Here is a 288358-nt window from a genome sequence, read left to right as displayed (position 1 = left end):
GCACATCTGATCAGGCAGCCGATGAGCTGCCCGGGCGGCTTCCCTCCAGCATCTCTTCATTTTGGTTCCTCCTGCCATGACAGAGTGCCAGCAGCCTTGTTGACGGCATGAGTTCATTCACGGAGAGGAAGGAGAGGAAGAGCTGAGGAGGTTGTCAGAGGACCGCATGTGGGGATCAGTACTATGTTGTACCTCCCCACTTGGTTGAAAACTTGTTTCTTTTTTCACATAGGTCATTTTATGCCGCCTGAGAAAGTACACGAGGAACTTTTTAAAGAGTGGCATCTACCGTTTAAGAACCCGTCATACCCAGCAGTGAAACGGTACAATCAGAACCGGACACTCCTTGGAAAGCTGCGGATGGAGGAGCGATTTAAAAAGAAAGAAAAATTACTCAGAAAGAGGCTAGCTAAGAAGGGAATTAATTATGATTTTCCTTCATTGGTAAATATTCCTTCAGAAATATATTTTGTGTTTTTCTCCTTGGATGTGGGCTTTGTACCTCAGTAGCTATAACATGGTATTGTTTTTTTTCTGTAAAGTTTCTAGCTCAGTGCTTACCACGTACTAGGGTTTGACTAAGTTTTTGAGGCACTGCATTGTAAGTTCTTCCTAAAGTGTGTCAGACGAGACCCTATAATCCACATGGTACAGAAAGGACATTTCAGAGAGGGGTTAGGTTTTAGTTAAGTCACTATTTTTTTATTTATTTTTTAAGTCACTATTCAAACAAAACCACAGTGCTTCTAGATTGCTATTAAAAGAGTCCTTACCAGAATTAAATGAAGTTTGGTGTTACATGGTATCAGTAAACAAGACTATAAATTGGCCATCCTTTTTATGCCATTCCAGTTAAAATTTTGTTCTTGTTCTTTTAAATTGGAAATAAAGTGCATATCAGATTCCAGCAGTGTCATCTGTGAATTAAGTGAGCAGGGGTTAGTATAGCCAACCTGCTGGCATGAAGCTGAGTCAGCACAGATGTCACTCAGCAGTCCCCATGTCCTTGCTGGCCGATTCTCCCTCCGGCTCTCCTGGTGGAGAGCTATGTCTTGCACTGCAGAACAGAGTGCAGGTCCCTAGGTGTGGCTAGGATAGGTAACAATCTTATTTCTCACTAAATTTTGAGGTTGGTTTGATCTTTCACAGACCCTTTCAGCTTACTTTCAAACAGCTTCTTGGTAAGAGGTGGATGGCATCTCTTCCTAAGTTTATTAAGTCTTCTAGCCTTATCCAGAAACTAGAAGGCTGATTACCTCCAGTTCCGGTTGTTAATCATTTGCCTAAATCCCAAACACTCTTTATGTGTTTAAAAATCTGTGCCAGGCAGCAGGCCCTGGTCATCTTAGGAACCATTTGGAGCTGGTCCTCTAAAGCAGGACCCTGGGCCAGCTCAGGTCTCGGCCTCACTTCAACTTTACAGCTTCTGCCCTTCCCAACTCAGCCCCTGTTCTACTTTTTGCCCTTCACTGGAGATCATTCACTATATTTGTGGAGTTTGCTTTTTAAATTGAAATACTGCTAATAATATGTGTAAGGATCTAATGGTAAGTTAAAAATGTAAATATGTGATATTGCCAGGTAATAACTTCTTTGTGTTGGTTTACTTAAGATTTTACGTAAAAAGGAGAGAAGCAAAGCTTCAAACACTGACCTTCAGAAATCCACAAATAGACAGGTAAAGTTTTTCTTTTTTTGCTTGCCAGTTGTTAGGGAAAGGTAAATGGGTAAATATATTCCAACTTCTAAAACTGATAAATAGAGAAATTGGTGAAGTTTCTTAAACTTTATTGCAGGCTTTACCTAAGAAGAAAAAGAAGAAGGCTTCAGCCACCCCTAAAACTCCTGAGAATACTGTGGATAGCCAGGTGAGATTCTCTTTAATATTTTGAGAATCAGGTAGTTTAATTCAAAAGAGGAGAAGCAGTTCCTGCTACTGTCAGTTTGTTAAAATTTCACACTTAGCCCTAGCCGATTTGGCTCAGTGGATAGAGCTGAGCCTGCAGACTAAAGAGTCCCCATGTTTGATTCCAGTCAAGGGTGCAGGCCCGGGTTGTGGGCTCAATCTCCAGTAGCGGGTGTGCAATGATTCTCTCCCATTGATGTTTCTCTCTCTCCCTCTCCCTTTCTCTCTGAAATCAATAAAAATATTTAGAAAAATTTCTTTCACATTTAATTTGTGACTTTAGCAGATACAGTGAGTTTATTATTGCACTTTGTACCTCTTAAGCAATGTGACTGAGTTAGGAGAGAGGAGGCCACTGTTTTCACAAATGTAAGATTAGGGTTTTCTACCTCATACCCTATAATGGAGCCTATTATATTACAATCTATCATGACTTTTTTATAGTAAGTTTGATAAGCACCTAAGCTCTTTTCTGTGTGATCATGTCACTGAAAGATGGAAGCAGGCCTGAAATAACACTGCACAACCTGTGAAAATAGAGGGGAGGGGTAAAATCATTGCTCATAGCTTCCCACACTTACGTATTATTATCTCTTGTTGAATTTAGGGTCCCACACCAGTTTGTACACCAACATTTTTGGATAAACGAAAATCTGAAGTGGCTGAAATGAATGATGATGAAGATAATGAAATAGTTTTCAAACAGCCCTTATCTGGCATAAAAGAACAAATACAAGAGACTGCAACACCTACAACATCAAGGAGAAAAAGACGAAGAAAAAGCAATCAGTGATTCGAATGTATTATGAATAATACTTCTGGGAAATGTGATTTTATTATGAGGACTGTATATTGGAAGAAACATTGTTGGTTTGCATCAGTAGGAGGAATTGGTAACTTTTGCTTGCCTGCCCCAGCTGAAACACAGCCACCCTGGTCTCCCAGTTTTCTTCCCAGACCATACCTGCCTTCAGTGCCTGTCTGCATAAAAGCGTCACCTTTAACTGCAGGTTTAAATACTAAGCTGCAGTGTTTGTTAAATAAAGAAAATGAAACGTTGCTTTGTCATCTACATCGTTCTCTGAGTAGGCTGTGCATACTTAACCCATGAGGGTATTTTAGACTTCAGCATCCAGTGGTCAAAACTGGACATTTAAGTACAGTGAGAAGGCAATTCAAGAGTGTATGTTAGGATATGTGTATATGGTCGTTTTCCTAATTTCAGTTCTTGGTAAGCTAGTATGGACTACTAACCACTTCAGTATCATCAATGTGGAATTGTATTTCATGGTAAACAGTGACCAGCAAATAAATGTGCCTTTTTTTTTTTTTACAATTTATTTGTATGCAAGTGGGACTTGGGTGTCTTGAAATAAAATAGGTTTTCACCTCAAATATTTTTAATTTTCTAATGCCTTTGAAATGTGCTTTTGTACTAGCTAATCCACGTTCATTGAAAACTGCCATCAAACATTTTTTATCCATTAGTAACTCTAAAGTGATGGGCTGAGAGGGCAGCATTTGTGGTACAAGACTTCAGTTGTGATAGAGACCAGATGTGGTCCTCATTGCTGGCTGCACTACCAGTGGCAGTGGCACATGTCTCAGGACCGTGGGCTTTACATATTTTGATTGCCAGTGCATACCTATCCAGTCTGCAGAGAACGTGTTCATGGTGGACTGGGTTATTTTATCAATTCAGATGGCAGTGACACATCAGCTGTGCTAAAAGAACACAATATATATAGACATTATCAGACTAAGTATCGCAATATTCCCAACGTAAAAAGAATTAAACTTTTACTTTTTTTAATTAAACATTTTAAATGGACTATCTCGGCACAATTTTGTTAATCCTCACCCAAGATACCTTTTCATTGATTTTTAAGGAGTGGAAAGGAGGGGGGAGAGAAGCATTAATGTGGACAAGACATGTCGGTTGTCTCCTGCATGCACCTAAGATACTTGCCTTTGACCGGAATTGAGGCTGGGACCCTTTGGTCCAAGGGCCAAACTTCTATCCATTTAGCCAAACTGGCTAGGACTCAGCAGTTTTTTTACCCAAAAAGTTATAAGGTGGTCATGTTTCCAAGTGGTTCATTAGGCAAGCAAGGAAAGCTCTTTGCCAGTGGTAAGGTAAGTTTTGTTTGAGTGCAGCAGCTGAAGAAATGTGTCCAATAAAATGAATTAAAAAAAAATTTTTTTTTAATTGACTTCAGAGTGAGGAAGGGAGAAGACCGAGATAGGAACATCAATGATGAGAATCATTAATTAGTGTTGTATGAAAGGAGAGAAGGTTAGCACTCCCCTTGACAAGGATGGAAGAGGCTCTCGGGCCTAACAACACGCATACGGAGAATCATTAATTGGCTGCCCCCTATACGCCCCCTACTGGGGATTGAGCCCACAACCCGGGCATATACCCTTGACTAGAATCAAACCTGGGACCCTTCAGTCTACAGGCCAGTCGCTCTATCCATAGAGCCAAACCAGCTAGGGCTAAAATGAACTTTTTCCCCCCGAAGCACTATTTTTAATATATATTTTACTGATTTGGAAGGAGAGAGAGAAACATCAATGATGAGAGAATCGTTGGCTGCCTCTTCACACTTCCCACAGGGGATCGAGCACACAACCCAGGTACGTGCTCTAGAGAGAATCAAACCCAGGATCCTTCTGTCCACAGCTTTACACTTCATTCATTGAGCCAAACTGGCCAGGACTAAAATGAACTTTTAAAGACAGCTTTTATCCCTGGCTAGTGTGGCTCATTTGGTTGAATTGACCTATGAATCAGGAGGTCATGGTTTGATTCCTGTTCCTGGCAAATGCCTGGAAGCAGAAATTGGGCCCTGGGGACTGGCATGGGAGAAGGAGGTCATTAAGTTCCATTCTTACTATTATAGTATGTGCTCAGGTTTGAAATAACTGAAGACGACCTAACACTAGGTGGCACTAGACCCCAGGCACTTAAATCTACAGTAAATTCATTTTACTTAAAGACATTGGCAAAATGGTATAATTCGTAAAGAGATTTATACCTTAATGCTAATATTAAAATAAAAAAAAAGACACCTCCCTGAGAAGCATCACTTTACAGTGTGTAGTACACACACACCACCAATTTCTACACTAGAGGGCAGAAACTGCTATGAAATCACAACTGGTTGCTTAGTATTAACATCCTGTGGATAATTGCATATTGTTGAAAATATATTTGCCAAAGGATTCCAGGGCATCAGCAATCCAATATACTGATGATATGAAAGTTTTTAGCTTATCTAATTGCATGTAGTTATGAGCTTGTGTTAACAGTGCAGCTAACCATTTTATAATTTGATCTCCCCCAGTGTATATTAGATTGTGGTGGTTCTGTTTAATAAGAGCATTTTATATAAGAAAAATTTGTTTTACTACCGTAATCACTCAACAATATTTAGCCGTGGTGTTCAGGGATTTCCCATTTTGGCTCACTGAGCTCACTTAGGTATTATTGTGTGAGGCCTAAATTATAAATATGAAGTAAAACACTGGACTTAGAATTTGGGGCATTTTTCTACTTTAATTAGTAAATTTCAATATTTTGGAATTATTTTTTTCAAATCATATCGAGGTGATATACGTCTGGTCTTCTCTCTCAGAAACAAACAAAAAACCCATAACTGGGAAGTTAGAGATTAACTAGGGTCAGGAGTTAATGTCCATTTATCCAGTCATAGAATGTTTCACATACCTATCTACAAATTTCTCCAGTTCCAGTAACCAATCTGCAGACTTGGTGTTTATTAAATTGCTCACCAAGTATTTCAGTGGCCAGCTCTGCTTCTATTTGTGCTAGCAGGAAGGAGGAAATTAATTTTCATTTCATTTGGCAGTGGTATTATGGAAGTTTTTTTTTTTTTGTTTTTTTTTGTGTGTGTGTGTGTGTGTGTGTGGTTTTTCTTTTGCTGTCAAGTGGCCAACTTCAGAATCTCCGCTGTTATAAATAAATGCCCGGGAGAAGACATTCAGACATTTGCTCCGTGCCGTCGTGTCCGTGGAAACGCGCCGTGAGAAACACGGCTGTCCTCTGGCAGCCTCAGGCACAGGTTCTGTGGCTGGAGTCTCCCAGTGGCAGTGCTGGAGCGCTGGTTTGCAGGGAAGCAGGATTTTCACAAAAGGAACCATGAAAAGATCTGTGTTTTCTGAAAAGAAAACTATTCAGATGGTTTTTGGCAGGGATACAGGGTAATCACTGGCAATTTTTTTCTTCTAATGGATTATGTCAATTTTCCTTCTTTTTCAGCTTCAACACTTAGCTAGATGATAAATATTGTGGCTTTTTTCTAATTATCTTTTTAAAAAAATCACTGCTGATGCATGCTTGGTATAATAAAAAATGCAAATAAGTAGTTTAGTAAGTACAAACTGTATAACTGTTTCCCACTTTGCAAATTTGTACAGTACTTAGCCAGTTATCTTGATTTGATGTTAATGTAGAAGTGGCCACATAAAAGCATAGTTACTCATATAGCTCATTATCTAGGGTTTATTGGCGACTTTTTCCTTTAACTTCTTTTTTTTTTTTTTTAATATATTTTATTGATTTTTTACAGAGAGGAAGGGAGAGAGACAGAGAGCCAGAAACGTTGATGAGAGAGAAACATCGACCAGCCGCCTCCTGCCCATCCCCTACCGGGGATGTGCCCGCAGCCAACGTACATGCCCTTGACCGGAATCGAACCTGGGACCCTTCAGTCCACAGACCGACGCTCTACCACTGAGCCAAACCGGTTTCAGCGACTTTTTTCTTTAACGTCTTACTTTATTGTTGTTAATCCTCACCCAAGGATATTTTTCCATTGATTTTTTTTTTCTTTTTTTTTAGAGAGAGAGTGTGGAAGGGAGAAGGAGAAACACACAGAGAGAAACATTGATGTGAGAGACACATCAGTAGTTGGTTGCCTCTCACACATGCCCTGACCAGAGCCAGGAATCAAGCCTGTAACCAAGGTACATGCCCTTGACCAGAATGGAACTCAGGATCCTTCAGTCCTCTGGCTGATGCTCTCTCCTCTGAGCCAAACTAGCGAGTGCTCCTTTTATTTCTTAAACTTAATTTGTTACCTGAACAGGGAATACATACAAAAGGTACAAAAATTCAAAGTTTCAAAAGGTGTGGAGTGAGAGAAGTCAATCTGTGTGTGGAAGTTGCTCACTCTGCTCCGTTAATTGTCATGTCTCTCAGCAGAGAAGGGCTCTCCCACCTCAGCACCTGCAGCCGCTGACCTCACGGTCTGTCTCCCTGTCTGGGGACGCTGCGCTGCCTCCTCAGGAGGTTCTCACTGCCCCATCATTTGAATGGAGAGTCCCTGTTGGTTTTCCCTTTATTATCTGTTTTCTGCTCATTGTCTATCCCTGGCCCACACGAAGTACCACATTTCTAAGGACAAGAACCTTGTCATGTTTGTAGTTATATCACCAGCAATTAAGAAAATGCTGTCAATCCTACTAATTAGTGCATTCCAACACATTTGTATCAGGCACTGGAGGTTAGCAGTGAATAACACCAGCATTTTCCCCCCTCAAACAGCTTACATTCTACAATAGTATTGTGAGACAAAGCAATTATCAAAGAAGTAAAATAAATATATATTATGGTAGAAAGTGGTAAATGTTGTGAGAATAAACAAATAATCTTTTCTGTCAAAGAAGGAAGTTAAGCCAACTGCCATTTTGAAACCACAAAGATCAACCTCCCCACCCCCTTTTTCCTTTAAATTAGCCAATTGTACAAGAATGTGAGCCTAAACTCTGACCAATCAAGAGTGAGGAACAGATAAAACCCGAGTGGACCACTTGCTCAGTGTGCCAGACCCTATGCAGGTGCACCCTCCTGCAGGAGGCAAGGTATTTGCCATGCTGTCTGGCTCCCGAGTATCCTTTGTGTTCTACCAGGACCCCTGGTTTTTCGGCTCACCTTTCTAACAATTTTGGGTGCTCATCCAGGAATCCAATGGTTGCCATGGGAGCCATTGGACCCCTCTCCTGAGGAGGCACATCCCACTGCCAAGTTGCAGCGGCCTCAGTGAGGAGGAAAAGCCATTACTTCCTGGGCCAACTATGTTCCTCTCTCTATGTATTTCTTCTCATTACAGCAGTCCCTTTAGCATTTCTTGCAGTGCTGGTTTGATGGTGATAAACTCCATTAGCCTTTTATTTTTTTTTTGTCTGGGAAACTCTTTCTTTTACCATCTATTTTGAATGATAATCTTGTTGGGTATAGTAATCTTGATTTCAGATCCTTGCTTTTCTTTTTTTCTTTTTTTAAAAATATATTTTATTGCCAAAGCTGGTTTGGCTCAGCAGTAGAGCGTCGGTCCGCAGACTGAAGTGTCCCAGGTTCGATTCTGGTCAAGGACATGTACGTTGGTTGCGGGCACATCCCCGATAGGGGGTGTGCAAGAGGCAGCTGGTCGATGTTTCTCTCTCATCGGCGTTTTTAGCTCTCTATCTCTCTCCCTTCCTCTCTGTAAAAAGTCAATAATATATACAATATATATATAAAATATATTTTATTTATTTTTTACAGAGAGGAAGGGAGAGAGATAGTGAGTCAGAAACATCGATCAGCTGCCTCCTGCACATCCCTACTGGGGATGTGCCCTCAACCAAGGTACATGCCCTTGACTGGAATCAAACCTGGGACCTTTCAGTCCGCAGGCCAATGCTCTATCCACTGAGCCAAACCGGTTTTGGCAGATCCTTGCTTTTCATTACCTTGAGCACTTTATACCATTTCCTTCTGGCCTGTAGAGTTTCTGATGAGAAATCAGCTGACAGCGTTATGGAAACTCCTTTGTAGGCACAAATTGCATTTCTCTTGCTGCCTTTAAGATTATCTCTTTGTCTTTAATGTTTGGCATTTTAATTATTATGTGTCTGGGCATGGGCCCGTTTGGATTCTTCTTGCTTGGGAATCTTTCTGTCTCCTGAACTTGTGTGACTTTCTTTTCCCAGGTTAGGAAAGTTTACTGCCATTATTTTTTCAAACACATTCTCTATCCTTTGCTTGCTTTCTTCTCTTTCTAGCACTCTAATTATGCAAATATTGCTACATTTCATATTGTCCCACAGATCCCTGAAGCTGTCCTATTGTTTAATTGTTTTTTTCTTTTTTCTCTGATTGAGTGATTTTTTTTTCTACGCTGTCTTCTAATTCACTGATCTAATCCTCAGCTTCCCCTAATCTGCTGTATTCCTTCAAATATGTTCTTTATTAGTGCTATGTCGTTCTTTATTTCCAGCTGTTCTTTTTTCATAGTTACTAGTAGAGGCCGGGTGCACAAATTCGTGCACAGGTGGGGTCCCTTGGCCTAGCGAGCAATTGGGGCTGATTGGGGGGGCTGACTCTCTGGGGTGGGAGGAGGGACCATGGGAGGTTGGCCAGCCTGCCCCACCTCCTGGTCTAACTCCCAATCAAACTCCTGGTTGAGGGGACAATTTGCATATTAGCCTTTTATTATATAGGTTATATTTTCTCATGCTGTTGAGCATCTTTACGATCATTATTCTGAACTCTGTCAGATAAATTCCTTATCTTCATTTTATTTAGTTCTTCTTCTGGAGAATTCTCTTGTTCTTTCATTTGTGGGTTGTTTTTTGTCTCCCCATTTGGGCTACCTGTTTGGGTTTGTGTCTATATATTAGGTAGAGCTGTTCTGACTCCCCAACTCTAATGCAGGACACTGTTTCTGACTGGCACTGAGTACCCTGTTTGGGGCCATGAGCAATTCACAGCCTGCGGCTCCCTCTGCTGGAGCTGGATGCTTTGGAAAGGACCAAGGTGTATACCAGGTCTGCCTTTCCTAGCCCCGGCCCAGAAGGAGATGAGGCAAAAACTCAAAGCCTCCAGAAGTCGTCCTCTTCTTACTTGCAATTTGATTGTGATCATCCTTGATTGCCCTCAGGCTATTGAACACAGGGTGGGGCAAGAATTTTTTCAACAGGTTGTGGCGACTGCCTTTCCCCCAGGCCCAAACCATCTGGATATCAAATTCCTGTAGGGGAGGTTGTCCTAATGACTCAGCACAGGAGACCCGGGTGGCTGCCCTCTGAGCTCCAACCCCAGAGCCCTCAATCCTGGACTCTCCTCACACAGCTCCATCCACTCTGCCTTCCCTCTGCTGGAGCCCATGATGAGTGGCTGCATATGCAATTTTGTGCACTGGCCCTTTAAGAGGGTGCCTACATTTCCAGCCGGCTCTGGAGGGCAGACAGCAGCTCTGCTGTTTTGTGGGCACCTTTCTCAGTTCTGGTGCTCTGGGCTGGTGGGGCCCAGCTAGGGGTTTCAACCCCAGAGTTCTCCGTGGGAGCCCCCACAGCTAAGGTATCCCTTCAGCTGCTGTCTGTGGGAGCCCCCAGCCCTTCCTACCAGGCTCTGTGCAGTCTCCACTTCCCATGCTTGGTTATCACACTATCTCTCCAGCTAGTGCTCAGTTGATTTTTCAGGGTGGTTTTTCTGTATTTTAGTTGTATTTCTAGTTCGGTCCTGGGAGAGTGTCCATGTAGTTTCCACTTACTCCAACGCCATTTTTAACCTCCTCTAAACAAGTTATTTTGAATTGAACAATTGAATAATGAAACAAGAGTCAAATCCAGCCGAAGCAGCTCCCTCATTAGAGGTAACCTGACACCTCCCCTTTGCAGAGCAGGGGAGGAAGCATGGAGCCGCCAGCTGTTCTTCAAAGCTATTCCTTTCCTCCTTATTCCTGAACAGTTAACTCTGCGAGGGACTCTGGCTTTAAGACTGGAGTCAGGATTCAAACCCAGGACAGCCTTCCTCCAGCATCTTTCTCCTCATTACCCTTTTACTTCTTTTTAGAGCAAGATCTTTTCAGCCCTGAAACTTCTGGTAGTTACATATCTTTTCTTCATCTTTGCTCTGCTTTAGAAAAACTCGACACTGTCCGACAGAATGTTCTTTTTATTTTCATTCAACCATTTTGGGCTGCTGGTTAGTCTGAAAAACATCATTCCTCTAATCCATAATTACATGTCTGAGCCAGTCATGGGCAGATTAAGAAAAGAGATACCATTAGAGAGAACAAGGCAACAAGGACCCAAGCTCGTATGTGTGGTGGAGTCAGATGAAGGACTCCAGAATTTAGGGCAAGAAGACCGTAATTTTGTGGATCACTAGGAAATCTGCCTAAATTTCTGTGATGCTGAGCATGCCAACTGGTATAATGTAAATAAGTCCTCCTATTTGATCTTTGGCTTGCCCTTACCCATGAATCCTTCATCTATCCTTGGTCTTTAGTGACCACAGACTTTCATTAATGGTGTACCAGAGTGTATTCTTTCTTAATGCTACACAAAATAATGAAGTCTTACAATCCATGAGTGACTCAAATCAGTGAACTGTGGGTATAGCCTTGTGCAAACTGTACATGCTAAGCACCTGTGCCCCACCATGTGCCTGTCAGCTCCCTGCTTGTCTCAGTCTTTTACCTTACCTCACAGCACAGCATTTCTGCCCAATCAACATTAGCTACTTGTTATTTTCTCATTTCCTCTGTTTGTACAATGGAAATATTCCTCGGTAACCCATCTTCCTTTTTTGGTATTCTATATACCAAAAGCATTGCCTTTTATTTCTTTTCTCACTTGATTAATTCTCTCCCTCCCAGGAAATGAAATCAGCATGCATGACACAGAGCCGAAGCCCCAGTGTGGTGGAGGCAGGGGTCCTCTCCTGGCCATGCAGGAACTCACTGAGCCTGAGCTTTTGGATCCCGGGAAGAAGGCACTGAGTTAACTAATCTAGGAGGTCCTTCTTGCCCTAAATTCTGGAGTCCTTCATTTGACTCCACAGCACATCCTCACTGGAAAAGTTCTGCTCTATCCCAGTCTGCCCTAGGGCGGGGGGTCTGTGAGACAAGCAGGCTGGTGGAGTAAAATAACACCCCTCCGTCACCATGTCTCCTCATTCACAGCTCATTCTAACACCCAGAGAACCAGTCTGAGGAACACAGAGAAGTGAGTGTGAGCGGCCAGCAGCTAGGGGACACCCTGCTGCAGTGACTACGCACTTGTCTGTCTCCCTGGGACAGGCCTTGTTCATCTTCATGCCCACCCTCACTCCCTCTTTCACACTCAGTGATGGACAGCAGAGTGGGTACCTGGGAAATGCCCAGGGAGTGGGTAGGCCACATGTGGGCAGAACGAGTGGAAGACGTGCCCAGTTAGCTAACTGGGGAGCAAAGCAAGGAGGAACTTATCTGATGCCACCGTGGGGACTAGGAAGGACCTAAGGATCAGAACACGCCAACATGCTGGGGAATTATTAAGAAACAGAAGAAGGACTGTGACAGGTATGTGCTATTTTTGCTTGCTCCACATCCTTCCCTGTGCATTACCTCCGCCACCCTCCCCCAATTTTCCTTGCATTTACCACCTCTCCCCACTGTCAGCCATGTGCTTGGAAGGGAGTGGCTGCAGCCTGAGGTGTTAAGGGGGCCCAGACCCAGGCTGCAGGCAGGCACGTTACAGAAGGTGAGTGGCTGCCCTGGGACCGTTGCTGCAACGATTGGGCCTCTAACTCCCAGCGCACAACTCAGGTGGCCCACGGATCACCACTGGAGCTGAGAAGAAAGCCAACCCCAAAAAGCTGACACAAATCTGGAAGCAGCTGGTTCCTGACACCCTTCACTTGTTTGAATCCCTTGCTCCAGCGGAGCCTGACCTCCCGTGGTCTCAGCAAGGCCTGTCATCATTCCCCCTTTTCCTCCCTTAAATCAGTTTGCATTCGGTTTCTACCACACACAACCAGAGGCATGCTGACTAATACAAGTGACCGATGTTCCCAGACTGGCAGATCTGAAGCAGTTGCACTCTTAAAAGAGCAAAGTCTTATCATAAGGAGCTCAGTGGGAATTATAGCCAGAGCTGAGCTGAGAGCAGTGCTGGGGCTCAGCACTCCCCGGGCTGCTGGGCTGGAGAACATCCCTCTCACCAGTGAGCGCGGGAATAGGAGCCGCTCTGCTGGCCTCCTGCGGGCAGGCGCTGCCCACTTAGAGGACACTTCCAAACGTCTCACGGCGCTGACAGCAGGGGCTCTCGGGAGCCTGTGGCGGTGGCTGCCGCCTGTTCGGCTATAAATGCACATACTCCAGTCACCCTTGGTGTGACCAGTGGGACAATTTCTCCCCCACCCCACACGGTTTACACTGTAAACATGTCTTGCTTAATTTAGCCTTTCTTTTCTGACTAAACATTACCCACAGCTGCCTGCTGGGTGGGAAAACGGCCAACAAATCACCAAGCAGGTGTGTGTCAGTGAAGAATTTGCTACTAACCAGTGGGGATGTTGACCATTTTAAGAGCCTGGGGGTGGGAGGCCATAAAAACCACTTGTGCAGAGGGTGTGGGGTGGCAGTTAATTATGCCCCCCGCTGCACACCCCCCCAAAACCCCCCTGTGGGTACATGTGTCACGCCAGGGCATCCTCTGATGCTGTAACAGCCATGCTGCAGGCAGATCCATTAAGCAGACAGCATAGGCCTGTGGCAAAGTTTTCATTTGTTTCTCCCCCCAAAGCCAGGTTTTTAGATTTAAAATTTGTTCCGCTTTCCAGGGCAATGAAACTTGCCCTGGCCTGGCTGGTGTAACTCAGGGTTTGAGCACTGAACCATGCACCAGGAGATTACTGGCTCCATTCCCAGTAGGGGGCGTGCAGGAGGCAGCCAATCAATGTTTCTCTCTCATCATCGATGTTTCTATCTCTCCCTGTCTTTTCTTCTCTCTTAAATCAATTTAAAAACATTTTTTTTAAGGAAAAAAAGAAATTGTCACGTATTCCTAAAAGAAAACAGAAGAATATTACCAAACTATGGTTCTCAAAACTGCCTGGTACTGGCACAAGAACAGACATATCCATTGTTTCCCAAACTTTTGACATATGTGTACCCCTTCTATAATTTTCATAACGCTGAGTACCCCTCGTACTCATGAGAACGTAGAATTAGGCACAGCTAAGCACGGTGCAGTGCATATCCCCACCAAACTCTGGTGCAACGCGTACCCCCACCAACTCTTCCCGTACCCCTGGGGGCACGCGTACCACACTTTGGGAAACACTGAACCAATGGAACAGAACAGAGAACCCATAAATCGACTCAAGCCATTATACTCAAGTGATATTTGACAAAGGAGGCAGGAGCATACAATGGAGTAAAAACAGTCTCTTTAATAAATAGTGTTGGGAAATTTGGTCAGATACATGCAAAAAAAAAGAAAGAAAGAAAGAAACTAGACCACCAACTTACACCATACACAAAAACAAACTCAAAATGGCTAAAGGACTTGAATATAAGCTAGGAAACCATAAAAATCCTACAAGACTTCATAGGCAGCAAAATCACAGACATATGTTGTAGCAATATCTTTTCTGATACAGCTCCTAGGGCAATGGAGATTAAGGAGAAAATAAACAAAAGGGATTACATTAAAATAAAAAGTTCTGCACAGCAAAAGCAACCATCAACAAAACAACAAGAGAGCCCACTGCATGGGAAAACACATTTGCCAATGATATTTCTGATGAGGGTTTAATCTCCAAAATTTACAGAGAACTCAATAGGCTTAACAAAAGGAAAGTAAATAATCCAATGAAAAAATGGTCAAAGGACCCAAATAGACACTTTTCAAAAGAGGACATACATAAGGCCCAGAGACATATGAAAACATGCTCAAAGTCACTAAGCATTCAAGAGATGCAAATCAAAACAACAATGAGATACCATCTCAAACCTGTCAGAATGGCTATCATCAACAAATCAACAAATGACAAGTGCTGGCAAGGATGCAGAGAAAAAGGAACCCTCATGCACTGCTGGTAGGAATGCAGACTGGTGCAACCACTGTGGAGAACAGTATGGAGTTTCCTGGAAAAGTTAAAAATGGAACTCCCATTTGACTCAGTAATCCCACCTCTAGGAATATATCCCAAGAAACCAGAAACACCAATCAGAAAGGATATATACACCCCAATGTTCATAGCAGCACAATTTACAATAGCTAAGATTTGGAAACAGCCTAAGTGCCCATCAGCAGATGATTGGATTAAACAGCTGTGGTACATCTACACAATGTAATACTATGCCGCTATAATAAAGAAGGAACTTTTATTTATTATTATTATTTTTTAAAAAATATATTTTATTGATTTTTTAAAAAAGAAGGAACTTTTAACTGGAGAACAGTATGCTAAGCGAAATAAGCCAGGCAGAAAAAGATAAATATCACATGATCTCACTCATATGTGAGATATAATGGTCAACATAATTTGATGAATAAGAATAGACCAATCTAGAGACAAATGGTAGGGGAACGGGGGCGGGGGAGGGGAGTAGAGAGCAACCAAAGGACTTGTATGCATGCATATTAGCATAACCAATGGACACAGACACTGGGGTGGTGGAGGCTTCCCTGTGCTGGAAAGGAATGGGGGAAGGGGTCAATTGGGGGAAAAGGAGACATATGTAAAAGTTTATTTTTTTATTTATTTTATTTTTTTTTAAATATATTTTTATTGATTTTCCTCAGAGAGGAAGGGAGAGGAATAGAGAGCTAGAAACATCGATGAGAGAGAAACATTGACCAGCTGCCTCCTGCACACCCCTTACTGGGGATGTGCCCGAAACCAATGTACATGCCCTTGATCGGAATCGAACCTGGGATCTTTCAGTCCACAGACCGACGCTCTATCCACTGAGCCAAACTGGTTTCGGCTAAAACTTCAGACAATAATAATAATAAAAAGAATTCAAAGGATATGTCCAAAGGAAAAAAAAAAAAAAAGAAAAGAAAACAGAAGAGAGGAGAGATTCAGGATGGCAGAAAACTAGATGGATGTTACACTCACGTCCTGTGATTACAACTAAAATATAGAGCAATCAACAAGAATAACAAACTGCAGTCCAGCTGAACAGCAGGCTTACAAGCAAGGATGTGCAGAATGAGCCACATCAAGACTGGTAGGAAGAGTGGAGCCCTGGGTCCGGCTGGACCCACACCCACAGGCAGTGACTGAGATTCTGGTGGTGGTGGTGGGGTATCTCGGCTGCAAAGGTTCCCGCTGAGGAGCAAGAGGTCCCATACCCACCTGGGCACCCCAGCCCAGAGCACCAGAGCTGGGAAGAGGCATCCACATAACTCCAGGCTGTGAAAACTGGCAAGGATTATGTCTGCCAAGGAAAAGATGGGAGTCTGCTGGAGACACAGGCACCCTCCTAAAGGGCCAACACAAAATCTCACTCAGGCAAGGAGAAGCTCTGTGGAGTCCTGTGAGGAGAGACTTGGGTTTGAGGCTCTGGAGAGAGAGCTGAGGGGACAGCCACTGGGACCTCTGTGCTGAGTCACAGTTCTGAACCAGACACCATCTTTCTTCCTTTCTTCCTTCCAACACAGACCCTCATCCCCTTAGAGTCTGTGTCCATTGTTTATGCTTATATGCATGCATACAAGTCCTTTGGTTTATCTCTTACCCCCTCCCCTGTCCTCTGTCTTCCCTCTGAGATTTGACCATCTGTTTGATATTTCTATGTCTCTGGATCTGTTTTTGTTCATCAGTTTATGTTGTTCATTCTATACCACAACTGAGTGAGATCATGTGCTATTTATCCTTCTCTGGCTGGCTTATTTTGCTTAGCACAATGTTCTCCAGGTCCATCCATGCTGTTGCAAATGTTAAGAGTTCTTCCTTTTTTACAGCAGCATAGTATTCCATTGTGTAGATGTACCACAGGTTTTTTAATTTATTGTATTATTTCTTAAAATATATTTTTATTGATTTCAGAGAGAAAGGGAGAGGGATAGAGAGATAGAAACATCAATGATGAGAAAAAATCATTGATTGGCTGCCTCCTGCAAGCCTCTTATTGGAGGGAATTGAGCCCACAACCTGGGCATGCGTCTTTGGCTGGAATCAAACCTGGGACCCTTCAGTCCACAGGCTGACGCTCTATCCACTGAGCCAAACCAGCTAAGGCAATCACAGGTTTTTTTAATCCACTTATCTGCTGATGGGCACTTGGGATGTTTCCAGGTCTTAGCTATTGTAAATTGCTTTGCTAAAAACATAGGGGTGCATATGTTCTTTCTGATTGGTGTTTCTGATTTCTTGGAATATATTCCTAGAAGTGGGATCACTGGGTCAAATGGGAGTCCATTTTTAATATTGTGAGGAAACTCCATACTGTTTTTCACAGTGGCTGCACCAGTCTGCATTCCCTCCAGCAGTGCACTTGTCATTTGTTGATTTGTTGATAATAGCCATTCTGACAGGTGTGAATAGACACCCTCTTTTTTGTGTGGCGCACTCCCCTCCTATGGCATTAGCCAGAGGGGACGCAGCAGCCCCACCCCCGACTCTTGGCCGTCCCAGTCCACCCTGTTGAGCTTGGGCTCCTGACAGAATCTTGGGCAGACTGAGTTGTGTGGCTGCAGGCTGGGAGCCATTTTTCCCTCACATGCCTTACTGGTGCAGAGCCATCCCTTCATGCAGCCGCACTCTGCTCGGGCCTGATCAACCCTGCTGACCTCACCCTGATGAGTCCCTGAGACCCCAGCCCAGCACAGAGGCCTGTGGACACCCAGCAAATGGCCACTAGACCTGTTATACCCCGAGGCACGAGCTGAGTGGCCTCAGACCCAACACTGCTGCTGAGTTTGAGCTTGAGTCAATCTAGGGTAGTGTTTCCCAAATTTCTCTCATGATATGAATCACCTGGTGGAGTTGTTAAACTACAGATTCCTGAATCCCAACTAAGAAGTGCTAGACTAGAATTTTTGGGAACATATAGGTAAAATTGTATACTTAAATTAGTGCTCTTTTTTTTAATTTTAATATATTTTATTGATTTTGTACAGAGAGGAAGGGAGAGAGATAGAGAGTTAGAAACATCGATGAGAGATAGACATCGATCAGCTGCCTCTTGCACACCCCCTACTGGGGATATGCCCGCAACCGAATTACATGCCCTTGACCGGAATCGAACCCGGGACCTTTCAGTCCCCAAGCCGACGCTCTATCCATCGAGCCAAACCGGTCTTGGCAGTGCTATGTCTTAGAGCACTAGTTAAGTATACAATTTTATCTATATGCTCTGTCTTAGAGCACTAGTTAAGTATACAATTTTACCTATATGTTCCCAAAAATTCTAGTTTAGCACTTCTTAGTTGGGATTCAGGGATCTGCATTTTAACAACTCCACCAGATGATTCTCATCATGAGAGAAGTTTGGGAAACACTGATTTAGGGAATGCCATGCAGCCCTGGTGACTCACTGAGAACCTACCTCATCAACTCAGGTCCCGCAGAGGCGGCTCAGTGGCTGAGCCCATCGGGAGGCCAGCCATTGGAGCAGGCAAGGTGGGTCTCAGGATGGTGATCACCAGGGGAAGGGGTGAGGGGAGGTAGAAGAGGGTAAAAGGGAATAAATGGTGATGGAAGGAGACTTGACTTTTGTTGTCAACACATAATACAATAGACAGATGATGCATTACAGAATTGTACACCTGAAACATATAATTTAATTAAACAATGTCACCCCAGTGAATTCAATAACAATCTTTCTGAAGAAACTGTCACTTTATCCGTGGCACTTGTTGCTCAGGAGGTTGGCCTCAGTTAAAGCCCATACCAGGCACACTCCTGGGAGAAGCTTGTGCCATAGTTGTCTCATATGGGGGTCAACAAAACATGTGAATGTGAGTTCTATTTACTTTTTAATGCAAAACAACCATGCAAACAATGATGATAGTTTGATGCTCACACAGACTAAGCAACTGGCTCAAGCTCACAGAGGTGAGAGAGCATCTCTGAGTCTGTGGGATCCAAAACCCTGTGTTCTGTCTACTTTCTGTCACCTCCAACCACATCATCGAAGGAATGGCAAGATTTTAAATTTCAATAAGAAACAGAACTGCAGCCGAAACCAGTTTGGCTCAGCGGTGGAGCGTCGGTCTGTGGACTGAGGGGTCCCAGGTTCGATTCCGGTCAAGGGCATGTCGTTGGTTGTGGGCACATCCCCGGTGGGGGGGGGGGGGAGGGTGCAGGAGGCAGCTGGTCGATGTTTCTCTCTCATCGACTTTCTAGCTCTCTATCTCTCTCCCTTCCTCTCTGTAAAAAATCAATAAAATATATTAAAAAAAAAAAAAAAAGAAAGAAACAGAACTACAAATTGACTTTTTTCCTTCCTGGTATTCTAAAAGCACTTACTTTCTTTGTCCCTAATTTTTTTAAAATTATTTTTATTTCAGAGAGAGAGAGAAGCATCAATAATGAGAGAGAATCATTGATCAGCTGCCTCTTGCACACCCCATGTGGGGGATGGAGCCTGCAACCAGGGCAGGTGCCCTTGACCAGAATTGAATCCAGGACCTTTCAGTCCACAAGCCAATGCTCTATCCACTGGGCCAAACCTGCTAGGGCCTTTGTCCTTCGTTTATTTATTTTTATTTTTATTTTTTTTACATTTATTTTATTTATTTATTTTTCTTTTTTTAAAATTTATTTATTTATTTATTTTACATATTTTAATGATTTTTTTTGCCCCCCTCCCTCCCTCCGACATATCCCCTCCCTCCCTAGAGTTTTATGTCCATTGGTTGTACTTATATGCATGTATACAAGTCCTTCGGTTGATCTATTATCTCCCCCAGATCCTCCTCCCCTCCCTGCTGTAATTTGACAATCTGCTTGTTGCTTTACTGTCTGTATATCTATCTTTTGGTTCATCAGTTTATAATGATTTTTATTATCCACAAATGAGTGGGGTCATGTGGTGTTTCTCTTTCATTGACTGGCTTATTTCACTCAGCATGATGCTCTCCAATTCCATCCAGGTTGCTGCAAATGATGAGAATTCCTTCTTTTTTATGGCAGCATAGTATTCCATGGTGTAGATGTACCATGGATTTTTGATCCAATCATCTGCTGATGGGCACCTAGGCTGTTTCTAGATTCTAGCTATTGTAGATTGTGCTGCTATGAACATAGGGGTGCATATATCCTTTCTGATTGGTGTTTCTAGTTTCTTGGAATATATTCCCAGGAGTGGGATTACTGGGTCAAATGAAAGTTCCATTTTCAGTTTTTTGAGGAAACTCCACACTTTTCTCCACAGTGGTTGCACCAGTCTGCATTCCCACCAGCAGTGCACGAGGGTTCCTTTTTCTCCACAACCTCGCCAACATTTGTCGTTTGTTGATTTGTTGATGTTGGCCATTCTGACAGGTGTGAGATGGTACCGCATTGTTGTTTTGATTTGCATCTCTCTGATTGATTGATTTTTAATCCTTACTTGAGGATATGTTATTGATTTTAGAGAGAGAGGAAGAGAGAGAGAAAAACAGCAGTGTGAGAGAGAAACATGGATTGGTTGCCTCGGACCCACGTCCTTGGTATGGGAATCAAACCCACAGCCTTTCAGTGCACATGGCAATGCTCTAACAACGGAACCACACTGTCTTTTGAAATAACACTATATCACAACAGCAGTCACTTTATTAGTGTTAACTTACAAAACAGCTCATCCTGAGAGCACAGAACTTCCCCTCAAGTCCTCACAGCTTAGCAATTAGGTGAAGGGACCTGGCCATCTTCCCTAACATTGTCTCCACAGGAAGCTGATTTCTCTGACACCCTCTCTGTCTCTAACCTCTGTATTTGCACCTCCCCGGAGCAGGCCTAGCCCTTAGGAAGAGCAGCCATACCTAACATCACCGAGGCATTGCACTGCCTCTGCGAGGGTTAGTTAGCGAGGGTTAGCACACCTGTGCTCCTCCAGGATTCCGGCAGGAGGCGCTGCGGGGGCTCGGCCCTGAGTGCTCCGTCCTCAGTGCTGTTTCCCGGAAGCCACACAGGCACCTGTTCTCACCCCCCTCAGAGCGGATGGACATGGGGTCAGCCACAGAAAGTCCGCTTTGAAGACGGAATGGCTATGAAAGATGCCCACCAGCCACACAGCGCCCAGTCCCCAGATTTGTCAAGAGGCCAATGGACTCTCAGCGCTCCCTCGGGGAAAAGCGCTCCCTTTTGGGAGGACAGAATGGAGCTTTGGCTGAAACACTGTGCCTTCAGCAGCAGCTCCTCAGTGCCTTGGTCTGGTGTGTGACATCAGCTGCCAGGACACAGGGGCTGTTAATGACTGGAGGACTTTCCCCCACTCTCCACATCAATTAGCAGAGGCTTCCGGTTACTTCCTTCCGGAAGCTTCTGTCATTCAGAGTGGGAAGTGGCCTTCTGGCTGAAGCCTGTAGTCTTCACCAGCTTGGGAACTGCACAGGACTCCCCACCCCCACACTGGATCCACCAGGTCTTGCCCACCCTGCAGCCTCCCGAGCGGCTGGCCTGCCATCTTTGCTCCTCTGAGACACCCCTGCCATCCCCAAGGGAGCGCAGTGTCTGCCTCTCCTTTCGACCGGCCCCTCGCTGCCAGGTGCAGTCCCACATGTTGGCCGGGATCCGTGGACCGGCCTGATTTAGAACGAGGTCACTCTGAGCTGACTCCCCTCCGGGTGGGAGGCCCAGCATCAGCTGCTGGGCAGGTGCTAAGTAGGCCCAGATCTTAATTTGGGGACACGGGTGGACACTGTGCAGGAGGAGCTCCGATGGCAGCAGCTGCCTCAGCGGTGTGTGTGTGTGTGTGTCCTGACTGTCTTCCTCCAGACTTGCCCTCAGCTCTCTTCTTCCCCGTTCACCACGCCTGTGGCCTTATCAGGATCTCAACTCTGGAAACTCGCTCCTCTGACTCTCACCTTCCAATATGGCCACCCACCGCCTATGGCTATGTTGTGAGAGAGGGCATGCTGGCATCCTGTACCCAGCAGGGCACACTGGGGAGGACAGGCCTTCCTGCCCCAGGCCTGTACTCACCTGCAAAGAAGCTCAAAGGAGACCACTTGCCTCGTGAAGATTCGTGACGGTGGGAGCACCCCACACCCGCGCATAGTAGGCACACGCCAAGTGACCCCCAAGAGCTGCCTTCATCTTACCCCGCCCTGCTCCTCCCCCGGCTCCCGGCTCTTAGTCACTCAGACTGGATGACAAGGCAGTGTTCTTGTTCTCTCAGGAAATTTGGCTGAGACACTGCTATAAACGGAAGGTCATCTGCTGTCACCTCAGGCCTCCTGCCTGTGGTCTCTGTTCTTCTTCATCGGAGAGACCCACTGAGACCCACGTCCCCGGTAAGACTGCCTCTCGCTGCCCCGGGAGGTGTCCTGGCTGAGCACGTGCCCTGAGGCCCTGTCCCTGACCGCGCTTCCCCTCAGCACATCGCGACTGGCGGGCGGCTCTCCTCGGACTGGTTGCTTCTGCCCACAAAGCAGCATTCTTGTACATCTCTCAGTAGTTTTTTTCCTTTTTCTTTTGTGATAAAATACGCCTAACATAAAATTTAGCATTTTAACCATTTTAAATGTACATCTCAGTGACATTTAGTGCATTTACATTATTGTTCTGCCACCATCCACCCCCAGAACATTCCCATCTCCTCAGACTGAAACTCTGTCCCCTTTAAATGGCAATTCTCTATCCCCTCCCCACCGACCCCTGCGCCCCCTTCTGTCTTTAGGTGTCTCATACAAGTGGAATTACACGTGTGTGTGTGTATGTGTGTGTGTGTGTGTGTGTGTGTGAGAGAGAGAGAGAGAGAGAGAGAGAGAGGGAGAGAGAAAGAGAGACTAGCTTATTTCATTTAGCCTAGTGTCCAGGGTATTCCATGTGTAATATGTGTCAGCATTTTTTTCTTCTTAAGGCTGAATAGCACATTTTAAAAATCCATTTATTGGTCTACTTTGTAAAAGGATCTACAGAGAGGAAATTAGTGAGCAGTCTTAAACCCCACAAACTACAGAGACCTGCACAGTGAAGCCTGTCTCCTCCTGGCCCGAAGATGGGGCTCAGCCCTCTGAGTTTTCCTCAGCCATGGCCTTGCACTCCCTGTGCCCACTGCCCAGCCCTGTTTCTACCCCAAACCTTCCAGTCTGGTTTCTCCAACCCAGACTCTGCCTCTGGAAGGCATCCCGCTCTCCTGTCCTAAAGAGAGCCCCCCTCACTGGCCCTGGCCTTCCAGGCGGCCCCCTGCCATGACCAACCATTGCTGTGCAGGGCCCCAGTGGGGACAGCGTCCTCTCCAAAGGCCTGGAGCGATCTCACAAGAGTCAGCACAAGTGTCTCCGTCCTTAGAAAGTCTCAGAACTGCCGGCTGGGGTGGCTCAGGGGACAAAAAATCTGCAATATATTTACACAATGGAGTACTACACAGCTGTGAAAAAGAAGGAGCATTTATCCTTTGTGACAGCATGGATGATTCTAGAGACTATAGGAGACCCTTGATTTTTGTGGATCTCAATTTAACAGACTTTGGATTCAATGGACTAAATTTCTGGTCTGTATGTCATATGTGAAAATAAACACTCTGTTAATTTTAAAATGCTTTAAATCAAGATTTGCTTATAATTAAAATAACAGGTTATTTTTTTGTTATTATATATTTAAAATATTTTTTTGTTGATTTCAAAAAGAGGAAGGGAGGAGAGAGATAGAGATGTCATTGATGAGAAAAAATTATTGATCAGCTCCCCTATGCCCTCACTGCACTATTGTTTGTGTCTTTGGGTTTTGTATATCTTTCCTATTTAATAAAATAGTAATATGCAAATTGACTATACCTCAGCTACACCTACAAGCCACGCCCACCAACCAATCCGGAGCAACTATGCAAATTAACCTAACCAAGATGGCTGTGGCCATAGAGCAGGAGGCTTGAGTTTCCCCTGGCAATGGAGGAAGCCAAGTTTCCACAGCCCTGGCCTGCCTTGGCCCCCACTTAAGGCTACAAAGTTTCAATTATAGAAGATAAATAAATCCCAATAAAAATGGCTGCGGCCACAGGCCACAGTGTGAGTAGGAGGCTTAAGTTGCCCCTAGCAATAGAGGAAGCCAAGTTTTCTTCTTTTTTTATGTTTTTAATAAATCTTTATTGTTCAGATTATTACAAATGTGTTCCTCTTCCCCCGATCAATTGCTCCCCTCCACCAGGTTCCCACCCCACCCTCTGTCCTTTCCCCATCCACCATTGTCCTCATCCATAGGTGCACAGTTTATGTTCAGTCTCTTCCCGCACCCCCACTCCCCTTTTCCCCGAGAATCGTCAGTCCACTCCCCTTCCATAACTCTGATTCTATTATATTCACCAGTTAATATTGTTCATCAGATTTTTTAATTCCCTTGGTTTTTAGATTCACTTGTTGATAGTTACGTATTTGTTGTTCATAATTTTTATCTTTATCTTCTTCCTCTTCCTAAATAACCCCCTTCAGCAATTCATATAATTCTGGTTTGGCGGTGATGAACTCTTTTAGCTTTTTTTTTATTTGTGAAGCTCTTTATCTGGCCTTCAATTCTGAGAGTTAGCTTTGTGGGTAGAATATTTTTGGCTGTAGGTTCTTGCTATTCATCACCTTGAATATTTCTTGCCATTCCCGTCTGGCCTGCATGGTTTCTGTTGAGAAATCAGCTGACAATCGTATGGGTGCTCCTTTATAGGTCACTACCTGCTTTTCTCTTGCTGCTTTTAATATTCTCTCTTTGTCTTTTGCTCTTGGAATTTTCATTATGATGTGTCTTGGTGTGGTCCTCCTTGGATTCCTTTTGTTTGGGGTTCTGCGGGATTCCTGGACTTGTAAGTCTATTTCTTTCCCCAGGTGGGGGAAGTTTTCTGTCACTATTTCTTCCAGTATTCTTTTGGTATCTTGCTCTCTCTCTTCTTCTGGCACCCCCATAATTTGGATGCTGGTACACTTGAAGTTGTCCCAGAGGCTTCTTACACTGTCTTCAACTTTCTGGATTCTCTTACCTTCTCGATTCTGCAGAGGAGTGTCCTCTGGCTCTTTGTGTTCTAAATCTTTGTCTTGATTCTTGCGATCTTCCAGTCTGTTTTTAGGACTCTGTGTAATATTTTTTATTTCAGACAATGTTTTCTTTATTTCTAGTTGATCCCTTTTCATATCCTCATAGGTCTCTTTTATTTTATCAGCCTTTTTTAGGATATTGTTGAATAACCTTATAACTGTAGTTTTGAACTCAATGTCCAATCTTTTCTTTTCCTCTATCTTCTTCCTTTGTGTCCTTCCTCTTGTCTGCATTTTAGTTGTTTTTCCCTGTTTTGATGGAATAGCTTTGTGTGCTAGGTGTTCTGGTAAAGCCCAGTAGCACAGCCTTCCCAGTTACCTGCGGTGGACAGACTTGGTGTAGCCCTTGTTGTTAAGCCTTGCTTATTGTTGGTATCACTGGGAAGTGTTGATCTCCAAGCCAATTGGCTCTGAGGATCAGCTGTGTCTCAGCTAGGAGGGCTTCTGTACACCGCTTGGATAGGGCGGGGTCTCGGGGTGGCACAGACAATCTTTGGTTCCCTGTCAGTCTCACCTTAGAAAAGTCCTGTTCGAGGAGAGTTTCGGAAGATTGGTTGCAGGTGCGCGCACCTCTTTGGTAAAGGCACAGACAAACTTTGGCTCCCGGCCAGACCCTCCTTAGAGAAAGCCAGCCGCTGGGAGAGCTTCCGTGTTCAGCCACAGGTAGGGCGGAGTCTCGGGTTGGTGCAGACAAACTTTGTTTTCCCTTAGGTTCCTCCCCAAGTCCCGCAGTAATGGCCTCTGGTTTCACACACCTCTGAGAGATCTCTGCCCACTGCCTGACCGTCTGGCCTCTCCCTGTCTGGGGCCATCTATCAGAGCAATAGGCTGATTCTGTTTTCCTCTCGGACAAGAAAGCCAGCAGCATTAGCTGTTCGCCCTCTCCTCGCCAGGAGTAAGCCAGTAGCGAACTCAGCCCGGCCCGCCCTCTCTGCGTGCAGGGTGTAAGCCAGCAGCAATCTCAGTCCGACCCTTCCTCTCCCCGCGCCGGGAGTAAGCCAGCGCTTTTTCACGCACACAGTTCTCTGTACCTTCACAGTTCCTGAGGTTCAGCGTGCCTTCTCTCGCCTTCCCAGATGGCAGAGCCTCCTCTCAGCTAGACATCTGGCTCTTCAGGGCAATGCCTCCCCTGTTTTCCAGTTCTAAATTCAAATTTGTTGTGGTAGGCTGCATTCGGGTGTCTACCCTATGTCGCCATCTTGGTTTCTCCTTGGAAGCCAAGTTTTCTGCCTGCCCTGGCGGACCCAGGCCTCCACTCAAGACTACAAAGTTTCAATTATAGAAGATAAATAAATCTCAGAAACCAGGGCCTCTGCTTGGGCTGGTGGGGGGGAGGGGGTGGGCTCGTAGGAGCCTGGCAGACTGTAAACCACCACAGGCCCCTCGCCCAGGCTGCCCCACACCCTAAGAGAACCCCAACCCTGATCCGGGACACCCTTCAGGGCAAACCAGATGGCCCCCACCCTTGCCCCAGGCCTTTATTCTATCGAATCCTAATAAAAGAATAATATGCAAATTAACCATCACTCCCGCACAAAAGATGGCTGCCTCCATGTGGTCAAAGATGACTGTCCCCATGTGGATACAAGATGGCCACCACAAGATGCCCAGCAGGGGAGGGAAGTTGGGAGGGACTAGACCTGCAAGGGAGAGCAGTTGGGGGCAATCAAGCCTACCAGGGAGGGCAGTTAGGGGTGACTAGGCTGGCAGAAGAGGGAAACTGAGGGTGACCAGGCCTGCAGGGAAGGGCAGTTGGGGGGGCCAAGACCTGCAGGGCTGAGCAGTTTTGGTTGACCAGGCCTGCAGTGGCTGGCAGTTAGGGGTGACTAGTCCTGCTGGGGAGGGCAGTTAGGGACAAACAGGCTGCCAGGGGAGTGGTTAGGGTGATCAGGCTGGCTGGCAGAAGTGGTTAGGGGCAATCAGAAAGGTAGGCACTCGAGCAGTTGGGAGTCAGCAGTCCTGGATTGTGAGAGGGATGTGTGACTGCCCGTTTAGGCCCAATCCCACATAAACAGGCAGTCGGACATCCCTCAAGGGGTCCCAGATTGGATAGGGTGCAGGCTGGGTGGAGGGACAAAGCCCCATGCATGAATTTTGTGCACCGGGCCTCTAGTCCTATATAATAAAAACTCAGTGATCATAACTGCAGAACCACCGCTCAACCAGTCACGATGAGGTGAACTAACCATCTCTCAGTCCCTTTCTCAAGCTGGCAGGCCCCATCGCCAGATGGCAAACAGGGACCGGAGGGTGGGTGGCGGCGGGGGAGTCAGGTGATGCCAGACCAAGGCCCCTGCCCCACCAGTAGCCCCACACACAGAGGGTGACTTGCAGCGGGGGTGGGACTGATGAGTGGGCAGGAATGGTTCCAACCCCTCCCGGCAGGCTGCCATTGCATGTTGGCAAACTGGGAACCCGGGTGAGTGGCGACATGTGAGCAAGGCTGGCTGCCAGCAACTAGGGAAGATGGCCCTGATTGCAGGCTTGGCCTAGGGACCAAATCCACACACGATCTCACGTGCCTGTACTATGCATATAAACACTTTGGTTAATCTCTTCCAACCTCCAGCCCCACCTCCAAATTTCCTCTGAGATTTGTCAGTCTGTTCCATGCCTCTATCCCTGCTCCATGCCCCTCTCCCTACCCCATGCCCCTCTCCCTATTCCATGTCCCTCTCCCTCTCCCATGTCCCTCTCCCTCCCCCATGTCCCTCTCCCTCTCCCATTCCCCTCTCCCTCTCCCATGCCTCTATCCCTCTCCCTTGCCCCTATCCCTCTCCCATGCCTCAGGCATGGGAGATCTGGCTGATGCTCCTAGGGGCACTAAGCCATGCTCAGATTTGTGCATTTGTGTACTTGCAGTGACAAGTGAAAGCATGAATTTAAGCTAAGTAAAGTAAGCCAGTTAGAGAAAGACAAATATCAGATGATCTTATTTGTATGTGGAATCTTTTTTGTTTTTGTTAATCCTCACCTGAGGTTATTTTCCCATTGAGTTTTAGAGAGAGTGGAAGGAAAGGGGGAAAGACAGAGAGAGGAACATCGATGTGAGAGAGACTCACTGATTGGTTGCCTCCTGCACGTGCTCTGACCAGGGCTGGAGCTTGAGCCTATAACCAAAGATTCTGTCCTTGACCAGAATCAAACCTGGGACCCTTCAGTCTGCAGGCTGATGCTCTATCAACTAAGCCAACTGGCCAGGGCTATGTGGCCAATGAACAAATTACACTGATGAACAAAGGCATGGATGCATGGGACAGAACACAGATCTCAGTGGGGAGGCGGGTGAAGGGGTTGGGAAGAGATTAACCAAAGATCATGCATGCATAACCCATGGACACAGACAATAGTGTGGGGAAGGCTGGGGTGGTGGACCAGGACAGAAAGGGGGAAAGTGGGGCACATCTGTTATACTGACAATGATTAAAAATGGAAAAAAACCACACACAACTGTGTGTGTGTGTGTGTGTGTGTGTGTATGTGTGTGTGTGTGTATGTTGTGTGTCGGGTCTGTGGGTTGCTGAGGGCTAGTTGCTCCCTGAGAAGCTAGGGCTCAGTCTGAGGTCGAGGCTTTGAGAAGCAAGGCTGTGGGTTTGAGGCCCCAGCAAAGAGCTGACTCGAAGCAGCGTAGCCTTGGGGCTTGAAAGGAACTCGCAGCCTGAGGCCCAGTTGTTACAGTGGCGTGTTACAGATAAATCGCCACTCGCAAGAGCGCGTGCTGCACTGCACGCGGTGTTTCACTGCAACTGGGGCCAATCAGTTCAAGCGGATAAAGGATCCTGAACTTGGAGTGACCCCTGCTAAGCAGGCCAGGACCTCACTGACCAAGAGCGGCAGAACGCGTGTCAGACCCTTTGTGCGGGCTTGCAGACTTAGTCTTGTCCAGAGTGCTGGTTTTCAGATTTACCCACCATAACGCGCTATCCTTAAACACCCCACCTTTTCCTTCTCAGGCGCTGACTCTGGGCTCCGTCACTGGTGTGGTCCTCTGCTAACCGCCTCAGCTTTGGAATACTCCCCTCCGTCAGTCCTGATTTTGTTCTCTGATACCTGGAGATCCTACCAAAACTGCCCCAACAAGCCTTGCTCTCGGGGGGCAGCACTGCAGACTTCTGAGCCCTTGTGCACTTCGGGAGCACTTCAGAAGTGCTCCCCTGTGGTGCTGCGGCCCATCCCCCCCGCCCCCCCTCCCCCCGCCATGCGACTCCCTGTGCTGACAGCTCTGCTTGCTCTCCCTGAGCTTTCCCGGGAGGCAGGACAGTAAGAAGCTAAAAAATGCCTGGGCAAGTGGAATGGGGAAACGGAAACAGACAGCTGAACAACTGGCCGCATCCAGCTCCCGGATCACCTGCCTGCTCGCTGGCACATCCATCCCTTAATCAGTCAGCCCGCAGGACAAGGTTCTGATTGGCATCAAGTATGTTAGAAACAAAGCCTGGGGTCCTGTAAACCCAGAGACAGAGTTTTGGTCAAAGGAGAGATAACATTGTAGGCCTCAGTTCTGTTTGAACGCCAGGCCCAGAAAAGCAGCAAAACCAGTTGGAGCGATGCCATGGCTGACACCAGGACCAGATGCAATGACCCATGACCCCTGCCCAAGGGCAGAACAATCATCAGAGACTGTGACCCTGACCCTAAATGCTCATTTGCTGAATCAGCATATTAAAGGACACACCTGGCCGGACCGGTTTGGCTCAGTGGATAGAGCATTGGCCTGTGGACTGAAAGGTCCAGGGTTCGATTCTGGTCAAGGGCATGTACCTTGGTTGCGGGCACATCCCCAGTAGGGGGTGTGCAAGAGGCAGCTGATCGATGATTCTATCTCATCCATGTTTCTAACTCTCTATTCCTCTCTCTTCCTTTCTGTGAAAAATCAATAAAATATATTAAATAAATAAATAAATAAAGGACACACCTGGAAAGCTGATGAATTCTATTGAGATCCTCCACTGACACCCTCCCCACTAAATTCCTGCCTTTTTAAAATAGATAAAAACCCTTAAGACAAAGGCCCCAGTGCACATTCTCTCTCTCTAAAGTAGGGGTGTCGAACTCAATCAGAGAAGGGGCCAAAATCTAAAATCCAGCCTAAATCGCGGGTCGAATGGTTTACTGAACAGTCATAAACTGTCATTGTGATGGAAACGCAGCGGAGTGCAGTGATGACAGCGCGGTGCGGGCCACATTGCAAGGCCTGGCGGGACGGATTTGGCCCGCGGGCCTTGTGTTTGACACATGTGCTCTAAAGAATGCCCACGTCTTCTTTCTTCAAGCATGTATCTTTGCTTTCTTTCGGCTTGTGCCAGGCCAACCCCAGAACCTCTTCTTCTTCCTCTGCAACTTCTTTTTTGAGTCCACGCAGCCCAGCTGGCTCACTTCTGCCTCTGTGACTTTCTTTCTAAAAGGCTAAATAAATTTTCTCTTGTGCTAGAGTTCTCGGCTCTGAGTTTATATTTATTTATTTATTTATTTATTTATTTTTGTTTGTTTGTTTGTTTGTTTGTGAATCCTCACCCGAGGATATTTTTCCATTGATTTTTAGGGAGAGTGGAAGAGAGAAGGAAAGAGAAACTGTTCTCATAAATGCAGAAAATATTTTAAGGGCAATAAAAATGGAAGTAAAGCAAAGTGGAATTTATTGAAGATACACTCCAAGTAAGAATCGAGCCAGCTGAGAGAAACAATAGCCCCAAATCCCTGGGTTACATGGTTTACATGAGGGATTATTTGCATTCAGGGATGATTGACAAAAAAGGGTTACATAACTACTGGTGGCCCAGTGCACCGATTCATGCATATTGAAAGGAAATTAATCAGAAGAAATATTTTAATATCACTATTCACATCTAGCTAATGAAAAGAAAATAGGATTCTACTGAGTCTCCTATCTACCTACTCCAGGACTTCTGTGAGGATCAAATGAGATGAGGCATGGGAAAATGCTTCACAAACATTTGGTTAAACTGTGAAATGTTTGCACCTGGCTATAAAGCAGGTTGGGTTCTTGGGCGAAAGAAGCTGCAAGGAGGCTAGTTGCTAGGGAGAGGAAGCTGACGTCATTACTTGTCATAACTGGGTGCCCACAGCCATCTCCATTTCTGGGCTGGGCTGCGCTGTGGGCACATTTTACACTATGGGGTCTTGACAGCATAGGCTGCAAATTTGATGGGGTGTTGCTCCAGGGTGGTGCCAAGGCTTGTGTCCCACTTGCGGGAAGCCGAGTGTTGGTCAGGGTTTATTTTTAAATGGCCATTGTGCATCATGGAAGCTCCTGTGTTGAGTGTCTGATCCTTTGTGCTCATTGCACGTCATAGCTACCAGTCAGATGGATGGATGCTTAGTCTTTTATATATAGAGAGGTTTCTTCTGCACATGCCTTTACCCATAATGCATACAGAAAAACCCACAGGGAGGGGTTCAAAACAACAATGCAAATTTTGTTATAATTAGTCCAGGACCCTAGTATAGTTGCATTGAATCTATACATCATTTTGGGGAATGTCTTAACAATATTAAATCTTTTGATCCATGACTATGTGATTGTGATGACTTGCTATTTATTTAGGTCATCCTTAATTTCTTTCAACAATGTTCAGTGTACAAATCTTCTACTTATTTTGCTAAGTCTATTCCTAAGTATTTTATTCTTTTTGAAGCTATTATAAGTGTAATTGTGTGTTTTTTAAAAATATATATTTTATTGGTTTTTTTACATAGAATAAGGGAAAGGGATAGAGAGCTAGAAACATTGATGAGAGAGAAACATCGGCCAGCTGCCTCCTGCACACCCCCTTCCGGGGATGTGCCTGCAACCAATGTACATGCCCTTGACCAGAATCGAACCTGGGACCCTTCAGTCCCCAGGCCGATGTTTTATCCACTGAGCCAAACTAGTTTTGGCTGGAATTGTTTTCTTATCTTCGTTTTCAGAGCAAATGTCTTTTTACTTCATTAGCAAAAATTAGAAACCTCTGCTGGTTGCTGCTGTCATACTTAGCAACACTGACTGACCACAGAGGTTCTGTGGGTAGGTTTCCAAGGCCTGTGTCTCTCTTGGGACACATGTGTGAGGAATCTGAAGGGCCTGCCAGTCTCCACAGAGCACAGTTCCTGATATCCGTTCTAGGATTCCAACTTCATCACTCAGCTACTGCCCTAATGGCCCATCCCATAACCTCTTTTAGGATTTTGTGCCCTGTGGTACGCATCCACTTGGGTGGGATCCTGGAGAGATAGTTCAAATACAGCTAGCTTCATTGTGTTCATTTGGTAGGCATGGGCTCACTTTCCACAGTAACTTACTAAAGAGGTACAATAATTCAGATAGTATATTAAGGCACAGGGGTATAAGAATAACCTGGCAGAACCATTAGAGAATCCAAAATATTTTCAAAAGTTGCATTACCCGTGTTTGGGAAAAGGGTGGTATTTTTCTTTTTCTTTTTTTAAAAAAATGTTTTAATTTTTTATTTTATTGATTTTTTACAGAGAGGAGGGGAGAGGGAGAGAGAGTTAGAAACATCGATGAGAGAGAAACATTGATCAGCTGCCTCTTGCACACCCCCTACCAAGGATCTGCCGGCAACCAAGGCACATGCCCTTGACCGGAATCGAACCTGGGACCTTTCAGTCCGCAGATGAATGCTCTACCACTGAGCCAAACCAGTTTCGGCAGGGTGGTATTTTTCAAGACAATGTCTCAGAACAATTGGTTGTCAATAAGAAAAAAAAAGAAGTAGTTTCCTTCCTGACACAATACACAAAAGTAAATTTTAAGTTTGTAAAAGGACGAAAGGTGATAAAAAATTAGAGGGAGAAAGCATTTTGAGATCTTTTCCCCAGCATATGCTGTCTGTTTGGTTTAAATGAACTCTTGGGAAAATTGTCTACGGCTCAGATGTTCTTATGGCACGGAGGTAAGAAGTCTGGCGGAGTCTCACTGAGCTAAAGTCCAAGTGTCCTTCATTCTGGAAGCTCCGGGGGTAATTTGTTTCCTGGATTCCATGGCCCTGTTCCTCCATATTCAAAGCAAGTAATGTCATTTGTCTGGTTCTCTGGCCACAACCTTGACAGGTTGCTTGGGCCACTTAGATAAACCAGGATAACACCCCCATCTCAGGGTCTTTACTTTGGTCACATCTGTGACATCCATTCTGCCATGTAAGGCACCATAGTCACAGGTTCTGGGGATTAGGATGTGGACATCTTTGTCTCCCCGAAAACGAGGGCTCTGTGCTTTCTGCTCTGTCTGTGGTTCTCTAACCCAGGAAAGTGGGCCTCCATATTAATGTACTTTCACACTTTATACCCCTGCTGTCACCGTCACACAGCTGCATTTGACATGTCATTCCTTGCCCAGGCACTCAGCTCAGTCCGCAGGGGGTCCTTAGTCACCCCTTCTCATCTGGTCTTGCCCAAGAACTCCGTGCTCTGGTCGGATGAGTTTCCTTGCCACAGCCCTCAGTCTGCTGTTCTGTCCTGCACATTCCCGACTCCACGCCTTTGTCTGGGTTGTTCCTGCCAAACCAGAACACTCTTCCCTGATTCTGCACATCCTCCCTGAGAAGTCCTGTGAGCCTGACATCTTTCCTCACATGCAGAGTTATCTTAATTATCTATTGCTGTGCTGAACTTTATGTGACTGTAGTTGATATTTCCACCTAGACCAGTCACCCTAATGTGCCTGTTAAAAAGCAGAGTCCTGGCCGAAAACGGTTTGGCTCTGTGGTAGAGCGTCAGTCTGCGGACTGAAAGGTCCCAGGTTCGATTCTGGTCAAGGGCATGTGCCTTGGTTGCGGGCACATCCCTGGTAGGGGGTGTGCAAGAGGCAGCTGGTCGATGTGTCTCTCTCATCGACGTTTCTAGCTCTCTATCTCTCTCCCTTCCTCCTCTCTGTAAAATATCAATAAAATATATTTAAAAAAAAAAAGGCAGAGTCCTGGGCTTGACCCTCAGAGAGATTAAGAAAAGAAAAAAGGGGGGGGGGGAAACCCCCCAAAACTAGAGGAAAATATAGGAGAATATTTATGACTTTGGAGTGGGGAAAGATTTTCTTTATAAGAAGAAGCAATTAGTATAAATAAAAACAGAAAAGATTGATAAATATGATCATAAAGACACCACTGTAAAAAAGTGAAGAACCAAGGTCTAGCCTGGGAAAAGATAGATATTGGCTTCATATGACTAATGAAGAATTTAGATACTGTATTGACTATAGAGACATTTCTAAAATTAAAACAAAAAGACAAGTGGTCTATCTGAAAAGTGGCCCAGGTAGAAAAAAGATCCAATGCTAGTGAAGAGAGAGGTACTCAGCCCACTCAGAAATGTGGAAGACGCAAGTAACACTATAAGAAAATACTACTTTTCACTCTTCAAATGAGAAAAACGTTAATAAAAACCTCTTAAAATACACATACAAGCCCTAATCTGTTTGGCTCAGTGGATAGAGCATCAGCCTGCAAACTGAAGGGTCCCAGGTTCGATTCCGGTCAAGGGCATGTACCTGGTTGCGGGCACATTCCTAATAGGGAGTGTGCAGGAGACAGCTTAATCAATGTTTCTCTCTCATCGATGTTTCTAACTTTCTATCCATCTCCCTTCCTCTCTGCACAAAATCAATAATATATATATTTTAAAATACACATACAGCCGAAACCAGTTTGGCTCAGCGGTAGAGCGTCGGTCTGTGGACTGAAAGGTCCCAGGTTCGAATCCGGTCAAGGGCATGTACCTTGGTTGTGGGCACATCCCTGGTAGGGGGTGTGCAAGAGGCAGCTGGTCGATGTGTCTCTCTCATCGACGTTTCTAGATCTTTATCCTTCTCCCTTCCTCTCTGTAAGAAAAATCAATAAAATATATTTAAAATAAAATAAAATTCTCTTCCTCTATCTCTAAAATAAATAAAATTAAAAAAAAAATAAAAAATACACATACAGTGTTAGTGTTGGACACTCATATTCTGCTGGTAATTTTTGATATTTTTGTCAAGTTGAAGATATGTAAATACTAATACCTCATAAATTTCACTAGAGAAACTTGCAAACATGCATTAGAAGTGGGTTTTATAAAACTGTTTATATAGCAAGGTTAAAAAAAATAGCAAACAAAACTAAACAAAATCCCTAGGAAATCACTTGATGTCCATTAATTGGAGATTAAAAAATGTTAGCACATATCCAATGACTATATAGGATAGCTCCAGTTAATTTAAGTTAGTACTCTAATGACATAGAGTACTAACTCTAATAAATAGAGTACTAACTCAAATTAACTGGAGATATCCTATATATTCATTGGATAAGTCTCAAAAACAGTATTGAGGGGAAAAAAAGCCAGCTGCAGAAAGATACAATAAAACTTACATAAATACAATATATATAATAAATATGTACATAATATATAGCACAAATACTATGTATACATTGCATATAATATTCTATATAATAAAAGCCTAGGTAGTATCAAGCCCTCCCATGATGTCATCACAAGATGGCTGTGTGCACAGTGGAGGCCGTGCTGAGGCTTGGGGGTCTCATGGCTCTGCGTGGCATGGAGGAGGCCTGTCCCAGTGTCTCTGCTGCCTTGTGCAGAGGAGGCAGGTCCCAGCAGAGGAAGTAGGTTGTGGCAGGGGAGGGGAGTTGTGAATGATCAGAATGGCAGGGGAGGGCAGTTGGGAGCCATCAGGTCGGCAGTGGAGTGGTTAGGGGGCAATCAGACTGTCAGGGGAGTGGTTAGGGGGCAATCAGGCTTTCAGGCAAAAGCAGTTAGGGGCAATCAGGCAGGCAGTCAGGCAGGTGAGCGGTTAGGGGGCAGTGGTTCCAGATTGTGAGAGGTATTAATATGTCCAACTGCCAGTTTAGGTCCAATCCCTAAACCGGCAGTCGGACATCCTCCAAGGGGTCCCAGATTGGAGAGGGTGCAGGCCAGGTTGAGGGAACCCCCCATGCACAAATTTCGTGCACTGGGCCTCTAGTATACAATAAAACTTAAAATATACTAATGATACTAAACATCACTTACAAATACATTTATATATAGGAAAAACATAAGAGGTATGGAAATATAAGTACCAAATTCAGGAGGGAGGGTAGGATAGGGGATCAGGTGGAGCTGCACAAGAGTTCATCAGTTCTATGCTTTTTTGTATTTCTGAGATACTTCATTAAAAGCAAGCCAACAAAACCAAAATAGCTCCAGTGTTGTGAGATAGCTCCCAATTCAGTTTTCTGTAAAGTCTTTTATTCAGGTCTAATTTCAGCCTTCTGCTTCCAAAAACATTGCCTGCTCTCAACCTGGTGACACAATCGGTTTTTAACTTTCATCTCATGACTAGACACTCCTTTGTCTTGGGGGAGACAAATACTTGCTCCCAGTTAACAAGCCTGTACAGGAATTTCTTCCCAATTTATAACCAGTGTTCTCTTTTCAAATTTTTCCAACCTGCTTCACTAATTTTCAGAGAAAGGGCATTCATGAGCTGGACAAAGGATAATTTTTGGGGTATGGGTTGTCAAATTTGTTAGCCAGCTTTAAGGCTACTGCAATGGCGTCAGGGCTGCCTAGTTCTAGACTGGGTGCCTCCTCATGCACTGGGACCAGGCTGGGGTTTAAACCTGAAGACCAGGCATCTAACCTGTGACACTTCAGTGCGTGGGCCAATGTTCTAATCACTCAGGCACACCAGCCAAGGCTAGAGGCTCTTTCAAAAAAATTTCCTAGGCTCTGAAATGTCGCTTTTCTATGATTTACATCAGACTGGTTTGATAAATACTGATCACAAATCTCTGGACAACTTTTAGGGATGCTATTATTTTTCCTAAGTCCAAGTTGAAAATACAAAGAGTCAAATTTACTCCACCCGACATGATGCTAAATGTCCTGCTGCTCACGTAGGTGCAGACTGACATTGTCTTTGTATGATAATTTATACCACCAGTGGCCTGGCAAGTCCCTTAAAGTGGTTGGTAGTCTCTTTGTAATAACTTTTCTCTTACTTGTCCCTAAGAGGAATCTAATTTATGTTCTGAGGTAGGGTACAAATACTTTTTGTTTAAATTGAGATATTGTATTATCAATGGACAGAGAGGGCCTACTAATAAGGAATAATTTACATTAATCTATTAAATTCAGTTGGAATCAGAACGGTCAGCTTCTAGTCAAACCTGGAAGTTTCTAGAGTTGGGAACTACCAGTTGTAGTCAGGAATTGCAGCTTGAAACCAGCTAAGGTCAGTTTAACTCAAACGAACATGTCTGAATTCAAAAGAAAGGAGATGGGCAAGTAGAGTTTGAACATTACCGTGTAAATAGCAGGAGGGTGTGTAATTCTAGATGCCTCAGAATGCAGTGCAGCGTAGGAGACGATGCAGAGAAATGCGTGTGGCCAAGTTCATGAGAGAAGACACAGCTATATAGCTAAATCATGCATGAGCAAAGGTAAGTTTGGGGAATTAACAAAATACATCTGAGGATATTCATTTAAAGACTGTGAACAGATTAATATCATGTATGCTGTGACTCACTAAAAATTAGATGAAGCAATAAGGAGAGCTAGGAAGCATGGCGCTAGATGATCTGAAAAGAGCAAAAAGAATTTGAGTTACTGTGAACAGCCGAAGGCCAGAGAATTTCATCCAGGAATAGGAAACGCTGAGTAAACATGACTACCCGGGAAATGAGACAAATACAAATCTTATCATTTTAAAATATGCTGATTTATTAATGTATCATTTAACTTGTAATCTGCAAGCTGGCAGAGTAACAGCCTCCACCTCCATTCCAGTACTGCATGATATAATTAATGTGGCAAAAACAGAAGAGGAGAAACGCAAAAGTGCAATTCTGGAGCAGCAGAGATTCTCATGCATGACAATCAGGCAGTACCCTTAGATTTATGAGGTATTTGAAATTATTTGGGGGGTTTATCCTTAATATGGTGAACAAACAGACCAGATCTGTTACCTTTCCTAAGGCAGCAAAGTAGGACAGTTTCATTTACAGATGCTAATCTAGCTAATACATTTCTTTCCGACTTTGCTCTATGATTTTGAAGTGTGTGTATGTGATAATGGCCAAATTATGCCAATTTTTGTAAATATTATCTGTGAAATTCTAAACGACCTTGTTAAAATGGAAAGATTTAGAGTTGCTCAAAAGTATTAAAATAAACAAACCCTGCTCAAAGCCAATTCTAAAACATTATTCTAGTTCTGAGAGTCTAAATATGTCACAAAGACTTCAATGTTGTTGTTGTTTTTTAATATATTTTATTGATTTTTTTACAGAGAGGAAGAGAGAGGGATAGAGAGTTAGAAACATTGATGAGAGAGAATCATCGATCAGCTGCCTCTTGCACACCCCGACTGGGGATATGCCTGCAACCAAGGTACATGCCCTTGACCAGAATTGAACCTGGGACCTTTCAGTCCGGAGGCCGATGCTCTATCCATTGAATCAAACCAGTTTCAGTAAGACTTCAATGTTTTATTTGGTTCTGCTCAAGAAACATCCTCTGCACTCCTCAACTTTTGAACACCCCCACTGCGGAGTCTCCCCTTTTATGTTCCATCATTATACTAACTGTTAGTCTAGTAATTTCTGCTTTCCTTCCTACACGGGCTATCTTGTGTGTGAGAACTGTACCCTTTCAGCTATGCATACTCAGGAGCAGGCCAAGCTCTGGCAAAGGAGAGGTTATTAGATAACATATACATGAAAGCAAATTGCCCCCCATTGGTTTTCAATGTTTCCAAATGGCTCTCTTCATTTGGCTGGGCTCATCGGTCCACTGGCACAAGAGTCTGTCTGAGAGTTGGCAGGGATCAATGTTGCCTGAGAGACCTCGCTGGTGGCAGCTCTAAAGGAGGTCTCAGAATGAACACTCTATGTCCGGTTACCTACTTGTTGGCCATAGCCCTTTGACTTTCCTAGGTGAGGACTGCTCTTCTAAAAGCCTGAACAGGTCCAGATTATGAGACACTGGGCAACAGGGAATGTTTAAAGGGATATTTGATCATTTGCTTTGCATCAGAGCTGTCCACAGAATCGCGTAGCTCTATCATGCTTCTTATGGTAAGAGCACCGACTTTCACTCTGCCGTGGTTACTGACAAGTGGATTTTGTAGCATCAATTTCACTAGTTGTGACAACATTGGCAACTAGAACTATCCTCTCCATTGAAGTGACCTTAATGCTTCTGACTAGACTAAGTGACGTCTCTGGGATTCATAGTGAGTTGACAGCCACGAGGCACCCCTGAATCTATCAGTTCTCTGGGAACTGCCACTGTAGTGTTTAAAGAGGGCGACCCTGGCAGCATAACACCTGCCAGATGAGAAAACTCATGAGAAGTACGCCAGACACCTGCGTGGTCCTTCAGTGGGCGATACTCACCACGTCAGCCAAATATTGAGAGAAATTGCACTCCAGGGCGTGGTTACAAACATGATAGAGCAAACGACTTGCTAATCTGTTTCCATCACATATAAAAGACACACCCTGCTTTGCCCACACATTTCTGTGACACACATTACTTCTCTAGAAGAGACTGCCTGTTCCCCAAGTAGTGCAAAGCCAGATTCCATGTGGACTACCATACAGATGTGGATATATGAATGGCTGAATTAAATTTCTATAGGCACACTTCTTATTTTAATTCTTTTTTTAAATTTTTTTATTTATTGATTTTCTACAGAGAGGAAGGGAGAGAGATAGAGAGTTAGAAACATCGATGAGAGAGAGTCATCGATCAGCTGACTCTTGCACACCCCCCACTGGGGATATGCCCGCAACCAAGGTACATGACCTTGACCGGAATCGAACCTGGGACCCCTCAGTCCGCAGGCCGACGCTCTACCACTGAGCCAAACCGGTTCGGTGACATAATTGGTGATATTTTCTTCCCTTTCATTTTCAAGATTTTCTTAAAAGATCATGTATAATTTTTGCAATGAAAAAACAAAATATTTGTTGTATGAGGTCAAAATAAAGAATATCTTTTTAGTATATTCAAGTTGCTTGTGAAGTTAGATGAATCATATCTGCTATTTAGTTTATGGAGTTGAGCTTTACCTTAAAGTTTGACTTTCACTGCCAAGTAAAATATTTACCCAATATTTTATGTTGTATATTGCTGGATTTATACCACCAGTTATTTTAAAGTATATATTTTTTTATGAAAGAAAAATTGTTGCCAATCATAACTGTGAAACATATAGATTATAAAATACATCCCGATTTCACAGATATTAAACGGATGTAGATGAAATATGGTAAGTAAGAACCTAAAATACCTACTTATGTTTATTCTCTTACTGAAAAAGATATTCACTTAAGATGTGTTTATGGGCAATAAATAGGACATGTATGTGGGGAGTGGATAGCACAACCTCACAAGATTTTTTTTTTTTTAAATATATTTTATTGATTTTTTTACAGAGAGGAGGAGAGAAGGATAGAGAGCTAGAAACGTCGACGAGAGAGAAACATCGACCAGCTGCCTCTTGCACACCCCCTACCAGGGATGTGCCCGCAACCAATGTACATGCCCTTGACCGGAATCGAACCTGGGACCCTTCAGTCCCCAAGCCGAGGCTCTATCCATTGAGCCAAACTGGTCTCGGCTTCATTTTAATTCTTATAAGAGTTTATTTGAGCCCCGATTGGTTCGGCTCAGTGGATGGAGCATTGGCCTGCATACTGAGGGGTCCCAGGTTCGATTCCTGTCAAGGGCATGTGCCTTGGTTGTGGGCACATTCCCAGTAGGGGGTGTGCAGGAGGCAGCTCATCGATGTTTCTAACTCTCTGTCCCTCTCCCTTCCTCTCTGTAAAAAAAAGAAAAGAATAGAAAAGAAAAGAAAAAAAAAAGAAAAGGAAAGGAAAGGAAAGGAAAGGAAAGGAAAGGAAAGGAAAGGAAAGGAAAGGAAAGGAAAGGAAAGAGTTTATTTGAATAAACTACAAATATAAAGTATTTTGTCTAGCCTAGACTGGAAGATACTGTTTAATTGAATCACAGGGGGAAAAATCCTCTTACCCAGAGTTTAGCGATTTTTGTTTGTAAGGGCATTCCATCAAATCCTTTAAAAATGACTTTTAGGGATAAAAGGGAGAGATCAACCAAAGGACTTGTGTGCATACATATGAGCCTAACTAGTGATCAAGGACAATACGGGGGTGGAGGGCATGAGTGTGGAGGGATGGAAGATGGGGTTGGGGGGGTAAGGACAAATATGTGATACTTTAATCAATAAAGAAATTTTAAAAATGACTTTTAAAAATTATAAAAAATATGTTTGTAGAATAAAGTAAAGAATAATGCATAAGTTTAAAAATAACCAATAATCTTACCATCCTGAGATGGTCATTTGCTCATATTTTGATCTAGCAAGTTTTCTATGCCCAAGCTGCACTTTTTAAAAATATATATATTTTATTGATTTTTTACAGAGAGGTAGAGGGATAGAGAGTTAGAAACATCAATGAGAGAGAAACATTGATCAGCTGCCTCCTGCACATCCCCTACTGGGGATGTGCTCACAACCAAGATACATGCACTTGACCAGGATCGAACCTGGAATCTTTCAGTCCACAGGCCGACACTCTATCCACTGAGCCAAACTGGTTTCGGCTGCACTTCTTTTTTTAATATATGTATTTTTTATTTTTACATAGAGAGAAACATTGATGAGAGAGAAATATTGATGAACTGCCTTCTGCACAACCCCTACTGGGGATCGAGCCTGCAACCATGATACTTGACTGGAATTGAACCTGGGACCCTTCAGTCCATGGGCCAATGCTCTATCCACTGAGCCAAACCAGTTAGGTTTAAGCTGCACTTCTTATAGGAACTGATACCTAGAGGCCAGGCACCTATCAATCAGTTGCTGAGGAAAATATAATCAGAAAGCAGAGAAAAACAAGAAGAGCTGATGATATTAATAAAAATTGTCATCTTCAAAGTTGTAAGGTTAATAAAAAAGGCGTAAAATCATAAAGCTTGCGTGCCTTTAGAAACCATTAGTGTAATATTTTACTCTGTGGCGAGGACCCTGAGCGAGAATGTGACCAGCTGAGAATTAGGCACAGCCAAGAATTACAATTTAGGAGTCAAGGCTTTTGGCATAATCTCCCTGTTCTCAGAATGCTTTTTTTTTTTTTTTTAAATATATATTTTATTGATTTTTGTACAGAGAGGAAAGGAGAGAGATAGAGAGTTAGAAACATCAATGAGAGAGAGTCATCGATCAGCTGCCTCTTGCACACCCCCTACTGGGGATATGCCCGCAACCAAGGTACATGCCCTTGACTGGAATTGAACCCAGGACCCCAAGCCGACGCTCTATCCATTGAGCCAAACCGGTCCCGGCTCAGAATGCTTTTAACTTATTGGATTTAATAATTGATAAACTTGGCTTTAGAATGAACATTATTATATGATATGAGAAGAATAATATAATGCCCGCAGATCCTTTTTAACCCATCCAAGTCACAGTTGGTAGTTTAGTCAGAGAATGTTTAAATATCAAAAAACCTTATAGATCCTATGTAGTTTATGCCCCCATTCTATAGATAACAAAACTGAGGCCCAAAAGGAAAGATGATTTGCTAAAGATGCTCAGCTAGTTTGTGGTAGAGTTGGGAGTAGATCTCCCGACTCTAAGGTTCTAAAAATAGTGTAAAATGTAGTGTTCATTATCATCAAAAGAGAACTTCCAAAAGATACCATAAACTCTGGATAAATGGGTGTCCACTTACCCTGCCTTCTACTAAACTACTCCGGTTTTAATGAGGAGCTTAGGCAATGGTCATCAATGACTGCCACCCTCACAGAAAGAGACTGTGGGAATTAGGTGGCTCTGATGGATGTAGTTTTGCCAAAAATGCAAATGTGAATCAGAATAAAGCATACAGTACTATCAAGTGTTTATGGGGATAGAAAAACATGTTAGAGACTCAGGAATATAATCAAAAAAGTATACAATGTGGGGAACTTACAGGACAAATAACTTGATTTTTTCAGCAAAAAAATTTCAAGAAAACATGAGATTTGGGGTGGGGGAATCTACATATTAAAAGATCCCTAAGGCCAAAACCGGTTTGGTTCATTGGATAGAGCGTCAGTCTGCGAACTGAAAGGTCACATGTTCGATTCCAGTCAAGGGCATGTACCTTAGTTGTGGGTACATCCCCAGTAGGGGGTGTGCAGGAGGCAGCTGATTGATGTTTCTTTCTCATTGATGTTTCTAACTATCTCTATCCCTTCCTCTCAGAAAAAAATCAATAAAATATATTTTTAAAAAAATCCCTAAGAAGAAGAAAAAAAAGATAAAAAGAAAATGAAAAAAAAAATCCCTAAGAGAAAAATAAATCAAATAAAATATGTTGGCATTATTTGGATTTTAATTTGAACAACCTGTAAAAATAATTATGAGACAGATATAAAAGAATCACAACTGAATGCCAACAAATTAGATGAAATGGATAAATTTTTAGAAAGGCACAAACTATTACAACTGACTCAAGAATAGAAAATCTGAAAAGACCTATAATAAGAGATTGAATAAAAGAGCAGAGCAAAATAAAACAAAATTACCCACAAAGAAAAGCCAAAGCCCAGATGGCTTCACTGATGAACTCTACAAAACATTTAAAAAAGAGTGATTGCCAATAGTTCATAAACTAAAAAAAAAAAAAAAAAATAGAAGAGGAAGGAATACTTCCTAACTCATTCTGCGTGGCCACTATAAGCCAGATACCAAAAAACAAAGATATCACAAGAAAATTAGGGACCAATATCCCTTATGAGTACAGATGCAAAAGCCTTCAACAATATACTAAGAAATAAAAATTCAGCCACATATAAAAAGAATATAACACCATGAACAAGAGGAATTTATCCCAGGAATGGAAGGCTGGTTTGATATCTGAAAAATCAGTGCAATACACTATATAAATAGAATAAGTGACAAAAACCACATGATCATAAAAATAACATGGCAAATGGATTTAGCAAAATCCAAATCTCTTTAAGGATAGTGATACACTACTGAACTAGCAATAAAAGAGAACATCTTCAATCTAGTAAAGGCCATAGGTGAAAAATCCACAGCTGACATCATACTGAACGGTGAAAGACCGAAGTTCTCCCCCTAAGACAACAAAGTCCTTTCTTGCACTCTAGTCAATATTGCTCTGGAGGGTCTTCATGGGAAAATTAAACAATAAAAGAAAAGAAAAAAAAAATCCAGATTATAAAGGAAGAAGCAAAAAAAACCCCCTATTTGCAGATAACATGATTTTGCATTTAGAATATGTTAAGTAATCTACTAAAAACGAAACAATGAGATCAGTAAGGTTTCAGAATACAAGGTTAATATGTAAAATTTAATTGTATTTCTACGCACTTACAATGGACATTATAAAAGTGAAATTCAGAAAACAATTCCATTTACAATAGCATCAAAAAGAAAATGTATAGGAATAGATTTAACAAATGAAGTACAGAACTTATACTATTTAAACTACAAAACATTGTTGAAAGTAATTAAAGATGATCTAAATGAATAGAAAGACATTCCATGCTCATGAAATCTGAAGTTAATACTGTTTTAAGATGGTAGTACCCCCAAATTGATCTGCAGATTCCATGCAGTTCTTATCAAAATTACAATTGTTCCCTTTCCCCTCCCCAGAAATATACAAACTGATTGGAAAAGTCATATGGAAATTCAAGAAACCCCAAACAAGAAATAAAACAAAGTTGAAGAACCACACTTCCTGATTTTAAAACCTAACTAAAAAGCTACAGTAATAAAAACAGCGTGGTACTGGTATAAGAATATACATATGTATCAGTGGAGTAGAATTTAGAGTCCACAAAAAACCCATACATTTATGTTCAGCTGATTTTGGACACAAGTGCCAAGACAATTTAATGGAGAAAGAATAGGTTTTTGAAAAAATGTTGGTAGAACAACTTTATAGCTACATGGAAAAAAATGAAGTTGGGCCTCGGCTGGTGTGGCTCCATTGGTTGGTGTCATTCTGTGTACCAAAAGGTTGCCAGTTCTATTCCTGGTTAGGACACGTACATGAGACAGCTGGTTGATGTTTTGCTCTTACAATGATGTTTCTTTGTCTTACTATCTCTGACCCTTCATCTTTCTCTAAAAGTGAATAAAAAATAAAAAATAAAAATCTTGAAGTTGGACCTCTACCTCATACCATATATAAAATGGACTCAAAATGGGTCAAAGACCAACATGTAAGAGCCAAAAGTATTAAGACCCTACTTAAAAACAAAAACAAACAAACAAACAAACAAAAACCCCACAGAATTACACAATGGTTTCTTAGCTAAGATCCCAAAAATGCAATAACAGACGGAAAAAAATAAATAAATTGAATGTTTTAAAGGGCATCATCAAAAAAGTGTAAAGAGCCTGGCCAGTGTCGCTCAGTGATTGAACGTTGACCTACGAACCAGGATGTCAGGGTTTGATTCCTGGTCTGGGAACATGCCTAGGTTGTGGGCTCACTTCCCGGTAGGAGGCATGCAGGAGATAGATCATCAATGATCTTATTCATCGATGTTTCTCTCTCCTCCCTTCCTTTTTGCAATCAATAAAAATATATTAATAAGAAAAAAAGTGAAAAGATAACCTGCTTGATAGAAGCAAATATTTGCAAATTACATATATTCTAAGTGATTTAAATCCAGGTTCCTATATAGTAATAAAAGTGTAGTATACAAATTGTACCCTTGACCAGGAATTCGTCTGGGTGTTAACTAGGGGACAGAGCCAGCTGGGGAAAGGGAGTTCCTGGCTGGCAGCTACTAGGGACCCTACCAGTGCATAAATTTCGTGCACTGGGCCTCTAGTATATAAATAACTTTTATAATGTAATAATAAAAAAGACAACACAATTAAAAATGGACAATGGATTGGAATAGACATTTATCTGATGAGATAGACAAGATGCTCAATAGCACATGAAAAGATGCTTGACATCATTTGTTATCAGAGAAATGCAAATCTATTATAATCATCACCCCACCCCCCAATCTATCTATTATATCTGTGTTACCACCACACATCCAGTAGGATAAGTATAAAAAAGATAGATAGTGACAAGTGTTAGTGAGGATGTGAAGAAACTGGAACCCTCATACCCTGCTGTTGGGAAAGTGACATGACACACTAGGGAAACCAGTCTGGCAATTCCTGGAAAGATTAAATATATAGCTATTATATAATCTACAAACCTCCCTCCTATGTACATATGCTCAAGAAAACTAAAAACATGTCAACACAAAATTCAGGAGTCACTATGGCCAACCCCCCATACTGTTACCTCAACAACCACCAGCAAGCAACTCCGCCCTGGCTGGTGTTTCTGCAACAGCCACTCCCTACCTCTCTTTGCTCTGCTTGCCCTGGTGTGGCACTGGTCAGGTAAGAGCCTGGCACCAGTGTCTAAGTGTTCATAGTTTTTATTTTTTAAATTTTTATTGATTTCAGAGAGGAAGGGAAAGAGAGAAACATCGATGAGAATCATTGATCGGCTGCTACGTGCATGTTCCACACTGAGGATCAAGCTCAAAACCTGGGCATGTGTCCTGACTGGGAATTGAACCATGACCTCCAGGTTTGTAGGTCAGCACTCAACCACTGAGCCACGCTGGCCAGTCATGTCCACAGTCTTAGAATATTCATAGCAGCATTATTCACAATAGCCAGAAAGTGATTTGGAACAATCCAATGTGTATCAATCAATGAATGTATAAACAAAATGAAGTATATATACAATTACCATAATGGAATTTTGACAATAAAAAAAATATTGTAACATGCTATAATACAAATGAATCTTGAAAACATGCTTAATGAAATAAGCCAGTCACATGGTATATGATCCCATTTATATAAATGTCCAGAAAAGGCAAGTCCAGACATAAAAAAATAATTAGTGGTTTCCTATGGCTAGTGGGTTGGGAAAATGGGTAGTGACTACTAATGGGTACAGAACTTCTTTGCGGGGTGATGCAAATGTTCTAAAGTAGATTGTGGTGATTACTGCACAACTCTGAATGTACTAAAGACTATTGAACTGTGTACTTTACATGGGAAAAGTATATGTGTCAGTTATATCTCAGTAAGTCTGGTAGCAAAAATGTATGAGACACAGGAAAATTTAAAGATTGACAGGGTAAAATAAATAAATAAATAAATAAATAAATATCGACAGGGTAGACGATGTTAGAAATTAAGTTGTATACTTTAAATGAGCTAATTGTATGGTATTTGAATGATATCTCAGTAAATCTGGTAGCAAAAATAAACAACTAGGGACATCTAACATGATATGATAGATGATTATGTTTTAGAATTATTTTTTTAAAATATATATTTTATTGATTTTGTGCAGAGAGGAAGTGAGAGAGATAGAGTTAGAAACATCGATGAGAGAGAGTCATCGATCAGCTGCCTCTTGCATACCCCCTACTGGGGATATGCCCGCAACCAAGGTACATGCCCTTGACCGGAATCGAACCCGGGTCCCTTCAGTCCCCAAGCCGACGCTCTATCCATTGAGCCAAACCGGTCTTGGCTAGAATTATTTTTTAGGTGAGATAGTGGTGTTGAGGTTATATTTATAAAAAAATTTTAACTTAGAAATACTTATTTATGGCTGACATAATTAAAACATTACTTTCTTGACCTTGAAGTGTGTAGGAGCCCTGTCCAGATGTTCAAGACCAGCTGGAGTGTGGGAGCCCTAGTCAGAGTAAGTGGATGTTCAAGGCCAATTTGCCACATGCAGATGAAAAAGCAAGGACACAGCAACCTTACTGTATACACTGCGCAGGTGTACCTTTCTATAAGCCAAGCACTGATGCCACTCTTTGGCAAGAAGCCTCTTTGTCTGAGTTGGTGTAAAGATGTGTTGTTGACCAGCAGGTCGCTGGACTGCTTTATGTGACAGCTTTATTAGCGGCTGCTATGTGGGCTCCTGAATGCTACAGCTGCTTTGTGGAGCTACTTTGAAGAACTGTTTTGTCTGACGGCTAATTGTTAGCAATGGTTACTTGATCTACAATAAAGTTCCTCCTATAGACCTACGGCTTCTCACATCTTCTAATATCCTGTGTCCAAGGACCAGTGCTCCCACAAAGTATCACCCCACTTTATTGCTCCCCTACTCTTAAAACTAAATTCCTCCTCCAAATTACCTATCTTCCCTCTCTCTAGTCTGTTTCAACCATTCTTTTCGAAGCCACTCCCACCAGGCTTTCCTCCTCACCACTCCAATGTGATAGCCAAAGGACAATTACAGCCTCTTGGAAACTGACTTGGCTGCTCTTCCTGATTTCCTTTCATGGCTGCCTCCTATTTCAGTGCCTGCTCTGTCTCCTTTGGTTTCATTACCATCTCAATCCCTGAAATACTGGAGTGCCCCAAGGATCCTCAGATAACTTTTATGTTTCCCAGATTTATAGATTCAGCTTGCACCTTTATTCTTAATTCGATTCATATATCTACCTTCTTGATATTTCTACATTAATAGGCATTTCAAACTTGACATCTCCAAAATTAATCTATTCCCATTCTTTCCCATTTTAGTAAATGGCAACTCTGTTCTTCAAGTGGCTCAGGCCAAAATCTTGGCATCCAACTCTTTTTCTCATACCCTACATGCATTAATTAACCAATCAAATCTCGTGTACCATTTAAAAAATATATATATATATTATTGATTTTGTACAGAGAGGGAGAGAGATATAGAGCTAGAAACATCGATGAGAGAGAGTCATAGATCAGCTGCCTCTTGCACACCCCCTACTGGGGATATGCCCGCAACCAAGGTACATGCCCTTGACAGGAATCGAACCCGGGACCGTTCAGTCCCCAAGCCGACGCTCTATCCATTGAGCCAAACCGGTTTCGGCTCGTGTACCATTTTATTTGGGTATATCCAGACATCTCACCCCTCCAATGCACTTTGCCCAAGCCACCTACTAGTTTCTCACTTGGACTATAGCGGCCTCCTGTCCCCACCCCTGATCCCCTACAATCTATTCTCAAATAAAAGCTAAAGTGATTCGTTTATTTTTATTGCTTTTAGAGAGGAAGAGGGAAACATCAATGAGAGAACAACTGATTGGCTGCCTCCTGCACGCCCCATACTGGGAATCAAACTCTTCACAGGAATCGAACCTGAGACCCTTCAGTCCTCAGGCCTGTGCTCTATCCACTGAGCAAAATCAACTAAAGTGATTCTTTTATTTATTTATATTTTTTTAAATATATTTTATTGATTTTTTTTTTTCAGAGAGGAAGGAAGAGGGATAGAGAGAAATATCGATGAGAGAAAAATATCAGCTGCCTCCTGCACACCCCCTATTAGGGATGTGCCTGCAACCAAGGTAATGCCCTTGACCGGAATCAAACCTAGGACCTTTCAGTCCACAGGCCGATGCTCTATCCACTGAGCCAAACCGGTTTCAGCGATTCTTTTATTTATTTTTTTAAGTGATTTCTTTAAAAGGCTTCCTATCACAATGCCATAGTCCCTATACAACTTGGCATCTTGTTACCTATGCCCTCATTTCCTCCTTTTCCTCTCTCATGCTCTGCTTCTATCACCCTGGCCTCTTTTCTGTTTTTAGAATGTAGAAGACACCCTCCTACCTCAATAATTTGTGCACTTTCCAATGCTCTTCTCCCTACTAGAGAACATTTCTTGTTCCCTCAATCCCTTTGCTATGTTTTCTTCTCAGTGAGCCTCCCTCCCCTCTTGCAGCACCTTTATTCTTAATCTGATTCATATATCTGCCTTTTTTTTATTTTTTTATTTTTATTTATTTATTTATTTTTTAATAAATCTTTATTGTTCAGATTATTACAAATGTGATCCTCTTCCCCCCCTCAATTGCTCCCCTTCACCAGCTTCCCACCCCACCCTCTGTCCTTTCCCCATCCCCCATTGTCCTCATCCATAGGTGCACAGTTTTTGTTCAGTCTCTTCCACACCCCCACTCCCCTTTTCCCTGAGAATCGTCAGTCCACTCCCCTTCCATACCTCTGATTCTATTATATTCACCAGTTAATATTGTTCATCAGATTTTTAAATTCCCTTAGTTTTCAGATTCACTTGTTGATAGCTACATATTTGTTGATCATAATTTTTATCTTTATCTTCTTCCTCTTCCTAAATCTGATGAACAATATTAATTGGTTTTTAGGTTCACTTGTTGATAGCTATGTATTTGTTGATCATAATTTTTATCTTTATCTTCTTCCTCTTTCAAAAGAACCCCCTTCAGCAATTCATATAATTCTGGTTTGGTGGTGATGAACTCTTTTAGCTTTTTTTTTATTTGTGAAGCTCTTTATCTGTCCTTTGACTCTGAGTGATAGCTTTGCTGGGTAGATTATTTTTGGCTGTAGGTTTTTGCTATTCATCACCTTGAATATTTCTTGCCATTCCCGTCTGGCCTGCATGGTTTCTGTTGAGAAATCAGCTGAAACTCTTATGGGTGCTCCTTTATAGGTCACTACCTGCTTTTCTCTTGCTGCTTTTAATATTCTCTCTTTGTCTTTTGCTCTTGGAATTTTAATTATGATGTGTCTTGGTGTGGTCCTCCTTGGATTCCTTTTGTTTGGGGTTCTGTGTGCTTCCTGGACTTGTAAGTCTATTTCTTTCCCCAGGTGGGGGAAGTTTTCTGTCACTATTTCTTCTAGTATCCTTTCGGTATCTTGCTCTCTCTCTTCTTCTGGAATCCCCATAATTCTGATGTTGGTTCACTTGAAATTGTCCCAGAGGTTTCTTACACTATCTTCAACTTTCTGGATTCTCTTATCTTCTCGCTTCTGCAGAGGAGTGTCCTCTGGCTCTTTGTGTTCTAAATCTTTGTCTGGATTCTTGTGATCTTCCAGTCTGGTTTTAGGACTTTGTATAATATTTTTTATTTCAGACAATGTTTTCTTCATTTCTAGTTGATCCCTTATTATTTCTAGTTGCTTCCTTTTCATATCCTCATAGGTCTCATTTATTTTATCGGCCTTTTTTAGGATATTGTTGAATAACCTTATAACTGTAGTTTTGAACTCAATGTCCAATCTTTTCTTTTCCTCCATCTCCTTCCTTTGTATCCTTCTTCTTGTCTGCATTTTAGTTGTTTCCCTGTTGATGGAATAGCTTTGTGTGCTAGGTGTTCTGGTAGAGCCCAGTAGCACAGCCTTCCCAGTTACCTGCAGTGGATAGTCTTGGTGTAGCCCTTTGTGGGCTGTGTGTGCAGTCTTGTTGTTAAGCCTTGCTTATTGTTGGTATCACTGGGAAGCGTTGATCTCCAAGCAAATTGGTTGTGAGGATCAGCAGTGTCTCAGCTAGGAGGGTTTCCGTACTCTGCTTGAATAGGGCGGGGTCTCGGGGTGGCACAGACAATCTTTGGTTCCCTGTCAGTCTCGCCTTAGCAAAGTCCTGTTCCTGGAGAGTTTCATAAGATTGGGTGCAGGCGCGTGCACCTCTTTGGTAAAGGCACAGACAAGCTTTGGATTCTGGCCAGTCTCTCCTTAGAGAAAGCCAGCCTCTGGGAGAGCTTCTGTGCTCAGCCACAGGTAGGGCGGAGTCTTGGGTTGGTGCAGACAAACTTTGTTTTCCCTTTGGCTCCTCCCCAAGACCCGCAGTAATGGCCTCTGGCTTCACACACATCTGAGAGATCTCTGCCCACTGCCTGACCGTCTGGCCTCTCCCTGTCTGGGGCCATCTATCAGAGCAATAGGCTGATTCTGTCTTCTTCTCAAACAAGAAAGCCAGCCGCGTTAGCAGTTCGCCCTCTCCACGCGCCAGGAGTAAGCCAGTAGTGAACTCAGCCCGGCCCACCCTCTCTGCGTACTGGGAGTAAGCCAGCAGCAATCTCGGTACAGCCCTTCCTCTCTGCGCCAGGAGTAAGCCAGCGCTTTTTCTGCGCACACAGTTCTCCGTACCTTCACAGTTCCTGAGGTTCAGTGTACCTTCTCTCTCTTTCCCAGATGGCAGAGCCTCCTCTCAGCTAGCCGTCTGGCGCTTCAAAGCAATGCCTCCCCTGTTTTTCAGTTCTCAATTCAAATTTGTTGTGGTAGGCTGCTTTCGGGTGTCTACCCTATGCCACCATCTTGGTTTCTCTCTCTACCTTCTTTTTTAAAAAAAACTATATTTTATTTATTTTTTACAGAGAGGAAGAGAGATAGTTAGAAATATCGATGAAAGAGAGTCATTGATCAGCTGCCTCTTGCACACCCCCTACTGGGGATGCGCCTGCAACCAAGGTACATGCCCTTGACCAGAATTGAACCCTGGACCCCTCAGTCTGCAGGCTGATGCTCTATCCTCTGAGCCAAACCAGTTTCGGCTATATATACCTTCTTGAGGAAACACAAATCTTTCCTCAGAGTTCTCCTTTACTGCCTTACTGCTTCATTTTCCCCACAATACTTACCCTATCCGATATATTTTATTATTTTTCTAATTCTTACACAAACAGCGATTTTTTTCCTGCCTTGGTGTTTGGCACACAATCTTTTTTAGTGTATGAATGCTGTTCATGGTGCACAGTTTAAATAGCACTAGCTTCATGGGAGTTTTCATGTACTCCTGAGAAAGAGGAGACTGACTGAACAGAAACATTGTCCACTGGTACCTATCTTTGCAAGGGAGCCCAAAGCACAGAGAGGGAACTCTAGACGTTCAGCCTTCAGTGCAGTCTTGGTACCAGTCAGCCATATATTAGATAAATAATTTCCCTTTCTGGCCCTCAATTTCCTCACCTGCCAAAAGGAAATTATTGCTTAAATAATCTCTCAGGATGTTTGAGAATGTAAAATTAAAGATGAAGTGTTAACTAGAAAGTGGAGTCTTTATTTTTTTAAATATATTTTTAAATTGATTTTTTACAGAGAAAAAGGGAGAGGGATAGAATTAGGAACATTGATGAGAGAGAAATATTGATCAGCTGCCTCCTGCGTACTCCCTACTGGGGATGTGCCCACAACCAAGGTACATGCACTTGACCAGGATCGGACCTGGGATCTTTCAGTCCACAGGCCGACGCTCTATCCACTGAGCCAAACCAGTTACGGCCTGGTGTCTTTTTAAAAATATATATTTTATTGAGAGGAAAAGAGAGGGATAGAGAATTAGAAACATCAATGAGAAACATTGATCAGCTGCCTCCTGCACACTTCCTACTGGGAATGTGCCCACAACCAAGGTATATGCACTTGACCAGGATCGGACCTGGGATCTTTCAGTCCACAGGCCGACACTCTATCCATTGAGTCAAACCGGTTAGGGCAGAACATTCACTCTTTTTTTTTTTTTTTTTTTTTTTTTTTCCCAAATGTATTTTATTGGTTTTTCACAGAGAGAAAGGGAGAGAGATAGAGAGCTACAACCGTCAATGAGAGAGAAACAATGACCAGCTGCCTCTTGCACACCCCCTACTGGCGATGTGCCCACAACCAACGTACATGCCCTTGGCGGGAACAGAACCTGGGACCTTTCAGTCCGCAGACCGACGCTCTACCGCTGAGCCAAACAGGTTTCGGCATAGAACATTCACTCTTGACACGTGAATACTTTCTTTCAATATTCTTATCCAAACTAGCGACTAGTCAGTGGCCATGGAGCTGGGCTCCCATGGGAGTTTTGTTTCATGATTACTTGTGGGCATGTGGTCTCCACTCAGCCCATCTGTAACCCCATAACTCAATTTTCCCACCTACAAAGTGTAGTAAATAACAATTGGCTCATGTTTATCTTGATGTTTAATGATATATCAATAATTTATCTAAAGTAGTAGTCAATGTATGGCATATCTTAAACCCTCTATAATTGCTTTATATAAAGGAAATATGTATTAAGCTCCCACTGTCAAAAGTCACTTTCTAAAAACAGTTTTTTCACTTTGTTATTATCCCAAGTGAAGAACCTGAAACTGTATAGATTTCTCCCCTTGGTTTCAAAAATTTCTCCATCCTATTGAGAGCAAAGAGTTATGCGCTGCCATGTTCATAGTAGCATTATTCACAACCAGAGGTCCGATGCACGAAGATTCGTGCAATAATGGGCCTTCCTGCCTAAGCTGGGTTGGCTCAGTGGATAGAGCATCGGCCTGTGGACTGAAGGATCCCGGGTTCAATTCTGATCAAGGGCATGTACCTTGGTTGCCAGCACATCCCCAGTGGGTGGTGTGCAGGAAGCAGCCGATCAATGTTTCTAACTCTCTATCCCTCTGCCTTCCTCTGTAAAAAACCAATGAAATATATCAAAAGAAAAAGAAAAAAAAAATGGGCCTTCCTTCCCCTGGCTGCCACCAGCGCCTTCGCTCCGGCCCGGGGTCGCCTTCCCGCCTTCCCATGCTGCCCAGAGGCCTAGAGCTACTGGGGTGATGCAGAATGCCTGTGTCTCCCCCAACCCCCTGTGTATGCAAACTAACCTGCCATCTTTGTTGGGTTAATATCCATACTCATGATTGGCCGGTGGGTGGTGAGACAGTATGGTCAACTTGCATATTTATTAGTGTAGACCAGAGGCCTGGTGCACGAAATTCGTGCACAAGTGATGGTGTCCCTCAGCCCAGCCTGCACCCACTCCAATCTGGGACCCTTCGAGGGATGTCCTACTGCCCATTTAGGGCAGTCCAACTCCCCTCTCACAATTCAGGACTGCTGGCTCCCAACTGCTTGCTTGCCTGCCTTCCTGATTGCCCCTAACCATTTCAGCCTGCCAGCCTGATCACCCCCTAACCACTGTCCTGCCAGCCTGATTCATGTCTGTCCCTTGCCAGCCTGTTTGACCCCAACTTCCCTCCTCTGCCAGCCTGGTCACCCCTAACTGCCCTTCCCTACTGGCCATCTTGTGGTGAGCATTTTATTCCACATGGGGGCAGGATCTTTGACCACATGGGGGCAGCTATCTTGATCTTATGTTGGAGTGCTGGTCAATCTGCATATTACTCTTTTATTAGCTAAGATAGAGAGCTGGTGCTCTGGTGGGGAGCCAGCTGGTTTGCTCTGAAGGGTGTCCTGAATCAGGGTGGGGGTCCTGCTGGGGCGTGGGGCAGCCTGGGTGTGGGGTCTGTAGTGGTTTGCAGACTGGTCATGCCCCTGGCAACCCAAGCTGACGCCCTGGTATCTGGGGTTTATTTATCTTCTATAATTGAAACTTTGTAGCCTGGAGTGAAGCAAAGCCATCTGTTTGCTCAGTGGCAGCATCTATTTCTTTCTTTCTTTCTTTTTTTTTTTTTTTTTTAATATATTTTATTGATTTTTTACAGAGAGGAAGAGAGGGATAGAGAGTTAGAAACATCGATGAGAATCATCGATCAGCTGCCTCTTGCACACCCCCTACTGGGGATGTGCCCGCAACCACGTTACATGGCCTTGACCAGAATCGAACCTGGGACCCTTCAGTCCACAGGTTGACACGCTATCCATTGAGCCAAACCGGTTTCGACGGCAGCATCTATTTCTATTGGGGTTTATTCACCTATAATTGAAACTTTGTAGCCTGGAGTGGAGGCCTAGGCAGACCAGGGCAGGTGGAAAGCTTGGCTTCTTCCATCAACAGGGGAAACCCTAGCCTACTCTTTCCAGCTCTGTGGCTGCCGCCATTTTTCTTGGAATTTATCTTCTTTAATTGAAACTTTGTACCCTTGAGTGGAGACCTGGGCTTGCCAGGGTGTATGGAAAGCTTGGTTTCCTCCATTGCCGGGGAAATCCAAACCTCCCTCCTGCTCTCTGTGGCTGTAGTCATCTTGGTTGATGCTAATTTGCATACTCACTCTGATTGGTTTGTGGGCCTGGCAGTGATGGTTAATTTACATATTAATCTTTTATTGGATAGGATAGCTAAAAGGTGCAAGTAACCCAAGTGTAAACAATGGAATATTATTCAATCTTAAGAAGGAAATTCTGACACATGCTACAACATGTGTAAACACTAAAGATGTTATATTAGGTGAAATAAGCCAGTCACAGACACACAAAAAAATGTTTGTATTATTCCACTTACATGAGGCACCTGAGTAGTCAAATTTATAGACAGAAAGTAGGATGGTGGTCGCCAGGAGCTGAGGGAAAGAGGACTAAGTACAGAATTCACTTTATAAGAGCAGGGGTTAAGGGGATGTTGTATAATATTGTGTCCTTAACTCTACTGTACACTTAAAAATGGCTAACAGTAAATTTTATGCTGTTTATTTACACTTTGAAAGATTTAAATCCCCCATTTCATTCATCAAACCTTACTTTCCACTTGTCACATGTGCATTTTGCCTTTCAGTCGGCTCTCTTCATTTTATCCCCAGTATAACACCCACTGCCTGGGCCTTTGCCGCATGGTTTCTTCTCTGGAATGCTTTCATCAACTCTCCATTTTCAAAAGGTTGCTTGTGCTTTCGCCCTAAAGGTGTTACCTCTTCTAGATTTCAGGAATCAAATTCCCCATGTCATCCCTATTTCTACGGACCGCTCTTCTGCACCAGAGGGGCCTGCACTGGATTTTACTGGCTTAGCTGTCTCTTCAGCCCTACATTTACGCGGAAATATCAGGGCATTTCCCTGCAGTTCTCCCTCGCCCTTCCCCCAACGCAGACACTTTCCCCAACACGGGGTGTGGCACACAGGAGCGACCAGTGAGCATCCAATGCGCTGGGCTCCGCGATGAGCTGGCGGTGGAGCTGGCGATTCCCACGAGGCGGTGTGTAATCCACACAAAGCTTACAAAGCCAAGCTCCCGGCGAGCGCAGGTCCCGCGCGGCCAAACCCTAAGTGCAGCCTCCCAACCCCGCGGCCTTCCCGGCCTCCGCAGCACTTCCCCGGAGAACCACCGGCGGGTGACGGAGGGCGGGCAGGGCACCGTGGAGGACACACTCGAACCAAAGGTCTTCGAGGCTCCCCCCCAACAGGCTCCGCTCCAACAAGGTCAAAGAACCGCTAAAAAGCTGTGCTTCCGGCGCCAGGTCGCCGCCCACTCCGGAAAGGAAGGAGAGGGACGCGGTATGGAAAGCCGCAGGGCGCGATCTCCTCATCCCGCGGCGGGCGGGACGCGCGTCGCCCAGAAGTGGGAAGCCGGCTCCTGCAGGACTGGACGCCGCCGGAGGAGGCTCCTCCTTCCCGGGCCCCGCCCGCCACCCGGCCTGCTCTCTGCTGCCCTGCCGCCTGGCCGCTTAGACCAACCCTCCTAGTCTAGCCCAGTTTGTCACAAGTTCCCAAGGGCCACCTGCACCCGGACCACAACTCCTCAGAGAACCTTCACCCTACGGGTCCCCGTCAGGGTCAACCGAAGCGCTCCGAGGGGCGCAAGCTCGCGGCATTCCAGCTCCCCACGTCCGGCGCGGCCAGGCCTGCGCCTGCGCGGGGCGTGACCATAGAGAGGCAGCCGCCGCTCTGGCCTCGGCTTAGTCTCTATGGTCCAGCTGGGCCGGTGGCGGTAAGGAGAAAAAGGGAGAGCGCGGCGCGCAGGCGCTCTCGGCACTTTTTTTTTTTTTTTTTTTTTTTTTTAATCCCCGCACCAAGCACTTAACCTCATTAGGGTGGAGGAGAAGGCGGCGGCGATCTGGTAAGGCAAGTGGCCACTCGAGCGAATAAAACGGCTGCAAGTCTGCGGTGAGGGCGTGGAGGCTGAGACCCCGGCCCCCCCAGGCCCCCGGCCTCCCGCGGCGGAGGCGCCGGGACGGGGCGGGGGCGATGTCCAGCCCCGTCATCGGCTCCCGGGCGCGCTCTGGGGGGATGGGGCGGCCCTAGGTGGGAGCCGGCGTGGAGCGGGATGGGAGGGTTGTTTTTCCAGCCGTGGATCGCCGGTCCCAGGCTGCTTTGCAGAGGCTGGGGGAGGGGGCCGGCTGTGAGGTCAGCTCGCTTTGTGTGCCCCTTTCTCTTCTGTCCCGGACCCCACCCCTGGCCAGCCCAGCCCGGCCGAGGGAGAAGCCGGCGAACCCCCTTTCGCGTTTGGAGAGACCCCGGAATCGCAAGGGGAGGGGGCGAGGGGGAGAAACCCCCGACAGCCTGCCGGCGAGTGATGGGTGTGGAGGGAGGGAGGTCCGGAGGGAAGGGTGCGGGAGGCGGCGGGTCCCGGCCCGGCCAGACAAAAGCTGAGCTGGCGGCGCGGCGGGGCGCGGGGCGCGGGGCGCGGGCGGCGGGTCCCCGCGGTCCCGGGCCCGCAGGGCGCTCCCGGCCGGGAGTGCGGACCGGTGCGGAGCTGAGCCCGGGCGGCCGCCTCTGCTCGCCTTTGTTGTGCTTTGGAATCGGCAGAGGCGCTGGCGATGAGAGTGATCCTGCACCTCAGCCGGGCCGGTACAATGGAGCTCATCGAATTTGGCTTTCCATATTCTGAGCCGCTCCGTGGGGTCTGGGGTTTTCTAGCTTCTAACTTATTACGTAATGTTTTAAAAACAATTATGTTTGTTTTTTAAATTAAAAGAAAAGTTAGGGGGAGCCTTGAAAGCATGTTTTATTGCGTCTGGGCCAGTGTCTCCGTCTTGGGGTTCGGCTCGTTCATTCCATAGTGACCGACCGCGGGCCCTGTGGCCCCCTAAACGCGATACTTGGGAGGTAGATGTGGCAGCGAGAGCTGCGGCCTCGCCGGTCCTCGGGGAGGCAGCGATGCAGAAGCGTCTGGAGGGAGACATAGTTGCATGCTGGCATGTGCCTTACACCGAATGCGGGTGCCTCAGTCTGGTACAAATTCCGGCTTTAAAAGTTGCCTCTGTGACTGTTATTTGCCACATACACTGAGCACTTGCTATGAAGACTCCGGGACAGTGGGCTCCTTTTGCTCATCCAGGGAGTGGGAGAAGAGCAACATTGATGCAGGCAGACATGTAAATAACGAAAATAACACCACCATGTCCCAGTGTCACTCCATGTTATTTACCTTCTCTTTGCTAAGAAAGATTTAAGTTTTGGTGTGCTGTTTGCATCTTCATGTTTGTAAACTTAGGTAACTTTTTCTTTTTAGCAATTGTTACTCAGACCTTCCTTTCTGTAATTCATAGTTTGTTAGCTAACCTATAGCACCGTTTTAGACTTTTAAAGTTTCACTTTTTATTGCGTTTTCAGCCATAGCTTTACATTTTCTTAACTAAGTCAGAAATCCTTTGAAGAGACCGTTGGTGGTGGAGGTGTCAAAAACTGGATCACCATATAATCTAAGTGGCAAATAAAGAAAAGGCCTTTTGCTAAACTGACATTTTAGTGTTAGAACCGAACCCAGATCTCCTCGTGTGTCAGGATTTTGGCCACAGACTCAACTCTATGTGAAAGGGATAGGCATTTTCTTGTACTAATAGGAAGCAAAAATGTAAAACTTGGCGTGCGCTTCTGTGAGAGAACCTCGGGTCGTTCAGATGATGGGAACTTGCTTTTTATAGAGCAAGATTTCAGATCCTTAAAATAGTTTGACAGGGATGTTGAGAATGATTGGCCAGATGAACATTAAGCTTATTGTTCAAATGTGTTATATTTTGTTTACTGGTTTTGGATTGAGATAATTTGCTTCAGTCTTTTGTTAATTCTATTTCTTTAAGTGCTTCAGTCTCATGATTTATAAGTTGGGTGAGATAGTTTATTGGATCAGACACTTAAATTTGTCTTTGAGACTCTATATAGTATTAACAGTCTCCTACTTGAAATTCATAGTTTTTAGATTATTCCATAATACATTTTATTTTGTAGTACTATTAGCAAATATAACTAGGGGATTATAAATATTACACTTAGAGCTGAGTTACTGAAATTCAGTTTATTTTAATAAATGCATTATTAAATTGTCATATTGAATAGTGGAAAAAGTAGACAATAGCAAAAAATAACAAATGTTTAAAAACAATCATCTAAAAGATTTCCTAGAAAATAAGAGAAGGATCATTAGTCTTAAACAAAAAGCTATATTAGAAGAAATCATTGCTCAGCCAGTGTGGCTCAGTGGCTGAGTGTCGACTGGGTTTCCAGATTCATTCCTAGTTGGGGTTGTGCAGGAGGCAGCTGATCAATGATTCGTTCTCATCATTGATGTTTCTCTCTCTCTCTCTCTCTCTCTCTCTCTCTCTCTTTCTCTCTCTCTGAAATCAATAAAACTTTTTTTTTTTAAAGAAGAAATCATTGATGAAATAGTTTTTGGTTTTTAAAATGTAATTTAAGAAATTAATCTAATGTTTTTTTACCCAGTGCATTCAGGATAAAAAATGTATGTGTGTGACTAAATGATCTCTAACGGACTGATCGTTTTAGCACCAGAATTTAGTGATTGTTTTACCACCCACGGCTACTCTTCTTCTTCTTCTTTTTTTTTTTATCTTTGATGACTAAAAGTTTACTCCTTGCCACTCTGATACAAATTTGTGCTGTTCATTGTTTTTAAAAGGGCTCTATATTTTTACACCATGCTTAATTATTATTTCCCTGTTCATTCTCTCTTGGCATTGCATTGTTCAGAATATAAATCAAAAACTGATAAAAGATTCCAGGTTCCATGTAGCAATTTTTGGTCAATTTTATTATGAAATTGTCAAACCTCTCTAGTTGTAGACTCAGCCAGCTTACTCGTGGTTCTGGATGATAGCTGTTTTGTATTTTAGTTGTAATTTTGATATGGCTGCGGGAGGCAGCAAGTACAGGCCGCCATCTTGGTTCTCCTCTCCTTCATGCTCAGACTTTACTGCCAAATGGATTGCTTTCCTCCCCACACTCTGTGGCAGTCCTCAGATCCGAGGGCAGTCCCAGTCTGCGTCTCCTCATGGTTCCCTAAAGACCTAGTTCAAATGGTGGCTTGTCTTTCTCTACATTTTTGCTGACTTTCTTCCTATCTCCAGCCTGGAAGTCTCCACTCCTTGCTGTTTCCTATTGGATGTATTCATTACCTTTCTCCTGGGAAGGCCACTCTTGTGCATTCACTCTGGTCTAGATCCTTGAGGGCCTGCGAGTTTGTAGAACACTTTGTGGTATCCCCTTTGCTTACTCCTGGGACTTGTGTAACTGTAGAATGTTTGGAAGAATAAATCAACATATCATAACTTAGAATAATAGAATTTGAGTCTTGAAAAAGTTCTTAGAGGGTGATCCCCCGGTGAATATCCTACTTTCTGCTTACTGCAGTCTGATCTTCGGCATGTGCCTTCTCATTTCCTAGGACAGTCATCAGGCCTTTTGTAGATTTGTTGATGAGTTCCTCTATTAAACCTTTCTTTAGTGAGGCACCAGGTACCATGAGAGTACAGTTGAAGACATACATGGTCCTCACTCTTCAGGGGCTCACAGTTTAGGGGCTGACAGATGAAATGGTATGAATTGATGCTGGTTATACTGGAAGTGTGTAAATCCTTCTTGGTTTAATGACTTCAGCATGCTTTCTCTAGACAACTCTGGTTTTGTTACCCTGTTTCCCCGAAAATAAGACAGTGTCTTATGTTAATTTTTTCTCCCAAAGTTGAGCTAGGTCTTATTTTCAGGGGATGTCTTATCTTTCCATGCGCTAGGTTTTATTTTCAGAGGATGTCTTATTTTCGGGGAAACACGGTAGTATCCTTTATATGTGGTTAAAATAAAACAGTTTGATGTGACTTGAGCAGCATCTATAACTGTTGTCTTAGGTTAGAAAACTGTATCAACGATTTCCAACTTCATTGTGCATTTGGCTCTGCCACTATATTAGCTCTGTGACATTATGCCATGAGCTAGTAAATCATCTCTGTATTTTAATGTTTACCTATAGAATGAGGATGAAAGGAGGACGGTGGTAATAGTAGTGCTTATTTACAAGGTTGTTGAAAGGATTAACTGAGATAATATATGTAGGGTGCTGTGAATAGTGGCTAGCATACAATGAATGGATTAATTAATATACAACACATACAGTTAATATTAATAATAATGTAGGACTAGTAGCAGTAATCAAGTCACCAGACTCAATGGGGAGCTTGTTAAAAAATAAACGGCCAAATTTACTAGAGGCCCGATGCACAAAATTTGTGCAAGAGAGGCCCTCACAGCCCCGCCGCTGCCTTGGCGCTCACAGCCGCCCCCTTGCAGCCCCGGCTTTGTCTGGAAGGTCGTCCTGACAGTCAGCTGTTTGGCGGTTTAGTCAGTTTGCATATTACGCTTTTTTTTTTTTAAATATATTTTATTGGTTTCCACAGAGAGGAAGAGAGAGGAGAGGGATAGAGAGTCAGAAACATCAATGAGATGAGAGAGAATCATCGATCAGCTGCCTCCTGCACACACAACCCCCCCCCCCCTGTGGATGTGCCCGCAACCAAGGTACTTGCCCTTGACTGGAATTGAACCCGGGACCCTTCAGTCTGCAGGCCGAGGCTCCATCCGCTGAGTCAAACCGAGGCTCCATCCGCTGAGTCAAACCGGCTTCGGCTGCATGTTACGGTTTTATTATAGATTCCTGCCCACCTAGAGATTTGGTCAGAAAGTCTGAATGGAGCCTGCGCAGCCACAGTTTTAACACTCCCCAGGTGATTCTTAAAATCCTTCAAATTTGAGAATCCTGCACTCTATATTAATATTGTCAGTGATTGCATTGGCTTTTACAAGTTTAAAAACTTGCCAGGTAATAATGAATAGGTTTTCCTAAAAGATTCAAACAGAGCAGATAAAGTGAAATACATGGTCCTAGGTCCCAGGCCCCTTGGGAAGCATTATCCACTTATTACCAGTTTGGAACTTATTCTTCTAAACACTGATGCCCTTTCTGTAGCTACGTATATATGAATATCTTCCTAATAATGGACAGATTTAATGGTAAAAGGTTTTTTCAAATAACTTATATTCATGATGTTATTTGCTTCCTTACAAGTCCTGGGACGTAGGGAGGGGAGATATTCTGTCATTTTACAGATGAGAAACCAAGACCTGCCAGGTAAATCCCAGTACGTGATGGAGCCAGAGGAGAACTGGGCCTTCTGTTTCTCAGCTTAATGTTCTCCTGTGCAGTCTCTTTGCTACATAATTTTGTTGGCTTATATTAAAGTTATACTTGATGAAGTCTTCTGATCTTTTGCCATGGTAATAGCTGCCAAACCAGATCTCTCTCCTATGTTTTAGTTTGTTTATACTTGCTTTTAAAAAAACCTTTATTCAAGGTTTAGTAGTTACATATATCTGTTAAGATTTATCTTATTGTGGAAAAAAAAATCTAGAACCGGGCTGGCACATTTTGGTGAGGTATCTTTATTCAGGATAGTTGAGGACAATGAATGTACTTTCAACCTGCTTCTGTAACTGTTGTTCATTTAACTTGCCAAGCAGGATCAGTATAATTTATTTATAGTCTTATTACAATAATACAGAAAGTGCAGAGACCAGAGGAAGAAAACCCACACAAAACCATTCTAACACAGCTATTATTTGTTAGTGTAGCACCCTTTGAGGCTGTCCACTTGTCCATACTTTGTAGAAAGTAATTTTAGGTGTTGCATGTTTCAGGAATAGTTTCTGTGTAATGACACAGTATGATCATTTTAATGCTTAATAGTCTTGTCATATTTAAATTGATATGGCATATTTTGGTAAACTGGGATCCTTGATATGCAAGTATCTTTTATTTTTTTGTATAACATATACTACAACAGTTATTATTTTTTGAATATAGTTTGTTTCTGTTAGGATAAATTCAAAGTGAGATTATTGAGTGACTTTTATGCACATTGCCTGACTCAAAAGTTGTACCAGTTAAGAATTTTCCTTGCTATCTAAGGACATACCAGTTTCACAAAATTATTACCAACTTCTGGTAATATAATTTAAGTATATTTTTTGTTACTGTCAAGAGTGTAGAATGTACGTTATTTTTATTTTTCATGTCTTATGTATTTATTTTTAAAAAGAATAAGCAATAATGACAGACTTTTAAAAAAAAATTTATTGATTTTTTTACAGAGAGGAAGGGAGAGAGATAGAGAGCTAGAAACATCGATGAGAGAGTAATATCGACCAGTTGCCTCCTGCACACCCCCCACCGGGGATGTGCCCGCAACCAAGGCACATGCCCTTGACCAGAATCGAACCCGGGACCTTTCAGTCCGCAGACCGACGCTCTACCACTGAGCCAAACCGGTTTCGGCAATAATGACAGACTTTTATATGAACCCACTATATGCGGTTTTTATTGGATATTCTGTGCGGGTGTACTCTCTGCCTTGCATTCCATTCCTTTCCAGCATTGCTAGGTAGGTATGGAGGAAATGCACCTTTTGCTTTGGGTGGTAGACTGTTTATTTGTCAGTATCAGAATGTAATCTAACGTTTTTGTGGCCTACCTTCAAGTGTTTCTTTAAACAATTATGCTCAAGGCCCTACCTGAAATACAGGGTGGGGCAAAAGTAGGTTTACAGTTGTGAGTACGTGAAACACTTTTTGTATTACTTATTAATCACTAGAGGCCTAGTGCATGAAATTTGTGTGTGTGGGGGGGAAGGAGGGTGTCCCCTGAGGTCAACCTGCACCCTCTCCAATCTGGGACCCCTGTGGGGGGATGTCTGACTGCAGATTGGGCCTAAACCAGCATTCATACATCCCTCTCAATCTGGGACCACTGACTAACTGCTCACCTCCCTGCCTGCCTGATCACCCCTAACTGCCCCCCCACCAGCCTGGTCACCCCCAACTGCCACTTCCCACCCCGCTGGCCTGGTCGACCCCAACTGCCCCCCCCTCCCCCCCGCCGGCCTGGTCACCCCCAACTGCCCTCCTTGCTGGCCTGGTCGCTCCAAATACCCCCTACCCCCACTGACCTGGTTGCCCCCAACTGCCTCCCTGAGGGCCTGTTGTTCAGTCATTTGGTGGTCCCTCACTAATCCCCCTGCCAGCTTGATTGCCCCAAGCAGCCTGTGTTCAGTCATCCATCCAGTTGTTTTAGTCATGATGGCCCCTGGCTTTTTATATATTAGGATTGTATTATTTTTCATATGAACAACTATAAACTTACTTTACCCCTATCCTGTATTTAGTAACCAGAATGTCTGGTGGTGGAGGTGAGGTATGCGCTTTTTTAAGTTTCCCAGGTGATTCTGAGGTCATTAGAACTTGAGTGCTGCCTCAGACCTACCTTCTAGCTAATTTTTGCTCAGGTTCTTCAGTGTCTTGTGAGTAGAGGCGGACTGTATGAAGGGTTGCTCAGACGCCCTAACAGAGGCCTGTTGTGTAGGAATGAATGGCAGAGTGGTGCCCTTCCTAATGTGGAGTGGCTGGTTCATTCTAGGAACAATGAGCCAGTCTTTCCAAGAGTAGCTGAACTGTATGAAAACAGCTCCTTCTCTGAAGTCTTCTCCTGAGGCTGGTGGCTGCTGTTTTATTGAAGTTCTCACAAGTCCTCTGCTGTTTAGTGTTAGGGTGGCGCATAGACCTATTACAACAGCAATCGCCACCGTAGACTGAACACCCAGCATTTGCTAGGCACTAGCCTGAGTGTTATAGGTACATTTAAAAACACACACACACACACACACACACACACACACACACACACACACACACACGTATATATACACTGAGTGGCCAGGTTGTTATGATCTCTGAATGCATAATAATCTGGCCATTCAGTGTACTTCTCTTGAGTACCTCATTTATTTGATATCGTGCATTTTGTCAGTTTTCCCCTTTGCACTGGCTGATAGAAAGCTCAGGGCAAATAGGTGGTTGATCTCCAGCAAAAGTCTAGAATACTTTTGTTACTCATTTGAGATACAAATAAACTTGAGTGGTCAGGTGTGTGTGTGTGTGTGTGTGTGTGTGTGTGTGTGTGTAGAGAGAGAGAGAGAATGATTGATTTCAGAGAGGAAGGGAGAGGGAGAGAGATAGTAACATCAATGAGGAGAGATAATTATTGATCAGCTGCCTCCTGCACACCCCCTACTGGAAATTGAGCTCACAATCCAGGTATGTGCCCTGACCAGGAATTGAACTGTGACCTTCTGGTTCATAGGTCGATGCTCAACCACTGAGTTGCACCAGCTGGCCTATAGATAGCCTATCTAATAAAATAGCAATATGCAAATTAACCATCACTCCACTATACCCACAAGGGATTGGGCTTAAAGCATCAGTCATACATCCCTCTCACAACCTGGAAATGCTAGCTCTAACTGCTCACCTGCCTGCCTGCTTGATCGCCCCTAAATGCCTCTGCCTGTTGGCCTGATTGCCCCACCAACCAATCAGGAACAAGTATGCAAATTAACCCAATCAAGATGGCTGCGGCCCCAAAAGAGCAGGAGGCTTGGGTTTCCCCGGCAATGGAGGAAGCCAAGCTTCTTCAGCCCTGGTCTGCCTTGGCCTCTGCTGCAAAGTTTCAATTATTGACAGTAAATAAATCCCAACAAAAATGGCGGCAGCCACAGAGCTGGAGAGAGCAGGAGGCTTGAGTTGCCACAGAGATGGAGGAAGCCAAGCTTCTGCAACCCTGGCCTACCTTGGCCTCCACTCAAGGCTACAAACTTTCAAATACAGAAGATAAATAAATCCTGGATACCAAGGCCTCCGCTTGGGTTGCTGGAGAGTGGGGCCAGTCTGCAAACCACCACAGGCCCCTCGCCCAGGCTGCTCTATGCCCCAAGGGAACCCTCACCCTGATCCAGGACACTCCTCAGGGGAAACCAGCTGGCCCCCACCCTAGTACCGGACCTCTAGTATTTAGCTAATTCTTCTAGCCACATTTAAAGGCAGATACTATTTTATTTTTTAACTAGAGGTCTGGTGCACTGGTGGGGTCTCTTGGCCTGGCATGCACCCTCACATAATCCGGGACACCTTGGGGAATGTCAGACTGCGGGTATTGGCCCAATCCCCGCAGGCCAGGCTGAGGGACCCCACCGGTGCATGGGCCTCTAGTATGCATATAAAATCTTTGGTTAATCTCTTCCAGCCCTCCCCCCTCCTCCCTTCCCTCTGAGATTCATCAGTCTGTTCCATGTTTCAGTGCCTGTGTACTGAGCACCTGCCCCCTGGTGGTCAGCACACAGCACTGGTCAAACAGTCGAATGGTCGCTTAGGCTTTTACATGTATAGATGAAGGGAAGCTGAGGCTTAGAGAAGTTATCACACAGCAGCAGAGTAGCGGAATTTGGCACTCAGACTCTTCAGTTTCCTTTTCATTTATTTTTGTTCTTTCCCACATGAAAGGTCATTGGGCTGCCTTGGGAGAAAATGCTCCCAGTATTTGTTGGGAAGAACATGGAGATGAATATTTCTCACTAGAGTTTCCATAAGAGGTAGATCAGGTACCTACAGGCATTTTTAGACTTAAGTCCCTGATTTGAAATCTGCCTTTGGGCAGTCCAAATCACTATATAAGCTTTTTTTTTTTTTTTTTTTTTTAAAACACATTGGGCAACAGTAGTTTTATTGCTGGCTTTATCCAGTGACCAGATAAGTTTCTATTGAACTAATACAAAAAACGTTTTACAAAGTATCATACTTTAAAATAGGGTGTTGAACTCAATCAGAGAAGGGGCCAAAATCTAAAATCCAGCCTAAATCGCGGGCCGAATGGTTTACTGAACAGTCATAAACTGTCATTGTGATGGAAACGCAGCGGAGTGCAGTGATGACAGCGCGGTGTGGGCCACATTGCAAGGCCTGGCGGGACGGATTTGGCCCGTGGGCCTTGTGTTTGACACATGTGCTTTAAAAAGATATTAGCTTGTAAGAACATGTAATAACTTCAAAATGCAGTGGGTATTTAACTTTAAGGCTTGCCTTTAACATTTATGTAAAACACTGTGTAATATGAAAACACGAGAATGCTCATGATCCGCCCACAATGTGTTAATTTAAGATTTTATTGTAAAATATAACAATATGCAATTTAAGCCATATTTAAGTATGTAATTCAGTAGAATTAAGTACATCACCACAGTCTAAATCTTTTTCATCACTTCAAACAGAAATGTAACTGTTAAGCAATAAATCCCCATTCTTTCCTCCTTCAGCCACTGGTAACTTCTAATCTGCTTTCTGTCTCTGAATTAGCTGATTCTAGATTATATAATATTTGTCCTTTTGCCACTGGTTAATTCCACTTAGCATATTTTCAAGGTTCATTCATATTGTAGCATATTTTAGAATGTTATTTCTTTTTAAAAAATATATTTTATTGACTTATTACAAAGAGCAAGGGAGAGAGTTAGAGAGTTAGAAACATCGATGTGAGAGTCATCGATCAATTGAATTACCTCTTGCACGCCCCCTGCTGGGGATGTGCCCGCAACCAAGGTACATGCCCTTGACCGGAATAGAACCTGGGACCCTTCCGTCCGTAGGCAGATGCTACTGAGCCCAAACCGGTTTCGGCAGAATGTTATTTCTTTTAAAAACTATTTTTATTGATTTCAGAGAGGAAGGGAGAGGGAGGGGGAGAGAAAGAAACATCAATGATGAGAGAGAATCATTGATTGGCTGCCTCCTGCATGCTCCACACTGGGGATCTAGCCTGCAAACTGAGCATGTTCCTGACCAGGAATTGAACCTGTGACCTCCTGGTTCATAGGTTGATGTTCAACCAGTGAGCCACATCATCTGGGCAGAATGTTATTCCTTTTTAATTGCTGAATAATATACCATTGTATAGATATACTACATTTTGTTAATCTATTCATTGATGGGTATTGGATTATTTCCAATTTTTTACTGTTATGAACAATGCTACAATGTACATTTGTTTACAAATTTGTATTTGAGTCTGATTTCAATTCTTTTGGGTACATACCTAGGGGTAGACTACCCGGGTTGACTGGTAATTCTTTGTTTAGCTTTTGAGAAGCACCAAACTTTTCCCCAGTGGCTATATCATTTTACACTCCCAGAAGCAACATGTAGTTTCAGTTTCTCTATATCCTTGCCAATACTTGTTACTTTCTTTCTTTCTTTTGCCTTTTTTTAAACATGTATAGCCAACCTAGTAAGTGTGAAGTAGTATCTCATTGTGGTTTTGATTTATATTTTCCTAATGACTAAGTAGTTGTGCATCTTTTCACATGTTATTGGTCATTTGTATATTCTTTTTAAAAATATGTATTTTTATTGATTTCAGAGATGATGGGAGAGGGAGACATAGAAACATCAATGATGAGAGAGGAGAATCTATTGGGTGCCTCCTGTGTGTGCCCTGACCAGGAATTGAACCGTGACCTCTTGGTTCATAGGTTGATGCTCAACCATTGAGCAATACTGGCTGGGTTATTTGTATATTCTTATTTGTAGAACTCTCTATTCAAGTTTTTTGCCCATTTTTAAATTGGGTAGTGTGTCTTTTTGTTGAGTTTTATATTCTGTATATTAAACCCTTGTCAGATACATGGTTTTCAAATACCTTTTTCAGTTGCTCTGTAGGTTGTCTTTTCACTTTCTTGGTAATGTCATTTGAGAAACAAAAATTTTTAATTTTGATGAAGTCTAATTAGTCTGTTTTTTGTTTGTTTCTTTTTGTTGTGTTCGCTTTTGGTATCATATCTAAGAATCTGTTGCTAAATCCAGGGTCATAAAGATTTATTCCTATGTTTTCTTAGAGTTTTACAGTTTTAGCTCATATTTAGGTTATGAATCCATATTGAGTTAATTTTTGTATATGGTGTGAGGTTGGGATCCAACTTACCATGTTGATTTCAGTTGTTGCAGCACGATTTGTTGAAGACTGATAGAACTTTTTACTTGTTTTCTGTTTCACTCACTGGCGTTTATATTTTGCTTTGAGTTTTTTTTTACTTTACTGCTTACCCTTCTCAATTGAACACTTTCTCTGTCCTGTGGTCTTTCTTTAAAGGAGGATACATGGATATTTTGTATGTGCCCTTGACGGGAATCAAACTGAGACCCTCTGGTCCTCAGTCTGATGCTCTATCCACTGAGCCAAACTGGCTAGGGCCAATTTTATTTAAAAAAAACCCCAAAAAACCCCAACACATTATTTTGAGTTTGTGCAATGAATGTATATAATTTTTCTAAAATTAAAAATGATTAGGAATTCTCCTTTTGCCTAGAAATCCCAAAAGTTAACCATTGAAGAAGTATCTGATTTTCTGTCTGGATCTGTATTGTCAGATTTTCCTTCATCGCACTCTGGTGGTTAGTGAGGTCTCATGTGTCCTAAGTGATTGCCCTTGGGAGTCAGTCCACATGTAATCTCTGGTCCAGATGTCAGTGCAGGGAGGCTCAGCTTGAAGCTTGGCCCTGGTGTTTCACTTTGCAGTAGATTTTACTCCTAAGTAGGCATTTCCCAGTATCTCGTCATATAAACACTTTTATTGTATGAAATACTGCTTATTCATCCATTGCTTTCTTTAGTAGATCATTATTATTAATGGTGAAAACAGAATTATTTTATTATTTTATTTTTTAGTTCCCAAGCAACGTAACAACATCAGAGAGTCAGAACAAATCCAGTATATTTCATTTAGAAAGACCTAGACAATAGTATTAATCCTCACATTTGGGAAAATGTCAGAAGGACCTGAGTTAAAAATCTTGAAAGACTATAAAATACTGATTATTAATCTTGTAAGGAAAATGTTCTGCTTATTGCTGACTGAATTTATCTATTGGTAGTAATTGGCATGCCAAGTAGATTTCCTGTGGCCTGTGACTATAATATGTTTTAAAGGTGAACATGTTGGGAAAAGCTTTTCATTACTTAGAAATTTCCAAAGGAACCCTTGTTTGGACAAAGGAACAGTATTTAGATAAATTGTGTAGTGATGATTTTTTGGAAACATGAAGGAATGACCAAGTTCTGGAAGGTAAGGAACATCTCCTAACCATTTGATTGTAGACCTCTTGGGGTGGAATGTGGGGAGTGGATGGGAGGCAGAAAGGCTGCACGTAAAGTGTTAATGAGAAATGGACCAAACTCAGAGAGCCTTTTAGAAAACTATTGCTATTTACCTACTTATTAAAGGCCTGGTGCATGAAAATTGTGCATGGGTGGGGTCCTTAGGATACCACGTGGTTCCCCACCTTTCCCCTTCTCCTTCCTTTGGTGCAGTGCCACCACCATGGTAGGTGGGCAGACATCCCTCTTACAATCCAGGACTGCTGGCTCCCAACTGCTCCCCTGCCTGCCTTCCTGATTGCCCCAATCGCTTCTGCCTGCCAGCCTGATCACCCCCTAACCACTCCCCTGCAAGCCTGATTGATACCTGTTTGCTCCCCTGCCAGCCTGTTTGCCCCTAACTGCCCTCCCCTGCAGGTCAGGTCACCCCTAACTGCCCTCCCCTGCAGGCCTGGTTCCTCCCAAACTGCCCTTCCCTGCAGGCCCAGTCGCCCACAACTTTCCTCCTCTGCTGACCTATTGTAGTCACCCCTAACTGCCCTCTCCTGCAGACGTTATCGCCCCCAACTGCCCTCCCTTGTAGACCTGGTTCTTTCAGCTGCCCTTCCCTGCTGGCCATCTTGTGACAACCATCTGTGTCCACATGGGGGCAGCAATCTTGTGTGTTGGAGTGATGGACAATTTGCATATTACTCCTTTAGTAGATAGGATAGAGGCCTTGTGCATGGGTGGGGGCCAGCTGGTTTGCTCTGAAGGGTGTTCTGGATCAGGGTGGGGATTCCCCTAGGCTTGGGATGGCCTGGGTGTGGGGCCTGTTGTCATTCGCATGCCAGCCACACCCTCCAGCAACCCAAGTGGAGGCCCTGATATAATTGAAACTTTGTAGCATTGAGCAGAGCCAAGCCTCCTGCTTGCTCAGTAGCCTCAGCCATTTTTGTTGGGATTTATTTATCTTCTATAATTGAAACTTTGTAGCCTTGAGTGGAGGTCTGGGCTGGCCAGGGTGTGTGGAAAGCTTGGCTTCCTCCATTACTGAGGAAACCCAAGCCTTTTGCTTGCTCTGTAGCTGTAGCTATCTTGGTTGTATTAATTTGCATATGTGCTCCTGATTGGCTGATGAGTGTGGCCTGTGGGTGTATCGCAGGTATGGTCAATTTGCATATTACTTTTATTAGATAGGATATTGTTGTCATGTAAATAAGAGCTATTCTAGAGTATATCCTGGGAAGTCAGAAGAGGGTTGGGTTCCTAATCTGGGGGTGGGCGAGAGATCTACCCCTTTCTATTTTGTCCTGAAGGATATGAGGCCCTGAACAGGTACACACCTGGTTGGCCATGCTGAAGGCTGTTTGCTTTATATGTTGGCTAGGCATCTAGCTTGTGACCATGGGACCAGGAGCCTGACTCTTGGCCCTATTAATGCCTTGGTCTAATTGTGTGAAATGGCCCAGACAAGAGCCAGGAAAGCACTGCTTTTGCTGAGAGAAGGCTGTTTGAAAGTGACAACTAGCAGAGGACTGTAGGTCTTGGAAAAATCAGGAATCATTTAAAAAAAAAAAAAGATATTTAGGGGCCTTGGCTGGGTGGCTTAGTTGGTTGGAGCGTTGTCCCATACAGGAAAAGGTTGCTTGTTTGCTTCCTGGTCAGGACAAATACTTGGGTTTCGGGTTTGGTCCCTCTTCGGCGTGTATAGGGAGGCAACTGACCAATTGATGTTTCTCACATTCTCTCTCCTTCCCTCTCTCTGGACATGTCCTCAGGTGAGGATTGAAAAATAAAAGGATTCCTGCCGAAGCCGGTTTGGCTCAGTGGTAGAGCGTCGGTCTGCGGACTGAAAGGTCCCAGGTTCGATTCCGGTCAAGGGCATGTACATTGGTTGCGGGCATGTACATTGGTTGCGGGCACATCCCCGGTTGGGGGTGTGCAAGAGGCAGCTGGTTGATGTTTCTCTCTCATCAACGTTTCTAGCTCTCTATCTCTCTCCCTTCCTCTCGGTAAAAAATCAATAAAATATATTTAAAAAAAAAAGAAAAAAGAAAAATAAAAGGATTCCTAGGAATCTTATGTCCCTTTTTATGAGCAAGTTTGTGTCTCTTGTAGTTGTATAGGAGGATTCTTTTAATCTCGTTTAAACTACTTAGAAAGGACAAGAATTGTTGGTTAAATGCATTAATTTTTTTAAAGGTGTAAAATATTATTTTGACCAGATAATACATACATATGACTTAAAATTAAAGTTTTCCTCCCATCTACCACTACCAGGTTCTCTTTATTTATTACATGTATGAAAAAACGCATATATGTACACATACCTATTTTTCCTCCCCTGCCCTGTTTTTGTACAGGTGTTAGCCTATTACAGACTACCTGCATTTTCTTTTTTTCCCTTTTCCCCCTAATGAATTTTGGAAATCACTTTATGTAAACATTTAAAGGCTCCTTATTTTTTTCCCCAACGAACAATATGGCTGAATAATTTGGCATTGTATGGCATACCATAATTTACTTAGCCCCCGAATGAGGAACATTTAGTTCTTTCTAGTATTCTGGGTTTATAAACAATGCTACAAAGAATAATTCTATGATAATTTATTTTGCCCATAAGTTGGAAGTTTGGGTTGGAAGTTTGGTTTGGAAGTTATATGCCTTTAAAATTTTTGAGAGATATTGCTAAATTATTCACCCTAGTGTGTTTTTAAATTAAAAAAAAGAATACAAACATATTTGTATTGATTTCAAAGAGGAAGGGGGAGGGAGAGAGAAATATCAATGATGCGAATCACCCACCAATCGGCTGTCTCTTGCATGTCCCCTACTGGGGATGAAGCCCGAAACCAGGGCACGTGCCTGACTGGGAATTGAGTTGATGCTTAACCACTGAGCACACTGGCCAGGCTGAGGTAGTCTTTCCTTTGTCATTGCTCAGCTGTTCTTTGCCAGGCCACTCTTACTGCATTGGCAGGGTTGGAAGCCAAACCTAGGAAGACCTGATTTGTCAGTGGGTAAATGAATCCCCGAAGGCTCCTGTCAGATCTCTCCTCAGCAGGCGCGGGGCTCCCTCATTGAGGGCTCTGTGACTGCAGGCTTCCCCAGTCCGTCTGGCTCTGTGTCCTCAGTATGACTCTTGCTGGGAGCAAGGATTGGAAGCCGGGAAAATGATTTGGAGGGTGAGAGACCAAAACACGTGTAATCATGTCATCACACACCTCAGGCAGGGTTGCCATAACAATCGTTTCACTCGGTGCAGTCTTTCCTTACTCCCCGCTTACTAAGGAGTCATCGTATCCATGTCTAAGACAGTCAGGACAGCGCCTTGAGATCATGTAGGAATAGATTGTTCACTTGTCTTTCTCCCCAGTGAATAGGAGCTCATTGAAGGCCATGCCTGGCAGGTTGGCTGCCACATTCGCTATTCAGTGAACTTAGGAGCCAGTTCGTTGACAAGAGCCTGTCCCATCATGTGTATCTTTTCACTTTTCTTTGATTTTGGAATAACTTTAGATTCACAAGAAGTTACAAAAATAGTACAGAGAGTTTCTGTTTACCTTCTCTCAGTTTCCCCAGCGCTTATGTGCTACCCTTTTCTCTCTTTTTCTGGTTTTAACCCATTCCTTATGTTACTTGTGCTGCTTCATGTATGGTTCGTCCTCTTCCTTTGTTCCTTATGGGACACTTGCTTAGCATGTGCTGGGCCAGGTCCTAGGTGTCCTCTCTATTCAGGCTCTTATTTAGGAACAGTAAGTAAGGTGGATTATTCCTAAATTACGTATCCATATCCATGTCCAAAATACTTAGAGACCCATGCGCATTGTTGGTGAGAAGCCGCAGCTATGATTTGGTGGAAATAGCCATGGGTTTGAAGTTGGAAGCCCAGTTCAAATCCTGATTCTGCTTCCTACTTGCTATGTGATCCTGGAAGTCACCTTGCTTCTGGATCTGATCCTCTTGTGTAAAATGGGCATCTACCTAATCTACGTAATAAAAGAGTAACATGCTAATTGACTATCTTCACAATGCACACCAGCCAATCAGGAGTGAGTACACAAATTAACCTAACAAAGATGGTGGGTTAATTTGCATACACAGGTGCCAGGGGCAGTGTGGGACACAGGTGTTCTGCACCACCCCAGCTCCGGGCCTCTGGGCCTGGTGGGAGGGTGGAAAGGCGGCTCTGGCCAGAGCAAAGGCAGTCAGGGGAAGGAAGGCCCGTCATGCATCCGGTTTCTAGTGATAATAATCATCTTGCAGAGGCTTTGGTGGGGGGAGGTAAAAGTATCATTTGTATAATCCTTTAGTGAATTGGAAATTGTTTCAAATGTTAAGTAGCTATGCTTATTTTATTTATTTTTGCTGAGCTTAGTTTAAATTGTTAAAATGAAAGCCAAATTTTAAACTATTGCTGCTTTACTTCTTTAGAGCTTGACTTAGCTTGACTTTTACTCAGTAACCGAGAAAAACTCTCTGCTTTTATATCCTAAGCTTTACACCTTCTGCCTTCACATTAAATAACCCGTACTTAATAGGGTTTTCTTTTTGTCAATTGGTAGTAACCTAGCTCCCTTGGGAAATTTGGGATGGTCATGTCAGCTGTTCTGCTATCAAGTGACATATCAAATGTTCTCCTCTCTTCTTATTCACCTAATCTGGGGATTTCATGTGCTAGAAACCTCTTAGAAAATCTTAGAGGATCTTTTCAGCTTACCTTTTAAACAGGTGTCACTCTTAGAAACCAATTCTTAAAATGGTGCTAGAAACTAACATTTATTTTTTAAAAAGAGTTGATTTTTATATATAAATGAAATAAGTAGCATAAAAAGTGGGGGAAACATGAAGAATTTAAGATTTAGTTAATTGACTAATTTTTAAAAATGTGGTCTAGATGCAGACACATGCTTTTATTTTCTATTTTTTAAAGCGATATAAATATATTTTTATTGATTTTAGAGAGGAAGGGAGAAAGATAGAAAATCAGTGATGACAGTAAAATACACATTGTTCTCAAGTGCATGTGGGACATTCCCTAGGAAAGATCATATTTATGCCATAAAACAGGACTCACTACATTTAAACATTTAAACGGAAATTATACGAAGTATGTTCTCTGACCACAAAGGAATGAAATTAGATATCAACAACAATGGGAAATTTGGGAATCTCATAAATATGTGGGAATTAGACAGTTGTTAATGTAAAAAAATCATTAAAACTTACAAAGAATTTTTGAGTTTCTTTGAGCTACACTGTCCACATATGCCAGGAAGCAGAACCTCAATGAATTGAGATAATGCTCCAGAGAATGGAGGTTACATTTCCATATTTATACATTGCAATCAAAGGAAAGGGACAGTGGTGGGTTACAAGAAATCCACTGGTGATAGGTTAGTGGGATAAATCAAAGCTGGGAAACTTCTTGGGACATGGAAAAAAGTAAAAGGATGGGCATATGCTTCTTTTACAGAGATAATAAGGGTAGCTTTACATAATAAGTTGATAATTAACTTGATAACAATAACAATGAGGGAATGTCCTGGAGCCATTTGTTGTGCCCTGAGAGGTCTGGAAAAAAGTAAGTTACAAGTTACCCAGACATCTCACAGATACGTTATCTTAGAGGCTAACAGACTTGGGTTCTGGAAAGATCTAAGTTGATATTTGTAGGGAAAATACTGGCCTAGGACTGTGGTTAGCAAACTGCGGCTCGAGAGCCACGTGTGGCTCTTTCGTCCCTTGAGTGTGGCTCTTTCACAAAATACCACATGCGAGAGATTGAAACTTTGTGGCCCATGCGCAGAAGTCAGTTTTCAGCTCTCAAAAGAAATTTCAATCGTTGTACTGTTGATGTTTGGCTCTGTTGACTAATGAGTTTGCCAACCACTGGCCTAGGACATGACTACCCAGTATAACCTGTTTATAGTTATATATTTAATTTTCAGACCATCTTTTGTGGTGACTTTAGGTCTCTGAGTTTGCAAGACTGCCATGCAGGCCTTCCCTGAGCTTGATAGGTCAGCGAGTGGTCCCTTTCGTCCACACAATATACTAAATCATCAGAAGAAATCACAAGGAAAATTAGAAAATATTCTGAGGTGTTTAAAAAAACATACAATAACCAACATACCATGTCTTAAAAGGAGCACAACATTGTGAATGTACTTAATGTCAACAAACTGTACACTTAGAAGTGGTTAAAATAGTAAATTAAAGTATGTTTTACCACAATTAAAAGAAATCTGCCGCCCTGACCGGTTTGGCTCAGTGGATAGAACATTGGCCTGCAGACTGAAAGGTCCCAGGTTCTATTCCCGTCAAGGGCATGTACCTAGGTTGTGGGCACATCCCCAGTAGGAGCTGTGCAGGAGGCAGCTGATCAATGTTTCTCTCTCATGCATGTCTTTAACTACCACTCTCCCTTCCTCTCTGTAAGAAATCAATAAAATATATTTTAAAAAAGAAAAAAGAAAGCTGCCACTCATTCAGTGTTCAACAATAAATCTTTATTGAGTACCTATTGTATTTCATGCAGAAAAAAATATGCCATAACTTTAGGGTAATTAGTAAAAGCATTGTACGGAAATTTATAGGAGTAAACACCTATATTAAAAAAAGAGAAAGGTCTTAAATCAATAACCATTTTCTGAAACTAGTAAGAGCAGAACAAACTAGAGCAAAGGGGCAAATGCACACACAGGAGGACCTGCTTCCCAGTTTATCCTCGAGGCTGTCCTCACTGCTTCCTAAACCAAACAGATGAGGGGGTGTTCTGGACTGGAATGCACAGTGTTCCCCTGGGCCAGAGGGCTTTTCCTGGGCTCTTTTCCCGTTGCAATCCAAGAATGAAACCACAGAAGGAAGGTGGTATAGTGAAAGTGGAAATAGATTGAAGATCAACTACAGACTCACAAGTGGGAAGGGGGAAGAGTCCCTTTCCCCTGCAGTTTATAAAGGCTGCAGATCTGGTGTGCCTTAATATCCCCTCTGATTGGTAGCTATTCCCCTTTGATTTGGTCAGTGTAGAAACCTCGAACTTCATGTGGGATTTCACTGGGACTTGGGACTTGGAGGCCTTCCTCCCTCATTGTTATCCTATTCCCTTGGGGGTTTCTTCCTCCTTCCCTTTATTCTGTAAATGTGTTCCTTTTGCTACTCACACTTCCCTTATCTTATGGAAATATAACTGTTGCCTCTCCCAATTCCCTTGTTTTAGGAATATAACTCTGTCTCCCCCCACTCTCTTGTCTTACAGAAACGTAACTTTTTGCAGCTCAGTAGCCTGTGCTTTTTCCATGGACCCCCTTAATTAAAAAAATTCCCTAAACCTGCCCATTTCACCCCTAAAAATTTCTATTTCAAAGAGATATCACAAGCAAATTACAGACCAGTATCTTTTACGAGTATAATTGCAAGAAGTTCTCAACAGTATTACATACTAGCAAATTGAATCTAGCATCATATCACGTTTAGACACTGATCAAGTAGGATTTAGCCCAGGAATGCAATTGTTAATGTATAAAACCCATTGAAACCTGTAAAGAATTCTTGTGAGTATATTTGAACCAAATTGTTGACATATGCTGGGAAGCACAACCTCAATGAATTGAGATAATGCTCCAGAGAATGGCGGGTTAGATCTGTATTTATACATTGCAATTAAAGGAAAGGGACGTAGGTGAGCTACATAAATCCATTGGTGATAGACTAGAGAGGTTGGTAAAAGCAAAGCAGGGAAACTCCTGGCATTGGATGAAAAGTAAAATGATAGACTCATACTTAGGTGGGTGTAGGAACAATATCCTTGATAATGAAGGTATCTGTGGTGTCTGTCCTGGTGCTCAGAACTTTAGGTTGTGCCCTAAGGGATCCAGAAAAGGAAGTTAAAATTACCTAGAGGTCTCAAAGGGTATGTTATTGTAGATGCAAAAAGACCTATATAGGCTCAGTTAAAGTAAAGGTTGACCTTGTCAGTGAAGATATCCACCATAACTGCTTTTAGTTAAAGTTTAATTTCAAATCATCCTTTGTGGTGACTTTAGGTTTCTGAGTTTGCAAGACTGCCATGCAGGCTTCCCCTGAACTTGTCAGACTAGCATGTGGCCCCTTTTGTCCACACAAACTTGGTTTATTATCTGAAAAGTCACGTAGTACAACATATTAATAGAATAAAGAAAACCATATCTTTTCAATAGCCATAAGAAAAGCATTTGAGCCGAGACTGGTTTGGCTCAATGGATAGAGCGTCGGCTTGGGGACTGAAGGGTCCCGGGTTCGATTCCGGTCAAGGGCATGTACCTTGGTTGCGGGCATATCCCCAGTAGGGGGGTGCAAGAGGCAGCTGATCGATGACTCTCTCTCATCCATGTTTCTAACTCTCTATCTCTCTCCCTTCCTCTCCGTACAAAATCAATAAAATATATTTTTTAAAAAAAGCAAAAAAAAAAGCATTTGACAAAAATCCAAATATCATTGCCCTAGCTAGTTTGGCTCAGTGGATAGAGCATCGGCTTGTAAACTGAAGGTTCTCAGGTTTGATTCTGTCTGGATTGTAGGTTTGATTCTTCAGCCCCAGTCGGGGTGCAGGCAGGAGGCAACCAATCAAAGTGTTTCTCTTTGTTTCTCCCTCTCCCTTCCACTCTCTAAAAATCAATGGAAAAATATCCTTGGGTAGTGATTAAACAACAACAATATCCAATATTATATGATAAACATACTCAACTAGGAATAGAAGGAAAATTTATCAATGTGATACAGGCCATTGTGAAAACCCACAACTCATGTCATCCTTAGTGATAAAAGAATGCATACATTCTTCCCAAGATCAGGAACAAGACAAGGATTTTCTTAAAAAATTTATTGGGGTGACATTAGTGAACATGATCATATAGGTTTCAGGTGTGGGTTTCTATGTTACAAGATCTGAATCTTGTGCCATGCATGTGCCCACTACCCAAAGTCAAATCTTTTGTCATTATAGATTACAAAGGGATTTTTTTGTCACTTCTATTTCCATTATACTGGAGTTCTAACGAGGGCAATTAGGCAAGAAAAAGAAAGGGCATCCAGATTGGAAAAGTAGAATAAAACAGTCTATTTGCAGATGACATGATGCTGTATAGAGAATATCCTTAGCATTCACTATTACAACTAATAAATGAACTTATAGCAAGGTTGCAGGGTATAAGATCATTATACAGAAGTTAATTGTATTCTTTTGACTTGCAGTGAAAATATTGATAAAACTAAGAAAACAGTTCCAATTATAATAGAATAAAAAAAGAATGAAAAACTTGGAATACAATTAAGACATATAAAACTGTAAAGTATCATTGAAGTAAATTAAGATCTAAGTAAATGGAAGGCCTATGTTTATGGATTGGATGATCTAATATTATTAAGGTTGCAGTACTATCTAAATTGATCTACAGATTCAACATACTCCTTCTTAAAATTTCACTTGCTTTTTTTTTTTTTTTTTCCAGAAACTGGTAACTGTTCTTACGATTCATATGGAAATACAAGGGACCTGGAATAACCAAAACAATCTTGAGAAAGAGAAACAGATTTGGAGGACTTCCATAACTTACTACAAAGTTATAGTAATCAAAACTGGTACTAGCATATGGATAGACATATGTATCAGAGGAGTAGAATGGAAGTCCTGAAATAATCCCTTACATTTATAGTCAATTGACTATTAACAAGAGTGCAAAGACATTTCAATGGGGGAAGAATTTTCGACAGTGGAACAAGTGGACATCCATATGCAAAAGAATGAATTTTGGTATCCCTAACACTGTCATAGGGCATCCTCCTTCCCTCTCTCTATTGCCCTTTATGCTTGTCTACTTTTTATTTATTGGGCAGGAGAAGGGGTGAGGGCATGGGCAGAAGAATTACCCCTATCCTGGCCTAATTTGGAGGAAGGTCATAGTTAGCAGGCTCTGTTCCCCTTCCCGTGTCTTGGCGGGACGAGGGGAGTGGTGGTAGACTTACCAAAGAGAAAAACTGAGGGGAAAAGAATGCATTTAGATGCTTTACACACACACACACACACACACACACACACACACACACACAAAATTAACTCAGAATTAATCTTAGACCTAAATGTAAGGTCAATTTTCATTTATTTTTTTGGGAGAATTTTGATAAGTATTTATTTGACCCAAATGACAACATGTTGGAGAGCAAGATCTCAAATACTTTTAGACCTAGATGTGAGGTCTGATACTACAAAACTCTTAGGAAAAAAACAGGTGTAAATCTTTATAACCTTAAATTTGGTAATAGTTAATTTTTCTTTTTTTAAAATTTTTATTGATTATGATATCACATAATTGTCCTCATTCCCCCATTCCCATCCCAAACCCCTCCCCACGTGCCCCCACCCTCCTGTTGTCCATGGCCACTAGCTAGGCCCATATGCATGCACACAAGTCCTTTGGTTGATCTCTTCCCTTTACTCCTACCTCCCCTACTTTCTCTCTGAGGTTTGAGAGTCTGATCAGTGCTTCTCTTTCTCTGGGTCTGTTTTTGTTCATCAGTTTATGTTGTTCATTATTTCCTCTAGATGTGTGAGATCATGTGATCCAAGAAATACCCTTGAAACTGAGACAAGCCATAATGGTTATGCTGAATTGTTCTTTTTTATTGTGGTAAAATAGGCAGTGATTTCCTAGTTATGACATCTAAACAGAAGCTAAAAAAAAATTAGACTTCATCAAAATGTCAACATCAAGAAAATGAAAGCACACTCCACAGAATGAGAGAATGTTTACAAATCATACACCTGATAAAGGACTTTTATTTAGAATATATAAAAACTATTAATCAACAATAAAAAGATAACTGGCTTACAAAATAAGCAAAGGATTTGATTAGGTATTTCTCTAAAGACTAGAGGCCTGGTGAGTGCATGGTGGGGGCGGAGGGTGTCCCTCAGCCCGGCCTGCACCCTTTCCAATCTGGGATCCCTCGGAGGATGTCTGACTGCCGGTTTAGGCCCAATCCCTAACCGCTCCCCTGCTGGCCTGATCGCACCCAACTGCCTTCCCCTGCCGGTCTGGTCACCCCCAACTGCCTTCCCCTGCCGGTCTGGTCACCCCCAACTGCCTTCCCCTGCCGGTCTGGTCACCCCCAACTGCCTTCCCCTGCTGGTCTGGTCACCCCCAACTGCCTTCCCCTGCCGGTCTGGTCACCCCCAACTGCCTTCCTCTGCTGATCTGGTCACCCCCAACTGCCCTCCCCTGTAGGCCTGGTCACTCCCAACTGCCCTCTTCTGCAGGCCTGGTTGCCCCCAACTGCCCTCACCTGCAGGCCTAGTCCCCTCCAACTGCCTTCCCTGCTGGCCCGATAACCTCCAACTGCTCTTCCCTGCAGACCTGGTTCCCCCCAACTACCCTCCCCTCTAGGCCTGGTTGCCCTCAACTGCCTTCTGCAGGCCTGGTCCCCTCCAACTGCCGTCCCCTATAGGCCTGGTCCCCCCCAACTGCCCTCCTCTGCTGGCCATCTTGTGGTGGCCATCTTGTGATGATGTCACAGAGGCCATCTTGTGATGACATTGTGTGAGGTGTCGTGTGATACCACCTAGGCTTTTATTATATAGGATGTCCAAATGACCCAAAAGTTCATGAAATGAAGCTCAGTATTCTTAGTCATAGGAAAAGCAAGTCAAAACTACAGGTGATGCCACTTCACATCCACTAGGATGGTGATAATAAAAAAGATGACCCTGGCCTGGCTGGTGTGGTTCAGTGCAGTGGTTGAGCATCGACCTATGAACCAGGAGGTCATGGTTTGATTCCTGGTCAGGACACATGCCTGGGTTGTGGGCTTGCTCTCCAGAAGTGTGGCATGTAGGAGGAGGCTGCTCAATGATTCCCACTCATTGATGTTTCTCCCTTCCTCTCTGAAATCAGTAAAATTATATTAACGTCATTCCACCTTTGAAATAACATTTAAAAAAAAAAGTAAAGGTGACCCTGGCCTGTGGAGCTCAATTAGCTGGGTGTCATCCAGTGTGCCAAAACATTGTTGGTTGAATTCCCAGTCCGGGCACATGCCTGGGTTGTGGGCTTCCTTCCCAGTGGGTGGCTTGTAGGAGGCAGCTGATTAATGTTCCACTGTCACATTGATGTTTTTCTCTCTCGCTCTCGCTCTCGCTCTCGCTCTCGCTCTCCCCCTCTCCCCCTCCCCCTCCTTCTCCCTTTCCTCCCCCCCCTTTCTAAAGGTCAATACAAAATACTAAAAAAGAAAAAGGATGGATAGTAAGTGTTGCTGAAGATGAAAATTGGAATCCTCATATATTGCTCGTTGGAATATAAAAATGGTGTAGCACTTTTAGAAAACAGTTTGGCAGGTTTTCAGAAAGTTAAACATGGAGTTACCATATCCCATGCTGTAGTTAACATTCCTATTTGTTTATCAAAAAAAGTTGAAAATACATTTGTGTGAAATTTGTTCAGGAATGTTCATAGCAGCATTTGTCATAATAGTAAAAAAGTGGAAGCAGTCCAAATATCTGTCAGCAGACAAATGTATGACCAATATGTGGTGGTCTCTCATTCAGTCATATATATGCCTTACCTTTTAACGTAATACGATGAACCCTCTTTTATAATTTTTTTGGCATTTATGGTGGTTTCTTGTCATAACTTCACTATAGTTAATTATTGTTTGCACTGGGTGAGTGATGGGGGAAGTACTGTCTTACATAAAAGGTCCGTGGTCGTCACGTCGTAATGCTGTCATGGCCAAAGGAGCAGCAGCTCTCTCAGTGTGCGGGGCAGGGCGAGAGCTGCTAGTGGCGGAGGGCGGGCAGCAAGCTACCAGTGGTGGGGAGTTACCAGCGGCGGAGGGCCGGGCAGTCAGCTACTGCCGTGTTTCCCCGAAAATAAGACCTAGCGCATGGAAGGATAAGACATCTCCGGAAAATAAAACCTAGTGCAACTTTGGGAGAAAACATTAATATATGACACTGTCTTATTTTCGGGGAAACAGGGTAGCAGCGGAGAGCTAGGAGCGGCGATGGAGAGGGTGGCCAGCTGAGGCAAGTGGAAGTGATTTTAGGCCTTCCTTCCCCTGGCTGCCAGCAACCGGGACCTGGGGGCCTTCAGCCTTCTGGCTTTGCTCTGGCCATGAGCTGCTTTCCACCTTCACTCGCTGCCCAGAGGCCTGGAGTGGCCAGGGCGGGGTGGAATGCCTGCGTGCCACCTGCTGACATCTTTATTGCATCAATTTGCATATTCTCTCATTATTGGCTGTGGACACCACCATCATTTTTGTTGCGAAGTGATGATCAATTTGCATATTCTGTCTTTATTAGATAGGATATTTGACTATGAGGGAATGTTTATTATAGTTGGGGCCAATAATACAAGAAAGGGCTTAGCATGGAAGCAACTGGAGAGCCTAGGCTGGGCTGCCTTAGCTCTCTGGAAAGTCAGAGAAAAGGGGCTTGGCGACAGGTTCGGGGGATTAGCCCTTGATGAGGTGCTCCCCTGGTTCCAAGTCCCGTGGGCCCCTTAGAGTTTAGGGGATGCATGCCTGTGGGGAAAGAAGGGAAAGGGAATGGCGGGCCTGCTCAGCAGAGGGAGCCACATGCTGGGCCCTTGTCTTGAGGCTTATATTTCTCTCTTGCAGGCTGGAATCCTAGGGGAGATCTCGGGGGTGGGTTTCAGCAGAATATTCATCTGCTTTCTAGGAGTGCTCCTTCAGGGTTGTGGCCTCACCGATTGGTCACTGTCAAGGCAGGGGGTTGTTAATCACTGCGGTTGGTCCTGGTATCACCTGTTTGGAACTGAAATACAGTTGAGGCCTAGATGTTATCTCTAGGGAGGTGAACTTCATCCGCTGTGAATTGCTCTGCCAGTTTGCTCGGCTCTCTGTCTCAGTTTCCCTATTTCACTGTCCTGGCTCACTGGCCTTGCTCATTTCTCCCTCAGAGACTTCCATCCTAAAATCTTTTAGGGATGATGAGGGAGAGTGGTTTTGTCTTCAGTAACTGCTTCCTGCTGACAAGGGCTGTGGTCCCTGCCTGATCTAAGGGGAGAAGGGAATGTGGTCAGAGACCGAGCAGAGGTGGTTAGCGGATTCTTTCAAAGTAGGATAGGTTGGAATGGTTGGAATGGGGAAAGTAATATTGACCTTGACTTTTCCCTTTACTGCAGAATATTCTTGGGCTCCCTTGAACAATTCCAGATTTCATGATCTTTCCAAGGTAAATAATTGTATTCCTAAACAATTGTATTCCTGATTCTTTAATTCAAAGACGACTGGGACGTAGCACTGTTGACTTTTGCTGCTGGATGTTGACTGTTGGGTCTTGTGTCTATTTAGTCTTTCTGCCCCGTGCCTGATTGGTAATTTCCAGACTTTTTGAGAATAAGCAAAACGTTTTTTAGTCTCCAGCATCACAGAGCTCTACATAGTGGAATTCCTAGTATCCGTTAATTGAGAAAAGTTACCAAACTAAAAATAAGAATTTAGAAATGCTTTTTACATTATCTTTGCATTGAAAAATTCATAACTGCATATGCGTGCATTTGAAAATATGAATATAAATACTTAGTTCACCGGTAATGCTATGAGTGTGTATGGAATAATTCTCAGACATCCTTTTAATAACTCTACTCTTCCCCCCAGGGGTGGGGATCAGAGATATTAGGCCTGGGTGTCATCATTTTATAGGCAATTTTTAAATTGGTAGAGGTGGATTTTGATCATTTTTGGAGTGAGCAAAGTAAGAAGACAAAGAGGCATTGGCCTGAGCCCATCAGAGCTCTGGAAAGGGAGGTGGGTGGTTAAAGTTGAGTTGGTACAGCCAGAGATGTAGCAGGAAGATGTGATTATTAGTTTTTAGAGAAATGGCACATTTTTCAGAAGGAAGGGGTGGTAGGTAGGCTTTGGAATGCTGCTGAGAAGTGGAATTAGTAAGGAAGTACAGAATTAGTAAGGATTTGCCAGCATGATGGTTCTGATAATTGCTCCCGTGGAGCAGTGGCGTGGGAAACTGTCTGTGGGGCTGCGGGGTGAACAGGAAGTGTGTCGTTGTGTGTGTTGGTGTAGACAGCGGTTTAAGGAAGCTGCACTGTTAAGGGTGCCTTTGATGAAAGGCACCTGGACTGAAGAGAGGTTCTTTTCAAGGTGGGAGATTTAGAGGAAGTTTATAAATTGCTAGGAATGAGCCAGTGGAGGAGAGGTTGTTGATGTTGGGGAGCAGACAAGAGAAAGAGAAAACGAGAGTGCTTTCCTATTATCACAAGGAGAGAGAGGCTGGTAGTTGTCCTGATAGGGTAATCCTGATATAGAAGATCTAAGCTGTCTGGTATTGCCTAGTTTATAACCACGTAGGAGGTTAGAATATCAAGAGAGAGCTGCAGAGTGGGATAGATTGGTGCTTAAGAAGATGGGGAAATCATTTTGAAGGGCAAGCAAATTTACTAAAGAACTAGTTGGAATGCTGGGTGGTATTAGGTCTTTTGAAGTTTGAGATGTGCATATGTGTGTTTGTGTTCTCTACCCATGGTCGGCTGTTTTTTGCAGGCACAAGAAGGCAGCTGGTTGTGTCCAGTTCGTCCAAGGTTTGGCTTTGCTGGGCAGCTATTAGAGTACAGAGAAAGTTGAGATTAGTTTCAGGCTATTAACACATGTTTAATCCAGACTAACAGGAAAGTGAAGTTGGGAAGGAGTTTATGGAATTGAAGAGGTTGGGGCCATGTGCTTAAACAAAAGAGCTGGAAGGATGGGCAGTTGTGGTTGGAAAGTGGGAACTGAGAGACAAGGAGATGCTGCTGCTGGCTGAGAGCAGACCGTGAAACACGGAAGGTCTGGGGAGGTGGATAGGAGGGGTTGTTGTCATCCACTTGGATGTTGAAGCCACTAAGGAAAGTCAGAGGAGATAGGGAGGTGGGCGGCTGCATATGTACCTGGTGAGAGCCAGGGATGTATCTGCCTGGTGGCATCTTAGTCATTCCTGGCTGGATTCCTTCAGGCAGCATTTTATATTCCTTTCTCTGCCATCTCACAGCACTTCCACATCCATCTGGTTTAGGACTTGTCCCAGTACTATTGCAACTGCTTGCATTTTGGTCTCTTTCCAAGCAACCACCTCCTTTGGGATCTTGACCAAGTCTTACATTCTGTGGTTTCCAGTAGTTAGTATACGGTATACATGACTTGGCACAGAGTAAATGTTTGTTCACTGTGTGAGTGTGTGAGCTTGAAAGTGATTGGGGCCCTGGGCGGGAGGAGGAGAGGGAAAGAACAGAAGTAACAGGTAGAATAAGAACAGAGACTTACTGCTGGCAGGGAAAGGCAGTGTTTACGCCCGATCCCACTGGGCAGTTGGACAGCCCTCTCACAATCCAGGACTGCTGGCTCCCAACTGCTCACCTACCTGCCTTCCTGATTGCCCCTAACTGCTTTTGCCGGCCAGCCTGATCACCCCTAACCACTCCCATGCCAGCCTGATTGATGTCTAACTGCCCCCCCTGCCAGCCTGTTTTCCCCCAACTTCTCTCCTCTGCCAGTCTGGTCACTCCTAACTGCCCTCCCTGCAGGGTTGATCACCTTCAACTGTCCTCCCTTGCAGGCCTGGTGCCTCCCAACTGCCCTCCCTTGCTTGCCTGCTCAACTGTCCCTCCCAATTGCCCTCCCCTGCTGGCCATCTTGTGGGGGCCATCTTGTGTCCATATAGGGGCAGGTTCTTTGATCACATAGGGGCAACTATCTTGATCTTGTGTGTTGGAATGATGGTCAATCTGCTTATTATTCTTTTATTAGATAGGATAGAGGCCTGGTGCATGGATGGGAGCCAGTTGGTTTGCCTTGAAGGGTACCCCGGATCAAGGTGGGGGTTCCCTTGGGGCATGGGGCGGCCTGGGCAAGGGGCCTGTGGTGGTTTGCAGGCCAGCCACGCCCCCCAGCGACCCAAGCGGAGGCCTTGGTATCTGGGATATATTTACCTTCTACAATATAAACTTTGTAGCCTGGAGTGAAGCCAAGCCTCCTGCTCGCTCAGTGGTGGCAGCTGTTTCTGTTTGGATTTGTTTACCTTCTATAATTGAAACTTTGTAGCCTTGAGTGGAGGCTTAGGCCGGCAAGGGCAGGCGGAAAGCTTGGCTTCTTCCATTGCTGGGAAATGCCTCCCTCCTGCTCTCTGTGGCTGCAGCCATCTTGGTTGAGGTTAATTTGCATACTCGCTTTGATTGGCTTGTAGATGTGGCTTGTGGAGTGGAGTGATGGTTAACTTGCCTATTACTCTTTTATTAGGTATGATTGTAAATGCTTAGGAACTATTTCCTGGGGTGGGCAGGTTCTGAGGGGAGAATGCTTAGTTATTTGCTTATGTATCTAAAAATGTCTGTGAAAAGAAACAGAAAAGGGGTCATTATTTGCTCTTGGGCAGGGAAACTGGATGGCTGGGCAGCAGTGGGAAGGAGATTTTGTACTCTTGTACCCCGTGAATTCGGTACTTGTGTGACTGATACTCCCTGAATACCTGAGATGGAGAACATGCTCGAAATCATGGGAAAAAGGTGCCAAAAATCCAGATTAGTAAGAATAAGATATATTTACCCCCCCTTTTTTTTAAAATTAAGAAAAAGAAGAGGAAATAGGGGTCCCAGTCTGTGTAATGCCTAGGGCTTCCAGGGCTTTTATTCAGTGTGTGTGGTTTGTGGGAATTTGGGGCCAGTTATTGAGTGTGCTAGAAATCTAATGGGGAGCTTTTGTATTATATATATGTTATAAGGCCCTCTTGGACTGGACTGAGCGGGATCATTTTTCTCCCTGGAATGGAGGCGTGGCTCTCTTGCCCTGTTCTTCCCAGGCAGGCACGAAGTCTGACCTCCTTTCTCTGAGTCTGCACAGAACTAGGCCAGACTTGTAGGCCAGGCTTGTAACAGCAAAGGTTTGAAGGTGGGGAGAGGAAACTCACTGGGCATGCGGCCTTGGAAAGTCACTTATCTTTGCTTCAGTTCCTTCATCTGTAAAATAGGGATCAATACGTACTTATAGAGATGGTATGTATACATTGTCCAGCATGGAAGCTGGCACCTGAGGTAGTCTTTAAAATGGTGTTACCATCATCATTGGTTAGTGCCAGTTGATCTTAGGCTCCTGGAAGGAGTAAAGGACATGGGATTCTTCCCCCTGAGAATGACAGATAGATGTCTAGGGAAGGAAGGAGTGGCTCAGTTAGCTCTTGGTGTGCCTGGACTAGGTGGCTTTTCTGCTGGTCTCCTTAGAGTGGTTTGTGTAGCTGCAGTCCAATGAGTGGCTGCCTGGTCCCATCTGGCCTCGCTCAGGCCTGGCCGTGCTGCTGGAGCTGGGCTGGAGAACATGGCCTCTCACGTTTTGGACGCTAGAGAGGCTTTGGTAGTCTCGGCATTCTGAGGGAGCTCCAGTGCTTGCTGTCAAACCTCTGCTCGCTTTGCAGTTGCTGATTTCCAACTGCCACAGCAAGTCTCCGACCAGTTCTAGAGTCACTGTGGGCGTGACAGACTACGCCTTGGAGGGGGAGGGGTAGCAAAGAATTTGTGGCCATTTCACAAGCCCAACCTTGTTTGATCTGCTTCTTGGGCTAATATTTGGCCTAGAGAGAAAAGGTTCTGTTGGTTTCTCCTGTTTCCTGTATCGCTGATACCTTCTTTAGTCCAACGTATGAGCTATTAAGGAACTGGAGACATTTTGTTTGAACTCAAAATTGGAAAGAAGGGTAATAGCTGCTTTTATGTATCTAAGATCCTTGTTGTGAGGGAGGGACTAGTTCCAGGGAGCGGAAATGACTAGAAAGCAGATGCCTCCTTTCTTTAAGGAAGGCTTGCCCTGTGAGGTGGTGAGTTTTATTCCCTGGCCTCAGCTCGCTGTGTTGTTAGAAGCAGTAAAGCAGGAGTCAGGCAAGCACACACCGGGGGCTTTGAGGGAGCATTTTCCTTACTGACTTACATGATTCCTGTTGGTATAAAAAAATCTCTGATTCTCCTAACCGGTTTGGCTCAGTGGATAGAGCGTCTGCCTGCGGACTGAAAGGTCCCAGGTTCGATTCCTGTCAAGGGCATGTACCTTGGTTTCGGACACATCCCCAGTAGGTGGGTGTGCAGGAGGTAGCTGATTGATGTTTCTCTCTCATTGATGTTTCTAACTCTCTTTCTTCCTTCCTCTCTCTGAAAAAATCAATAAAATATATTTTTAAAGAATCTCTGATTCTGGAAAGACCATTGAGCTTCGTGTACTGAGAGGGGATGAGGCTGGGTGATGCTAGGGAAAGAATTACTGAGCGCAGAGTGGAAGAGCTGCCATGCACAGCCTTTGAACTTGGTGTAATATATAGTTCAGCTTTCCCTGCTGGAGCCCTGGGGGTCAGGCTGCAGGGTTACTGTGCAGAAATCTCTCTTTAGCAGTGTCAGGGGTGCTGCATCTGGAAGGTAGGCTTTCTACGGGTCCTCTGAGGTGAGAGTGAAAGGAATTGACGTAAGAAGTGTGTACAGTTGTTTCAGTAGCTGTAGAGTAAATGGTCAGCTTGTTCACTTAATAAAAAGATTGTGGTACTTTTCCTGTATCATGTGTTTTGCCCTGCCCAAACATGATTTTGAGGTCTCCTGCTTTTATAACAGTTCTAGGCCCAGGTGGAGCGACTGTCTGCCAATGGAGAGCTCCATGTCAATAACTGATCAGAATATGAGCCGATTTCCTTCTTTCCTTCCTTACTTCCTTTGTTGTGGAGAGGATAAAGGCTATTGCTCAACTGCGGTAAAGCTGCTGAGCAAGAAGTTTGATGTCGGTACAGCGTTGACTTCCAGTGCTGTCAGACTGACCACTTCGGTCAATGTGTTTCTAGGAGCCCACCCCATATCCAGCCCTTGGTGTTTTAGAAAACAGAGGAAGGCAATAAGCTTCAGACACAGAATGGTGTTAAGTTTTCGGTGGGAAGCAAAATTTAACAATGAAATATGCCAGCTAAAGCAAAGAGTGCTTTGCTGACTGGTGCATTTTTAGGCTGGAAAATTGTGACAAACCTCAACCCACCAACTGTGTAGCCCATTGGCTCTGCTTGGGCCTTCAGTGTTCTTCCTGATTATAGTAATCCTGGCCCTGGTCTGTGTGCTTGGTTGGTTGGGTGTATCGTTGCTAGTTAGATTCCTGATTGGGGCACATGCCCAAGTTGTGGGCTTGATCCCTAGTAGGGAGTGTGCGGGAGGCAGCCGATCCATGTTTCGCTCTTAATGGATGTTTCTCTCTTCCTCTCCCATTCTCTCTAAAAAGTCAATTAAAAATCTTAAAAAAATAATGATTATGTTATTCTGATATGGTTGCAGAGCATTTCTGATTCTCATTTCCACTTGTGATTATAAATGATTCTGCAGTATGAGCTGCTTTGTCTTTGATTCAGTGTTTTATAACAGGTGTGTGCTGATTATCTGTGCTGATTTGTTGTTTTCTTACTTTTCAGAATGGACTGCTGAATTATGAAGCATTTCAGACCCAGTACCAGAACTTCCCTCTGCCATTCACTCCTGTATCTTCTACTAGTTATTTAAATTGAACTTTTAATATCCTGCCAGCTGCTCTTCAGACACACATGGTGCATTGTTGCCATTCCCCGGATTGCATCTTTGAAACACAGGCTCTTAGTAACCTCCAGCGAACAAAGAGGCAACCTCCTGGGTACATTGACTGGGAGGGTGTCACCCTGACTGCCCTCTAGCTTTTGCTGCATCTCGATTTTACTTCACCATGGAGCCTCGCATGGAGTCCTGCCTGGCACAGGTGCTGCAGAAGGATGTGGGGAAAAGACTGCAGGTTGGCCAAGAACTCATAGACTATTTCTCAGACAAACAGAAGTCTGCTGACCTTGAGCATGACCAGACCATGTTAGATAAACTTGTGGATGGACTCGCTACCTCTTGGGTGAACTCTAGCAATTACAAGGTAAGCTGTGCATTAGAAGGCACTCCAGGTGGCTGGGCCGCCTTGGTGGATCCGAATTGGTCCTTAGAAAAAAAATCCTTTGTGAGCAATCAGCATGATTCCTTGGCTTCCAGTAAGACACCTGGTTAGGTTATGGCTCTTAGACATTTCATTCTAGAAGAAGTAGAGTTTCCTTTGACTTTTGTTTGAGATAAGAACTGTTATCTTTCATCACTTTGAGAGAAGGCCGAATGAACCATAAAGAGAAGGTCTTATGTTGGAAAGTTCACAAGCCTTAGGGTAGAAGTGAATGTTGTGTCCTATCCCAGGCGGGTCATATCTTGCTGAGTGGCCCTTCCTGAATGAGGACTAACTTCCTGATTTTCTCGGGGACTGTGATGGCCTGGAGCTTCTACTTCAGTTCTAGAACCTGGGCTTTCCGTGCCCTCTCCTGATGGAAGGGGCAGGGTCCTCTGACCAGCTGAGATGTGCAGGTTGACCATATATACCAAGGACAGAGTTTTCATGAATAAAAACTGGACTGGACTTGAAGTGCAGAAGAGGTATCTCGCTCTCTCTGCCTCCCCCTTCCCTAAGGGTAAATGACTGCGGGTTGGCTTTTAGTTTGACAAGAGGGAGGCACATTTGGTTCTAGGTTGTGTTGCCAGTGGGTGCTGTAGACATTGTGAAAGGGGCTTACAGAAACAGAATTTTTGTGCTTTTTTCATTGACCCAGTCTTCTGAGATTTATCTGCACTTGGAAACTAGTGCTTACAGTATTTCTTTGTTTACTTGAGTATGTTATACACTGTTTTCCAAATACATTAACCTTGGTCTTGTCTAAGAGTCAGCAGACTATACTTATGAAGGGTGTTACATAGGAATCTAATATTTCACCTACAACTGGATATAAAATTTATTTAAAAGCTGGGCTTAAATTCTTCTTCATCTGTTTATTCACTTAGTTGGAGTTAACAGGTGCTCCTTACCATGTGGCATTGGTGCTGGAAGGTAGGCGTGTCACAGAGTTGAGAGATCAGACTCGAGTCGTTACACTTTAAAAAAAAATATATATATTTTATTGATTTTTTACAGAGAGGAAGAGAGAGGGATAGAGAATTAAAAACATTGATAAGAGAGAATCATCGATCAGCTGCCTCTTGGACAACCCCTACTGGGTGTGCCTGCAACCAAGGTACATGCCCTTGACCGGAATCGAACCCGGGACCTTTCAGTCTGCAGGCCGACGCTCTATCCATTGAGCCAGACCGGTTTTGGCGAGTCGTTACACTTTTGAGGGCTGTGCAGTCACCTTGCATATTGGAAGCACAGCCCCACCACTCTTCCTATGTATGAGGTAGGATGCTTCCGGTAGAGAGTAACCAAAAACGGGCTCAGTTGACTTAGTTACTGTTAGTAGCTTAATTTCCTCTAAGAATTTAAGAAGTCCACAGTGTCAGGGAAGAAGAGTGTCCGCTGTCTTCACCTGAGAGGAAATCTTTCTCGAAGCTCCCGGCAGACTTTACATCGCAGAGTGGCTTCGCGTGCCTCCCCCAGCCTCACTGGGCAATGGATGGTGTCCATGGTTCCTTTGACTGGCATGCTTAACCTGCTGTGTTAAGAAGGGGGCCAGCTTCCGCTGAATGAAGCACTGGCCATGTGAATGGGGGATATGTGGACAGTGTCAGACTCCTGGTAGGAAGGTTAGGCAGGGACCTAGGTACCTTGGTTAACTAAGTAACCTACAGTCTGCTACACTGCAGGAGCTTCTTAACCTCTCCAAGCTTTAGTTTCCTCGTCCATGATGTTGGCATGATCGAATAACTGTCAGCACTGAGAGTGTATGCCATAATCTTATCACATGCCTGCACGTAATAAACACTCAGACATTAGCAATTGTTATCAAGACTTGGTTCCTGTCTTCAAGGAGCTCAGAGTCTAGGTGGGGTGAGCATCGGTAAAGAAGCAGATGTCACAGTGGAGGGTGTGCAGGAATGGAGAAACCAGAATTTGGTGGGAGATAGAAGAAAGCAGTAGCGCTGCCAAGGGGAACCCAGGATTTTGGAGGTTGACTAGTTTTTCAGAATAGCACCGCGAGCAGAGTTTTGTTTTGTTTTATTCACCGCGGAGCCTCGCATGGAGTCCTGCCTGGCACGGGTGCTGCGAAGGATGTTGGCCGAGAGCTCATAGACTGTTTCTCAGACAGACAAGGTGACACTGTCCGGGCTGTGGCAGCTCGAGGGAATGAGGGAAACGTATGCCGAGCAGCTTTCCTACTTAATCTCCACAGCTTTTATTCAGCCAAGCACTGCAGTCACCTGCACATTTAGTGGGCTTTGTGGCAACAAGCATCTGAGTGGGGACGGGTGCTTTTTGTGAGTACAGCCCCGCAGCCCTTTCTTCAGTCTAAAACCCCCAAATCGCGGGAGACTTAGTGTTTTTCACTTGTCATTTGACTTGAAGAGAACGTATGTGTGACTATTATAATCTTTATTTGCTTAGGATGTATTCCACTGCAAAAGTATTAATATGTTTGATTGTGGGTTGCTGTCCCAAATTCTGTTCAAAGGTGTGCGTGCATACTAGTGTATATATAGAGAGAGAGCGAACGAGCTATATGCACTCTTTTATTGAAAAATTCTGATCTTTAGTATTTTGGATCCATCATTGTGGACCTGTATTAACATTGTGGAATAATAATAACAGCCCAGATGATTATGGGACATTTACTATGTACCAGAAAGTGTGCTAAATATGTGTTCATTTTTAACTTATATTTACCATATGAGGTAGATATTGTTCTCATTTTACAGCTGAGACTGATGCTCCATAAACCCATTACCGTGTTCACGGTGAAGAGCCAGTAGTAATGTTTTGGAGCTCGAGCCCCCTCTCCCCCGTGTTCATGCAGCGGTAGTGAACCCCACACTTACCCTGATGTGGCAGGTACTACACTGAGGGCTGGGTGTCCGGAGGGGAAAAGATTGGCCCGAGCTCTGCTCTGACTGGTATGGCCACTGCTTGGCACTCGCTCTGTCTCCGTGTAGTAAGTCTGCACTGTACCCCTGGGCACTATTGTCTCTAGGCCCAGGCCATGCTGTCTTGTATTTGAAATTTGTAGGATTCCTGTTGACCTAAGGCTTCCTTTGCCTCTACCCTAATTATCTTCCTGGTCTAATTGGGGGACCAATAAGGCAGATAGAGATCAGTGCCAATGTAGGATAAGAAATAATTCACCATTAAAGTGCCTCATATCTGAGAGGCCTTGATGGAGAGAATTAAATAAAGCCACAGGAATCAAGAAGAGGGAGTTGCACAGGTTCAGAGAAGCCTCTCTCCTATTTTGTACCTCCCTTTCTGGGTGGCACATTGTCTGTACAGACTGGAGAGTTAGCCTGTGCTTAGGCTGGAGCAGTGTTAGCCCTGCCCTGGGGCGAGTGGGCCGGAGGAGAAGGTGTTCAGATGAAGAAGCTTTCCCTCGTTTCCCTTGCCTGTCTCCCAGAAAGTATGGTTGGCTTCAGATTAGGTGACTTCTGATCTTTTTCTGGCAGCCTGCGTGGTGTTGCCACCAAGTGACGGATCCGTTCAGCAGCTGTCCGTCCTCCGCAGGTTTTTCCCGGGTGTTACCCTGTTGGTTGCACAGAGGCACATTTTCTGGGATAATTTTAAAGACAGTTCCTCTCCTGTAAGTGGAAAAGCTGTAGTGAGCAGTACTAACCAAAAGCAAACAACAACAACAACAACAACAAAAACCGCAGGAACAGTTACTTCAAGGAAATTTATGTGTATTGTCGAATAAAATGGTGTCCTTGATACATGTAGTTAATGGCACTTTTTCTACATGCATGTTTACGCATATGCAAGGGCAGCAGAGTCTATTGGGAATAATTGAGATTTGAGTATAATCAGTCTGATTCCTTTCCTGGCTGTGCCACTTATACTTCTTTTTATATTGAGTTTTTATTGGTGATTATAAGAGTATGTGTTTATAACAGTAAAAGTGTGATAGGTGAATTTAACACACACATATATAAGTTCTATAGCATCTGTTCAGAAAAGGTTATATATGTATATACAATACAAACTATTCAAGTCTTACAAAACATTTTTCAGAGTCTTCAACTGAGAATAGCCCTATTCAGCATGCTTCTCCTCCTGAGGTGGTTCATACTGAGCAAACTGCTTTCAGTTTTTTATTTTCTTCTACAATAGCTTCATATTTCTCTTTCATTTCTGCCAATTCCAGACGAAGCAGCTCTATTTCTGGATTTTCTGGGGTAGCAGCTCCCAAGTGATGCTTTAAAAAATCCAAAGCACCATTAGGTTTCTCTGGTTCTTCACATAAGGTACCAATACCCTGGTCAGCGTGTCCAGCACCCCTGACTTCCGCAGGTACCTCCGGAGCTGCTCGCCCTTCCAGGGGCAGCTTTGTAATGGGCACGGGGACAGCGGCTTTGGCGTAGCCGGCGCCGGAGACCGTGGCTGCGGGCTCTGACTGCCGCTTGGATTTGGAGAGGTAATGCTGCTCCTTGTGAAGGTGCGGTGGTTCCATTACACGGCATTAGTGTGAGGAAGGGAGCCGTGTGCGTAAGGCGCCGGCAGTGCCTCGCATGCAGCCTGTGGTCAGTACAAGGAAGATGGTGAAGCTGTAATGTAGTTATCAGGCCAACTGATTAGGAGATCTGTAGGAAACTAACCTTTGTTACATGTGGGGCCAAAGCTGCATGCCTTCCTGTGGCCCTGGTCTTTGGTGGTGATGTGAACTTCTCGGCTGCGCACTGTTGGTCAGTTGCCTGAACGGAGTGGCAGTTTAAACCTTTGATTGAGGGACAACCCATGTGTTAGGAAGGTTACACTTTCTATTTTTAACACTTACTTACACTTTGCCTTGTTTCGGAAAGCTAAAATTTAAATAAGGATACATGTAATAAAAGAAATGATAAATGTCAAAGCAAAAAGAAAAAGAGACAGCTCGGGTGAGAACGTGGAGCCAACAATGAGGCTGATGAATACATGGCAGCTAATGTTTTAACAACTAACGTTTATGCACTCATTATGTGCCACGGACTGTTAGGTGCTTCAGATCATTGCTGCGCTTAGTCATGCTGTAAGTACTATGTAGTAGCTCTGATTGTACCCATTCTGCAGCTCAGGAAACCGCCTGAGAGAAGACAAACCTTACCCGAGATTACATAACTAGAAAGTGTAAGAGGCAGGATTCTAATTGGATAGTCTGACGTTAGAGCCCACATCTGAGTCAATATGCAATACTACTTTCTTCATAACATTGCAACAATATCCATAATTTTATTTGTCAGAGCATAAAGAAAAGAGTGTAACAATACCCCACATTTAATAATGATTGCTTTAGGAGACCAGGTCTTGAATGAGAGATAAGCAACTTATTTTGTACTTCAATTAAAACAAACAAATAAACAAACATCTTTCAGACTAATGTATGTAAAACAGTTCTTTAACTGGTCCTGGTGGAATCATGACCATATCTATTTTTAAAATATCTATTTTTTGGAAAATATTAGACCTACAAGAAACTTTCAAAAAGCAGTGAAAAGAAGCACTATTTACAAAAGTCAAGAATTGGAAATAACCTAAGTATTCATCAGTGGATGAATGGATAAAGAAAATATATGAATATATTCAATGAAATATTATTTGGCCATAAAAAAGGATGAAATCATGCCATTTGTGACAACATGGATGGGCCTTGAAGGATTTATTCTAAGTGAAATAATTCAAGGGACAAATACTGTCTGATGTCCCTTACATGCGGACCCTAAAAAAATACCAAAACCCCTTCCATAAACCAAGCTCCTAGATGCAGAGAACAGATTGGTGGTTGTCTGGAGTGGGGTTGGGAGTGGGAAAAATGGATAAAGGGTGGTTCATCACGGGAATGTGATGTGCAGCACGGAGACTATAGTTAATACAATAATACTGGGTTGTATACTTGAAAGTTGCTCAGGGTATATCTTGTAAATTCCCATTACAGGAAAACCTTGTCACTATGTATGGGGATGGATGTGAAGTAGACAGACTTTCTGGGGTGATCATTTTGCAATACAAACAAATATTGAATCATTACGTTGTACACTTGAAACTGATATAATGATAAAAACAAGGACATTCACTTATGTAATCTTAGTACAGTTACTTAAATCAGTATTAGGACTGATGGAGTACTAACATCTAGTCCATAAACCTTATTCACATTTCACCTATTCTACTAATGCCTGTTATAGAGAAAGGATAATATTGATAATTTCTTTCTGGTCCATGATCCAACACAAGATCACAGGTTGCATTTAGTTCTCATCTGTATGGTCGTCTTTTAATCCAGAGTAGTTCATCACCTGCATTTCCTTGTGTCTTGACTTAATACTTCTGAAGAGGACAGGCCATTTATTTGGCATCGCCGTTCAGTTTGAGCTTGTTTGGTGTTTCTCATGGTTATTAAAGCCTCTGCATTTTTGGCAGGCATATTGCAGAGGTGATGTTCCGTCCTGAGTGTATCATTACAGTGCACCTCTTGTCTTACCTGGTACAAGAGGTGTTTGTCAGGTGGTTTCAAAAAATTGCTATTTTTTACTTTTATGATTAATAGGTATCTTGTGGGGAGATATTTTGAGACTATGTAAATATCCTGTTTGCCATCAAATTTTCACCTACTAGTTTTAGCATCCATTGATGATTCTTGCCTGACATAGCTATTACTGTGTTGGCTGAGAAAGGGTGATTTAATAATTTCACTATTTCTTCTTTACATATGATTTGACTCCATATATTTTTGAGGTATGTCTCCTATGTCTGTTTGTATAGCAGGAGGTAAGTGTATATTTCATAGTTATTCCAAAGAGGAACTACTGTGAAGAAAGGAAAAACTGTTTAAAACTCGTCTTACTTAGGTACACTTATATTCATAAAGGTTTTAAGACAACCTAGTAATTTATAAGCATACAATAAAATAATGTGATATAGTTTGCATTGGGCTCTGGGCTTTCTACAGTAGAAATGGAGAATGGTCAGCTGTAAGGTTTTATAACAATGTGAAAGGAATATAGAAGTCAAATAGCAACAAAATGTCTTCCTGGAGTTACCAAAATACTCGACACTGTGCAGGAAGGGAAAAAGCAGAGTATGGAAAATGTGAGAGACAAGACAGTACTGTGTGTGGGATCCAAATTATTCAGCTGCGCTTTTCCCGTAGACAGAACTCACCAGCTGGAGCTTTAGACTAAGCGGGGCATTGTCAGATGGCATCCAGGTGGAAAAGAAAACCAAGAGCTTGTAGACCTTATTGAGCTATCTTTTAAACATTGAGTAAGAGGGAGAGCCCGTGACGAGGAGCACAGCAAAGAATCCAGAGAATTGGGTAAAAGTGGCTTGAAATATAGAGTGGGAGGTCAGCCTGGAGGAATAATCGGGTTACAACTGCTTTTTATGTGGAATTTTGGGTAGGGCAAAGATGGTTGTCCATTTTGGACCAAATCGATGGGGTGACAGATGAGGAGGAAGTGCTTTGTGCCAGGTTTGATGAGGGCAGGGATTTCTGTGTTTAACCATCCTTAAAGGCTCTGTGGAAGAGATGGCTATTAGGAGTTTTTGAATAAGGTAAGAGAGATGACTCAGTGGTTCCACGAAGGAGCATGTTGTAAGCCTCATTAATAGAGGTAAAATCCTCTCTAATAAAAGAGAATCATGCAAATTGACCACTCTGCTACACCCAACAGCCAATCAGGAGCAAGTATGCAAGTTAACCCAACAAAGATGGCGGTAGCCACGGAGCTGGAGTGAGCAGGAGGCTTGGATTGCCCCGGGTGATGGAGGAAACCTAGCTTTCCGCCCTCCCTGGCCAATCCTGGCCTCTACTCAAGGCTACAAAGTTTTGGTTATAGAAGATAAAGAAATCCTAGATACCTGCTTCCAGCTAGCCCTGGCCTCAGCTTAAGGAGGCGCTGGAAAAAAATAAGAAAAAAAGGAGGGGCAGGGACCTTGGGTCGCCAGGGGGTGTGGTCAGCCTGCAAACAGCCATCAGCCCTTCATGCAGGCTGGCCAGGCACCCCAGTGAAGACCCCCACCCTGAAGGGGCTTTGGCCAGCCTGCAAAGAGCCATCAGCCCCTCACCTAGGCTGGCCACATCCCCATGAGTTAGTACAGTTTCAGTGTATTGTTTTCTTCTGTGAATGGTTAGCAATTTTTTTTTTATTCATACTTGGTTGCCAACATCTAGTTCAGTGATTTTCAATCAAAATTCCATGGCACACTGGTGTCCCACAAGAATTTTTAAAACATGCAGTATTTGACTATTAAAAGTGACCTCTTTTGCCTAAGATTGTCAAAGAAGGAGTGTCAGCAGCCAACACAATAGCTGCCTGCTGTGAATGAATAAAAATTATCCCTTTTTTTTTTGTTAGATTGGCAAGAAATATAGTATTTTTTGGTATGCCACAGAATTTTAGTAATTTGTTTAGTTGAAAATCGCTGATTTAGGCAATTCATAATTGTTGTGGTCATAAGCATCACTAGATTGGACATACATATCTTTATGCCTCAGTGTCTGTGCTGAAAGTTCTGAAAGATTGAGTGGCTGAGTCGGAGGGGCATTTAGCATTTCTCTTGCCTTTTTTCCTTTCGGATGGGCAAAAGCTATCTCTGTTGCTAGCAGCAGCATTGAAAAGGCCTTCTTCTGCTCTTAACCTTTCAGATAAGACCAGATCTTAGGAGGATACAAAGTAAATAATTTGGTTTTTGGAATTGCTGAAAATACCTTTGCTTGTGGTGTATAAAATATTAGCAGAGGGATATATCAGCAGTTAGGAGGAGGAAGGCTTGATATTGCAATCAAGTTCACTTTGAGGTGGATTAAAGAAGTTGGGTCTTTCCATTTGTTGTTCTTTAATTCCATTAGCTTCCTTCTTTTTTTTTTTTTTTTTTTTTTTTTTTTTTTTTTAACACAGTAAAAATAATACTGATTTATCTCCCAAGAGAGTTGTGAGGAAAAACCCATCATAAGCTATTATTTTGGAATATTCCTTTCCTTTTCCCACGTGCTTTCACAGCTTCTATTAGCCTACATGTCAGCTCTTCTTAAGTGGGCCGAGATGGGAGATGCTAAGCGAAGTAGACGGCAGGTTTGTTTGTGTTGGGCAGTGAGGGATAGGGTGTGATCTTAGTTGGTTCTTCACAAGATTCCAGCCTAACATAACAAATATTAATAAAAACACACAACACCTCAGCTTTTTAAGAAAAAATGATTATTAACCTTTTTGATCATGGTTAGGACTTTGATTGAAAAAGAACTCAGTTCAAACCAGATTGAATGGAAATGAGCATTATTGGAGCAGATCACTGGCCAGGGTGGAGGCTGAGATTACAGTGAGGTGCTGGAGATTGGGGTGTGGCGCGGGGAGAGAGGCTCTGCTTCTGTGTGGCCAGTGTCCCCGATCTTGGACGAAGGCTCCTGTTCAGTGTTGTACTCATGGCCGCCTGCTATGATCCACTGCTTACCGCCAGAGGCAAGAACCTCCCCATTCCAGCTTGGAGTAAAACACAAAACCCTTAAAGAAATCCTCAAACCCTTCATCCACGCCTTATGGCAGGGAGATGTGCCAGTGCAAGAAAATGGTGTTCCCCCTCAGAAAACTGTATTAAAGGGATGGAGTAAGGAGGATGTGTTTTCCTGAGGATAAAAATAAAAAAAATAAAAAAAAAAGGGGAAAAAAAAGAGGCGTGGCTGGGGCAGGTGGCCCCGGTGTGACCACTGGGGGCATTCTGCCCGGTTGGATTGCTGAGTGGCTGCAGGCTCGGGGGAGGTCAGGGGTTGGGGTCAGAGGCCTGGGTTTGCATGACAGCTCTTGTGCTTCGCTTTGGGTGGGCTTAAGCGCGCCACTGACCCTCTGCCTCCGTGGTCAGGAGCGGTGGACCGCAGAGTGGCCGTGTCCACAGTGCGTGGCACAGGACTGTCTCTGTGTGCACCTCGTTTCACTGCTTTGCCTTCGGGTGACCCTGGATTACCTGGGTTTTCACTTCTGTCCTCAAGTGAGAGCTTGTCTACCTTTCCCCAGCCCCTTTCACTGAGAGCCCCAGCCTTAGTGATTATACTAGGTTTTGGAGTCTTAGCATAAAATGCCAGTGCCTGTATGAGTATGACTCCATTCTCTCTGTATTTTACAAATCTGAAGTCTGAGTCATTTATGTGTTGAGGAACACAGAGTGTGCTGCTTTAGCACTTCAGGTGTGCACGTACCTTGCCTGGCCCGCGCTAAGCCATTCCTGGGTGTCTTGTAACTAAGGCAGTGGGGTTAAAACTAGTGAGCTGGAGCCTCTTATGTTTATTTTTCTGAGAGCCAGTTTGAGCCCTTTACTTTGGCTATAATTCCCAAGTGGAGTAGTTTTAAAATCGGGGGAGGAGCTATTTGTTAAAGAAATGAAGCATAGGACATGGTAGGGAGTTCCAGGCCCTATTTCCAGCCCTCCTCTGGATCTGGGCTGCTTTCTCCTTTGTAGAAGCTGGATTCCCTGTTCTCTTCTTTTTCTAGATGTTTCTTAGGGCCAAACCTTTTCTTTCCTAGGATATGTTAGTCAGGATCAGCCTCTGGCTTCGTCATGCTGCTTTGAGGGAAGTAGCATGAGAACTGGGTGAAAGCCAGTGCTTTGCACAAGAGGGATTGCTTGGGGTTAACTACACACTACAGCCCAGCCCGAGGGCCACCCTGAGCATTTCGGCTCCCAGGGCCCCAAAGCACAGGTGGATGGGTGTGATGTGCACAGTGCAAACATGCATTCAGGGTGGGCAAAAGTTACAGTTGTTCGCACGGTAAGTAATGTAACGATTAAGAAATAATAATACAAAAATAAACTGTTTCGTGTTCTCAACACTGTAAACCTGTTTTTGCCCCACCATGTACATACTGGGAAAGCTGGCAATAGGTGGACCTTTTACGATTGTTTTTAATACCATTAAGCATAGTTGGAGAAAACTATATGCATCACATATGGACCGATGTATGTAGGGAGTTATATGCTTTATCATTTATGCTTTAACTCTCTATGTACATCAATCCATAAATGATTCAGACAACATTTTCAAAATACAGAAAGAGTGGCATTATGCCCACACAAACACTGGCGTTTTGGTACTAGAATTCCAAGAAAAAAAAGTGTAGTATGGCATATACCAACCTATTAAAAGATTACTTTTAAGAGAAGAGTGTCTTTATAGGGGAATTTTTTTACTGTTGTGTTTTTTCAAAATAATACAACTGACATTTAAAATTTTTTTTTCTGCCGGGACCGGTTTGGCTCAATGGATAGAGCGTCGGCTTGGGGACTGAAGGGTCCCGGGTTTGATTCCGGTCAAGGGCATGTACCTTGGTTGCGGGCATATCCCCAGTAGGGGGTGTGCAAGAGGCAGCTGATCGATGACTCTCATCGATGTTTCTAACTCTCTATCTCTCTCCCTTTCTCTCTGTATAAAAATCAATAAAATGTATTTAAAAAATTTTTTTTTTCTTTTCAAAGAATATTGGAGGGCCTTCAGAAGTGGTTATCTGTGCGGCCAGGGCTGTTGCTGCTGCTAATGGAGCAGGAAGAGTGAAGAGGGTGGAGGAGGCAGAAAGGAAGCCACCTGGAGCTCAGCAGCTTTTTTCTTTGCTCTGAAGAGAAACAGCCTGAAGCACCTTGCCTGGAGGGTTTATTTTTACAAACTGAAGTCCTGCTTCCTTTCTCAGGGGAAATGGATTTCTTTCTTTCTTTCTTTTTATTTATTTAATATATTTTATTGATTTTTCACAGAGAGGAAGAGAGAGGGATAGAGAGTTAGAAACATCGATGAGAGAGAGTCATCGATCAGCTGGCTGTTACACATCCCCTACTGGGGATGTGCCTGCAACCAAAGTACATGCCTTTGACCGGAATCGAACCCGGGATATTTCAGTCTGCGGGCCGACGCTCTATCCTAGGGGTGTCGAACTCAATCAGAGAAGGGGCCAAAATCTAAAATCCAGCCTAAATCGCGGGCCGAATGGTTTACTGAACAGTCATAAACTGTCATTGTGATGGAAACGCAGCGGAGTGCAGTGATGACAGCGCGGTGCGGGCCACATTGCAAGGCCTGGCGGGACGGATTTGGCCCGCGGGCCTTGTGTTTGACACATGTGCTCTATCCACTGAGCCAAACTGGTTTCGGCTGGATCTGTTTCTTTTGCCATCTCCAAAGCTGGGTGGCAGGGATGCACCTCCGGCTACGGCGAGCTGACGTGCTCGGTGTCTGTGGAGCCCTGTTCTAGAATCTTACCTTGGCGACTGCCTTCATCTCCTCTGCTGCCCCAGGGTTGTGTTTTGTAACTTGCCGGCAGGCGCTCCCAGTGTAGTGTGGAGCGTCAGCTCAGTTCCTAGTTGACACCCTGCTTTCCCCTGGTTCTTCAGAGGTGGCCTTGGCTCTGTGAAGTGGATGATCATAACGGAAAAGGTAAGAGCTTGAACTCTGGGACCAGACTGCTTGGGTTAAAACCGTGTTCCTTCCCTTATACCTTCATTCAGCGGGGTGTGTAAACAGCCTGCTTGCCGGGCAGCCAGCCTCCTTTCAAGGACTTGGCTGTGTCTTTGCAGAGTGGGAGGTGAAAGCTTACTGGCTCAGGTCTCTCGCAGCTTAAAATGTTAATGAGTGTGGATTGTGGGGTGCATACTTTTCTTTCTAAACCATTTTGGAAACAAATAAGCAGTCTTCTCTGATGAGGCAGATCAGATCCACTGGGGCATTTAACCTCCTCCCTCCGATAAAAAACAGCGGTTAGTGTGTCCAGGCTGCAGGACTTGGTTTTCAGCCAGGCTGTAGTGAGGGAGAAGCTTCAGTGTGCACACGATTTGATGACTTGAGTCAGTGAGCTGTGAGCACCGTACGAGGTTTTCAGTATTGGGAGAAATTGCACGCATTGAGCATTAAGTTGAGCATAGTGAAGAACAAAAGTGAATACATATGAGCAAGGATTGGAAAGGATTTGAGTGGGAGCTACTTGCCTGGTGGACATGGTATGAAAAGAGAGGAGGATGTTGCTTGAGTGAAGTCAAAAGGAACTAGAAGTATTTTGCCAAAATGATTAAATGGTGTCAGAGATTGCAGAAAAGGAACTATCTGAATACCATCAAGGTATTTGATCTCCTGTGTCAGAAATTACAGTATGCTTCTATATGCACTACTTTTATTTTTAACTATTTAAAAGATATATTTTTATTGATTTCAGAGTAGAAGGGAGGAGAGAGAGACAGAAGCATCAATGATGAGAGAGAATCATTAATTGGCTGCCTCCTGCACACCCCTACTGGGGATTGAACCTGTATCCAGGGCATAAGCCCTGACTGGGAATTGGACCATGACCTCCTGATCCATAGGTGGATACTCAACCACTGAGCCACGCCAGCCGGGATGTGTACATTACTTTTAAATCTTCTCCCACTTCCCTTAGCCTTAAAGAGCTCTGAGGCTCTTTAAGGCTAAGTAATGTTCTCCAGGGCACATGGCATTGGATTGATTGGACGTGGATGGGAACCACTAGGCCTTTAGTTCTCTTGTTCAGTCAGACTCTGCTGATAGAGATAACTCGCTGCTCGGTAATCATTGTGTTTGGGGTGTATGGTAAAAATAAAACAAGTCTTGGATTTCCCGCTGGGCTCATAGTGGTGGGTAGTGAGTTTAAGTTTTCAGTGGAAAAAATAAAAACTTGAGCAGAGCCGAGGCTGGTTTGGCTCAGTGGATAGAGCATCGGCTTGGGGACGGAAAGGTCCCGGGTTCGATTCCGGTCAGCGGCATGTACCTTGGTTGCGGGCACATCCCCAGTAGGGGGTGTGCAAGAGGCAGCTGATCGATGATTCTCTCGTTGATGTTTCTATCTCTCTCCCTTCCTCTCTGTACAAAATTAATAAAAATATATTAAAAACAAAAAAACAAAAACTTGAGCGGAAGTTGGGAAGAAGAGTGGTGTAACAGTGACGAGAAGCGGCTCGATGTCTACAGGCGAAGAAGAAAAACCCCTGTAAGGATTTTAGGTGGACTAGCATTCTGACAACCAGATGAGCAATGTTGATGACCTTAGAACCAAGTTTAGAAAGAAAACATTTCTTTCATACAGAGAACAAAAGGTCCTTCTGGGAGGGGGAGAAATGATTGTAGGTGCAAAGATCTGAAGGAAATAGCTTGATTATAGTGGAGCAGCAGATAAGATAAAGTAAATCTACAATCTTATCTTTAAAATGAAATATATACCAGGATCCAATTTATGTTATGTTTTGTTTTGATATTTGATTTAGACTCTGCAAGTTTTTGGCAGAAAAATTTGCTTTAACTTAATTTAAAAAATCACTATGCTCTTGGACTGAGAGAATTAGAAGTTTCTGCTTATATTTATTTGGCTGGGTCACTAATTGAAAATGGGTCCTAAAACCTTTGGTTCTGCTTTGATTCCAGACCTGGGTCCTGGCCCTGCGCTGTTGGCATCAGCCTTTTTTTTTTTTTTTAGTGGATTCTTGGCTCTGCAGTCACCTTTGTGAGATGCTGGTCTGCCTGAGAAGGGAGTCTAAAGTAGAAATTCAAGGTCAGCTATGCATGCTAGCCTTTGCCAACAGGTAAACAGGCAAACAGAATGAGTCTGTGCTCCCCACATTCTTGTTCTTAGAGGTCAGGGGAAGGAGCTGACTGCAAGGTTAGGACAGGAGAGAATGATTTTTGACTTGTTGAGGCATGGCTTTTCATTTCTAAGTGCTTTAAAGAACTACGGTTTACTGTTCATTCCCAAGTCCTAATAATATGGATGATATTTTTTTCTCTGACAAAAATGTGGCTTTTGGCAGAGACTATGTATCACAATCGCTTAAAATAACCATGTCCTTTAGAACCTGAATGAAAATGTGTGGCCTTTGTGCATGTGACATGTTATGAAAGAAATGTGTGTATGATAATTAAAAAATCACTTTAAATGAGAAATATTGATTCAATTTGGAAAATCTCAAAAGTCCAGCATTAGGAGAATATAAAATATATGTAAGTGCCCTGGCTGGTGTGGCGTAGTTGGTTGGGTATTGTCCTGTGCACTGAAATCTTGCCTGTTCGATTCTGCTCAGGGCACACGTTGGGGGTGTGACCTCAACCCCTGGTGGGTGTGTGTGATTGATGTGTTGCTCTCACATGGATGTTTCTGTCTCTCTCTCCTCCCCCTCCTCTTTATCTAAAATTCAATCTATATATATAAAAGCCTAAGTGACTGTTATGACTGGACAGTGGATGACTAATCAGTAGCTGTAACACACACTGACCATTGGGGCAGACGCTCAACACAGGAGCTGCCCCCTGGTGGTCAATGCGCTCTCACAGCCAACCTCCCGCTGTCCCTCCCCTGGTCCCCAATCTCAACTGGGCGAGATGGCCCTAATCGCTGGCCAGGCCAAGGAACCCCACCTGTGCACGAATTTGTACAGTAAAATATAAAAATTTCTATGTAAGTATTTCTATATGTTTATCCAGAAGATGGTGTACTCTGCAGCAACTATAGTTTATAAAGAGTTTTCTGTGACACAGGGAAATGCCAATGGAATAATGTAAAATGATAAACTGGTGTAAAATTTATATACAGCAAGATCAGCTACATATAAATGTGTAGGAAAAAGGATCTGGGGAGAGATACGTAAAAATTTTAATGGTTTTAATCCATACTCTGAAATAATAGCTGATAGTTCTTGTATTTCCTAAATTTCCCACAGTATACATATATTGGTTTTTAAACAAATTTAAAAATTTCCCTCTACAGTTGCTCTGAGAAGATACAGGTCAGATAGAATAGAGGTGATATATTATCTGTATGGGCTGCTACAGGAAGAAGTAGAAGTTGGATTAATAGCATAAAGCAGTGCCTTTGGTAGGTGCACAGTTGCATATCTGAGATTAAGGGGATCACCAGTAATTAGTGATTTAAAGTGATTCCTTAATTTTTTTTGTGGGAATTATGGCAACAAGTAACTTTACATTTTGAAAATATGGATGATACCCAAGCAATATTGCAATTAGGATCAAGCCTCCACTAGGCATATTCAGCTGCTTCAGCCCCACTTTTCCCCCCATAAATTTTCAACTAGTTGCTCTAAAAAGATTCTTTTTCAAATCCTCAACTGAGGAATGAGGGTATTTTCCCCTTTGATATTTAGAGAAAGTGGAAAGGAGGGGAAGGGGAGAGAGAAAATGAGGGGAGAGGAAGAGAGAGAAACATCTGTGTGAGAAAGACACATCGATTGGTTGCCTTCAGCACTCGCTCCAACCTGGGGCAGGGAATGAACCTGCAACCCGGGACTGTGCCCTTGACCAGGAATAGAACACAATACCCTCTGGTGTGCAGGCGGACACTAATCACTGTGCCACACCAGCCAGGGTCCAGCTGTGTGTGGAGGCAACCAATCCATGTTCCTCTCTCGCATCGATGTTTCTCTCTCTCTCCCCCTTCCTTCTACTCTGTCTAAAAAAAAATCAGTGGGAAAATATCCTCAGGTGAGGATTAACAAAACAAACAAAAATTTTTAGAGAGAGGAAAGGAGGGAGGGGAGAGAGAGAGAGAAATATGAGAAAGAGCTATGAGAGAGAGATATGAAAGAGAGTATGAGAGAGAGAGAGAGAGAGAGAGAGAGAGAGAGAGAGAGAGAGAGAGAGAGAGAGAGAGAGAAAGACATTCATTTGTTGCCAGGCCTAGAATGGAAGTCTTTTGACTTCACTAACAAAGCAGTCTTAGAAAGGATTGTAATTGCATTAGTGATTGTCTGGGGGGAGAAATGGGAAGTTACTATGAAAAGACAATCTAAGGAAACTGATAATACCATACTTTCAAGAGATCTGTTTCAAAAGGAACATTATAGGGTTTTATTAATGAAGACTGGATTCTGTTTTAAACTTTAAAATAAAGCATGTATTAGGTATCAACTTAAATGAAGGAAGAGAAGGAAAGTATGTATGTTTAGGACTCAAAGGAGTGGAGTATTTTTAAATTTTATTTATTGATTTTAGAGAGAGAAAGAATGGGAGAGATGAAGAAGGAGAGAGAGAAACATCAATTTGTTGTTCTACTTATTTATGCATTTATTGGTTGAATATCGTATATGCCCTGACTGGGGTTCAAACCCCAAACCGTGGTATATTGGGACAATACTAGTTAACTGAACTACCCAGCCAGGGCCGTTTTGCTATTTATTTTATTTTTTTAAAGAAGTGAGTGGTTTAATATGGCTTACAAATGTAGTAAAAAATAAAAAAAAGAGCTTTAACATGTTTTGAATGTCTAGTAATAAACCAGATCTTGTGATAATTGCTTTCAATATTTTATGCCACTTAAGCACCATAAGAATTGAATTTTCAACCCTTTTTTAAATTTGGGAAACTAAAAATAAATGTTTACAACCCTCTCCCCCCTAAAAAATTATTTGACTGAAAGTCTTTTTAAGAAATTCCCAACAGTTAGTAATGAAAGTAAATTGCTTAATATGTGACTACCAGAGGTGCCCACACATTGGTGAGCATCTTCCTGGGCTTTTGCTTTGCATGTACCACATTAGAATACAGTATGTTTGCTTTGTTTTACTCGATATAAAACGTTTTTGGAATTTTTAAAATATTAAAATATAGTCATTTCTTTTGCCTCGTGATACTTCTTTTTATGCATGTTACGATTTACCTACCTTCCAATAGATAGAGATTTAGGTTATTTGTATATTGTGACAATTTAAATAACATTGTGACAATTATCCATGCATAAGGGTTGTATCTTTTCCCCCAACATTTTTCATGGACTTTTTCAAATATGCACAAAAGTAAAGAAAATAAAACAATGAGTCTCCACATACTCATCTCCTACTTCAGTTACTATTAGCATCCTGCCATTCTTTTCATCTGTCCTCTCTGCTTTTCCCTCTGAAATATTTTAAAATACGTTCTACATGTCATATAATTTTATCTGTAAATATTCCATATGTATCTCAAATAAATGAGGACTTTAAAAATAACTTCAATTGCACCCAACAAAATAACTATAAATTAAAATAATCTAATAATTACTCTATGTTAAATTATCCTCAGTTGTTTCAAAAATATCTTTTTACAGTTGATTTTTTGAATCTGGATCCAGCTGATGTCCCATGTTAGTCCTTTTTTTCATATAATTTATTTGTTGAAGAAATTGTATAATTTGTACTGTAGAATCTCCCTCATTCTGGATTTAACTGATTGCATTTTTGTGTCATTCAGCATGTTCTGTGTCTTTAAACTGGTAATTAGATCTGAGTCTTAGAGGCTTGATTAGCTTCAGCTTTCTTTTTGTAACTAACGCCTCTTAGGCTGGTGTGGTCCCGCTGCATCACATCAGCAGACTCATCTGGTCTGGTTGCCCTACTTTTGGGGAAGTGGGGTCAAGTATCATCAGCAGTCCCTTTGTCATGTTTCCCATCTAATGGTTTAGTAGCAATTGATGATTCTTGCTCAGATTTTTTCATTAGACAGCAGTAGGACTGTTTTCTAATTCTGTGATTTCCTTTCATTATTTCTTACCTATGATTCCTCTGTAGAGAACTTTGTCTTATCAACTATTTGGTTCCTCTGAAATAGCTTCTAAATAGGAAAGGCAGTTTGAGTGTTTTTTCTCTCCTTCGATTATCAGAACATGAGTTGGTGTCTGCCAGCCTCCAGAGATGACCAGAGAGGGCATGCTAGTATTAATATAACGGATGAATTTACACATACTTGTGTGTTCAGCCCATTACATTTGAGCCCTCTTCCAGTAGGAGCCCTCTTAAGTCATCAGAAGGGCACACAGCTGAAGGGGGCTTTCCCAGTAACAGTAATTGGGACACCTTAGAGAATGGCTGATTCTGGGTCTAGGCAGGAATCACCTAAAATGAGTCTGAGGCATCTTGTCAGACTTGGAAGCAAGGAGATGCTTTTATCTGGGTTCACAGTATATTCGGTTACCTGCTGGTGTGTGACCTCCCATAAAGTATGAGCTTCTGGGGGACAGGGACTGTGCTGTTTTTGAGAGTCTCATAACCCGGATCTATCCCTGCTAGAGGTGCTGCATCTCCCCCCCCCCCCCCCCCCCCCAACATCAAACAGAACAAAGCAGAGCACTGGCTGCGTGCTGCAGGAACGTAGGAAGGCTCCATTCCCTTCTGTAAAGCCATCATAATATTGCCCCAGTGGTTTTCCAAGAGCTGTCAGTGACTTTCTGAGAGCTGACTCTTTGGAGTCCAGGCTTCCTGGGGCTTTCTTTCCTGTGTCCCATAGCAAATACAAGTAAAGTAATAGTGGAATTTGACTATTCCTCTACTGTTGATTTTATAGATAAACATTTAGGTTCAGATCATACATTGATTGAGTCAGAAAATAGCCAGTTATAGGCCTGTCTGGTTTGGCTCAGTGGCTAGAGTGGCAGCCGCGGGACTGAAGAGTTCCAGGTTCGATTCCTGTCAAGGGCATGTACCTCATTTGCAGGCTCGATCCCTGGCTCCAGTCGGGACTTGTGCAGGAGGCAACGAACCGATGTCTCACAAACCAATGTTACTTTCTCTCTGTCTCTCCCCTCCCTGCCACTCTCCCTAAAATTCAATGGAAAAATATCCTTGGGTGAGGATTAACAAAACAAGAGAAAAAAGAAAAGTAGGTATAGTGAGGCTCAATATGTCATGCTGCTCTTTCTGTCGCCTGTCCTTTTCTCTGGTAGGGGGTAGCCAACGTGTGTTTCAGAGCTGATTTTCTGTATTTTGTTAGCTGTCTATTTTTCTTTTAGAACAGAAACTTTCATTACTTACATTATGTTCTACAATCTTGATCTCTCATCGATCTTATTTCTTGGTCTTCAGACTAGAATTGACCACAACTATATAAGCCTTCCAAGCTTTCCCTCGTAGCTGACTTTCTATTGTGATGATATAGTCAGTGTCTGGCTCTCTATACCTTACTTCTTTTTAAAGGCATTTTACCTGCTATCCTCTGCTTAATGCCTTGGCACACTTGTTGCTGCATAAAATTTGTTGAAAAACTTGGGGGGGGGGGGGAGAAGTAATGAAATGAGATTACAGAATTAGAAAACTGTCCTATTGCTGTCTAATGAAAATATTCCCAATCTTTCATGCTCATGGTATTCCATGAGATATTTTGATAGTCAAATGAGAATAATATCAGAGAAAACCAGAGTGCATATATCTGGCCATTGTAGAGATCCGTCTGTCAGGGCCAGGGGTTTGCCTTGGCTTGTGTAATGCTTTCAGCAGCATCATTTTTCAGTTGTAGGAGGGGGTTTGCACCCTCTGATATTGGGCAAGGTTTAACTGTCTCTTCCTAAAAGGAGGCCTCTCTGTAATGTTAATGTAAAAAAGAATTCAGACCTGTAAAGAATTTTTGTGAGTTTATTTGAGCCAAACTGCCAACATATGCGGAAAAGCAGAACCTCAACGAATTGAGATAATGCTCCGGAGAATGGCAGGTTACATCTGTGTTTATACATTGCAATCAAAGAAAAAGGATGTAGGTGAGTTACATGAAATCCATTGGTGATAGATTAAGGAGGTGGGATAAAGTAAAGTGGGGAAACCTCTGGGATAGGTTAAAAAGGGAAATGATGGACATATGCTTCTTTTACAGAGGTGGATACAGGACAGTTTTACATAATTAACAGCTGATAATTAACTTGATAACAATAACAAAGCACCTAAAGTGCTGCCTCGCACAACAATTTCAAAACAACAACTAAAAGACAGACGGACATCATTCAAAAACACAGAAAAGCTGGCTGAGTGGGAATTCTACAACTAGAAAGAAAGAGAAAAGCTCATGGATCAGAGGAGCTACAAAGCGCTGAGGTAGGGAGATGTGCGCAGAGAGGAAGGGCAACCGAGTACCTGGCTGGCGGGAGGGGAAAGGAAGCCCCCGACTGCACTGAACCCCAGCCCCGGCCGAAACCCCATGGACCCATGCTCATGCAAGTGGAGTCTGGACTGTAGAGAAAGGCACCCGGAGACTCAGAGACTCAGGGGAGTTGCAGCGAGCAGGGTCTAGAGCCTTGTGTGAGTGTGTAAGTGTGTGCAGAGAGGTCTGATTGTGGTGGTTGCTGTAGGCTTTCCATAGTGGAAGGAGTTGGAAGCTCCTAACTGCACTGAATCCCAGTTCCGACTGCACTGAAACCAAGTTCCAGTCGAGCCCCTGGGAGACCCTCACTCTTACAGGGAAAATCTGGACTGTCAGACGGAAACTCGGGATCCGTGGAAGGCAGAGGTCTGAGGCACATGCACAAGGGCAGGGCTGACAAAAAGCCAAGACTGTCAGCTCAGCCCTGAGACTCTGCCCCATTCAAGCTGAGCACAGAGGCTTTTGCAGTTTTGCAAGTCTGGTCATATAAGGCTGTCTCCAATACAGAAGGTATCCCGGTGTAGACACAGCTGATACTCACCTCCAATTGGCCTGGAGGTCAATTCCTCCCAGTGATACAAACAACAATAAAGACTAAACTAAAACAAGGCTGTCCACAAAGTCCACAAAGGGGAGCACCAAGAGTGTCTACCTCAGGTTACTGGGGAGGCTGGCCCACTGGGCCATATACAATAGAATACCAAGTACACAAAGCCACCCTACCAACTCAGGGAAGCAGTGAAAATGGAGAGACAAGGAAACAGATCACAAACAAAAGAAATGGAGGAGAACAAACAACTGGATATAGAGTTTAAAACCATGGTTATAAGGTTTTTCAAGAATTTCTTAGAAAAGGCCGATAAATTTAATGAGACCCTCGAGGATATGAAAAAAAGACCAACTAGAAATTAAGCATACATTGACTGAAATAAAAAATATTATGCAGAGACCCCACAGCAGACTAGAGGAACGCAAGAATCAAGTCAAAGATCTGGAATACAAAGAGGCAAAGGACACTCCTCTGGAAAAGCAAGAAGAGAAGAGAATCCAGAAAGTTGAAGATATTTTACAGAATTATGGGGGTGCCAGAAGAAGAGAGAGACCAAGATACTGAAAACCTATTTGAAGAAATAGCGACCAAAAACTTCCCCCACCTGGTGAAAGAAATAGACTTATAAGTCCAGGAAGCACACAGAACCCCAAACAAAAGGAATCCAAAGAGGACCACACCAAGACACAACATAATTAAAATGCCAAGAGAAAAGACAAAGAGGGAATCTTACAAGCAGCAAGAGAAAACAGTTACCTACAAGGGAGCACCCATACGATTGTCAGTTGATTTCTGAGACATTTCTATGTTTTAACCTATAAGCAGCTGCAAAGCTTCCGTTTTTGTTAGGCTGTTGTGTGGCCAAAGTAAATTAGGGCTTCGTAGGACAGAGCTGTCCATTGGTGTTTTGTTTTTAAAAGAATTAAGCCATTTATAAAATTGAGATAATTATAGGCTTTTATAAGAAATAATGCAGAAAGACCCTTGTACAAATGCCCATTTCTCCGAAATAGTTAAATTTTATCAAACTGTGGTGTAATATAACCTTAACCAGGATATTAACAGATTCAAGCCAACACCCTTAACTCAGATTTATGCAGTTTTGTTTAAAAAAATATATATATTTTATTGATATTTTACAGAGAGGAAGGGAGAGAGATAGAGAGCTAGAAACGTCGATGAGAGAGAAACATCGACCAGCTGCCTCTTGCACACCCCCTACCAGGGATGTGCCCGCAACCAATGTACATGCCCTGGACCGGAATCGAACCTGGGACCTTTCAGTTCGCAGACCGACGCTCAACCACTGAGCCAAACCGGTTTCGGCAGATTTATGCAGTTTTATTTATATTCATTTATGTGCTTCCATTGGCTTTTTATCTGAAGTTTCCGAAGTCAGCATTTCTGTTTTGAGGTGACTAGGTAATAGGGATAAATATCACATTTAATATAAGAGAATTAATTTATAGATTAAGAAGAAATACGTATTTTCCCTTTGAATTCTAGTGACCATGATAATTTGGGGTCATATAGTGCAATAATTCTATTTAACAAATAAATGATTCAAAGTGGAGAATTGGCTCTGACTGGTGTTTGCTCACTGGTTAGCGTCGGGCAGTGCGCCAGAGTCGAGGGTTCGGCTCCCGGTCGAGGGCAAGTGCTTGGGCTGTAGGTTCAGTCCCTGGCCCAGGTGGGGCTTGTGTGGGAAGCAACCAGTCTGTGTGTCTACGTTTCTTTCTTTCTGTCTTCAGCCTCTATCTTCCTTCTTTCTCCCTCCCTCCCTTTTAGTCTCTCTCAAAATCAGGGGGAGAAATATCCTTGGGTAAGGTTTAACAAACAAGTAAGAAAATAGAGAACTAATTTATTAGCACATGCACTCTCGGCCTGCCAGGAATGCTTTAAGAATGCCTTTAAATCTGCTTGAAGACTGATGAGTTTATCCCCTTGCCAGCCTTGTTTGCGTTCCTGAGGCCTTTGCTCAGGAAATCGTTCCCTGAGTGCTGCCAGCTCCGGGTCGGGGGACCTGAACTGGATTGCCAGCGCTGCTTTTCCTTTCCCTTTTTTAATTGATTGGAAGATGGTGGATGGACCTCAGAAGATTGGTTCCTTTCCTCGCATGTTTCTGTTTGGGTTTTGAGAGGTGGCCAGGAACCATCTGTATATGTCGGGTTAATTTTTAACTCCCCCAACGTACACAATCCAATTGTCAATAAGTTTTAGTAGTAGTTTTTTCCCTTAAATAAATCTTTTTGTACTCCCTCCCCCCTCCCCCCATATTTGTGAATATGTGCCTACTTGAAAGTAGCAGAAAAGCATAAAGAAAATGTTACTATTTTATCTGAAGTATCTTTACAAACGTTTCATCACAGCCTCTTCAGCATGGAATAAGCAGCAATTCAGCCCATTGAAATAGCTTTCTGATAGGTCTCCTCTCTCCGGCAAGTAAACTTTCTAAAACGTGTGCTTGTTCTGTGCACCCTACAGGGGCACCGGGTTCTGCGCTGCTGCGGAGGAATGCTTGAACACTGAGTATGTTCAAAGCCCTGCAGTGTGTTTGTCTTTGCTTCTCTCCCACACCTCCCCCCATACTGTCACCTCACTGATTGGTAACCCCACTCCTTCCAACCCGTTCTCCTTCCTCTGAATGAATCACCTCTCGGCTTTTTCAAACTCCTTTACAAACGTGGAGTCTGGCTTAAATCCAGTGGCTTCTGGAAATAAAGCCCACGGTGACTTCCCCAGTGAGAGCACTTGTTCAGTGGCTGGTGTTCCCCTGTCACTGAGACCACGCTTCACTGTTGCCAGACCCCGTGTGGCCTTATATTGTGGTCATTTGCATATTTCACCCATATTATCGATATTGTTACTGGCAAGGCCGCATTTTACCTTTCTGCCTCTGAACCCTTTGTTTGCACCCAGCATACAGTAACTGCTTATTACATCTAATTGTATTCAACTTTGTAGTATCTTCTACTTGCTTGTGTTTGAGATGGCTTTGTGTGTTATGTTTTTGTTTAATCTGCTTTGCCATGTGAAAACATCACTTGACAACTTCCTCTCTTATAGTTGTGTCCTAATACAGTGTGGTTTTATGAGAGGCACAGGTGTGGGACGAATGCATAGAGATGCTGTCTGTTAGGCAGGAGGGTCCTAATGGGACCTTCGCCTCCTGAAGGTGAGTGAGGAAGGGTAGGCAGTGGCAGGAGATACTCAGAGACCAGCCGGGAATCCTCATGTTTCCTTCCTATCAATAAGTCTGGAACATCCGTGCTGGCTGGATGACCGTCCTTCCTAACCTTTGTTGGCAACTTAATAATTTGATTTCAGGTTGTAATTTGTTCCCAGAAAATTCCAAATAAAAAATTCATGAATGTCATATAGAATCTCATCGAAGGAAATCTAGAAATATGAAGTGCATTTTGACGTTCTATAATAAATCCTGATACATGCGCATCCACCCACTCTGAAGGGTAGGAGGCTGGGCTTGGTGATTGTGCTCACGGCTGTGGCGTGTGACTGGGCCCTGGCAGGCCGGGAGTCCAGTGAGTGCTCGTGAGGAGTTTGTTAGATCTCGTTTGCAGCTATTGGAACACGAACAGCCAGGACTGTCCCATGTTGCTTAGATGCTCAGCATGGGTAAGGCCACAGGCTATTTTCCACTGAGAGAAGGACATCCTTTCCTAGCCAAGAGGAAGTTAAAGACAGTTAGACCTTTGGATACCTTTCTTTCCTTTAAAACCATGAGATATTCAAATTTCTCTCCATTTCACAGAGGAAGCATACAGGGCAATAATTTGCTAGTAACAGGCCCAGACCCAGAGTCCGCACTGCTAACTACTGTGCATATCGCCATGGCGACAGTATACAAACAAGAGTGGCCAAGGTGAGCCTCCAGCACACACAGCCTTCAGAGTCACCTTTGAAAATCACAACTTGGGTTCTGTCACTTCCCAGCCTCGCCCTCTCCCAAGTCTTAGAATAAAACAAAGACTTTGCCTTTTTGCAGCAGTTTCCTACCAGTGTGCCTTTAAGAATGTTTAAAACGTGCAATACCTGACTATTTAGTCAGGGCCAATGGCCTCTTTTCCCTTAGATTGTCAAATAAAAAAATGACAGCAGCCAACACAACAATAGCTGTCTGATGTGAAAGAATCACAATTATACCTATTTTATTTGTCAGATCGGCAAAATGCATGTTTTGATGGGCCGTAGATTTCAGTGATAAATGTGTGCTGTGGGATGAAGGAGGAAGAGAGGGCTGCCTGACTGTGAGGCGCCCAGGGCCTGTCCCTCGGCGCCCTTCCCCCTGCTGCTGCCTCACCCTGCTTCAGGCACCGGCCCTTCTGTCCTAGAACTAGCTTTCTGATGATGGTCCACTTTCTCCCAGTTCTTTGTGCTGTGAGCATGAATCTTCCTCAGGTCTCAGCACAAATCTCACGCTTTTTTTTTTTTTTTTTAAATGTATTTTATTGATTTTTTACAGAGAGGAAGAGAGAGGGATAGAGAGAAACATCGATGAGAGAGAATCATCTATCAGCTGCCTCTTGCACACCCCCTACTGGGGATGTGCCCGCAACCAAGGTACATGACCTTGACCGGAATCGAACCTGGGACCCCTCAGTCCGCAGGCCGACGCTCTACCACTGAGCCAAACCGGTTCGGCCAAATCTCACGTTTTAAGAAGCCTTCATTGGTCCCCCTAGCTGAGTAGTCTTCCCTCAGCCAGTTCCTGTCCCTAACATTCCCCCACTCCACCGTGCTTCCTGACGGCAGAGCTGTTGTCCCGTTTAACTGCAGATTTCCATTGCTCAGAGCTTGGGACAGGGGACCACTCAGTACATTTCTGAGTAAGTGAACCTGAGGGGGGAACAGTTAAGCCTCTGGAAGGCCCATGGCTCTCCTAAGACCTATCATTTAAAACCTTCGGACATGAAGGATGTATGACCAGCTCTGGATAGCTAGAGGTTACTCTCCCTCCAAACTGCCAAAGTAGAACTTGTGGAGTTTACCTCCTCTCATGTCTCTCTGCAGCAAGTGAGGGTAGAGAGGATACTCAGGGGCCTGCAAAGTATGGAAGCTTCTCTGATTTTGCTAGTGAAAAGCGATGGTCCTTGGGGCCAGTGGAGCACCAGTAGGAATCCCCAGGTTGGGGTGTGGTGAAGTAGGAAACTATTCATTGCAAACAGCTCAATAGTGAATATAGCACATCTGTGGAAAACGCACTGTTGTGAGGCAGCTTTGGGGCCAGGGGGCTCTTCGCTGGTCTGGTCTGTGCCCTGCTGCTCTGCTCAGCTCTATTCTGTGCCAGTCTGCTCTGACCCATGCTGGTCGGCTTCACTTGGCTCTGGTGAGACATCAGTGGGGGAAACACAGTTCTGAGTGTTCAGTGGAAAGGGAAAGTGTGCTGTCCCGCCCCTGGTCACTGATTGGTGTGTCTTCATGCAAATGAGGACTCCAAATCCTCACAGTTTGATTGGTCCAAAAGGCACTGTCCTGATTGGTCAGAATAGAATTGCTTTAGTTGGTCCAGGCTGCACAGCTCGATTGGATGGGGAAAGCCTCAGTTCTATTGGTTGAAATAGGATTCCAAGTACTCCTTTATAAGGGCTGGCTCAGGTGGCAGAAAGTTCAGTGTAGGCTTCGCCTTGAAGTGCATTTTGAGAGGATCCCCCTCTTAACACCCCTCCACCCCTAGCAAGGTAAAAATGGCTGTTAGCGTTAAATTTTAATTAAAAAAAAAAAAAAATATATATATATATATATATATATATTTTTTTTTTTTAATGATTTTTTTTTACAGAGAGAAAGAGAGAGGGATAGAGAGTTAGAAACATCGATGAGAGAAAGTCATCGATTAGCTGTCTATTGCACACTCCCTACTGGGGATGTGCCCGCAACCAAGGTACATGCCCTTGACCAGAATCGAACCTGGGACCTTTCAGTATGCAGGTCAACACTCTATCCACTGAGCCAAACCGGTTTCAGCTGAATTTTAAAATTTGGGCTTAGTGAGCCTCTTATTATTACTTTTTCATTTTTATTTTTTTTCTAGGAAGCCCTTTTTAGTAGGTATTTTCTTTCTCAAGATCCACTCTAGAATCTGAGAAAGAACTCTTGGACTTTTGCTCAGCACAATGACTATGTCATGATGACTCTGAGACACCCAGAAATGCTAAATTCTAGAGTATTCTCTGTAATAGACATGTTAGTGATTTCAGGAGACTTGCATGAACTAAATGGGATGTTTAGACATTTGGAAGCAGTCCTTAGATATCTGGAAAGACGTGGTAGGCTCCGCCTTTCTATTAGCTGTGGGCCTATTGATTGCTTAGTGCGGAGGAGCAGCGGGCAGTCTTTGCTAAAGCTGTGTTGTGGTTACTTAAAAAAGCTTGTCGTTTGTTCTTCTACCTATCTAGAACACAACACATTTCTTATCTGCTATCAAGGCAGTGTGGTTTGCTGAGGGTCACTTGTTACCTGATGATACTGTTCCAGTGGGAGGCCCTGCAGGCGGTGAAGGTCATTTGGTGCACTGGGCACAGCTGCCCCAGGGTTACACGAGGGTGCAGGTTGGGACTGCTGACCCTGCTGGGCAGAGATGGTACTCAACGGAATCCATTCCACTGGGCTTCCTGAGCCACCTCCCTCCTGTGCTGATTTGGCCGTGAGCCTGAGAGCACGTTCCTGTCAGCCTGAAGTCCTCTGGGTACGTCCCTCCTGTTCTCTGTTGCATTTTTTCCCCTCGTGGCGTCCGGTGAAAATTTCACACTAAGGAAAGGAAGGCCTGTTCTGTATTTTGTTTCACTGGTGTAAGAGCCTGCACGTCTGAGAAGTCCGCCAGTGCACTGAGACTTCACCAGTTTACCCTTCCCCACGAAGAAGACAAAGGCAGTCACATGGAGACGACGTAACTCAGCCGACAGAAACCACTGACACGTTGGCAGTTTGTGTGCGGCTCTATTTCTCTTTCCTAGTACTCTTTATAGTCCAGATTTCTCTTAATTACAGGATGATGGTAGCATAATTAGGTTAGAGATGTATTTGCCCATTTCACAAAATTTTTGAGAAAATGTGTCAGTTATTGAGAGGAATAGAATCTTCCTGTGATTATAACAGAGTAGATGTGGCTTGTTTGCAACAAACAGTGCCCAAGTCCAGGCTTCCTTCTGTGGAAGAGACAAGCAAAGCTTCCTGGATGCGGTGGCCCGGGAGCTGGGTGTGCTGGTAAGAGATAGGCAGGATTGTGGCAGGTGGAGTGAACACTGTAGTGGAAATGGTGCCTCAGCAGAGTTGTGGCTGGAGAAGGCTGAGGAAGATTCCACTCGGGCCAGCCTAGTGAAGCCATGGGGTGCTCTGCCTCCCCCATCCCCACAGAAGCCGCGGGAGGCAGAACTCCGGTTTCCTCTGTACGGCAAGCACTCGGGAGAGGGCCTGATGGCAGTAGTACTCCAGCCTTTGGTCAGTGAGAAGGGAGCTGGGTGTAATGAGAAGAGCTAGTGCTCTGGAACAGTTCTGTGCACCACGCCTGTGCTGGGCTCTTTCCGGCAGATTCCTTCACTTAGTCTCACAGCCACCTTGTTAGAGCGGGAGGGAAGTGGTGGAGCGGCAGCTGAAATGTGGCTACCTGTGCTCAGAACCAGACTCTTCACCTGACCTGTGCTTCCCAGAAAGATGAATCTGTGCCGGACCTTGGATGGAATGAATGCCATTCTAAAGCAGTGAAGCTGTTTTTTATCAGGCTGTGAGGAAGCAGTTAAGATTTTGAGCAGACTCCTAGGTGTTCCAAGTTCATGTTGGAAAGTTAAAAAAATACGGTGTGTAAGCTGATTTGGGTCAAATAGGAGTTACGTGGAATCTTGGTTCTCGAACTTAATTTGTTCCAGAAGGCTGTACAAGAAGCGATTTGTTAAAAAACCGAATTGTTGCCGAAACCAGTTTGGCTCAGTGGATAGTGTCAGCCTGCAGACTGGAAGGTCCCAGGTTCGATTCCGGTCAAGGGCATGTATCTTGGTTGTGGGCACATCTCCCATGGGGGGTGTGCAAGAGGCGGCTGATCGATGATTCTCTCTCATCGATGTTTCTAACTCTCTATCCCTCTCTCTTCCTCTCTGTAAAAAAATCAATAAAATATATATATTTATAAAAAACTGAATTGTTTTTCCCATGTGAAATAATGCAGATTTCCCGGCTGGTGTGGGCCAGTGGTTGAATGTCACCTTATGAACCAGGAGGTCATGGTTCTATTCTCAGTCAAGGCATATGTCCAGTTTCGGGCCTGATCCATGTAAGGTGTGCAGGAGGCAGCTGACCCATGATTCTCAATCGTCGTTGATGTTTCTGTCTTTCCCTCTGCCTTCCTCTCTGTTAGAAATAAGGCGAGCCCCCAAATTTAGGGGTCCTGGTAGAACACAAAACATACTTGGGAGTCAGGCAGCAAGGTGAAGATCTTTACTTCTACGTAGAAGCGGGTGCACACATGTTCTGGAAACACAGAGCAGGCAATCTGAGCGGGATTTATAATCCCTGATGCATGTGACCTGTCCCTTGCTCTTGATTGGAGCTCAGGCGCACAGTCTTTCGAGATTGGCTAATTCAAAGGGAGGGGCTGGCCTTTGCCATTTCAACATGGTGACCCCCGGGGAGCTGCAAACCATGCGGCCAACATGGCAGTTGCCAAGTCACACAGTTTCAAAATGGTGGCTGTCTAAACTGTTCTTTGACAGAAAAAATGATTTGTTTATTCTCACACTCTTTGAAATCAATAAAAATACAGTTAAAAAATAATGTAAATTGATTGATTTAATCCATTTGAAACTCCCCAAAGCAAAAAAACAAAACAAAAACAAAAACAAAAAAACTCACAGCACAAATTCCTGAAATGTTAAGAGCCTAAGGTTTAGTGGTAAACTGACACATACTTGCTCATTCTGTCTTTTGAAAGGGTTGTCGGGTCAAGAACTTAAGTTTTGTTTGACAACTGTGAAGTTTTTTTTTTAGTGTTTTTTTAACAACTTGGTTGAGAACTGCATTATTGGAGATGGGAGATGTTTGAGAACCAAGGATCGACTGTTCTAGGAAATAGTTCAGTGAGGTGAAAGGTAATAAGGTTATTGTAGTGGACCATTGAAATGATACGGGAGAGTTGGGTAATGATTTGAGCATTTTGCATTGGAACATAGATATCAAAATTAATAGTGGTGCCCTAGTCAGTTTGGCTGAGTGGATAGAGCTTCAGCTCATGGACTGAAGGGTCCTGGGTTCGATTCTGATCAAGGGCACATACCTCAGTTGCAGGCCTGATCCCTGGTCAGGGCGCGTGTATGTCTCTCTCACATTGATGTTTCTCTCTCTCTGTTTCTCTCTTTAAAAATCAATGGAAAAATATTCGTTAAGACATGAGGTTGTACTTTGCACACAGTAAATTTGCAATAAAATAAATGGGTTTCATTTTTCTCTATAATACCTGCTATTTGACAGGAACTTGAATCTCCCTGACCTAAGGAAGTTTTATCTGTGGACATTGGAGAAATTGTGCTTCTAAAGGTGCCTCTTTAGTTCCCCGTCATGGTTCCACTGGAAAACAGTCTTTCAGGAAGAGGCCCAAATCATTTCCATTATAATGTTTACCAGGTGTACTGGTTAATAACAGCGAATTTTGTAATCAAAGAAAACACAATAATTTCAAGAGAAAAAGTGCTTTATTCAAAGTAATGTTCCTTGCTAGCCACACATTTCCCCATATTTCAGGTAATTTGTGGACACTATCCCAATAGAACTTTTCTTGTTTTGAGGCAAACCATTCAGAGACCCAATTTTCCACTTCTTCGTATGTTTTGAAGTGCTGCTCGGAAGGTGCGTGTGCCATTGATCTGAACAAGTGGTAATCTGAAATGCAAGGTCTGTTGAATACAGTGGGTGGGCTAATACTTCTCAGGCAAGATCTTTTAACGTGTCTTTAACTGGTTTTAAAGTGTGTGATGGTGCGTCATCATGAAGCAAAATTACTTTGCTGTGTCTTCTAGAACATTCTGGTCGTTTCATGATCAAAGAGTGGTTCAAATTGATTATTTGTTGTTAGTAGCTCCTGCATTGAGAATCTGCCCCCTGGTGGTTAGTGTGCATCATTACTACCAGTTGGATGGTTGAACTGTTGGGAGGTTGTTTAGGCTTTTATATATATAGACTTGTTGCCCTGTGCATGAATCTGTGCACCAGTAGCTCTCTGCAGGGCCTGGCATTCTCCGTGGCCCAGAGGCTCTCCATGGCCCAGAGGCCCATCCGTGGCCTCGTTGCAAGCATTCCGCCAGGCCACTCACACTGCCTGCTCTCAGTGGCTGTTCCCCTCCCCACCCCCAGAACTGGGTGCCGCCATCTTGTGGCTATGGACACCGTCATCTTTGTGACAGAGTGACAGTTAATTTACATATTACCCTTTTATTAGATAGGATTGTGTTTGGGGGTAATTTTCACTTGCTGAGACCACTTGTGTGTGTCCCTCCACCCCCCTTCTCTAGGCTGTCTTAGAGTATAATCCTGTACTCCTATACTGGCATTGAATGGGCTAGCAGGAGTGAGGATTGATACAGATGTGTGCTGGGCTTCCTGTCCTCTCCTGGCATGCCTTTGGACTCTGGTTTCTACTTCTATCTACACTTGGGAAGAGAACAAAGTGCTGTAGGGAGAAGGGGGCTCTGATGCCCTGGATGGAGATATGAATACAGGTGATGAGGCTGTTGCCGAGAAGGGGAAACGAAGCACAGGATGATCCTTCGATCATTCCTCTTCATTGGTTTTGAGTTAGGGAGAAATTCTAGTTACAGAAATCAAAACACTTTAGGGTCATAATATGAGGTTGTTCAGATCGAGGCTGGAGAGATTATGGGACGTAATCTCAGCTAGAATAGGATGTGGATATAACGAGCGTTTTCAGAGGAATGGATGAATGGAACATTATTAGACTTCCTCTTTGGCAATGAGTTCCTCATTTGAAGAAATTCCATCGTGAAGTTTATTTTCATTCTTTGCTTTTATTTCCCCCAAATGTGTCCTGCCTACTTTAAAATTTGAAATTAGAATTAGATAGCATAGGAGGTAGTACTGGTTTTCCCAAAGTGTTGAGAATTTATTCCCAGTTCCCAGGACCTTTTTGTTTTCCAAGAAGCTGGAAGTTAGAAGAATTTAGAGGAGAAAATTTTATTTTGATTTCTCTATCCTGCCTTTAGGCTTCTATGCTAGAATAAGTGGGACTTGTTTTCCATAAGTGAATTCATTAAGTGTGTAGGCCTGTGAAATTTTTTATTTCTTGGCAAGGCTTCTGTGAATTGTGTGTGAAAGCATGAATGAACTGGAATGGAAGAGGAGGGGCTCCACCCACAGTGAGATTTCCGCTTGCTTCCTCCACCCGTTGAAATTGTTGCTTTCCCGCCCCCATTTTCCTTGTGACATAAGCCCTTCTAAAAAGTCAAATGATATTGGGCAACTTTATATATATATTGGTTTTAGAAAGCGAGAGGGAGATAGAAATATCAATGATGAGAGAATCATTGATTGGCTGCCTCCTGCATGCCCCTCTATTGGGGACCAAGCCCACAATCTGGGCATGTGCCCTGACTAGGAACCGAACCATGACTTCCTCCTGGTTCATAGGTCAATGTTTAACCATTGGGCCACATTGGTCAGGCAGAGATTGTGCAACTTTTAATTAGTATTGTTGTTTTACAGAATAGATTGTCTATAAATTGTCTTTTTCCCATTTAACAATTATGTGGTGGCCAGAGCTGGAGCCTGGGTCCTCTGCACAGAAACTGATGTGGGTCTTTACAAGATGTCAGTGATTCCTGATGGGGAGACTTAGTGAACACAGTCTCTTTCCGAAGATCTGGGGTGAGATAGGTCTTAGAAATGGCATCAAAGGTGGCCTTGGTGAAGTTGCCCAGGGTGGCAATGCAGCCCCTGGCGGAGGTATAGCAGTTGTCAATACCAGGCATCATCAGTAACTTTGTAGGCACAGGGGTCGAGGCAGTGCCATAGCCCTGAGGGCAGGGATGAGGCGCACCAGCACAGATCCTCAGCAGCCAGTCACCTTGCAAGGAGCAGTGTGGGCTTGCTGACCCTCTTTCCCAGGAGCCTGCCGCAGGGGGACAATAGAGCTTGGCCAGCGTAATGGCTCCATGGATGGCAGTGGCTACTTCCTTTGAGCACTTAACACCCAGACCAACAGGTCCATGTGCAACCAATGGCAACTAATGACTTGAACCGGGTCCTCTGGCCAGCACGCCTCTGCTTTTGCATAGGCACAATTTTTAAGGCCTTATCCTTGAAGGATACCCCCAAGAAAAAGTCAGCGATCTGATTCCTTGACAGGCAAGGAGAATAGAGAGATTTCCTCTAGGGATTTGATCTTCATGTCCTTGACCAGGCAGCCCAGCTTGGTGGCAGGGATCCACGCCTTGCCTCTGCGACCTTCACGGCCTTGGCCCCTGCCCCGACCCCGGCTGCGATCTGGGCCCCGATGCCGCTGCCAAATCCTCCCTGGAAGCTCCGACCTCCTGTTCCCGGGCCTCCCGCAGCACCGCGCTGTGCGCCATTTGGTGTTTTGTTGGAAAACTGAATTTGAGTTTTCCCATTAAACTTCCTTCCTGGTTCTAATTGAGATAATGAAAAGGTATAGATTTTTCTAACATTTCTCCATCACCAAAATGATGCCAATTTGCCATCAATTCCTATTCCCACCCCAGCCGTAGGCAGTCATTTCTTAAGTGGAGTCATTCAAGATGCAGTTTTTGTGTCAGATTTCCTTGACCTAGCATCATGTTTTCAACGTCTGTCTTAAATGTATTAGTAATTTGTTCCTCTTTCTTGTTGAATGGTATTTAATTGTATGGCTATGCAACATTTTGTTCATCTGTTCACCAGGTGGATTTATGGATTAATACCACTTTTTGGCTATTGCCAATACTGTCCACTTTTTGCCAGTGGGCAGATGATTCTTTAGGATAAGCATACACAAGAGTAATTTAAAAAAAATTAAATCCTCACCTAAAGCTATTTAATTGATGAGAGAGAGAGAGAGAGAGAGAGAGAGAGAGAGAGAGAGCGCGCGCGCGCGCGCACTCGCGCGCGAGAGCGCATCAACCCATTGCTTCTTGTACACACCCCGGAACCCACAACCTGAGTAGGTGCCCTGACCAGGATTCAAACCTGACACCTTTGGGCAGGGGTCCTCAAACTTTTTAAAGTGGGGGCCAGATCACGGTCCCTCAGAGAGCTGGAGGGCCGGACTATATGAACTACTAATTCCTACTGTAACACCTCGGCTGCGCTCACTGCCCAAAAAACCTGGCGGGCCGCATGTGGCCCGCGGGCCGTAGTTTGAAGACGCCTGCGGCTTTGGGTGTGTTTATAGGATGACACTCCAACTGAGCAACACTGGCCAGCTGGAGTGAGTGATTTTGACTTTTCCGTTGTTATCATAAACTTAGTGTTTCAGTTTGCCCTTTTGTAAAACTAATGGTTTAATGAATATTATGTAAGTGACCTTACCCAGTTCTGTTTCCTTATCTGCAAAGTAGGGATATTTATAGCTGTGGTATGTGGCTCTAGGTGTTGTTGTGAGGGTTAAATAAGATAAAAAGGGAATACAGCCGAAACCGGTTTGGCTCAGTGGATAGAGCGTCAGCCTGCGGACTGAAAGGTCCCGGGTTCGATTCCGGTCAAGGGCATGTACCTTGGTTGCGGGCACATCCCCAGTAGGGGGTGTGCAAGAGGCAGCTGATCGATGACTCTCCCTCATCGATGTTTCTAACTCTCTATCCCTCTCTCTTCCTCTCTGTAAAAAATCAATAACATATATTAAAAAAAGAAAGGGGGGGGGGGAATACAGCAAGATAACAGTTGCTTTTCGCCTTTGCGGTCTCTGGGAAAGGGGTGGGGATGAGAAAAGCTTATGGAATCCCCCTGCTCTGGGCAGATTGGAGGGAACAAAGGCCTGGGCCCGGGGGGTTGGAGGCTGAGGAGCTCTGCTGCTGGAGGACTCGGACTGGGCCTTGGGGAAGGGGAGTAGGAGGCCTGGAGCCCACAGGGGCGGGCTGTACTGCTGGCTGCTGGGCTGCAGTAAGAGGATGGACAGGTCAGCTGGAAGCATGCAGGCATGTTTGAAAGGCCTCGTGGGAAATCGGATCTTTGTTTAATCCCTTGGCCAGCTGTGGATGTTTTGGTGCCTGATCTCATGTTTATAAGCTCCATGGGAATGAGAGAGGTTTCAGAGTTTAAGGTCTTTGCTGTATTTAACCCACGATGTTTTTCCTTTGGGCTCCTTAGCTCTTTAAAATTTATTCAATAAGCTGCCAGGGATTAAAATCTGGAGATGTGGCCACACTCGCCTTCATCCCCATACGGAGTCACGTGACCCGAGCTTTGAGAGGGTCCAGGTGCCCACGGTCCCCTGCTCCCTTCGACTGCTGGTCTCCTTGCTTGGGCTGCGGCCGCCATTGGTCCAGAGCAGTGCTGTCCACCGGGAGCTGCGAGCCTCCTGTGGCTGAGTTCAGGTGGTGACATTAAGTACAGTTTAGTTCTGCGTCCTCTCATGCTAGCCACGCTGCAGTTGCTCCGTAGCAGGTGGCTGCTGTGGGGACAGTGCAGCTTCTGCACACTGTCACTCTCAGCGCGATTGCGCTGGTCTAGACCTTACCCCCTGCTTTAAAGGAGGCCTGAACATTCTCTTAAAAACTTAAAACAGCCGAAACCTGTTTTGCTCAGTGGATAGAGCGTTGGCCTGTGGACTGAAGGGTCCCAGGTTCGATTCCAGTGAAGGGCATGTACCTTGGTTTCGGGCACATCCTCAGTAGGGGTTGGGCAGGAGGCAGCTGATTGAAGCTTCTCTCTAATTGCTGTTTCTAGCTCTATCCATCTTCCTCTCTGTAAAAAAATCAATAAAATATATATTAAAAAAAACAAACTTTTTTCCAAATGCAATATTATATACACACACACACACACACACACACACACATTTCAAAATATATTTTTATTGATTTCAGAGAGGAAGAGGAAGGGAGAGAGAGAGAAACATCAGCGATGAACCGAAACCGGTTTGGCTCAGCGGTAGAGCGTTGGCCTGCGGACTGAAGGGTCCCAGGTTCAATTCCGGTCAAGGGCATGTACCTGGGTTGCGGCCACGTTCCCAGAAGGGGGTGTGCAAGAGGCAGCTGGTCGATGTTTCTCTCTCATCGACGTTTCTAGCTCTCTATCTCTCTCCCTTCCTCTCTGTGAAAAAAAAGAAAGAAAAAAAAAGAAACACCAGTGATGAGAAAATCGTTGATAGGCTGCCTTCTGCACACTGGGGATCGAGCCTGCAACCCAGGCATGTGCCCTGACCCGGAATCGAATCAGTGGCCTCCTGGTTCATAGGTCGATGCTCAGTCATGAGCCACCCGGCCAGGCAACAATATTATATTAGTTTCAGGTGTACAACATAACATAGTAATTAGACACTTACATAATTTAGGAAGTGATTAGCCCAGTAAGTCTAGTGCCCATCTGACATTATACATAGTTATTACAGAATTATTGACTATATTTTTTTTTTTTAAAAAATACATATTTTTATTGATATCAGAGAGGAAGGGAGAGGGAGAGAGAGATAGAAACATCAATGATGAGAGAGAATCGCCAATCGACTGCCTCCTGCACACTCCACATGGGGGATCAAGCCTGCAACCCAGGCATATGCCCCAACCAGGAATCTAACCTCATCTCCTGGTTCATAAATTGACACTCACCCACTGAGCCACGCTGGTCAGGCTGACTGTATTTCCTGTGTTGTACTTTACATCCCCGTGATAGTTTTATAAATGGCAATTTATTTCTTCTTCACCTTTATCCCTTCACCTTTTTCACTCATCCCCTCTACCTCTCTCTCATCTGGCAACCATCAGTTTGTTCTCCGTATATATGAGTTTGTTTCCATTTTGTTTATTAGGTTTTACAAAATAAGTGAAATCATTTGTCTTTTTGACTTATTTCAGTTAGCATAATACACTCTAGATCAGTGTTTCCCAAACTTTTGACATATGTGTACCCCTTCTATAATTTTCGTAACGCTGAGTACCCCTCGTACTCATGAGAACGTCGAATTAGGCGCAGCTAAGCACGGTGCAGTGCATATCCCCACCAAACTCCGGTGCAACGCGTACCCCCACCAAAATCTTCCCGTACCCCTGGGGGTACGCGTACCGCACTTTGGGAAACACTGGTCTAATACATGATGTTGAAGTACAAAGGCATATTTGCATATTTTGAAGTGAACATGCAGCCTACAAACTGGGTTAAGTATAAGAAAGTACCAGTTTGGCTCAATGGACCCGTCAGCCTGCGGACTGAAGGGTCCCAGGTTCGATTCCGGTCAAGGGCATGTAATGTGGTTGCGGATGTGCAAGAGGCAGCAGATCGATGAGTCTCTCTCATCGATGTTTCTAACTCTATCCCTCTCTCTTCCTCTCTGTAAAAAATCTAAATATATTAAAAAAACGTAAAACATACTGAAATTTGAGATGCCAACTAAAATAGACTGAGAGAGAGCAGCCTCACAGATGGGGGGATGTTTTAGGGCTGGTGTGGTGGTGGAGGGGGTTGAACAAAAAAGAAACACCCACAGGTGGGACATGCCACCTCAAATTAAATGAAAAGGAAAGGTTGAAAGAGTCCCCTTGTTGAGAGGTGCCTGGTTAGTGTGGCCAGCAGATGGCGCGTGCGGCAGTGCTACAGCAGGGGAGGTACTAGGTCGCAGTGTGTCTTTAACAGGCCAGTTGTAAAGCGGGTTTGTAAGTTCCAAAAATTGCACCGAGGCCAGGCAGAGCCCGCCTGATGCGTATGTGTTGTTCAGGCGTTAGCAGTACTGCCCTCACTACACGTTCATTGGACAGTAGCGCAACCCCAAGAAAAGGATGGTTGCTAGGACTTATGGGTTGCGCCGCTAGCAGTGCTGGCCAATACCTGATAGGGTTGTGGTGACTGACATGCAAGTCCCGGCCTCGCCGCGTGTTAGTAGTGCACGCGAGTTGACTACAACTCCCGAACAAACTACCAACTCCTTGTTTTCTGAGGCTTTTGCGGGAGCAAAGCGGCAGCTCGGTTTTACCCAGAAGGCCACGCGCGATAATTTGCATGTGCGCCTCGCTGGGGCGGGGCCGGCAAGGGGCGGAGCTGCGTCCTATTCTTCCTATTCTCCCACTCTCGGCTCCCGGGACCTGTAGCTAGCCAGGCTGGAGCAGCTTTTTGGTTCCTTTTGAAACGGAGCGGCTCTGTTTGTACAAGGGCAGCCCTCCTCTTGGTGACCAGTGTAATCCTGCCCGTCGGCACGCGCTCTCGGGGCCCCGGGTCAGCGCTTGAGCCAGAAATGTGCGGGCGCCCTGGCAGCTGCGGGGCGAGGGCCCAGGCCTGGGGCCGGCTGCTCACGGCGTTTCCCATTCATTGCAGGTGGCTCTCCTGGGCATGGACATCCTATCCGCGCTAGTCACCCGGCTGCAGGATCGGTTCAAGGCTCAGATCGGCACAGGTGAGCTGTGGGCAAGTGTGGGCGGGTCCCCAGACGCTCCTCCCTCTGGCCGCCAGTCTCCCCCAATCCTGCAGTTAGCCGGGCCCAACCGCCCGCCGGCGCCCTTGCTCCCCTCCCACTCCTCAACCATCTCCGTTAGCCTCAGCTTCCCATTGCCCTCCATTTGTGTGCTTCCAGCCTTGGTGTTCTAACACGAAGTGTGACTGCTAATTCTTTTATTTCTTGTACAAATTAACTGTCCTAATTTAGCGCTGGCCAGGCCCTGCTGGGCCTGACCCCCTCTGAGAGCAGTCCTTCCCTCTAGCATTCCTGCAGCTGCCAGCACCCTGTGCTCCAGGTGGTGGGACTGCTGTCACCGGCTCACTCTGCTGTGTCCCACAAGCGGGTATTAAATGGTCACTCTTACTTTGAAGAGAAAACAATATGTCAGTAAAATGAAATGAAAATAACCACAGGTTTTATAGATCTAGAGATAATTTCGTCATCTCTAAATTCCTGACCTCTGCGGTTTAATGACAATGTGAGCACCAAGCAGATCTGTGTGCGTAAGATTTCTCACAGGTGCCTGTGTCTGTTAGTCTACATGTATCTTACTTTCTGTTAACTTTCTGGTTAGTGTGCTCCTGTGGATACGGTTGAGCTCTTTTCCCATTCAAATAAAACCCCCTTAACTTTAAGAAATTCAGCATTTTAGTAGTGTCTCATTTTCCTCCTAAATTAGCTGAGTTGGTCGGGAATATCTTTTGTAAAAGAAAGGTTCATCTTCCTAGCCTCTTAGAAGCACCTGACCTCTGGGGTGCAAGTGCCTGTGAGCACCGGCCAGGGGCCCGCACCGGCCCGCGGGGGGCTGGGAGGACAGACGCGCTCCTGCAGGGTGGGGATCAGCACGCAGGTGTCTTATGTAAAATTATCACAGAGACAAAGGTAGACTGAGCCCCAAGTGTCTGCCCCTGCCCCCAGAGAAATGTGCTGGTGCCCTCCTCTCCTACCCGGATTTCCTTTTGAATCGACTCTCTCCTGCTAGTGTCTTCCGTTGACATCTGTTTAATATCTGACCAGCATAAAGATGTGGGGAGGTGGCTGGAGGAAGGCGTGAATAAGAAGACACATATACCCACGCAAAAAGGATTCTGCTGATTCTCAGAGTAGTTCCCTTGGACTTGAGCAGGGAGAATAGTGGGGAATGGTGGTTTTAGATGATGGAACTCATTTCGGCTAGGATTTGTCTTCCCAGTTAATTGAAATATCAACAGTTGGTGACCCCCAACAGGTGTTCATTTGATCACTTGCATTTTGATTTCCAGTGCTGCCGAGTTTAATAGACAGACTGGGAGACGCTAAGGACTCCGTGCGGGAGCAAGACCAGACTCTGCTGCTAAAGATCATGGATCAAGCTGCTAACCCCCAGGTAGGACGCTCGGTGCTCCCTTACATCGGGGGTTACTCCACACAGAAAGACGATTTATTTTAATCAGGTATTTCAGATGGAAATTTTCATAGTTCCCCCCACCCCATATTTGAAGAAATAATAAATAGCAAAGCATGTATTTTGACTAAATTAGTGGACTTAACATGAGATTTGAGTGCTTGATTTAATCCATAAACTTGAGCTCATCTATATAACTGATCCTGTATTTCTTTGAAAAGAGCAGTTATGATGTCTGGGTGTTAGGAGGCCTGGCGGGTCTGTCTGCTAATGGGCTGGGGCTGCTGGCACCAGACACAGACCTGCCTTCAGGGTCCTGCTGCACATTGCTGGGGAAGGGGCATGTTATCAGAAAAGTTCTAGGGAAGGCGAGAACTAGACCGGCCTTCACAGATGAGCAGGTGGCGGGCTGTGGGGTGGAGAGGCTGGTCCAGGCAGGAGAGCAGTGTGAGTGCATCATCTTCGAAGCCACCTGACCTTTCTCGGCCTCCCTTTCCTCACTCTTGAAATAGGGACAGCCATACCTCCTTTTGGGGTCGTTGGGAGAATGAAATACCATCATATGAAGAAATGTGTTCGGAAGAAATTTAACTTGATAAACAAGTAGTCACCACTTTTCAGTGTGCTCGACTTCAGATAACTAAATGGGTGGTCGTGGCCGGAACCGATTGGCACCTGTTGAGAGTCCCTCTTTCCTGGGCCCCGTGTTAAAGCAGAGGCTGAGGAGCCTCACCCCCTTCTCACCTGTCCTTTGCCGCCTGCAGTACGTGTGGGACCGGATGCTGGGAGGCTTCAAGCACAAGAACTTCCGGACTCGGGAGGGCACGTGTGTCTGCCTCATTGCCACCCTCAATGCGTAAGTCTGGTCGGGGTCTGAGGGTTTTCTTGGCTGAACTTTTTCATTAACGTTTTATTTTGAAAGAAGCTGTAGAGGAATGTATTGGGAATATAATGCAAACCCCCTCTCCCTCTTCCCCCAGGGTTATCATCTTGCCTGTGCAATGACGACACAGGAAGTTAATATTGATATGGAGCTTATTCACATTTCTCCAGTCACACACATGTGAGTGCAGTTCTGCACAGTTCTGTCACGTGTGTAGTTCCATGTGACTATCACCACTGTCAGGGTACGAACCTGTGTGTCACCCCAGGCTCCCTCACGTTGCCTCTTTGTAGTTAGTCCCTAACCGCTGGCAGCCACTAGTCTCTTCTCCACCTTATGGCTTTATTCCAATAATGTCATGTAGATGGAGTCATACACAGTGTAACCCTTTGAGACTGGCTTTCATTCCACTTGAGGTTGAATATATGTTGCGTAAACAATAGTTCATTTCTTTTTATTGCTGAGTAGAATTCCATGGCATAGACTCTCAGGATTTGTTTAACCACTCAGCTGTTGAAGGACTTTTGACTCATTCCCAGTTTTTGCTATTACAAAGAAAGCTGCTATGAACACTTCACAAAGTTTGTTTCAGCATCAGCTTTCGTTTCTCTTGGGTCAGTGCTCAAGAGTGCAATGGCTGAGCACTTGGTAAGTTTGTTTTTAGTTTTTTTAAACAACTTTCTCCCCTTTGCACGACCGACGTTGTCCCCAAAGGGCGCCCCACTCCCCAGAGTGCTGCAGTACCAGGCGGGTGCGAGGTGTGGAGGAGCGAGCTCCTAGGCCATCTCTGCTCCAAAAACCCACTCAGTACGCTGTCCTCAGACAGAAGCCGTGTCCGGTGTTAAACTGAAGGCTGAGTGATCATTTTTAGTTTTAAAGAAACTGCCAAACCGTTTTCCTGAGTTGTCTGTACCAGTTTACATTCCCACCAGCAGTGTGTAAATGAATCAATTCATCACATCCCTGCTAGCATCGAATGTTATCACTATTTTAATTGTAGCCATTTTGATATGTGTGTGGTGATATCTCATGGTGTGAATTTGTATTTACTTAATGACTGGTAATGTGAGTATTTTTCATGTGCTTATTTGTAGGAAAGGCTTTTTTAAAATTGAAATTAAAATTACAAATCAGCTTTTCTGATTGTTACAGAAAATTTAAATAAAGAAGAAAATGATGATTACCCATAATTCTAGCACCTTCAGATAATCAGTGTTAAATGTGGTGCATTTTATTCCAGCCTCTACAGTTAAATTATGCTTCAAAGCAAAATTGGGATTATGACATTTTTGTCACCATGTAAATTTCCCCCCGCCTAAGTTGTTAGCCTTTTAGTGCCATTCCATTTGGCCATATGTATTGGAAACGTTTAAACAGTGTTTCTAGCCATTGATCGTAATAGTTTCACATCTGAGAGTTTATGCTGAGGAAGCCCCCAGATCGCCGGAGATGGCCGTGTTCACAGAGGATGTCTGTGCCGGGGCGTGCGAGGTGGGCTCGCATCCTCTGCAGCCACTCATCCGTCTCATCCAGCTCTTCTCACCTGAGTGCCAGCTGTAGCATCAAGCTGGGCACAGTTCGGTGAGGTGTGCCGGCTGGGCAGAGAGGAACCATCACATGACAGAACAGTAATGTAGACACAGCCCTGTGAGAGGCGAGCGCTGGGAAAGGCTGGGGCCAGGCGGAGAGAGCCGAGTGCCAGGGCGAGAATACGGCCGTGAGAGGCACTCACGGTTCTGAACTCAGTGCCAAGGGGCGCCACACACCTTTATTTTGGATCCAGATGGGAGAGGGGGAGAAGACGGCAGATGAGAGCCTGGTGTGAGGGGCGGTAGGCCCGGGCACGGAGGGGACGGGTGAGTGCCGGCAGAGGCTTCTGCTGTTTCTTTCTCCCCAGTGATAAACACTCCTTTCGTTTTCAGTTCTGGAGCACACACTTTGACACTAAACAAGATTGTGCCACATATATGTAATTTACTTGGAGATCCAAACAGCCAGGTGAGTGTTTTCCATGGGAATGGTCATTGGTTAGACAGCTAACGTGCATGTTGGTGTTCCCTGTGTACGTGATGGGTGGGTGGGACTCTCTTCATCTTCATAGAACTCTGATTGTTGTGTGAGATAATGAGCCATAATGTTTACAAGATGCCACTGGTAAATGTGTCTGCTCTGCCCTCTTTCCCCGGGGGCTGAGACTTCATGAGCCCGGAAAGGATGTCCTCCAGCCCAGCCTCCAGGATCCCGGCACTCTGGCTCCGGCTCTACGGCCGGAAGGGGTGGGCCTCGGGGAGGATGCCCAACGCGGATTGGAGGCGAACACTGCCTGTGGGAGGGGATTGACTGGAAATGCGAGGGGACTTCTCCAGGCCTGGATCCATGGTTCATGGTTTGCTTTGGGTAGTGGCCATATTGGTGTGTACACCTGTGAAAATGCCTTGAACCCTGACAGCTGTAGCTATTTTATATACATTTTACCTAAATTAAAAAACAAAACAAAACATGAAAACGAGGCCCCAGACCTGAGCTGAAGGAGGGCGGGAGGGGTAACCTGTGGCCGGTGCCGCCTCCCCAGGCTGGCAGGTCTGGGCTCCTGCAGGTCTCGCTGGGCCGCCCGTCCACTGCCCAGTCCTCTGGTCCGTATCCGCTCGTGCAGGCTGCTAAGAAAACATTTCAGAATTGAAAATAGGAAAACAGGAACACAAACTTACCAAGGATATATTTGTACAATAAACAGACCTTCATTTTATTTATATTTAAAAAAAAAATTTGTTTATTTATTTGAGAGAGGGAGGAAAAGAAGAGAGAGGTTTGTCATTCCACTTATTTCTGCATTCACTGGTTGATTCTTTATGTGCCCTGACTGGGGAGTCGAACCTGCAACCTTGGCATAGGGGGATGATGCTCTGACCAAGTGAACTCCCAGCTGGGGCCCAACAGGCCTTCGTTTATGATTGCAAAGCCCCTCCAGAGAGCCTACGCTGCACTTTCCCGCTTCCACAGCTCCTGGGACCCTCCCGTTCATTGTCTTCCCCTTTCTTTCTTCTCAGCCCTGAACCCCAGTTGCATTTTCGCACCCTCTCGCCTGCTGCTCTGCCACCTTTCTTTCCGGCCTGGTGTCTTGGCTCGCTGCCCCGCTGTGTGGTCTCCCCGGCTGGCGCCTACTTCTCTCCACTCAGCTCTTACCCAGCCTCAGTGAAAATAGTTAAAATCCAAATACAATTGTTAGATATTTTTATTTATGGGATCATACTGCATGTTTAGCATTAAGTTAAAAATTCTAAGTTATCAAATGAGTGTTTTGTTTTCTGTGGAAAAGGCCTTCGCAGAGGCCGCACTTGGAGGGCCCTGCTGCGGTGCCCCCTGGTGGAGCAGAAAGCCACTGGCTCGTTGAACTTGTCCCTAATGCAGTGGCTTCCTCAGCCACGTGACGTGAATAGTCCCGCTGGGCCCGCGGGAGATGGACGTTTCTGGTAAATGAGGCTGTGCTCCCTGGGCAGCTGTTAGCGTCCGGCAGAGTCAGCGTTCCAGACTGAGTGCTCAGGGCCATGTGCTCACACCTGCCCCCGGGGGTTTGGGCTGCATGTACCAGTGCGCAAGCGCAGAAGCACACGCGGCGCGTCCCCAGCACCCCTGCCAGGAAACTTCCCAGCCGCTCCTCTGATCCTGTCCACATGGCCATGCCTCCTCCACCTGAGGCGCTTTCTTCCATTGGTTTTCTCAGAGTGAAAGTGGGGGAGAGACACAGAGGGAGACACCAATGTGAGAGGGACACATCGGTTGGTTGCCTCCCACACGCACTTGGATCAGACACCAGACATTGAGCCCACCACGTGCCCTTGACCGGAATGGACCCGAAGACCCCCTGGGCTTGGCCGATGCTCTAACCATTGAGCAACCGGCTAGGGCCTGCCTTTAACTTTTTCTTTAGTCTTTCCTGCTAGTCTCTGGCCCTTGAGGGTCAGGACTGTAACTCCTCCTCTTCCTTGTCCCAGGACTGCCTTCCAGGAGTGTGAGGGCTCAGGAGACACCCACAGCTGTGTGGGTGACTTGTCCTTCTCAGCTGTTGTCTCCGGCCAGAGGACAGTGGTGTCTGGGGAGTGCTGCCCTGGGCTCCGGGCCTCCAGCTCTCCCCCGGGGTTCCTGGCTCTGCAGGAGGCCGCTGACACTGGTGTGGACTCTGGATACCCCTCCCTTAGAGGCCGCGAGCTTGTCTGGGTGTTGGTGTGAGGGCAGAGTGACTCGCAGGGGGAAGCCCTCAGGAGCTCCTCGGAGTGGCCGCAGGTAGATGTGGAGTGTTGCTTAGGATGCTTTTGGCTCCAAGTATCATTTCAACTCAACATGGCTGGAGCGGCGGGGAGAACGCATTGTCCTGCATATTGAGGAGGGCCTAGGGTTTGTAGGTGAACAGTTATTTCCCAGAGACCGGCTCAGTCCTCTGGCTCTGTCCTTTGCAGCTGTCCCCACGGCCACAGCCAGGCCCCGCCCAGGCCCCGCCCAGTGCCTGCACGCTCTGCCCGCCTGGTTGACGGAAGCTTGGTGCTTCCTGTGTGCCTCCTGCTTTAGCTCTCCTGTACCGAAAGCTGCCAGCTGCACGGACACACTGAGAATGAGTGCCTTTCAGGTGCTTCTGCCGCTGATGAGACAGGGCCAGTTTAGTTCCATCTGTGTTTCCTTCCCCAGCCAGTATTTTGAAGCAAATCTTAGCATTTCATTTAATTCTTAAAAAAAAATGTTTTTATTGATTTCATAGAGGAAGGAGAGGGGCAGAGAGGTAGAAACATCAATAATAAGAGAGAATCATTGATTGGCCACTTCCTTCACACCCTCTACTGGCATGTGCCCTGATCAGGAATTCAAACGTGACCTCCTGGTTTATAGGTTGATGCTCAACCACTGAGCCACACGTGTCGTGCTCATTTAATTCTTAAATATGTAAGAGATAAGATTCTTTTCAAACATAACAATACTGTATTCCCTCCTGTTCACCAGGAACGACTGGTTCTCATGTTACCATGTGCCCGTCAGCGACCCCTTTCCCTCAGTGTCGTGTGTTTTTGGTGTGTCCTGCATTTCTCTTTGCAAGGGCGAAGACACAGCTCCTGAGTTCCCTGCAGTCCCTCACCCCTCAGGTTTCCTGTGGAGAACCCCATCCCTTCCCTGGGTTACACTGAGATTTTACCTCCTGAGCTGAGGGCAGTTTGACAGGGGCTCCGTCAAAGGCAGCGTGCTGATGTCACACACCATAGGAAGTCTGTTCTGGATAAGGACTTCAATGCACATCTCTGAGTGTCTGAGGACTGTTGGTCTCAGCACTCCCTGCGGCCAGACCTGGACTGTGCCGCGAGTGCTCTCGAGGCCCCACGCAGTCTGCGGGGTGTGTGTGTGTGTGTGTGTGTGTGTGTGGCATCCGTTCTCCCAGGCAGGCTGGCTGGGCTGGGCTGTTTGCTCAGGCGAGGGTAGGTGTGCTTCCCATCAGCTTACCGCACCCTTCCTTTCTCTGGAGCTGAAGCCCTCCCTGTAAGACTCACAGGTTCTCTGTTTTGACACCCTCAGTGGAAGGCAGTGTTCTAAGGCACATGTGTCAAACACAAGGCCCGCGGGCCAAATCCGTCCGAGGGAGAAGGATGTGGGCCTGCACTCAAGCGGCAGCCAGCCCCCACCCTGCCGTCACCTGCTGTGGGCCCAGCCGGTGCCTGGCCTCACCGCCCCAAACCCGGTCCACAGAGGCCTTGTGAGGATGGCTGCAGAGGCAAAGACCTCCGATTCTGTAAAGCATTCAACTCGGGCCCGGCAGGTAGTGCTGAACATGTGGGGCTCTTGTCTTGTGCGGTCCCACTGGCCTGAAATGTTAGGGCTCCTTCTTGTGGTGAGTTTGAGGTGGACAGAAATACACTTTTTTCTGAACATTTGAAAGTGTCTTATAGACATTTTATTAGTCCTCATGCTTTATACTGTGCATCTCCTAACAACAGGACATTTTCTTATATAAGCACTAGTGACCTGGTACACGGATTTGTGCACATTGAAAGGAAATTAATTAGAAGAAATATTTTAATATCACTATTCGCCCTTTCTCTATAATAAAAGAGTCAACCAAATTCACGATCGATAGTGACACACGTGTGATTGGTGCCAGCGAGAGCTTTGTACGTAGCACACATGTACGAGTCAACTTAGCCTTTTATAGACATAGAATAAACTTGCTTAATTAGACCTGCTTTCTGATGTAGCTATACTTTTTCCAGCCCAGTGAAGCATCCCAGCTTCTCTTTAAGATAATTGTCAGCAACACAGCAGTAACTATCAACATGAATCAGATTATTATTGTAGATTACGCAGGGAACACAAAGGGTAAAATATTTAACTGCAGCAGTGTTTGACTATATTCTGCACAGAGAGAAAACCTGAAGTTATTTTCAAAGTCCACCATTTCTTCTTTTCAGTCAGGTCAACTTTCTAAGCTTTCCAAATCTCCATTTTCCTGCTAATGAAAAGAAAATACGATTCCACTGAGTCTCCTTTCTACCTACTCCTGTGACTATCAAAGGACTTCTGTGAGGATCAGATGAGATGGAGGCATGGGAAAACGCTTCACAGACATTTAAAGTGTGAAATGTTTGCACCTGGCTATAAAGCAAGTTGTGTTCCTGGGCTGAAGAAACTGCAAGGAGGCTAGGCGCTGCCAGGAGAGGAAGCCGGTGTTGCTATGTGACGTTATTACCTGGCACCACAGTGGCTGTTTCTGGGCTGGGCTGGGCTGGGGTGTGGGCTGCACTTTGCGCCGTGGGTTCTCCGCAGTGTTGGCTGTGATGTGATGGGCTGTTGCTGCAGAGTGGTGGCAGGGCCTGTCTCGCTTGGGAGAAGCTGAGTGTTGCTTTGTGGGTGCCAGGTCTGTGGTGCCATTTCTCTGTGCACATCATGGCAACTCCTGTGTTGAGTGCCTACCCTTGGTGGTCAGTGCATGTTATAGCAACCTGTCAGACCCTTGGACACTTAGCACATTAGCCTTTTATATATATAGATAACTCATTTTCACATTCAAAAAATTTAACATTGATGTAATGGTAATGTGTGATAGTTCATACTTGAGTTTCCCTAGTTTCTTTTTTTTAATTTCATTCTGACCTTTAGCCTTATTTATTGCTGCCTCCTTCATTCATAGTCGTGTTTGCCCTGGCTGCTTACTTGTTCTTCCCAAGGCTCACACCCTGCACTCTTACTTCTAGGCCCTTGTGCAGGCTGCGCCTCGCTTGGCAGCTGCCTCATTGGTCCTTTCCTGGTAAAATGCACATCCAGGCACATTTCAGGGGTTCCTTCCTCTCCCAGAAAACATTCTTGGTGTCCTGTGGTGTGCTGTTCCCTCCCTAACCCCCCCGCTCTTTATACTCCTGTATAAGATGCTTTTTATGACAGCCTCTCCGGTGTTCAATGTAGAATATATGGAATTTTCCCCATTTCCTTTCTAGAACCATGTTTTTCCCATTTTTAATTTATGAGCTTCTTGAGTACAGGGCTGTGCTGCCCATTTTCCTTACTCACTAAGTGTTTGACCCAAATCCAGGGTAGTTTACATGGTGTTTTATTGTCAGTGTAATTTATTTATTTGTATTATTTTCTAATTTGGAAAGATAACCTGAAATTTTTAGTTTTCTGACATCATCTTAAAGAATGAAGAAAACTAAGGGATATGGACTGGAATGTGTACATAGGGATAGGACCTAACCTTTTTCTACTCTTTGGGATTGTACCTGCAGAGTCAAAACTGTTAACCATGGCTTCATCTGGTCAAATATCTAGAAAGGGTTGTACACACAGTTGCACTGGTAAAATGGCGATGAACTTGGGGCGGTGTGTAGCCTGCTGTGTCCCAGCAGGAAGTGCTGTGGGATGACACTGAGAGCTGTAAGATCTCTTCTTTTACATCTAGGTTCGAGATGCAGCAATAAGCAGCTTAGTGGAAATTTACAGACACGTAGGAGAACGTGTGAGGGCAGACCTCAGTAAAAAAGGATTGCCACAGTCCCGGTGAGTTCAGACTTTTTTTCCCCCCTTCTGCTCTTTGCCTTACTCCTTTTCAATTAACATTTTGGTTTGCACTATTTCTTTTGTTGTGATAATTTTTTCATAGAATATATGTTTAGTGGATTGGCGATGGGATATCTTGTCCTGATCGTATGTCAGGGGTCCCTTCCCATTCCAATTCCTCAAAAGTCAGAAAGACTCTCTCACCAAGACAACTATGTAGCCAAGCCCCAGGCCGTCCTCTGATTTTAGAAGCATATTGAAAATTGTTGGATTTTGAAAATTCACTGTTCTTTTGGTTCAGGTGGTTCTATATATTATATACACATAGCGCCTAGTTATAGTATGTGCTTAGAATATATTTGAGTGATTGGAGCTTTTCTAAGAATGAGTTTGGTTTGGAAAGCATCTTTGAAATGGTAGTTTTCTGTTCAGTGATGCCAGCCTCACCACGAAGTAGCCGGGGGTCAGCGTCTTATCAGACCCAAGGCCACTTGAGTGCACAAGTGTCTCTGCTGTGTCCGAATCTAAAAGTTAATGGAGAACTGGATGTTCATAGTTTGAACCGTGATGCAGAAACCTTGCACCAAATGAATTCCAACCCCCTGCTCTGCCCATTCCTTTAGGGAGAAAGTAATGTGAAAACCCTGGGAGTTAGAGGTGGACTGGACTCACAGAGCAGCTGGACAGAGCCTGTCCTCATGGCCACGGCAGCAGCAGGGGCCCAGAGACATGCAGGAGCTCACCCAGCCGAGGCAGAGCTGGGCCCGAAGCTGTTCTCTGCCCCGCCTTTTCCTTCCTCATCCTGTTTGACACGAGTTTACAGAGCACTTAGACATGGGATGGAATGTTGGGTTATTTAGAGGTCTTGATGTCCCTTAATTGGATATGACAGTGAGCCCCTCTCCCTAAGGTAGGGGTTCCAGGAGAGTGGAGTATACAGCTGAGTGGGTCATATCGGACCCAGTATCGCTCTCACTATGGGCCCTGAGCTGTGCACAAGACCATGGGATGGGCCTGTAACTACTCTTCATGTGTTTTACAAAGGTAATGCCTGAGAATAGAGTTTTCACGCCCATGGTTTTATTAACCTCAGCCTTCTGGATTTTGAATGAATGATGGTGAGAGCAAAAGTTAAAGACAAAACTATTGAACAATCTCTTGGGCAACATTGGAGGGAGGGCACAGATGAACAGGCAGAGCAGGGGCTGGAAGGCAAGGGCTGTTTGATGATGTCATGGTCATTGTTGGGAAAACAGCCTTAGGCAGTGAGACTCTTGCTGCTCCAGTATGGTTCACCATGCTCCGCAGCTCACAGGGGCCGGGGCCCTGACCGGACTGGCAGTGTACACAGCGGTCCCTGGGTGACGCTGGAAGGTGGCTGCAGTGGGATCTGGAGGTGGGCGCAGGAGGGAGCCCCACAGGCTGGACGGCTGTCCGGAGATGCCTGCTTGCAGAGGCGGCCCTGGGCTCTCTGGAAACTTGTATTTGGGGAGGGTTCGCAGTGTCCCCAAAGAGTGAGATAAGAGTGGCTCAGTGTGCCCCGCGGTGCAGGCCTTCGCTGAGCCCTGCTTTCCTTCAGGGGGTCTGACCCCTTGGGGAGTCCTGGGCGGAGGGTTCTGTGTGACTAGCCCCAGTAAAACCTCCAGCCCTGAGGCTGAGGAGCAGCCCGCCTTTCCCAGGCTGTCCCCACCCGTTGCTGGGAGATGAGCCATGTCCTGTGTGACTTCACCAGTGGCGGCTCTGGGCAGCTTGTGCCCGTGCACCTGCTCCTCCCCCGCGCCCCTTTCCCATCGCTGGCTTTTCTCTGTGTGCTTTTACTATGGTTGTCCTGTAACAATCACAGCCGTGAGGATGACTATAGGGTGAGTTCTGTGATTGCATTAGCAAATGGTTCAATGTGGAAGGGGCCTAGGGGTCCCTCAGCACAGTGTGTTTTAGGGAAGGTCCCAGAGGCAATGGAGGCCACAGCCCCAGACCTGTGTCATGTGTGCTTCCTGCTAACCCTTAAAAAAAAATTTTTTTTTGAGATAGACACGTCAATCAGTTGCCTCTCATACACGTCCCGACTAGGGATCAAACCTGTAACCTGGGTATGTGCCCGACCGGGAATCAAACCCACCACCTTCTGATGTATGAGGCAACACTCCAACCAACTGAGCCACAGCAGCCAGTGCCACATACTTTTAAAAAATATATAAAAAGCTACAGAAGTGCCAAAACCGGTTTGGCTCAGTGGATAGAGCGTCGGCTTGCAGACTGAAGGGTCCCAGGTTAGATTCTCGTCAAGGGCATGTACCTTGGTTGCGAGCACATCCCCAGTGGGGGGTGTACAGGAGGCAGCTGATCGATGATTCTCCCTCATCGATGTTTCTAACTCTCTGTCCCTCTCTCTTCCTCTCTGTAAAAAATCAATAAAATATATTTAATTTAAAAAAAAAAAGCTACAGAAGAGCTGGGCTTCTGTAAATAGGAATGGGGGTTTCTGCTACCTCATGTTATCTAAAAATTTCCCCAAAATTCTGAACCAAATGGAGAAGATAGTCCTGTTGAAATGGACACACACGGTCGCAGCCGTTCTTGTAAATGCACAGTGCTCGGAGGACGAGGCTGGCGGTTCTTTAAAAACGTGCTCCAGTGAAAGAAGCTGAAACCAGGTTTCTTTGGATTTATTGCAAGACAGTTACCTAAGGCCTCCACTGTGAGTGTCAGAGGCTCTGGCTGCCCCTTTATTTTGTGGGGGACGTGTCCAGACGGAAGGAGACTTGGAAAGAATCCTGCTGTTGTTTGGAGAGTCAGCATCTGCTCTGTGCGGCTCAGATGGCTGGCTTGAATACTTGACTATTCTAGACCTCTGTTACATCATTATAGATTTTTTTTGTTATTGTGTGAGCAGAGCAGATTTTTTAGCTTAGCAGGATTCCATAGGGCTAATAAAGTATTGTAGAATTTGCTTAATGCTTCCTAAAACTTGGGTTTTGTCCTAGAATGAAAATGTTGACCACCTATGCGTTTGTTCATTGAGAACTACATTGGAGAAGGTGGTTAACTATAACTCTGAAAAATACGTAATGAAAGAATGACTTCATCCTGTCAGCTGAATAACTTCAATAAGAGCAAACTCATTTGAGCAGCAGTCTTTGTGCATTTCACAGTGGGGAAATGCCTTCACTTTGGAGGAGCTGGAATTATGTGTTTGGGTCACGTGTTAAAAGCTATTTTAGCCTTGCTGTCTGGTGGCTAAAATAAAGCTGAGCTGCAAAATAAAGCAGAGATTTCCAACCAAGTCTTCATGTTAGGTCTCTCCCCGGCAGCGGACCTCAGCATTGCTGAGCTGTGAACTTCAGTTAGGATAGTCAGTGGCCAGTTTACATGGTTTAAAACATTATTTTCACAGTTCATGCACGTGATATGTGCAGAGAGGAAGTACCCAGTTTGTAGCTATTTGTAACATGCCATATAGTTGTGTGGTGTTTGTGTGGCACGCTGGGCAACCCAAGTCTAAGTGGATCCCTGTCACTGCTGCGGCTTACTTTCCTAGACAGGCCACGGCATTCCCTGTCCGTCCTCATGTTGAATATGCCAACAATATTTGCATTCGATGTGGTAGTGAGCTGTGGGTAAAAGACTGCTGTTGTTTGTCTCTGGAGCCATCGTTTGGGAACCAATTGCCTGAAACAGCAACTACTTTAGACCTGAAGATATTTAATTTGCAGAGGGAGCCACCCATGCCACCAGATGTGTTGTGACATGTGGTACACTCACTGCAAACCTCAGTTTTGAAAGGCTCTCATAATCTTTGTTTTGCTATTTCAATCTATTTAGAAATGTACGGACATTTACCAGACATTATTACTTAATGATGGTATAGTTAAGGGAAAATGGAGACTTGCTTGCTGTAAATTTGCTTGCTAAAGCGTTTGTGCTGTGGAGAGGAGAAAAGCCAGGTGAGAGATGTGCTCGGCAGTATCTGCACTCATTTCTGAGTTTTGGTGCTGCCGGTGACGGGTGCCGAGAGCTGAGGAAGTGTATAAGATGGTGAAGAAAGCAGTTCTGTCCCCTCTGCCATTTTCCTGCAGAGGCAAACGCTGCCGCCTGGTTTCTGGCTGCTGTTGTACCTATTGCTCTGTGTCTGAATGCTGTGCATGTATTGCTAAAACTTTGTTTTTCCTCACGTGAACTTTACTTTGCATCAGGGAGGGTACATTTCAGCTCTTTCTTTGTAACCTCTCTCATGTCTAGCTGCCATGGCCACACCCACCAAATACAGTCATGCTTTAATTTTGGTTAGAACATTTAGTTTATATTATAGTTAAGTATGCCATGACTATTTATATTTGGTAAACTCTGATTACTTTACACCCCCCCCCCCCATCCTTTTGTTTGTCCTGGGTTATTAATCATATTTCTCGTGCGGAGTTGTCCACGCCGTATTCTGCTGGAGTGTGTGGATGTGCCTCGAGCCTGTACCTAGCTGCCGGCTGCCCCTGCCTTCACCGCCTCATGCTCACTGTCCTCCGGCAGCTCTGCCAGCACGCTCGGGCTTCACTTCTCCTTCTCTGCAGAGGCATCTGCTGTTTTGGGGGGGGGCCATGTCGTTTTTCTTCTTGGTTTTCTCTCTTATTTTAGTCATGCATATCCTCGATTCATTAGCTTTCTCAGAAAGGATGTGGAGGAGACTTTCTTTGAGTCTGAGAAGATCTTTATTCTATTTTCATATTGGTAGTTTGTCAGGGTTTAGGTTGAAAGTCATTTTCATCCAGAATGTTAAAACTCATGTCCATGTATTCCAGCTTTTAGTGTTATTTCTACCGAGAAGTCCAAAGTCATTCTGATTCTTCAGTCTATCAAAGTAGATAACTTTGATTTTCCGTGTCTCTAGAGTTTGTCTGAAACTTCATGGAGTCTTGTAGGGACTATTTTCATTGTCCGGAATGCTGGGAGGGCCTTTCAACTTGGAACCTTGTGTTGTTGGATCTGGGCTAGTTACTTTAAAAAAAAAAAAAAAATAAAAAAAAAAATATATATATATATATATATATATATATATATATATATTGTATATATATATATTGTGTGTATATATATATATAAATATATATAAATACAACAGTTAAATTATGACCACTTGGACTAATTTTCTGATTTCCCCCTTCATTTATAGCTTTAGAATTTTGCTGTTTTCTCTGAGATTTTCTCAAATTTATTTTCCAACCATTCTATTGGATTTTTTATTAATTTTTTTTCCTTTTTTAATTTATTTTCTAAGTTCTCTTTTGTTTACTGTGTTTCAATTTTATGGCATTCTATTTTCTTTATTTTTAAAGAAGAGCTTTCTTACAGAAATATTTCATATACTGTAATTTTCATAATTTACCATATACCTTTTAAAGTGAACAATTCAGTGGTTTCAGTATATTCACAAAATTGTATAACCGTCACTACTGTCTAGTTTTAGAACATTCTCATCGGTCCAAAAAAGAAATCCCGTATCCATTAGCAGTTCCTCTCCATTCCTCTCCACTCTCTCCTCTTCCCTCCAACCCCTGGCAACAGCTAGTCCACTGTTTAATTCTATGGATTTGTCTTTTTGACATTTTAGGCAAATAAAACCACACAGAATAGTCTTTAGTTGACTGCCTTCTTTCACTTATGGTAATGCCTTAAAGGTTCAGTTATATTGTAGCGGAGTCATTTATTTTACTGCTGAAAAAAATGCCATGGAATGTTTCTATATACCGCTTTTTGTTTATTCATTCTTCTGTCGATGTACAATTTGAGTTGCTTCTGTCCTTTGACTATTGTGAATAATGCTGCTATGAAAACGGCTGTACACGACACTGAAAAAAGAGATAGAGGAAGATGTAAGGAGATGGAAGAATGTACCATGTTCATGGATTGGTAGAATCAACATCATCAAAATGTCCATACTTCCTAAAGCAATCTATAGGTTCAATGCCCTCCCCATTAAAATACCAATGGCATATTTCACTGACATAGAAAGAACTCTCCAAAAGTTCATTTGGAACAATAAAAGACCCCGAATAGCCACAGCAATCCTGAGAAAGAAGGGTAAAGTAGGAGGGATCTCAATACCAGACTTCAAACTGTATTACAAAGCCACTGTTCTCAAAACAGCCTGGTACTGGCACAAGAACAGACATATAGATCAATGGAATAGAATTGAGAACCCAGATATCAACCCAAATCACTATGCTCAATTAATATTTGACAAAGGAGGCATGAATATACAATGGAGTCAAGTCAGTTTCTTCAATAAATGGTGTTGGGAAAATTGGGCAGACACATGCAAAAGAATGAAACTAGATCACCAACTTACACCATACACAAAAATAAACTCAAAATGGATGCAGGACTTAAACATCAGACGGGAAACCATAAAAATACTAGAAGCATCCACAGGCAGCAAAATCTCAGACGTATGCCAAAAGAACTTCTTCACTGATACTGCCCCTAGGGCAATGGAAGCTAAAGAGAAAATAAACAAATGGGACTACATCAAAATAAAAAGCTTTTTTACAGCAAAAGAAACCATCAACAAAACAACAAGAAAGCCCACAGTGTGGGAGAACATATTTGCTAATAACACCACTGATAAAGGTTTAATCTCCAACATCTACAGACAGCTGATACAACTAAATAAAAGGAAGGTGAATGATCCAATTAAGAAATGGGCAATGGACCTAAATAGAATATTTTCAAAAGAAGACAGAAGGAAGGCCAAAAGGCACATGAAAACATGCTCAAAGTCACTAATTATCCGAGAGATGCAAATCAAAACAACAATGCGGTACCATCTCACACCTGTCAGAATGGCCAACATCAACAAATCAACAAACGACAAGTGTTGGCGAGGTTGCGGAGAAAAAGGAACCCTCGTGCACTGCTGGTGGGAATGCAGACTGGTGCAACCACTGTGGAGAACAGTGTGGAATTTCCTCAAAAAACTGAAAATGGAACTCCCATTTGATCCAGTAATCCCACTCCTAGGAATATATTCCAAGAAACTAGAAACACCAATCAGAAAGGATATATGCACCCCTATGTTCATAGCAGCACAATCTACAATAGCCAGAATTTGGAAACAGCCTAGGTGCCTGTCAGCAGATGATTGGATCCAAAAACTATGGTACATCTACACAATGGAATACTATGCTGCCATAAAAAAGAAGGAATTCTCATCATTTGCAGCAACCTGGATGGAATTGGAGAACATCATGCTGAGTGAAATAAGCCAATCAATGAAAGAGAAACACCACATGACCTCACTCATTTGTGGATAATAAAGATCATTATAAACTGATGAACCAAAAGATAGATACAGAGACAGTAAAACAACAAGCAGATTGTCAAATTTCAGTGGGGAGGGTAGGAGGATCTGGGGGAGAAAATAGATCAACTGAAGGACTTGTATACATGCATATAAGTACAACCAATGGACATAAAGCTCTGGGGAGGGAGGGGATAGGTGGGAGGGAGGGAGGGGGGAAAATAAAATAAAATTAAAAAAAGAAAAAAAAAAGAAAATACTGTCTGCAAGATGGATTCCTTGACATCTTGGGGAAGTATTTTAGAAAAATACACACATGTGTAAAACAATTGTAGTAAAAAAATATAAACTCTTGAAATTAAAAAAAAGAAAAAAAAAAAAAATGCAGCTTTGGGAAGAAGATTCATATGAGCAAACGTTGTTGGAGCTCAGGGACAAGGGGGCTCTGACCTAAGGATATGATCTCTCTGCTCTAAGAAGCAGATTTATCCATAGCGTAGCAATTACTTTGTAATAACCTGATGTCGGCTAATCTTCAAGTCTAATGATTCCCCCCTCTCCTGATCAGTTCTGATCCAGGCCCACTAAGCACACTTCGAGTTAGACCTTACTGTTTGTCCCCTGGAGTTTATATAGAGTTTGAGAAGATGCAGGACAGAAAACTTGACTAGCCAATCTCTTTGGTAATGGACTTCACCATTTCATGTGAGTCTGTCTGGAGAAATGGACCCACTGTTTGTGCCAACAAAAATCACTCAGCAAAACTAAAAACAAGACCATGGAGCAAGGCAGACAGCATCTTACATGGCTTATTGGTGGGTAGGCAATGTTCTCTTGAATTCAAACAGGTCTGCAACTACAAGCCAAATTAAAACTAAGTATTAAAAAATTAACAAATCATTTTTAAAATGATTATTGATATAGCATTACTGGAACAAACACAGCATAAAAGTTCAAAGCAAAAATGGTAGCTCTAGATTGTGCCTCAGTTTTTTTTTTTTTTTTTTTAATCTCTAAAATGGGTTATTGAAAGTGATGACCTAATTGAGTTGTGGGGATTTCATGATTTAATTTCTGTAATACACCTAGTGCCTGGTTCACAATAAACTTAAGCAAATGTTTGCTAAAAAAAAAAACAAAAAAAAACGGCTGTACAAATATCTAGTTCCTGCTTTCAGTTCTTTTAGGTATATGCCCCAAAATGGACAGTTGCTGGATTATATGGTAATATGTTTAATTTTTTGAGGAGCCCCCATACTAATTTCCATAGCTGCCGCACATCCTAGCCAACAGTTATTATGTTCTGTTGTTTTGTTTTGACAATAGCCATCGAATGGATATCTTATTGTGGTTTTGATCTTTATAGAATTTTTATAGGACCTTTGTTGAAAATGCATTGACCATTAATGTAAGTATTATTTCTGTAATCTCAGTTTTGTTTCATTGATTGATATGCCTGTCCTTCTGCAAGTACCTCACTGTCTTGATTAATGTGGCCTTGTAGTAAAATTTGAAATCCAAGTTTGTTCTTCTTTTAAAGATTGTTTTAGCTGCTCTGGGTGTTTTGTGTGTCCTTATGAATTTAGCAATTTCTGCACAAAATGGCAGTTGGGATTTTGGTAGGAACCGAATCTGTAATGAGTTTGGGGACTAGTGCCATCATAATAATATTAAATCTTTCAATCCATGATCATGGAATATCTTTTCATTTTTAAAGAGTCTTTAATTACTTTCAACACTTAGTAATTGTCAGTGGACAGGCCTTGCTCTTAAGTATTCTATTCTTTTTTTTTTTTTAAATAATAAATCTTTATTGTTCAGATTATTACAGGTGTTCCTCTTTCTCCCTTCTTCCCCTATAGCTCCCCTCCACCTGATTCCTACCTCCATCCCATGCCCTTACCCCGCCCACGTCTTCATCCATAGGTGTAAGATTTTTGTCCAATCTCTTCCCTTACCCCTCAGACTCCCTTCCCCCTGAGAATTGTTAGTCCAATCCCTTTCTATGTCCCTGATTCTATTATATTCACCAGTCCATTTTGTTCTTCACATTTTTTATTCACTTGATTTTTAGATTTACTTGTTGGTAGGTATGTATTTTATGTCTTTTTCTTGTTAATAATTTTTACCTTTACTTTTTTTCTTCTTCTTCCTCTTTTTAAAGAATACCCTTCAGCATTTCATGTAATCCTGGTTTGGTGTTGATGAACTCCTTTAACTTTTTCTTGTCCGTGAAGCTCTTTATCTGACCTTCAATTCTGAATGATAGCTTTGCTGGGTAGAGTAATCTTGGTTGTAGGTGCTTGTTGTTTATCATTTTGAATATTTCTTGCCACTCCCTTCTGGCCTGCATAGTTTCTATTGAGAAATCAGCTGACAGTCCTATGGGTACTCCCTTGTAGTTAACTAGTTGTTTTTCTCTTGCTGCTTGTAAGATTTTCTCTTTGTCTTTTGCTCTTGGCATCTTAATTATGATGTGTCTTGGTGTGTTCCTCTATGAATTCCTCCTGTTTGGGGTCCTGTGAGCTTCCTGAACTTGTAGGTCTATTTCTTTCACCAGGTAGGGAAAGTTTTCTGTCATTATTTCTTCCATTAAGCTTTCAATATTCTGCTCGCTCTCTTCTTCTGGCACCCCAAAAATCCAAATGTTGGTACATTTTAAGCCGTCCCAGAGGCTCCTTACACTATCCTCACACTTTTGGATTCTTCTTTCTTTTTGCCTCTCTGGTTGGGTGATTTTTGCTTTCTTATATTCCAGATCTTTGGTTTGATTCTTGGGGCATGTTGATCTCTAGTTGAGTTTCTGTATATTCTTTATTTCAGACTTTGTATGCTTAATTTCTGGCTGGTCCTTTTCCATTTTTTTGGTATTCTCATTAAGGTCCTTGAAGGTCTCACCAAACTTAAGGTTTTTAGAAGATTCTTGAGTAATCTTATAAATGTGATTTTGAACTGTGTGTCATCCAGTAGTTTACTGTCTTCCATCTCTCCCATTTGTGTCATGCTTCTGTGTTTCCTCATTTTGGCTGCCTCCCTGTATTGATGGAGTGGCTTTGTGTGGTCAGTGACCTATAGGGGTCAGTAGCTCAGCTTCCCCAATCACCTGAGGTGGTTGCTTTTGCTATATCCCTTTGTGGGTTTAGTGCAAAATCTTGGTGTAATTAAGCCTTGATTGCTGTTGGTACACTGGGAGGAATTGACCTCCAGGCCAATTGTCTGTGAGGACCCGCTCTGTCTATAAAGAAGAACTGCTGCACTGGAGACACACTTTGTTTCAGTGGGGCTTTGGTGCTCCCTTAAACCTTCTCCCTAATGTGTCACTTATGGGTGTGAGGGATTGAAACTGAGCACTAGAACTATGGTTTCTGGGTCTCAATGAGGTACCGGTCAGCTACTGTCTGAGGCCAGAAGCTACAGCGTGAACTATAGTCCTGTCCTCCTTGTTTGCCCCAGGTTGCAATTTTGCTAAACTCAACAGAGAGGGCCATTCATATGGAAAGTCCGATGCTTGTAGCTTGGATGTGTTGTGAGGGGCAGAGTCTCAGGGCGTCACTAGGCTGGGGCGTGGCCAACAGCAATGGCTGCCATCTCTCTGATGGCATCCCTGCGTCTCCCCGTGTCTTGCACCACAGCACAGTAAACAATCTCAGCTCTGCAAGCAAGCCAGCCCCATTTTCTGACCCGATGGCAAACAGTCTAGCCTCTCCCCAGAAACTGGATTTCAGAGAGATCCGGCGCTTGTCTCTCTTCAGGTTGATCCACCAGCCTGGATCCACTGCCTGCCCTTATTGCGTCCGCACCCATCTACCTCAGTTTTTCAGCGCTGTGCCCAGGAGTCTCCTCTTTCTCTTTCACGCTAGATGTAGGGCTTCCTCTCAGCTAGATTTCGTTTGGTTTTGGGGAGATAGACGTTTGTTTTATAGTTTTTTTTTGGATTTGTGCCTGGCAGCTGTTTAGGAGTATTTACCTAATGCTACCATCTTCATTCTCTGTCTACAGCATTTTTAAATTAAGCATAAATCATAGAAAAGAAAAGCCTTTATAATGTTTAGAGCATTTTAAAATTTTTTATCCTAAGTAATTAGCAGTCTGTGCTTAGGCAGAAATATATGCTTTTCATAGTGCAAATTCGTTTTGTATAGATTAATAATTTTAATATTGTATAATGTCTGAGAGCACGAGGTCTGGATTCTTAATCTCAGGGCTGGAATCTCCACCCTAGCTATGTCACCTGTGCTAGCTGTGGAGTTCTTGATTTCTTGGGTCTGTAAAATGGGGATGGTAATAATCCCATAGAAGGCTGTTACAAGGGTTAAAGAAGATCTGTCCGCTAGGGCCCTCAGTGTTTGTTGATGTTGTTATTGTTATAGCCACTGCTTTGTTATTAGGTGGCTTTGTATCCTTGTTTTTTTCAGTGATGGTTAATAATTTATATTTTTTCATTCATACAGGTTGAATTTAATTTTTACAAAATTTGATGAAGTCCAAAAATCTGGAAACATGATACAATCTGCAAATGGTGAGTAGAAAAAGGAGTCATTTTGTTTTTGCTTTATCAGTTTTATGTCAGCAATGCTTATGCTATTTCTGAGCAAATGAATTTAATGTATTGTAAGAGTTGCTAGGTCTTAAGATTTAATTTCCATTTACCTACTTCCTGAGGCCAGAAACTATGGAGGTATCATTGACATTCTTTCATAATCTGCCTGAGTTCATCAGCTGATCCTGTTGGCTTTCCTTTTAAAAAAACACCTAGAATCCGAATGGTTCTCACTGTAGCAGCTACTTTTCTCTTAGTGAGAGTGGTCCTGGTAATTTACCTGAGCTCCTGTGCTAGCCTAACCAACATTCTTAGCTGTAGTCTGTCACAGCACCTAAAGTTTATTTTCACACAGCAATCGGAGTAATCCTTTCAGAATGTAACTTAAGCAATGCTAATTCCCTGTCCAAGACGTTTTCCATCACATGGAGACGGCAGTTAAGTGCTCATCACGGCTGTCTCGGCCCTGCATGGTCTGGTCTGATCACCGTTCTGACGGCATCTGGTTTTGTTCTTCCCCTAAGTTCTCTCGGCTTCCATTCCGTTGGCCTTGCTGATTTTGAACATTCTTAGCTTTTCGTACTTTAGGGCCTCTGTGCTTATGAATCCTGCTCCAAACATTTGTTCCCTCCGTGTCATCATGGCTATCTTCCGCCTTCCATCCAGATTTTGGCTGTGGTATCACTGCATTACAAAGGCTATCTGGAATAGCACATCCAGTTTCTAAGGGAACTCTGTGTGCCTTCATCCTGCTTGACTTGCCTTCTTAGTGCAAATCACTGCAAAAACATTTTTATTCATGAGGGTAAGAACTGTGTTTTATTCCTTTCTTTATCCTTAATGCCTCACAAAGTCCCTGGCATGCTGTAAGGTTGAATAAATAAAATAATAACTGAAACTTTGAGTTCTGACCTATTGTCCATTATTTGTACTCAGTTTATTGCAGCTTGTACTGATATTTGAGGACATGGGGTAATTCTTGTGATTACAGAAGGGAAAGAAAAGAAAAGAGTGAATTACTATATAAATAAAGTCATCAAAGGGACAATTGTTAACAAGAACTTTTTCATATTCTGGATACCTCATTGCATCATAGCTATTTCAGAATTGCTGGGGATCTTAAATCATAGCATAACTTTCAAATTTTGAATATCTTGAGGTTGTAAAGAAGTTTGAGTGATTTCCCCCAAAGTGATATACATGTAAAGATGCTTTTATTAATTCCTTTTATTTTTTTATTTTCTAATTCCTTTTATTTATTTTAAAAATAATTATTTATTTTCAGTCACAGGTGACATACGCTATTATATTAGTCTCAGGCATACACCCCAGCAACTAGATATTACATACTTAATACGTGGTCATCCTGATAAATCCTGCGCCCATCTGATACTATACAGTTATTTGACTATTATTGACAGTATTCCTTATGCTATACTTTACATGCCTGTGACAGTTCTGTAACAACCAATTTGTACTTCTTAATCCCTTAATCTTTTTCACCCATCCCACACCACCCTTCAATCTGGCAATAGTCAAAATGTTCTCTGTATCTGTGATTCTGTTTTTGTCCTGCTTGTTCGTTTATTTTTTTAGATTTAATTGTTGATAGATATGTATTTATTACCATTCTACTGTTCATATTTTCTGTTTTTCTTCTTAAAGAAGACCCTTTAACATCCTATCTAATAAAGAGGTAATATGCAAATCGACTGTCACTCCAACACACAAGATGGCCACCCCCATGTGGACACAAGATGGCCAGCAGGGGAGGGCAGTTTTGGACAATCAGGCCAGCAGGGGGTGGGGGGGAAGCTGGGAGGGACAAGGCCTAAAAGGGAGGGCAGTTGGGGGGCGATCAGGCCTGCAGGGGAGGGCAGTTAGGGGTGACCAGGTCAGCAGGGGAGGCAGTTAGGGACAACCAGACCAGCAGGGGAGCAGTTAGGCGTCAGTCAAGCTGGCAAGGGAATGGTTAGGGGGTAATCAGGCTGACAGGCAGAAGCAGATAGGGGCAATCAGTCAGTCAGGCAGGCAGGCATGCGAGTGGTTGGGAGCCAGCAGTCCTGGATTGTGAGAGTGATGTCCCATATTGGAGAGGATGCAGGCTGGACTGAGGGGGATACTCCTTTAGTCTGTGAAACTGTTTAGCTGTCCTTTGATTCTAAATAACTTTCCTGGGTAGAGTAATCTTGGTTATAGGTCCTTGCTTTTCCTCATTTTGAATATTTCTTGCCAATCCCTTTTGGCCTGCAAAGTTTCTGTTGAGAAATCAGCTGACAGTCTTATGGGTGCTCCCCTTGTAGGTAACGACTTTTCTCTTGCTGCTTTTAAGCTTCTTTCTGTCTTTAACCTTTTGCATTTTAATTATGATGTACCTTGATGTGGGTCTCTTTGGGTTACTCTTCTTTGGGATTCTGTGCTTTCTGGACTTGTATGTCTATTTCCTTCACCAAATTAGACAAGGTTTCTGTCATTATTTTTTCATATATTTTCAATTTCTTGCTCTCTCTGTTCTCCTTCCGAAAACCCCATGATGTGAATGTTGGTACGCTTGAAGTTTTCCCAGAAGCTCCCTACCCTGTCCTCATTTTTTTGGATTATTTTTTATTATTATTGCTGTTCTGATTGAGTGTTTTTTGCTTCCTCATATTCCAAATCAGTTATTTGATTCTTGGCTTCATCTAATCTACTGTTGATTCTCTGTAAGTTATTCTTCATTTCAGTTAGTGTAGCCTTTATTTTTTCCTAGTTCTTTTTCATGTCTTTGAAATTATCATTAAGATTCTTGAGCAACCTTATAACCATTGTTTTGAACTCTATATCCGGTAGTTTGTTTGCTTCCATTTAATTTATTACTCTTTCTGGAGATTTCTTCTGTTCTTTCATTTGTGGTGTGTTTCTTTGTCTCCACATTTTGACTACTTCCATGTTTATGTTTCTTTATATTAGGTAGAGCTGTTATGTCTTTTGGAATTGGTAGAGTGGCCTTTAAGAGGAACACCTGGGACTCCAACAGCCTCCATGTCACTCATCTATTGGAGATATAATCTGGCTGGTTTTTATAGCCTGAAGTTACATGGACTTCTCTTCCCAGCTCTGGAACCCTGGGCTAGGGGTCTGGTGTTGGGCTGGGAACCCCTTGTTACTTATGGGAGGACTTGGCAGGGGAAATAGCCCTTCTGATTAAAAAACGTGCCACACGTCCCATTAATGAGTCTCTTTCATCATTGATGTTTCTCTCATACTCTCTCCCTCTCCCTTGCTCTCTGAAATCAATAATTAATAATAATAATAATATTAATAATAGCCCTAGCCAGTTTGGTTCAGTAGATAGAGTGTCAGCCTGCAGACTGAAGGGTTCCAGGTTTGATTCTGATCTGGGGCACAATGCCTGGTTGTGGGCTTGATCCCCGGTGTAGGGTGTGCAGGAGGCAGCCCTTCAGTAATTCTCTTTCATCATTGATGGTTCTCTCACTTCTCTCCCTTCCTCTCTGAAGTCAATAAAAATACAATATATTTAACAAAACAAAGCAAAAAAACATGCCAGACGTGGGTGTCGGACTGGCCTGTTCCACGCCTCTGCCCCTCCTACCAGTCTTGATGTGCTTTCTTCTTAACCTTTCTAGTTGTAGGACTTCCATTCAAGTAGATTTCAGGCGATTTTGAATGATGGCTTTTCTGTATTTTAGTTGTAATTTTGATGTGTTGAGAGAGGCAGCGAGTACTGGCATTTTTTTTTTACCTACACTGCCATCTTGGTTGTCCAATAATGATGCTTTTTTGAATAGGTAATAAAAGCTCTGGATTTGAGCTAAGTTGAAAGAAACTATTTGCCAACAAAAATATAAACTAGATAAAAGATAATCAATTGGCCTTTGTACATGAATATATCTATTCTATTATTTTACTGCCAAATGCATCCTACCTAACGTTTTTTCACTAAAAATTTTTATAATTTGAAAAATTTTTACATATCTTTCTAAGTTATGGAAATGAGAAATATTTGTGCAAGTCTGATAACAAATAGACCAATGATTAATTGTTAGGTAAGATCTGAATTGTTGCCCAGTGTAGATATGACTGTCAACATAAGGAACATCCAAACCCATGAGAATTTTTATGATTTTATTTGAGCCAAACTGATGACAATTGCTGGGAAGCAAAATCTCAACAGAATGTGAAAATGCTTCAGAGAATGCATCTTATTTTACACATCACAATCAAAGAGAAAGACGCGAGGGGCTTATATGACATTCATTGGTGGTAGATTAGAGGGGCGGGAGAAAGTGGGGATTAGATAAAAAGTGAAATGAAGAGAGAGACTTCTTTTGTATTGAAAGGCCTAGGATAGTGAACAGTATAGCACATAGAGATGGTATTGGGGAACGAGGTAACAATGAGGGGTTCCGTGGTCTTGTGTTCTGGTGGGACATTGTGCTCTGAGGAGTCTAAGAAGGGATTTCTCAGGCATTCCAAAGGTATGTTATCTGAGATGCAAAAAGACAGTTGACGTTAAGGTAGAATGACCATTGTCAAGGAAGATAGGACTACTCACCATGACTTGCTTTTCATTAGGAAGTTTGAATTTCAGACCATCCCAAGTTTGGTCTCTGAGTTTGTAAGGCTGTCAGGCAGGCTTCCCCTGAGCTTGTCATGTTTAATATGTGGCCCCTTTTTCATCCACAAAAGCATTCCTTTAAAAGTGAATTTATTGCCTATTGTTTTATTAAAAAGCCAGGCATTCATTATTTTGCATAGTCTTTAAAATAGTGCTGATGCCCTAGCACTTTGGGTCAGTGGATAGAGTATTGGCCTGTGAACGGAAGGGTCCTGGGTTTGATTCCTGCTCAGGGCACATGCCCAGGCTTTGCGGGCTCGATCCCCAATAAGAGGTGTGCAGGAGGCAGCCAATCGGTGGTTCTCTTTCATCGTTGATGTTTCTGTCTCTCTTCTTCCCCCTTCCTCTCTGAAATGAATAAAAATATATTTAAAAGCAATGTTGATCTGGGCTTCCAGGCCCTCTACTTGTTTATTGCACTCTGCATGTCACACGGTATGGAATTCTGGCCCCATGGTCACAGGTACAGGGATCATCTGTAGAAAGCGGACAAGCATGCTGTGCTAGGAAGACCACCTGCCATAGCCAGGAAGGGATACCAGCTCAAGCTACAGTTTGCTTTCTCTTCTTATTTAAGGTATATGTTAGTCACGCTCTTCTCTGTTTTCGGGGGGTGTGGTGGTGGTGGTGGTGGTGGTGGTGGGGAGAATCAGATTGCTCGTTAAATTTAAAAAAGCAAACACTAGTTTTAAAGAAGGTTTACTTCCATGAGTAAAGCCATCACCTTCCACCCAACCCCTCCACCCCTCTTTAAACAAAACGCTGATACATATATATAGTCCAGGCTTTTATTTTGGAATAGGGTGCAGTTGTCCTTGGTGCTAGATCACACTGAAGAAGCAGTGGGTGGAGAGTTTGCTGATGCAAGTGACTGTGGGTAGATACAGCTTTCAGAGCACTGTGTTTATGTGTACCAGGGTCCCTGACAAACATGACTACTGGGAAAAGGTAGGCTCTGCCAATACAGTCTGAGATTTTACTGTTTAGGAAATAAATAAAATGTGTAAATATTTAAGATTTTATTTGCTTTGATAACTAAATATTGTGGCTGAAACTTGGGAAAGTAATTGCCATGAATATTTGCATTGATGCAGGGAAAACTGTGAGGCCTACAGATGCGTTCATGTTACCCTTTGAGAACCTGAGAGGAAGTAGGTACAGTAAAACGAGCTTGCGGTGTTTTCCTCAGCCTCTGGATTCCCTGTGCTTTTAATTTCTTTCTGCTCTTGTACTCATGGTGTGTGGATTAGGATCATAAGTTACTTTACAATTGCAATACATTTGTCAGTAAGAATAAGCTGTCCGGAAAGGAGTCTAGCGGCTCTAAATGCCAGGGTTTCAGCAGCGGGTGGAGGAAGATACAGGGAATTACAGCAGTGACAGGTGCTGCCTTCTGTCTTGAGAATCATTTTATACAATTTTCCTTCCCTTTTAAAGATTTGCATTTTAAAAATGCAAAAGTGGAACCGAAAAACTACGAAAGCAGTATTGTTTTCTAAAAACCTTGTTGATTAGTCTTTAGTGCTCACAGGGTGGTTGTACCTAGGCCTTGCCGTGCTGCAATGCTTTTAAAAGAGCTCCCTGCGCACCGGGTTTGTGATGGAGGAGCGTGGGGTGGTGTGATGGGACAGCCTGCGCCGCTCTCGCTTTCCCTTGGGATGGTCTTCCTGGCAGGCTGTGAGTTGTTGTCTCTGAAGGCTGTTTCCACTCCCTGCAACGGAAACAAGGTATAATAACAGAGACTCTGCCACTAAACAAGTACGACAGGGAGCAGATTGGCAGTGTGTGTGTTTTGTAGGGGATTGTGGAGGTGTGTGTATTTATCTCCTTAAACTAAATTTGGTTCAGTTTGCAGAAAATGTTCATACTGGATGATGAGCATTTCTGCTTGTGAGTTATATTTTCATATTAGGAATTTAAAGCATGGAGGGACTGTATTTCTTTTCATTTCCTCCCTCATGGCATTCTGTATTCAGGGGAAGCTGCTGTGGGAAATCAACTCCTGGCCAAGAGGGTTCAGTCACTCGTATCTGGAGTGGCCTCTTTCGGAGCCCTTCATTTGACAATTGAAAGTGCGCTGCTTATAGCATTTGTCTTAAGTTGTCGTATTTGTTGTTATTTTTTAAAGACATTTTTATTGATTATTTTACAGAGAGGAAGAGAGGGATAGAGAGTTAGAAACATCGATGAAAGAGAATCATCGATCAGCTGCCTCTTGCACCCCTCCCATTGGGGATGTGCCCGAAACCAAGGTACATGCCCTTAACCAGAATCGAACCCGGGACCTTTCAGTCCACAGGCAGATGCTCTATCCACTGAGCCGAAACGGTTTCGGCTGTTATTATTTTTTAAAACAGGGCAAAGTGATTATGGAAGTCAACCAATGTATTAAACACTATGGAGAGAGCCCATGGATCTGAATAAAAACTTTTTCACTTGATAATTCCTTTCAAATTGTCACTTTGAAATACAAGCTTAGAAGAAGCATTGGTAACTTTTACCTTCAGTAGCTGCAAATGCAGTAGGAAACAAGGTTTAAAAGCTGCTTTTTGCAGTCCTGGCATATTGAATTTTTCTCTATCAAGTCATGATTAACAAAGACCATTAACAATCTGCAAAATACAATGCCAAGGGTTCTACCACAGTTGAGTGTAGAGTATTTTAGGATTTCCAAAGCACTTTCTTGAATGCCTTTTGCTTGTCTTTGTTTTATGACCCTCACAGTCGCCCCTGAGGAGTGGACAGGGCAGCTTTCACATGTGGGCATGGAGCTTCAGGTTTCCTCTGGTTGCGCTGGTGCTGGACAGAGAGGGCCCTGGGCCTTGTTGTCTGATCCTTTCAGCAAGCCCGAGGGCAAGCTCCGTGCTTCCTCTCTGCTGCCGGGATGAAGCCTGGCTTTGTTTCTGACACTGTACCATTTTCAGTCGCTGCCTTAGGGAATAATTTAAAAAAATGAAGGCATTCAAAGAGATGTTATTAAAACAGGCACTAGTACTGCATAACCAAGTTTTAGACACTTTGAAATGTGATTTTCCATAATCAGTTGTTTGCCAGTTGGTAGGGGCTCCCAGGGAGGAGATCTGGGAGAGGAAATTGTGTTATGAACCTGGAGGGTTTGTTTTCAGAGTCAGTTTGGTGCAGTGCTGCAGGCCGGTGAACAGGGGCCGTGTGCGGTCTCAGAAACTGAGGTTTTTGTTGTAGGCCATTTACTTCTGAGTTACATTTTTAAAATAGGGTGGGGGTGGGGGGTAGAGAGATTGCTACAGGGTGACCAACTTTAATTTTACTAAATATTAACAAATAACAAAACAAAATCCCACCTATCTCTTGTTTTTTCATAGAACAAGGGCTATTAATACCAATAAAAATAAGAAAGATGTAACTTACAATAAAATGTAGTCCCTAAAGTGCACTGAATATAACTCTGATTAATTTATAAGTTTTCCTTACAATTCTCAGTTTGGTGCAGACAAAAAATGTCACCAGTACTTTTAAGCAGCTTTTGTGATTAGAGGGTTGGTGTAAGTGGACAAGTGACTCTGGGGCAGTGTAGACTTTGCAACCCTTAGACTGAGGCTGCAGGAGCAGTGTGTGACTGCGCCGACAGCTTGTCTCTCAGCTTTGATTTTCTCCCACACAAGTTTGGGTAATAATTCCTGCAGCACTGTGAGGAGTGAGTGAGGTGGTGCATGTAGCGAGCCTGGTAAGAACCTGCCCATAGATACAGAACACAGCCCACTGTGGCACTTTGGATGGTCTAATGGGAGGTGGAAAGTTGGGCTGGGTGTTTAACATGATGCCATTGATGTTTTGTGTAGACATGGAAAGCTCTCTAAAGAAGAACAAAAGCAGAATTATGTGTGTAATAAGCCCAGATCTGGGTTTCCGACATCAGCAGGACTTCATGGGGAAATGACAGATTTTAGGGTGGGAGCAGGGAACATACCAGTGAGCCTGTATGCCAGAAAGTAAGGACCTGCTCAAGACAAAACAGAAACAGTCATGGGGGTGTCAAAGGGACCCAGGCCTCCACAGAAAGATTCCCGATGGTCAAAGCTGGAACAGGTTGAGCAATAATACAGAATAGTGTTAGGTTATTACCCAAAGTATAAGCTCAGTATTGCTGAGTCCGTGCCAGTAAGCAAGGGAGACAGGAAACTCTCCCAGGCGGAATCACTCACTCAGCTTTGTAGCTGTTCCATCCAGAGGAGGAGAGCATCCCTCGCGCCGTTAGTGAGGTGCACTGGCTTCTTCCAGAGCAGTGCGGCCAGCCGGACAACACTACCTTAGCGGCCGAGGTCCATGTCAGGAACCTAGTGCATGGCATGTCCTCTTGATGCGATGCAATGCAAATGGCATTTTACCTTGTAGTCTTCCTTCCCCAAACTCATAAACTCTATCTCACCGTGGTGGAAAAATCAGTAAGTATTTGCAGATTGAAGGAACCTGTGAACTATCCAACCGGTACTCCTGGAATCTGTCAAGGAAGTCTGAGAACTCACAATCTGGAGGAGCCCAGGGAGGTGTGATGACCACGTGTCGCTTGGTATCCTCAGTGGGTCTGGAAGATAAAGGACAGTAGGAGGAAAGGAAGGAGCTCTGAATGAACTATGATTTTAGTTAATAACGTACCAAAAGCACTCTGCTAATGTTAGATGTTAATGGCAGGGAGACTGTGCATGGGGTAGATGGGAACTCTGTACCGCCTTCACAACCGTCCTGTCACTCCAACACTATTCCAAAATAGAAAATTAAAAAAAAAAATCTGGAAATTAGTGGAGTGGGAGAGAAGCCTTTTATTCTCATTTTATTTTCTTCTGGTAATATTTGAGTTATTTAATTATGTTTATACATGTATTAATTTTGTTCTTTGAGAAAGGTTCTGTAGTGGGATTATATGCTTTTATTTTTATGTGTTTTTTAATTGAAATTCTGTATGTTGAAAGTATTGCATATGTCTCCTTTTCCCCCCATTGACTTCTCTCCAGCCACTCCCACCCTCCCAGCACCTGCCCTTACCCCACTTCTGACTGTGTCCATTGCTTATGTTGCTCATATTCATAAATATCGATACAAGTCCTTTGGTTTATCTCTTATCCCTCACCCCTCTTCCCTCTGAGGTTTGATGGTCTGTTCAATGCTTCGTTTTTAAAAGTATATTTTTATTGATTTCGGAGAGGGAGAGAGAGATAGAAACATCAGTGATGAGAGAGAATCATCAATTAGCTGCCTCCTGCATGCCCCACACTGGGGATTGAGCCCACAACCTGGGCGTGTGTCTTGGGAATCCAGCCGTGACCTCCTGGTTCATAGGCCGACGCTCACCCTCTGAGTCCTGCCGGCTGGGTATGCCAGCTGTTATTTAAAACTGCGTGACAGGACGGTCAGAAACATGCCTGAATGTTCCTAGGTGGTGGCCTTATGAGAGATCGCTTTATTCTTTATGTGTTTTCTATTTTCCAAATGGGGCCGAGAGGGTTCCAGTATGTGCGAGTGAACTGGATGGTTGTGGCTGCATTCTGGACTTCCTGAGGCCCACAAAGACCCTGGACAGGCACCTCAGATTCCAAAAGAGGAGGCAAGCTGTGACCTCTAAGGCTAGCTGTTTGAAGTTCAGGTTAAAAAGTATTTAAAAAAAACAACAAAAACCAATGATTTCTGTGCTTACTCTTCAGATAAAAATTTTGATGATGAAGATTCTGTGGATGGTAACAGACCTTCCTCTGCCAGTTCTACATCTTCCAAAGCTCCACCAACCTCACGGAGAAACGCTGGAATGGGGACCACCCGGCGGCTTGGCTCATCCGCTCTTGGGTCTAAGTCTTCAGGTAATTCCAGGCCCTGGGGCGGTGTGCGGTCAGCCCGGCAAGCTTTTAAGCCAGAGGTGCTGGTACTTGCCTTCTGGGTCCTTCAGAAGTGAAGCAGTCTCACTCTCGGTGTCTCTGCTGGCCATTCTTTAATGTCCGTGCTGTCAGTGTGAAGAGTTGGAGGGACGGAATTTGAGATGCTGTAGGCGGAGAATATAGCCGAATGAAGCCCAAACCAAGGTGAGCGTAGCTGAGAGAGGAAGAGCAAGAGGGCGCTCCGGTGGCATTGGTTGGTTACTGAATGGGCTCTCGCGGTGTCTGAAAGTGTCATTGGGGCCTTCTTGGCCAGTTTTTATTTATCAAGACAGACTATCTTCTGTCTTTAAAATGTATTTGTTTCTCCAGGTAGCATTGTTCCTTGTGAGACCAGTACGGATATTAAATTAAGTAAATAGTAGGGATTAGTTCCTTGAGGCTTGAAAATTGATTTACAAAGATTTCCTCCCTAAATACTGCCTTTCACCCCCAAGTTCGTACAGTGTGAGTCCTTATTATTTACTTTCATTTTGGTGTCACATTGTGAATTTATATGCAAATTTCCTACTTTTTTACTTACAAAATATGTGGCCATTGCTTTTAGAGCGTGTTCCTGTTAGCTTTGGGCTTTTGAGCTTGCTGATGTGCTGAGTTAAAACTAAAGCCGGGTTAGCATCCACACGCTGCATACTGCTGGTCTTGCCAGCTCTCGGAACTGGCCCTGGAGTGCTGGAGTCCGGGCCTCTGCCAGCAGCTCTGTCTGCATGGAGAGCCTGATTCTCTAACGTTTTTTAGGGGAGTACATTTAAAAAATTTTGTTTTTGTTATTGAGCTTAAATTCACATAGCATAAAATTAGCTATTTTAAAGATCACAATTCATTGGCATTTAGTATATTCACAGTATTGTGCACCTACCACTCTAGTTCCAAACAGTGTCCTCACCCCAAAAGGAAACCTCACACTTTATACGTTGCTCCCCATTCCTTCGCCAGCCCCTGCCATCACCAATCTGCATTTTGTCCCTGAGAGTTCACCTATGCTGGCTATTTTGAAGAAATGTGATCTTTGCTCTGGCTTCTTTCACTGAGCCTGATTCTGAGATTCATCTACATTGTAGCCTGTATCAGTACTTCATTCCTCTTGTGGCCAAACAGCCTTCCTACTCCTTTTTCCTGGTCTATTCTTGAGTGGTGTCAGTTCTACAAATAAGGTTTCAGAAATTTCTGCATGATCAGACCACTTCATTTCCTTCCCACCCTTCACCCAGATATTCCTTCCAAAAGTCTCAGCTGTGTAAACCAGCAGAGATACCAGCCCTGTCTTCCCCTTCGGCCCTGACCTCAGCTTTTCCCCATTTGTGTAGCGCATGGCCATGAATTTCCTTGTTGGCTCCTCCTTGTCAGGTCCCTCATCCTCTTCCCTCTGTGGGCACGTGGCGCAGTGCCTAACGCAGGGAGGCCTCAGGACCTGTGCTCATTGGGGTCCAGTCTTAGCACTAGAACCGGCACAGAACACCAGCTCCGTGCATGACTGGCACCTGCCCATAGTTGGCCTGTAAATGCCGTGGAGAGGTTGTTCACCGGGGGTTGGCATGCATGTACTGCTGCCAGGAGGTGTCCATAAAGCCCTTTGCTGTGCGGGTTCCAGCAGAGCACTAAGCACCAGAAAGGTTTCTGGAAAGAAGCTCTAGAGAAGCACTCACAGTGATCAGTGTACATCATTAATTAGGGCCACAAGGAACCTGCAGGCACCAGTTTTGAAATCTTTATTATGAAAACAACAGTTGTAAGAGGTCATAAGATTTTGTGTGTGGAGTACATAGTAGCAAAAAGAAAAACTTACTTCTAAGTGATAGCAATTAACTTTTAAGTATACAAAGCATCTTACAACAATTTTATAGGGGAAATTTATTACTGATGCATAAATGAAAAGTTGGCAATTATCATGAGTTCAAAGGGAATGAAAATGTTTTAAGGCTAATATAAAGTTAAAACGAAACTGTTAAATGCATTAGAACTTATTTTAATTGGTTGCGCATTGATCCATGAACCAGGTGGTCATAGTTTGATTCCCAGTCAGGGCACATGCCAGGTTGCAGACTCAATCCCCAATAGAGTGTGTGCAGGAGGCAGCTGATTGGTGATTCTCTCATCATTGATGATTCTATCTCTCCCTCTTCCTTCTCTAAAATCAATAAAAACCTATTTAAAAAAAAAATAAGCATGTGTAATCACTTTAAAGAAATGATTACAAATCTACCAAAATATAACTGTTATTGTATTTATTCAGATTCTTCCAATGAACATTATTTACATTTTAAAATAAATTTTTTATAGCGCCAAAAGAAGGAGCTGGCGCTGTTGATGAAGAGGATTTCATTAAAGCCTTTGACGACGTACCTGCAGTGCAGGTGAGTGAGGATGTTTGAGTTTGATTAAAAACGAGAAGAGGCTTACTCTTCAGATTTCACTTTTCAAATATGTGATAAGGGAAGTTGCTTAACTCAGTAAATAATTTTACATATCAAGACTACAGGAGATCTGAGATCTGTAAACCTCAGATTGCAGACTAGAAAATGTTGGAGCCTTTTATAGCTGAAATGAGCAGAAGTCACAGCCCAGGATGATCTTTCAGTAAGAACTAGAAAGAAGTTGCTGCTTCTAGTAACAAGCTTGTGGGTCAGGGCACATAAAAGAGGGGGGAGGGTAGTGACTAGATGACACAAAGGAACAAAGAAGCATGCTTATTTAGGGATTTTTCTTAGAAAAAATTTGAAGGATTTTGGTGTCTGAGAAGCTATGAAGAATTCTATATAATAAAGAGGTAATATGCAAATTGACCATCATTCCAACACACAGGATGGCCATCCCCATGTAGACACAAGATGCTGCCTCAAGCTGGCCATCAGGGGAGGGCAGTTGTTGATCAGGCCTTTAGGGGAGGGCAGTTGGAGGCAACCAGGCCAGCAGGGGAGGGCAGTTAGGGGCAACAAGGTTGGCAAGGGAGGGCAGTTAGGGGTAATGGGCCAGCAGGGGAGGGAAATTGGGGGCAACCAGGCCTTTAGGGGAGGATAGTTAGGGGTGACCAAGCCAGCAGGGGCAGGCAGTTAGGGGTAATTGGGCCAACAGTGGATCAGTCAGGTTGGCAGGGGAGTGGTTAGGGGGTGATCAGGCTGGTAGGCAAAAGTGGTTAGGGGCAATCAGGCAGGCAGGCAGGCAGGCAGGCAGGCAGGCAAGTGATTAGGAGCCAGGAGTCCTGGATTGTGAGAGCGGTCTCAGGTTGGAGAGGGTGCAGGCTGGGCTGAGGGACACCCCCTCCTCTGTGCATGAATTTCGTGCACTGGGCCTCTAGTAGTTTAATAAAAGCTTATGTATGCCATCTTGATCCTTCACTTAAGTACTTAACAGATGAAGCAAAGGTATTGATAAAAGTTGGGATAAAGTCATACATTTTAACTGCTTTGAATGTCTTAGTGTTTTTTATTAATGACTGGAGCTAGTAATACTTTTCTTAGCCTACATTGACTAGCCAATGCTCTGGGTTACTATAGCATTTTATGTCTATACTAGAGGCCTGGTGCATGGATTCGTGCATTGTTGGGGCCTCTCAGTCTGGCCTGTGCCCTCTTATAATTCAGGACATCTCAGAGGATGTTTGACTGCCGGTTTTGGCCTGATCCCCACAGGCCAGGCTGGATCGGGCCCAAACAGGCAGTCTGACGTCCCCTGAGGGATGTAGTAGTGCGTACAGCTGCAGGTGGCTGGGGGGGAGCCCGAGCCTTAGCCTGGGCGGGTGCTACGCTGTGCCACTCCCACTCATCCTTGCTACGGCACTGCTGCTCCGATAATGCTGCTGTGCCACTGCCGCTTGGATAATGCTGCTCCGGAGGCAGGGGGGGCTGGTGCCACCACAGCTGCGCTCGCCAGCCATGAGCCTGGCATCTGGTGCCCATCGGTCAGCTGAGTGGTACTCCCACTGTGGGAGTGCACTGACCACAAGGGGGCAGCTCCTGTGTTGAGTGTCTGCCCTCTGGTGGTCAGTACACGTCATAGCGACTGGTTGACCAGTTGTTTGGTCATTGGTTGCTTAGGCTTTCATATATGTAGATGAATTGCTTAACTGCTGTTTGGTTTCCATATGTGTGTAAATTAGATAACAGGCATCTTAGGCTAAGTTTTATCCTTAAGTTTTTGACCTTTTTAGCATGTCTCATTCCTGGTTGATGATCCTCCTACCTGTCTTATCAGATGTGGGAGTAAATGAAAAAGTAGATTTGAAAGTGATGGACGTGAAATAGGTGTAATGCGGTGTTATATATGAAGGACTTGTGCACCACTGACCATTCTCAGCAGGTCTTGTTCTTTTTAAATGGAAAGCCATCTGTTAAGTTTACCGTAAAACTGTATTTGAGGCTGGGTTACCCTTATCTGGGCACCAGATCTCGTGGGTACATACTCACAGGGGGTGAAGCTCACTTTAGGACAACTCTGTCCACATGTTATCTCATAGGCTCTTCTGGAAAATGAAATGATTTATTTTACTAACTACTCTTGACTTCATGTAATTAATAAATAAATCTTTTCTATGTTTTACATTATCTTGTGCTTATTGTAAATTAATTTTGCTTACAGATTTATTCCAGCCGAGACCTCGAGGAATCCATAAACAAGATTAGGGAAATATTATCTGATGACAAGCATGATTGGGAGCAAAGAGTAAATGCAGTAAGCCAGTGATTTTATGTGATTACATTTTCACTAGATTCTAAACTCTTAATTATGAAATTGGGATATAGCTCTAATGATTTTAAGGAGTAAATATTTTAAGTAAAAATTACTGCATTAACATTTTACCTTTTAGTAAGTACCTCACCTCTATTTTTGAAGCATGCAAACTTACACCTTTATGTAGATCATATGTTTTTAACAAAGACCTAAATGTGGGAGGTCTGGTGATGGATGCCCTCCACTTTCATTGTCTGTTGGCCAGCGAAGCTGCATTTTAGTGTCATTTAGAGTGATCCTCCCCGCCTTTCTTCACATTGCATGCTAGAAAGTCCTGCTCTGTCTGTTTTTAAAAGTAGATTATTGAAAGCAAGTAGCTGAACACTAAAGGGATGGTGTGTCTGATCTGAGGAAAGCTGTTTTTACAATGGTTGGCTGGCAAAAAGAGAGGTGGTAAAAAAGTATCGTATTCTCTTTCAAATTCAGACCAGCTTTTAGTAATGATACAGGATACTAAAAGAGACTGTAGGATTGCTACTACCTTTGATTTATTAAATAAATGGCAGTTGGAGTGGGTGTGGGGAAGGTAAGGTTAGGAGGTAGAGCTTTTCACAAGCTAAAGTGCAGGTTTTGGTTATTTTATCATTAGGTTAGAAAGTATACAGTAAGATGTTTTCAATTTAAAATGCATTTTGTAGAATTGTATTTATCATAGATACTACATTTTAAAAATTATTTTTCTTATTTTTGAATTGTAGATTTGTTTAGTATATTAGCTAACACTTAATTGGCTGAATTCTTTTTGTAAAACTATTTCTAAATCATTTAATTTTGACATTGATTTCTCATATTTGATGGCGTCTGTTATTACGTATGTTCTGTTTTAGGAACAGTTTTGTATATCTCCTAATTTTCTCTATCCCATTAGCTAAAAAAGATTAGATCTTTACTTTTGGCTGGTGCTGCTGAATATGATAACTTCTTTCAACATTTGAGACTCTTGGATGGAGCCTTTAAACTGTCTGCTAAGGACCTGCGGTCTCAGGTAGTGCGGGAGGCTTGTATCACGTTGGGGTAAGGACTGCGAAGCTCCAGATTCTCACGTCGTAACTTCTGGGCACAGGCTCCGGGGCGGTCACGGGCTCTGGCCAATGGGTCTTCTGACGTTACTCCCGACTGGTCTCCAAGACCCATTCCAGATACTTTTAAGATACTTCTTGCCCGGTTATGTAAAGTATGACAGATTTTAAACTTTATTCTGTGATTTAGCGCTGAAGCAGTTGTTACTAATAATACAGAAAAATGAAATTTATAAACTTGTTTCTCAGCTTTTTCATTGATTTTGCTGACAGGATATAGCATGCTTATAAAAAAATTTTATTGTTTCTAGAAGAGTATTATAGCTACAAAATAAAAATTAAAGACATAAAATGTCATTTAGTAAATGTTGATTCTACCTAAACTGAATCTGGACCAGTGGTTGGAGCGGGAACTTCTGTGTTAGGAAGGATGTCAGAACATCAGCGGAGCAGCGCCATCCGATGGCATTGCGGCTGTTTAAAAGCTTTGGCTGCAGTCAGATGTTGAAGCATGACTACTTTATGTTAAAAATAAAAAGGGTGAAAGAGAAAGAGTGAGGCAGCCCTTTCCTGTTTATAATTTATTAGTGTGTGATAAATTGTCTTTTGCTATTTGAATTCTGATTTGTTGGAAATGATTTACTTATTTATTTTTAAAGGAACAGTGGGCTCCTGGCTGTTTGCCAAGTCCTCTACATGTACATTGGAAGGATTTCAGACCCTTGTCCTTTATTTCTAGATAACTTTAAATGAAGGCTTTAAAATGTTAAGAGTTTTATATGCTTCACTGTTTGCAAGAAATATAACTATAGCCCAGTATTCATTTCTTATTTTAGGCATCTGTCATCAGTTCTGGGGAATAAGTTTGACCATGGAGCTGAAGCCATTATGCCAACAATCTTTAATTTAATTCCAAATAGTGCCAAAATTATGGCTACTTCTGGTGTTGTAGCTGTTAGGTTAATCATTCGGGTAAGTCTGTCTTGGGGTCATATATGAGTAAGCAACTGGTAAATATTGGCGGTTGATAAGCAGTAGTTAGAGGCATTTTTCATGAGAGTGATTACATATAGTTGAAATCATATCATATGGACAGTATTGGCCTTTCCTCCATTAATTATAGCACATGAGCCTTTCACATTCCATCACGTGAATTATGGATGTGGTGTAGTTACTGAGGTGTTGACCATGGACTCATCAATACTTGTAAATATTGGAGCCTCTCCATGTGCTTCAGAGTTTCTACTCAGTTATTTCCATCTCCAGATTATGCTCCCATTCTTTCCTTCCTGATCCCTAGTCATTCCACGCTAGGTATTTCTGTTTGTGATTCTGATATTCAACTGTAGTTGTTATTTACTTAATTGTAGGTAGCAGAGAAACAAAATATTATCTTTAATTCAGTTTTCTAAAAATTTATGAACATTTAAATAATTATTCAAGTAATTTATATACAAATTTTCAATAAAATTCAGTTGTTCACAACGGCTTAACACTAAGGTTCTCCATATCACCACTGCCGACTCTCAATTCCTTTTCCCAGAGGCTTGGTAGTAGCTAAAATCTACCCAGAATATTGTGATTATTGTGGGTTATTTACTTTGTATTACTTTTAGTTCTTACTATTTGCACTGCCTGCTTAATATTAAACTGAAAGACATTATTGGATATTTCTATTAAAACAATATCAAAATGAATTGGTCTGCTGACCCCTTTTGAACTCTCGCAGACCTCTGTTGCTCAAACAATTTCGATTTTATTCCAACTGGTTTTAATTTTATTTTTTTAAATTATTTTTTAAAATATATTTTTATTGATTTTTTTACAGAGAGGAAGGGAGAGAGGGAGCTAGAAACGTTGATGAGAGAGAAACATCGACCAGCTGCCTCCTGCACACCCCCTACTGGGGATGTGCCCGCAACTAATGTACATGCCCTTGACCGGAATCGAACCTGGGACTTCTCAGTCCACAGACCGACGCTCTACCACTGAGCCAAACCGGTTTCAGCTGGTTGTTTTAATTTTAGACTTACTTGCATATCATGTCGGTTTTAGCTCTGTAAATGTTATGGCCTTTGGCAATCTCCAATCATACTCTTTTATTCTTTTTAAATTTAGTGAAATTATAATCTGAATATACGTATATGTATTGATACTTTAGGTAGGTTAGTAAGGAACTGGTTGTCCTAGTTTTGTTTTTATATTTTCAAGTGTTCATCTGTTTTTTGTTCTTCTCCACAGCACACACATATCCCTAGGCTAATACCGGTGATAACAAGCAACTGTACCTCCAAGTCTGTTGCAGTTAGAAGGTAAAATTTTAAACAGTTTATTTTTGCATTATTTTAAAAACAAAACAAATTCCAATAGGGAAAAGTTTGTTTGACATGTTTAATAGTATTTAAGATTGCTGAAATGAATGATATTGTAGTGAAGAATTGTGGTCTAAATAGTCAGGAAAGTAAATTTGGATAACCTTATTTGTGCATCCATCATGCAAGAGAGAGAGAGAGAATGAGTGTGTGTGTGTAGGAATGTGAGTTAATTGGGGATCGGGTGGGTGGGGGAAAGGGGGATTCCTCTGTACATCTTTTCCTGAGATAATCTCTCTACCTGTATCATTGGTGTTCCCTGTTCTTCGAAGGAAGACAGTAACTGTGTATGTGCAAGAAAAAAGTTAGTGTCAGTTATCTAATAGTAACAGGTAGGAGGAGGTATGTGTTTGCATCTTCTGATGCAAATAATAGTTCTGGCCTCATCAATTTCTGAGCCACTCCCAGATTGCTGATCTGTATTCAGTCAGAGCAAGTACCATCAGAATCATGTGTCTTAGTGCTGGGAGAAATGGGGCCCACCTGGCGTCGCTCTGCCTTTATAGAAAGGGCTGGAGGGCAGAGAGGGCATGTAACCTGTCCCTACATTCGCTCTGTAGAGCTTCTAAGACATGCATTGCACAACTTCCCTGCTTTTCAGAAGTTTATCGTTAGTTGGAGAGATTGAAAGCAGTAACACAAAGCAGTGTAAGAGTGAGTTACAACATTCAGAGAGAGCAGTGATCAAAACCAGCAGGTAGCATGCTCAAGAAGCTTCATAAGAAGTGGAAAATAGAGCTGTCTTTCTGAATGATGAGTAGGTTAAGAAGAGAGATAAGTTCTAACCTGATGTGTTTAATTAACACATTAATTAAAATTGATTAAATAATGCCAGCATTGGTAGACGTCTGTGTTTGCTGTAGGTCTAAAAAGTTGAAAACAATATCTAATTACAGGTGTATTTTTAATTAATACTTAAGACAAGAATTAGTGCTAAAGATGGCTGCTTGCACTAAGGGAGAAATCCAGTGTGTTTCCTTGGAGAAAGTTTGCTTGACAAACCCTCAAACTCCCATGTTGCCACCCTAGGAGTGAGTTGACTCTCTCGTGTGCTTTAAAGCCCCCTATGCTCCAGACACATGGCAACCCTTTCTTGTCTTTCCAGCTGCCTGGGTTGTGTCTTGGTTACCGTTGTGTCTCTAGCACTGAGCAGAGGGCAAGGGCGTGATATAGACTTACGGAGCGGTTCATTGTATGGATTGGGAAGGAAGGTTGGGTCATTCGAGAAAGATCACCTTTTGACTTGTTTCCTCGAATGGGTTCCTAAAACATTAAGATTTCTTCCTGCAAAGATGGGTGCCCTGGCCTTGCCATGCCACCCAAAGGGGAGGAGCCAGGCGTGTTTCCGGGCACAGATCAGATAAGACTTGTCACAGAAGTGAAAAGGCTGACAGAGAAAGGCCGCTGGAAGATTGAGGAGAGGAAAATGGCTGAGTAGCTAGGAAAAAAAGGATTTTAAGCACTACCTAGAACCTTATCAGGAAAATTTGTCAAACACTTCTTGTTTTTCAGGGTATTTTTTACTTTTTGTGTGTGCAAGGCATTCTGTGAAATTAATGCAAAGACCAGTTGCCTGATTCTGTAATGTACGTTGTTCTTTTGTGCGTGTTTGCGTCCGGTGTCCACGCATTATTTGAGGTAGAAGTGAGAACAATGCGCTCTGGGGGTGAGGTTGCTGGTGGAATGTTTGTATTCTGTCCCTAAGTTAGCTCTGGTTTTCCTTCTGACCACCATAGATGCTTAATTTAAAAATTTTCGTTGACTTTGTTAATTCTGATTCCATCTTTATGTCCCAAGTTTTAAGTCATACAAATTAGAAGTCACATCAGTTATAAAAAGTAGTGTTGGGCCATTTAAGAAAAAAGCTTTTATTTTCATTAACATACAAATCACTAAGTTACATATTTTTTCTTTATAATTTTCAGACGCTGTTTTGAATTTTTAGATTTACTTTTACAAGAATGGCAGACACATTCACTGGAACGGTGAGCATCTGATTTGCTGTTTTTTCCTCTGAATTGAATCCTGAGATTTAATGACTCAGTGAGTGGTCCACTCTCTGTCAGAAATGGAGGAATCTGAGCATTTGTCCTCATGACAACATCTGTTATTTCTACTGCTCTGAGGCACATCATAGCCTGGAGCAGATTCACTGAGTGAAGGGTTGGAGTGTCAGAGGTGTGGGCAGGGTGTGCGGTGACAGCCACACAGCCGCCCGCCCTTCGCTGCCGGTCCTGCAGCTGGCCTCCCGCGGCTCAGGGGTTCTGAGCAGCCAGGGTGGATCAGAAAGGCAGCGATTTCTCTTTATTCAGATTGGTATCTGGTAAGTTTCACATCGTCATAACGAAAACTGGGATTATGACAATTTTTGAAGAATAGAAGCCTGCCTCTGAATTTTTAGACATTTTTTATTTCTGAGTTAAATTTGGAGAAATAAATGCTGATTTTTGTGCCACTCATTTTAATGATATGTCGTATAATTTGTGAAGACCTTCATAGCATATTAAACTTTTCATTAGAGTGGGATTTTAATAAATTGAGTACTCCTGGGAGGCCCGTGCATGCTGCAGTGTCGGAGCTGAGGCTCCCAGAGGCACATCTTCACCTGGATATTTTATACTACTGTGCGTCTAGAGCAGTGGTTCTCAGCCTTCCTAATGCCGCGGCCCTTTAATACAGCTCCTCATGTGGTGGCCTCCAACCACAACATTATTTTCCTTGCTACTTCATAACTGTAATTTGCTACTGTTAATGAATTTTAATGTAAATATCTGTGTTTTTTGATGGTCTTAGGCGACCCTGCTAGCGGTTTCAACGTGTGTGTAACTTAGCAGGGTTCACTAAATATTGAATGAATGAAGGCGTGAGGGAAAGACTGTGAATGGGCTGGTAAAATTGCTAACTGGTCTTTGTTCTATGAAACTATTCATTCCAGCATTTCCCTTTTCTTAAAATTTTGTTAAATGTCAATGAGACAGCCGAGACCGGTTTGGCTCAATGGATAGAGCGTCGGCTTGGGGACTGAAGGATCCTGGGTTCGATTCCGGTCAAGGGCATGTACCTTGGTTGCGGGCATATCCCCAGTAGGGGGTGTGCAAGAGGCAGCTGATCGATGACTCTCTCTCATCGATGTTTCTAACTCTCTATCTCTCTCCCTCTCTGTACAAAATCAATAAAATATATTTAAAAAAAAGAAAGAAATAAAAATGTCAATGAGACAGTTTAATGATTTCTCTTACCTAGAGTAGAACATAACTGAAGAGAATACCTATTTATAAAATGGTTACATAATTTTATAAAATTGTTATGATACATAGTGGAAGTTGAAAAAAAATTCTCTTTAAATACAGAAATGTGATGCGGATAGCCTCTTTAGTATTATGATTATAAATGTCTCACTATAATTTCCATAGGAAATAGTTCTGACTATGGAAAAATGAGATTTGTTGCTTTGGTCCAAAAAAGATTGAGCTAAATAAGTATGGCCTGAAAAAAATCAGCTGTAAGTTAAAAAAAAAAAAAAAATCATGCCAGAGTATGGCCTTGCCAGGGTGCCTGGGTGGGGGCGGGGCACTGGGACAGACCCGAGCCCCGGACGCTCTGATGCGGAAGCTGCGTTGTGACTGGACTCGGCACAGAGGCTCCAGGTCCCATGTTCCCATTTTGAAGTTATGTCTCACACCTGTTTCCATCTGCGCAGCACGTATGTTAGTGATTGTTGCTTTCTGTTCTAAATGTCTAGGCACATATCAGTATTAGCCGAAACGATAAAGAAGGGAATACATGACGCCGACTCGGAAGCCAGGATAGAAGCCAGAAAGTAAGTGTGTGTTTGTATACCATCTGTTCGTGCACTCGGGTGTTCTCTGCTCCTTCCGTGAGCCTGTTAAAGCCAGGCCAGAGTCCACAGTGACCTCTTTCCCTGTGTCATGTCACAGTGAGTGTCAGGTGGTGCTTTGGGGTGTGCCTCACAGTTGGCAGGAGTGGGGGTGGGGGTGGGGGTGGGGGTGGGGGTGGGTTGGGGGGGTGTACAGTGGCTCAGTATTGGCCCAGTGGCTGCTTGCTGCTGCCCTCAGGTTTGATGCAGTTCCACTCCATTCACACGGCTGTGGCCCCAGACAGTCAGCACTCCCTGGGAGCCATCTTCCCACTGTGACCTTGACCGTGACCATTAGAAGTTTCGTGCTAACTCTCTGGGGGCACAGGAGTGCATGCATGAGCACTGCCAGCTTTGTGCCGGTGGCGGTTTTTCTGTGCTTTTGTAATTGATCAGCTCTTCTCCTTGACACTGGTTAAAACTTATTCTTGCCCTGCCGAAACCGGTTTGGCTCAGTGGATTGAGCGTCAGCCTGTGGACTGAAAGGTCCCGGGTTTGATTCCGGTCAGGGGCATGTACCTTGGTTGTGGGCACATCCCCAGTGGTGGGTGTGCAAGAGGCAGCTGATCAATGATTCTCATCAATGTTTCTAACTCTATCCTTCTCACTTCCTCTCTGTAAAAAAATCAATAAAATATATATTTTTTAAATGTTATTAAAAAGAAACTTATTCTTGCCCTAACTGATTTAGCTCAGTAGACAGAGAGTTGGCCTGCGGACTAAAGGATCCTAGGTTCGATTCCAGGCAAGGGCACATATCCAGGTTTTGGGCTCGATCCCCAGGTGTGGGGCATGCAGGAGGCAGCCAATCAATGATTCTCATCATTGATGTTTCTCTCTCCCTTCCTCTCTGAAATCAATAAAAATACATTAAAAAACAGCAACAACCCTATCTTTCTTACAAGTATGGCGTGTGGCTATTTTATTCAGCTGCACCGATACGTCCTGGTCAGTTACCGCCTGCTCTTGTTCTCTCAGCTACATTCTGGTCCTCTGGTTGCTGAGGGTGTGGAGGACCTCTCACTGACAGTGCAGGGCTCACCACCATCTGGGTGGTTCCTGCCAAAGCGCAGTAATTAGTAGCTGGTGAAAACTATTAGGAGGGTATTTGCTAATGACCTACTTATGCTATTTTTATCCTGTATTCTTCCCCTTCCCCAATTCATTCCAGTTCTTTAGTTATCATGCAGGAATGATTTTTAAATAGTTCTGAACACATTTCCATTTTTTGGTACATATTATCTAGGGCAATTTTTAAATATTTTAAATCAGTGAGTGTCAAATTACATTGATAAAAACCACCATTAGCCCTGGCAATGTTATCAAATGGTTAGAGCATCAGCCCATGTATCAAAGGGTTTCAGGTTCAATTCCTGGTCCAGGCATGTACCTGGGTTGCAGGTTCGATCCCTACCCCCAGTCTGGGTGCTTGTGGGAGGCAACTGGGTCTCTCGCATGTTTCTCTCTCTCTCCCTCCCTCCCTCCCTCTCTCTCCCTCCCTCCCTCCCTCCCTCCCTCCCTCCCTCCCTTCCTCTCTTCCTCTCTTCCTCTCTTTCTCTCTTCCTCTCTTCCTCTCTTCCTCTTCCCAAGCTCCAAAAATCAATGACAAAAGAAATTCTCCAGTGAGGATTAACAAAACAATAAAAACACAGCCATTTGTGACTCCCTCAGGTTTAGGTATAGTTCTCCATATTTTATCTCCCTCTCCCTTAAGGCTCCCCAGTGTTCTTACACGTGAGCCTCTTTAATTTCCACATTGTAACGAGACTGAGGCTCAGACGAGTTCCTGCCCAGTGTCAGTCCCCTTTGTTCACGGTGGGTCAGTCCCCTCGGTTCACGGTGGGTCAGTCCCCTTTGTTCACGGTGGGTCAGTCCCCTCGGTTCACGGTGGGTCAGTCCCCTCGGTTCACGGTGGATCAGTCCCCTCGGTTCACGGTGGGTCAGTCCCCTCGGTTCACGGTGGATCAGTCCCCTTTGTTCACGGTGGGTCAGTCCCCTTGGTTCACGGTGGGTCAGTCCCCTTGGTTCACGGTGGGTCAGTCCCCTTTGTTCACGGTGGGTCAGTCCCCTTTGTTCACGGTGGGTCAGTCCCCTCGGTTCACGGTGAGTCAGTCCCCTTGGTTCACGGTGGGTCAGTCCCCTTTGTTCACGGTGGGTCAGTCCCCTCGGTTCACGGTGGGTCAGTCCCCTTGGTTCACGGTGGGTCAGTCCCCTCGGTTCACGGTGGGTCAGTCCCCTTTGTTCATGGTGGGTCAGTTCCCTCTGTTCACGGTGGGTCAGTCCCCTCGGTTCACGGTGGGTCAGTCCCCTCGGTTCACGGTGGGTCAGTCCCCTTTGTTCACGGTGGGTCAGTTCCCTCTGTTCACGGTGGGTCAGTCCCCTCGGTTCACGGTGGGTCAGTCCCCTCGGTTCACGGTGGGTCAGTCCCCTCGGTTCACGGTGGGTCAGTCCCCTCGGTTCACGGAGGGTCAGTCCCCTTTGTTCACGGTGGGTCAGTCCCCTTTGTTCACGGTGGGTCAGTCCCCTTTGTTCACGGTGGGTCAGTCCCCTTTGTTCACGGTGGGTCAGTCCCCTTTGTTCACGGTGGGTCAGTCCCCTTTGTTCACGGTGGGTCAGTCCCCTCGGTTCACGGTGGGTCAGTCCCCTCGGTTCACGGTGGGTCAGTCCCTTTGTTCACGGAAGGTCAGTCCCCTCGGTTCACGGTGGGTCAGTCCCCTCGGTTCACGGTGGGTCAGTCCCCTCGGTTCACGGTGGGTCAGTCCCCTTTGTTCACGGTGGGTCAGTCCCCTCGGTTCACGGTGGGTCAGTCCCCTTTGTTTACGGTGGGTCAGTCCCCTCGGTTCACGGTGGGTCAGTCCCCTCGGTTCACGGTGGGTCAGTCCCCTTTGTTCACGGTGGGTCAGTCCCCTCGGTTCACGGTGGGTCAGTCCCCTCGGTTCACGGTGGGTCAGTCCCCTTTGTTTACGGTGGGTCAGTCCCCTTTGTTCACGGAGGGTCAGTCCCCTTTGTTCACGGAGGGTCAGTCCCCTTTGTTCACGGTGGGTCAGTCCCCTTTGTTCACGGAGGGTCAGTCCCCTTTGTTCACGGTGGGTCAGTCCCCTTTGTTCACGGAGGGTCAGTCCCCTTTGTTCACGGTGGGTCAGTCCCCTCGGTTCACGGTGGGTCAGTCCCCTTTGTTTACGGTGGGTCAGTCCCCTCGGTTCACGGTGGGTCAGTCCCCTCGGTTCACGGTGGGTCAGTCCCTTTGGTTCACGGTGGGTCAGTCCCCTTGGTTCACGGTGGGTCAGTCCCCTTTGTTCACGGAGGGTCAGTCCCCTTTGTTCACGGTGGGTCAGTCCCCTTTGTTCACGGAGGGTCAGTCCCCTTTGTTCACGGTGGGTCAGTCCCCTTTGTTCACGGTGGGTCAGTCCCCTTTGTTCACGGTGGGTCAGTCCCCTTTGTTCACGGAGGGTCAGTCCCCTTTGTTCACGGTGGGTCAGTCCCCTCGGTTCACGGTGGGTCAGTCCCCTCGGTTCACGGTGGGTCAGTCCCCTTTGTTCACGGTGGGTCAGTCCCCTCGGTTCACGGTGGGTCAGTCCCCTCGGTTCACGGTGGGTCAGTCCCCTTTGTTTACGGTGGGTCAGTCCCCTTTGTTCACGGAGGGTCAGTCCCCTTTGTTCACGGAGGGTCAGTCCCCTTTGTTCACGGTGGGTCAGTCCCCTTTGTTCACGGAGGGTCAGTCCCCTTTGTTTACGGTGGGTCAGTCCCCTCGGTTCACGGTGGGTCAGTCCCCTCGGTTCACGGTGGGTCAGTCCCCTTTGTTCACGGTGGGTCAGTCCCCTTGGTTCACGGTGGGTCAGTCCCCTTTGTTCACGGCGTCTTCGGTGCACGGGCTCCGGGGGCAGGGAAGCAGGCTCTGGCCCTGGAAGGTGTCCTGTAGGCCCGGATGCCGCCCTCCCAGTAACAGGAAGCTGTGTTTTCCCAGGTGTTACTGGGGGTTCCACAGCCACTTCAGCAGGGAGGCAGAGCACCTGTACCACACGCTGGAGTCCTCCTACCAGAAGGCCCTGCAGTCCCACCTGAAGAACTCGGACAGCATCGTGTCCTTGCCGCAGTCGGACCGCTCGTCTTCCAGCTCTCAGGAGAGTCTGAAGTAAGGGTGCATTCGTGTGAGATTTGTGTTTACAGTCTGCTGCTTGAAAACACCAATTCTAGCTGTGCTTGCACATGTACGAGCCGCTACAAATCCCCCTCACTTCAGGGGCATCCTGGCACGAGGCGAGGTGCCGCGGGAGTGGTAAGAAGTAAGGTGGCCATGGTCGTTGCTATTAGTTGATCTTCGTTACGTTTATGTGACGGTTCAGTGTAGAGCGGAGTGATGTAAGTGGATTATTCAGGGCCTTCTGAGAGCACGGTGTGTCTGACCCAAGGCCAGGCTGCCCCTGAGCTAAGCGTCCTGCCACCTTTCCTCTGTTCCTGCGTCTGTCCCTAGAGGGGACCTGCTCTCTGTGTTTGCCACATAGTCCAGCTTTGAATGGCAAAGCTCTCTCAGACGGAGTTTATAAGGTTGTGGGCCAGCTTGCCTGAGAAATTCTGAAAACTCCAAAATCATTCTTCATTACATAATTTCCAGTTACTGATTGTACTTGTATTAATGCAGGTCAAGTGCATATTTGAAAATAAGCAGGTGTGTACTTTATTTCCAGTCGGCCGCTCTCTGCCAAAAGAAGTTCCACTGGAAGTAGCGCCTCTAGAGGTAAGCTGAGGGGCCAGGCAGCGCGGGAGGCTGTGACTCACCTTGGTCAGGGCCACAGGGAAGCTGCCACAGCCCCAGCCCCAGCCCCAGCCCCAGCCTCTGCCTCTGCCCAGGCCCCAGCCCCAGCCCCTGTCTCGGCCACAGCCTCAGCTCCAGCCCCAGCCCCTGTCTCGGCCACAGCCCCAGCCCCAGCCCCTGTCTCGGCCACAGCCTCAGCCCCAGCCCCAGCCCCAGCCCCAGCCCCTGCCCCAGCCCCGGCCCCAGCTGGTTTGCAGTGTGCGCGCTGCTCTGTGCTCCGCCGTCCCCAGCAGAGCTCCCCTTCTCCAGGGCCCTGAGCTGAGGTCGGCTCCTTCAGGCAGAAATGAGCTCTGCCCTTGCCTCACACACGGCCCCAGCATGTGCGCCTGCCACACCCCATGCGGCTCCCCCTGTGTCACTGGGTCAGGAGCAAAGGCCGCGGTGCTCAGAGCGGCTGCAGTTCCGAGCCTGGGGCGGGCAGGAGCACCCCAAGGGGCAGGCCGCTCGGTAAGAGCACACTTTGCCACGTTGTGAAGAAACTGGTCAGATGTGAACAGTGTTGTTTCACTTCTCATACCAGAAATGTGGTCCATTTGTGGGTGGTATTGTAGTCTGTGGTTACAAGAAGACAGATATAACAGTGTGTGGAGTTGTGGTCACTTTCTTTCCTCAGCGTGGACTGGGCTCTGTCCTCAGGGACCAGGAGAAAGTGTTGGTCAGTGCTGTGTTCCAACCTTTGCTAAAACTTGATACTTGCTGTAAATACAAGCAAAATTAGTTTAATAGTAGATGTGTACAGCTCTAGTGTGGTTCTTCCTAATGTTTCTTGCGTTACCACCACAGCTTCGACCGTCAGCACTAAATCTGTGTCGACGACTGGGTCCCTGCAGCGGTCCCGGAGCGACATCGACGTGAACGCGGCGGCCAGCGCCAAGTCCAAGGCCGCCTCGGCGTCCGGCGCCGCGCCCTTCAGCTCCGCCGCGGCCTTGCCTCCGGGCTCGTACGCGTCCTTAGGTAACAGTCCCCACCACCCCCGTCTGCTCGGAGCTGGAGTCCCCTCTGCGCAGGCTCACTTAGCTCACTCCAGGAGCAGTCTGAGGAGCTGGCCGTCACAGGGCCCATGTGTGAGATGAGTGACTGACTGGCCCATGGCGGGTTAACAGCTCCCTCTGCGAGCGTCCCCTTTCCTGGCGCATCCTGTGTTAGCGACGAGCAGGTACTGGTGCCACATGGTGTGTGGCACTGAGCCCGGCCGCCTTCAGCTCCACTCCGCAGGATGGCGCCCACGTGGCTCCCTCCATGGGCCACAGCTGGCTTCTCTCCCAGCCTGACTCTGGTGGGAGCAGAGTGGGCAGGGTCTCGTGAGGAATTCACCAAAGATAGTCCCTGTACTTAGATATTTTCTAGTTTGAAAATGTAATTGAGCGGAGTGGGGAAGGTTGGGGGGGAGGTGACAGCAGGAGGGGTCCTTTGAGGAGTGGGTGGCCTTGTTAGCCAGCATCGCCATCCTGTACGTAGGGTGCTGTCCTCCCCGTCACTGTGGGAAGAGCAGCACTTACTCCTATGACAGCCCAAAGGAGTACAAGAATCACAGTGCTCCACGGAGTGAGTGTCTGATGGAGTGGGACCCAACACCTGCTCTCCATAGGCTGATGGCTTGTTTAATTGTATTTTTGTGCAAGTGAAGTCATTTGGAGCCAAAATCTGGGGGCTTAGCTGATGAGTTTGATTTTGGATTTTTTGAAAATGAATACAGTTTAAACTTTATGAAACATGGAGACTGAATTATGTGGTTTACATATTAACTCCCAAATCAGCCCTAAAGATAATGTTCTAAAAACGCTGTGTATGTGGAAGCATAGTGAGAAGACACCGAGCAGAGATCCTGGGCCTGCCACTCACCCGCTTGGTAACCCGGAGCAGCCACGGAGTCCGAGTCTTCCTGGGCCCTAAGTTAGCTGCAGTCCCAGCACCCAGCTCAGATATGTGACAGGAAGTCAGATATGTGACGGGAAGTCACAGAAAAGAGAAAAAAGCTGCAGCTGTGATAGGAACATCATCAGTTTGAAAGGCACATACGTTCTGGAACGTGCGTTAATCCGGTCTTGTCTTCTCTGCGGTGTGGACGGGTAGGTGCGTGGGTGGACATTAGGTTAGATTGGGAAGAAACCCTCCAGAGTGCTCCTTCCCTACCGTGTGACCTGACGCGGAAGCCTCTGTGACGCAGCGTTACGTGCGGTCACAGCAGGAGGGGCGTCAGCTCCCTCTCCTTTCCTGCGGGCAGTGAAGTCACTTTGTCCCGTTAGTTCAGTGTTCGAAGTGCTTATCGGTGTTTCAAGTACATGCAATCCACACCTGAGCATTGGTTCATTGCTAGAAAATGCGAGCACAGACCCCTGAGAGTCCTCAGGAGCCTGTTTCCGCTCACATTGGATATTGTGACATGGACCAGTGACTTCCCTCGCTGCTCGGAAAGCACCCTGGCCTTTTGGTCTGATGATGCAGGACGACCTTTCGGAAGCACTGATAAATTTTCAACCCAGGGTTCCCTCTTCAAATAATAAGTTTGGTGTATCCTCGTCCCTCCCCTTTTCCTGACCATCTCTAACATGCCTATGTTCAAAACGACAGGAAACAAAGCCACCCTGAAATGCAGCCTAGCCCTCCTACAGAGTTGCTGCGGTTACCGTTAGGCTGACACGTTACCTCTGTGCAGAGAGTAGCTTTAAAGCTGACGGTCCTTTTCCAAACTTCTAGAGTCCAGACACATGAGGGACGAGGTGGAGTCCGTAGGCCTTGATTCAGGTACCACGCTGTACAGCTTGGCTGCTGGCGAGTAGTTGGGTAGGCATTGCTAGAGCTAGCTTCTCTGAGCTTCTCTCGCCGCTGCCCGTAGTTGACTCTGTAGTAGTTTAGTTTTTAGCCCCGTGTCCTCCCCAACCCCTTCTGGTACCTGTTCCTTGGAAAAGGAACTCCTCGGAACATGAGGTTTGGCTAAAAGAAAAACAACAATCACCATCAGCTGAGACCGCCCGGGGTACCCTTTTTTGTGTTTTTCAAAGGCAAAAAGCACATGATTTTAACTGACTTCCAATAAGCCTCCGCTTCGCTGCCGAACTTGTTTCCCTTTCAATTTTGTTTTAAGCTGTACTTTCGCTTTTTTTAGTAGCTAATTACATTCTGCTTTTTAAGTTTTAAATGTTACTAACTGTTCCCTGTTACCCCTCCCCTTGTTTTTAATTTGCTTAAAGATGGTACTGCCACTAAAGCGGAGGGTAAGCGGTTTGTTTCTGTGACGGAGGTGTGTCTCCCTTCCACGGCCCTCTGTGCTCACAACTGTCTCCTGCCCCGTCACTGAGGTCCCTGCATGAGACTGCACGCTGCTCCCCCCTCGTCATGTCCCCCCGGGTTTCCGCCTCCCTCCCCTGCGCCCGCTCCCTGTGTGGTGGTTCTCGTGAGTGAGCCCTGTGTGCAGTGCGGCCAGCCCTGGGCACCGGGGAGGAGCGGCCGACGTGGTGTGCTGTGTCCCCAGCTGCCGTCTCGGAGCTTGTGACTCCTGAAGCACTTCCTCACCTGTTTCCTTTTGTGTCCTTCTCGTACTTTGGTGCTTTTGTGGGCCTTTGGGATTTGCTCTCCTGTTTTGAAAATAAATTTGTGTCAATCATTCAGGTTAAAGATGGTTAAAGGTTTTTACCAGGTAATTTATAGAAATTGATAAAAATGCATTTCTGTCTCCAGTGGTGTTACACCATGCCATTTTTATTTGTATCACTGAGAGTACCGTCATTCATGTGTGTTCATTCATCCACTCCCCGGGCATGAGCAAGTGCCTCCTGCGTGCTGTGTCCTCGCTACACAAGGACACAGCACGGCGACAGAGTGCACGTGTCCAGATCCACTTGGTTTGGTTCTGTGCTGTCTCCAGAAGCCTCCCTGACTGCATCAGCCTTTGGATGTTAGACCTACCTAGTCGAGTGTGTGTAGGTCTTTGACTAGCACATGCTAGACAAGATCAACTTTTACAAAGTCTCTAGAGAATCATGATAATGGTTCACACAGTTGAAATTTAGATGGTGGCTTAGACACACCAACTCTCAGGATAATGCTTTAACAATTAGGGGTGCTAGTTTACTTTCATATATTATTTAGAACTCTAAATGCTAACCTGCAAAGCACACTGGATTTATGTTAATATGTGTAATTCACAGTACTTTATACATATTAATTCAGAGAGGAAGGGAAGAGAGAGAGAAACATCAATGATGAGAGAGAATCATTGATTTGCTGCCTCCTGCATGCCCATATGGGATTGAGCCCACAAATCAGCCATGTGTCCTGGCTGGGAATCGAACCCTTGTTACCTCCTGCTTTATAGGTTGATGCTTAACCACTGAGCTACGTGGCCCAGGCAGTTCATACTTTTAATCCATATACTACTTCCTAAGATAATCATAGTCCCAAGATCAGTGTTCTTCAAATTTCTTATAGACATTACCTAAAAGAATAAAGGTCCCGTCCTTCCCCTGAAAATTCTGATTAAGCAGCAGGTGAATATGAATTTTCAACAAGCCCCCCCACTGGTGATTTGTGGAATTGGAGAAGTTTGAAATGAAAAGTTGCCAAAAATAAAAAATGGAAAAACACCTATGTTATAACGAGAACCTCATTTATGATAGGAGACTGATGAGCGTGCGATTTTCTGTTTTTAGCTGGTAGGGGTAATTATTTATTTTCCTTTCCCATAGAAACCATCTTTAAGAGTTTTTCAGCCGAGGTGGAAGGAAAGTGTGGAGAGTGGAATACAGTAATGCCAGTGAAATGGAAAGTGAAAGACACTGTGTGGGGAATTACATTTCTTTTCCAGAATAGCCTGATCGATATGCCTGTATCACACTGTTGAAATCAGTCTGTTATTTTAGCCAGCACTGGGATTTTCCCCTTTTTTAATCAGCTTTCTTTTTACTAGTCAGAGCAAGTTCAGAAATTTGCCCGTTGATGATGACTGTGCTGACTGACAAGAAGTCTCTCTGGTCCTCTTTCCAGACTGTAATATACACAGGCACTTACAGTAATACTACCAACTCCAGCGGGAGAACATGAGGGCCCTGAATTGTACAGAGTTCAGAATTAGACGGAGAGTGCTCCTCGAGGGAGCCCCTGAGCTTGGTGTCCGTGCCCCAGGCTGGGCGGCTGCTGCAGAGCCCACAGCAGAGCTTGAGCCTGAGCCTGAGTGAGGAAGGAGGGATGGATGGGGCCCTGGGAGGCCTGTACGCTTAGGCAGGTCAAAACTGTCATTTCTGTTTGTTGCAGCAGCATAGCTGGGCAGTGATGCTTAGGAAAGCTGCAGACAGTTATGAGAAAAGGCAGCAGTAAATATTACAAAGTGTCTTGTTATATGTTTCCATATCTGAAATTGTGGAATCATTATGGGCCTTTTAAAATTTTTATTCTAAAAAAAATCTGTTTGTTGTTTTTTTACCAACTATCTATAGTTCCTGAGGTAAGAAGAGAAAGGTACTATCATTATTAGGAAACAAAGATGATTTTGAATCAGTACTTGGATGATCTAAATTTAAAATTCAGACAATACATTTAAATTTTGGCAACTTCATTAATTATAGTAATTGAGATATTTATTCTTGGGAGGTTATTTATCATACACATTGAGTAGTCTTTCTAACATTTATGACTAATTAGAAAAACGTTTTTTTTTAATTTTGGACAAAAGTTTATTTCTAGGATAGCCTTCAGTGTGTTGTGTTCAGTAATTTGGAGAATTTGGAAAAGGAAGCATTATGTAGCCTATTATACTGCTTAGGAGAAAGTTTATGATAGAGGTTGAACTTATACGGCAAATAAATACACTCTGATCTAATTTTTTGTAGCTAGTATGCTTAGAAAATTTGTTTGTTTATATTTTTCCCTGAAATAAGTAACTTCAAGTGAAGAGTTACCATGTTTGAATGACCTATGTGGTAACTAATAATTTTAGGTAACTTCAGAGAACAGACGATCACATGTTAAGTATAGTCAGAGGCCGGCGTACTATTGGCGACCTCAAGGTTACACAATAAAAACTATGGCGCCTTGTCTGCTCTCCCGGGAGGAAGCTAGGACTTATTTTTACTGAGAACAAAGACATTTGGTATTATTGCACATGTGCCCGAGAAATCTGAAGTGTAAGTGGTTGGTTTTTTTTTTTTTTTTATACAATACAAAAATATGTATGTCTGTATGTAGAAGTAAAAGAGTGTTACGAGTGTTTATCTTGAAAATATGTAAGGAAAGTTACTCTTTTTGGGAGAGCATTTGTAGGTAGCAAAATTTACAACTGATCAATTATCCAAATTTTTATTCTGTCAAAAATGCTACCTGTGAGTAGCGATAGGCTTATTGTGCCCCTGAGCAATGTGTGCCAAAATGTCCCCATATGATGACAGTTGAGATTTACCTAGGAACCTTTTAATTTTTATGCCCTCTAAATTGAGAATTGGCTCAAACTTGAAACATACAAAACAAAACAAAACAAACAGAACACTCCTACTGTATCTCGCCAACCAGGGATTTTTAAAATTATCTGAAGCTAAATGGAATGTGGGAAAACCGTGCCTGCAAATTAAACCAGGTGCACGGGTTTAGTTTCCTGATTTGAGGGCTTTTGTAGAAGAATGGCAGTGTGAGTGGAAAATTTCCTCAGCAGCACTATTAAAAAGCCCCAGGCATGGGTGTCCTCTCTCTATGCCAGGGAAGTCAAAGCCTGCACTCCTCTTACAATCCTTTGTTTTCCTCTGGGTCTGCTCTTCTCTGGGTAGATGTGTTTGTCCATGTGCTTATCCCTCCCTGCAGAATGCTTTTTGTTGTACAGTTGTCTAATATCTCTTATTTCTATTTCTCCTACTTATTGTGACTTTTTTTCTTTCATATCTACTTCTGTCTGTCATAATATGAATGAATGAATGAGTGTGAATGTGTCATTAACTAGTCAGAATACAGAACTGAAGACTATTTTTACTGTTTGCTGCATTTATTGAGTAGGCTTTGTTTTTCCTAAAGAGTGTTTTATACAGACTGTAAAATATACACAGGCACTTACAGTAATACTACCAACTTAATAAAATGAAAAAACAATTTCTAGAAAAGAAATAAATATCTGAGTGCAGCATAGTAGAGGCCCTTTAAACTCTGCCCCCCAAAAGGATTCTAAGGGTGCCCCGAGGGCTTAGTTACTAACTGGAGGCCCTAGGGGAGGCAGGAAATTAGCCCTTGACTTCATCAAATGAGAATCAGAGTTGGCATGAAGCCAGCTTTGTCAGGGTGTGTAGCTCCATGGAGAAGTGGACTGGGAAAGCTTCATCGCTCTCTTGACTTGGTCCTAGGCAGAGGAGAGCATACTTTCCCCTGACTGTAACCACGCTCTCTTGTCAGGCATATCGTCTCAGTCTGCCTTCCCTGTGGCGTCTGGGAAACCCCACGCTGATGAATAAGGTGGTCTGGGTTGGTAGCCCCCAAGGGTGCCTGACAAGAACAAACATTGAACTTTTACAGAGGAAGCCACTCTCAAATCCGGTTCCTTGGGATCCCCACAGATTTAAAAGGGTGGGGCAAAAGTAGGTTTACAGTTGTGAGTTTGCAAAACAGTTTATTCTTGTATTAATAGTCATGTTATTTTTCCACATGAACAGCTTTAGACTACTTTTGCCCCACTCTGCAAATAGGAGTTCATAGTTCAAAACTGTAACTGGACAACCAAGAGGTCCGGCTGTCTTCACCACTTGAAGCCAGTTCAGCAGAGACAGGGTTGAATCATATATGAGCATTTATTCCAATAATGCCGGCGATACGAGAGCAGCAGGTCACCCACAGAAATCTGCTCTGCCCTACCATAAGTTGGCTGCTTATATTGCGTAAAAGGACCAGATTACGTGGGGAAGTAGGATTACAGGCATAGGGAAGTGGGAATGGGGTAATCATTACAGGTTAAAGCCCTGCGGGCTGCGGGGAGAGGGCAGGACTGGATTACAGGTGATAGGGGCAGGGCTTGTGAAGAGCAGGTGCCTCCAGGACTAGGTGCCACGAGGTTGTAAATTGTTTCTTAATGATAGGGCAATTCTTGGGAGGATGACAGTCTGCATTCCCATGCGAGCTCTCATATCCAGAGCGAGCAACTCTCAGTGAGTTAGGAGTGTGCTTTCTCTAAACAGAACAGAACCGCCATGGTTAACAGAGCGGGATTAATATTTCGTACTAGAGGCCCAGCGTGCAAAATTGTAGGAGACACAGAGTCCCTCCCGCTGTTGCCACGAGACCCATCAGTGCACCTCCTGGTGACCGATTGTTTGGGCATTCCGGTGTTCTGGCCACTGGCCTTTTATAATATAATTAATTGTAGCTGGTCCCTGATATGTGCTATTTCTGCCTCTAACATTTATATCTATAATGAGTTAGAGGTAGCAGAAAGAAGCATATCCTTTAATACCTGAAAGGCTCTTTTATATAATACAAAGTAGCTGTATTTAAATGTTTCAAAGAAATAAGTAACTTGCGTTTTTAGCAGTCTGCAGAATTTTTTAGTGTGATTGGTCTGGCCAATTGAGAACACATCACTAATAAAGGCAGTAAGTCAGTAAGTCACGCATCTTGAAAGCAAAAGCAGGAACCTCAGTAGGGAAGGGCCACATCTGGCTGCACCTGAGGGACATGGAGGCCTGGGCATTTGCTGTGCTGAGTGATCAGGATGTGGAGGGCAAGAAGCAACCCAAACCCACCCAAGACTACACCATCATTGATAGACAAGAAGTTCACTCAAACTGGAGCAGATAAGAGGGGGTTTTTTCATTCTTAACCTTCATACTAGGGCAGAGGAGTCCCTTCAGAATTTACATCTGCCTCTGCAGTGTGAGAAACCCAAATAGATAGATCATTTTAAAGTAGCGGTGGATTGCTGGTGTCTATAGGACTAGCAAAAGCAAACATAGATCCTCATTGGAAGAATTTAGCTGCAGTCTGGATCTGATAGTGGCTGTTAAGCCTAGGTTTTATAAACACTGATGCCCTTATCACACTTACGAGAAGGATCCTCTTATTCTCAGAAGATGCAGGCAAAGCATTAAAAAATTCAACAAACGTTTCTTTTTTTAAATATATTTTATTGATTTTTTATAGAGAGGAAGGGAGAGGGATAGAGAGTTAGAAACATCAATGAGAGAGAATCATCGATCAACTGCCTCTTGCACACACCCTACCGGGGATGTGCCCGCAACCAATGTACATGCCCTTGACCAGAATCGAACCTGGGACCCTTCAGTCCGCAGACCGACGCTCTATCCACTGAGCCAAACTGGTTTCGGCTCAATAAACGTTTTTGACAGCAATTCTTAGCAATTAGGAATAGAAGAGGGTTTTTTTCAACCTGTTGAAATACCAAACTTTTTGTGAAGTTTCAGAATTATTATTTTTTAAAATATGGCTAAAGGCAGTAGAGCCTGCTTCCATGCCTTTCTTTAGTGCTGTAGCACATGTCCTGGACAGCATGGTGAAAGCAGAGAAACGAAAGGCAGGTTTTTGAAGTGAAAAACCTGAAGTCTTATTTGTAGATGACATCCTATTTATGTAACCATAGATAATCTACATGTAAATTAATAGAATCAATAACGGTTTAACAAGGTTCCTGTTTAAGACCAAATTAAATATTAATTATGAACTTATTTGTCAATAAGTTTAAGTATAATAAATTTATGGTGCATAATATAAGGTACCTTTTAATAAGTATAAAAATTTAGTAAGATTTTTTGGGGAAAATATAAAACTTTATTGAAAGACACTGAAGAGAGTGAAATTCAGAAAATATTTGTGAGTGGGAAGATTTTTATCATAAAGCTGCTCCCCCTTCCCCCCGCCAAAATGCCACATAATGCCAGTCAATATTTTTATAGGTGTTTTGGGGTTTTTTTCTCACGCAAGGGTATGTTTTTGTTGATTTTAGAGAAAGAGACAGGGAGAGAAGCAGAAATATCAATTGGCTGCCTCCCGTATGCACTCTGACCCGGGGGTCAAACCCACAACCTTGCGGTGTATGGGATGATGCTCCAGCCAGCTGAGCCGCCCGGCCAGGACAAGGTCTTCTCATTGTATCTTCACATGCATAATGAGGAGAGCAAAGGGCCTTGGGGAAAGTGGGTTTATTTGCCCTTCCCATGAGCGAGATTTTTGTTAAAAGCTCTTCACAGCATGGTGATGTTGCATGTTATGGGCACATGGGCTGTTGGGACAGAATGGACAGCTGAGGGACAGACGCAGCCACTCATACTATAAGTATTGTATTGTAGATGTTGGAAGTGGCTTTGTAGGTCAGGAAGAAAGGGGTTGAGTAAATTGAGTTTATGTAGGTGAGTCATATGGATCTCTCCTTTACCTTCTACAGAAAAATCTGTTCCATAAGTGACCTCACCAAAAAAAGGTTGAGCAAAACATTAAGTTTTGGGAAAATATATACCCTATGGTATAATTAAAACTATTTAAAACATAAAAAATAATGCCATCTAAATTTTCAGTTAGGCAACTGAGAAAACATTATTGAAAATATTATTGAAAGGATAAAGAAATACAAGAGAATTGTGAACACTGGATTTAGGATCCTATTACCAAATGTAGAGTAAGGTAGAGGATATAGGGACATAAGCAAAGAAGATTTTTTGTTTTATAAGTTGAATGGGTATGGCTGTTTATTTAAAAAATATTTTTGTGGCAGGTATTTTACAATAAATTTAAAGTAAAAAATTAAATTCTGTCGTTTTCATGTTGATATTGCCTTGGTGACTGCCTTGATTTAGCTCGGTGATTTCCATGGGAAAGTAAAAACTCCTCACTCATAGGCCAGCAAGGCAGGCAGGCACTGGTATCCAAACTAATAGTGTGATCTTGGACAAATTAATTGTCCCCCATTTCTCTGTCCCCTCATCTGTAAACTGGATTCACTCTTAGAATGATATATGGTATAGCTCTTAATTTTACTATGCATTCTAGAATTTGTGTCTTTCCTTAAACTCCTATGAAGTCATTAATTCTAGTTTTAATTTTTTTAATGCAATGCTTTCTTTTATTGCTCCATACCTCCCTTTTTAAAAACTTTTTCAAGCCTTATGGTTTGTTTTTCTGTGTACTTTTCTGCGGGTTTTCTCAGATGATGAAGTAGAACATATATTTTTATTGATTTCAGAGAGAAAGGGAGAGAGAAACATCAATGATGAGAGAGAATCACTGATCAGCTGCCTCCCACATGCCCCCTACTGAAGATCGAGCCCATAACTTGGCCATGTTCCCTGACTTAAAATCGAATTGTGACCTCCTGGTTCGTAGGTTTACACCCAACCACACTGGCTGCACAGGTTACTTATTTATTTATTTTTGTTAATCTTCACCCAAGGATATTTTCCCATTGATTTTTAGAGAGAGTTGGAGGGGGAGAGACAGAGAGAAACATCATGTGAGATATACACATCAATTAGTTGTTTCCTGAACACGCCTCACAAGGGTGCGGGATGGATTCCACCACCCAGGCACACACCCCAGGCTGCACAGTCCAACCCAGGACGCTTTAGTCTGTGGGCCGATGCTCTGTCCACTGAGCCAAACTGGGTAGGGCAGAAATTATTTTACAAGAAGCCAATCGGGATTCAAAATGGTTTGTGTTTTCCCTATCAGATTGCTATTCTGATTGAATTATGGAAGGAGAGGCATTTTGTATCCCTTGAAAACCATAAAATTCCTGAATTTTAAAAAGTTTAACCCCTAATCATACTAGTCTGATCATCAATGATTTTGCATATCTGAATTCGGTTTTATTTAAGGTTTCATGGTTTAAAAATTAGAGTTAACAGATTGCTTTACTTGGAGTGACAAATTCTTTTCATAAATGTACTTTAAAAAAATATTTTTAAATTTGATTTCAGAGAGAAAGGGAGAGGGCGAGAGAGGAACATCAATGATGAGAGAGGATCATTGATTGGCTACCTCCCAAACCTGGCATATGCCATGACCTCCTAATTCCATGGTCAGCACTCAGCCATTGAGTCATGCCAGCTGAATTACAACATTATATAATATTATTTTTAGGTCATTCTTTTTCTAGGTACTCCCAATATTTATTCTTTCTTAAACATTTTTAAATTACAGTTTACATGCAATATTATTTTGTATTACTTTCAGGTGCTAATTTTATTTTAATCATCTTTTGTAACCTAGAAATTTATGGGCACACATGCTTTAAAATAGAAGTTTAATGCTACATATCAAAACACATTTATTCCCCAGGGTGTTGTAGTTTTTGTAGATTGCTGAATATTTTACATTTGTTCCTTTTTTCTATTGTATTTTTCTTAAGACAACAGCTAATATTTTCTGACTCTGGACATTTGACAGATTTCTAGCCAATAAAAAAAAATTTAACTGAAAATTTGATTTAAAAAATTCTTCAATAGATATCACCTTCTCATTTGAAAATATAATATGCTAAAGTAACTGAAACATAAGTACCTGATAGGTTCACGACTCATTCTCAGGAGTTCCTCACTTATTTTAAAAAATTGATTGGAGAGACAGTCAGACATTGATTGTTGTTCCAGTTATTTTTTTTGCATTCATTGGTTGTGTCTCGTATGTGCCCCAGCCAGGGATCAAACCCACAACCTTGGCATATCAAGACAACACTCTAACCAACTGAGCAACCCGGCCAGGGTCCCTTATGCATTTTCCGAATTTGTGTGTGCAGATCATAGGCTTGTGTGTGCTCGCAGGAAAGCATGTCAGGACCTGGGTGGGGAAGACCTGCTCCCCGTCGGTGGCCTGGTCAGTGCCCCTGGGTGCTGTGTGAGTTGTAGGCCGCGCTGACTGAAAACCCATGGAAACACTGTTTTTGCTGCATTCTCCAGGTCGGATTCGTACGAGAAGGCAAAACTCCGGGAGTACCACCAACGTCGCCTCCACACCTGCCGACAGTCGGGGCCGCAGTCGCGCCAAAGTGGTTTCACAGTCTCAGCGTAAGAAATCTATTTTATGTTTTCTGTTAACGAGGTTTTATTCAACAGCCATTCTCACTGACTTCAGGGGGAAAACACATCTCTGTGGCTCTAAGATACTGTGAGTAATTTGATGATTCTTTGGTAGGCTTACAAAATGGTAGTAATCCCGGGTACTTTTGTCTCCTGGCCAGGTGATTTAAAATTTTTTTATCATTCCTCATTAAACATTAAATGACTTTCTCTTCCTCTCTGCAAGTCTCTCCAGTTGAAACAACCCTGGACTGTGATGACCCATTGTTCCCTTGGTAGGCAGTCATGACACATCTAGGAGCAGGAGCTGGAGAGAGGCTGGGCAATGCGAGTCCTCTTCCCAGCGCTCATAAGTAAATCCGTTAAACGGTCCCCCCTTAGCCTTCTGTTCTAACATCGTAATCTGCTCTTGTCTCCTGCCAGCGTGGGCTCTTGCTTGCACAGCTGCCTGCCTCCATGCTTGCTTCTCTGTCTGTTGAGTCACTTAGTCTGTTAGCCTGACACATGAGAGCAGCGTAGAGGAATGAACGTATCCCTAGGATCCATCCCCGGTGTCTCTCTGTGAGCCACCTGCTCCCTCTGTGCTGTGTGTGGAGTGGAGCTGGCTGTCCGTCTCTGGGCCTGGGACCTCCCTGCTCCCTGCACATAGCACTGCAGTCCTCCTCCTGTGCAGAGAGCCCTGGCTCTGCGGCAGACCTGGGATTCTCTCCTACTGGTTAGAATGCCTTCTCAGCTGCTTTGAATTTAGGCCCTTCTCCATGTCCCTGTGACACCTATAGTCCCTATGTTAAACCATCTTATGTCTTTTCTGGAAAGAAAGAAAAATGCAAGGTTAGTTGTATTGCTGCCTCTTTTCCTACTCAACACCACACCACACCACACCACCCCACACTTCACCACCCCACCCCACAGATTGTAAGGTGTGGCCCAGAAGCTTCTCGAGCCTCAAGGATAGTACCCCAGCTCTGTTATTCTTTTGGGCCCTAGTGTTGCCTGAGCCACAAGCAGATCTAATACTCCAGTCATGGTCTCTTTTCTTTCAGTTCAATATGTTGAAATTGAGTTGAATAAAAATGTCTAACCCTTTAGCTGTGTAGCACTAGTTCCTTTAGAGAGTGAGGGCTGAACGAAATTGTATATTTCTTCCTTTATGTCTGGCGTGTATTGGCATTGACCTCGGCCTTTGCCGGGATCCCTGCCCTAGCTGGTCCTCTGCTCAGAGTGGAGAAGATGGAAGTTTCTCTGAGCGGGGTGGAGGGGGATGTCAGAGCCCTAGTTCAGCCTTACAAACACACTGAACGCTCCCTACCTTCGGGCTCCATTTTAAAAACTTCCGTTTTACTCCACCCACTGCAGGAGACAACAGCAACGAGTGATCAAGCCTGGGTCTTAAACTTAGGAATAGAAATGAAATATTTAAAAAAAAAAATTTTTTTTTAATTTTTTTATTTTTTTTATTTTTTAAAAATATTTTATTGATTTTTACAGAGAGGAAGGGAGAGTGATAGAGAGCCAGAAATGTCGATGAGAGAGAAACATCGACCAGCCACCTCCTGCACATCCCCGATGTGCCTGCAGCCAACGTACATGCCCTTGACCGGAATCGAACCCGGGACCTTTCAGTCCACAGACCGACACTCTTCCACTGAGCCAAACCGGTTTCGGCTAAAAATAATTTTGATAGGAAGAAAATATGAGATACATACAAATATAGATTATACTAGCATTCAGAGTCCTGGTTTAATAGTACGTAGATTTTATTAATATTAGATTTAGGGCTCTTTTAACAATTAGTATATTTTAACTATTTGAAGATTTAAATATTTGAGGCTTAAAATCTTAGAGGATTAATATTTACATGTTTGAGAATTTGGCATCAGGCACTCAGGTGCTCTTTTTAACTCTTCAGTGCTTATTGAGCACTTCCTGTGGTGGGCCTGTTTTAGGTGGCAGTGATGCACACAGATCAGCCACTTCCCTCGGTTGCTAGGAGCCAGAGAGCAGGTGTACTCCCAGAAGGTGGTCACTGCCTTACTCTCCGCTTCCGTACGTCGGGCACTGTGCTGGCGTATTGTGGGTTTGTAAGCGTTCCATGAACAGACCAGAAATAAATGCTAAGTAGTGTGACATATAAAACCAACATGAGTACAAAGTAGACCAGGAGGAATAAGAACTAGGAAAAGATAGTTTGTGAATAAGACCTGTGTTTGCATGCTGACCTCTGTATTGTGTTATTGTCTTTTAATCCACTTCTTGCCTGTTCTTTGGTCTGCTCTCATAATCAAGGATCCAGATCTGCTAATCCTGCTGGTGGTAAGCCATTTCTCTTCTTGTTTGTTTGTTGTTTTGTTCATTCTCTCTCACCCCATGTTTCTTGCACAATATTAATTTTTATATTATGAGCTTAATTAATCTTTCTGCATTTTTTCTGTATGTTAAAATCCAAAATTTGAAATATATTTTCTTTTTCCTTTTACATAGCTTAATGGTTTATGTGTGTGCTCAAATTTTATGAGCAAATTTAACAGATCATGAGGTGGGTTCTTCATGGTAATCTGTACTTGTGATTTTTACAATGAATTTCACTTTAAATTATAGTTAAAACATTATACAGTACTATTTTTTGTGGGTATGCACCTTAATGATTCATTGAATGGTGTGTGTGTGTGTGTGTGTGTGTGTGTGTGTGTGTGTGTATAATTTTCAGTTAAGAGTTATTTCAAAGGTTTCTACCTTTGGCTCATCCTTATTCTGGTAAATAATAACGTGCACTTTGTTTTAGAATTTTATTGCCTTTTGTACTTAAGCAGATGATCTAAGTAAATGACTGCCATTTGGGTGTGTTGATAATTTTGACCCATAAGAAATGGTTATTTAGATATCTAGTCACTTAGTCATAATAAAAGTTACTTAGCATATCATTTGTTTTTATTTTATAATTTATTGCATACTTATCAGAAATGTGATCTATATGGTTGCTACTTTTGTAGGTTTTTGAGACTTAGTATACAGATGGTTTTTGTAGTACATAAAAGGTGAAAATAATGTGCATTACGTTTGTTGTGTGTCTATGGGAAGTGTGTTTTATACAGTCTGTATAATTTTGACTACTCTGTCAGTTTCGGCAAGGTATGATATTTTTTTTAAAGGTTATTAGTCTTTCTGAGTGGTATATTAATAACTAGGACTTTTTCAATTTCTTCCTGTATTTTTACTTTTATGTTTTATATTTCAAAACTATATTATTTGGAGCATAAAGGTTCGTGATTATTATATCTTCATGGACAATTTGTTTATCAATAATATATCCTTTGTTCGTTTTATTCTATTTTGTTGTTGTAGGTATATTGTTGTTTGTTGTAAACAACATACATTTGACTTTTATTTTATTTTTTTAAATCCAATCCAAACATCTTTGGCTTTTAATAGGTGAATGTAATCTAGTCACATTTATTTTTACAATTTTTTAAAATATATTTTTATTGATTTTAGAAAGGAAGAGAGAGGGAAAGAGAGACAGAAACATCAGTGATGAGAGAGAATCATTGATCGGCTGCCTCCTGCACACCCCAACTGGGGATCGAGCCCGAAACCCAGGCATGGAATTGAACCTGGGACCCTTCACTCCACTCTATCCACTAAGCTAGGGGTGTCGAACTCAATCAGAGAAGGGGCCAAAATCTAAAATCCAGCCTAAATCGCGGGCCGAATGGTTTACTGAACAGTCATAAACTGTCATTGTGATGGAAACGCAGTGGAGTGCAGTGATGACAGCGCGGTGCGGGCCACATTGCAAGGCCTGGCGGGACGGATTTGGCCCGAGGGCCTTGTGTTTGACACATGTGCACTAAGCCAAACCGGCTGAGGCATAGCCACATTTATTATGAGTACTGATATATTTGAGCTTAGTCCTACCATCTTATTTTGTGATTTTTATTTATCATGTTTCTATTTACTTCTTCCCCTTCAAATTGTTAAATTAATAGAGTTCTCTTGAATCCACTTTCTATCACTGATGTTTAAGAAATTTTTGTTAATATTTATACTTTTCCAGCAGTTATACTTAAAAATAGCGATATGTCAACTCTCACAGAAAAAAAGAACAAAACACTAAATAAATGCCATTGAGATTATTTCTAGAAATTTTCTGTGGAACAGGGAGGCTATTTGGACTCATCCTGCTTTTTGAATCAGAAGTTTTGCAGTTATTTTTGTAGCACTGCACCAGTAGCCTTCTATGTATATTCTTTTGTGATACTTTGATATTCTTTCATGCTCCTAATGTTTAAAAAAAAAATTGGTACTAACACCAACTACAAAGCTATTTTTATAGTTGATCCAAATTAATGTATAAACTGGCTTCTGAAATACTATAATTTATTCCCTGATTACAACCATTACTCAATTTTTTTTGCTTCATTTTTAGCTGGCAGCCGGTCAAGTTCTCCGGGGAAGTTGTTGGGAAGCAGTTATGGTGGCCTTGCCGGGGGGTCCTCCAGAGGCCCGCCGGTGACACCCTCTTCCGAAAAGCGAAGCAAGATCCCCAGAAGCCAGGGATGTAGCCGGGAAACAAGTCCGAACCGAATAGGATTAGGTAAGGATTCTCCAAGACCCTGGAGCACCATCTCCAACTTGTCAGAATTTTTATTATAATCCAATAAATGTTTCTGACGTGGCAGATAGAGCTTTGTTTTTGAATTAAGGATGCCATTTTGCCCGTGCTAAAATGACATTTTGATTTGTGTTTTTCTAGAGTATGGCATGTTCAGGTTTCAGTTCTAACGTGAAAGTCTGTGGGGCTTACCATTTAGATTGATGAGGAAGAATTGTGTCGTTGTGGGTTTTCATGTTTCAGAGTCATTTTGCAAAATTTTAGAATTGGGAGAATGGGCAGGGTTTTCTACTGTACACGTAGAAGCAATGCTGCTCTTCACTTTGCTTTCACTGATTAGCACTCAGTAGCTATTAACCTAAATTTTCAAAAGCAATTTGTAGGGTCCACATTTATTTTGATTCTGATCTTCTCTTACCTAATTGGTGAAACTTACAGTAAAAAAATATATATACTTACTTTTGACATAGTATTTTTCAAACGTAAAATCCAGGACTAGATGGAAACGAAGTATGTAGTACTTGTTTTTGTGTTGTAGTATCAAGTTTCATTGTATAGAATTACTCTCAGCAGCTTGAAGACCTTTTACCTCTATTAAAATCCAATTGTACACTACTTTTTAATATAAAAAGTAGTAGTCTTTTGTAATATATTATGCAAAATGTGTGTTCAAACTGTCTTTACCTGCTTTCTAAGGGTAAAAATCTATTTATGTGAAATCAGTGCTATATTTTTTAGTCTTACGGGCTTATGTTTCTCATTCATTTGTCTCCTTAACAACCTTTACTTAAATGTTTACTGTGATGTGCAATGTGCTTTGTTAGACTTCAGGAATGGAAGTAAATGAAATAGATTGAACTTCTGATTTCAAATAGCTTGCAGTCTTCGGGGTGAAAATGTATAGAGTAGAACAAATACGATACTTGGCGCTCTGGGGTCCTTCGCTGGCTTCCCGTGGTGTGGAAGGCCTCAGAATCCCAGTACCACGAGGTCTGGCTGAGTTTCTCCTCAGTCACAGTTTTCCTTGAAAGCAAGAATTGTCCTAGAAAAGGAGTGTCTGCCCCATTTCTTCCTTAATTCCTGCTAGGAAAGGCTCCCAGAATAGGATCTACTTTGGTGAAGTGTAAGGTGGGGAGATGAGGAGAAGGTGCTGTAGGGCAGAGAGGAGCATGTGCAGCAGCAGTCAGACAAGAGGGAGCAGAGTGCATCCTGGGTAACACAAGTAATTCTTTTGGTTGCAATAAAGGAAGTTGGTTATGGTGAGGTGGGCGATGAGGGCAGAGGGACGCTTAGCATCCAGCTCATGAAGGTCCTTGAAAACTACCGAGCTAAGAGAAGACAGGGACAGATTCGGTAAGAAGTAGCATGCATAGGATTTGGTTTGACATTCCCAAAGCAGGTGAGAAGGGTTAAGCAAGCAGTGGTTAGTTAATTCCACATAATGTCAGCATAAAGTGGCATTACATAGCATGCTGTCTGAACTGAGGGTAAAAATCTATTAATGTGAAAGTTACTTGCATCCAGTAATAACAAGTTATGTGGATACAACTAGAGAAAAGCACATAACTTGGCTGGAATATCTAAATTTCAGAGTTGATACTCAACATACGTGTGTTTGGATCTGGTTTTAATTGTGAAATGCATTTAATTTCAAATCGGTGTGAGGATTTAAGCTGTCTTTTTTCCCATAGTTAATTAAGTTCAAAGGATGTTTTGGCAATCCAGATTGGTCTTACTTGTAAATTGGGGGTGGGGGAGATTTTACTTTATTTATTAAGGATGCCATTTTTACCTTCTTGAAATTGGAAAATAAATCAACTTTAGTCACCTAACATAACTTTAGGACCTGATATTCCATGGTCTTAACCAGTGTTTTTCAACCTTTTTTGGGCAAAGGCACACTTGTTTCATGAAAAAAATCACGAGGCACACCACCATTAGAAAATGTTAAAAAATTTAACTCTGTGCCTATATTGACTATATATAAAGTAATTCTCTTGAATAGGAATCAAATAAACACAAAGAAAGTATTTTATAATTACTTTATTATGAAATATTAAGTAAACAAAATAGTGAAAAATTATAAAATTCTTGTCTTGTCTGCACCTACGGCACACCAGGCAACATCTCGCGGCACACTAGTGTGCCGCGGAACAGCGGTTGAAAAACGCTGGTCTTAACTATGAAGTCTGTGTTACGGATAGTTGAAAAGACCACATTTAATAAGTTTTTAAAAGAAGTACTATGAAACATCATCCATCAGTAAGAACTAAATAGGAGCCCACTTCCGAATAGTTTTTATTTAAAACATTATTTTGAAGCAAATTATTTCCTTGATACTCATTATGGGATTAGTTAGTTATATGTCAAGCTTTGAGGTCATACATATAATTCTGAATAAAATAGATATTTCTTTTAAATGTCTGCACATTGGGAGAATAAGAACATACACACAGAAATAAAGATCCATATATGAATAAAATGTACCTTCCCATTTCTCCCTATGATCTCTGAGATTCCAGTTCATAGGACGTCAGGTATATTAGCATTTTTTCAATAATAGATTGTATATTTCTGTGATCTTTTAGCATATACTGTATATATGCCTGTGTATCTAAGTATTTTGTTCATTGCATAGCAACTTTGAATATAAATATTCAAAATAAGAGGAATCATCTTTTAAGAATATTTTATACAATTCCCAGACTAATTAGTAATTTTAAGTATAGTTAAGCTAGGTTTAGATTTTGCATTGAGAATTGCTTCTAGTTATCTACAACTTATGTTTGGTTCAGGTATACTATTTTTTTTGCTTGAAATAATATTTCTTAAGAAAATATTCTTTTCTCATCTATGATAAAAATGATACCCAAGCTCTTTTTCAGAAATCAGCTACAGTCCTCCACTCTCCCAAGTTCTTTTTCATTAGCATTTACTTAAGCAAAATAGGATGCAATTCCACTAAAATAGCACAGAAACCAAATAAAACCCTGCGACCCTGTTTTTTCATGGCAATTTATTCCTTTATAAGTTATTCAACCAAAAAAGAAGAATATACTGTTTGTGAATTTTTGTGAATTATTTAATTTTCATCTTTTATTCTATTTTTTATTAATAATGAAGTCATATAATTATAAATAGCTGACATTCATAGCAATTCTATTTTGGAAGTTTTCTTTTTCTTTTCTTTTTTTTTCTTTTTTTTTTTCTTCTCCTGCTCATCTATTAAAAAGGCTAAAAGAAAGATGTGAGTTTTTGCATTTTACATTCTGTGGGTATATGTTTAGAATACTTTTACATTTTCTGCTTTAAAATAGTTTGAAAGAATTAAAAATTAGTAATTAACTTCCAGCAGTTATATTAGACCACTATGTGCAAGACTAAAATATGACAATATCTAGGCTAGGGAGATAGTTTATGTCCTAATTTCTGGTATTTTTCATTATCCTCTTGCACTTCTTAAGTTCTGGTAGAATTCTTCCTTAAAGGCAAAGGTCAGGATTACCCTTAAAACACTATAAAGGTGGAATAAAGGGTCTCTCAGAAATGAAAACCAATCAAATGAAAACCAATCTTAAGGCTTTCCAGCAATTCATGGAAGCACAGGACTCTGTACGAACTACGTATGAACAGCGCTTTAGAAAGTTCACATAGCAAGTATGTTTATCATTTCTTCCCCCTTAGCCTTCTCCTCCCTGTTCTCACAGGGAATGTCCCCTCCGGGCACTCAGTACAGAGGTAGGTTGATTTGGCATGTTGTTTTGGTTTTTACCACCTAATTAATTAGTCCTTGTAAAATGGTTTATTTACAAACTTATTTTAAATCCTCCCAATAGATTGGTCTATGGAAGAGGTATTATAAATGTTTTAAATTATCCAACATTTAAACTGTTGATATCATCTCAAGAGGTACTTTAATGAGGTTTGGAGAAACCAAATGAGAAGATCTTTACAAAATTGTAAATGGGTTCTTCCCTGTGTTACTTCTAGCCATATGTTAAAGGAGCCAGGCAACATGAATGGTGAATGAACGTTCTCATGGTGAAGCACTAGGAGGCTAAACCTTAGTAAGAATTATGTGTATTGTTTCAGGTCATATCTATCCCTTTTCACATTCTTGATTGTCTTCACACAGCAGGGAGAGCAGACTTCCCTTTGCTGTAGCATGTATGCTAATTTAAGGGAGGGAGTGAGAGCTGGGTAAAAAAAACTTCTGAAGTAATTGGGCAAGAACTAGAAGAAAACGCCGAGCTAAGCATGACATGTTAAAAACTGTTTTTACTACTTTGACTGAGTTTTGGAGCAGGCAGTGCAGCAGACAGATGTTCATGCTTGCCTTTCAGCTGGGAGCCAGAAGTGTTACCACGTGTGCCTCGCCTCACAGCACCATGTCTTTAAATGCCGACTTTCTCCCTGGCCGTCTGGAGGAGACTGGCCGGGCCGTGGTGAGCGAGGCACTGCGAGGTCGCTGCAGGAGTTGGATGTGGTGTTGATCCTCGGAGCACAGGAAGTCCTGCTTTGTAGGTTCTGTGCAACTTGTCCTATGTTGGCGGGTCAGCAGATACTCCTAGTGTTTTTTTTAAGAGTTTAGCACCTGCTGCTTTTAGGAATTACTAGAGCATTCCAGATGCGGCTCTGTTTTGACTGTTGCTTAGGTTGCATTCCTGTGCTTGATCTTTCTTTGCTTGCCTGTGCAGACCTGAGCCATTGGACACCACCTACTCAGCAGCATTCAGGTCTAGTTGAGACCACAGCTGAGAAAGACCACAGCTGGAAGTTGGTTGCTTTTCCGCCTTGTAGTCTTCTTTATCCGGGCTTCACAATTCTGTTTTGTGAGATATTCTTGTTGTGGTTTGCCGTACAATAAACACACCTTTGCTCTAAAATAAGTAGGTTATGCTCATTTATGCACTGATTTGAAAACAGCCATGTTTTTACATCAGCAGACCAAGTTTATTTTTTCCAGAATTTCTAAAGAAGCTATTTCTACCCAGTCCGGAAGAATGGACCCCCTCAGGATGGAGATATTTGTTGTCCCCGTCCGCCGTTACTTTGGGGTACACGCCCGCAGTATGCCAGAGTGTTTACAGATATTTTTCCAGTACTATATTTCTGTTTTCTCAAAATAAAATGAAAAAGTAAGGGCATAATTTTACAGCCAAGTTATATTAGAAACCTTAGGCTATTTATGTGATAGTATTTTCAGTGTTTTATAATGTGAGTATAATAAAATTATCTATAGACAATCATAAAGCAATTGGCCATTTTCAGGTCAGTGGAGGGATCTTACAGAACGAAGATTGGGGTGATCAGCCTAGGCACTGTGAGACGGTGTAAGGCTGGGCAAGTGAAGGTGCTGAGGAAGGACCACAGCAGAGTTTGATCCCCACAGAAGAAGTGGGAATTAAAGTTGGAACCAGGAAAAAGGGACGGCGTCCCAGCACCTCCTCTCTGCGGGTCTCGATGGTGAGATGTGTTGGGACTGTCTGCACAGTGGCGCCAGTGCACAGGCTCTCCAGCTGCCAGTCAGGTGACTTCTCTTTGTCAGAAAGGCCGGCTGGGAGAAGTGGACTCCTAATTAGTTAATTTTATGCATTGCAGTGACCAGGACCCTTATTGTGTTTTTCCATCTAAATTAAGAACCCAGTGCATACGGAAATGGCTTTACCCTCCAGGGGAGAAAAGTTTGCCAGAGCCATGAAAACAGATCACTTCTAAAAGACTGAGCTTTTATTTTCTGAGGCCGGTTTGCTCTTTGGAAGCTTTCTTTCCATTTTCACACTGAGGTGTTCCTTTACCTTCACACCAAATGCACAGCTCTCTGCGCATCGAGTGTAGTTAGCTTTTGTCCTGACCTCCTGCTGCTGGCATTGCCGGCGTAGCAGGGGCAGGTGCTCAGGCGTCAGGACAATGTCGTGATTAAGTTAATAGAATGTGACTGCCATTTGTGAGTTTTTCTGTCTTCATTAAACTTGTTCACCTTCTCTGAAACCCCTCATGCTGCACACTAGCACGGAGCAGCCGTATCCCTCGACCCAGCATGAGTCAGGGGTGCAGCCGCGATACCAGCCGTGAGAGCAGCCGGGATACAAGCCCTGCTCGGGGCTTCCCTCCACTGGGTGAGTACACGGAGGCGCTGGCTCTGGAGCGGCCTGTCCCTGCTCCGAACGCTGTCCCGTCACCGCCGGGGGAATGACCGCTTTCCCTCCTGCTGGCCCGGCACCCTCTTCTTCCTTCCCTCTTCCTTCGCCACCCTTCGTTGTCCCCCTCTGCATGCTTAAACTTGGGGCCTTTCCAGCTTTTCAGCATTAGAGGTAAAACATCACTTCGGTCTGTGCTGTTGTTATGGCCACTTGAGCCGGGCAAGCTCATCCGTGTGCTCATGTCTAACATAAGATGAAGCTTAGCCCAAGTTCATTGCTGCTTAAAAGTAGAGCTAATGCAGAGTTTATTCTTACTCACTGAATTTCTACAATTTGTGTTTAATTTTGCCAGAGATTAGGCCATATGTGGTTTAATTCAAAGAAGGGAGAAAATATAAAAACATGACCATGTTTAGGACAGTGAATGTGCTCAGTTTCAGGGTGATGACATTAATTTAAAAAGCAGCATGAATGAAGATGTTAGCCATGCTTTTGTTAACCGAGTCATTTCAAAGCTTTCATCCAAGCAATCTGAAAATAGCATTTAGATAAATTGCTCGGGTATATAGCACAATGCTAAACTTTCTGTTTCTTGTTCATTAGATAGTTCATTCTTCCTGGGCTCAAGCGACGGTTTAATTTCTGTGACCTGATGCCCCAGGAGAAAAAAATTTACAGCATTTGGTCCTGGGGGTGTAAGCACCGTGCTCAGGCCGCTGGCCGCCCATGGGGCTCTTCCCGCCCCAGCCCACCTCAGCTTCTTAGGGCCAGAATTTGTGTTTTAACCGTTTCTAGGCTTCAGGAAAAACAAGGGGGAAAGTGTATCTATTAAAGGATATCTTATTTACCTTTTCTTTTTAGTTTTAATAGTTCTGCTTTTCTCTAATATGGACGTATAAATTACTCTCTCATGTAGTGCAAATTATTAATCCCCAAAGTTGACTCTCAACAACACATAAAGGAAATGTGTGTATTCTGCAGTAACTGTGTCTCAGTCCTTTGTCAGTGAAGTGCATGTTTTCCTTTTGATAAAGGAAATCCCTTGTAACAAAGGGCCTGAGGCCCAGTGTCACATGGAACAGGGACGGCAAGGGTCTGTTATTTACTTTCGAAGTAACCGATCTTTTAAATATAAAAAAATGTCAAAAGCGTAAGGTCTTAGTGGTTGTTTTAGTGCCTTCTAATGTTATACACTGCTTCCCAATACCCCCCTCCCCCACTCAGTATCAATAATCAAAGTCTAGATATATTCCCCTATGACCATTGTCCTGTTGAAGTCTGAGGAAGAGGTTAGCAGACACAGGAGCCCTGCTGATGGCCCTGGTGACCTGGTGAGGGGCCTGGAGAGGAATGCTGCCTGCGGTCAGCAGTGGGGGGCAGTGAGCAGGGGGGGGCAGTGAGCAGGGGGGGGTGAGCAGGGGGGGGGGCGGTGAGCGGGGGCGGGGGGCGGTTGCCTGGTGCGGCCAGCCCTTCCCCAGCAGTCACAGCGACAGATCAGGTTTCCCAACCAGTCAAGGGCGGCAGTGGTGGTTTTTTCTGAGTGAACTGGTGATTTTTCCTTTTAAGTTAAGCATCTATTTCTATGCATCCTGCTTACTATTTGACCTTCTAGAACAGCGGACCATGGTGGTCCATGAGGTCTGAAAGGTTGGCGACTGTTGCTCTAGAAAACCTGTTACATAGGCGAACAAGTCCATCTGTTCATTGGCCACTTTGTCTCTTAGAGGCAATTCAGTCTGTATTCCATCCACATCCTGGCATTTTGTTCTTGTCCATGGAATCAGTCTGTATAAGCACCTTGTGGTCTGTGGACCAGGCAAGTTGTGCTGTGCTTTTGAGGTCCCATCCACCCCGAGGAGCTGAGGGAGCTGGTCCGTCCTCACTTCCTTTGGCAGAGGTGACAGCCGCCGGGCTGAGGGCAGGGCTGAGGGCATGCGGCTCCACCGAGGCCCGCGATGTGGGGGCCGCTGTCCCTCCCCATGGGCTCGGCGTGTGTCTCAGCGGTGGTCAGGCCAGTACCATCTTTTCAGATAAATTCTATACCATGCCCTCTGCTTCCCTCCATGGTTAAATTTGTTTATAAAACTTTAGTTACACAGGAACAGCAGCTCTCACGTGTGCCTGGCACCATTCTGAGCATAATCCCTTGTGGTCCCTGGGATGGCTGTTACTCTCTGTCATGGATGGCAAAACAGGCTCCAATGAGCACGGTCTCAGTCACACAGCTGTGCAGTGGTCTGGGTTTGAATCCAGGTCTGATTTCAGAGCTTGGCTGTTACCATGCCGATTTGAAAGCAGCAGATGTCTTTCACTCATTCTCTGAAATGTATTCAATGCTGTGGGTGAGGCCTCCGCAGGCTTAGGCAAAGGAAAGAGCCAGCGAAGGCTCTGAGTGGTGGCTTCCAGACTTGGGGCTAGGACCTGGGGATGCACGGAGAAGTCCCAGAAGGCTGCTGTCCCCGGGCACCGCCTACGCCTGCAGAGAATGTGAAGGGTTCTTTCTCTCACCCACGTAAACATTATCCCCACCCCCTTTATAAAGAAGCGTTTGTGTGAGGGCCCCTTTGTGTCAACCCACTTGGCCAGTTTTCACTTCCCAGAAGGTAATTACGTGACTATATATTGGCTTTGTTTGCATTTTTATGACAAGATTGTTTGGGCCATTTTAATGGCATGAGTATGTATTTATATGGTTATAATGACAAGATTGAAGTGAAATGAAGGGCTCTAGCACTTGTAAGTAAGGCTTTGACGTAAATGGTTTCACCTCGGATCACCTCGGATTCCACTGTCCGGTATTTACTGAGATTGTGACAAAGGATTCGTTACATGACAGATCTACTATAAAAAATTTATTGAAATAGAACCAAAGGACACTTTATAAGAAACCTTTATATCATGTTTTCCTTAAAAGCTCCTTTTAGTTTAAACTACCAAGTGATTCTGATCAACCTGTATAATGAAATGATTATTTTGCTTCAGTCTGAAAAAACATTTTGTCATCTTCCTTATTTGAGTAAAGGGATTATTTTATAATATCTGTTTTAGAGATTGCTGATTTATTTTTGTGCTTCTTAAAGAATGGGGGATTTTTAAATTTTCTTTTTATAAGACGATAAAAATGTGTCCTTATTGACAAAGTACGTAGCCTTTGCTGTTTAATACCACATATACCACAAATATGTCCATCTCTTCAAGTAATGTGATCTTGAGTGATGAACGGCACTGGAGATGTTTAGATATTTGATGACAGCGAATGTCAACATGCACAGAACACTGCCCTCCAGTGTGTGTGAAAAGGAGCGCTGCTCAGTATTACTGTTAAACGGGGCTTCTGGGGTGCAGTCTCCACATATTGGATGGCACCCTGGTAAAAAAATTCATGTCTGAATCAAGTCTATATTTCATAATTAATTGTAAAAGTCATTGTCTCCAAGGACGTAGTTTAGCATGCATTTCCTCCGATTGGTGACTTAATATGCTTATTATAAGTACTTGCTAATGAAACAATATTAATGTCTAAATTGGAATTCACTCCTCACTGTTAACCACTGTTCTGTGCCTGGCTTGTGTGTAGTGCTGTATATATGAGCTCTTAATTCTCTCAACTCCCAAGAGGTAGGTACCGCTAACAGCACCATTTTACAGTGAAGAAACTGAGACACAGATGTTAAGTGTTTAACATCTTACACATCAAACCAGGACTTGCCCCAGTTGCATTACAGAGCCAGTGCTCATACTGTGGCACTGCAAATGCCTCTCCCGGAAGGCCATTTAAACTTAAAACTAAATTTCAATAATTAAAAACCAAATGCATTAGTCAGGATACTTATGCAACAGAACAAACTTTGACTGGGGAGAATGGAAGTGCATTGTAATTTCATTGTTTGTGCTCAGATGACATTTTGAATTCTCTTTTGTTTTCGGTGCATGGTTACATGTGCATCACATACTGAGAGACATCTTGTGGGCCGAGTGAGTCCATCCCACTGTTCGACTCAGACTCAGACGGTGCTGGTGACTCCTGATGTTCTTCATGTGCATATTTCATAATGGCTGATAGAGGCTTCATGGAGTAGAGACCCACCGGAGTCTGAATTCATTGATGCATAAGGAATGCCTTAAGAGGGCCTCCGAGTGCCTGTGTGTTTAAGAGCTGCCTGGGAGCCAGCAGCCGTGGAATCCAGGGATTGGCCCTTGCTATCCATTCATATGTAGCACCATTTGTTTTCATGAGACAGCGTGGCCCGTGGGGCAGTCGCTGCATTTCCTTTGGACTGTGGCATTCTGTCTGGTACCTCTGTGTTAACCCTGTGGGTGTCACCGTTCCTTTTACCCGCAGCCTCTCGCCGGCATTCCAGGTCCACTAGCGCTCTCTCCACTGCTGACTCTGTCGGGCAGTCAGGTGAACAAGTGCTAACTGCATGCCTCGGCTTCCCCATCTCATTTACATCCGTTTCCATCAGTGTTGGTTAGCACTTGGCATGTATGCACTTCATTCCCCCTCCCCCAATGTGCTTTACTTTTTTTAAGTTGTTGAATGTTTATGGTTCTGTTAATAGGCTGTAGATGCTTTATAGCTTGTTTGACAACATTATTTCTCCAGTGTTCATATTTATGTTAAAATGAAACAAAGCAAAAAGTCGGGGGCACTTTTCACCCTCTTTTTGCTCTCTCCCCCAGGAAAGCAACCCAAACCTTAGGTCTCAGAAGGGTCCTTGTGGGGAATGGAGTATAAATATTATCCAGTAGAACCATCTCCCAATCTTTACTCCCAATAAAGTGATGATTGTTGTTAGTGTCAAGTTCTAATTTGGTTAGAAAATTAGAACTTTAGTTACCAAAGTATGTCATACCAAAGTAAGTCACACATAAAATTACAGGTATAAAAATAAATGAGTTGTCCTAACACTTTTATGGAAAAACAAGATCATGATTCATATAACAATCAGGCCAGTGGTAGCTTTTGCAGCCTTTGATCCCCAAGCTTTTTCCATCTCAGCCCCTCTTTCCAAAAATTCACTAGTTAGCCATTGGGGCAAACGTAAGCATATAATAATATATCAGTTTGCCAGATTTAACTGGTATAATTTTCATATGCTAGCACCCTGACTACAGTATTGAGTAAAGACTCAGTCTTATTAAGTCACAGATGATAACCATGACCAATTCACTGAGTTAGGTATTTTCTGTGTTCCTCCTCTAAATGAAGCCAAGTATGCATTTTTAAAATATGTGCTCAGATTAGCACATTCCCCTGAAGGTTATGGGCCAGATTGAGGGAACAGCCATCTGTGTCCATTACTGAGAAAAGAAGCTGCTTACTAGTATCAGAGCAGTGAGAATGCAGAACAGAGTTTGCTCTGGTTGAAAGAAAAGGCTTACAGCTCTGCTTAGATCCAAACATTTCCTCTTAAGATTTGGAATTCAGTGATCTCTGATACATTTAGAATGAGCTGTGGTCACTGTGTGACAAAGCTGTATACATTTGGGAAGCAAGAATAATTAATTGCATTATTCTTATGGCTTTAATTTTGTGTCTGAAAAATCAGTATTATCCCTGGAGCAAGACTTGCTGGCATGAGATTCAATTTCTTACTTTATTTTATGTAGACTTTGTTTTAAGTTCATGCTGGTAATTTTTAAATGGCTTTTAACTGAATTACTTTCATTCTGTTATTCATAAATCCTTTACTATCTACCCTTTTTTAATGAGGGAAAAATGAACAAAGATCATTCATGAAACTGCAAATTAAATCTCAAATTTATACTCATTTCATATTTCAACTGGTAATTTATATCTATATAAGTATGTAGATATAATTGTGTTGTGGTTTCTCTTTAGTTTACATGGCACATTAAGTTGCCTTAAATGATGGCATTCAGTATGATCAGCAAGTACATTAAAAAAGGGGATAGTATAACATACAATTTTTGTTTCTTTATAAAAATTCATGACTGTATAACTTTTTTGATAAGCATTGTTTACATTTTTTTTCTTTCTGTGGCGATGGAAGATGTTTTGAAACTGACATTTTAAAAGCGTTAAATAACACTTCACTTTTAAAGTTCACCAGCTTTGTAGGTGATGTTTGTTAAATATCTAAAATATTATTTGTAAGATTTTATATATCACTTTATAGGAAAGATCAATTTATTTAAAATAAATAGTAGTTTTCCTTTTATTGTAGATACTTCATATGGCTAGTAACAGATTTTCCTTGTCCAGTATACGTTAATAAAAAGAAAGCATTTTTTATCTTAACATTTCTTCCAAAGCTTTTTTTTTTAATCTTAGCATTTTAAATAAGAAACTAGTATGATATACCATGAAGAATAATTTACATGGACCTTCTATTATAGTTTAAATCTCAATATTTCTTAAGGAAGGCTGGTCAACTGTGATGTAAAGGACTTTGAAAAGCTAGTTTTCATTGTCCATGATCATTAGCAAGCTTAGAATAGTTGTTTGAACTGTAAAATTTGTTTTAAATCTTTTGGATTCTATCCATTTTGTCCACAAAAATAAAGACTATTATTTAAAAATTCTTTGAGGGACTCAGGAAAAATCTACACAATATTATATATATAATTTTTTACAGAGAGGAAGGGAGAGGGAGAGAGAGTTAGAAACGTTGATTCGAGAGAAACATTGACCAGCTGCCTCTTGCACACCCCCTACCGGGGATGTGCCCACAACCAATGTACATGCCCTTGACCGGAATCGAACCTGGGACCTTTCAGTCTGCAGACCGACGCTCTACCACTGAGCCAAACCGGTTTCGGCTACAATATCATCTTAATTATTAATATTTTGCAGTTAAAATGCTAGCTTTTATGGTGGTTATTAAAGAATTTTAATAAATATATTTAAATATCCTTTGATGATACAGGAATTATGATGAACATATACCTAAAATTAATTTGAGTTTAATTAATAATAATTAAACAGCAGTGACATTGATGAAAATTTGCAGTGAGCAACTGAATACATTTGTTTTAAATTTTGACTATTGCACATTGCATTGAACTCATTTACCTGCTGCCTCGTAACCTTGAAGTGTCCTAATTGGTTTGACCAAACCTCAGGGCCTCTTGACTCTAGAGCAAGCATGTCAAACTCAAAGGCTAACATGGGCCAAATAAACAAGGTTTAAGTTTATGTGAGCCACAAAGAAAATAACAACACAAAGCTTCAATTTTCATAGAAACAAAGATTTATTTCAGTAGAGACATGCTGAATACAAAGGGCTGAAATAAATAATTGTTAACATAAAATAATAAACCATTTTAGTAAACATTAATACTTTTTCTTGAATATTAACTTACTAGACACTGAATAACTGCACAAATTAATAACGGTAACACAAATCTATCTATTTGTTCTCCGAAAGTGAAATATTTCCTATTGTCCACACCAAACAAATCAGTATAAGTCTAATGACGTGGCAATCAGCTTCTAAAATATTCGCTGCTGGTATTAGTGGAGAGAAATGGTGTGCCTGTGCGTAAGGCATGTAGGGTGCATAAGGGAAATGAATGCAACACGATTATAGTAATCAGCCATTAGCAAATGTTGTAGTTCATTATTAATAATTATATATAGCAGGATATTGTAAAAGTTAAATTACAAAATTTTTATTAAAACGTTGCTTAGCATTATATTGGCTAGGCCGCAAAAATATTCTTTGTAGGCCGCCAGTTTGACATGCTTGCTCTAGAGGGAATGCTAAACATTAAGAGATTCAACCCATAGCTCTGCTCCCTTCTAAAATAAGTTGCTCTCTCCTATATCTCCGCACCTTTCAAGAATAAAGTATCATTAAAGAACCATTTCAGTTGTCAAGCTGCTGTGTGGCACGATGGTACTAGGTGTGAACAGTCTACCCTCTGCCACTGGCAAGCAAGTGTAGTTGAAACTGCAAGTCCAATGTAGTTAAATCGGCCGGGCATTTCTCAGTGCCTCTATTCTGTAGATGGAAAGAGGCAGGAATCCTTGCAAAAAATTTGAGAAAATGTGAATTAAAGTGACATACCTTTTGCTTTTGTCTTTTAAACAGACCGGTTCGGGCTTGGCCAGGCAGGAAGAATACCTGGTTCTGTGAATGCCATGCGTGTGCTAAGCACAAGTACAGATCTTGAAGCTGCTGTTGCTGACGCTTTGGTAAGAGTCACAGTGCGTGTCCGTCTCTCTGACTTACTCACCCGAATTATTCTCTGTCTTGACAGAAAAGTGCCTCCAAATCAGGTTCCCGAACCATCCTTGACACTCTTTAAGTTGGGTAAATTTATGTTCTGGTTTTTTCTCAAACCTTTATCTCTGTACATAAGTGAGAGTTGGCCTTACAGAAATTACGAGCATCAAGTATCGAGGAAGTTGTGATGACATCGGGATTCTCTAATGTCATTGGGTGTCTTTTTTCTCCTTTTTTCAGCATCTCCTTTTTCCCATTCTGTTGCTTCTATTGCTTTACAAGCTTTGATGGCATAACCTAAAAAAATCATTATACTAGATCATAGAGTTTGTGGTTTGAAAAATCTGTGTTTATTCCATTACCTCACTAGTTGTTCCATATCTTTTTGCTTTTTTGTTTGTTTGTTTTAAAAAATGAGTTTGTAAGTCATTATCTCTGGAAACTTTCCCCAAATTTAAGATGAACCTTTGAGGCTATGAAACACGGGTGGAGTATTTTTTGCATCCTTATAATGTGCTATCTTAAAAAGTATATAAAGTGCCGAGAGGCCTTACACTTATGGTTATAGCAAAGGGGTCAATAGAATCTGCTAGAGGTCAGATTGCATTCTAAAGGTAGTTTCAGCGAGCAGGAGTCCAGCCTCGGGTGTTTTGGTCTGTTCGCTCAGCGCTACACTGGGCACTCTTAGAGCTGTCTGACCCCTGGCTGTGCCTGTGCTGCTGGAAGATTCTTTTCCTCTAAGGAAGCATCCGACTTTCAGACCCTGAAGTTTAAATCAGCCATGTTTTGTGTGATGAAAACTTATGGTCTGTGGCTACAAGTGATTCTGACTTTCTCTTTCCTCCCCCTCCCACCCCTTCTCTCCCTCCCTCCCTCCCTCTCCTCTCCCTCTCCCCATCTTCTCCCCCTCCTCTCCTTCTCCCCCTCTTCTCCCTCTCTTCCCTCCCCCTCCCTCTCTCCCCCCTCCCTCTCTCTCGTTAATTCTTGCTCAGTCAGACTTTTTGACCAGCACAGTGAGCAGGTGGTTTGCTGCTCTCAAAGCTTCCCTTTCAGCAGGGCTGCCTGGCTGCTCGGTCAGGAGCCTTCTCTGCAGCGGCCGGTCTGGCACCTGCAGGAGTGGAGGGCGATTTCTCTGACCGGGCCTTTCACTTAAGAGTCAGGAGCTGGAACAGAATTCTGTGACTCTGTTTTCCCTTTCAAGTTGCAACGTTTAGATTCTGTCTCTTTTATTCAGAGACCCTAGGCAGTGGAGGTCAGAGGTTGGGAAATGATAGACGTGCCAAATCCTTAGTTAAATGGGACTTCCAGTGAAGGGGCGGGGCTGCGGAGGGACTGCACCAAGTTCCCGGAGGCGGAGTCTGAACCTGGGCTCTGTTTGACCTGGGCTTTTCTCGGAGCTCTGGATCCATTGACATCCACACTGCCCTCGTTACCTTCTGTTTGAGCTGCTTGGTTTCTCCCATGGTCCTGCGTCAGAAGAGGAAGCGCAGAATGGCCCCCAGCTCTTGCCTCACAGGATAGAAGCCCGGGCAGACAGGATGGGCCACAGCGACAGACGCAGAATCCTGGTGGCTTTGCTTGATGTGGGAGAGCGTTAGCAGAGAATCACAGCATGCACTGGCACGTCTTGTGAGAAGTCCAGGAGGGTCAGGAAATGCCATGTGAAAGCATTCTTTATTACTCACTGATCTCACTTGATATAAATCGCTCGCTACTCTGTATTTTTGGTTTGCTAAGATATGTTTTGCTGTGCACTTTTGTTGCAAGAATGATCCCCACATATGCTTCTGACATAATTCTCTATGCTTTTTCCCCATCCTTCAATATTTTCCTGCCTACAGCTGTTAGGAGACTCCAGGAGCAAGGTACCAGTGCTTTAACTTTTGTTTTACAACTCCATTTTTTCTGTTGCAAGTATATTTCCTTTAGGAGTTAGTGAGAGCAACAAAAGCGATAGTGCAATATAGAAATTCTGGTCAGAATTGTGATATTGTAGAATTGAGTGCCACTTTTATTGGGCAACTCTGTTTGTTTTAGTATTTATTTTAAATGTAAAACTGAGCCTTCTCCCAGTAGTGCTTCATTTTATCGTAAACCCCATTTTAACTACTCTTATGTCGATATTTTGTGAGTAGATATATTCAGTATTTTTCTTACTTGAGGGATCTAGTATCTGTATAGGTGAGGCACCACACTTTTGAGAATGAGAGGGGTTGTAATTATGCCGGGAGAGTAGGCCTAGGGCCGCACTGCCCTGAGCAGTTTGGGAGGCTCTAAAAGCCACCTTATTAGGAAACTACATCTGTACAGTTTAAGCAGACAACTGTTTTTCTCTTAAATTGTATTTCATAAATTTTATCAATTTCACTTACCTGTTGCTATATTATTTATGGGTTTAATTTGTATTCAGGGTAAGAGAAATGCTAATCTACAGGAAGCCTGTTTGTGGAGTAAAACTTTGTCCTTAAAAAAAGTGGCTCAGGTCATTTAGGAATCCTTGTCCACCGCTCACTCTGCCTCTGTCATTTCTGTTTGAGACTTTACGGAAGGAAGAGTCTTCAAACAAATTTACCCATAGAGTAGGGGTGTCGAACTCAATCAGAGAAGGGGCCAAAATCTAAAATCCAGCCTAAATCGCGGGCCGAATGGTTTACTGAACAGTCATAAACTGTCATTGTGATGGAAACGCAGCAGAGTGCAGTGATGACAGCGCGGTGCGGGCCACATTGCAAGGCCTGGCGGGACGGATTTGGCCCGCGGGCCTTGTGTTTGACACATGTGCCATAGACCAAGCTCAAGATCTATTACTTTTGATTGGGAAGAGGCTGTGGGTGCACAGCTTGCATTGTGTCAGGTGGCTAAGCCAGGTTATTTAACATAAAATTCCATTTATTTATTTGTTATTATTTTATGTTTTTATTTCAGAGAGAGGGAGGAAGATGGAGAGAGATAGAAACATCAGTGACGAGTGAGAACCATTGATCAGCTGCCTCCTGCAGTGGGCATCTAGCTGTAACCTGGGCATGTGCCCTGACCGGGATCGGACCTCCTGGTTCATGGGTCGATGCTCATCCTTAAGCCAATCCAGCCGGGCAGCGTGTAATTCCATGTAATCCTTAGAAGAAGCCTGTGAGGGTAATTATTATCTCAAAGACGGGAAACCAGAGCAGAGAGGGCCAGGGGCTTCCTGAGGTCACACAGCCCGCCGGTGATGGCAGCAGGATTATAACCCAAGTCTGTCTGACAGAAGTCCTCCCAGCACACTCGAGACCGCACTCTTTCTCTCTGCTCCAGGTGCTCTGCTTCCTACTTTCTGTCTCCCAGAAACTGCCTCCTGCTTTACTCCCTGAGCCACAGACACAGGCAGGCGGTCACCGCATCTGTGTGCGCGTCTTCTGACAGGCAGCTCTTTGTTGGTGGCGGGCTTGTTTGGGATGACTCACGGTCATCTCATCTTTCCCCTTCTTTCTCCATCGCCCTCCCGCGTCGGCCCTGGCAGAAGAAGCCCGTGAGGCGGCGATATGAGCCCTATGGGATGTATTCTGACGACGATGCCAACAGCGACGCCTCAAGTGTTTGCTCTGAGCGCTCGTATGGCTCCAGGAACGGCGGCATTCCCCATTACCTGCGGCAGACCGAGGACGTGGCGGAAGTCCTCAACCACTGCGCCAGCTCCAACTGGTCCGAACGGAAAGAAGGGCTCCTGGGCCTGCAGAACTTACTGAAGAGCCAGAGGACACTGAGGTGAGGCCGGGGCCGGTGCGGCCTGCAGTCCGCATCAGGGGTGTGTGGGTGCCTGCGTCTGTGGAGCCCCTGCAGAGTTCCAGCACCAAAGCTCCGAGGTGGCCAAGACCCAGGCTTTCCCTTCCAGAGACTGAAACATCTGGCACATCCTCTGTAGTTTATTAGATTTATTCCCTTATGGCTCACATTTGGCTGGTAGCTATTATTTGAGAAATCTTTGTGCGGGTAGCAATTTAGGTGAAAAACAAAACTGGAAACTGTCATTCATAGCTGATGGGGAAAGAAAATGCACAGCTGCTTTGGAAAAAGGAAAGAAAATAAAACTGCAGGTTGGTGTGGTTCATTACACTTTAGGGTTGTGGGTAAGATGACAGCAGTCTCAGTCTAAAAAATTTTTAATACACATGCATATATGTAGCTTATAAATACTAAAGTGATACAGAATCAGTTTACTAAATTGGAATACTAATAACAATATTTGTAATATTTTTTCTTTTTTCTTTATATTCCTGTATTTCATAAATTTTCTAACATGAGCAGGTATTATACACATACAAAAAAATAGGTCTTTATATCATATTTTATCAAATCTAAGGCACCATAGGCAAACCATTATTTTATAGCCCTTTAAGAAGAAATGCTGCTTATTAAACCTGATGTTAATATGTCATTGATTATAAGATGAATCTCATAATTACAGAGATGTTACAGTGTGAAAAAGTGAGCAACTTAGAATCCATGACATACAGTGTATTTTACCCTTTAGATAATTTTTTAAAGATAAGTTATGGCACCGGATACTTTCGTAGTCCTGGATGGGTTCTGCAAAGTTAAGTGAGCACTGACCCGGGAATTCCTACGCAGTGTGGCTCCCACGTCAGCCGGACTCTACCCTGCTGGGCCCCCCCCACCCCCCCAAATTCTATTTTGTTCATGAAGATGTCCTGAGAGCTTCTCCTGTCATATGCCTTCTGAAAGTCAGGTAGCTTCTGACCTCTAGTGATCCGTCAAAAAAACAAAGTGAGGATTGTTGGTTGTGATTGTTGCTTCAAGAATCTGGTTAATTCTGCAGGTCTCAGTTTCTTGCATCTTAGTGTTCACCAAGGAGGCATTGAGTAAGTCTCTAGAAACCTCTTGATAAGCTTTGGTCTTATCTAGATTGTGTCGTGTATGAAGGGGATCACTTGGGCATGATTTGGGGAAAACATGTCCCTTCTAATCAAGCCTTGAAGTAAAATAGGACTTAGTAGTGTAGAAAAGGCTAAGAAAAGGCATGAGGCTATAAAATGAAATGCGGTTGCTATGTCTTAGGCACAGTGAAGGAAGGAGGTGTCATCTCCTCATCCTCACACAGCCAGGTGCCCTTACCCCGTGTGACTGACAGCGCGTGCTTTCTCTGGCAGAACCGAGATGAACACTCAGGTCTGTGTGCCCCAGTACATGCTCTTCCAGGCTGTCCCATTGCCTCCACCTGGCAGGTGGCAAACAGACCGGGAATGAAATGAACGGGATTGATCTCATGGCTCTGTCACTTCCATTCCTGTGAATTTAAGCACTCTCTGAGATTTAGTTCTTTCATTTTAAAATAAAAACAAAACTATTACAGTTTTATATTCCTGTTTGATTTCATCATGAGTTAAATAATAAAGTTTTTGTGTGAAAAAATGTTTTATAAAAATTATATAAAGCTGACATAGTTGACTGAAATAAAAGGATTTTTAAACCAAAGCTGTAATTAATTTTAATGTTGACTTATTAAAGGGAATTTATTTCCGCTTTATTATTTTTTTTAGTCGAGTAGAATTGAAAAGATTGTGTGAGATCTTCACACGAATGTTTGCTGACCCGCATAGCAAGGTAAGTCTGGGAATCGGGCCTCGCTTACCTTCCCGCATGTCTGTGTGCGCTGTGTCAGGTACTTGTGGAGATTGAGAGAGAATTCCCCGTAGTGAAGTTAAGACCTTACAGATTAGCCCTGGTTTGTGGCTCAGCTGGCGGGACCATCGTCCTGTGCACCAAAGGTCACAGGTTTGACTCCAGGTCAGGGCACATACCTAGGTTTCAGGTTCTATCGCCAGTCCATCCATGTTTCTCTCTTTCCCCCTCTCCCTCCCTTTTTTCCTCTCCCTCTCTCTTCCTTCCACTAAACATATCCTTGGGTGATGATTAAAAAACACACAAAAAAGACCTCACAGATTAACACTAATTTCAGCAATAGCTTATTTCACATCTTTTAAAATTGGAATTCTTGGGAGCTTCAAATGTCTATGAAACTTAGTTATATATAAAGTGCATTTCAATATGAGTTATGGAGACAATCAATTGTCTTTCAGCAGATATTTTTGAGTGGCTCCTATTGGCCAACAGTGGGCTAGGTGCTAGAATGTTACATTGTATTATATAATATAGTGACTTTTAAAAAAAAAAGTTACACTAGTGAAGAAAAATAATCAAGTATATAATAATTTTTTTGCATCCCAGGTAGAATATTTCGATATAAGACAAAAAGAGCAAAGTGGAAGCATTTATATATTAGATTTATTAGAGAACCAGGCTGAGTTATTAGGATTTGCCAGCCCTAGGAACTTGCTGAATGGTGGCCACTTAGCTGGTGTGTATCCCCTCCCTATCCTCCCGGGAGCCCAGGGGAGCACTGAGCCTGAGGCATCTGCCTAGGGAGCACTCCACAAGGAGGGACCAGCCCCTCAGGAGTGGGGCTGAGAGGGGCCCTTTATAAATGCACGTGGAGGCCGGGTTTACATAATGGGCATTGTTTGGGAGGAGGCCTGTAGAGGTGATTAGATGCTTTTAGAGAGAAAAAACAAAACAAAACAAAAAAAACGGATGATGCTATTGGGAAAGTTAAAGAGTGGATAAAGGACAGAAACTAAAGAATAGATATTGAGAAAACCTTAATCACCATAAGAAAATCGTAAATGCTTTACATGCAGGACTTAACTATGTTATACTTCAGTTTTCCTAGTAAAACTGGTCTGTCCTAAGTTTTTCTGGAAGAATGAAGCCGTGATGGTCAGAAAGAAGCCTGTTTTCGTGATGTCTCCTTTCCCGAGCCTTTCCTCGTCGTAGGAATTGCCCTTAAGCTGTCACCTCTCTGTTCCATCATTCAGCATTCCTGGCGCCCACTCTGGGCAAGGGGTGCAGGAAGCAGCATGTGACCTCTGTCTTTTGAGATGCTCACATGGTTTAAAATCCCTGCTATGACCCTGACCCTCACAGCAAGGTTAACATTAGCTATTAATAAGATCCAAGAATGGTTGAGTTTGAGGGCCACGTAGTATAATTATCAAGATTTCTTCTCTAAGATAACGTTAAAAACACTAAGATTCGAATCATAAGCATAAGATTTATAGGACTCATAGCATAAAAGATTAGATGGTTTGGGACATTGACGAAATTTCTGTTACCTGTCACCTCTAGATTGCTGATTCAGAAGCAGAATGTGAGGATAAAGAAGGAAATTTGTTTCCATCAGAAGGCTCTTGGACAGTGAGTTTGGAGGTCTCAGTCTAGTTACTGTTTGCTAGCTGCCTTTGAGCTAAGCTAGGAGCCCCACAGCTGGGCTCATTGACTTTCGTCTGAGCCACCTCACACCCTGATGGTTAATAGTTGCTGCGCTGTTTGGTATATGACGTTTGGGTTGTCCCCATAGAGCGATGCTCATAACCAAGGAGAGGGAGACAGGTGCCACTGACCTCTCTGAAATATCCAGGGATAGTCCACCTGACTGTCTCACCGTAGACAGCAATAATGAGTATATAGCAGCACGATAATCATGTGAGGTTTTAAGCCATAACCTTTTATGAAGCTTTTTAAGGCTTTTGCAATATCTTTTTATAAAGATATTACTTGACAATACCTGAATTTTGGTATGCATTAAAATAGATGACAGGAATGAAAAAAATACACAAGTTTTTCCCCCTCATCCTGTAACTACTTTTTTTTCTTTTTGTATAGGTGTCACATGGTAATCTTTATTAAAAAATTTTTTCAGTTATACTTAGCATACAACATTACATTAGTTTAACTTATATAACCTAGTGATTGACATTTATGTAACTTACCGAGTGATCACCTGAGTAAGTCTAGTACCCACCCAATACCATAGTTATTACAGTATTATTGACTATACTAGAGGCCCCGTGCACAAAATTTGTGCCTGGTCTGCACCCTCTCCAATCTGGGACCCCTTGGGATTGGGCCTAAACCGGCAGTTGGACATCCCTCTCTGAATCTGAGACTGCTGGCTCCTAATCCCTTACCTGCCTGCCTGATTGCCCCTAACTGCCTCTGCCTGCAGTCCTGATGCCCCAACTGCTCCCTTGCCAGCCTGATCGCCCCCTAACTGCCCTCCCCTGCCGGCCTGATCGCCCCCTAACTGCCCTCCCGTGCTAGCCTGATTGCCCCTACCCACTTATGCCTTGGCCCCCGCCACCATGGCTTTGTCTGGAAAGACGTCCAGAAAATGTCTGGTCTAATTAGCATATTACCCTTTTATTGGTATAGATTCCTATGATGTACTTTAATCTCCATGACTGTTTTTATAGTTGTCAATTTGTACATTTTAATCCCTTTACCTTTTTCACCCATCTCCCTAATACCCTCCCATCTGGCAACCCATTGATTTGTTCTCTGAATCTATGAGTTTGTTTCTGTTTTTTTTTGTTGTTGTTGTTGTTGTTGTTTGTTTTTTAGATTCCACATATAAGTGAAATCATATAGTATTTGTCTTTGACTTAGTTCATTCAGTGTAATACCCTCTAGGGCCATCCATGTTGTACTACCTCTTCTATTGTCTGTTGATAGAGACTTACTTTGTCTCCATATCTTTCTCTTATAAATAATGCTGCAATGAACCTAGGGATGCATATGTCTTTCCCAGTTCGTGTTTTGGATGAAAACCCAGAAGCAGGTTTGCTGAGTCATATGGTAGTTCTGTTTTTAATTTTTTGAGGAATCTCCATGGTGTTTTCCATGGCGGCTGTGCCAGTTTGCCATCCCGAGAACAGTGCACAAGGGTTTCCTTTTCTCCGTGGCCTCATCAAAGCTTGTTGTTGATTTATTGATGATAACCATTCTGACGTGTGAGGTGATATATTATTGTGGTTTTAATTTGCATTTCTCTGTTGATTAGTTACGTTGAGCATCTTCATATGTTCGTTGCCCATCTTTATGTCCTCTTTGGAAAAATACCTGTTCAAGTCCTCTGCCCATTTCTTAATTTCTTTGGTATTAGACTGTATGAGTTTCTTATATATATGTTGGATATTAACTCCTTATCTGGCATATCATGATGAATATCTTCACCTATTCAGTAGATTGCTAATTTGTTTTGTTCATGATTTCTTCCCTCTGGAAAAACTTTTTAATTAGATGAAGTCCTATTTATTTATTTATTTATTTATTTATTTTTTCCTCTTGTTACCCTTCCCCGAGGACATAGCCACCCCCCCCCCCCCAAAAAAAATATATATATATGCACACATACACACATACATACATAGAGTGATGTCATAGAGTTTACTGCCTATGTTTTTTTGTGGGAGCTTAATGATTTTTGGTCTTAAATTTAATTCTTTAATCAGTTTTGAGTTTATTCTTGTGTATGGTGTAGGTTGGTGATCTAGTTTCATTTTTTTTTGCAAGTGTCCGTCCAGTTTTTCCATTTATTGAAGGGACTGTCTTTACTCCATTGTAAATTCTTGCCTCCTCTGTCATATATATTAATTGATCATGTATTCATGGCTTTATTTCTGGATTCTCTCTTCCATTCCATTGATTTATGTTTTTTATGTCAGTGTCATGTTATTTTGATCACTGTAGCCTGGTAGTATAGTTTGATACCAGATAGTTTGAAATCTCCATCTTTGTAATTGGCTATTGGGGGCTGTTACAGTTCCATATAAATTTTAGGACTATTTGTTCTAATTTCATTGGTATTTTGATAGAGGTTGCATTGAATTTATAGATTGGTTTAGAAAGTATGGACATTTTGATGATGTTACTTATTCCTGTCCATGAGCATAGTATGTTTCCATTTATTTGTATCTTCCATTTTCTTTGGTACCTTATGATTTTTCAGAACATGGGTCTTTTACCTTTGGCTTAAATTTATTTCTGTATGTTTTATTATTTTTTATGCAATCAGAAATGGGGTTATTTTCTTAATTTCTCTCATAGTTCATTTTTTGTTTATAAAAATGTAATCAATTTATGAATATTAATTTTGTATCCTGCTACTTTATTGAATTCATAGTTTTATGGTGAAATCTCTGTGTATAGTATCATGTTATCTGAAAATAATTATTTTCCAATTTGGTTGCCTTATTTCTTTTCCTTGTCTGATTGTTGTGGCTAGGGCTTCCATTACTATGTTGAAGAAATCATATGGTATTTGTTTTTCTGTGATTAAAAGTAAGCATCCTTGCCTTGTTCCTGATTTTAAAAAAAATGCTTTTAGCTTTTCACCATTGAGTTTGATGTTAGCTGTGGGTTTGTCATTTATGGCCTTTATTATATTGAAGTTTGTTCCCTCCCTTCCCACTTTACTAAGAGTTATTATAAATGGATGTTGCATTTTGTCAAATGCCTTTTCTGCATCTATTGATATGATTTTTATTCATTTTATTTAGTGTATCAGGTTAATTGATTGTGAGTATTGAACCAACCTTGCATCCTAGGAATAAATCCCACTTGATCTTTTGATTGTATTGATGAATTTGGTTTGCTTATATCTTGTTGAGAATGTTCATCAGGGAAATTGGCTTATAAAATTTTCTTTTTGTAGTGTTTTTATCTGGTTTTGTTAACATGGATATGCTAGCCTCATAAAGTGAGCTTGCGATCCTTCCATTCTCTTAAAAGTTTTTTAAATAATTTGGGAAGGATAGCTATTAATTTACCTGCAAAGCCATCTGGTGCAGGGCTTTGTTTGTTGGGTGCTAGGGCTGACCAGCAGACCCTGAGTGATGGAAGATGACTCTGACACACGTTTCTGGGAAAGAGAGGGCTAAAGGACTGCTTGGCTTGAGAAACCAAGCAGCCTCATTGGCCTGCCTCCTAAGGCTTTTATTGTAACAACAGCTTGACCTAAAATGAACTCTTCATTAGATATCATTATGACAAAAAAATATGCTTGTTATGATTTCAGTCTTTTAAATTTTATTGATACTTATTTTGTGGCCTAATATTTCATCTGTACTGGGAAATCATCCTTTTGTGCACTTGAATAAAATGTGTACTCTCTTGCTTTTGGGTGAAATGTCCTAAAAATATGTATTATTAGATAATCTGATGGATTGTGTTATTTAAGTCAGTCCATTGATATCAATGGGTGTTAAAAGTCCCCTATTGATCACTCCCATTAGTTTTATCAGTCTTTGCTTTACATACGTAGGTGCTCAGCACCTATGTTGGGTACGTAAATGTTAAAAAGTTATATCCTCCTATTGAATTGGTTTCTTTATCATTATGAAATGTGCTTTTTTTTTGTCTCTTGTTCCAACTTTTAAACTTTGTCTTTAAACTTTGCCATTTTAATTATGATATCTTCATATGGGCCTCTTTTGGCTGATCTTGTTTTGGACTTTCTGCACTTTCTGGCCTTTTATAACTACCTTATTTTTGCCAGGTTAGTGGAGTTTTCAGTCATTATTTCTTCAAATAGATTTTCCATCTCTTGCTCTCTCTCTCTTCTCCTTTTGGCACTCTCATAATGTGAATGTTGATATGCTTGATATTGTCCAAGGGGTCCCTTCAACCAGCAGTCACCAACCTTTCATACCTCATGGACCACCAGTGGTCTGCGGAATACCGGTTGGCGACCAGTGCCTTCAACTATGCTATTTTATTTTATTTTATTTTATTTTATTTTATTTTATTTTATTGATTTTTTACAGAGAGGAAGAGAGAGGGATAGAGAGTTAGAAATATCGATGAGAGAGAGTCATCGATCAGCTGCCTCTTGCACACCCCCCACAGGGGATGTGCCCGCAACCAAGGTACATGCCCCTGACCAGAATCGAACTTGGGACCCTTCAGTCCACAAGCGAACGCTCTATCCACTGAGCCAGACCGGTTTTGGCCCAACTATTCTCATTTATTTATTTATTTATTGCTGTTCTAATGGGTTGTTTTCCACAACCTTTTCTTCCATGTTGCTGATTCAGTTCTCTGGTTTTTCTAATCTGCTGTTGATTCATGTAATGTACTTTTCATTTCAGTTATGGTATTCTTTATTTCTGACTTTTTAAAAAATTTTTTATCTATTTTTTTATGTTTCCTATCTCATTGTTGAAGTTCACACTGATATTATCTATTCTTTTTGTAAGTTCATGGAGCATCCTTATTAGCAGTGTTTTGAACTCAATCTGGTACATTGCTGGCCTTCATTTCATTTAATTATTTTTCTAGAGTTTTGTTCAGTTCTTTCATTTGGAACATGTTTCTTTGTCTCCTGATTTTGGCTGCCTCCCTCTGTGTGTTTGTATGTATTAGGTAGAGTTGTTCCATCTCCCAGTCTTGACAGAGTGGTCTTAAGTAGTAGGTGTCCTTTCAGGTCTTGTTGTGCAGACTTCCTGGTCACCTGAGCAGGGTGCTCCCTTGTGTGGGTTTTGTGTATCATTTCCTCTTACAGTTTAGCTTTGATGATTGTTGGCACATTAGTGTGTGAGATTGACCCTCAGGATAACTGGCTATGAGGACTGGCCATGACTACAGTGGGCCAGCTGTTGTGCAGTGGTTGACCCCGCAGAGCAGTATTTGCTTTGCAGGATTCTGTTGCTCTCTGAGTCTTCTCTTTGTGTGTGTTGTTTATGGAGGTGGTTCAGTGGTGCTCTGATATGGTCTGAAGCTGGCCACCAGGTGTGTTGGTTCTTGGGACTCTTAGGAATGCTCTGGAGCAGGCCCATGTCAGCTTCTACCTATTAGGAGCTAAAAATTGACCTGTAGTTGGTAGCCTCCTGTGGTGGGGTTGGGGCTCCCTAGAAGGAGTCTGGAGAATGCTGAGACCAACTGCTGCTTGTTTGGTGTTTGTGGATGTTTGAGAGACCTTAGAAAATTCCACAGTGCATGCCCATTTCAGCTGCTTGTGTGGAATAGCTGCTGAAAGGGGTTTGGGCCAGGGTCATAACTTGGGTGGGGCAGTGTTTCAGGGAAGCATCAGAGTGCAGTGAAGAAGTTCAGACTTGGCACCTGACTGCATCTGCCACTTGGGTGGAGTGAGGATCAGCAAAGGGACAGGGTCCATAGGAGAGCTATCCCACGTGTCCAGGGGAGAGCTGTCCCAACTGCTGCTCTCACACTGCAGCTCCGAGTTAGTGAGTCCTGTGGCACCTTCATTCTGGCAGTCTCTTGACTTCCTGAGTGCTGGTTTTCACCGCCAGATGTAAGGGACTTCCCTGCAGGCTCTGGTGCCCTGGGCTGGGGAACTCGATGTGGAGCTGAGACCTTTCTCTTCTTCGGGGGTCCTACATGGCCTCCTTATTCCTCCCAGTTCTTAACCTTCACTCAGGGGTGTTGGACAAGCCTATTCTGAGTCTCTACCCCTCTATCAATCTCACTGGCTTCTTCCTTATATTCTTCATTATAGGACTTCTGATCAGCTAGTCTTCAGATGGTTTTCAATGATGGTTGCTTTATAATTTAGTTGTAGTTTTGATGTTGCCATGAAGGAGGCAAGCACAGTATCTACCTACTCTTTCTTCTTGATGGAAAGTCTTCCCATCATAGCATTTTTTTAATGATAGATAATGAAAAGTAATAGTATAGGATTATGATGGTTTAAATGTTTTTTGAAGAAAGAAAAACACCACCCTGGCCAGAATGGCTCTGTGGTTAAAGCACCATCCAGCAGACTGAAGGGTCATGAGTTCGATTCTGTAAAGGCATATTTTTGTAGGCTTTATCGCTGGCCCCAGTTGGGGCATGTTCGAAAAGCAACCAATTGATGCGTGTGTCACACATGCCCCTCCCTTACACTCCCTCTAGGAATCAATGGAAAACATATCCTTGGGTGAGGATTAACCAAAAAGAAAGAAAGAAAGATAACTCTAGATTAACCTAATGCTTAAAGATAAATAAATCAACAAACAAATGCTTTTCAGCAAAGTTATTTCTCTCTGTACTGGATTTTAAAGGCATATTGAGGGAGTAGAGTGTGTTATCAACTCTTAGCCATTTCGGGTCTTTGAGTAAACTGCATGGACATTGTATTAATTCACTCTGGACTAACATGGCATTTGTTTTGTTGCATGGCCTCGTTTGCGGTGGAATTCACATCAGAGAGTAAGTTCCAGTTCTTTTTCCCTAATTTTCTTTAATACATTTGTCTTCTGTGGTCTGATCAATTGTTAACAGTGTTAAGCGAGCTTGTAAGAGACTGGGCCAAGCCAGTGTGGGCATTTTTAATGGTTTGGGGACTTTGGAGGGAATTCTGAATTAAATATGTGAAATGTTCTGTTTTTATTTGTGTCTAGGTTTTCAGTATGTTTTTGGAGACTCTTGTTGATTTTATAATAATTCATAAGGATGATTTGCAAGACTGGCTTTTTGTTCTTCTCACACAATTACTTAAGAAAATGGGGGCAGATCTACTTGGATCTGTACAAGCGAAAGTTCAGAAAGCTCTAGATGTCACAAGGTAAGTGTTTAGGAAGTAGACCATTTTCCCTGTTTTTGAGATGTAGTTGCATAGAACATTGTGTAAGTTTAAAGTGTACAGTGTGATGATTTTGTTTTATGTATATATTACCACATAATTTTCATCTTTTTGTTGTGGTGGTGGTGAGAACATCTCAGCTCTGTTGTCTTTAGGACCTTTCAGGTGTATAATACAGTATTGTTAACTATAATTACCACACTGTACATTAGATCCCAGAACTTGCTTATGTTATAACTGTAAATTTGTACCCTTTGACCAACATCTCATTTCCTCCTCCTCCTAACCACTGACAACCACCATTCTATGCTCTGTGTCTGGTTCAGCTTGTTCCCTTTTAGATTCCACATATAAGCCAAAATTAGGGAACATCCCTATACATCAGCTTAGCAATGGACTTATAAAGCATTGACTACAAGGGCGAGGCTGAGCCAGGTGATATTACATGAGTGAAGTAGGTAAGAGGGGAGGATTATGGATAATGTGAAGAAGTGTGGTCAGTGGTGGCCGGGTTGGAACCTGGGCCCATGTGGATTAATGCAACACATTTAAGAATTTTTTTTTAGAAAAAGAAAAGGGATGCAGGTTCAAAACTACAAAAATTACAGGACAGACGTGAAATTTAAATGAAATGCTACAAGAAAAATCTAAAGTGCATGGCATATATTAGATCTTGTGAAAGCCAAATAAAACTTTGTGAACCAGACTTGACCTATAGGTCACTTGCTAAATTTAAGGGAATTTATGAATGTCAAGATTCATTTCAGATTTTGGGGGATGGCTGGAATATTATGATTGCATTTCCATCCTTTGATGATTAAGAAAAACAATTATTCCCTTCTGTTAACTTTTCTGGATGTCTCTTTAAGAATTCTGTTCTCATATTTGGTCTGTCTCTAAGGCATGTTTATCATTCCTGGTCTCAGCAGCTGAGATGTGTAGCTGCTTAAGGTTATCTGGGATCAGTGTGTCCAGGGGCTCAGTGTTTGCTGAGAGCTCTTCCTCAGGTAATAGACCTGATTGCAAGCAAATCTGCCTCAGCTTCCTGTCCTTCGGCTGTGCCAACAACCGAGCACATTTCCTGGTTAAACATCAGTTTATGCTGCAGAAGAAAGGAGAGACATTTTGTGTGTCGTTTGTTGACCTTGTTTCTTTAATTTATAGCCATGTGCTATGGTAGAAAAGGGTGTGCTGTTGGGTCAAACTTACTTCTTATTAATAATTATAATGCTACCGATACTAGTACCTAGTATGTGTCATGCACTGTACATTTTTTTATATTCATTTAAATGTCACATCTATCCTGTGATTTTCATGATTTTGAACCTGAATTGCCCCCACCCTTTTTTTTTTTTTTTTTTTACTATACTTCTGTAGATTGAGAAAAATCTCTAAGAGTCCCAAGACAGCAATGCAATTGCTCAACCTCAATTGTAATAGATGTTTGCATTGCGGTATCTTTCCATTATGCATCTTTACACTGAGATTAGTAATGGCAGCATTTTAAGAGGGGGAGAGCATTGACTTTCCTAGGCAAGAGCCTTCTGTGTCACTCAGTTAGACCAGAGGTGTGAGATGACTAAAGGAAAGGGAGTGGTACCAGGTAAGAAAGAGCAGGAGGGGCCTGCAGGGGCCCCGGTTTCTATATGGGCTCTGTAGTTACATGTGGGGGTATTTTGCTGATTGCTCCTCAGGCGCTGTTCTCATGATTTTGCCAAATAGAGATTATAAGCAATCACCAGAGGAGGACAGTACAGTTAGCTTAAGTGAGGTCAGCTTTAAACTGCCTGATCAGGGAGTAAAACTAAGATTTGGAAATTGGCAGTATTTTCCGATGAGCAGTATTTAAAAAGATAGCTGGAGAGAAGATGAGCAGACCCCCTAGAAGGCAAGTACAAATCTCTTCCTTATAAGTTTACTAGAGACTCGGTGCACAAAATTCGTGTATGGGTAAGGGGGGGTGTCCCCTCAGCCCAGCCTGCACCCTCTCCAATCCAGGACCCCTTGGGGGATGTCTGACTGCTGGTTTAGGCCTGATCCCAGTCAGACACAATCTGGGACCACTAGCCCCTAACTGCCTCCCCTGGCAGCCTGATCACCCCTAACCGCCTCTGTCTGCCAGCCTGGTTGCCCCTTACTCCCCCCTCCACCTGCTGACCTATCACCCCTCACTACCCCCCACTATCCCCGCTGGCCTGGTCACCCCAACTGCCACCCTCCCCGCCAGCCTGGCCGCCCCTAACTGTCCCTTCTGCCAGCTGAGTCATCCCCAACTGCCCCTCTGCCAGCTTGGTTGCTCCCAACTCCTTCCCTTCCCCCACCGGCTTGGTCACCCCCAACTTCCCGCCAGCCTAGTTGCCCCATGCAGCCTCTGTTCAGTCATTTGGTCATCCCTCACTAACCCCCCCTGCTGGCCTGGTTGCCCCCCGCAGCCTGCTGTTCGGTCATCCATCAGATTGTTTTGGTCAGGACGGCCCCTGGCTTTTTTGTATTAGGATTGCTTAGTATGAATTTTTAAACTAGCATACTCAAAGTAAGTTTAGTAAGTGTTTTGAGATGTTTAATATGGTTGACTTTTTAAAAATATTTTCTGAAATGCATATTACTTTAGTATTTAATATAAAATGAAAAATGTTTAAAAATGTGAACAAACTTGCATTTACTTATGTTAATCTACAATAGTTTATGTTTTTGTTTTTATATGATTTTATATTATTTTTTGTTACAAATTTTTCTTAAAGGACAAGCACTTTTTTTTTTTTTTTTAAACCCAGGGACTCATTTCCATTTGATCAACAATTTAACATTTTGATGAGATTCATTGTGGATCAAACTCAAACTCCTAACCTCAAGGTTGGTAATTATTTGTCCTTACAATTCAGCCACTATATGTCGAATCAGTTTCCTTGTATTTGCTGGTTACGCATACACCTGCTGAGAATGTTCCTGTCCACCTCTTTGTGTACTTGCTTTTATTTCTTTTGGTTAAGTACCCCGTAGAGAAATTGCTGATTTATTGGGTAGGCATATGTCTAACTTTACTTTAAATTGTTAAGATGGTTGTATTATATTCCTACCAGCAATTTTATGAGAATCGTAGTTCCACATCCTTGCCAACATTTGGGTGTTATTATATTATTACTCTCACAATATTTAAACTAGAAAATTCTAATTTGTTGAGATACATGTTTCATATTGGAACTTTTAAAAATATTAGCATTCTAATATGATTAACTTGTTACATATTGTTGTAAAATCATACCTGTAATAACAAGACTAAATTGGAGGCAAGATATGTATGTGTTCATTTGAATTAAGTCATGTACATCACCTGTTCTTTATCATTGGGGTTTAGGCTAGGCCCAATCAGTAGCAACTCTTTTCTCCTGAGGTCAGAGCCAGCCGGGACATCAGTGGAGTAGTTAGGGCGGAGTGTCAGCCTGGTTACTGAACATGCTGCCTTGCAACACCCAGCCTAGGCTGTCTAAAAAGCAAAACTAGCTTCCGCCTTGTGCTTGCCATCCCGGCTCCTGGCAGCGCTCGAAATCCCTCTAGACAAGGGCTCCGCCCTCTGCATGTCCTGCAGGAAGGCGGGGAGCCGGCAGCGAGGCAGGGAGTGGGGCAGGCCTTCCCTGCGGCACACCACTCTGGAACTGAGGAGCATTAGGCTGCATGCACTCCCGTACCACACTCCCCTCAGTCACCCACGCTTCCTCACCTGATGGGTGCCGGCTCCATGTGGAACCACAAACCCCAGAAGGTGCTGTTGCCTCAGGAGGGTTTACTTTTCTCTGATGATCAGTTAGGAGTTCTACTCAGACTTATAAAGTGTACTTAATGTTCGTAATGATGGTCTTTCAGGTCAAAGTGGCAATCCTGAAGTACATTGAGTCTCTCGCCAGGCAGATGGATCCAACTGACTTTATAAACTCCAGTGAGACCAGGCTTGCTGTTTCTAGAATTATAACCTGGACAACAGAACCAAAGAGTTCCGACGTGAGAAAGGTACGTTTGATGCGCTGCAGCCAGCCTTACTGACCGGCTGTCCTGCTGTCGGAGAAAGAGCCTTATCCTGAGACGGGCAGACACCCCCAGACTCAGGCAGACTCTGCACTCCTCTGGGAAAGCCTAGGCTTGTCTCTGCTCCTTCTCTCTCCAGCTCTCCCTTGTTCCAGTTTGTGAATGTTAAAGATCTGAAATCTTGTATGAGGCGTTCATGGTTTTCTTAGGCATCTATTTATCTTTTTATTGTGTAAGCAGTTTAGTGTCTCTTACAAGGAATTGGTTTCCCTTAAGTTAGTTTTATGTCATGTACTTTGAAGATAGACTTAGGTCTAAGGCTACCTGGCCATATGGGCCTAATAGGAAAGTGCGGTTGAAAGTTTGCTAAGAGATAATGAATTCTTGAATTTAAAAAGAGCACAAACTTTCCTATCCTCTATCACTTTTAGAACACACAGCTCGAACTTCACACATTTATTATCTCGTAGCTTTGCGGCTCAGGGTGTGTGTCCTCTGGGTCCTCTGCTTGAGTCCTTATCAGGTTGAAGTCAAGGTGTGGTCTGGGTCTGCCATCTCTTCTAGGCCACAGTCCTCTTCCAGCTCCCTGGTTCTTGGCCAGGTCCAGTTCCTTCCAGATCCAGTGTAGGACTGACGGGCCTGCTTTTTTGCTGACTGTCAACAGGGGGTGTTCTCAGCTTGTAGAGGCTATTTGCCATCTCCTGTCACCTGATTGTCCCCACAACGTGGCAATAGGATTCTTTAAAGCCAGCAGGAGAGTTATTTGAAGAAATAATGTCCCAAATTTGATGAAAACAATCTACATAGCTAAGCAGCCCAGGAAACTCCAAGTGGGATTTAAAAAGAGCACTACACCTAGATACATCACAGTAAAACCATTGGAAGGTGAAGACAGAGAATCTTAAAGCAGCTCAGCATCCCCCATGATCCTCAGTGTGACCCACAGCTGGTTCATCTGCACCCACAGAGTCCCTTCTGTGCTAACAGCTCGGGCGATGTTCCGTCTTAGTCATGAGTGCCCTTCTCTGCAGACGGGGACTGTGCAGGCTTGTGCAGCAGGAGCCAGAACCATGAGCCTTTCAGTGTTTTGCCTACCAAGTAGGTTGGCAGGAATCTTCCATAGTTACCTGGTTAAATGGGGAGCTTCTTAAATTAACTGCCAATCGTGATAAGGTTCAACTTAGCAGATGCCCCTTCGCTTTCTGGGAGCCATCTGCAAAGGCTTCCGTTGTGCATGCAAAGCACCAGTGAGTATGCGCTGCGACCCAGCTCAGCTAGGTGTTTTCCGCCCCATCACTACGTGCCCACACATCAGGGCACTGCAGAGTAAGACTTCCCAAAGCCCCTTTATATGAATGCTCTGTTTTCAAGTACCATCATTCTACATTATATTAATGCTAGAGGTCCGATGCACAAAATCTGTGCAAGAGTAGGCCTTCCTTCCCCCGGCTGCCAGCACCTGCTTCCCTCTGGCCCCAGGACCTGGGCTTCCATCCAGCTGCCAGCAGGCACCCAGGACCCGGGCTTCCCTCGCAGCCCTGGCTTTGTCCGGAAGGACATCCGGTCTAATTAGCAAATTATGCTTTTATTATTATAGATTATTATAGATAGATACTGTTGTAGGTGACGCAGCTACCTTACCCAAAGCATTGGAGATGTATTTGAAAGACTGTCTACATGAATGTAGCAGCTAAATAAAAAATACTTAGAAATTGTGATTATTTATTACTCTGCTCTAAGATCTAAAATTGTCATTATTATTTTAAAGCTATAAAATATAAAATGGGTTTTTTATTGTTGTTGTTAATCCTCACTCAAGGATATTTTTATTTTTTTCATTGATTTTTTTAAAGAGAGAGCAAGGGAGGGAAGGGGAAAGGGAATAAGAGAGGAAGAAAGAAAAACATTGATGTGATAGAGACATATTGATTGGCTGCCTCCTGCCCATACCCTAACTGGGGCTGGGGATCAGACCTGCAACCAAGGTACATATTGCCCTTGACCCAGAATCGAACCTGAGACCCTTTGGTGCACCTGACACTCTAACCACTGAGAAAACTGGCCTGAGTTAAAACAAGTTATTTTTATCTGGGTGATTTAATACACTAAAGACACTCTTGCCTGTTTCTTTTAAATAGATGTATGTTTTGCCTCTTTCAGTTGCAGAGTTATTAAAGGGTATATCAAGTGCTAGGGAAATCTTAGTGACTTAAAAACACTTTATACCCTAACCCGTTTGGCTCAGTAGATAGAGCATTTGCTTGTGAACCAAAGGGTCCTAGGTTCAATTCAGGTTAAGGGTGTGTATTTTGGTTGCAGGCTTCTCCCCAGCCCAGGCCCTGGTCAAGGCATGTGCAGGAGGCAACCAATCAATGTGTTTCTCTCACATTGATGTTTCTCTCTTTCCCTCTCTCTTCCACTCTCTCTAAAATCAATGAAAAAATATCCTTGGGTGAAGATTTTTAAAATCCTATCTGATAAAAGTGTAATATGCAAATTGACTATACCTTGGCTACACCCACAAGCCACACCCACCAGCCATTCAGGAGCGATTATGCAAATCAACCCAACCAAAATGGCTTTGGCCATGGCCCCAGCAGGAGGTTTGGGTTTCCCTGCAATGGAGGAAGCCAAATTTCCACACACCCTGGCGGCCCCAGGCCTCCACTCAAGGCTACAAAGTTTCAATTATAGAAGATAAATATATTCCAACAAAAATGGTGGCAGCCACAGAGCCGGAGCGAGCAGGAGGTTTGAGTTGCCCCTGGAGATGGAGGAAGCCAAGTTTCACAGCCCTGGCCTGTCTTGGCCTCAATCAAGGCTACAAAATTTCAATTATAGAAGATAAAGAAATCCCAGTAAAAAATGTCTGGGGCCACAGAGCACCTCCCGTTGACTTCTGCCTAGGCCACTCTTCTTTCTGTAATCCTCATCTGAGGATTTTTTTCTATTGGTTTTTAGAGAGTGTGGAAGTGGGGGAGAGAAACATTGCTCTAAGAGAGGGTCGATTGGTTGCCTCCTGCATGCGCCCTTCCTGGGGCAGGGGATCCAACCTGCAACCCAGTTATGTGCCCTTGACTGGGAATCCAACCTGTAACCCTTCAGTGCGCAGGCCGACACTGCACCCACGGAGCCACCAGGCCAGGGCTGCCTCTGAGATTGAGCAAGTAATTTAACCTCTGAATCCCTTTTACTTATTTGTAAAATGAGAACAAGAACACTTGCTTCAGACGTTATTGGGAGGAAAGAAACAGCTGAGGGTGCCTCCTTTGCTACTGCTTGAGGATTGTTTTGGTTTTGTTGCTGATAGTGGAACAAATTGAGAACCAATTTTTTTTCTGGCATTAGGAAGATTTCTCTTCACTTAAAGGAGTGTGGTAATGACAGTAGAATTTTGAACAATATGTTTATATCTTAGGATTCAGAATCCCTTTGCTTATCATATGTGATTCTCTAACGTCTATCGATAGCAGCTACTTTGTCAGAAGAAATAACAGATTAGCCCCAGATGATGTGAGAAATGAGGGAAATGAAGATGGCAAAGAAAAGAGGCTGTTCCTGGGACAGGAAAAGCATATAAATAGCCTTCAAAAGTTGAAATTTCAAAAATTGAAAAAGCGTTAAATTTCCAATTATAGATAGGCAGTGTGGCCTACTGAAAGCTAAGGATCTTACCATTGACTCCTATCTCGGCCGAGCTGTGACTGCCCCTTTCCGGCCTCACTTTGACCTCTGGCTTCTGCTTCCACAAGAAGACTGCTCCTTCCAGGAAGGATCTTGGTTGTCAAGGGCCTAGCAAACCATCGATCCAGGGTTAAAACTGGGAGATGCTACTGTTACTCTTCTTCTTAATCTCAGCGTAGGATCCTGTGTGGGTCGTGTTCTAAAAGGAGCCGCATGCTTTTCCAGCTCCGCTAACCGTGCTTTGTTTCAGCACTGCTGCTTCTCTGACGAACTCCCGCCTTTCATGTTGTAGTCCCCGCTGCAGCGTAGTCGTGTAGGTGAGGATTTCCCCACTAGGTCAGCTTCCACCTGCTCTGGGCGAGGAGAAGGAAACTTGGAAGAAACTTGTAAACAGGTAGATTTAAAACTGCACTTATTTGAAAAGATAGTTTGCTGTTTGCACTTCAGAATATTAATACTGATTACCCTTGTGGAGACACTGAGAGGATTTTGAAGAAACCTAAAATTAATATAATTCTATGTGAGTGTGTGTGAAGCTGCGTAAACGTTTGTGTTTTGCTATGTTTTTATGATTAACTCCCTGTCCAAAGAAATAGCCACATCCAGTGCAGACCTCTACCCTATTTTCATGGACCAGTAAAGGACGGCTTCTAAGTATGAAATGCCTGAAGGTTTTCAAATACCTTCTCTTCGTGATTTTCTAAAGAAAATTTTTAAAGTCTGAAGGGAATAGTAATAGTTGCTTAATCAGCAAACTCCCCTTCCTCCCCAGTTTTCCGTTTCCCCTGAAGCGTTTGCCAGAGCTCCATGACTCCCTGTCCGGAGGGTTATTTTCTGCTGTGAAATGCACAGCTGATAACCTTGGGACTCTGACACAGTAGCAGTGACATTGGAAGAATCCTTCAACCTTACCCCCCCACCAAATTCTGTGTAGGGGCATGAATGGTAATCATTGCTTTTTACAGTTGTTATTTAATCTTTAAAATAAATAAATTGTCCTAGCGTCGTTCATTAGGAAAAGTCAGCGGCCCTCTGGAGGTTTTGTGTGGCTATTTAGTGCCTTTTGCGGAAGGCACGAGTTCAAAGGTGGGACAAGAACCTGCTCCTCTTGATTCCTTACTGAACGTGAGCTTTTTCCGGTGGTCTCTCCAACTCATCCCATATTGGGAATTATTTCTTTAGTGGGAGGATATTGATGGTAATGACAAATACAGCTGTTTTCTCTTGGATTCTAGTATTCTAGCTTCTCACTGACACAGAGGGTTGTAGATAAAATATCTTAGGACCATATACTTTGATTCCTTTTGAAACTTTGATTTAAAGTATTTTTTAAATTTCACTTTTTATCCATTTATGGAGCTTTAATCTCATTAGAAAAATATTGCATTTTGAAAATATCTTTAACCCAAGGCATAACTTTTGAGAACTGTATAAAATCAAATTCACTTTATATTTTGGAAAATGTAAAAATGAATTGTATTTATTTATATGTGTAAATCACACACATATACCATCTGTCCATTGAGTTATGTTTTCAAAATTCCCTATCTTTCTATTTTATTTCTTAAAGAAATTCAACTTTTGTATTATTGAGAGATAGCTCATTAGTGGGTCACAGTAAAATCTGCTGTACTTCCCCCCACATGACAGAAAAGTTACTAATGTTAAGTAGCCGTGAATCAGCCCAGTTTCTAGGCCCATCATCTTGCAGCCTGCAGAGCCCTGGAAGATCCCACTCCTTTTGTAGTTTACTTCATGCAAAGCCTCAAGTAAGTGTGTGGCATTGGATATCATGTCACTCTGGGAAGCATATACTATTTCCATTTTATAATTTTCAAATGTCGTTTTCAGTCAGCCAAAAAGTAATTGCCTAAACTTTCTTAATTGAATTTGGTCAGCATTGATTTCCTCCCCTGCTAAATTAAGTCCGCTTCTTCCTTTCTCTTTGAAGTGCAGTTTTTCTGCATGCACCTTTTCTAACATCTAATACAACGTGTTTTAAATGCACAGGTTCCTTTGCATGTTTTTTTGGAATTTGCTTTACACAAACATTGAAATCATGTTACTAGTATATTAAATGGGTGGTGGAATGGATTCCTCCAGGTAATGATTTATTAAGAATGATACACAATAATGAAATAGAGAATTGTGTATTTTAGTACAATTATAATACCACTGTCATGAAAGCACCTGGCCTGTTGTGATTTAATTGGAATGGAAAGGTTACTAACGCCTGTGTTTGGAGGTCAAGAGAGAAGTAAGATACTTTTGCCAAATGCTATGTGTAGTGAATCATTATAGATATGTTTGACATATTGAAAAGTAATTTTTGATTATTCTGTAAAGAACATCCTACTGATGTTTTAACATTCATAATTAATTTTTATGTTTGGTTAAACACATTTGGGTCTTAGGATTTTCTTTTCTTTCCCCAGGCATAAATATCAATTTTGTCTTTACCAAAAATTAATTTTCACATTGTAAAAGCATTGAAATAGTTAGTGATGCTTATTTCCAAAGAATTTCCCTGTGGGGTAATATTATATGTTATGGGGATATTACTGAGATCCTAAAAATTACAGTCTTTGGAAAAATAAAATTACGTTTTTGGTCAAAAGATTTTCATAATGTGCTTTCCTTTCTTTTGACTCTTAGCAATTTGTAAGAAATGCCAGTTAGTACTTAGTAAAATGTTCTTGGCGTAGTTTTTCTAAGTCAAACCTCTGTAACCAGTCCTTAGGCGTTGTGTTAAGCTCTGAGCGCCAGCTCTGCACTAGCAGAGCGCTTGGCTGCCTCTGCCTCGGCTGATTGCGTCCCCTGCCTTGCCCTGTAGTGACTACAAGCAGGCCTGCAGCACGTTGTCCCATTAGTAAGCAAAGGTAGAACATTTTCTGAAAGGCAAAGTAATACATTTTTAATTTGTATCATGCGATTCGGCTTTGCTTCTCAAAGACTGTCTCTTCCCTGAATTCAGAGGTGTGAGAGTAGGAGTTTTTCAGATGCATTTAGCTGGCTTTTTCTAGTATTTCTCAGTCACCAGGAGTGGGGTTGAGGAAGGCGGACTCTCAAGGTAACCTGGGAGCTTGTTTAGAAGCGTGTTGTATGTATTCAGCACCTTCAGCCCTGGTGCTCCATGGAGCAGGGAAGCTTTCGGGGTGTATTATGAATGTGCTACACAGGTCCGAGGCCAGGGCGTTAGATGCACCCAGGACTTACTCTCCAGGTTGAAGTGAGACTATTTATAGTTGGTGATACAATTTTTTCCAGGAACATTTTATTTTTGTTTTTTATAGCAAAGATGTTCTTTTATTATTTATTTTATTCATACATAAATGTTTTCTTTTAAAAACAATTTTCATGAATATTTTGACCAAGATACGTTGTTGGACTCTCCATCAGTTAATTCTGTCTTCTGTTCCTAGGCCGCACAGATTGTGCTAATATCGCTGTTTGAATTGAACACTCCTGAATTTACTATGCTACTTGGTGCCTTGCCCAAAACATTCCAGGATGGTGCCACCAAACTCCTGCATAACCACCTCAAGAATTCCAGTAACACCAGTGTGGTGAGTGCTTCGGCCACGTTGGTGTTGGTGCCTTTGTGGGCTGGCCATGGCCTTTGTATGTCCCTCGTCTACAGCTTGCTCTAACAGCCAGCTTGCTTCCTCTCTTTTAATAGACTGGGTGTCTCAAGAGTGGGAGACCAGTTTTAATCCTGCCTTATTCCCAATGAATGAATTAAGGAACCTGGCATTTAACTATGGCCATGTTCACTCCGCTCTGTTTGCTAAATGGTTAGAGTGTCAGCCTGCGGACCAAGGGGTTGGGCTTCAATTCTGGGTCACAGGCTCAATCCCTGGCCCAGTCGGGGCGCAGGCAGGAGGCAACCAACTGATTGTGTCGCTTACATCAATGTCCTCCCCTCCCCTCTCCTCCCCTCTCCTCCCCTCCCCTCTCCTCCCCTCCCCTCTCCTCCCCTCTCCTCCCTTCTCCCCTCTCCCCCTCTTACTCCCTCCCCTCCTTTCTCTCTAAAAAATAAAGTCAATGTAAAATATATCCTTGGGTGAGGATATTTTTAAAAAAGTAAATGTAGCCATTCCTTTTTCTCTCTTTTTTTGAAATATTTTTTTTATTTATTTTTTATTTTTAGAGAGGGGAATGTAGGGAGGGAGGGATTGATAGAGAAAGAGAGACATTGATGTGAGAGCGAACATTGATCGGCTGCCTCCTGCACATCTCCTACTGGGAGTTGAGCCTGAAACCCAGACATGTGCCCTGACCGGGAATCACACGGCCCCCTTTCAGTGCACAGGATGATGTTTGACCAGCTAAGCCACTCTGGCTGGGACAATATGGCCATTTCCTTAAGTTAGGTTATTCAGTCACTTACCTGCTTTTTTATGCTGTAGAGATGTAAATGCTCTATTGTGTCTGTTACTCTAGCACAGCTGGCATCAGTTATTCAGTTTCAGGAATGCCTATATGAAAGTCATCCATTTTTTGTTTAATAAGCACTGAAATTTGGCCCCAAGGATTCAGAAAAAGAATCTTCCTGATTGTACAAATTTTGCGCATGTGGGTGAAAAGGCCAAGGGTAAAGTGGGCCGTGTCCTGGATTTAGCTCTGGAGTAATGATGCTTATTCTGCCTCCACCCCAGGGCTCCCCGAGCAACACAATTGGCCGGACTCCCTCCCGACACAACAGCAGCAGGACCAGCCCCCTGACCTCACCCACCAACTGTTCCCATGGCGGCCTGTCTCCAAGGTAATGAGATTCGACAGACGTGAAGACACTGAAGTGTAGCTTATTTTTATATTTTTTACCAAGCTTAATGCCAAAAGTGTATGGGTGTCAGGAGATCATGGATCCCAGTCCTCAGCCAAATCTTAACTGAATAATCTTGGGCAATATGTACAGTGAAGCGTGTGGTTTGTACTGAATGTTCTCTGAGATTCTTCTACTCTGAGCACTGTCCCTTAAAGGTTTGGAAGCTAAGAAGTTACATTTAGCACTGCTACACATAGAAATCGTTAGAAACTCATCGCCAGGCTCTGAGGGGTGGGGGCATTGGAAAAGGGTGTTTGGTCATCTCCGCAAGCCCGTCAGAGCCCGCCCACACAGAGTCAGTAGTTTTGCAGCCCAGTGCCCGCTCAAGCACAGCTGCTGTCATTCTGGGCTCGTGTTTGCAGCAGAACGCTCTCTGGGGGAGAGAGTAAGAACCCGAGAACTGAACTTGGAGCAGCATTTCAGACTCACTGAACGTTGGCCTACGGAGTCCGATGCCATGGCTGAGAGGAGAAGATGCTCTGCCTCAGGACCTGTAGTGAACGCTGCTCCTCCCGGCCAGGGGCGCAGCAGTCCGCAGGTGGCTCTGGGGACTGGCGTGTGCGGGAGGCCCCAGGGCCTCCCTCAGAGCAGTGACTCTAGGCCGGGCTCTGTAGGTGAGAGCTGGAGCCTGGCCTGCCAGCGCCGCACATGCTTCTACAAGAAGTCTGGGATCACTGACAGCGAGCATTAAGGGGCTGTGTCTTAAGTGTTTCTGACATCAAGATCTTAAAATTATAAGAAAATAGTGCAAGTATGCCATTTTCCCTTTAAGGATTGCCTTTCTAGTAGGAAGAGAATCAAAACATAAGTGCCTTTAAATTTTTATTTTTAAATAATCAAGAGTCTCCCATACTCCTCTGTTCTTACCAGTGAATTTCTCTTCAGTTCCTCAGGTTATCGTATAAATATTTTGGGACATATCAAATTTGTATTTTTTTTTTTTTTTTTTTTTTTTTTTTTTGTGAAGCCAAGTGCTCTGTACGCTTATAGTCACAGTACCCCCCTGTTCATATTGCCTTAGGTTATTCATCTCAAGGCCCTCCCAGCACCATAAGTAGGTTGAAGTCTGATGTTATGACTCCAAATCAGGGCTGTTGTCATGAATCAGCAGCAAGCCATTCTACTTAGACATTGAGACCAGAAACTCATGAGAATGTGTCTGACTTTCAGGTGTGGCTCAGGCTCGGCAGCCACTTGTTTTTAATGCTAACATCTCTGTATGTGTCACAGTGTGTGATGGCCTCGGGTCAGTGCTAACCGCTAAGGCACAGAGTTCTCTGGCTATAAAGTGTTGCTTCTGGAAATTATACTTTGCAACATCAATGAGAAATCTGTTCTTTCATAATACACAGATCATACTTCTTGTGTTTTAATTATTTCATTATCAGGGTGGCACACTCTCTGAGTAATAAGCAAAAGGTAAAACTCAAATTAAGTATTTTATTAATTGTGCTAATAGTCTAAGTAAAAGATTGTTGGGAGCTGCTAGAGTAATTTGTTAGATCTAAGAATTGTCCAAGTATTAATCTCATAGATCCCTAAATTATTAAAAATTTTATTTTTTCCAGATAATCATTCATTTTTAATTGGCTTAACTTGAATGTTTACTGCTAGGGTTACAGGTTGGTAGAAGAAATGAAGAGATTTATTTTGTATATTAAAACATCCAAGTGTGGCCTAAATAGTTTTTTGGTTAAAAAATTCTTCTTTAGGGAATTAGTTATATAGTTTTTTTTCGTTTTTTTTCTTTCTTACATATATTTTTATTGATTTCAGAGAGGAAGGGGGGGGAGAGGGAAACATCATGATGGGGGAGAATCCTCACGCCCCGCCCTGGAGATCGAGTCTGAGTCCCAGGCCTGTGCCCCGATCGCTCCCTCCTGGTTCACAGGGAAACACGACCCGAGCCCCGATCGTTCCCTCCTGGTTCACAGGGAAACACAACCCCTGAGCCCCGATCGTTCCCTCCTGGTTCACAGGGTAACACGACCCGAGCCCCGATCGTTCCCTCCGGGTTCACAGGGTAACACGACCCGAGCCCCGATCGTTCCCTCCGGGTTCACAGGGTAACACGACCCGAGCCCCGATCGCTCCCTCCGGGTTCACAGGGAAACACAACCCCTGAGCCCCGATCGCTCCCTCCGGGTTCACAGGGTAACACGACCCGAGCCCCGATCGCTCCCTCCGGGTTCACAGGGAAACACGACCCGAGCCCCGATCGTTCCCTCCGGGTTCACAGGGTAACACGACCTGAGCCCCGATCGTTCCCTCCGGGTTCACAGGGTAACACGACCCCTGAGCCCCGCCGGCTGGGTCTTCCCTTCTGTTTTTAAAAGCATGTGCCCTAGTCCGTGCTTAACTAGCCAGATGGGCTTAGCCACGTTTGTATCATTTGGAGAAATGATTTTCTCAACTAAAACCACCCCAACTAGGAAAAACGGCCTCACAGCATCACCACTGGCAATATTCAAATAGGTGATGTGCTTTCTACCGGGAAAATTCTGAGCGGAAGGAACTCTTCTCGCTGGGAGAGTGGCCGGCCGCCCACGCCCGAGGGCCGGTCCGCACGGGCTCTGAAGCGCCGCCCCTTGGCCTGCGCGCCCCGTGACAGTGGCTTCCACGCTGAGGGGAGAAGTCGGCGTGGGAGTTTTCAATCTAATGTTGACTGTCAAAATGAATTATTATCTTTTTCTCCAAAAATTCTGCCCTTGAACATGGTGGCAATAAGGAAGTATTCTAAAAAGATGGGGTGGAGGAGATCTAATTTGGTAGTTGTTTTTTTGATCACTAGTGAAATCGCTTTTATTAAGCTAACAGTATTAGATAAACCATAGCAAAATGACTGAACTTTTATGGGACATTCGTCACTTATTTCTGTGTGAGGGAGGAATGACTGCTTATTCCCAACTAGTGACCAGACACTCCTGGGCATTTGGAGAGGAGAGTTCTGGCTGCAGTTTCCACCATCGAACACCTGGGCCCAGTGTGCTTCATGGGGAATGCAAACAGTTGCAAGGACTTTAGAAATCCATTGCCTTGAAGATAAAGTGTGTGGCAGTCCTCACTCGGTGCTTGGCAGACATGCCGTAGAGCCGAGGGCACTGCCGCGGTGACCTCTGCGCCCTGGCACTGCCAGGCCGCCCCGTGGGTTTCCATTCACCACCAGAGGGCCAACACTGTCGGCAGAATCACAGCGGGTCACCGGGAGCCCGGCCGGCGGAGAGGGAGCGGAGCTCCGGCCTGACCCAGTGTGCCAACAGAGGCAGTTCTTGGCCCTTCAGTGGCACAGGGACTCACATCTCCACACCTCACTGGTCGTAGGAAATGGGCCATGGCCGTCCTCAGGTGGAGAGAGCTCTGTGCTCCTGCTCGCAGCACTGCGGGGAGCTGCGTGGGCGTGTGTGCAGGAGGCTGTCGCCTCCCCGCCTCCTGTCTCCTGTCCAGCCGGGCTGCCCAGGCCCTGCTTCTCTGGAATTGCAGCAGTTCTAAGAAGTCCCGGCTGGGCGCCTGGCGAGCCCAGACCACTCAGTGCCCGTGCGAGGGAAGAGCAGGACTTGTTCGCAGGTGACTGTAGCCTTCGCACTAGGTGACGGGAGCGGAGGGCGTGGATCCGGATGCCCCTCCCTGAGCTGGCTAGCTGAGAGTCGGCACCCTAGCCTTCCGGTGGTGACGTTACTGTTTCGGGAGGAAGTGGTCCATGTGGCAGCCTCGGAATTCCCGTCTGATTAGGCCCCAGCCTCTGGCCAGAAGGGCACGTTCTCTGAGTCTTCCTGCTATAGTTCCTGGTCCCATTTGAATTAAGGCCTGTGGTTCCTTCTTTGGTTCTTTCTAAAACAATTGATTACATCATCTGAAATGGACAACCCATGTATTTTTTAAGCCTATAATGTCCTTCCCATGTAGGCATGTGCGCACACACTTCACTCGGAATCTCCTGTGAGTTAAAAATGTAAATGCATGACCGAGGGGGAAAGGATTACAGTCTTATCAAGGACCAAATTGTAACAAAAATAAAAAAGTCTTCTTTGTCTCTGTGTGGTGAAGTATTAACTTGGCTCCAGTGAATTTTGATAGAATTTTGTCAAAGAGCAGACTCTAAGACACTTAGAATGTAGCTTCTCCTCCTCCTCCCTTCCCCTTCGCCTGTTTTGTTCCTCTCTCTGACTTTCCTCTTCTGATCACTGCAGTTGGTCATGGGATTGGAGTGCCAATGGGCTATCGAAGCACCCCCCTCCCTTTTCTCAGCCCAACTCCATGCCCACCGCTCCCTCCCACAAGGCTCTCAGGCGCTCTCCCTCTCCCAGGTAACAAGCTACCTGTACACTCTGAGGTGTCACAATATTATTCCTCCCCACGGTGGTCTCAGTCTCTGAAGCCTCTCAGCGGCCTCCAGGCGGCCCTGCTCTGGCTCAGGCCTGCAGGAGGAGAGCCTTGGTGAGAAGCGAGAGCAGGTGCGTGACCTTGCCGGACCGCGTGAGTACGGTCCTCCCGTCACAGGGCAGGGGGCCCTGTCGTCAGCATCTCCTGTGGCGAGCCCAGCCCATGCGGTGCTCAGCCCAGGAGGCGCCCAGGCAGTGCGGGAAGTCAGGCAGGCACAGAGTTTCCTTAGCTTTCCTCTCAGGGCACAAGGCATTCCACCAGGAGCAAGCCGGGCCTGCTCTGCCCAAATGCCACCTCAGCTCTCAGGCCCTCTGGCCAGAGTGTGGAATGACAACCTGCAGAATGTCCGCTCAGTTGGTGACAGTCTCAGGACCCAGACCCAGAAAGGAAGCCGAGAAGGGAAGGGCGTTTAGCTGCATCTCAGTGAAGGACCCCGGTCTCTTGCAGGAGGGCTGTTGGTACCCTCACCAGCCCCTGCCTCAATGTACAGTGCCGCTGAGTCTGGGGGAGGGCAGGGGCCTGCTTCACATGGTAAATCCGTGGCACAGAGCAGGGCCCGTGTTCCTGCAGAAAGCGGCAGGTCTCTTCGGTGCTTTGTGTGAGGTTCCGAGGCCAAAGAACCCGTCCCTGAAGGCTGCGGTCCGCTGAAGGCTGCGGTCCGCTGAAGGCTGCGGTCCGCTGAAGGCTGCGGTCCGCTGAAGGCTGCGGTCGGCAGGGCAGCGCTGCCCGGTGCAGTGCTTTGTCCGATGGGCTTGTGCCCTCCGCTCGGGCGGCGAGCGTGAACTCACTTCTGAGGCTGCAGAGAAGATGACAGCGAGGCTGTGCATGGCAGACAGCGAGTGTTTTAACGTCTGTCTTCTGAAACATGCAGTGTAAAGCCACTTGTGACATGGAGCAGACCCTGCAGTTACTGTGGGTGGACACAGTTAGCCAGGGCACTCCGAGGGAGGTGTCCCTGCTGTCCTCAGTGTTAGTAAGGCTTGTCACTACACTTTTTCTTTTTTTAAAATTAATCAGACCTCAAGTTATAAGACCAGTTTAATGTCTCCCGCTAAACTGTGCCCTAACGGGCACCAGGCTTCACCCAGCCAGTCTCCCAGCCAGTTGCCATGCCCTCCAATGATGCCTTGTTCCCAGAATCCTCTTTCGCTCGTGGCACAGTAATGCAGCTGATGTTTAACAAACGCCTGCATCTTATGCACCCAATGGGGGAGAGGTGACGAGCTTTCACATTTAGAAAACCTATTGCTCACATAAAACTAAGAGGAAATCTAAGTTTGTCTCTCTGCTCTATATCAAAACCCTATTTATTTCATAACAAGGAACAATTGTCCTTTTTCTATGCCCTTGTCTCTTTTCCCTACAAAATAACAAAGAACATCTAAGGAGACAAATTTCTCGTCTCCGGCTTCTCTTTCCTTGGCGACCTGACCTCGTGAGCCTCCCACCAGGACCCGCACCTTCGCAGCCCGGCCCAGAGCTCTGCTGGGCTCAGTGTTGGTGCGTGGCTGACGCGAGGTCGGTGACTGCTGGCCAGCGGAGCCACTCTTGCTGGTCTAAAGGCTCCTGAGCCAAACTTTCTGGGCTCTCGTCACAGGTTTACAGGGACCGGGCCTGGCCTTGGCCTAAGGGTCATTCCCGAACGGTCTCTGAGCTGAAGGGCGCCTTGCGGTGCCCTCAGCGTGTGGCCGGTTGGGGCCACAGTGTCCACAGCCCCTGCTGACGGCATTCATGGAGTTTCCTTTTCAGTTTCCTTTTTCTATGTGACATGAGGGCTCAGGGGTGTTGATCTGAAAAAAGACAAATCAAGCCAAAGCATAAAATAGCCAAGAAAGTAGCCCTGCTTCCTGTTGGAGGGAAACCAGGATCTCTCACCTGGAGCTCACAGTTTTCGCTTCGTACCAAGGAGCTGCTTCGACCTCCAGCGGCGAGTCTGAAGGAGCGGTGGGCTCCGCAGTGGGTCTGCCCGGCTTTAGTAACTGACAGGAGGAGGAGCATAGCCGGCAGAATCCTTTACATCCTGTCTTAAAAAGAGACTGCTATAATGCTAAAGTTATGTGAACTGAAATGAAATATTTTAAGGTGGGTCAGTTGAAGAAAAATAAGATGAATTATGTGAAAGTTATCATCTGAAGCGACATATGGAAAATAATATTGTGACATCCCTTTAAAAGCTGAACATCATCATATTTCCTCCTGTCCTCCTCCTGTCCATCCATCATTCTTTCTTTTCTTTATTTTTGGTGTGTGTGTGTGTGCATGGGCTTTGTTATTAGATTTTATTGTTTCGATTCAAAGTATTTTAAGACATCTTTTCACATCTTATATACATTTTTTTATTCAGTCTTCATATATTAAAAACAGTGTACTGGCCAGATGTATAAATGCTTTTGCTCATACAGAAGCTGGGATTGTGGTGGTGTGAGGTTATGGAGAGATAATGTTGGAAATTTAGAAGGACTGGAAATCTTGAATTCTGTTCGTTTTTATCCCACCTCCTGTCAGTGTACACATGGAATTTTAGCTGTAGGTTCAGGCTCATTCCTTTTTGTTTGACACCAGAGCCAATCTTTGAGTTGATGTGCATGTTTGTGAATTGGCCAAGTACAGTTAGGGTGTGTATTTTCTTTCATCAGAAAAGAAAAGTGCATTCTGTCTGGGCCGGTTCTGCAATTTTCGGCAGCTAGCTTCCATCTCTAAGAGTGAACTCGGCCTTACGCTGCAGCAGAACCTGACTAGCCTAGAAAATACCTGCATCGTTGCACCCTCAGGCAGCCTGACTCCTCCAAGTGAGAACTGTCCAAATCTCGTCTTGCTCGCCTGCCCAAGCTTTAAAAAAATAAAAATAGTCAGAGGAGGGGCTTAGGAAATGAATCTGTTTTTAAGTGATAGAGACTTACCTCTTGTGAGAATGTGCCATCCTTTGGAAGGGCTCCTGCCAGTGGGTGCTTAATTCATTATTTCTCTTAGAGCAGTGGTTGGCAAACTGCGGCTCGACAGCTGCGGTTTGCCCTCGGTTGACTAATGTGTTTGCTGACCACGGGGATAGGGGCTTAATCACAAGGAACAACAACAGCCTGTGATTATTGGAATTGAGAGTCTAGGTTAGTGGCGACAAACTCATTAGTCAACAGAGCGACGAACCTCGGCTGGAGAGCTGCATGTGGCTCTTGAGCCGCAGTTTACCGACCACTGTCTTAGAGGAACAGAAAGATTGCCGTCCTTAGTAATGGTGAAAGCCTCCTTATGTACATATACAGCCATGTACATATACCTCCACGTTGCTCGGACTTCTTGCAGCCACATAGACCACGTGACTGATTTGTCCCGGGTGACATCTAAACTAAGTTATAGTTTGGACTTGTCTTTGTTGAATGTTCCTTCCCGTTTTGCTTTCTTTATATTCTTGTATTTTTCCGTGCTTTTTAAATATATTCTTAGTGAGGGGCAGTTGATGGTTTTTGTTCTTGGGATTTTCGATTTCAGTGCACTTTTCAGACGCCTAAGGCCACTTGCTGATACGTTGTATTACACCAAAGGCTGGTTTGGATTTTTGCTTCATTTCATTTTAGTTATGCTAAATTTTTTAAAAAGGACATCAGTTGGCAATCACTTTTCTTTAAGGGAAGGATATTTTTGTTTTGTTTTTAAGATGGTTTTAAACATGCATCTAGAAACTGACTCATCTTTATAAGATCAGTTCTTATTATAAAACTCCAAAATAAGCATCTACAAGGATTTGCTGTTCCCCAAAAGTTCCTGGGTTAGATGGCTGAGTTAGACTCTCAGGAGCACAGTAATAAGGTGGAGCTGACTTCAAGTTATTGGGTTGGTATTTTAGTTTTAGTTTTGAAATACATTTTTATTGATTTCGGAGAGGGAGAGGGAGAGAGAAACATCAGTGATGAGAAAGAATCATTGATCGGCTGCCTCCTGCACACCCCCTACTGGGGATTGACCACACAACCCAGGTATGTGCCCTGACTGGGAATTGAACCCTGATCTGGTTCATAAGTCAGTGCTCAACCACTGAGCTACACCAGCTGGGCGGTAACACAGGATTTTATGTACAAGTTTCTGATACTGGTGTGCATAACCCAGCTTTGTGAAGTCATTTGCTTTGCTCCTCTGAAATCTGTTTGTAATCTAGCTTTACTTTGAAGTGCCCATTCCTCTTTTAAGTTTGTACATTTGAGACCAGTAACAACCAGTCTACTTTCTTCCATGCTCAAGATACGCAGGTTATTTTCCACTTCATTACCTCGTGCATTCAGTCACCAGTCATCACTCTTTGAGTTCTTGCATCCTCGTGGTTGGTTCTGATTGCGCGCGATGCAGAGTGTTAGGACCAGGCTTGCCAGGGGAGGTGTGTACTGTCTGACAGTGGTGCTGTAATAAAAGGTGTCTTCTTTTCATTCCGCCTGAATCACCGCAAGAAACAAAACTTACCTCACTCAGTAAATTATTACAAGAAATGTACTCACACATCTCAATTCTATGCATATACCTCAATTTAAGAAAGAAAATATTTTGATCTTTAGCTTGCTGGACTATGATACAGAGAACCTGAACTCGGAAGAAATCTATAGTTCTTTGCGTGGAGTTACAGAAGCCATTGAAAAGTTTAGTTTTCGAAGCCAAGAGGATCTGAATGAGCCAATTAAACGAGATGGCAAGAAGGACTGTGATATCGTAAGTATCCCCGAACTAATAGAGAACTGTATATCGATTAAGTGATGATTAATGATTCTTCTGAACACTGACCACTGTCATTACATTGCTTCCTCGTTATTTTTAGCGTGTGATAGAAAGGGTTATTTCTAGAGGCCCAAGGCAATTTTGAGTCACCCTTGCTGTGTTTGTGAAAATTTTCAAATCCTTTTTTTCTCAGTTTGCTTTTGTGTGTGCTGGTCATATTTGTGTTCCTGTGATGTGATAAATTGTGAGCCTGCACCAGATACCAGCATGGCTGAGAGGGAGCTCTAATCTCTTGCGGAGGCAGGCACATAAGCAGGAGACTGTGGCACATGCGGTAGGTGGTCGGGCACAGCACGAAGACCTACCAGGACCAGTGTTGGCGCCCAGGGAGGATCTGCAAGCGATGAAGCATGAGAGCCAAGTAGGAGGCTGCAGTCAGAGCAGGGGTGCGAAGGTGGAGAGCTGGGAGCGGTTCCCCCTGAGTGGAGGGAGGGAGCACGCTGTGTTTGGGGGAGGTCTGGAGAAGTGGCTGCAGAGGTGGCTCGGGCAGGCTCATCCCAGGGGGGTTCCACCGTGTTTTGACTTCGCTGGGGACACTGGAGAGTCCGTGAAGGATTTTATCCCAGGACTCCCTCCCAAGAGTTTCCTATAACTCCATTCACCACACGCTCTGGGCCTCTGGCATGGTCACATGAAGTTTTAGGAAGATTGCTGTCACTCAGAGAATTATTCCAAAGCATTTGGGTTCAGTAGGGAAAAAGCAAAAATAGAAGAGTTACAGGTCTGACTAAGACTCATGTGTAGGGGCTGGTGCAATTCTATGAGAAAATTTCATAGCAGGAGGGAAAATGTGTATGATAACCCTTTAATACATGTGACTTGCAAAACCTGTGTGGTATCCAAGCAGACATATCCATTAGGCCTCTGGGGATGGCCGTCGGAAGTTCAGGCCATCGAAATAGGCTGGAGACAGACTTGAGGGGCATTGATTGACTAGTTGCTCCCTGGGCACCAAAGAAAAGCAAATGAAATCAGGCAGGTAAAGGGTAAAGGCAAAATCCGAAGGAGCACCAACACTAAGGAAGAAGCTGGAAGAAAAGCTGGAGAGGATGGGAGGCCAGGAGCATGTGGAGCATGGAGTTACGGGGAACTCTCGGGAAGAAGTTCCGGCCAAGAGTTCAAACTACATGTGCTCGGGATCCCATCAGGCAGACCTGGAAGGAAGGGCCCCATTGGATTTTTAATTTACTATATACGTTCAAATTCTGTGTTAACCCAGAACACGTAAAACACATGCTCATTCACCAGTGTCTTGACATAGAGCCAAGACCTTCTCTTTGAGAAGGGGCTCACTGTTTACTTTCTTATTCTTCTTAAGTGAATTTACACTTAGTCACAGTCCACACTGTACAGGTTTCGTTCCTCCCAGGAGCCCATGGGACTTTGTGAGCGTGGTTTGAGCAGGGTTGACAGTGAGGACAGGTTACAGTGAGTGGAAGAGTGAACCAATTGGAGAGAGAAGAGGGCGTTCAGGTGTTCCCCATGGGAGAGGCCTGACCTGTGTGAGTTCCAACGGGCCAGAGAGAGAAGGATGCTCCCTGTGCGGGGGAAGGCCCACTGGTGGCCGCGGGCCCCTGAGGACATGGAGGGATGCGATCTGGGCCCTGCCGAGGGGCTGGCCTTGGCCAGGAAGGAGGGGCAGGAAGACGGAGGGTTCCTCCCGACAGCTCCCACTCTGTGCCATCAGTGAGGCCTGGCACTGGGCTGCTGGGAGGGTCTGGGAAAGGTTTCCAAGCAGCTGGGGGTCGGGTAGGGCTCTGCCTGGTGAGCAGGCACCCTGCAGGAACAGGGGCCTCTGGGAGGAGGCGAGTGCCTGGGTATCACTCGTCTCAGCTGTAAATGTAACAGATAGAATCACCATCTCTAGAGATAAAGAACTTGAACGTGTACTGTGCATTTTCTATTCCTTTATGTGTATTTATACATTGTGTTTCGGGGAGGGAGGTGTGCAGAGTATTTTTAAAATAAAAGGGACATCTGCCCTAGCTAGTTTGGCTCAGAGGATAGAGCATTGGCCTGTGGGCTGGAGGGTCCCAGGTTTGGTTTCGGTCAAGGGCACATGCCCGGGTTTTGGGCTCCATTCCCAGTGGGAGGAGTGCAAGAGGCAGCTAACCAATGATTCTCTCTCATCATTGATGCTTTTCTCTCTCTCTCTCTCCCTTCCTCTCTGAAATCAATAAAAATATATTAAAAAAAATAAACTAAAATAGAAGTGGCATCAAAGTGTGCATCCTATTTCACTGAGGACACGAGTGCTGTCCTGCAGTGCTCCTCTCAGTGAGTGTGGTGGCTGGGTGCTAATCCACATGGAGGCGCAATAGTCCTGTCCACAGTGCCCTGCTTTTTGGAACATTTAAGTGTTTTCAACTTTTTAGAGCATAAAAAGACTGTGCTGGGAGTTGGAAGGAATGAGGCGTGGTAGTGGAAGCAGAGAGCTGGGCCAGGAGCCGCAGCATTGCCCAGGGCGGGAGGAGCAGAGGCTGGAGAGGAAGCGGTGAGGCCAGAGGAGAACTGAGCCAGCCTGCAGAGACAGGGCTGTCCGCTGCAGGAGGGGCCTCGGAGCATGCGAAGAGGCAGTGACAGCGAGGAGTGAGGTTCACCACTCAACCCCATGGCCGCTGGTGACCAGGCTTTTAACTACGAAGCTGAGGTAGACCTGATACTGTGTTGAAGGTGGGATTGGGAGCCAGTCCGCCTCTTCGTAAGCTTGACCAGTGACCCTTCTGAGGAGGCAGCCACTCACTTGTACAGCACTTACCACCAGAAAGGCTGAGGGACATGTGGCGGCATGGCAGTCACCATCATTGTGGAACTTAGTGAAGTAACACTTAGTAAAAGGACTTCAATTTCATAGCCTTTAATGATCTAGCTTATAACAAGCTCAGCAAAAAGAAAAATGATAAGTTTTTACACAAAGTATTTTATTTTCATATTATTTATAATGGCCAAAACCAAAAACTAAAAAATCAGTAGAAGGGGAATAGTTGAGTAAATCTTATTATAATTAAAGGCTAATATGCAAATCAACTGAACAGCAGAACAACTGGTCTCTGTGACACGCACTGACCACAGGGGACAGATGATCGACGCAGGAGCTGCCCCCTGTGTCAGTGAACTCCCACAGGGGGAGCACCACTCAGCCGGAAGCTGGGCTCATGGCTGGGGAGCGCAGCAGTGCTGGAAGGAGCCTCTCCTGTCCCTGAGGCAGCACTGAAGATCCCTCAAAGGGGTCCCAGACTGCGAGAGGGTGCAGGCTGGGCTGAGGGACACCCCCCTCCGTAGTGCATGAGTGCGTGCACCGGGCCTCTAGTTATGGCTATAGAAACTATTTATGTGGGACATGCTTACTCTACGAGGAAAGCAAAGTACAGTGCGTCCCAAAAATGTATACATCCTTTAACAGTGGGTAGCTCAATTTTGAAAATGAAATTATTTTAATAAACACCTCCTTTATACAATTGTTAGTTATTAACAGTGTGTGTACATTTTTGGGACACCCTGTATATGGCAGTATGTGCACTGTGATTCTCATGCTAAAGCATGCATGTAGACAAGGACAGGGATAAAAAGCAAAGTTTAAAAAGTAAGATTTTTTTTGTTTTTAAATGTGATTAGAATTAGGATAGTTGAGCTTTGTTTTTTGAGTGTCTTTGTTCTTTAAAACTCTCCCTTTCTGTCTCCATGAATGTGACGTTTGGTGCCTCACATAAGTGGGAGCACACAATATCTATTTGTCTTTGTCTGGCTTATCTCAGCACAGTATTTTCAAGTTGCATTGGTATTGCAACATGTGTCAGCATCACATTCCTTTTTTAGGGCTAGTCTTCCACTGCACACACAACACATTTAAAAATCCATTTATCCCTTTATAAATGATTTTTCATTATAAAAATGTTCTGTTTTTAGAAGAGAGTTACAAAGAGAAGAAAGTTAAAATCATCCATGAATTATCTTCCCTGAGAGAAAACCCCTGTTAAATCATTTTGTTCATATCCACGCATGTATTTCACAATAATATCAGTAAGCAATCTTTTTTTGGGATGGGTATTTATCAAATACGTTCCAGCAATTTCACTAGGTATATGTCCACAAAAGTAGAAAGAAGGGACTTGAACACATATTTCTGAACCAGTGTTCATGGAAGCCAAAGGATGGAGAACCCAGTTTCTTTCTATCAACAGATAAATGGATTTTCCAATGTGATGCCTGTGCAGTGGAAGACTAGCCCTGAAAAAGGAATGTGATGCTGACACATGTTGCAATACCAATGCAACTTGAAAAGACTGTGCTGAGTGAGATTAGCCAGACACAGACAAATAGATATTGTGTGCTCCCACTTACGTGAGGCACCTAGCGTCACACTTGTGGAGGCAGAAGGTGGAATAGAGGTCACCAGGCTAGGAGGGCGGGAGTTAGAACATGATGGATACAGTTTTGGTTAGGAAAGATGAAAAGGTTTTGCTCAAAATCTCACATGGTGGATAATGGTTACACAACACTGTGAATGGGTGTAATGTCGCTGAATTGTACACGTAGGGTGAAAATGATGTCTCCATATCATACCACAATTTAGGAAAAGCACGTGCATCAGCACAAGGGGTCCGGCTCTGAGGCCGTCTTCACTCGCCGTAGTCACATGTCTGGGTGCGGAGGAGACAGGCCGCTGTTCCCCGCCAGCCGAGCCCTCTCCTGTCCCAGGGCCGCCCGCAGAGGGGCTCAGAGAGGGAAGGACTCAGCGTGTGGCAGGGACAGAGGCCCAGGGGCTTCGTTGTTGAAGACAAGACTCACAATCTACTAGAAAAAGGATTTTTTTGAAAACAGTAAAAGACCTGTTCTTTTTGTTTAATCCTCACCGAAGATATTTTTCCATTGATTTTTAGAGAGTGGACAACACAGGGAAAGACAGAAATACTGATGTGAGAGAAACATCGACCGGTTGCCTCCTGCACTCACCCTGACCAGGGCCTGGGCTGGGGAGGAGCCTGTTACCGAGATACATGCCTTTGACTGAATCGAACCCAGGACCCTTAGGTCCACAGGCAGACTCTCTATCCACTGAGCCAAACTGGCGAGGGCAAAAGACCTGTTCTTTGGCCCAGCATAACAGACTGACTGAGTCAGAAACATGCCAAGGAAGAGCGGCCTGTAGGGGACCATATGCAAACCCTGAGCCATGGTTTGGCTCCCCGCCTTGGGCCGTATGCCGCGCACCCCCTGGCTGCGGTAGTTGGGGCTCTGCTCTGGTGTCAGCTGCGGTGAGGAGCCTCTGGCTGCAGTGCTGTCGGGTTTCTGAGGACGGGGTGGGGTGCGGCCTTCATTCTCAGGGGACGTTCCAGAATTTCATGTTATAAATCTCTCAAAAAATGTTTGCGTAAAGCGAACCCCACGTTCAAAGAAAAACCGATTTTACGTGTAATTTAATGATAGAATAGATGACAATATGAGCATATTCAGTCCCCTTTAAGGCAGTTTATGAAGTAGGTATTACAAATTAAAATTCTAACAGCGGTTGTTTTGTTAGAGGCCAGATTTCAAGTGAGAGGCCCCTGGCTGTCCTGAGCTTCTGGCGATGTAAGGAACGTTGTGTAAGAGCCCAGGAAGGCTGACGGTGTTCTGTGCGCAGGTGTCCCGGGACGGCGGGGTCGCGTCCCCGGCCACCGAGGGCCGGGGCGGCAGCGACGCGGTGGAAGGCGGCCGGACGGCGCTGGACAACAAGACGTCCCTGCTCAACACGCAGCCGCCGCGCGCCTTCCCGGGGCCGCGGGCCCGCGACTACAACCTGTACCCCTACGCCGACACCATCAGCGCCTACGACAAGACCGCCCTCAAGGAGGCCGTGTTCGACGACGACATGGAGCAGCTCCGAGACGGTTGGTCTCCTTTGTGTGGTTGTGCCTCGTCCCGAAGCTTCTCCGGGGGCTCCCCTCCTGCCTGAGCGCGCTGGGCTGTGGCTCTACGGGACATGGGCACGCTGGTCAGGCTGGTTAGTCCTGCCATAGCTGCCGTGTGCTTGGGCGTGGAGAGCACACAGTGAACGGGAGGGCACACAGGCCTGCCCTCCAGAGGCCCCGGCGACCTCAGGCTGCAGCTGTGATGGCTGCAGCGAGGGAGGCTCAGGGGCATCACTCAGACCCAGGGCCCCAGGAGTTGGGGGAGGAGTTAGTGAGTGGAGCGCAAAGGCTCGGCAGTCCTGGCTCTGGGCTCTGCGTGTTGCCCGTGGAGCTGTGGGAATTGGGTCCGAAGCACCACTGGGAGCACCCATGCTTTATACACGGCACCCGGTGGACACAGTGCTTTACACACGGCACCCGGTGGGCACAGCGCTTTACACGCAGCACCCGGTGGGCACGGCGCTTTACACACGGCACCCAGTGGGGATTTGGCAGTTTCCGTTGTACAGATTAAGGGGCTGGGTTCAGAAAGGTTAAGTTACTTGCCAAGTGTAGCATGTTCACTACGGAATAGAGCTGGTCTGGCTTTTTCTGGCTCTGTTAAGACCGTCTCCTTTACTGAGTAACAAGTGAGTAAGTATTTTTCGGTGTGATGGTATTTTATTTGGAACTTAATTTGTTTTCCACCTCATTGTCATGTTGACACATTTTGGTTTATTTCAGCTTAGCAGTCATTTTATCTGTCTGCATGAGCTACAGCCGACCCAACTTAGTAGTCAGTTTTTAAAAAGCACACATATCTTTTAAAAAAAAACCATATATATATCCTTTTTATGGGCCTGGCAGGGGCGGTGCTGATGTGAAGTCCCGCCGGTGTGAAAGCAGGCGCCCAGCCGGTGAAAGCATAGTCCTGGCTGCTCAGAGTCGCTGCTGGTGCCGCAGTGCGCTCCCCAAGCTCTGCTCCCTGGCGGAGGCGGGTCCGTGTTGTCGGACTTGCCCTTTCTGGAGCACTGCCTGTGGCCTTTCGTAGCTCATAGGCTGGGGCATCATTTCACTTACACTGTGGGTCTTGTTGAAGATGGAATAGAGATTAGGATGTTGGTTGTTAATTATTCAGCAACTGGATAATAAAAGACTTGGAGGAAAAAGTGGGCAGAGCAAGGGGAAATAATAGAGTTCTTTCACATTTCATACTTTCTTCTGTTTGTTCCCCAATTTTGGAATCTAAAGGAATGTGCACGTGCAAATTAAGTAGGTCCTGCCCTAGCTGGTTTGGCTCAGTGGATAGAGTGTCAGCCTGAGGACTGAAGGGTCCTGGGTTCGATTCCACTCAAGGGCAAATGCCTAGGTTGTGGTTCCGATCCCCGGTGGGGGGTGTGCAGGAGGCAGCTGATCAATCATTGATGTTTCTCTCTCTCCTTCTCCCTTCCTCTCTGAAATCAATAAAAATATATCTTTAAAAAAAGTAATTCCTGATGATTTGTTTGGCTCATTTCGTCACCCTTTCTATTTAAAGTGAATTCAGAGTGGCGGTCTCTTAAAAGAACATGCAGAGAAAGGATATGCTCTTCTGCAATAAGGTCCAAGTCCTTGCCAGGCATTTCCCTAAGAGGTGTTGGCGAGCTTTACTGTGGACCTTGGCTGGTGTTGGTCTCCTGTGCTAGTTCCTGACCACCAGACATTCCGAGGGGGTGTTGATCGGATGGAGGAAAGCTCAGGTGGAGGGGATGCGAGGAAGGGTGTCCCATGGCAGGCGACTCAGGACTGCCGCAGCGGAGGTGGAGTTAGGAGGGGCTTTGTGGGAGCTTCTCCTTATCTGAACCGACGAAAGCAATAGTTTCTCCTCTTTGTCTGATTTGGAAGGGGGGAAAGATGGTAAGGCAGGATGGAGACTTTGAGTATTGGTGTTCAATACCTATTCTCCCACCTCTGTTTATTTGGGTTTTTAAAATATATATTGATTGATTTCAGAAAGGAAGAGAGAGAGAGAGAAACATCAGGGACGCACACTGCCCACTGGGGATCGAACCCACAACCTGGGGATGTGCCCTGACCAGGAGTCAAACTGTGACCTCCTGGCTCATAGGTCAGCGCTCAACCACTGAGCCACACTAGCTGGACCCACCTCTGTTGTGACCGTTGGTTTGGTGGAATGACCTGCTCCGGGTGTAGAGTGAGGCTCGGGCGCAGGTCAGATGGAGGGGAGATGGGAAGAGACCGAGGGCAGAGGAGGCGGCTGCGTCGCCGAGGCAGCACGTGCAGCCGGCGTCCCTCGTGCAGTAACGTCTGTGTTGTCTCACCAGTGCCCATTGACCATTCGGACTTGGTGGCAGACCTTCTGAAAGAGCTGTCCAACCACAACGAGCGTGTGGAGGAGCGGAAGGGCGCCCTGCTGGAGCTGCTCAAGGTCACCCGGGAGGACAGCCTGGGCGTCTGGGAGGAGCACTTCAAGACCATCCTGCTCCTGCTCCTGGAGACTCTTGGAGACAAAGACGTGAGGGCTGCTCTTCTGCTTTCCTTTCGGGGGGCGGGGGCTGCTCTTGTGGGGAGGCTCAGCCCCCTTTGCTGCTGGGCTCACGGCTTACAGCACAGCCTGTCCGAATTGGCCTCGGAGCCCCAGGTAGCAAGCCCGCCTCGTGTACCTGCACGTGTGTTTGTGATTGGCCATCTAGTCAACGCGGGGACTTGTTCCCGCATAAGGTCACTTTGCACAGTTTCTTAGAACTCTGTTAGCTTAAAATATTGTTTGCAACAATGAGCTTTTTTTTCTTGTAAGTTTTATTTTTGTTTCATGTTTAATTGCAAAACAGAGAAGTTCCTTTTAAAGACCCTATGAAATGCTGCATTCCGGCACATTCTGTCTCGGTTCACCCGTGCTTGCATCAGGGTCGCGCTGTTAGGAACCGGGGCTGTTAGCATCGTCTTTTGTTTTCTATTGTTATTTTTGAAGTAAAGGCCCTCTTCATACTGTGTGGTCTGGATGTGACACACTAGGCATTCGCTGAACAATCCTAAAGGCGGGAAGAATCCAGTCCTGCCTTGCCCCGGGCAGCTGGCCCGCCCAGAGACAGGAGCACATGTAGGGATTGCCAAGCCGAGTCCCTCCACGCGGGGCTCCGTGTCCGCAGCAGAAACAGAAATCGCCTGAACGTGGGGAGAGTGCCCCGGGCAGGACCGGGCGGGAATCCGACCCAGCCCTGGTAAAGGTCATGCCCAGGGTCATGCCGGTGGTGACGGGAGTGGGAGACCGGTGAGCAGCAGGCTGGAATGTCACGCTGACTTGGATCCTTCTGCTGCTGAGGATTAGTGGTTTGGTCTAGAACAGGGCCAAGTGAGGCTGGCAGAGTGGTGATGAAAGATCTGTATCAACTCTTCTTAAAACAAAGCGTTGGTTTCTGAAGCCCTTCTCCTGGGCTGGGCTTTGAGGTCAGGATAGAGTGATACCATGTGGAGGCAGCAGAAGCGGGGGGTGAATTGCACAGGTGAGTGACAAAGAATCAGGATGTACTTTTTGGCTGTGTTTGGTGTAAACTCCACTCTCTGTTATTGAGATTAGGAGTCTGTTTGGAATGGCTTTCCTCCAGACACATGTCCTCAAGCACCTCGAGGCCAGTACAGCCCCCTCCCCGTGGCCTCATCACGCAGCAGGTTGGGAGAATGACAGGTCTCAGCTGCCCTTGAGAGCTCCCCGTCTTACAGGCCCCGCATCCCGTCCGGGCGGTTTATCTGTCCTCCGGTCTTTGACCAGGTGGTTTGCATCCCTGAGCCTCAGGAAGTCTCCCGCCCCCCAGAGCTCCATTGTCCTCATTTGGCTCATTGAGGAAACCTTCATCTGGTCCCCTTAGGTGCGGGCAGGGTGCTGGCTCTCCCAGAGCCCGGCAGGTCAGCAGTGTGACCGTGTCCAGGCGTTTGTGAGCACTCGGTGCCCCCAACCCGGTGGACGGGTGTGTGAGTGGGTGCAGGCTGCTGACGTCTTTCTTTCCTCCTCTTTCCCAGCATTCCATTCGAGCGCTGGCACTGAGAGTTTTAAGGGAGATTCTGAGAAATCAGCCAGCAAGATTCAAAAACTACGCCGAGCTGACGATCATGAAGACTCTGGAGGCCCACAAAGACTCCCACAAGGAGGTGAGCCGCCCGAGCCGGGAACAAGCCGGGAACGCGGAAACTAGTCCGGGCGCCGGGGGCTGTGGGAGAGAGGACTGTCAGACTCCGCACGGCCTCCAAACAGGAGGCCGAGCTGCTCCAAGGGGTGAGCCCGGGGCTGCGTGGTGGCTGTGGGCAGTGCCGTGCCAGGGCCGGTGCCACGTGGTGGGTTCCTGACTCCCTTTCCATGTGCACAGAGAGCTCAGCCTGATCCTGGGTTCCCACGTCAGTGGTTCCCATTGGTTTGGTCCTAAGGAAGGGACTTCGGTTTCCTCCTGGCGTTGGGCATCACGCCGGGTAATGTTGGAGAGCGAGATTAGCTCCGAAGATGTGGCATCCTAGGGCAAGTGCGACAATCCTCGCTCCAGAACCCCGGAGAACTTACTTCCCCTCTGAGCCTCAGTTTCCTCTGTGTAAACAGATGGGCACCACCAAGTTTCTCGTGGGAATTCAGTGAGACGACCAGTGACAGTTCCTGGCTGGTGCTTGGTGCCAGTAGATACTGCGCTGTGTGGGTCTCCCTGCCCTTGGTCCCCTGGCAGGCTCCTCTGTGGCTGCGTCCACTAACTCCTGGACATTTGCCAGGCTGGCAGACATTGCCTGCGGGTGCTGGCACCTCAGGTGTCTGCACTGCAGCTCATGTACTGCAGACGGGCACGCAGTAAGTCCTCGTCCACTTGCTTACCGAGTTGTTCCAGCACTGGGTTATCCGTCCTTTGAGTATCTAAGGTCTACAGAGGGTGGAGCATCCTAAGTAAAAATGACTTCAATAACACCATTCCAGTGAAAGCCAGTGTGGAAAGCAAACCAGATATTTACAGCTTTAGGAACCTTAATTCTGCAGACGATGGGTTTGACCCCTCAGTGACAGAGATAACCACTTGCTCATTTCAGTCTCTTGGCTCACTTGTGACTGATCATGAGCGTACTGTGGATTAAAGGAATTACAATTAGAGTAATCCTTATCTTAAAAAAGCACCAGACCCTAACTCATGGTTTTCCTCTGCTCAGCAGTTACAACCCAGACAGTGACCTATCTGACCTCCTTACATCCCCACCCTGATTGCAGGCTCAGCAAGGGTGGGGTCCGCCACTCACCATCCAGTAGTCCTAGCAGGACAGCTACATGAGTGAGGCATGTGTGTGTTTGTTTGTTTCTGTGTTTTTTCCAGAAAAATGATTTTAAATATAATGTTACATGCGATATATTGTACATTAATATTTCAAGAAAAAAGATTTTAAATATAATATTACCAAAACTGTACTAACATATTATAGTATAATATCACAAAAGTTGTAGGAAATATTAAAAATCTCCAAATAACAGGATTACTTCTATTATATTCTAAAATACTATTTTTCCTATTTTGCTCATCAGTTTATGTTGTTCATTATATTCCACAAATGAGTGAGATCATGTGATATTTATCTTTCTCCAACTGGCTTATTTCGCTTAGCATCATGCTCTCCAGTTCTATCCATGCTGTTGCAAATGGTAAGAATTCCTTCTTTTTTATTGCAGCGTACGTAGTATTCCATTCTGTAGATGTACCATAGTTTTTTAATCTACTCATCTGCTGATGGGCACTTAGGCTGTTTCCAAATCTTAGCTATTGTAAATTGTGCTGCTACGAACATAGGGGTGCATATATCTTTTCTGATTGGTGTTTCTAGTTTCTTGGGATATATTCCTAGAAGTGGGATTACTGGGTCAAATGGGAGCTCCATTTTTAATTTTTTGAGGAAACTCCATACTATTCTCCACAGTGGCTGCACTAGTCTGCATTCCCACCAGCAGTGCACAAGGGTTCCTTTTTCTCCACAACCTCACCAGCACTTGTTATTTGTTGATTTGTTGATGATAGCCATTCTGACAGGTTGAGATGGTACCGCATTGCTGTTTTGATTTGCATCTCTCGGATAATTAGTGACTTTGAGCATGTTTTCATATGTTTCTTGGCCTATTGTAGGTCCTCTTTCAAAAAGTATCTATTGAGGTTCTTTGCCCATTTTTTTTTTATTGGATTGTTTATCTTCCTTTTGTTAAGTTGTATGAGTTCCCTGTAAACGTTGGAGATTAAAACCTTATCGGAAATAACATAGCAGTGGGCTTTTTTGTTCTGTTGATGGTTTCTTTTGCTGTGTTGAAGCTTTTTAATTTGATGTAGTCCCATTTGTTTATTTTCGCCTTAGTTTCCATTGTCTTAGGAGCTGCATTGATGACAATATTCCTAGGACATATGTCTGATATTTTGCTGCCTATGGCTTCTAAGATTTTTATGGTTTCCCTTCTTATATTTAAGTCCTTCAGCCATTTTGAGTTTATTCTTGTGTATGGTATAAGTTGGTGGTCTAGTTTCATTTTTGTGTGTGTTATCTGTACAATTTTCCCTACACCATTTATTGAAGAGACTGTCTTGACTCCATTATATGCACTTATCTCCTTTTTCAAATATTGAGCGTAACAGCTTGGGTCAACTTCTGGATTCTCTGTTCTGTTCCATTAGTCTATATGTCTTTTCTTGTATAATACCAGTACCAGTACCAGGCAGTTTTGACAAGAGTGGCTTTGTAATATAGTTTGCTATCTGGTATTGTGATCCCTCCAACTTTGTTTTTCTTTCAGGATTGCATCTATGTTCATCAGACATATTGGCTTGTAATTCTCTTTCTTTGTAGTGTCTTTATTTGGTTTGGAATTAAGATAATGCCAGCCTCATAAAGAGTTTGGAAGTGTTTCTTCCTCTTGGATTTTCTGAAACAGTTTGAGGAGTATAGGTATTAGTTCTTCTTTGAATGTTTGGTACAACTCCCTGTGAAGCTCTCCAAACCTGGGCTTTTGTCTGGTGGGAGTTTTTGATTACTGCTTCTATTTCATCAGTTGTTATTGGCCTATTCAGGTTTTTTGATTCTTCCTGATTCAGTTTTGGGAGTCGTAAGTTTCTGGGAATTTGTCTGTTTCATCCACATTGTCCAGCTTATTGAGATATAGTTGTTCATAGTATGTTTTATAATCCTTTATTTCTGTGGTTACTCCTCCACTTCCGTTTCTGATTTTATTTTTTTGGCTCTTCTTGTTTCTTGATGAATCTGGTTAATGGTTTATCAATTTAGTTTATACTTTCAAAGAACCAGCTCTTGGTTTTATTGAATTTTTTTTTGGTATTGTTTTTTTAGTCTATGTTATTTATTTCTGCTCAAATCTTTATTATTTCCTTCCTTCTGCTTACCCTGGGCTTTTCTTGTTGTTTCTAGTTCTTTAAGTTGTAGGGTTAAATAGTTTATTGCTGATATTTCTTGTTTTTGAGATATACCTGTAGTGCTAGGAATTTCCCTCTTGGAACTGCTTTTGCTGTGTCCCAGAGATTTGGAGTTGTGTATTCATTTTCATTTGTTTCCAGAATTTTTTGTTTTCTTTATCTCAATAATATCCCATTCATTGTTTAATAACATGTGTTTAAACACATGCCTCCATGTGTTTGAATATTTTGGGGTGTTTTTACTGTAGTTGATTTCTAATTTCATTCACCGTGATCTAAGAAAACGCTTGATATGATTTCAATGTTCTTGAACTTGTAGAGACTTTTTTGTGTCCTAACATGTGTATCTTTGTGAATGACCCATGTGCACTTGAGAAGAAAGTATATTCTGTGTTGGGATGAAATCTTCTATAATTGTCAATTAAATCCAGCTGATCTAGAGTGTCCTTTAGAGTCACTATTTCTTTGTTAATTTTTTTGTCTGGAAGACCTATCCAGTGAAGTCATTAGGTTGTTAAAGTCCCTTACTATGACTGTATTGTTGTCCACCTCTCCATTGAAGTCCTCTAGAAGATTTTTTATATATTTAGGTGCTCCTATGTTGGGCGCATATATGTTTACCAGGGTTACATTTTCTTGTTGGACCAATCCCTTTAGTATTATGTAGTAACCTTTGTTATCTCTTGTGATGGCCTTCATTTTACTACTACATATTGCTGCTCCAGCTTTTTTTTTTTTTTTTCCATTTGCATAGAAATTTTTTTTCCATCCCTTCACTCTTATCCTGTGTGAGTCTTTTGTTTTGAGGTGGGTCTCTTGTAGACAGCATATAGTTCGGGTCATGTTTTTGTATCCATTCTGCTACCCTGTGCCTTTTGATTAGAGCATTTAGTCCATTTACATTTAGGGTTATTATTGATAAGTACTTACTTATTGCCATTTTAATTCTGTATGCCTAGTTTCCTCTCTCCATTTCTTCTCATTATAGCAATTTCTTTAAGCGTTTCTTGTAATTTCTTTAGCCTTTTTTTTTCTTTTTTGTTGGTTGGTTGGTTGTGTTTTTGTTTGTTTGTTTGTTTGTTTGTCCAGGAAGCTCTTTATTTGACTGTCTATTTTCAGTGGTAGCCTTGCTGGATATTGTACCTTGGTCTCAAATTACATCCAGCAATATATTAATAATATATATTATTACCTTGAGTACTTAATGCCATTCCCTTCTGGGCTGTAGAGTTTTGATGAGAAACCAGGTGTCAGTATTATGGGAACTCCTTTGAAGGTAACAGTTTTGTTTTCTCTTGCTGCTTTTAAAATTCTCTCTTTGTCTTTAAGTTTTGGCATTTTAATTATGATGTGTTGGCGTGAGCCTGTTTGGGTTCTTGTTTGGGGTTCTCTGTGTCTCCTGAACTTGTGTGACTTTTTTCTTTACCAGGTTAGGGAAATTTTCTTCCATTATTTCTTCAAACACCTTCTCTATGCCTTTCTCTCTTTCTGCCTCTTCTGGCACTCCTGTGATTCTAATACTGTTATGTTTCACGTTGTCCCACAGCTCCCTTAATCTGTCCTCCTACTTTCTAATTGTTTTTTTCTTTTTAGTTTTCTGATTGAGTGATAGTTTCAACTCTGACTTCTAATTAACTGATTCAATTCTCAGCTTCCCCTAATCTGCTGTGTATTCTTTCTGGTTAATAATGGTGGATTTTGTAACGAAAGAAAACATGACAATTTCAAGAGAAACATAAAAAGTGTTTTATTCAAAGTAATGTCCATCGCTAGCTGCACATTTCTTCTATCTTTCAGGTAATTGGTGGGTACCGTCCCAATAGAACTTTTTTTGGTTTGAGACAAACCATTCAGAGACCCAGTTTTCCACTTCTTCGTACATTTTGAAGTGCTGCTCAGAAAGTGCATGTGCCATCAATCAGAATAAATTATAATCTGAAGGAGCAAGGTCTAGTGAATACAGTGGATGGGTTAATACTTCCCAGGCAAGATCTTTTAATGTGTCTTTAACTGGTTTTGAGATGTATGATGGTGTGTTATCATGAACCAAAATTACTTTGCTGTGTCTTTTCACCATTCTGGTCATTTCACGATCAAAGCGTGGTTCATATTGATTATTTGTTGCCAGTAGTGATCAGTATTAATGATTTTACCTGGTTTTAGAAGCTCATAATACACCACACCTTCCTGATCCCACCATATGCAGAGCATTGTCTTCTTTTTGAAGTGATTTGGTCTTTCAGTCAATGTTGATGGTTGACCTGCATCAACCCATCATTTTGAGCATTTGGAATTCTCAAAATAAAATCCACTTTTCATTGCCAGTCATAATTCAATGCAAAAAAGACTTCCATTTTGTGACATTAAAGCAACATTTTACTGATGACTTCTCAGTTTTCTATAACTTTCATTCAATTGATGTGACACCCATTTTCCTTCCTTTAAAATCTTTCCCATGATTGTAAATGATCATAATTTGTTTTCTGAGCAATGTTTAATCTTTCTACTAGTTGTTTTTGAGTTTGACATGCATCTTCATCCAATAATGCTTGTAATTGTTGGTCTTTAAACTTTTGTGGTTGACCTGGACGTTCTTTGTCTTTCACATCAGAATCATCACTTTTAAAGTATTTAAACCAGCATTCACAAGTATCTTAAGATGGAGCATGTTCATCATAAGCTTCTTGAAGTATACAATAACTTTTTCTTCAAAATAAAGTAATGAGTTAAAACTTCCTGCAAATGCTTTTTTTGGCATGAAATTCAACATTTTTAAGAGTAAAAATGTCTATAGTGTTAGCACTTTTAGCAAATTTAATACATGAAGTTTTGAAGCTTGCTGTCAATACAACAAAATAGCATACATATTAAGTCACATATATATCAACATATCTGTAATTCCATCTGTTGAAAAAAAATCCACATTATCAACTGGTACTCCTAGTATGTTCGTTGTGTTATGTCATTCTTTATCTCAGACGGTTCTTTTTTCATAATTACTGTATCTTTTTTCATGCTGTTAAGCATCTTTACCACCATTACTCTGAACTCTATTTCAGATAAATTTCTTATCTCTGCTTCATTTATCTCTTCTTCTGGAGAATTTTCTAGTTCTTTCATTTGGGGGTTATTTCTTTGTCTCCTCATTTTGGTTTTTTGTTTTGGTTTGTATGTATTAGATAGATCCTCTACACCTCTCAGTCTCTAGTGCAGAATAGTGTTAAAGGCTGTTTCTGATTAATTAGATCAGGCAAAAACTCAAAGCCTCCAGAGATCACCTGTGCCTACAGACTAATAGGATTCCAATTTTAATTGCTCCCCAGGCAATTGTCCTTAGGTGTGGTGAGAGTTTTCAACAAAGTGGGGCAGTTGCTACTGCCTGGAGGCTAATTGTTACTTTTAATCTCTTAAGTGGCCTCAGGGCAAGGTGTTTTCCAATAGGATGTGTCAACTGTCTTCCCCCAGGCAAGGCAGATATCTATGTGGGAAAGATGTCTGCTGCTGTGTGAGGGAATAACTCAGACCAGGAAATTTAGGGTGTCTTCCTTCTGAGCTCCATCCCTCAAGTCCCTAGTCCTGGTATCTGTCTTCATAACTCCAATTCACTTCATCCTCCCTCTGCCAGAGCACAAGATGGGTGGCTCCTCAGGGAGTTTTGTGCATTGTCATGTATGCAGAAGAACACCGACTTAATTTTACTGTTTTGTTCATGTTTTCTCATTAAGAAGAAGCTATTTAGTTAAAACAAAACAAAACAAAAAAAACAGGAAAAGAGGGAAAAAAGTCAGCACAAGTCAGTTGCCTCTTTTAACAGACACATCATCTGGTTTGTATCCTGGTTTTACCAGTAGTCACCATGCATTAGCTGACAAATTACGGCATCTCCTGTGACCCTCTTCCCTCACTGGGAATAATTTTGTTGACTATATTAGTTCATCTGGTCCTCAGATATTAAAAAAAATAAATCTTCACCCAAGGATATGTTTATTGATTTTAGAGAGGGAGGGAGAGAGAGAAACATTGATCTTTCATTTGGGGGTTATTTCTTTGTCTCCTCATTTTGGTTTTTTGTTTGGGTTTGTATGTATTAGATAGATCCTCTGTGACAGCAGCGCGGTCTGTTAGTGGCTCTGAGGACAGTGCAGGGCGTGAACCTGGGAAACTACTTTATGCTTCTGGACCGTGGACCATGGTGTTTCTTCCCTGTTATTGGGGGGGAGAGGAGGGCCTAGAGGACTGCCTGTTCTCATCCAGCCTCCAGCTGAGAGGACTGGCTGAGGAGGAGCACGCCTGCACCCTGGGAGATTATGAGCCTCCAGTTTTTCATGGGCCCGATCTTGCGATGTGGCCAGAAGCCCGTTCCCTTTGTATTATAGTTAATGCTTTCTAACAAAGACAAAACCAGAAACCTCTGTAGTCAGCCTCTGGGGGTAAGGCACAGTGAGTCTCCCACCCGAGAGCCCTCCCTCATTGGAAAGGACTCGTGTGCTGGGTCCAGGCCGTGTGGACGCTGCACCAAAATCCCAGAATTTTTAGCAGAACCTGTCTTTTACCAAAACATGGTTTGCCTAAAACGCTGTCAAACCTATTTTTAGAAGATCTTTCCAGTTGTCCTGGGAGGTGGCACCACCTTTTCCCCGGCTCCCAGGTGATTGCAGAGCTGAGCTGGGAGTGCCCACGTGGAAGAGCGCTTTGATTTGGGCACCTGGTTGTTTGTTTGTTTATATATGTCTTTTTTGAGCCAGTTATCCTGATGTGTCAGTGACAGGGCCGGATCAGACTTATTAAAACATGTAATTCAAATTTTGACAAATTCTTTGCTCCAAAAGAAACCTTATCTTTAAGCAAACATTCTCCAGTATTCTGAGTAATGATCTCATTTTTTAAAAAAGTTAGATAAGGAAATGATGCTTCTTCTAACTAGACACTATTATTTCACTAACTTTGAAAAGGAAGAATTCCTATGTTTCTAACCAGAATAGAAAAATGACCATTATTGGAATAATTGTGATAGCTTCAAGGTGGAATATGATCCAAAAGCCTCTTTAATCTGCCGTCTCTCAAGCATGTGCCCAACCCCCTTTCTAAGTCCTTGCCTCCTCCCTTCCCTTCCTCCTGCTGCTGCCCATGTTTACTTTTGCTCTCCGTGGCTTACATCACTAATCTTTGCTTCTTATGTAACATAGAACTCAGGGCAAAACCTAAAGTTCACCCTGATTCAAGCAGCCTGCCTGGCCGGGGTTTGGCATGTGTGGTGAAGCCAGGAGCACCACCTGCCTTGGCAGGAAGAGCTGTCCTGGGGACGACCACAGCGCGGAGTGCCGCCACGCCCTCTGGAGGAGCAGCATCTGCATTTTGCTTTCGGGAATTCTAGAAGCCTCCCTCCCTGTGTTAGGGGCATTGGATTAGCTGCTTCCTGCCGAGGGGTTTGGTGAAGGAAGATCTCCCCTGGTTTGGGTGTGAGTTCCGTAGATCTGAAGCCGGCAGTGTCCGCAGCAGCTCACTGCACCATAACAGGGAGCACAGAGAGCCTGGGGGAGGGAGCCGGCAGCAGTCCTCACGGCTGCTGCCCCTGCCTGTGCTCGGACACTCCCGGGTGGCGCGCGGGGGGTTAGTTTGCTCCTGTTGTGGCTGTGAGGGCCACTGCTGAGCCTGAGTCTGTCTGTCCCTGCAGCCTACGTCTTTCCACCACGCTGCTTCCCATCTCCTGGTGGGGTCTTTTTATTAATTTCAGAGAGGATGGGAGAGGGAGAGAGAAACATCAGTGATGAGAGAATCATTGATGGGCTGCCTCCTGCACACCCCCTACTGGGGATCGTGCCCAAAACCGGGCATGTGCCCTGCCTGGAATCGAACAAGGACCCTTCTTGGGATCTTAAACATCTGTTTCTGTACATCACCGTTTCTAACTTGGGTATATCTATGAAATCATTCAGTGTTTTCTGATCCTTTTGTTTTTTTCAAGTTGAAGAGCTGAGACCCACTGCTTCCTCAGTTGGGAGAGCGCGGCTTTCTGGCCAGTGTGTCAGGGTGCTTGTGCACGTGACTGCTTCCGTGGGAGCGCTGGTTCAGAGAGCGGGCACGCTCAGCGTGGTGTGCAGGAGCTGAGGAGGAGGAGGAGGAAGAGCGTGATGGCCATGCACCGCATGGTGGAGCTCTCCCAGGACGTGCTGCCCTCTTAAACAGCATTGCAGGGGGCTGCTCGCCTGAACGGAAGTCTTTCCGAAGAACAGATGAGTGTTGTCCTTTGCATGTGGGGCACTGGAGGGGTGCACTTGGTGCAGGGGCTCTCCTGAGGCTCACGTTGCTCACTGGTAGATACCTTGCCGCCTCCTCGATGGCGGGGCGCTCCTTAGATGGAGCGTGTGGGTGCAGACCAGCGAGGCATGCCGAGGGGTGACTCTGCCAGTTGTGAGTGCTTTACCACGACATGCACGAGGGGAAGGTTAGTTTGACAGACATTTTTAATGTCCCCAGTGTACAGCGGACATGGCCTGTGCAGGGAGAGCACGGTGGCTGAGGTGTGTGCTGGCCCTCCCGGAACTGCTAGTCAGGTGGCAGAGACGCTGAGCGGATGTCTGGGTGCGGCGTGCAGTGTGCGCACAGAGCTTCCTGCCTGTGCTAAAGCGAGTGGGACCCAGGGGTGGCTAGGCCTAGCCAGGGGAAGGACAGGCATGATCCACATTCAGGGAAGGTACGGTGACTAGAGGTGGGCACTGAGGTTTGGCCGGCCCGGCCTGTGCAGGGCGGGCCCTCAACTCGGCATTACCAGAGCACAGTGGGAAGTGCAGCTAGAAGGCCTCATTGTCCCGCAATGCTGATTGAAGGGCTCGACATGGTCACCAGGGTAGCATGTTAGAGGGATTATTGGAGTGGGCAGACCCTCGATGAGGGCAGGAGGCCAGGCAGGAGGCATCCTCTGGACAGAGCTCTGTGCTCTGGTAGCCCCAGCTCCCGGCCAGCCGCCGTGTCCCTTCAGCAAGGCCTGCTGGTAGCCTTCAGGTGTTTCCTAGGTGTGGTCACTCCTGTACCTCTCTTCATCCAGGGAACGGTAACAGTGGGGGTTTTTATCGATTGGAGAGCGCGAGAGCCATCGATGTGTTGTTCCACTTGTTGATGCATTCGCTGTTTGATTCTTGTATGTTCCTTGACTGGGGATCAAACCTGCACCCTTGGGCTATCAGAACGATGTTCTAAGCTGCCTGGCCAGGGTAGCCTGTATTTTTAAATCCTCCTTTTAGAGTTTTTAAAAATTGTGCCTTTCCTCAACAGAGGACTGAGCTGAGGTTTGTGTGTGGTACTGCTCTCTGAGATTGAGAATGTGCCATGCAAACCTGCATACCGCCTCCTTGAGTCGAAGGGGTAAAGTTCATGTGTACATACCAGGGCTGAACAGCACTCTGCTTTCAGGGCATCTGTGTAGGAAAGGCTGCACTTTGCAGGAGATTGAATTGCCAAGAAAAGCTCACCGTGGGTTTCTTTTAAATACTCTCATTTCCATGTGTCCGTGAACGAATGTGGCGAGCCGTACATGTGACTCAGTCAGGACTTGCTGACAGGGCAGCTCACCCACTTGCATTGGGTGCACGGAAGCCCGGTCTGCGTGGCAGCTCAGCTCCCTGCCTGCTGTGCAGGAGCAGAGGCCGGCGGCGCTGGCTCTGTAGGGCCGGGAGCCCCTGAGCTGGAAGAATTCCTGCCGAACACCGGAGAGTCCGACAGTCATTCTACTTCCTGTCCCTTCTGCCCAGTCCTGGCCAACTGCAAGAAGCTCCTCAGGTCACAGATTCCCACCACCGGCCCACCCGCTGCTGTGGCCTCCACCGCCATTTCCTGGCCTTCGCATCCTCACACTGCCCTCTGTATGGACCACCCACCTGCCCGGCACCCTGAGGGCACGGGGCCACTGTCTGCACCTCTGGTCTGAGCTCCGAGCTAGCCCCTGACACACAGCACAGCTGGAAGGCAGGGAGAAGGGTGATGAGAAAAAATTGCTGGGGCTGTGAAAATCTTAAGAAGCATATGAGCTTTTTAAGGGTAGAGCATGACTCTTAAAATTACCTCTCCACTGTGCTTTGCAGCAAAGCCTGGCTTTTTACATATGGAGGAAGCACAGGCAAATCTTGGGTGTTCTTCACACCTGTGTCCTCACATGCACACAGTTTTGCCCTTGAATTGTGCTAACCTGGGTTTCCATTTGGCTCTAAAGTAGGGGTGTCAAACTCAATCAGAGAAGGGGCCAAAATCTAAAATCCAGCCTAAATCGCGGGCCAAATGGTTTACTGAACAGTCATAAACTGTCATTGTGATGGAAACGCAGCGGAGTGCAGTGATGACAGCGCAGTGCGGGCCACATTGCAAGGCCTGGCGGGACGGATTTGGCCCGCGGGCCTTGTGTTTGACACATGTGCTCTAAAGGATTCAAGCATAATCCCAGTGTGTGCCTCTGCAGGTGTGTGCCGTGTGTCCAGGAGCATGCTGACCAGGTGATGGGGGTGAGCTTATTTAATGCCTGAAGGAGGCATGGTCCTCTCAGGGAAAGCCCAAGAAGTCCCCAACTAGAAGGAAATGTGACTGAGAATTCAGCTTCTTGAAACAGAACAAGTCCTTGGCAGACTGGAGAAGGGCGTGGTTCTGGCAGAGCGGGTGGCCCGAGGATAATGTGCTAGGTTTTCACTGTGTGTAAGGAAATGCGCACCTGTTTACGGTTTGCTGTCTTCACATATCACTTGTGTACGTACTCCTTTTTATCAGTAGTAGTTACTGACTGGCCAGGTATCTTCATCCCCCCTCACGTGATCTGTTTTTATGGACCAGGAAGGGGGTTAGCATGTGTGAACGGTGGGCTGGGGGTTGTCTCCTGCTCTCTGAGCCCAAGCCCCTGCTCGTTCTGTTCTCTGGCTTTTGCACGTGGTTTCCCCTCTGACAGGGTGAGGTGAGTGTGGGACCGGACGAGCAGCTTCCCCAGAGGCTGCTCTGGACCTCCCTGCAGCTGAACCCCGAGTGCTGTGGCCACTCCGACTTCCTTCCATTTCTCGTTATTCCTGCTGTGGGCCCACTGGCGTGGGGTGTTTCTGTTCTCAGTCCGATCTCCTCGGGCACACTCACCGATGTCCCTGTACCTCAGGATCTCCAAGTGCTCGGCACAGCTGCCGGCCCCAGCCCACAGACTGCGGCCGCAGGTCTGGGACCCCGGGCGGTGCCTCCTAACAAGGTCGAGGCTGCTGCTGCTGCTGCAGTGGGGGGCGGAGCAGGCTGCGCTCGGAGAACCACTTTTCCGAGGTTTTTGCCAAAATCCACTGTCCCCACCTCCCCAGGTCCTCCGTACCACCTGTAAATTACCCTCCGGACTTCCCGAGCAGCGTTGTCCCGAGGAAGTGACGGTGGCACTGAGCGAAGCGTGTCGCCCGGCTCCGGAACGGGCAGCACTGCTCCCGGGGGCCGCTCCCGGCCGCGCTCACGCTGGGGCCTGTGTTTCAGGTGGTGAGATCCGCCGAGGAAGCGGCGTCCACGCTGGCCAGCTCCATCCACCCGGAGCAGTGCATCAAAGTGCTCTGCCCCATCATCCAGACGGCCGACTACCCTATCAACCTGGCTGCCATCAAGATGCAGACCAAGGTCGTCGAGAGGATCGCCAGGGAGTCCCTGCTGCAGCTGCTGGCGGACATCATCCCGGGCCTGCTGCAGGTGGGCCTGGCTCCCTCGCTCGCTTGAAGCGGGGCACGTAGGGAAAGTCGGGAGGTGACCTGTTAGAACTGGGAGGCTGTGTGGGGTGGCTGCCTCCCGTGTTTCTCTCGGCTCCCAGTCTACCCTCCCCTGAGGGCAGCAGGAGGGGTCCTGGCAGCCCAGGACTGGGCTTCGAGAATGAGCTCTGTTTACTGTAAACGTATTTGGATCATTTTTGTTGTTGTTCATTCCTTCAACAAACCCTATTGCGCACCTGTGGGCCCCAGCCCTAGGCAAGGTGGCCATGGGGAGTCCGACAGCGGTCCTTGCTCTCACCTACCCAGCAAACAGGGGTTGAAACCCTCCTGAGCATAAGGCGTTGAGTTAGACAGGCTCTGGGGGAAAATTGTCTCCACTGCTAGGCGTCACCTCAGGGTGGGCAGCCTGGCGAGCGGAGGTGCGGGGCTGTGCTAAGCTACCCGGGGAGGTGCGAGCTGACCGCTGGGACCAGAGCAGCAGGAGGCAGGGGGCGGGGGCTCATCCGGGCGGCGGTGACCTGTGGGGTCCTGATGAGAGCTCCCTGGGGCAGGTAGGGAAGTCAGCCTCCCGCCGTGCTGCTGTTCGCTGAGCACGGGGCCTGGGATTAAAGACACGCTGCTGGGCCTGGATGACGCCAGGCAGCGGGCACAGTGGAGGGAGCCCGGGGTGTGGGTGGAGTGGGATGAGGGACGGTAGTTTGAGGTCCAGCTCTAGCGGGTGCTAACTGATGTCCCGGCACAAGGGTGAGCAGTTTTCACACGTGAAGCTTGTTTCACCGTCGGGAACAGTCCAAAGGAAGCACGTTTCTGTGCCCCTTCCCGTTTCCTGTCCCGTCCCCGGTGCTCGGGGACTGCTGAGGCAGGTCGCCGCGGCTGCCGCCGGAGAGCTCTCGGGTCAGGTGCAGGCTGAGGTATGCCTGGTTGTTGACGATTCCAAGGTTGAACTCTAAGGGCACTTGTGGAAATGTTGAAATACTGACGACGAAGCACTTCTTTGATCTCGTTTCTTTTTTGTGTTCCCCTCTGACTCTGCAGGGTTATGACAACACGGAAAGCAGTGTGCGGAAGGCCAGTGTGTTTTGCTTGGTGGCAATCTATTCCGTAATCGGAGAAGAGCTGAAACCTCACCTCGCACAGCTCACGGGGAGCAAGGTACGGGTCCTGTTACAGGCCGAGGCCCGCCTGGGCTCTGCGGCGTGTCCGCACTCGCTGTCCGCGCTCCGGCCCCCAGCGTCCCCACTGTGTGTGTGGTGGTGGGGCCCATTTCCCTGAAAGCGTTCTCCTAAAGGTGGAAGTGACCACTGGGTAGGGTCGTCACGGTGAGCCACAGCGGGGTCTGTCAGAGGGAAGGGGGCTGTTTGGAAGCAGCCTGTCTTCTCTCACAGAAACACTGGGAGGTTTGCCTGCTGGGTGAGCTGCGTGCTGGGTGGGAACTGGCTCTCGGGGCATCACAGGACTGGTGGCCACTCTCCCCACGTGCTCGCCGAACCCAGCACCATTCTCTGTCTGCACTTGGTGGTGTTGGCTCACTTACTCTGACAGCATCCCCGTGGCTAAGGACAGTGCCCGCGTTTAACTGGCGAGAGCATACAGGGATTTAACCCCAGAAGCCGGCATTGCCACGCCCTGCGCTGCCGCTCGTGTTTCTTTAAGAGTAGTTTAGAATCAGGCAGAAAATAGGAAAAAGGACTATTGGCTGGAGTGCTTATGGTTTAAAAATAAGCTCAGATCTGCTGAGCCTGCTGCGGGAGAGCAGGTAGAAACGGAGGGGGAGGCGGTGCCTTGGTGATCTCCGAGGAGAAGTCCCGACCTGCTCCGGACCAACTGGGGCGGGGCCTGGCAGCGGTGCCATACAGGAGCAGGAAGCGAGCGGCGCCTGACCTTGCTCCTGAGACAAGAAGGAAGCAGCAGGTGACGCCCTGTGCTGGTCCAGTGGGCACACAGAAGGAGTCCTGCTTTCTCAGAGCTCCCAGCAAAGCTGCCTCTGCACGCCTTCCAGAGCATGACCTGTGGGACCCTCAGCACAGCTGACACTTCAGTCCACTGTGTGTGTGTGTGTGTGTCTGTGACTGTGTCTCCGGGGATTGGTGAAGTGGGGTATGTAGTAGGTGACCTGAGGGCCCAGTGACGGACTCCCCAGTCACCTGAGCTCCGGACACGTTAGGCGCACCTCGGCGTGGCGTGCAGTCTTGTGGTTGAGCCTTGATTGCTGTTAGCGTGACTGGGAGGAATTACTCTCCAGGCCAGTTGGCTGTGGGGACCAGCTGCAACCACAGTGGGAGACACCCCTATGGAGCAGGACTCGCCTCAGTTTGGCTTCCGTGCTCACTGAGTCTGGCCCTGAGTGTGTCACTTGTGGATGTGTAGAGTTGTAATCTGCTGTGGTCAGAAGCTGTCCACTGGCTCTGGGGCCTCCTGGGGAGTGCAGAGTCAGCCACTGCCCAGGGTGACCGGCAGAAGCTAAGAGATCTGCAGGTAGCATATAGTGGAATCATGTTCTTCTGTCCACTCTGCCAATCTCAGTCCTTTGATTGGCAAGTTCAATCCATTTATATTTACAGGAGCTACTGATACAGGAGGGGTGCTTCTAGCATTTTGGTATTGGTTTTCTATATACCATAAAGCTCTCACTTCCCTCCTTTCCTGCAGTCCTGTCTTTTGTGTTTGTTTGCTTTCTGTACTGAAATATTTTAATTCCCGTTTCCTTCTGTGTCCACTCTACAGCTGTTTTCATTGTGCTTACAATGGGGATTGCATTTGACATTCTAAGGTTACAATAGTCCCATTTGAATTTACACCAGCTAATGAGCAAGCTTTCTGAGCCCTGGCTTTTTATTTTTAAAACGGGAGACCCTCGAAGGATTTTTATGAGGCTCAGATACGGTGATAAGTGGCATCGAAGTCCTTGTAGCCTGTTAAACATGGACACATCATTAACTCTTGTTGTCTTCCCTTGTACTTACAGTTGTATTCTAGACTTGACTGGGTGGATGCATTAGTGGTCTGAGTTGCTAAGAAGTATAACAGTAATTAACTCATTTTTAACTGGCCTTTCATAGAAATATCTTGTCTTCTAGATTTTTTAAAAAACTCATTCACTCCACAGCATGTGTTAGGTACATGCTTTCTTCACTGAACTAAGTTAAGGCAGGTGGGAAAAGCACAGCTCACCCTGCCCGGAGCAGCGTGCACAGCGGGGTCAGGCTGGAGCGCGGGAACCTCGGTAGCAGCCCAGGAGTGAGCGGCGTCAGTGACCGCCGTGCCACAGGCTCTGGTTCTAGGTGCTAAGCCATGGGAGCAGGAGGAAGGGGGCCAAACGGGGCTGGGCTGGGCAGGGTGGGGTGAGCTGCTTGGGAGGGAGGAAGGAGCAAACCGCAGGAAGGAACAGTGAGAGCAATCGGAGAGGGGCGTTCCGAGGACATGTTTACTGAACAAGGAGCTCAGAAGGCACCTGGGAGGTGTGACCGCTCTTCATTTTGCAGGGGGGAAGGTGAGGCTCAGGAAGTGTTTTCTGTGGTCACATGACCAGTTGGTTCTGGAATTCCGCCGCATCTGTTGAGTTTCAGGCCAGGGTTCTCTGGGTCCTGGTTGGCCCTGGAGACGTCCTCCTGAGCATTCAGATGGCGCTTTCCTCGTAGCATGACGTTATGTCAGCCATTTTAAGATCGAAAAGGTGGGGAGTGTAAGTTAACGTGAGGAGACAGCGAGGCAGGCCCGGGTGGGGGCACAGAGACCTGTGAGCTGCGGCAGCTCCAGGACACCTGCCACACTCCCTGCGGAGCGCCCACAGCACGGTCCGTCTCCGCGTGCGTGCGTCGGGGAGCACCAGCGGGCGTCTCTGTGTGTCCCACGCTGCGGTGGCCGAGAGCGGCCACGGATAGTGTGCAGAGGAGAAAGGGAGACAGGCCTGCGATGCCCAGGGCTGTGTGGCCTGGCCTCAGTTGGCTGAAGTGGGGTGCAGAGAAGGTGGGGGTGGAAGGAACAGCTGGGGTACAGACGACCTCAGTAGGACACCTCCAGGGCCTGGGCTCTGCCCTGCTTGCCGCCAGCGTGGAGGAGCGGTTGGCTGTGGGCGCCCTTGAGGTGGGCGTCCTGTCCTGCGTGTGCCTTTCCCTTGTGGGAGCCCCCTGCCTTCTGTCCTCAGGGCCTGGCCCCAGCCCTGGTGGCGTGGGATGAGGCGACACCCAGTCAGTGTCTGTGTATGACTTTCCCGGTGAAGGTGCGGGTACTCTGTTCCCATTTCCCGCCTGCTCGCCTCCTCTAACCCGGCCTCTCTCCCTGCAGATGAAGCTGCTGAACCTGTACATCAAGAGGGCGCAGACCACCAACAGCAACAGCAGCTCCTCCTCCGACGTGTCCACGCACAGCTAAGCCGCGGGGCCTCAGACCTTCCGCCCCGTCGGCCCTGCCCGGGACGAGGAGCGCAGATATTTATTACAGTCAGTATTCGGTCCCTCGCAGCTTTTGTGTAGAATCTTACTGGCACTGAATGTAAAGGAGCAAGGCCTGTTTTGCGTCTTCACACACAACTGAAGAAGCGAAAGAGCCTGCGTCTCCGCACTGAGCTGGCACCGGGGCCAGTGCGCGGCCCCCTCCAGCCACCGCGACGGCAGCTGCAGTGGGCCCGGGGCGTGGCGGTCTGTTCCCTCCCATCGTAGCGTCCTGTGGCCGGGGCCGTGACGCCACGAAAGGGTTGGTTACCTCTTTGAGTTGTATTGGAGACATGCTGAGAATGTGAATCACTTGGCGAGAAAGGAGGAAAACCGGAGATGGCCTCTGGCAGACCCAGTTGCTTCTGTACCGGGCCAGGCAGCGGCCCTGACGCCAGTGCGGCTCCTGGGAGGTCCAGGAAGCTGTTTTCAGGGGCCTCTCGGGCCCTGAGTCTGTCCCCGCCCTGCCCCCGCCCCCACCCCCGTTCTCCTGCCCCCCAGCGCTTGCTTACGCTGCTCAGTTCTCACTCAGCCTGGCGAGTGGCACCTGCACCATCTCAGTTTTCATTTCTCAGTTTAATTTGGAGTTAAGATCCAAGAAAAGTCTAGAGAGAATTACTATTTTTAATTTTATGGACTGAAGGACTTCCTTCATCTTCTGTTGAAATAGTCATTGTTTAAGGGAAAAAGTAATTATGGTGAATGACAAATGGCTGGAAACAGGATTTATAACATAATTTTAGAGTGTTTCCTTTGGTAAGAAATTCCCAGAGTAACTACCCATTTTAAAAGTTTCTTGAGAGTCTGATTGCTTCAGAGTCATTTAAGTAAAATTCTTAAAGCGAATGGAAATCCTGAACGCGAGCATGAGGGTGTCTGTCGCTGGAGTTTCAAACCACAGTGCCCTTCGCGGAGGGAGGACCCTCCCCTCCTGCTGCCTGCGGCCGCCGAGCGAGCAGAGATGTTCAGGTTCTCACTTCCGCCCTCCTCCCCTCTGACCTCCAGCTTCAGCGTAGGAAGTCAGCAAAGACTGTGGCAGACAGACGCATTTCATTCAGATTTTGTTTTAGATACTTTATTTGGAAATGGGCCCGGAGAATGAAGGTGCAGGAGAGGGAAGCCAGGTGCCTTTGCTGTGTGTGCGTGCGTGTGAGTGCGCATGTGTGTGCTGGGTGTGTGTGCAGGGTCTCTCGCGAGTGCCGTGGTTGGACGTTACTGGCTTATTTTGGCTCAGAACACAGCAGGGCCTGCTTCCATTGCTAGATGCTCCATGTTAATATTTCACTGAGGGGGTTGCCATGCTCCGCAAGGTCTCTATCGCTGCTGTTGTACAAGCGCAGCTCAGGCTGGGTTCCCTCCCTCTGACAGTGCGGCCCAGGCCCCACAGCGCCTGCCCAGGGAGGACCTGAGCGTGGCCGGTTGCCCGCATGGCGCTCACAGGCTCGCCGAGTGTCACAGGCCCGTCTTCAACCCCAGCTTAGAGAGGTGCGGTCCCCCAGGCGTCCAGCAGCCGCCACGCTCAGACCCGCATGCACCGCCTGCAGCCCCGCTTCCCCGCAGGCCTGTCCCCGTGAGAAACACAGAGCAAAGCCCAGACGCGTCTGCCTCCCGTCCGCCTGACGTCCGGGCGCTACAGCCCCTGGACACAGCGCCGGGCCAGCTCCTGCTCCCAGCCGCTGCCATCGTCAAGGTCAAAGCTGAGGCTGAGGCTGGCGAAGCTGCTCCTCAAGGACACTCCCCTCTGGGCCACGGCCACGGCCGCTCTGGCCCAGCACTCGCTTTCAACACCCGCTGCAGCTGACGCAGAGGGTTTTGTCCCATCTCTCTCTCTCCAGCCGCCCTTTATTTATCAAGCATAACACACGGCAGAGAACGGCAGTCAGGACTCTAGAACCTGCAGGACTTGGCTGGCGGTGACGTTTGGAGTGGAAAGTGCCCTGCAAACACCGGCCACCAATGTCCGTCAGTGCTGTGTGCGCACGCATGTCCTGCGCCCCCCGGTTGGGTTTCTGGTTTTCGGTTTTATTTGGGGGGGCTTTTTCACGTTACATCCATATCTGTATTTATATCTTCTTCCTTTCACTCTCCAGTGTATCATGGCAAATGTACAGACTCTTTTGTTAATAATGTAGGATTTGCTAAAAAAGAAAAAATAAAAGAACCCTTTTGAGTTTGCCCTCGAATAAGTGACGCTTGATTTCGTGTCCTGACTGGGCCCCTCTCGCCTCGCCCGGCTCTGGGTGGCGCGGCCGCTGAAACAGCGGGGCTCCGTCCTGGTCTCCTCCTCCCCCAGGAGCCGTCCCCTGCGGGCGCCGCGTGCTGGACGGCCAGGGAGACACCGGGACTGCCGGAGCGGGGCTCCCCACCACCCTCCCCTGGCCGAGGGGGAGCACGGGGTGCAGAGCCTTGGGGGCCAGGGGAGGGCTCGCAGGCTGCCGCCTGCAGGGCGTGGGCCTCAGAGGAGCGCCGGCCCCAGGCACGAAGGCGCTTCTCTGGAGTTTCACTGAAACGTCTAATACTGTGTTTCAGGGCTCGTTTCAAGTGTCGCTACCATGGCTCCGAGCCTCCCGCGTCCTACCCATCGGACGTGACCATGGTGATCAGACTCCTGGATTCAAATCCCAGCTCCCCTTCTCCCTCGGGCAGCCACGTCAGCCCTGCCTCAGCCCTCCGCTCACAATGGCCGGGAACGGCCGCGGGAAGTGCCCTGGGGTCGGGGGGTGGTGTGCGAGGCGCTGCGGAGGCCGCCTGCCCGAGTGGAGTGGGTGAGGGCATACTGGTCAGGGGTCGGGGCTGCTCGGGGTCCATGGCCGCTCCAGGGAAATGGACGTCACTCCCCGGCTTTGCACTCAGTTGCGCGGTGGGCTCAGCCTGACGTCAACTGCTCGCTCCGCGCTCCGCCTGGGCTTCACGGAGGCCGCCTCAGAGGGTGTCCTCTCCCTGGCAGCGCCCCCAGCTCAGGGCCTGCCTCCTGGCTTCTCACTTCTCAAGCCCCAAGCAGGACACTCCAGCCGTGTCACTTGCCTCCAGCCACGTTTCCTCCTGGCCCGGGTCTGCGGAGGGCCCGCCTCCAACACGTGTGTCCGGTGAAGCCACGTGCTGCTCACCTCAGCCACGGTGACGTCCAGCCGTGTGGGGTACAGCCCGGTGGTCGTGGCCTTGGTCCCGGGGACATGTTTGCCCGGGGTCTCACCCTCCGGGGCGGCCCACCTTCTCGCGATGCCGTGGCTGTGGCCTCAGTGAGCTGATGCCTGCAGGTGAGCCGATCGGAAGCGGTTCCATGTCTGTCGTCTGTCACTGTGTCTCTTCGGGAATCATCCTGTCTTCTCGGTGCTCAAATGCAAGCCTGCCGGGCACTGTCATCGACGTCATTTCTGTCCCTTGCTGCTTTCTGCCGGGAAGGTGGGGCGCCATTATATTTTGTTTTATTTTTAAATATATTTTATTGACTTTTTTTATAGAGAAGAAGAGAGAGGGATAGAGAGTTAGAAACAACGATGAAAGAGAATCATTGATCAGCTGCCTCTTGCAACACCCCCTACTGGGGATGTGCCGTAACCAAGGTACATACCCTTGACCGGAATCGAATCCCGGACCTTTCAGTCTGCAAGCCGACGCTCTATCCTAGGGGTGTCGAACTCAATCAGAGAAGGGGCCAAAATCTAAAATCCAGCCTAAATCGCGGGCCAAATGGTTTACTGAACAGTCATAAACTGTCATTGTGATGGAAACGCAGCGGAGTGCAGTGATGACAGCGCGGTGCGGGCCACATTGCAAGGCCTGGCGGGACGGATTTGGCCCGCGGGCCTTCTGTTTGACACATGTGCTCTATCCACTGAGCCAAACCGGTTTCGGCGAGCGCCGGTATATTTAAACGCCTTCCACGAGTTCCCACCCAACGGGAGAGGTCGCAGACCCGAAGCTGTCGGCATCGGATCGCTGATGGGAGGCGGGACAGGCACCTGAGGAGCCCTCAGCCGTGAGGCTCACAGGGGGCGTCGCAGGGTGTGCACAGTGAGAGGAGGAAGGAGGTGCGGCTGTGCCGTCTCCAGGCGAGGCCCGGGCCAGGGAGCACCAGCGGTACCCGGTGCGCGGCGGAGCTCGGGCCCTGCTCGCCAGCCGCTGTCTTCCGTGCTCCTCCAGCTCCCACCTTCCAACATCTTTCCTGATACCGCGGCCACGCCAGAGTCGGGGGGGGTTGTAAGGGGGGACCTTGTGAGGTAGCAGCTGCCTCCCCTCAGCCCCCTGCCCAGTGCTGCTGATGCTGGAGGCTCAGGGCCTGGAAACGTGCATTTCCAACAAGTCGGGGGGCGGGGGCGTGCAGGTGCTGTCGGCCTGGGACCGGCCTCAGAACCATTGCGGGGCCTTTCCCTGGGCCCGGCAGGGGGGTCAGGCCCTGGGCCATCCTGAGAGGAGCGCTGCAGAAACCGCTGGGCTTCGGGGGGGTCGCCAGACCATCGCTGCGTTGGGGGCGTCGGTGGTGACGGAGCATCTGGACTGGGACTGGGAGGGGAATGGGTGCCATTAGCGGAGGGCAAACGGGACCCACCTCCCTGGTACAAAGCTCCGCTTGGCCGCCTGTTTCCTCCAACACTGATTAACTCCCCTGCAGGGCTCCGGGCGAGGGTGGACAAAGGTCATGTGAATGAGCATCTAATCTTAGGTTATATGTTTAAAACACATTAAAACGTCCCACTCCAGTGCCCTCAGCCCCGGGCCTGCTGCCAGGCTGGAGCCCATGAGCCTGACTCCCTGGGCCAATTCCCGGCAGCTGGGAGAGGACCCGCCTCCCTGGGTGCCGGGGAGGAGGGCGAGGGGGGGGGGGGGGGGCAGGAAGGCCCGCCGCCCACCGCTCCGGGCACTCCGGGGCGCCAGGTGCGGGCCCGGCAGGGGAAAGGCCTGCTGGGTTTGGGATGTCTGATCCAAGTCCGAGCCTTGAGGGTCCATCCGGCTTAAGGTGACTCGGTGCCGTCTTCTGGAGCCCGGAGGGGAAGGAGCCCCGCGGGTGGAGAGAGGAGCGGTGTGCGGTGGGCAGAGCTCCTGACAGCTCGGGCCTCCACACTGTCCCTTTACAAGCCTCGCACTATCGAGGCGCCCGGGTGACAGAGCTGCTCAGTAAGGGTTTGAACAAACACACAGAAGAACGAATGCATCAGCTTCCAAACCCCGAATGACAGGACCCTCCGCGGGTGACTCAGCCAGTGGGCGGTCTGTGACGTGACTGACGTGACGGGGTTACACAATGGGAGCCCCGGGCAGCAGGGGCTGGTTAGCAGCGATCTGTGCCATTGTAGGAAGATGGCTTGGTTTCTTTTATGACTGTCAGAGGCATTTACAAGAAATAACCTGAACTGCTGCCCTCTGTGGATGAAACAGGAGGCTGGGTTTGGCTCAGTGGCTCACAGGGATTGTCTGCGCAGGGAATTCCCACGCTCACCTCCCGTGACGATGCCCCAGTCTGGGTGGTGGGCTCGGGGGTGTTTGGGTATTTTCGTGGGTCGTCACTGACACACACGTTACACAGCAGGTCTTGGGACAGCACCCTCCCCATCAGCGCTGGCTGGTAAGGTGGCTGAGATGGAGGGAACGTGTTTGTATCATCTGCTTTGCTTTACATTGTTTCAAAGCTGCAGAACCTGTTGACAATGTCAAGGGCGGGCTTACTGCGTAAGGGAGGACTTTCTTTTTGCATTATCAAATATTTCATAATTTAGCAACAAAAACGTGTGCGGTCACTAAGTTACCAGGTGATTTAGATGAGTCTCCCGTCAGTTCTTTGGTTATCATAGACACAGACCCCCACCCCTAACTTTTAAGCTTTTATAGGAAATGTGTGGAGTCCTGAGAGCACCTCTGAGGACTTTCTTTCCAGGGAAGCGAGCTCATACCGGTGTCCTGCGGGCCTGGGTGGAGGGGAGCCTCGGGCATAGCACACCAACCGTCCTTCCGTCTATCCACCTTCCTGCGCGGGCAGGAGGACCCTCCCTCGGGCCCCTGGCTGCTCCTGCTCAGTCCACGCCCCCCCCCCCCCCCCCCCCCCGGGGCTGCCCCCTAACTTCCAAATGGAGAAATGGTTCTGATGTTCGGATAGTATTGATCGGAGCCTGCTTGTTCCGCTGTGGGGTCCCTTGCCTTCTCCCGAAGGAGGAAAGGCCCGAGAGGGAGGTGCCGGGACGGCCACGCTGCACGCGGCAGGCGCCCAGGGCAGATGTTGGCAGAGGCAGGGCCGCCCCTCTCCCAGGCCTTCCACAAGCCCCACCACTGCAGCCCAGCCCTCCCCCAGCCCATCCCCTCTTCCCCAGAGCCCTGTCCCTACTCCCCCCCAGCCCAGCTCCCTGGAGCCCAGCCTCTCCCCTCCCCGCCCCCAGCCCTCCTCTCAGCCAGCTTCTGCCGAGGGGATGGATGCACTGTGCAGGATGGGAGCAACTTTTGCTGAAGACACGCTGGGGGTGACATGGTTCTTGGGGTGAGCTCAGGCAGAGGCTGTAGCCTGTCCCATGTCATGGCTACCACACAGCAGGCGAACACCCAGGCTGTCCCTTCCCTGGGAGACCGACCTCCTTTTGGCTGCTGCTCCTGGTGACGGCCCCGGTCCCAGCTCCCCTGTCAGAGCCTTCTGCGTAAACCACCTGCAGTGGCTCCCTTGCGTGTAAGCAGAACCCCGAGCAGCAGAGACGAACTACTCAGAGCATCCCCCTTGGTGCCCTGGCCGTGTGGCTCGGCGGGTTGGTCCTCACCCAGGGCGGCCAAAGGCTGCCGCTCCATTCCTAAGCAAACGCCCGGTGTGGACTCTACCCTGGTCTCCAGCCTGGTCGGGGAGGCTCCAGGCAGAGAGGAAGGATCACACAGTATTAGCAAACTGAGTCTTGTAATATCTAATGATGAAGTAGTGTTTACTCTGGGCTTGGTTTGATGTCAAAAAATCAATTAATGAAATTCATCACATGAACAGAGTATAGAGAAAAACCCCCGATCATCTTAGAAGATAAAGAAACTGCATTTGATAAAACTCAACATCCAGACACCCATTTGTGGTTGTAAACATACTTTTGAGAACTCAGAAGGAATCTTTCCTAATCTGATAACGGTTGCCTACAAAAACCTACAGCAAATGTCACACTTAATGAAGACACGCTGAAAGCTTCCCTCAGGTTTGAAACAAGGAAGGCTGTGCATTGCTGCTGCCCCTGCCGGTCACATGGACCCTGCAGAGCTCGGTGAGGCAGGGCGAGGAGAAGGAGAGGAAAGTCACAATGGATAGAAAGGAAGAAATGAAAACGTCATAATTTGTGTATGAAATTACTTTTTAATAGGAAATCCAAAAAAATTATAGCTAAATTATTGTAATTATTAATGAGGTCAGCAAAGTTTCTGGTAAAACTCAGTAAAAAGAAACTTGCTATATGTCACCATAAATAGAAATTAAATTTTAAATAGATGCTGCTTAAAACAATAAAATTTCCTAATACCTAGAGATAAATCTAACAAAAATATGGACAAGATTTTTCTGAAGAAAACTATACAAATATTCATGAGAGAAAATGAATACTAAATAGAGACATATGTTCATCGGAAGGTGTAGTTCTCCCCCAAGTAATCTATATATTTAATGCAATTCTAAAAAATATTCAAGTGTTTTTATGCATTTTGAAAAGCTAATTCTAAAGGGTATATGAAAATGCGAAGTGACAAAAATACTCAAGAGACTAGAAGTCGAAGAAAAACAAAAACAAGGTAGAAGGATTTGTTACCAGAAATAAGGAATTTTTACAAAACTCACTAGTTGTGATAGTGCGGTGTTCTGCAGTAATACACAAACAGACAGAGGGAACAAAGGAAGACTCGGAAACAGACCCAGACAATTGTGACTTTTGACTTACGGCAAAGATGGCACTGCACAGCAATGGGGAAAGGAATTTCCAGTAAGAAGATTGGGTCATGCCCATATAAATATGGGGAGAAAAAAAGAGAAACTTGACCCCTATCTTATACCATGCACAGAAACTAATCCCAGGGAAATGGTTAGCTTAGATCAGCGTTTTTCAACCGCTGTTCCGCGGCACACTAGTGTGTCGCGAGATGTTGCCTGGTGTGCCGTAGGTGCAGACAAGACAAGAATTTTATAATTTTTCACTATTTTGTTTACTTAATATTTCATAATAAAGTAATTATAAAATACTTTCTTTGTGTTTATTTGATTCCTATTCAAGAGAATTACTTTATATATAGTCAATATAGGCACAGAGTTAAATTTTTTAACATTTTCTAATGGTGGTGTGCCTCGTGATTTTTTTCATGAAACAAGTGTGCCTTTGCCCAAAAAAGGTTGAAAAACACTGGCTTAGATATAAAAGGAGAAACAATATATCTTTGAGAAGACCTTCATGACCTCAAAGTGGGGAAGATTTAAATAGGACATAAAGGACAATAATTGTAAAGGAATGGATTGATGAGTTGACTCCTTCCAGTAATAACTTCTAGTCACCAAAAGACTCATTAAAAGAGTGAAAAGGCAAGCTAGGGAGTATGAAAAGATAGTTGCAATATATTTAACCAACAAAGGGCTGAAAATCAAAATATGTAAAAACAAACAAACAAAAAACTCTTGTGAATCAACAAGAAAAAAACACTGTAGAAGCCCCAGGCAGTAGCCGGCAGTTTGCAGGGTTAGGAGTCCGGAGGGAAGTGGCAGGCAGGTGCTCAGCCCCAACAGTAACAGGGAAGCCAGGAAACACTCCGCTCTTGCCCACAGGGTGACTGAAGGGGCAGGATGAGCACACTGAGGCTGGAGCAATGATGTTCTTGTGCCAAAAAAAATTAAATGGAAGCACATTAAATGGCTGAGATTTTCCAAAACTGATAAGAAATGTTAACCCACAAATTCAAGAAGTATAAAATAAGTGAAAAGGGAACCATTCTTAGGTACATCATCATAAAACTAGGGGGGGGGGCTAGATTTAATAAGTAGCCAGAGGGGGCAAAATTGCTTTCTAAGGAGCAACAAGAAAACTGAGAGCTGCCTTCTCACAGAAATATTGGAGGACAAGAAACAATGAAATGACACCATAAACCACTGAAAACAGTAACTGCCCTCCAGCAATATCATACTTAGTGAATATATCCTTCAAAAATCAAGATGGCAGGTAGGTAAACACCAGTACTCACCACCTTCCACAACTGTATCAAAATCACAACTGAAATACAAAACAACCATCATTCAGAATTGCCAGAAATCTGGCTGAATGGGAGTCCTACAACTAGAGAAGTAAAGAAGAAAGCACATTTAGACTAGTAGGAGGGGTGGGAGTATGGAACGGGCTGGCTCAACACCCATGTGTGGCATTATTTTATCAGGAGGGCAATTTCCAAAGCCGCCTGTGAGAAGCAGGGGTCCCAGGCCCACCAAACCCCAGCTCATGGTTCCAGAGCTGGAAGAGAAGTCCCTGTAACTTCGGACTGTAAAAACCAGTGGGGATTGTGGCTGAAGGACAAGGAGGCTGCAGGAGTCCCAGATGTTCCTCTTAAAGGGCCCATGCATGAGCTTACACAGTACCGCTTCCTCTGAGCTCCACCACCAGGTAGCAACTTTGGGAGAGTCCAGAGACATATAAGGAGGAATTGAACTGTCTGGCATCAGGGCATAAACTCAGGGGCAGCTTTCCCCAGATAGGGATGATCATAGGAGTCATTGTTCCTCTGCTAGGACCTCCCCCAATGCAGAGCTGCCTGCAGCCATATCTGAGTTTCCATCAGTGTGGCTCACACTGTTCCCTCCATCCTGGTGATTCCCTGAGACCCTGCCCTACCCAAGCTGTTTACAGCAGCCTTTCCATATGAATGGCTTGTCCTGGCTCAGGCCTCAGAGATTCCTAAAACCTCTCAAGCAGCAGCCTGATCAGCATGCCCCATACTTATCAATAAGAGGCCCAAGACCCGGCACTTGCAGCAGCCTGCCTTGCTTCATAGCTTGGCCTCTCCTGGGCACTTCCTAGCCCAATACAAATAGCAGCCATCTGCAGATCTCTCTGTAGCTCCTGCTGGGTCACCCTGGGCAGTGGCTGACTTTGCACCTCCCTGTATGCCTTAGAGCCAATGCACCCATAATCTGGTATGACATCTTCAGACCATACCAGATTACAACTCTACACATCTACAAGTGACAAACCTAAGGGGCAGACTCAGTGAGCATGAAAGCCAAACTGAAGCAAGTCCTGCCCCCTAAGGGTGTCTCCTGCACAGCAACTCTTCCACTGTAGTCGCAGCTGGTCCTCATAGCCAATTGGCGTGGAAGTCAAGTACTGCCAGTGACACCAACAGCAATCAAGGCTCAACTATAATACAAGACTGTACACCCAGCCTACACAAGGGCACACTTAAAAGCTAGCATTTAGAATCAAAGGTCAGGTAAAGCACTTCCCAGACAAGAAAAAGCTAAAGGAGTTCATCATCACCAAACCAGTATTGCATGAAATGCTGAAGTGTCTTCTTTAATAAGAAGAAAAAGGAGATAGAAAGTATAAACAATAAAATGGCAATAAATACATATCTATACTAATAAAAGGATAATATGCTAATTAGACTGAGTCGACCAGACATCTTCTAGTTGTCCAGTCCTCCTTCTAGACAAAGACCAATGCATAAAAATTCCCTGTGGAACCACCCACTTTGTGCTCTGCCAGAGAGAGGGTGAAGTGGATTGGAGCTGGGAGGGCAGAAGCCAGGACTAGGGACTTGGGGGATAGAGCTCAGAAGGCAGACACCCCAAGTTTCCTGCCTTAGTCATTCCCTCATGCTGAGGACATCTTTCCCAAGACTTTTGCCTTGCCTGGGGATTGGGGGGGGGGCGGGGGACGACAGTCGACACACCCTACTGGAAAACACCTTGCCCTGAGGCCACTTAAGAGATTAAAATTTACAATTAGCCTCCAGGCAGAAGCAACCACCCCACTCTGTTGAAAAAATTCTCTTTTGCACCTGAGGATGATTGCCTGGGGCCAATTAAAGTTGGAATCCTATTAGTCTATAGAGTCTACAGTGTAGACAGAGGCATCTCTGGAGGCTTTGAGTCTTTGCCTGATCAATTAGTCAGCCTTTAACACTCTCCTGCACTAGAGATTGAGAGGTGTAAGAGGATCTACCTAATACATAGTCACAAATCCAAACAGGAGAGACAAAGAAATAACTCCCTGATGAAAGAACTAGAGAATTCTCCAGAAGAAGAAATAAATAAGACAGAGATAAGAAATTTATCTGAGCTGAAACCAGTTTGGCTCAGTGGATAGAGTGTCAGCCTGTAGACTGAAAGGTTCCAGGTTCGATTCCAGTCAAGAGCATGTACCTTGGTTACGGGCACATCCCTAGTAGGGATGTGCAAGAGGCAGCTGATCAATGATTCTCTCTCATTGATGTTTCTAACTCTCTATCCCTCTCTCTTCCTCTCTGCAAAAAATCAATAAAATATATTAAAAAAAAAAAAGAAAGAAATGCATCTGAAACAGAGTTCAGAGTAATGATGTTAAAAATGCTCAACAGTATGAAAAAAGACATAGTAACTATGAAAAAGGAACAGTCTGAGATAAAGAACAACATAACACAAATAAAGTCACATTGGAAGAAATACACAGCAGATTAGGAGAAGTTGAGGAATGAATCAGTGAATTAGAAGACAGAGTTGAAAATATCACTCAATTAGAGAACCAAAAAGAAAAGATAATTAAAAAACAGGAGGACAACTTAAGGGAGCTGGGGGACAATGTGAAAAATAACAATATTAGAAATCATACTATGTTAGTACAATTTTGATAATATTATTAAACTTAAAATCCTTTTATCCTTGAAATATTAATGTTCATTGCATGTAATATTATTATATGTAATATCATTTTCCTTAAATAATTGGTGTTTATTGCATGTAACATTATCATATTTTAAATTGTTTTTCTTGAGATATTAATGTTTATTGCATATAAAATAAAAAATAAAAAAAATCAGCTCTGCCCACACCTTTTCTCGGACTCCCAGTCTCCAGAACTGGGAGAAAATATATTTGTTTTCTATGCTTCACAGTCGGTGGTATTCTTTGGGGCAAATTAAGCTGGAAAGCTCTGGGATAGGTTCTCAGGTCCGGCCATCTGGGGCCAGAGAAGGAGGACAGGACCTGGTGGCAGACATTCCCTCCCCATTGATCCACGGCTTTCCCAGGGGAGCCAGCTGCCTTCGTTGCCAAAAAGGATAAAAAGGAACAAGGCAGGAGTCCTGCCCACAGAGTTACTGTCTTACTGAGGAGAGAGTGGGCAGGTAATGAAACAATTGTCATGTTCGCACCGAAAGAAAATGAAAATCCACTTCCTTTAGGAAAACCCTCTTATTTTGAAAGGCTTGACCTCACTGCCGGCAAACAGTAGTTCCTATTTTTTTTTAATAATGAAACTACCACCATGGTCACCAGTGAGAAGGGGTGTGAGTGGGTGTGTAAGAGCACTCACACCTGGCTGTGGGAGTGTGACCTGGCACAGTCTTTCTGAAGGACGAGTCAGCTTTCTGAATGAAAAGTCCTGAAGGGCAAAGCCTTTTGATTTAGGAACTCTACTTCTAGGACAATCCCCCATCGAAACACAGGACGAGTGTACAAAGATCATGTACATTATGACAAGCCTGGACAATAGGAGGCTACTGGAATTCGGGTTCTACATAAACATGCAGTGACCTGGGGAATGCTTATGGCATATTAAATGACAAAAGCCATTTCCAAAAAAGTGCAAGTAATATGAACTCAATTTTATTTGGTCTCTGTTCA

At 44.5% G+C, this 288358-nt stretch overlaps 2 protein-coding genes, 1 non-coding gene and 2 pseudogenes across 31 annotated transcripts in view; 3 read left to right on the top strand and 2 right to left on the bottom strand.

Annotated features, from left to right (window-relative positions):
• NIFK (nucleolar protein interacting with the FHA domain of MKI67) overlaps positions 1 to 2966 on the top strand; it is an 8583-nt gene extending 5617 nt beyond the window's left edge. The window contains exons 4-7 of one of the 2 annotated variants that reach the window (XM_036422302.2): positions 233 to 444; positions 1613 to 1673; positions 1792 to 1868; positions 2514 to 2966. In XM_036422302.2, coding sequence (XP_036278195.1) covers positions 233 to 444; positions 1613 to 1673; positions 1792 to 1868; positions 2514 to 2699 — 536 coding nt within the window. In that variant the 3' untranslated portion in view covers positions 2700 to 2966. Of the gene's footprint in view, positions 1 to 232; positions 445 to 1612; positions 1679 to 1791; positions 1869 to 2513 lie in introns of both variants that reach the window. The other variant, XM_036422301.2, reaches the window with a different exon arrangement.
• Positions 2967 to 4180: 1214 nt separating this feature from the next.
• On the top strand, positions 4181 to 4274 carry LOC118710052 (annotated as a pseudogene).
• A 52794-nt stretch (positions 4275 to 57068) lies between these two features.
• CLASP1 (cytoplasmic linker associated protein 1) lies at positions 57069 to 277741 on the top strand. 28 transcript variants are annotated; one of them, XM_036422280.2, is made up of 43 exons: positions 57070 to 57471; positions 91121 to 91599; positions 130545 to 130623; positions 131928 to 132031; positions 132814 to 132905; positions 134855 to 134930; positions 140860 to 140957; positions 152697 to 152764; positions 163079 to 163231; positions 165584 to 165657; positions 167879 to 167971; positions 168900 to 169045; positions 169887 to 170022; positions 171292 to 171362; positions 173348 to 173407; positions 175165 to 175242; positions 179264 to 179431; positions 179985 to 180034; positions 180896 to 181066; positions 182810 to 182857; positions 183304 to 183327; positions 192979 to 193086; positions 195385 to 195411; positions 197525 to 197692; positions 203722 to 203829; positions 208196 to 208258; positions 211914 to 212017; positions 213890 to 213913; positions 215548 to 215792; positions 217586 to 217649; positions 223729 to 223731; positions 226286 to 226449; positions 229242 to 229320; positions 230329 to 230472; positions 237594 to 237737; positions 238830 to 238936; positions 247921 to 248071; positions 253761 to 254007; positions 256332 to 256522; positions 258025 to 258153; positions 270909 to 271115; positions 272168 to 272284; positions 275417 to 277741. In XM_036422280.2, exons 2-43 carry the CDS (start codon positions 91405 to 91407, stop codon positions 275501 to 275503), a joined length of 4665 nt encoding a protein of 1554 aa, XP_036278173.1. In that variant the 5' UTR covers positions 57070 to 57471; positions 91121 to 91404; the 3' UTR covers positions 275504 to 277741. The 28 variants fall into 28 exon arrangements, with proteins under 28 accessions (XP_036278174.1, XP_036278173.1, XP_036278192.1 ...); XM_036422281.2 differs by lacking the exon at positions 223729 to 223731 and having other exon boundaries at positions 57069 to 57471; XM_036422300.2 differs by lacking the exon at positions 195385 to 195411 and having other exon boundaries at positions 57071 to 57471.
• On the bottom strand, positions 124750 to 125490 carry LOC118709946 (annotated as a pseudogene).
• LOC118710051 lies at positions 129893 to 130017 on the bottom strand. The gene has a single exon (XR_004985272.1). It is a non-coding gene; the product is annotated as a U4atac minor spliceosomal RNA (small nuclear RNA).
• Positions 277742 to 288358: the final 10617 nt, after the last annotated feature.

The sequence above is a fragment of the Pipistrellus kuhlii genome, unplaced genomic scaffold (assembly GCF_014108245.1).
Source record: "Pipistrellus kuhlii isolate mPipKuh1 unplaced genomic scaffold, mPipKuh1.p scaffold_m20_p_7, whole genome shotgun sequence".
In the NCBI taxonomy this organism is placed as follows: Eukaryota; Metazoa; Chordata; class Mammalia; order Chiroptera; family Vespertilionidae; genus Pipistrellus; species Pipistrellus kuhlii.
This window is presented reverse-complemented; position numbering and strand designations above follow the sequence as displayed.

What these genes read in the sequence shown, in the direction of transcription:
- CLASP1 (XM_036422280.2), top strand. Translation starts at nt 91,405, where the DNA reads ATGGAGCCTCGCATGGAGTCCTGCCTGGCACAGGTGCTGCAGAAGGAT. An exon ending in GGGCTCGTACGCGTCCTTAG is followed by an intron (nt 181,067 to 182,809) that starts GTAACAGTCCCC and finishes CCAAACTTCTAG; the next exon opens with AGTCCAGACACATGAGGGAC. An exon ending in AAAGCTCTAGATGTCACAAG is followed by an intron (nt 226,450 to 229,241) that starts GTAAGTGTTTAG and finishes TTTTAAACCCAG; the next exon opens with GGACTCATTTCCATTTGATC.